General features: G+C 43.6%; 7 protein-coding genes, 1 long non-coding RNA gene and 2 other non-coding genes across 20 annotated transcripts; 5 read left to right on the top strand and 5 right to left on the bottom strand.

Moving 5' to 3' along the window:
* The first annotated feature begins 34988 nt into the window (after window positions 1–34988).
* Window positions 34989–120196, top strand: LIMA1 (LIM domain and actin binding 1). 5 transcript variants are annotated; one of them, XM_042946491.1, is made up of 11 exons: window positions 34989–35099; window positions 61703–61844; window positions 75457–75502; window positions 84565–85029; window positions 97359–97443; window positions 98971–99119; window positions 101893–102000; window positions 107004–107061; window positions 108566–108678; window positions 115670–115803; window positions 117908–120196. In XM_042946491.1, exons 2-11 carry the CDS (start codon window positions 61726–61728, stop codon window positions 118914–118916), a joined length of 2286 nt encoding a protein of 761 aa, XP_042802425.1. In that variant the 5' UTR covers window positions 34989–35099; window positions 61703–61725; the 3' UTR covers window positions 118917–120196. The 5 variants fall into 5 exon arrangements, with proteins under 5 accessions (XP_042802425.1, XP_042802424.1, XP_042802423.1 ...); XM_042946490.1 differs by having other exon boundaries at window positions 97356–97443; XM_042946489.1 differs by having other exon boundaries at window positions 35022–35099; window positions 108569–108678.
* LOC122225700 lies at window positions 56984–57087 on the top strand. The gene has a single exon (XR_006205313.1). It is a non-coding gene; the product is annotated as a U6 spliceosomal RNA (small nuclear RNA).
* Window positions 120197–123838: 3642 nt separating the features above from the next.
* CERS5 (ceramide synthase 5) lies at window positions 123839–156981 on the top strand. Of its 4 annotated transcripts, none has more exons than XM_042946483.1 (11): window positions 123839–124200; window positions 145306–145411; window positions 146245–146375; window positions 147209–147266; window positions 149068–149118; window positions 149812–149904; window positions 151502–151630; window positions 151747–151853; window positions 152623–152779; window positions 153794–153902; window positions 156059–156182. In XM_042946483.1, exons 1-11 carry the CDS (start codon window positions 124004–124006, stop codon window positions 156079–156081), a joined length of 1161 nt encoding a protein of 386 aa, XP_042802417.1. In that variant the 5' UTR covers window positions 123839–124003; the 3' UTR covers window positions 156082–156182. The 4 variants fall into 4 exon arrangements, with proteins under 4 accessions (XP_042802417.1, XP_042802416.1, XP_042802419.1 ...); XM_042946485.1 differs by lacking the exon at window positions 153794–153902 and adding an exon at window positions 143045–143134 and having other exon boundaries at window positions 124173–124200; window positions 156059–156981; XM_042946484.1 differs by lacking the exons at window positions 123839–124200; window positions 153794–153902 and adding exons at window positions 129020–129112; window positions 143045–143134 and having other exon boundaries at window positions 156059–156981.
* On the top strand, window positions 135350–135938 carry LOC122224540 (40S ribosomal protein S29-like). Its single transcript, XM_042946486.1, has one exon. It carries the CDS (start codon window positions 135456–135458, stop codon window positions 135696–135698), a length of 243 nt encoding a protein of 80 aa, XP_042802420.1. The 5' UTR covers window positions 135350–135455; the 3' UTR covers window positions 135699–135938.
* Window positions 156982–172852: 15871 nt separating the features above from the next.
* On the bottom strand, window positions 172853–177357 carry LOC122224537 (cytochrome c oxidase assembly protein COX14). Of its 2 annotated transcripts, none has more exons than XM_042946479.1 (2): window positions 177174–177357; window positions 172853–173253 (listed from the first exon to the last, which is right to left on the bottom strand). In XM_042946479.1, the coding sequence occupies exon 2, from the start codon at window positions 173243–173245 to the stop codon at window positions 173072–173074; it is 174 nt and encodes a 57-aa protein (XP_042802413.1). In that variant the 5' UTR covers window positions 173246–173253; window positions 177174–177357; the 3' UTR covers window positions 172853–173071. The 2 variants fall into 2 exon arrangements, with proteins under 2 accessions (XP_042802413.1, XP_042802414.1); XM_042946480.1 differs by lacking the exon at window positions 177174–177357 and adding an exon at window positions 176987–177060.
* On the bottom strand, window positions 175508–175580 carry TRNAE-CUC. The gene has a single exon. It is a non-coding gene; the product is annotated as a tRNA-Glu (tRNA).
* Window positions 177358–179232: 1875 nt separating the features above from the next.
* Window positions 179233–187288, bottom strand: GPD1 (glycerol-3-phosphate dehydrogenase 1). Its single transcript, XM_042946478.1, has 9 exons — window positions 186995–187288; window positions 184727–184914; window positions 184044–184221; window positions 183090–183230; window positions 182373–182511; window positions 182020–182132; window positions 181130–181363; window positions 180880–180986; window positions 179233–179893 (listed from the first exon to the last, which is right to left on the bottom strand). The coding sequence occupies exons 2-9, from the start codon at window positions 184765–184767 to the stop codon at window positions 179797–179799; spliced, it is 1050 nt and encodes a 349-aa protein (XP_042802412.1). The 5' UTR covers window positions 184768–184914; window positions 186995–187288; the 3' UTR covers window positions 179233–179796.
* LOC122224538 lies at window positions 181320–191501 on the top strand. The gene is made up of 3 exons (XR_006204837.1): window positions 181320–181385; window positions 189631–190642; window positions 191426–191501. It is a non-coding gene; the product is annotated as an uncharacterized LOC122224538 (long non-coding RNA).
* Window positions 187307–200651, bottom strand: SMARCD1 (SWI/SNF related, matrix associated, actin dependent regulator of chromatin, subfamily d, member 1). Of its 3 annotated transcripts, XR_006204836.1 has the most exons (14): window positions 200448–200651; window positions 199539–199726; window positions 199202–199244; window positions 198985–199107; window positions 198394–198516; window positions 197224–197340; window positions 195848–195949; window positions 195392–195553; window positions 195199–195296; window positions 193115–193250; window positions 191435–191557; window positions 189749–189850; window positions 188374–189626; window positions 187307–187392 (listed from the first exon to the last, which is right to left on the bottom strand). XR_006204836.1 is itself a non-coding variant. In XM_042946476.1 (13 exons), the coding sequence occupies exons 1-13, from the start codon at window positions 200622–200624 to the stop codon at window positions 189573–189575; spliced, it is 1548 nt and encodes a 515-aa protein (XP_042802410.1). In that variant the 5' UTR covers window positions 200625–200651; the 3' UTR covers window positions 187911–189572. The 3 variants fall into 3 exon arrangements, 2 of the variants coding, with proteins under 2 accessions (XP_042802410.1, XP_042802411.1); XM_042946476.1 differs by lacking the exon at window positions 187307–187392 and having other exon boundaries at window positions 187911–189626; XM_042946477.1 differs by lacking the exons at window positions 187307–187392; window positions 200448–200651 and adding an exon at window positions 200117–200120 and having other exon boundaries at window positions 187911–189626.
* A 902-nt stretch (window positions 200652–201553) lies between these two features.
* ASIC1 (acid sensing ion channel subunit 1) lies at window positions 201554–225356 on the bottom strand. Its single transcript, XM_042946475.1, has 12 exons — window positions 224995–225356; window positions 224173–224368; window positions 207385–207535; window positions 206642–206769; window positions 206209–206359; window positions 205772–205828; window positions 205148–205301; window positions 204617–204708; window positions 204037–204116; window positions 203844–203948; window positions 203548–203682; window positions 201554–202939 (listed from the first exon to the last, which is right to left on the bottom strand). The coding sequence occupies exons 1-11, from the start codon at window positions 225354–225356 to the stop codon at window positions 203578–203580; spliced, it is 1581 nt and encodes a 526-aa protein (XP_042802409.1). The 3' UTR covers window positions 201554–202939; window positions 203548–203577.
* Between the last annotated feature and the right edge of the window lie 22957 nt (window positions 225357–248313).

Genomic DNA, 248313 nt, shown 5'->3' with positions numbered 1-248313 from the left:
ATTAATACAGGTGCTTATTATGACGTAACTTCAAAATATACAAAATAGTAGCTGACCCCTGCCTCTCCCTGCAGCCCTCTAAAATGATGTCGGTTTTAACTCCCATATCCCCCTCATCAGTTGGCCTGGAAATGAATTGGGGGTCTTACTCCTCAATGCCACTTCTAGATCATTCTTCCCTACTCTCTAATAATACTCAACTTTCAATCTCCTGTTACTGTGCCATATACCCCCCATTGCCTTCTCTGTTGCAGTCCTTTACCTCCTCTTTGTTTACTGTCACTCTGTCCAGTACTTCTGTCATAATCCCTAGCAATTTCAATATTCATTTAACTTTTTATAATACCTGACCTTGCAATGTTTTGATTTTTCTCCTTTGGTGACTTAATCCTCTAGCTATTTAGTCATACCCTTGACCTTGTCATTGCAAAAACAAAACGAAACAAAAATACCCTGCAACCAATCTGTAATTTCAGTTCCAAATAACTCATTCTGCAAACATCACCTCTTTACAGCTCATTCCCGCTAGTTTCCCAACTCCAACAATCCTCTGATCTTCACAGACCTTTTATTTCATCGATTCTACCATCTTCACAGTGTCCCTCATCCTTTCATGTCCTCAATTCCTTTGTAATCTACTTTAAATCATAGATAATTACAATCAGATAGATTACATAACCTATCTGGTGGATAGATAGATAGATAATTATAATCAGTCCTTTGCATATGCTCTCAACTCAAACTCACTTATTCCTCTCTTGCTTCAAAGTACTCCTTGGTTGACCACAGTCCAGCTTAAATCAAATTTGCTCTGCCTGCTCGATACCTGCATCCTGGCAGCTGAATGTAGCTTAAGATAAACATTCAAATTTGCTGACTAGTCTTACATTAAATAATCATTAACCTCAACTGGCCCCATAATACTGCCTGGCAAACATACTATATTTCCTTAATCCCTTTACTCTGACTTTGCTGGACAGGTTTTCTCCTATCTCCTTAAATTCCTGAGACTTTCCCTTTCGTCTTCTTTCTTAGTTTATGACCAAGTTCCTCCTCTCACTGAGAAAATGGAAGCAATCATTATTAAGTCCACATACTTCTACCACATCTCTCTAACTATCTGCATTTGTACCCATATGTCTACTTTCTCTCTTGTTACCTGTGGATAAAGTATCTCACTTCCATCTAATGCCAGCCCCTCACTTGTACACTAGATCTTATCTCCTCTTTTCTATTCAAGGACATTGCTTCAGCAATTCTCCCATCTCTCTCTGTACCATCAATTTTTCCTCTATAACATGATGTTATTTTTCTCAACTTTGAAAGCAAACAACTCTCTCTCTCTTAGATCCACTTCCTTCAACAGTTATTGCTCCATTTCTCCCTTTCTTTTCACGCCAAAATTCCTTTTAAAAATTATGTAAGCTAACTAATTTCTTTCCTCTCCTGAACCTACTCTAATCAGGTTTCTGCTTCTACTCCATCATCGAACTTGCTCCTAGCAAGGTCACCAACAACCTTCATACTGTTAAATCAAATGATCAGTTTTGAGGTCTTACTTGATATATCAGCAACATGTGAAACTATGGATCACTCTGTTTCCTTGAAATAATTTTTTCACATGGGTTCCAGGACATTGTACTCTCCTGGTTTGCCTCTTCTCTGGCCACCTTTATATCTTTTTGCTGGTTCCTTTTTATCTCCCTGCCCTCAAAATGTTGCAGTGGTTCAGAGTTTACTTCTTAGGCCTCTTGTCCTGTCTACACTCCCTTGATGGTCTCAGCCTTATGGCTTTAAATACCAATATATGGTATATACAATGCTGATGATTTCAAATTTATATCTCAGACTTTGCCTCTGAACTTTGCCCCTGAATTCTAGTCCTATATATCCAACTATCCACTTGATATCTCCACTTAGCTGAGCTCCTGATAGCAACAGACCTATTCCTTATGCTTTGTCCCTGATGATACTTTTTGCCTTGAATTTGTAGCTTCAATTCATCTTATATAAAATAGATACTTTGTTTCTGTTTTTCATTTTGTTTTGTTTTTGGTGTTTTCTGTTCGTATTAGTCTGGAATACCTACTTATATTTCTTTCCATTTGTCTGTAGTCTTTCATTTTAAATATGTCTCTTATAGATAATATATTGTTAGACCTTAATTTTTAAATCCAGTCTGAGATCCAACCTGAGATTCTGCCTTCTCATTGAGGGATTTAACTTATCCACATTTATTGTAATTTCAGTTATATTAGGATTTATTTTTGCCATCTTATAAAGATGAGTAAGATGGAAAACTCCCTAATGAGCTGATTAGGAAAAAGAGACTATTCAAGTAATCAAATCACATAATGAAATCAAAAGAACTAGTACAGATACAACAGAGATAGAAAAGAATATGATGGTCAATTATAAGCTGATATACTAAAAGCTAGATGATTTTTGGAAAATTATAAAATCCAAGATTGGCAGAAAACATTAAAAATATGAACAGATTAAATACCTATAAACACATTGAATAGCAATTAAAGACCTTTCCCCCCTGGGGGGCGGGGGGACCTTAGGCTTATATGGTTTTACAATGAATTTTACTAAGCTTTCAAGGGACAGATAATCCCTTTATCAATTAAATGTTCCAGAAAATAGGAAAAGGGAAAAAGCTGCATAATGATTTATTCCAAAATCAGTACAAGAAAAGAGAATCATAACCCATGTTACTGATGAAAATAGATTTTAAAAAATAAATGCAAAGAAATATTATCCAACTCTGGCTTAACATGACAAAGCAATCAATGTTATTGACCATATCTATAGATTAAAGGAGAAAAATCACATAATCTTTCCAAGAATTGTGGTATAATACACTTGATAAGGTTACACATTTGTATTTAAAATGTCTTCAGAAAAACAGAAATATTAATTCTCTATACTAGCAATAATGAACCAAAAATGGCAATACCATTCACAATAGTACCAAAAATTATAACATATTTAACAATTAGTTCACAAATGTGGCACAATATGTTTACCCTGAAAAAAATTTAAACTCTATTCAAGGATATAAAAGAAGATCTAAAAAAAAATAAAATAAAATAGATAAAGTATGTTCTTAGTTAAGACAACTTAGTAAAGATGTCAGTTCCTTGAAAAATAACCTATAAGTTCAAATCTTATTTTAAAGGGTGCCTGCGTGGCTCAGTTGGTTAAGGTTAAGCATCTGACGATTTTGTCTCAGGTCATTATCTCATGGTTTGTGAATTCAAACCCTGTACTGGCAGCTGTGCTGAAAGTGCCAAACATGCTTGGGATTCTCTCTCTCCCTCTCTTTCTCTTGTCCCTCCCCTACTTGCACTCTCTCTCCCTCAAAAATAAATAAATAAACTTAAAAAAATTTTTTTTAATGTTTATTTATTTTTGAGGGAGAGAGAGAGAGACAGAGCATGAGCAGGGGAGGGGCAGAGAGAGAGGGAGACACAGAATCTAAAGCAGGCTCCAGGCTCCAGGCTGTCAGCACAGAGCCTGACTTGGGGCTTGAACTCACAAACTGTGAGATCATGACCTGAGCCGAAGTTGGACACTTAACTGACTGAGGCACCCATGCACCCCAATAAATAAACTTTAAGAAAATCTTATTTTAAAATGTTAGCTGGAACTTTTTTAGAAACTTGACAAACTCATTCTAAACTGTATTGTGAAAACATACAGCACATGAAAAGAGGAATCACTTTTGAAAAAGAAAATGAGAAAGGGGTTAATAATATAGCTATTATGAGCTGGCATATTATAGAAATTATAGAAATTAAAAAAACACATTATAGAAATTAAAAAAACAACAGCAGCAAGATAGAAACACAAGAACAAATAAACCAACAAAGAGCTCAGAAATAGACCCATGACACACAGAACATGACATATGAAAAAGGTGGCACCACAAAGGTGGCAAAGCCACCTTCATGAGGAAGGAACAGATTTCTTAGAAATTATGTTGATAACAATAGCCCAAGTATGGAAAGAGCCCAAATGTCCATCGATGGATGAATGGATAAAGACGTATTACTCAGCAATCAAAAAGAATGAAATCTTGCCATTTGCAACTACGTGGATGGGACTGGAGGGTATTGTGCTAAGTGAAATTAGTCAGAGAAAGACAAAAATCATAGACTTCACTCATATGAGGACTTTAAGAGACAAAACAGATGAACATAAGGGAAGGGAGACACAAATAATATAAAAACAGGGAGGGGGACAAAACAGAAGAGACTCATAAATATGGAGAACAAACTGAGGGTTACAGGAGGGGTGGTGGGAGGGGGGATGGGCTAAATGGGTAAGGGGCACTAAGGAATCTACTCCTGAAATCATTGTTGCACTATATGCTAACTAATTTGGATGTAAACTTTTAAAAATGAAAAATAAAATTAAAAAAAAATTACGTTGATAAAACAGGTTCACAGTATGAAGAAAAATCAAGTTAGATCCCTACCTTACACTGAATAAATACGAAGATAAACTTCAGATGACTTAAAGTTAAAAAATTTTTTTCTTTATGTTTATTCATTTTTTTAATTTTATTTTTTATTTTTTAAAATTTACATCCAAATTAGCATATAGTGCAACAATGATTTCAGGAGTAGATTCCTTAGTGCCCCTTACCCATTTAGCCCATCCCCCCTCCCACCACCCCTCCTGTAACCCTCAGTTTGTTCTCCATATTTATGAGTCTCTTCTGTTTTGTCCCCCTCCCTGTTTTTATATTATTTGTGTCTCCCTTCCCTTATGTTCATCTGTTTTGTCTCTTAAAGTCCTCATATGAGTGAAGTCTATGATTTTTGTCTTTCTCTGACTAATTTCACTTAGCATAATACCCTCCAGTCCCATCCACGTAGTTGCAAATGGCAAGATTTCATTCTTTTTGATTGCTGAGTAATACTCCATTGTATATACATACCACATTTTCTTTATCCATTCATCCATCAGTGGACATTTGGGCTCTTTCCATACTTTGGCTATTGTTGATAGTGCTGCTATAAACATGGGGGTGCATGTGTCCCCTTGAAACAGCACACCTTTATCCCATGGATAAATGACTAGTAGTGCAATTGTTGGGTCGTAAGGTAGTTCTGTTTTTAGTTTTTTGAGGAACCTCCATACTGTTTTCCAGAGTGGCTGTACCAGCTTGCATTCCCATATGTTTATTCATTTTTTGAGAGAGACAGAGTGCAAGCAGGAGAGAGGGAGAAACAAAGAATCTGAAGCAGGCTCCAGGCTCTGAGCTGTCAGCACAGAGCCCAATGCAGGGCTCAAATTCACAAACTGTAAATCACGACCTGAGCCGAAGTCCAATGCTTAACCAACTGAGCCACCCAGGCACCCCATGACTTAAAGGCATTAATAAAAAAAAATAAAACTATCAGGCTAATAGAAGAAAATATAGAAAAATATCTTTGTGATCTAGGGAATGGAAAGGTTTCTTAAACAAGATCCAAAAATACAAAACTTAAATCGCTTTAAATACCTTACAGTTTTATTTTATGTATATTTTAATACTTTATGTACACTTTATACTTTAAATATCTTATACTTTTATTCCTCAATTATACCTCAATAAAGCTGAAAGTAAAATAAAAACAAAACCAAAATGAAACTTAAGGCCCAAACTTCATGGATTATTTGCCAGCATGGCAAAACTTAAGAGTGGTTAGTACCAATCTTGGCAAACAAAATATGTGGGAAGACTGAGCTCTTATGCATAGGATGTGGAAGTGTAAGCTGTCTTAGCTATTCTGGGAAGCAACCTGAAAACACTTTCATGAAGTTAAGTGTGTGTGTGTGTGCCTTGGAATCCCAAATTACCATCTCCTGGGTATATGTCTTAGAAAAAAAGTGTCATGTGTGTTATCACGGGAACGTATACAAATGTTCACTTAGCTTTTGGCAAGATAGCAGGGAGATGAAAGCAGGTGTTTTAACCAAGGGAACACTGACAAAAAATAGGATGGAAGCAGACTGTGGAAGAAACGTAGCAACTAAAAGCAACAAACTGAGTGTACATATAGTCCATAGATTTTAAACACATAATGTTAAGTTTAAAAAGAAAAAAATAGGATATTTGAAGTATAATATTACTTATGCATATTAAAAATAAATACACACCTTTGTATGTATTCTTCCTGTACCTCTTCTTTTTATTTTTAAAAAAATGTTTGTTTATTTATTTTTGAGAGAGAGAATGCATGAATAGCAGATGGACAGAGAGAGAGACAGAGAGGAGACAGGGAATCCCAAGCAGGCCCTGAGCTGCCAGAGCAGATCCCGACACCGGGCTCAAACCCACAAGTTGTGAGATCATGACCTGAGCTGAAACCAAGAGTTGGACACTTAACTGACCGAGCCACCCAGGCACCCCACTTCCTATACCTCTTGTTAAAAACTACACACAGCAAAAAGGAAAGCGAATAAAAATGCCTACAACTGATACTAAAATGCAGGCAAAAAATCCTACAATCTCTAATTTAAATGCAAGTTGAGAGAGATAAAGTACATACCATTCAGAACTCCCACAAATGTGTAGAGGCACAGAATCTGCTTGAAAGTGTGGAGGATTTGCAGAGTCTTAATGTTGGTAGAACCTGGTAATAACAAGCATTTGCTCCCAGAAGGAAATCACCCAGCCATTAGTTGGAACAGCTGAAAGCTAGTCTGAAACCTGGCAGATCAGCACTGGCAACAGGAGTCAAAACATATGGGCTGGGAAAATTCATATGAAGGAAGGTGCTTGGGAAAGTGTCACTTTCAGGAGAAAGAGGCACTTTGGAAAGTAGTCATTGTTCCTCGAAAACAGCAACCAGTGGTAAATGGAAGAAAAGAAGTAACTGGTAATAAGTACCCCACTGAAAAAGTGAATAGGAGAATCAGAAATCTGACCATAAAAAAAGCACCTACTTAAGAAAACTGCTTTTCATTCTAGTAACAGAAGAGGGGGCCCTTGAGCTGAAAAAAAATCAGAGAAGGCCCTTGAAACCTTGTCCATTCTGGCTTGAAAGATCCACCTGCTAAAAACTCAGAAAATCTAACATATTCAAACATGAATAACAATAACAATAACAACAAAACTTCAGTATCCATATAAAGTTACTATAAAAAAACACGCACACACAGAAACAATCACGAGTTTTGACAGATGAAAGCATACCAAAGCAGAAATTGCTAACCCAAAGCAGAAATTAAAACTAAACTACAAGATATATAATTGTAGTGAATCCTGTGGAACCCTCTCCACACACCATCTTCAGGACCGAAGTACTCATATCCCAAGTTGCTACAAGTCACTATGAAGATATTATAGTCATGAATATCTATGCAATAAATAATATAGCAACGACTTTGGTAAAGTAGGAACTACAGAAGATTGGAGAAATGGACAGAAAATGCTAATAATGACTTTAATGCATATCTCTCATTTCAAGACAGTCCAAGAAAGAGTAGCAACAAAAAAAGTAAGAATTTAGGAGAACTAAACAATGTTGATCTATAAGACAGTCTTATAAGACAGATAAAAGGTTTATCAATCTTTTACTACAAAATGTTACATGATGGTATATCAGTTACCTGTTGCTACATAACAAAATTTAGTAGCTTAAAACAACACACATATATTATCTCACAATTTCTGTGGGTCAGGAGTTCAGTACTGGTTTGGCTGGCTGGTTTTGGCTTATGGTCTCTCATGAGATCACAGCCAAAATGTTGGCTTGGGCTTCAATCATCTGAAGGCTTGATTGTGGCTGGAGGTTCTGCTTCCAAATTGGCTCACTCACATAATTGTTGGCTAGAGGCGATATGGATGTCTCCAAAGAGCTTCTTGATATGTGATACTCAAGGGAATATCATAAGTGACCCAAGAGAGACAGAAAAGATGAAGCCATAATGCCTTTGTATGTGCCTACCAAAAGTAAAATTTTTGATTGTTTTTTCTGTTAAAATGAAAAATTGATCTTTGAAAAAAAAAACTGTCAATACTCAGATAACAGAAATTTCTTAAATCAGAAAAATACTCTACTACAAGAGCCTGTTAAGTTTTGAGTTCTGCATTCACAGTAGTCATTCAAGAGGTGTAAGAAAGGAAGAATGGGAAGATAAAAAGCTACAGCAAGAAATACACAGAAACTATGTTTGGTCAGCATGATTCACTAATGGGAATGTTCCAACATTATCTGACTTATTTGCAAGACAAAGACCTTTTAAAAATAGTGCAATTTACTGCTGGGAATTTACCCAAGGGATACAGGCGTACTGATGCATAGGGGCACTTGTACCCCAATGTTTGTAGCAGCACTCTCAACAATAGCCAAATTATGGAAAGAGCCTAAATGTCCATCAACTGATGAATGGATAAAGAAATTGTGGTTTATATAACACAATGGAGTACTATGTGGCAATGAGAAAGAATGAAATATGGTCCTTTGTAGCAACGTGGATGGAACTGGAGAGTGTTATGCTATGTGAAATAAGCCATACAGAGAAAGACAGATACCATATGTTTTCACTGTTATGTGGATCCTGAGAAACTTAATAGGAACCCATCGGGGAGGGGAAGGGAAAAAAAAAAAAAAGAGAGGTTAGAGTGGGAGAGAGCCAAAGCATAAGAGACTCTTAAAAAAATGAGAACAAACTGAGGGCTGATGGGGGTGGGAGGGAGGGGAGGGTAGGTGATGGGTATTGAAGAGGGCATCTTTTGGGATGAGCACTGGATGTTGTATGGAAACCAATTTGACAATAAATTTCATATATTTAAAAAAAAGATAAAGATAAAAAATTTTAAAAATAAAAATAAAAATAGTGCAATTTAAAGATTTGGACCTGGTTCTGCTTGAATTGAAAGGGCTTTGCCTTGATCAAGAGCCTCAAGCAGAGGGCGGAATAAGAGGATAAGTATAAGTATTAAGTCTTTTTTGTATGTATGTGGTGATTATCTCCAACTACGATAAAAGCTACTCATGAAAGACCTTGTCTTTCTTTTCTATCTAGTTTAGCTGTTCAATAAATGAACTACCTAACAGATATCAAGATTTAAAAAATATGGTCAGCCTTCATTTGAGTACAAATTTGTGATTACAGGAGTACTAAACTAAAAAGTCTTGACTTCCAATGCTGCTAGGTATTGGGCACCTGCGTGCTCAATAAGGGGCACCTGCGTGGCTCAATAGGTTAAGTGTCCAATTCTTGATTCCAGCTCTCAGGTCATGATCTTATGGTGAGTTCAAACCCCAAGTCGGGCTCCACACTGACACTGCGGAACCTGCTTGGAATTCTCTGTCTGCCCCTCCCCCTTCTCTCAAAATAAGTAAATGAACTGGGATGCATGGGTGGCTCAGTCAGTTAAGTGTCCAACTCTTGATTTTGGCTCAGGTGATGATCTCACAGTCATGGGATTGAGCCCATGTTGGGCCCTGCACTGAACACGGAGCCTGTTTGTGATTCTCTCTCTCTCCCTCTCTCCCTCTGTTTCTGCCACTCCCTGGTTTGCGTGTGTTCTCTCTCTCAAAATAAATAAATAAACATTAAAATAAATCAATAAACTAAAAAATGACCTAACTGGAGTTCATATTTCTAATTCTATTGACCTTCTATTTAAAAACTCAGGTTTACCATATCCTGGGCATTCTCTAATACTTAAAAAGCAAAATCAATCAAGCAACCCTAAAACACAATCTATACTTCTCTAATAAATCTAATTAAAAGTCTCCCAGAGAGAGGAGATGAGCTGAGTGTTATCTGGGACTTCTTTCAGATTAAAGAATCTGTGGATTACTATTTAGAACCAGAGCACAATTACCAGGAGCTTCTTGTCATATTTAAATGATTTGAATTAACAGTTTGCTTCTGAGATGAGGTCAGTTCCCTTAAGGCTATAGCCTGGATGAGATTACTGACCTTTTCTCACTCTTTGGGAAGGCATTATATGTACTTATTCCAACATACTTTAACACAAGCCAATATTCCACACAATCATCCAATGGACCTAGTTCTGGGGATACTCCTTTTATGTTAGGATCTGGAAAATGTTAACCGTGTTTCTAACAATTACAATAGCTAAAACTTTTAGTTCCTTTTACTCTACTTTTCCCAGTTTATTTACAAAGAAAGAATATTTTAAGACAAATTTAAAACACAAATGATACAAAGAGTAATAAGTCTGAGGTCTACTACACAGAGTGTATGATCTTATGTAAGTCACCTAACGTCTCTTTACTTCAATTTCCAATGTCTAAAATGTCAGTTGTTATATTCAATCTATATCACCAGATTACAATAAGCAGTTAATGACTTAATGTTGGCTGAGCTAATTTCAACAAAATCTACAGAAATCAAATTGCATGTTTTAGTGCAAGAGTTGGCAACCTATAGCCTGTGGGCCAAATCTGGCCCATGGCATATTCTGTATGGTTCACAAGCTAAAATAGTTTTTGCCTTAAAAAAATTATACAGGTAAAAGAAGAAGAGGAAGGAGGAGAAGAAGCAACAGAGACTGTATATAGCCCACAAAGCCTAAAATATTTATTAACTGATCCTTTGCAGAAATAGCATGTTGATACCTATGTTCTAGTGGATTTAGCTTCCCTAATCTGGGGAAGAAAACAGATAGCCAGGTTCCCCCAAGTTCAACCCAAGAAGGTCCATACCAAGACATATAGTAATTTAAAACTTCTTTTTTTAAGTTTATTTATTTTAAGAGAGAGAGAGCATGCACACAGGGGATGGGCAGAGAAAGAGGGAGACAGAGAATCCCAAGCAGGCCCCACACTGTCAGCACAGAGCCTAACATAGGGCCCAAACCCACAAACCATGAGATCATGACCCGAGCTGAGAGCAAGAGTCTGATGCTTAACTGACTGACCCACTCAGGTGCCCCAAAACACAAAGTAATTTAAATGGCAAAAAGTAGTGATAAAGAATTTTATTTTTTTATTTTTTAAATGTTTATTTATTTATTTTTGAGAGAGAGAGAGAGAGAGAGTGAGAGCAAGCACAAGTGGGGGAGGGGCAGAGAGAGAGAGAGGGAGCCACAGAATCTGAAGCATGCTGCAAGTTGTCAGCACAGAGTCTGACACAGGTCTTGAACCCATGAACTGTGACATCATGACCTGAGCTACCCAGATTCTCTCAGCTACCTGAGAGAATCTTAAAAGCGGCAAGAGAGGGGTGCCCGGATGGCTCCGTCTAAGTGTCCAACTCTTGATTTTGGCTCAGGTCATGATTTCATGGTTCATGAGATCGAGCCCTGCTGACAGCATGGAGCCTGCTTGGGATTCTCTCTCTCCCTCTCTCTCTGCCCCTCTACCCCACTCACACACACACACTCTCTCTCTCAAAATAAATAAACATTTTTAAAAAGCAACAAGAGAAAAGAAGACAGTTATGTACAAGGGAAACCCCATAAAGCTATCAGCTGGTTTTTCAGCAGAAACTTTGCAGCCCATAAGGGAGTATCATGATATATTCAAAGTGCTAAAAGGGAAAATCTGTAGCCAAGAATACTCTTTCCAGCAAGAAAGAGTATTCTACTAAGAATAGAAGAAGAAATAAAGAGTTTCGGGGCGCCTGGGTGGCTCGGTCGGTTAAGCGTCCGACTTCGGCTCAGGTCATGATCTCACGGTCCGTGAGTTTGAGCCCCGTGTCGGCTCTGTGCTGACAGCTCAGAGCCTGGAGCCTGTTTCGGATTCTGTGTCTCCCTCTCTCTCTGCCCCTCCCCTGTTCATGCTCTGTCTCTCTCTGTCTCAAAAATAAATAAACGTTAAAAAAAAAAAAAAGAAATAAAGAGTTTCTCAGAACACAAACTAAAAGAGTTCATGACCACTAGACCATCCCTACAAGAAATATTAAAGGGGATTCTTTAAGTGGAAAGGAAAGACCATAAGTGAGGGTATGAAGTTAGAAGAACAAATGCAGTAAAAATAAGTACATCTGTAAATATCAAAGGATTCACAAAATTAAATGATGTAAATTATGACACCATATACTAAAACATGAAGGGAGAGGAATAAATAATGGGTTCAAATGTAATGAATAATCAATTTAACATAGACTGCTATATGCAGAAGATATTATATACATACCTAACAGTAACTACAAATCAAAAACCAGTAATAGATATGCAAAGAATAAAGAGAAAGAAATCCAAGTATATCACTAATAAACCAACAAACCACAAAAAAAGAGCAAGAGAAGAAAGTTTCAGAGAAAAATAATCACAAACCAAGTAACAAAATGGCAATAAATACCTATCTATCAATAATTACTTTGAATGTAAATGGACTAAATGCTCCAATCACAAGATAGGGTGACAGTGGATAAAAAACAAGATCCATTTATGCTACCAACAGGGACTCATTTCATACCTAAAGATACCTATAAATTGAAAGTCAGGGGGATATAATCATCAAGACAGTATGGCATTGGCACAAAAACAGACCAGTGGAATAGAATAGAGAACCCAGAAATGGACCTACAAATATAGGGCCAATTAATCTTTGACAAAGCAGGAAAGAGTATCCAGTGGGAAAAAAGACAGTCTTTTTAGCAAATGGTGTTGGGAAAATTGGACAGCAACATGCAGAAGAATGAAACTGGACCCCTTTCTTATACCATACATAAAAATAAATTCAAAATGGATGAAAGACCTAAATATGAGACAAGAAACCATCAGAGTCCTACAGGAGAAAACAGGCAGCAACCTCTTTGACCTTGGCCACAGCAAATTCTTACTTGACGTGTCTCCAAAGGCAAGGGAAATTAAAGCAAAAATGAACTATTGGGACCTCATCAAGATAAAAATCTTCTGCACAGCAAAGGAAACAATCAACAAAACTAAAAGACAACCAATGGAATGGGATAAGATATTTGCAAATGACATATCTGATAAAGGGGTAGTATCCAAAATCTATAAAGAACTTACCAAATTCAACATCATCCAAAAACCAAATAATACAGTGAAGACATAGGCAGAAGACATGAATAGACACTTTTCCAAAGAAGACACTCCGATGGCAGACACACGAAAAGATGCTCAACATTGTTCATCATCTGGGAGGTACAAATCAAAACCACAATGAGATACCAGCTCACACCAGTCAGAATGGCTAAAATGAACAACTCAGGAAACAACAGATGTTGGCAAGGATGTGGAGAAAGGAGAACTCTTATGCACTGTTGGTGGGAATGCAAACTGGTGCAGCCTCTCTGGAAAACAGTATGGAGGTTCCTCAAAAAGTTAAAAATAGAATTACTCTACAACCCAGCAATTGCATACTAGGAATTTATTCAAAATAAACTGTATGCTTTTATTGGTAAAATGAGCATACAGTAAACTAGTGTTTCCCCCATACAGTTTATCATTGTTCTAATAAACCTATGGCATTGATCAATCTGTTTTATTTGAAAAGAACTATATGTTAATGAAATGTTAGATGATTTTTATAAATACTGTTTTCAAATGGGCAAGCATGAAAAGTGTAATTTATTTATTTTTTAATATTCATTTGTTTTTGAGAGAGAGACAGAGCACGAGCAGGGGAGGGGCAGAGAGAGGGAGACACAGAATCTGAAGCAGGCTACAGACTCTGAGCTGTCAGCACAGAGCCTGACATGGGGCTCGAACTCACAAACTGCGAGATCATGACCTGATTGATCACGGGTGACTGAGCCACCCAGGTGCCCCTTGGGTAGTGCTTTTCTACAAAATTTTGCACTGTTTCCCACATTTTACACATCTCCCTAATCTCATTTGAAGTGAGGGACTCCTCTGCCTTTTTCTCCTCCTGCTCTACAGATGAGGTGCAGACATAGACTTATAAAATCTTGCAATTTCAGCCACTTGCATAACTAGTTCATACTTCTCAATAATTTCCTTCTTTTTAAAAAAAAAAATTAAGTTTATTTATTCACTTCCAGAGAGAGCAAGTGAGCGAGTGAGGGAGGGGCAGAGAGAGAATCCCAGGCAGGCTCCACACTGTCAGCATCCATCCTGATGTGGGGCTCGAACTTATGAAATGCAAGATCATGACCTAAGCTGAAACCAAGAGTTGGATGCTTAACTGGCTGAGTCACCCAGGTGCCCCACAATGATTTCCTTTTTAATTTCCACCATAATCATCTCCTTCTTACCACCTTTCTTTTCAACCTTTTCCTGCATGGGGGCCATTGTATATGCTTGCATGGATGTTGACTACAGTACAGTATTAAGAAATTCTTGTCATATACTGTATTTAATGTAACTGACAATAAGGCAGCAAAGGAAAGGGTCTATATCTGCAAGTAGCCTAACCTAGAATGAAGCAAAACATTCCTAAGTTTACTCTTGTATGGAAAAGCAAAGAATAGTCCATAGGTGCTTTGAAGTGACAAAAAATACTCTAGTGCCAGTTTTAGACACCTTCTAATGTTCTGAAAAATCACTGACTTCTGCCAAACACCACAGCCTGAGACCGAGCATCCACACATGGGGAATGATCACCCAAAATCCTACAGTAAGAGAGAGAAGTTCAGATGTGATCATGTGACATTCAGCATCACATACTACTCATATTGCAAAACATCATTCATTTATCAAGTTAAAATTTATTAGAAATGTTTGCTTGTCTTGTATAACACTTGCAGAACAAGTTACTTGTAATCCAAGGTTTTACTGTATACAGAAATCAGTTGCATTTCTATACACCAATAAAAAATATCAGAAAGAGAAATAAAGAAAACAATCCCATTTACAAATGCATCAAAAAGAACAAAATACCTAGCTACAAATTTAACCAAAGAGGTGAAAGACCTATACTCTGAAAACAATAAGACACTGATGAAAGAAACTAAAGACAACACAAATAAATGGAAATATATACCATGCTCACGAATTGGAAAATGAATATATTTTTAAATTTTTTTAAATTTATTTTGAGAGAGAGGGACGGAGGGACTGAGAGACAAGAAGAGAGAGAATCCCAAGGAGGCTCCACAATGTCAGCGCAGAGCCAGATCCAGGCCTCGATTCCATGAACTATGAGATCATGACCTGAGCTCAAATTAAGAGGAGACAGCTTAACTAACTGAGCCAACCAAGTGCCCTAGAAAAATTAATATTGTTAAAATCGCCATACTACCCAAAGTGATCTACAGATTCAATGCAATCCCTATGAAAATACCAATGGCATTTTTCACAGAACTAGAACAAATAACAGTGAAACTTGCATGAAACTACAGAAGACCCTGAATAACCAAAGCAATCTTGAGAAAGAAAAACAAAGTTGGAGGTAATCACATTCCAACATGTCAAACTATACACTACAAAGCTATAGCAATCAAAACATTATGGCATTGGCACAAAAATAGACACATATATCAATGGAACTGAACAGAGAGGCCAGAAATAAACCCATGCTTATGTAGTCAATTAATTAAATTAATCTATGACAAAGGAGGCAAGAATATACAATGGGGAAAAGACAGTTTCAATAAATGGTGTTTGGAAAACCTAACAGTTACATGCAAAGAATGAAACTTGATCATTTTTCTCACACCATATGCAAAAACAAACTCAAAATAGATTAAACACCTAAATGTAAGGCTCGAAACCTTAAAACTCCTAAAATAAAACATAGGCAATAAATTCATAGACGCTGATTGGTCTTAACAATAATTTTTTGGATCTGCCTCCTCAGACAGGGCAACAAAAGCAAAAACAAACAATTGGGACTACATCAAAATAAAAATCCTTTGCACAGCAAAGGAAACTATCGACTAAATGAAAAAGCAACCTAGTGAATGAGAGAAGATATCTGCAAATGATATTTCTGATAAGGGGTTAATATCCAAAATATATAAAGAACTCATACAATTCGACACCAAGAAAAACCAGACAATCCAATTAAAAAACAGGCAGAGAGCCTGAATAAACACTTTTCCAAAGAAGACATACAGATGGCCAGCAGGTACATGAAAAGATGCTCAACATTATTAGTCATCAGGGAAATGCAAATCAAAACCACAATGAGATATCACCTCATACAAAATACAAAAAATACCAAATACTGGCAAGGATACGGAGAAAAGGGAAACCTTGTACACTGTTGGTGGGAATGTAAGTTGGGAGCAACCATTATGGAAAACAGTGTGAAGTTCCTCAAAAAACTAAAAATAGAGCTACCATATGATTCAGCAATTCCACTTCTGGGTATTCACCTGAACAAAATGAAAACACCAATTCAAAAAGATATATGCACTCCTACGATCACTGCAGCATTATTTACAATAGGCAATCTAAGTGTCCACAGATAGATAAATGGATAAAGAAGATGTGCATACACACACACACACACACACACACAAATATTACTCAACCATAAAAAAAGAATGAAATCTTGCCATTTGTAACAACATGGACAGATCTAGAGGATGTTATGCTAAGTGAAATAAGTCAGACAGAGAAAGACAAACACCATATGATTTCACTTATATGTGGAATCTAAAAAAACAAACCAGGGGCGCCTGGGTGGCTCAGTCAGTTAAGCGGCTGACTTCGGCTCAGGTCATGATCTCACGGTCCGTGTGTTCGAGCCCCGCGTCGGGCTCTGTGCTGACAGCTCAGAGCCTGGAGCCTGTTTCAGATTCTGTGTCTCCCTCTTTCTCTGACCCTCCCCTGTTCGTGCTCTCTCTCTGTCTCAAAAATAAATAAATGTTAAAAAAAAAATTAAAAAAATAAAAACAAACCAAAACAGAAATACTCATATATATACAGAGAACTGGTGGTTGCCAGAGGGGAGGGGCAAGGGGGGAATGGGTGAAACAGGTAAAGGGGATTAAGAGGTACAAACTTGTGGTTATAAAACATATAAGTCACAGAGATGTTAAAGTATAGCATAGGGAATATAGTCAATAATATTGTAGTAACTTTGAATAATGACAAATGGTAACTACACTTATTGTAGTAAGAATTTTGTAATGCATATAATGTTGAATCGCTATGTTTGTATACCTGAAACTAATATAGTACTGTATGTCAACTACACTTCGATTAAAAATAAACTGAAAAAAATTACAAATAAATAAAAAATAAAATAAAATGAATGAATACTGAATTCAAATGCTTGTTCTACCTCTATTGAGATGATCATAGTTTTTTCCCTATTAGTCTGTTACTATGATAATTTACATTGATAGTTTGTTTTGTTTTGTTTTGAATATTAAACTACCCTTGCATTCCTGGAATAAACTCAACTAGATTATGTGTATTACCTATTTAATATATCATTCGATTCAGTTTACTAATAATTTACTTACAATATTTGTGTCTATGATAATTAGATTGGCCTTTAATTTTCTTTGTCTCCCTATCTGGTTTTGGTATCAAGGCTATCATGGTCTTATGGAAAGAGCTAAGGAGCATTGCTACTTTTTCTATGTTCTAGAAAAGTTTATATAAGATTTAAATAAGCTAGTCTTTGAAAATCTGAAAGAACACCTAAATAAAGCTACCTAAGTCAGGTACTTTAATCACAGAAATGTAATCACAAAATTTCTTTAATGGTGCTATCATCAGCAAATACCAGAATATCCATGTAACAATAGCTAAAACAATAAAGATATTTAATTATTTCTTCTAACTAGGACTCTCTCCAGAAAAAAAGTGTTAACAACTGAGGGTTTTTCTTATTCTTGAGGTGTTGCATATAAGTGATACTGTAACAGAATGTGTAAAAAAGTTTGTATATACATCTGAGCAGGTTCAATTTAAACATGAATGAAAGGAGAATAAGGAATAAGCTTTCGGAAATCAATCAATGAAATATTATTTGATAGGTATTATAGTCTAAGTTAAACATACATATATACATGGGAATATATTTTAATTTTTTTTTAACATTTATTTATTATTGAAAGACAGACACAGAATGTGAGCAGAGGATGATAGAGAGAGAGGGAGACACAGAATCTGAAGCAGGCTCCAGGCTCTGAGTGGTCAGCACAGAGCCTGATGTGGGGCTCGAATTCACAAACTGCGAGATCATGACCTGAGCTGAAGTCGGTCGCCTAACCAAATGAGCCACCCAGGTGCCCCGGGAATATATCTTATACAGAGAGTCAGAGAAAGAGTTTTATATATTTTTGTGCCTGAGATAGATCCAGTGCATGATACAATTAAAATTTTGCACATGTGAAAAAAACAGAGATTTTGAGTTCTAATCTTAGCTTGCTCTCCTCATGACTTAAGTATTAAGGTCCAAATCTTATACTTTTGTATTCTCAGGGCCTACTACAGTACATAAACAGTTTAAGGGAAGTCTGTTCTTCATTAGAATGGGGATAGTGATACAAATGTAATAAGTTAGTATGGTCAGTCTGATTGGTTGAGAGTATTTTGTGTTTTGACAGATATCCTCAAAATAAAAATTGGTAATTTTTCTGCAATATCCCAAAAGTACAAATTAGATAGTTGCACACATAACTGAGAATCTGTTGTTTCGCTAATAGTGATGTGCAGATCTTCCCCCAAAATAACTAGGGCATTTTGAAAAGTTTTTTCTGCCTTTAGGAGTACAATTAATTGTGAAAGGGCAGGTGTGTTGGGGAGCAGGGAGGAAGAAGCAGAAGCAACTTGAATTAGACAGTACCTCTATCTTTTTCACAGGATAAAGGTGGGAGGAGGTAAAGAGGGCCAGAATCTGGTAATTTAAGGTGACAGGCACTAATAAAAAGTGTCTTTGAATTTAAAAGCTCCAGCGAGAGAGGACATAATTAAATTACATGAGGACAAAGACGGATAGAGAAAGACTAAAAGGTGTTCTCAGGTCACCCTTCCACTACAGCTGGGTACTGTTCTCACAGAGTTCCCTAGAGAGTCCTCTACCATCAAGTGACATTTGAGGTATTAAACATGTGAGATAGGATTGGACACCTTGAGCATATGATCCTTAAGGGGTTGACAGTGCATACTTCCTGCTGAACTAGTTTCTTATCCTAGAGTCTGATCCCTGAGCTCAGATGTTCTCCTGTTTTCAATACTTTACAAACTTCTAGCATTTTGTTACTAAAAGAATGAGGAAGAACCAACAGATCAGCTTCTGCTGTGAGGTATGCAATTTACCTCCAGAAAACTAAGCCTATATGAGAAAGGGCTGGGTGAAATGGGAAAGGGATCCATTATTTACTCACTATGTGTTATATGCTAAGGAGAGTACTAGGTGTTCATTTAATTTATCCTCATGACAATACTGTCAGCCAAGTATTATTGCCAAGGAAGAAGATGAGATTTAGAGAAACTAAGAAACTTGCCCCTTGACTCATATTAAGAAGTAAAAGAGGTGAAATGCAAATGAATTCTGATTCCAGAGCTTATGCTTATTCCAGCAGAAGGAGGAATCCCTCCTAGCCAAGTGTTAATGCCTGGGTGTTTCCCTCTCACTTGATAACGCATCATCTCCCTCCTGTAACATTTCTACAACACACTATTTACTGAAACAATTTAACATTCTGCAAACTAAGATTCTGACAAAATCCCAGATGTTTATGAAGTTCAGGAATATTAGTATACATGTGTTTAAAATTCCAAAAGATTGAAAGGAAGTATACTAATTCTGCCAACAATAAGTTTTTAAAAAAGGAAAATCACTTCCTCCTTCATTTATTGGAACTGCTTGGAAGCCGAAGCCAGGAAATCCCCTTCCTTGATTTGTGGTATTTATGTGGTTGTTATTCCCAAAGAACAGCATTTATTCTGCTTTATCCTCTGAAATTTTCAATATTTTATCATTCTCCATTAATAAAACATAGTTTTGATTGTTTTAAAGATTTCTGAATGACAAGAGTTTATTTTACTCCCTTTTTTACATTCTGAGAAAATGAAGCTATAATCAAAGAATACCTAATTACATCTTACACATAAAAAATGTATATTCTGGGGGTGCCTGGCTGGGTCAATCAGTAGAGCATGCAACTCGAATTTGGGGTCATGAGTTCAAGCCCCAATGTTGGATGTAGAGTTTACTTTTAAAAAAATGTACATTCCCTACAATGATAGTTTACTATCCTAGGAATTACTTATGGGAAAATACCTTTAATACACACACACATTTCTGGTTTGAGTAACAGATATTTGGGAAGAATGCAAATTGTTCACAGTATAGGATTCAGCCCTTTTTCATAAAATCCAAGAATAACTTCAGAATATTTTTAAGAAAGTAAAATAAATTATTTTCATTACTGAAAGATTATCGTTTGTGGGGAAATAGGTTCTACTTACATAAAGGGGTTAGAAAAAAGCTTAGGGCAGAAAGCTGCCACCATGTGGCAAAAGCGCCTGAAGTTAGCTAGCAAGATATTATAATGAGATCATGAGTAACTTGTTATATCACCTGCAGGAAATTACTTTCTACCTGATGCCAATATACTATTGTACTTTGATCAGAAACTCCACTTGCCCCCAGACCCTTTGCTTCTAATGGTTATTGTCTGATTGTTTTCTCCACATTCACGTGTGTATGACCTTGTTTTCTTCACGTTCACCACGTGGGTAATAACCTGTGAGTTCAATAAATATGGAGACAAACCCCCATTCCGGGCTCTTGTCCTCAGACATTAGCCTCTCTCATATTCAATTCTGCATCTGCTCTCTTGCTGGACAAGTTAGAACTCCAGACTCATAGTCTGTGACAATCGCTGACAAATAGTTTAACAGAATGTTTCAAAATAGACTAACACAGGGATGTCTCACTGGCTCAGTCAGTAGAGCATGGGACTCTTGGTCTCGGGTTCATGAGTTCAAGCCCAATGTTGGGTGTAGAGGTTACTTCAAAAAAATAAATAAAAATAGGTAAGTAAATAAATAAATAAAATAGACCAACACAAATATGTTCATTTAAATACAAATGAATTATAAAAGTAATTGAATGGGGGGAGGGAGGCAGATAGCCTTTTCCATGAATGGTCCTAAAACAACTGGGTATCCATATGGAAAAACCTTGACCCTTACCTCACACCAAATGCTAAAAAATTAACTTGAAATGGATCAGAGACCTACAGGTAAGAGCTAAAACTATAAAACTTCTAAAACTATGAGACATAAGTGAAAATCTTCATGACCTTGGTTTATACAAAGATTTCTTAGAATGAAAAAAGCACAAGCCATAAAAGAAAAAAATTGATAAAGTGTACTGCATCAAAACTTAAAAACTTCTGCTTTTTGAAAAATACTATTAAGAAAAATTAACACACCACAGACTGGAAGAAAATACTTGCAAAGCATGTATCTAATAAAAAACTTCTATCCAGAATATAAATAATTTTTACAACTCAATAATAAGACAAATAATCCAATTAACAAATGGGCAAAAGACCCCACCAATACAGGTGTGTGTGTGTGTGTGTGTGTGTGTGTGTGTATGTATATATAAATACAAGATGTGAACCTTCATTAGTTATTAGGGAAATGCAAATTAACCACAATGAGATATCACAGCACCCACTAGAATGACTAAAATTTAGAAGACCAACAATACTCAGTACCAGTGGAGAATGGGGAACAACTAGAACTCTCATACATTGCTCTCAGGAATGTAAACTAGCACAGTCACTTTGTAAAAGTCTGGCAGTTTTTTAAAAAGTTAAATGCACATTACAATGCAATACACTCCTAAGCATTCACTCAAGAGAAATAAAAACAGATGTCCATATGACGACTGCTATGTAAATATCCATAGCAGTTTTATTCATAATAGCCCCAAACTAGAAACAACCCAAATGTCCATCAACTGGTGAGTCCATAAATTATGATACATCCACATAATGGAATATACTACTTAGCATTAAAAAGGAATGAACTACTGCTACATAAAACAACCTGGATAATCTCAAAAGCATTATGCTAAGTGAAAGAAGCCAGAGCCAGACACAGAAGACTACAAACATTCATATGAAGTTCTAGTAAAGTTAAAATTGTGATGACAAAAAGCAGACCAAGTGGTTTGCCTGGGGAAGGAGTGCAAGATTAGGGGAAGAGATTGATGGCAAAGGGGCAGAACTGAACATTTGGGGGCGACAGAAATACATATCTGACTTGTTATGGTGGTTACACTGCTGTACACATTGAAATGTATACTTAAAAACTGATGAATCATATTGCATGCAAAACATACCTCAATGAAGTTTATTTTTAAAAAATGGTCCTTTTCTTTTGTGAGAATCAGAGATCTAGATTAGACATAAAATGTTTCTAATCATGTGACATTATTAAAGATTCAATAATGTCCTTTCTTTGACAATTTTTTTAAACAGAGAAGTTTTTTTTTAATGTGTATTTTTTAATTTTTTTTTTACTTTTTTTATTTTTTTAAATTTACATTCAAATTAGTTAGTATATAGTGAAGCAATGATTTCAGTAGATTCCCTAATGTAGATTCCTTACCCATTTAGCCCATCCCCATCCCACAACCCCTCCAGTAACCCTCTGTTTGTTCTCCATATTTATGAGTCTCTTTTGTTTTGTCCCCCTCCCTGTTTTTATATTATTTTTGTTTCCCTTCCCTTATGTTCATCTATTTTCTTTCTTAAAGTCCTCATATGAGTGAAGTCATATGATTTTTGTCTTTCTCTGACTAATTTCACTTAGCATAATACCCTCAATACCCTCCAGTTCCATCCACGTAGTTGCAAATGGTAAGATTTCATTCTTTTTGATTACTAATACTCCATCATATATATATATATACCACATTTTCTTTATCCATTCATCCATCAATGGACATTTGGGCTCTTTCCATACTTTGGCTATTGTTGATAGTGCTGTTATAAACATGGGGTGTTTATTTATTTTTGAGAGAGAAAGAGAGAGATAGCAAGTGGGGGAGGGGCAGAGAGAGAGAGAGAGACAGACAGACAGACATAATGCCAGGCAGGCTCCACACTGTTAGCACAGAGCCCCATGTAGGGTCCAAACTCAAGAACAGTGGGATCATGATCTGAGCCAAAACCAAGAGTCAGATGCTTAACCAACTGAGCCACCCAGGAGCCCCTCTTTGACAATTTTTAAGATAAAGAAGAGAAGGCCGTTTTTTGAACTAGATTTTTGAGGCTAAAGTATCTAACATATGTACTATATACATATTATATATATCATGTAATACATAGTTAACATCTAATTCTAAAAGCATTTAGGGGCGCCTGGGTGGCTCAGTCGGTTAAGCGTCTGACTTTGGCTCAGGTCATGATCTCACAGTTCGTGGGTTTGAGCCCCGCATTGGGCTCTGTGCTGACACCTGGAGCCTGCTTCAAATTCTGTGTCTCCCTCTCTTTCTCTGCCCCTCCCCTGCTTGCACTCTGTCTTTCTCTCTCTCAAAAATAAACATTAAAAAAAAAAAAATTACCTAGAAATCTTGTTAAAAATTACCATTCCTAAGGGCGCCTGGGTGGTTCAGTTGGTTTGGTGTCTAACTTCGGGTCAGGTCTAATCTCACTGTTCGTGGTGGGTTCAAGCCCCACATCAGGCTCTGTGCTGACAGCTCAGAGCCTGGAGCCTGCTTCCAATTGTGTCTCCCTCTCTCTCTGACCCTCTCCCACTCACACTCTGTCTCTCTTTCTCTCTCTCTCAAAAAATAAATAAACATTAAAAAAAATTTTTTTTTAATTACCATTCCTATATGCTACCCCAGACTTACTGAATCAGATCACTGGGGTAAAGTCCCCAAATCTGTATCTTTTAACAATACTGCCAAGTAATTTCTTATGCATATTGAAGTTTGTACAGTAAAGTATTTGAGTTTAGGGAATGATATGATCAGATGCATATTCTAGAGAGAGAACTTTGGTTGCAATACGAATAGTTTGGAAGGTGGTAAAACTGGAGGCCAGGAAACTCAATAGGTGGCTATTGGAATAATCTGGGTAAGAGAAGTTGATGGCCTAAACTAGAATAGGATTGGAGTTGGAGAGAAGTAGGTGAACTAGAGAGAGGTGAATGTCAAATTATTTGGAGATGAATTGTCAAGACTTGATGGTTTGTTTGGATATGGAGGTAACTTCTGTAACTGGATAAATGCTGATGCTATTTTCTAACCTGGAGAATATAGGAAAACAAGCAACTTTCTAGAGGTAATGGTGAGAGTAGGAAGGAGAGACACCAAGTTCAACTGTGGGCCTATTAATTGTAAGGGGGACTTAAAAATAGAGATATCCAGTAGGCAGCTAGGGGATAGTTCTAGAGTTGCTAAAAGAAATATCTGGGTTTAAGATACAGCTATAGCAGAGGCAGGTTTGCTGTGAAGCTGATGAAGTTAACCTTTAGGCCTCTCTTGTGAAGGTCCTTTTCAAGGCCTTGAGACAGGCCCTGAAAATTCTATATTTGAAGATCTATATTAATTTTCTCGAGAGGGTCTCCCTAATTGTGTAAACTTCAGGCCTCAGACAACTTTGGCTTTGCCTCTGAGCTATAGGCCAAAATCATCAGCATAAAAATGGTAACAAAGGACCCAGGAAAGGATGAAATTGCCTTAGGAGAATGTATGCAGCAAACAAAACCAAAACCAAAACCAAAAACACCCGAAAACAGGGGTTTTATTAGGTTATACATTATTTTCCAGACATGACTATTATTTTAAGTGTAAAGAAAAATCAAGGGAAAACATCCAAAAAGGAAGGTAAGAAACGGTTTGTGACCACAAAGATACATTATGGTTTAGTTGAACCTTAAATTTTAATTTTGTATTAAACTATTATGTAAATTTGCCTTTTTGGGTAGGCCCATAAGGAATCATTTTTATAACTATATATGAAAAAATTAAACTGTATTTTTTCAAATCTCAAAAGAGGGATGAATATTTAAGCTGAGCACTTTTGTGGTTCTTATCTAAATGCTTTTTTTTTTTTAATTTTTTTTTTTAATGTTTATTTATTTTTGAAACAGAGAGAGACAGAGTGCAAGTTGGGGAGGGGCAGAAGTTGGATGCTTCACTGACTGAGCCACTCAGGGGCCTCATAGGTAATTCTGATGTAGGTAATCCATACTTTAAGGCACAATGTTTAATGGCTCCCCAGTTGTCCTACAATATAGTTCAAACTCCTTAACATGTCTTCCAATGTCTTGTAAAATCTGGCCTCTGCTTCCCTTTCCAGCTTCATCAGTGACTACCACCTCGTGCACCCAAGGCTTAAATTATACTGAATTTTCCCTCATTTTTAAAGTAAGCACAGCTCTACTATGCATTGTTTTCCCCTTATTGATCCTACTCTATCTATCGCTTCCAGTAAACCAGCCACATACATACATCCCTCTGCCTTGCTAATTCCTGTTTACTATTCAGTTTAGACATCAATTCCTCTAGGAAGATTTCTGATTTCCAAGTCTGAAGAAAATCAGAAAGGCTATGTAGCCTCCTGTATTTTCCTCTATCAGAGTACTTATCTAAAGCATCCTACTAACTTAATTATTTGTCCCTCTGAATCACTATCTTGTTCTCCAGTAAATACACAGTTCTTGGCACTGTACCTGGCATATAGTAGGTACCTGACAAATACTAATTGAATAGCAAAATGAATGACTTTTACTTAGAAGTATGAATGAAGTTAAGGGAAAGATGATAATAAAACTGCATTTATGCAACTTAAAATATGTATACCAACGAACAAGTACCAGGAGGGACTATAGAAAAAAACCCACAGCAAATGAACGAGGGGGAAAATGAACAAAGGATTAGAATAAGTTATTCAAACAAAGAAATCCAAATGGCTAATAAACATTAAAAAAAAGATATTCTCATTTTCAATTAAACAAATGCTAATTAAAATAACGATATTATCGGGGCGCCTGGGTGGCGCAGTCGGTTAAGCGTCCGACTTCAGCCAGGTCACGATCTCGCGCTCCGTGAGTTCGAGCCCCGCGTCAGGCTCTGGGCTGATGGCTCGGAGCCTGGAGCCTGTTTCCGATTCTGTGTCTCCCTCTCTCTCTGCCCCTCCCCCGTTCATGCTCTGTCTCTCTCTGTCCCAAAAATAAATAAAAAACGTTGAAAAAAAAAAAAATAACGATATTATCATTCCATACCCATCAACCTTACAAAGATTTAAGTCTGATAATAACCAACTTTTGGTGAGGATGTAGAGAAATGAGATCACACACAGTAGATTAAAGGGTAAACTGGAGATATGTACCTAAAAACTCTAGCATACAAACAGACGGATGTCTTTTCAATATTGTTTATAAGAGTGAAAAATAGAAATAATCTAAATATCTATCAGCAATGGCATATGTGTTAATGAATTACTTCAAAGCATGAACTAGAGTTACACATATGAATATGGATAGTCCCCCACAATAAAGAATAAAGCATTACAAGATCTGTATGAGGAAAACTATAAAACTCTGATAATCAAAATCAAAGAACTAAAACGGAGAAATACTGCATGTTCACAGGTAAGAAGAGTCACTGTTGTCAAGATGTCACTTCTTTGCAAATTGATCTGTACATTCAATGCAATCCCAATAAAAATCCTGGCAAGTTATTTTGTGAATATTGACAAACTGATTCTAAAGTCTATATGGAGAAGCAAAAGACCAAAAATAGCCAATACAGTATTGAAAAAGATGAACAAATTTGGAGAATTGACACTATCTAACTTCAAGACCTGCTATAAAGCTACAGTAATCAAGACAGTGTTGTATTGATGAAAGACAGATAGATCATGCAGCTGAACAGACAGCCCAGAAATAGACCCACATAAATATAGCTAACTGAACTTTGACAAAGAAGAAAAGGCACTACAATGGAGCAAAGATAATTTTTTCAACCAATGATACTGGAACAACTAGACATTCACAATGAAAATAATGAATCTAGACACATACATTATACAGTTCATAAAAATTACCTGAAAATGGGTCATAAATCTAAATGTAAAATGTAAAACTACAAAACTCCAAGAAGATAACATAGGAGAAAACCTTGATGACCTTGGATATGGCAATGTTTTTGACAGAACACCAAAAGCACAATCCATGAAAGAAATATGGATAAGCTAGACTTCAACAAAACTTAAAACTTCTACTATGTGAAAGACAATGTCAAGAAAATAAGGAGACAAACTACAGACTGGGAGAAGTATTTGCAAAAGATACAACCAATAAAGGAGTATTATCTAAAATATAAAAAGAACTCTTGGGGCACCTGGGTAGCTCAGTCCCACTTCAGCTCAGGTCATGTGATCTCACAGTTCATGAATTTGAGCCCCACATTGGGCTCTCTGCTGTCAGCGCAGAGCCTGCTTCCGATCCTCTGTCCCCCTCTCTCTTTCAAAACTAAATAAACATTAAAAGAAAAAAGAACTCTTAAAACTCATCAATAAGAAAACCTAATTACAAAATGGGCCATTTGTGCCCACCCAGGGACACACACACACACACACACACCCCCCAAAGATCTGAACAGGCATCTCACCAAAGATATACAGATGCTAAATAAGCATATGAGAAGATGTTCCACGTCATATGTCAGGAAGAGAAATGCAAATTAAAACAATAAGATACCATTACACCTTTATTAGAATGGCCCAAATCTGGGACAATGACAATACCAAATGCTGATGAGGATATGGAGCAACAGGAACTCTCATTCTTTGCTGGTGGGAATGAAAAATGGTACAGCCATTTTTGAAAATAGTTTGCCAGTTTCTTACAAAACTTAGAACCTATGAAAAGACATGAAGGAAATTTAAATGCATATTACTGAGTACAGAAGCTGATCTGAAAAGGCTACATATTGCATGATCCCAACTATATGATATTCTTAGGAAAGGCAAAACTATGGACATAGCTAAAAAATCAGTGGTTGCCAGGGTTGAAGTGGAAGGAAGGATGTATAGGTGGAGCACAGAGGATTTTCAGGGTAGTGAAAATACCCTGAATGATGCTATAGTGATGGATATATGCCATTGTGTATTCATCTAAACTAAGAATAAACAACACCAAAAGTGAATCCAAATGTAAACTATGGACTTTGGATGATTATGACATGCAGTATAAGTTCATCCTTGGTAACAAATGTACCATCCTATATACCCAAAAGTAATGTAACATTATGTGTCAAGTATACTCAAATTAAAAAAAAATTTTTTTTAATGTACCATTCCAGTGGGGAATGTCAATAAGACAAGCTGTGCTTATATGGGGATAAGGGAGTATATGAGAAATTTTTGTACCATCCGCTAAATTTTGCTGTAAACCTAAAACTGCTCTTAAAAAAAAAAAAAAAAAAAGTCTTACAAGGACTTTGACACAATTGGAGAAGGGAGAGTATTTTAAATCAATAGCTTTCTAAGAATATCCATTCTTGCTACGATTTTTAAGGATGAGAACTTCCTTTCACAGTGCTGTCACACACTGGCCAAAGTAATTTTAGCAAAAATGGTTAAACCTTGCCCTCTGAGATGTGACAGAGGCTCAAGAATGTGAATGCCAGGATGGGCACATTTCTTTCAGGCTAAGTTCTCTCTCAACTGTCCTACTTATTTCTCAAAGACACATGCTAATCAAATGTTACATTTTCAAAATAAAACACCAAAAAAACAGATAAGGAAAAATGACTCAATAGTGCCAATGTTGAGAAATCAGGAGTAAAGAGATATAGGACCCAACACAGGAGAAAAGCAAAGTATAATGGTACAACCACTATTTGATGATATAATCTGCTCTTTTTCCAGTAAGTTTTGTGTAATTAAGTTTTATACATGTTCTACTATTAAACTCCCATTTCTCATCTCATGCAAATGCAATTAAAAGGAGACTTTTTTCAGCTTTAGTACTACTGACTATAATAGTGTGATTTTTTTCCCACTTTTTGTATAGTTGCAGGTATTGTAACATTGTGTGATTCTACATTATTATCTACAAATTCCTGAAAGTCATTAGAATTATTTTAAGTTTTAAAATTTCATTTGAATGATACAACCTCCCCCCACTGCCAAAGTTAAATCTCCATAAATCCAAGGAAATAGTTCTTGTAAATCAAAGTAATTAAGATGCTTTGCTTCTGGGGCACCTGGCTGGCTTAGTCGATAGGCAGAACATGGGACTCTTGATCTCAGAGTGCTGAGCTCCAGCCCCACATTGGGTATGGAGATGACTTAAACAAACAAACAAAAGAAGCTTTGTTTCTAATAAAATACAAATTAATTACTTTTTAGAAATATATTCCTATACAGAGCTTCAAATTTATTAAGTGGAATGTCTTTAAATTCATTTGACTTAAATCTAACGTGAGATTCATATTTCATAATCCAATTAAAAATTTTCCAAATCTTTTATGGTACACTTAATGTTTTTACTTTCTGAATATTAGTTGATCTTGACTGCAGTGCAATTGAAAATAATGAAAATTCTTCAAGAATGTCAATCATTAGGGGCACCTGGGTAGGTCAGTTGGTTAAGCATCTGACTCTTGATTTAAGCTCAGGTCATGATCTCAGGATCATGGGATCAAGCCCTGTGTGGGGCTCCGCACTGGGCGTGGAGCCTGCTTAAGATTCTCTCTCTTCCTCTCCCTTTGTCCCTCCCCCTGCTCATGCTCTCTTTCTCTCTCTCAAAAAAAAATGTCAATCGTTAAAGCAAGGTCTTACAACAAATTAATGTTAGCCAATCTCTTTGCTAAACCAGAATAAAAAGAGTGAGAAAAATGCACATATATTGAAGAATATGCCTGACATACAGCAGTGGCAGTTTGTAAACTACATGCCAACCTCAACACTTAAGCAGTTTTAATAATGTCAAGTTCTTTACAGTTTTTAACTCAATTTTAATTGGATCGTATTGGTGTCAGACTAAATTTTATCCAGAATATTTTAAAATTATTGACTTATTTTATTTCAAATACAGAATTATAATCGACAACTTTGTGCCAAATGATGACTTCAGGAAAATTTTCTAACAAATTTGTAGCTTGACTTCAGACTTCCTTCCCACTATTGTACAAATACCATTAGAACAAAACGCAATTAAGTTCTCTTTCAAACATTATCAAAGTCACAATCATTTCAAGTAGACAATAATGTATCAGAAATACACTCCTTTGTGGCTGACACAAATTCTTTTAAAGCAACAAATATTACCAGTACAAAAACTGACTCAATTGTGTACTGCAGATAATTCACTAGGTGCTTTTCTTCAAAAATGTAGATGCCTAATCAATTACAGCACATACCTGGAATTATTTTCTATAATATTCCTAAATATTTTCATATAATTTTTTGTTCTATCTTCTGTTTTTCTCATTGCACTGTACCAGGTATGTAAACAATTGCCTGTATCTACTCCATTTTTTAAAATACTATTGCCTTCCTATCAGATAAAGGCCTATTATGTTTTATTAAACTGTAAAAACTATTAAGAACTTTTATGATATCAATATTTTTATTATTTAGTTTATACACTAAATTAGAAATTGACCAGTTGATTCTCTTCACAAATCTTGGATCTTATTACAGTCTTTAGAAAAATACTGTTTTCTCTTTCTTCCTTTCTTTCTTCCTTTCTTTCTTTCTTTCTTTTTTTCAGGAAAGTCTAGTTTTATTAGTACCATTTGGGATTACTAAATATGCCCTCCATTCCCTGGACCCATGGACATGCTTTTCTGCTGTCACTCCTAAATGCTAAACTATCAAATCATCCTTACATCCTAATTTGCCTTCTTTTATTTCAAAGCATTTTCAATGAACATGAGGATCTTTCTGAGTTAGTGTTTTTGTCTTCTTTGGGTATAGACACAAAAGTGGAATTACTGGATCATATGTAGTTCTATTTTTAATATTTTGGAGAAACATTCATACTGTTTTCCATAATAGCTACACCAATTTACATTCCCATAGACAGTGCACAATGGTTCCCTTTTCTCCACATCCTTACCAACACTTGTTACTTCTTGTGTTTTTTAAAATGGCCATTCTAAAGGTGTGAAATGACATCTCATTGTGGTTTTGATTTGCATTTCCAATGATTAAAGACATTAAGCATCTTTTCATGTATCTGTTGGCCATCTGTAAGTCTTTTTGGAAAAAAAATTTATTCAGAACTTCTGCCCATTTTTAAGTTGGATTGTTTACTATTTTGTTTTATCAGTTCTTTATATATTTTGGATATTAGCCCTTATCAGATACATGATTTGCAAATATTTTCTCCTATTCAGTAGGATGCATTTTCATTTTGTTGATGGTTTCCTGTGTTTTGCAAAAGCTTTTTAGTATGATGTAGTTCTACTACATGATGTATGATGTAGTTATTTATTTTTGCTATTGTTGCTTTTGCTTTGGGTATCAGAATAAAAAAAATACTGCCAAGATATATGTCAGGGAGCTTACCACCTAAGTTTTCTTCTAGGAGTTTTATGGTTTCAGATCCATTTTGAATTAATTTTTATGTATGGTGTAAAATAGTGGTTGAGTTTCATTCTTCCACATGAGGCTGTCCAGTTTTCCCAGCACCATTTATTGAAGAGACTGTCCTTCACTTATTATGTATTCTTGAGTCTTTTGTTGTACATTTATTAGGTTTATTCTTGGATTCTCTATTCCATTCTATGTGTCTGTTTTTATACCATGCTGTTTTAATTATTGTAGCTTTATAAATATAGTTTAAAATCAGGTTGCATGATACCTGCAGCTTTCTTTTTTCTCAATATTGCTTTGGCTACTCGGAGTTTCTCGTGGTTCCATACAAATTTTAGGATTATGTATTATATTAAGAAATGCCAGGGGCGCCTGGGTGGCTCGGTCGGTTAAGCGTCGGACTTCGGCTCAGGTCACGATCTCACGGTCCATGAGTTCGAGCCCCGCATTAGGCTCTGTGCTGACAGCTCAGAGCCTGGAGCCTGTTTCAGATTCTGTGTCTCCCTCTCTCTCTGTCCCTCCCCTGTTCATGCTCTGTCTCTCTCTGTCTCAAAAATAAATAAATGTTTAAAAAAATTTAAAAAAAAAAGAAATGCCATTGAAATTTTAATAGGGATTGCATTGAAACTATAGATTGCATTGGATAGTATGAACGTTTTAACAATATTGGTTCTTCCAATCCACAAGCAAAGAATATCTTTCCATTTCTGTCTTCTTGAATTTCTTTCATTAATGTCTTATAGTTTTCAATATACAGGTCTTTTGCCTCCTTGGTTAAAATTATTCCTAGGCTTTTTATTCTTTTTGATGAAATTGTACATGGTATTGTTTTATTTCCCTGATAGTGTATTATCAGTGTTGAGAAACAACAGATTTTTGTGTATTGATTTTGTACCAACAACTTTATTGAATTCATTTATTAGTCTCAGTTTTTTTTGATGGAGTCTTTGGCAGGATTTTAAACTAAAATCCTTTGCTTTTAGCAAACTACACTTTGCTTTTTGGCCTATACCTATACTTTGTGTGACTTGCTATTTCTTGAAAATCCATTGGTTTGGTTCACTCTTTTTCCAACAATATTTCACAAAATCAGACTATGAATAAATGCTTAATTACAATTTTATTCAGAAAAAAAAAAAAAGACACATCATTGTCAAAGAAGTGTAGTTCAGGGGCACCTGGGTAGCTCAGTTGGTTGGGCATCATACTCTTGGTCCCAGCTCCGGTCATGGTCTCACGGTTCATGGGTTTGAGCCCCACACCAAGGCTCCTCACTGAGAGTGCGGAGGCTGCTTGGGATTCTCTCTCCTTCTCTCTGCCTCTCCCCCTCCCCGCCCCCCCTTAACATGTGCACCTACTCCCTCTCTCAAAACAAATAAACTTAAAAAAAAGTGAGGTTCAGACATGGATGTTGGTTGATATTTTCATTTAAGTTAACCAGTAAGATAAAAAAAAAAAAGTAAAATAGTGAAGAAGTGTATTGGAATTTCACTCATTTATCAATGACATGAGCAACCTGTTTGCTGAACTGGGTGATAGTTTTTGAATACTGAAAGACTACTTCAATTTTTTGTGCTATTCACAATGTCAAGGCCAGGAATGTGATACATGTAAAGTTTAATTCTGCATTATCAACATTTTCTCTACAAGCCTACTGACTGTTTTTGTAAATGAAGCTTTACTGGAACATAGCCACATCCATTTTTTTGAGAGGGAGAGAGAGCAAGCGTGCACAAGTGGAGGGAGAGGGAGAGAGAGGATCCTAATTAAGCAGGCTCCAAGCCCAGCATGGAGACAGTTGGAGGGCTGGATCTCATCCTGGTGAGATCCGACTGAGCCACCCAGGTGCCCCTGGCCACACCCATTTTTAATGTAAGAGTTGAGTAGTTGTGACAAAAACCATATGTACTAGAAAGCCTAAAACATTTACTTTTTGTTTACAGAAAAAGTTGTAGACACTTGGGCCTAGAAAATCAACAAAACAATAAACTAAACCCTCATTTGTAACTTTTGCCAATTTCGGCAATGCAAATGTTCCTATTGAAGCCAATTTCAAACTACAAATGCGACGTTTCTGAACAGAGCTGGGAAGAGATGCATACATTCCCATCCGTAAGATACAACAGACAAATGCTCTCAGAGGAAGAGTTATTGGTAAAAGTTAAGTTTTAAAAAAGTGACGAGTTTTGAGTATTACCTGATTTTAACGTATTTAATTGTAAATTTACATAATTTGATTTTTAACAGTGGTTGAGCTTAACAACTGGCTCACAAAATCCCCCCAAATTTAGCAATGAGCGTTGCAAACTAGTACAAGTCAACTGTGGCGTACTACTAGCTCTGTTTTCAAAAGGGCATTAAGGGAGGGGTTCAGAGTAATTTGCCTAGTTGTTAAGTGGCTGTGTCGAGATTCAAATGTAGGTCTAAAACTCTGACCCCAGTTAGGCTTCATAGCCTTCTTAGCGGAGAATAAGGGCCTTTATTGGCTTGTTTTTTGTTTTTGTTTTTTTTTTTAAATTGGGTGTGTGTCTGTGACATATATTGAGGGAACTAAACCTGCAAGGGAATGCATCGTCTGGAGTACCACCCTATATTGATATCGCATACTCTTTTACATTCCCATGTCGCCGGCCAATTTTGCTAGTCTTGATGCTTGCTACCCTATTCAGAAATCAGTCTAGCCTGGGTATTTGAAGGAAGAAGGGAACAACGGATTGGTCCAAGTATCATCTGCTGTTGGAAATTTCTCATTAGGTACTTCTCTTAACTGCTTTAGGAAGTGTAAGTATAGGCATTTAGTAACACAAGCCCCTTGTAGCACTTATTAAGCTACGTGAGTTCCAAAAAACTTCAGACAACTTGTGATCTGAAACCTTTGCAGTGCAGGAAAAGGAAGGACTCTATCAGAGGCACTCACGCAGCCTCACGGAACTGGGCCAAGAATCTGGGGTCAGGATGGCGCACTGGTAGGCCTCTTGACGTACTCAATCTTTCACAGAGCTCCAATGCTAAGCGAAGGAATAATAATTGTTCGAGCTGTTCGAAGAACTTGATCCGCCCCATCCAACCCCTTCATATTTACACAGCCTTGGTGAGGTGAAGCGACTTGATGAACGTCAAGCGGTAGAATCTGGATTAATTTATAGCTCTTTCCACTACACCACGCCACCTCCTCTAAATCACTCTCCCTGCACAAAACTTACCCCTGAAAGCACCAGGAAGCTGGCTGGGGACTGGCCTACAGTTGAACCTAGGTCAAACCTCCCAGTCGCTCCGGAGTCAAACTGCGGTAACTCTGGGTCAGCGTTAAGACCAAAGCAGAGAAACGCAAAGCTCAAGGCTACGAAAGGCAGGCGCACCCCTCACAGATAAGCGCGGAGACTTAGACTTTGCCTCTAGAAAAGCAGCCACGCCTCCCAAGACGCCAACGCAGCGCGCAGCGGAGCCACGCGAGCGGCCCAGAAGGCAGGGCACGCAGTCGGCGACGCGCACGCCCGCCCCGAGGCCGCACGGGAGACCGGCGGGCGTGCGCGCCCCCGCGGCAGTGGGCGGGGTGGGGCGGGGCTCGGAGCCGGACCGGGGCGGGGCCGCAGAAGCTGTAGGTGTTGCAGCTGGGTCGCGACAGGTGCGCAAGGCAGAGTGCCTGGGACCCGTAGCCCCGCTGGTAGCAGCACAGAGGAAAGACCGCCTTCAGCCAGGTAAGGGCCTTCTCTGTCCACATCTTGCACGGCCGAAGAGTGCGCGAGACCCCGGCTTCCCTCCACAGTCTCCTTCTCCAGCGACTTCTGGGGCCAGGGGTAGCACCAGGAGCTTGAACCCCTTCCCCCCACCCCCGCCGAGAGAGAGAGAGAGAGAGAGAGAGAGAGAGAGAGAGAGAGAGCGAGCGCGTAGAGGAACCGCTGATCTTCTTGCTCTTTTCCTCATGTCTAGGTACTGCGCTGGTCTTGGGAGTAATTATGTAGGGCCGAATCTTTGCTGCCTGAGGGCCGGAGCTGATAGGACCACCTCTTCCATCGGGAAGACTCCTTTCTAACTATATACAGTTTTGGTGTGGTGGAGGAAGGCGACAGTTCATCAAAATTCCAAATAGTCTCCTAGGGAAATATTCTGATATTCAACTGCTTTTTTCCCTTCTTCATTTAAAGCCATTCCCTCTGTCTTCGATTTTTCCCCATTCCATGCTGCCTACTGAACTCTAAGACACTTACACCCCTTTGAGGCATGTTGAGAATATAGCAGTCCTTGCAGCTGAGTGTGTCATCCCCGAATCGCTGTCGCGTATATATCATTGACACCTGTCACCAATATAGGTAGGTGTTAATATAAGGTAACTGTACACCCCTGGCTACACCTACTAAGCTTGAAGTTGTACGTGCTAGGAGCCAACCATCTGGCGTCCTTCCTTGCCTCCTTACTCGTGCTTAGAACGAGTTTAGCTGATCCTAGTGAGAGATATTTGAACTACTATTGTCTTTCACCTAATTCCGGCTTTCAAAAGTCTGCCTAATCCAGATGGTTCTACTGACTTGGCTCCTCAAGTTAGTGAAAGTACTTAGGGAGTTATCAGCCTTGAGACAATACCCCTTTGGGGGAGAGGTCTTCTTTTGCATTATTCTTTCTTTTGCTGTTGATTTAAGCGGTTAAACACAATACTTTTTATCCCCATAGTTACTAATACTATTCACAAGTGATAAATATTTTAGAAACCATAAAATAACACTTTCTTCTGAGGTCTGATGGAGACACAAAAGAAGATGACCTTCAACAAACATTTTCTAAGTTTCTGTGGAGTAATAACCTGGCTATGGGATGATTGTCTTAGGTAGACCTCCGAAAAGGTATAGAATTGGCAGGAGAGAAGGTTAAAAAAAAAAAAAAAAGTTTGTGTCCACATCTATTTCCTTGTTTTGCATCGACAGAGCGATGCATAACATGCTATTAAATAATTTAGGAATTTATTTATTTCATTTTTTGGACAAAACAGTTATTGAGTGCCTCGTTTTGTCAGTTATAGTATGGATTCAAAGTTCCGAACATCCCCAAACATTAAAAAAAAAAAAGAAAGAAAAGAAAAAACTTTGGGCGCCTGGGTGGCTCAGTCGGTTAAGTGTCCGACTTCGACTCAGGTCATGATCTCACGGTTCGTGAGTTCAAGCCCCACATCAGGCTCCATACTGACAGCTCGGAGCCTGGCGCCTGCTTTGGATTCTGTGTCCCCCTCTCTCTCCGCCCCACCCTGCTTGTGCTCTGTCTTCTGTGCTCTGTCTCTTTCAAAAATGAGCAAACATTAAAAAAAAAAAAAAAAAGTTCCGAACATCCCTACTCTGAAAAAGCTTAGTTAAAATCAAATGAGTTAGGCAGAATCAATAGATAAAACTTACAGTTTTGGTGAAATCAGTGCTATGCTAGAGATGAGGCCAGAGTGCTATGTCCTTCTTCTACTTTTCCTTATAAACAAAATAAACAACACAAAAAAACTTTGAGTATTAGTGAATTATTTTCCTCAGACATTTGTGTTGCGTATATGTCCTACCTGGTGTTCTGCCAACATTATAGCCTTTTGAAGATGGGATTAAGACTTGTCCTTAATTCTATGGTAGTTCATTAATGGTTGGTGGAGCTGTTTTTCACTGTTCTGTATTGGGTCTCGAAGTGTTGTTATCATGTAGTCCCTGAACTGGAGAACTTCTGGGAATAGAATAGTGTATTGGCAACCTTAGCAAAATAGTGCCATTTTGTAAAATTGCTTCATTGTGTAACTTTAACTTGGTACAGTCCAGTTTTGTTCCAGACTCTGGTTAAAAGTGGGCCAAATTTCAACCTTCTAATAATTCTAAGAAGAGAAAGCTTCAAAAGTGAAAATATTTATATTAACAGCGCATCATGATGACAGGATATTTTTTTCTTGCTAAGGTGCCTTCAAAATGTCTCTACTTTTCTTTCTTTCTTTCTTTCTTTCTTTCTTTCTTTCTTTCTTTCTTTCTTTCTTTCTTTCTTTCTGATGGGAGACAGGATGGGTAAATGAGCGAAAGAGGAAAGGGTCAGAAGTGTTTGAAGATTCCTTGCAGAGCTTTATGATCTGAAGTCTATGATGGTCTTAAGCGCTTTCCATGTAACTTCAGGCTTTTATTAATTGCCTGCTGTGTGCAGTGATCTAGTATATAGAGGATGAACATGATACAGTCCCTTCTATATGATTATGTTTTTCATTTTTAAATAGAGATTCTGAGTTAATAAAACAGATGATGGTTGTCTCATTTGGTTATTTGAGCCATGGTACTCGATGAACACATTTCTTTGACAATTACTTACCTCCTTTCTTTCTGTTTACACTCCGGGAAAGCAGTTTCACTGGGAATTTTTGGAAAGCCAGTCAGTATTTGCGTGTATTTTCGGTGTCTGTAACAATTATCTTTTTCCCTTTAAATACTTTCAAGTTCAATTTTAAGTATTGTTCCTCTTGGGGTTTCAAATTCTTCACTTTCCTCTGATATTCTTCAAAAATCAACTGTAACTGACTTAGGGCTTCTGTACCAGGAGGGTTCACCAAAGACATATACACACAGACACAAAAGAATTTTGAGAGCGCAGGAGATCATTAGACATCTTTGCCATAAAAGGCTACCTAACCACAAATTGGGAGAATTTGTCAGTCTATATTGACAGCAGAATGGGTTTTCAGTATTCTTAATTCCATACGCTCAGAAATAGGTGACTTTTATTTAGATTGGAATTGCACTCTTTCTGCAGATAGGAAAATGTGTGACTTGGTTCCTAAGTCAGGAATTTCCATAAGAAAAAGCTTTTTTTTTTTTTTCTTAAGGTTTCTATGGTCTTTCACTATGTTTTGTGATAGGCAGTTAAAGTACTTTATTTTGGATTGTGTACAGTAATCTCCAGGTGATGTTAAATTACTTAACACAGACTCTTAAAGTTCTTTAGTAACAAATGAGTGGTTGTAAATTGAGTAGTTTCCTAATGATTGTGGAACTGAGATTCTGTGGTAAATGGTACTCTTGGTAGAACCATACCGATGTGTTTATTCTGTGGCTGGATGCAAAGTCCTTGAGACCCAGTCAAGTTACTGTTCTAACGGAGACCTCTTTTTATTAAAAGGACATGGTTTGACCCAACAAGCAGTCCATTATTTAGCATGTCAAATGATTTCTTCACCCTTGAAAATGTTTCTAGAGACTTCACATTTGCAATCATGAGAAGTTAACATGATACCATCATATTTTACATTCTTTTTATTTTCTTTTAAAGAATTTCTTCATAATGCTACACTGAAACTAAGAACTTCCGTCTCTAGGGGTGAAAAGATGCAACTTTTTTTCTGATAACAAGTATGGAGCTATTGTTTCTCTTATTTATCCTCTAATGGAGTTTAGAAAGTTTCACAAACCCTCAAACATGTTTTTTCTTGCACTCCGAAGTATTGCCAATTTTTGTTTCATTGCCCATAGATTAGTAATCCTGATATACTTTTACTCGGTTTTAGATTTCCACAATCTTTTTTTTCCCCACATAAACTGAAATTTAAACAAATGGCCTGGGACTTCTTTTCCTCGTAGTCAGTTTCACTGACTAGGTAACATTTGCTCAGATTTGGCTTCCACCTCTAGCACTGGAGGAAACCTGTCTGTCCTTGCAACATACCCAGTGACTTCCCTGGAATGGCCCTGTCACTGTCCTCCTTAGTTACCACTTGGCAACACTTGACCAAGTGGACAACTTTTTTGGTTATTTCTTTTAGTTGGCTTTCTTGACATGACTTTACCTGGTTGTCCATCTTGTAGTCTAACCAGTTCCTCCCATGCCCCTTCACTAACTCAGTCTTTTGCCCCTTAAGTATGGGTTTTTGCCTTGGTTTAGCATCCTGTTCTTATAATGCTCTCTCCCTGTGCAGACTGATTTATTTCTGCGATTTCAACTAACATCTCCATGTGAGTGATTTGCTGATTCGCTTTGAAGCTTTTTTCATATTTCATATAAAATTTCATGTGAAACTTTGTTTCATATTTCATTTCATATTCTTATTTTATTTTCACATAGACAAATATGCATATATAGTTGGAAGATAAGAATTACATATGCTTATTATAGAAAACTTGAGGAAAAATAAAGAAGGCAAAATATTCCATAATCTATTCCAGTGGGAACTATTTGGTATATTTCCTTTCAGTCTTTTTTTCCTTTGATACACACACACACATACACACACACAGACATACACAGGTAATTGGGCTCATCCTATTGCAGTAGATATAGTTTTGTATCTGCTTTTTCACTTTACATTATGTCATAATTTTCAGTGGCATCAAAATTATTTGAAAACAATTATAATGGATGTTCAATGTCCTAATGTGTTGCTGTTGCATAATTTACGTGTGTACTAGGGTATTTCAATTGTTACAATATTATTAACAAGTGAAAAACAATGAGAAAAAATTGATGCATAAATCTTTGTACGGATCACTCACTGTTTCCTTAGGTTAGATTGCCAGAAGTTCAATTACTGGGTCATAGGGCATAAAAATTAAAAAACACTAAACCTGCTGCCAAATTGCTTTTCATAAAGATTAGACTATAATTAATACTCTCACCTGCAGTGATTGTGAGTGCCCGAATGCCTCCTTCATAATATTGGATCTTATTTTTTTATCTTTATTAATTTGATAAGCAAAAGTGATTAATTTGTATTTACTAGTGAGAGCAAACATTTTTCATATATTCACGTCCATTTCAGTTTCTTCTGTGAACTGTCTTTTGGTTAGTCCATTCCCATTTTTATTGGGGTCTTAACATTTTAATTATGTTGTTTTTTGTTTGGGGTTCTTTCATTTATTTGGGGCTATGGGGAGGGAGTACAGATTTTTGTTAGGCCAAATTGAATGAGTGAAGGGATGAAGTGGAAAGTGTGCAGTAGTTGAAATGGTGGTGTTTTAAATGCCCGTTGGTATAAGGAGCCAGAGCTTATGTTTGTTGGAGCAGCACTGCAAAATGGAAAGGGTGCCTCCTTGAAAGTCAGGATTGCCACCTTGGTGTTGGGAACCAACCACTTAGGTCGTCTTGGGAAAGTCATCCATCCTCTCTGAGCCTTATCTGTAAAGTGAACAGGGTTGGGTTATTGATCCCAAAGTCCATACACCATCTGCGCCGAAAGGGTGACTTACAAGCCACTGCTCTCTAGACATTGTGAAATTATTTTTTGTCCCGTCCCTGACCCGTTGCCCATTTTAGATATATAGAGCCCGAGGAAAAAGACTGGATGCAGTAAAGGCAATTTTCATAGTGGGTAGTAAGGCTTAATAGAACCTAAAGGCAGAACAATAGAAGTTGCAAAGATTGGTAATTTTTAGGCACTCCCATGGATTGACACTTGGCAACCTAGTTACGTAAGTCATTGGAGCCCTGCTGATGTATGCCACAAAGCCCCACCATCTCTAATGATACAAAGCAAATCTCATTTTATGACAGCCTGTTTAAGTTGCGAAGCCAAGGTACTCAACAACTTCCAGTATTCCATACAGAAACTATTCAGAGTGGGGGTTCTTCTTTGTTATTTGTACGAGCTCTTCATTTTAAGAATATTAATTATTTGCCCTGTGGTCAAATGTTTAACTAGTTATTTGCCTTTTAGTTATCTATAGATCTTCTCCTTTGGGATTTCTTTTGTTGCTTTTTTTTTTTTTTTTAATTTTTTTTTTCAATGTTTTTTATTTATTTTTGGGACAGAGAGAGACAGAGCATGAACGGGGGAGGGGCAGAGAGAGAGGGAGACACAGAATCGGAAACAGGCTCCAGGCTCCGAGCCATCAGCCCAGAGCCTGACGCGGGGCTCGAACTCACGGAGCGCGAGATCGTGACCTGGCTGAAGTCGGACGCTTAACCGACTGCGCCACCCAGGCGCCCCTTTTGTTGCTTTTATTTTGTGAAGCCTTTTGCCTTCTGGAGATGGATTAAGTATTCAGTTCGATTTCCTTCTAGTTTTTATGGTTTTACTTTTTATGTTTAATTCTTTGTCTTGAATTTATTTAGGAGTACCAAAGCAATGTGTTTAGTGCCTTTGCATATCTCCTGAGCTCCAGATCCCTGTCTCCAACTACCGGAACTATGTGGATAGTCCCTATGTACCTACCAGGCATTATGTCCACCTAGTTTCCCTAAGGAGAAAGCTTGAAGTTGTCTTGAAAGTTTTAGTCTCATTTCCCACGTTTAATCAAAACTCACTACATTTGGTTGATTCTACTCCAACAGTGATAATGGCTCTTTGTCACTGTTCTAATTAATACCCCCCTTTTTTCACTAGTCCTTAGAATTGGCTTCAGTTTTTCCCCTTTAGACCAGAGTTGTCATTAAAAAATAGAACACCGACTCTCAAAGTATGGTTTCCTTGATTACCTGTTTCAGAATCGCCTGGGGTGTTGGTTAAAAAAGGTAGGTTCCCAAGTCCCACCTAGACTTATAAACCGATATATTTGGGGGAATGGGGTCTGGGAATCTGCAGTTTTAACAAGTGCCTCAGGAGATTCATTTACACACTTAAGGGGAAGCAAAGCACAAGTATATTAAATCTAAATTTCTCTGAATGCTATTCAAGACCCCCACTCCCACACCCTGACAGCCTATTTTTCCAGACTTATCTCCCACATCACTACCCACCCACCTGGCATTGTAGCCATACAGTGATTCATGGTTTCCTGGACCCACCCTGTCCTTTCCTGCCTCTGTGCCTTTGCTCATGCAGTTCCCACAGCCTCATGCTCCTCTCCCTCCTCCCACTCCTGCCTAAATCCTTTTCCTTAAGAGCTCAAATAAAATGCTCCTTTTAAAAAATGAAGCCTCTAATTTGTTCTATTTTAATCATTGGCTCCCTCCCCAGTCTTCACTTAGCACTTTATTTTTACTTCTTCTTTTTTTTTTTTTTTACCTTAATGCTGTCACTATGAATTATTGCTTCCTTAAATGATTATAAGTCTTCTAATTGTGAGAACTTTGCCTTTCATTTCCATTTTTCAGTCATTACACATATAATAAGCAATTAAATACCATAAAGTATATGAAATATATCTCATCTTGCAAACAGTATTCCATAGAAATGTTTGGCTTTGCACCACACTTAGAATAAAGTTGAGATCTTTTACCACTGCTTGTAAATCCTTATTTAAGGATGAGTGCTGCCACTCATCTCTGTCATCTTCTCATACTTTTCATTCACTCCCTGGTCATATTTTTCCTGCCTCAGTGCCTTTGCATTTGCTATTTCTTACACGTTGAAAACTCCTACATCTGTTCTCTTTGCCTGGCTGGCTGCGTATCTCCTCCCCATCATTCAGGTCTCAGCTCAAATGTCATTCACTCAAGGAGGCTTTCCCTGACCACTATCTAAGGCATCTGCCCCTTTTCCTACTGCCACTTCAGTTACTCTCCTTGCATTTCCTTCACTGCACTAATCACAGTTTTTAATTGTCCTGCTTCCTCAGTAGAATGGAAGCTTCATGAGAGCAGAGACCTTGTCTCACTTTTAATGTCATGTCTTTAGCAAACAGAGCACTGAGGGCGCCTGGGTGGCTCAGTCGGTTAAGCAAACAGAGCACTGCTTGACATGTGGTAAGTCCTCAGTAAGTATTTGTTGAATGCACACATAAGCCTTGAAGATAGACTTTTCATTTTACCAAGTCCTGTTTTGGTTTGCAACTCAAAGTTTTGTTGTTGTTTTTTAATGGACAACAGCTGATGTAGTTCCACCAGGGTTCAAATCAGGTAGCAGCCTCTGAGGGTTTCTGAAGGTAGCAGGAAAAATGGAGACTGATAGCCAGGATTCACTTCCATCTGAATGCAGGCTTTCCAAGGTGTTCCCAGGATCCAGGCCACTATTTTACTACTGCTGTCAGCATCTACTTCCAGGGTTGTTACTGCTGGCCAATTCTAGTCTTTAAACTCTCATTACATTTTTAAAAGTGAGCAAAATTAGAATCCAACCAGTCCTCAAGCAACCAAAAGTTTTCTTCCGGTTTCCTTCTCTAGAAGAAAAATAAGAAAGCTACCTAGAATCCTCAAGGAAACATGAAATGATGTTCATTATATTTACTACATGCCTATTGATTTGAAAGATTTTTAGCAACAGCCTTAAACAAGGTGTTTCTTGGGAGCTTGGGTGGCTTAGTTGGCTGAGTGTCTGACTCTTGATTTGGCTCAGGTCATGATCTCACAGTCGTGAGATTGAGCCTCCTGTCGGGCTCCACAATGAACTTGCAGCCTGCTTAAGATTCTCTCTCACTCTGCCCCTCCCCTATGTGTGTTTGTGCTCTCTCTCTCTCTCTCTCTCAAAAACAAAACAAAACAAAACAAAAAAATAAACAAGGTGTTTCTTGTTAACATCTCATTGAACCAGTCTAACTCATCAGTTACAATTTCTTCCAATTTCTCTTCATTGGGTAGACTTATTCTTTAATTCCATTTTTTCTTGAAACTGGCTTGAAACTTTATTAGAAATTACAATAGTTTTTATAGCAACTTATAGTTTTCAAAGTACTCTGGGTTTTTTTTTTCCTCATTTAATGCTTACAACCATCCCTTGTGAATACGTTTTTGAGATGTAGAAACTGAGACCCACTGATTCATTTTCCCAGGTCACCCAAAAGCCCACTACTCAATTAAATGCCTCTCAATAACTTTTTAAAACAGCACCATAATTTGATATAATTTTTAAAAGGTAAACATGAAAATGTAGTTGAAACATTAATGTTATATGTTTGTAACCGGTCCCTAAGAAATAAGATGCATAAGTTAGTTGAGATAAATACAAAATTTTGTCACTTCTGTGGCTCTATGGTTTGGTAATTCTTTGTTTGATCAGCCTCAGCTATGCTTGTCCTTGATTAAAGCATTGTTCTGGGTGAGCTGCTCAGATTTTTACAGAAAGAAAAGATTAGAGAACTTGCCTAGAGAAGAGTCACTTTTCAGTAAGCCCGTTTTAATTCTCCTCTTGCTTGAAGGGATTGGTTCAATTGATCTGAACTGGCCTTTCAGATTGAGCAGGTCCTGAAAAAAACACATCATCTAAAATTTCAGATAAGAAGAATGGAAGCCAGGTCCTTCCTGGAAATGGCCAGGAGTGAAACTAAGAAGCCCTGTATTTGGAGAAAACTCAATTAATTATTAAGGACAAAGGACTGGTATAAGGAGGTTATATCCTTAATGGAAGCAGCCTTCTTAAAATAAGTGTACATGATTCCTCTGTTTTGACATTGTAAAGAAGGTTCTTTAATTAGCCACTTTGTCTTAATTAAGCATGTGATTGGCAAGACCTGTGAGCATGTAGTTTATAGACATTCAATTATGTAGGTGGGCCTTTGTTTTGATATGTGGCAACTGAGAACTAGCATAATGCTGTTTTTTATTCATATGACAGATGTTTATTGAGTCCCTACACTGTACCAGGCACTGATATTTGATGCATCTGATGTCAAAGTATGGAATGGTACAAAGGTTAAAGGAGAAACAGGCTATTCAGAGTAAATCTATGCTTTCTATAATGGTCTCTGTTGACTATAAATTTCCACATTATTTTTCCAATTAACTGTGCCTTTTTCTACTTTTCGCTTTAAATTTGAAGTTACTGACATAGTTTTCTGCTTTTCTATGTACTGATAGAGGTTTTCCTTACTATGTGCGAAAAATACTGAAAAAAGACTCAATCCATTGGATTATGTTTGTCCTTACAATGTGTTAATTATCAACGGGGCACAGGGAGGAGGGCGAAGAACCAAGCAGAGAAAAATTACAAATTAGATTTGAGAGAGAAGTCGAATCAAACTTGGAGTAGATTGGGTAATTTTTAATTTAAAGAAGAAAAAAAAAGATTAGAAAGAATCTTGGGTGGTTCTTTGTGACCTAAAAATTTAAGACCAAAGTTCGTTTTTGAAGGCTGTAACTACAGGTTACTCTTTTACTAAAATAAGATATGCGAATGCTACCGCAATTATGTAAAAAGCTAATTTGGGTTTCAAAAGTGCAAGAAGATAAGATATTCAAATTAATGAATAAAGTGATAGAAGCTGTGTAGGATGGTGATAATTATATCATCTTCCAGTTAGACTTTTTACAGAGGTGTTAAGAACACCTAAAATTTGGCCCTTAAACAGTATAATTTGAGAGAGATTTAGACTTTTGGGCGCAGAGAAACAGTGTCAGGGTTTTAAGCAGATCTGATGTTCCTGGTAGTTACTGCCAGCTTCTCAGAGATGACATTCAAGGTGCTCTTTTTTTCTTGCTGATGTAACGAAAGTAAGTTGACCCTAAAATATAGTGTGCACTAGAATGGCAATTGTAGTTTATTCTCTCTGCAAGAGGTCGTTTTATTTTCATCCCAGCCTCCTAAAAAAATGAATAAGTTAACATTTATTTGGCCTTTCTGGGCCTCAGTTTCTTCATCTGTAGAGTGGGACGGCAATATTCTGAGTTTGCTACCGTGAGGATTAGTAAGTTTATATATGCAAAACAAAACAGGATCTGACACGCGGTAAACATTCAATAGACATTAGCTATTTTTATTACCAGCACCACTGTTACTTTATAAGCACTTATTTTAGCACTGAGCTAAAGGAACATTTTAGAGATGATGAGACTGAGGCTTAGAGTAATTTTCCTAGTGTTACCCCATAAGCAAGTAGTAGATTCAAGATGTAGACCTAGGCTGAAAGAAACTGGAGACAGAATCAGCTTAGATATGGAACAGACTGGGGCATTTGGCCCAACCCTTACCCATCCCTTCTAGTTTCAAGACACTTAGGATAAGACTGGCCCAGACCACCCCCCAGAGACCAGGAACTTGTGTTTTGCAGTAAGTAGTTAGAACATGGACATTAGTGTCTGTCAGACTGTCCCAAATCTTGGCTCTGCCACTTACTAGCTCTGTAATCTTTGGCAGGTTATTTAACCTTTCTGAGCCTCAGTTTCTTTCTCTGTAAGATGAGAATAATAGTATTTGTTTCGGGGCACCTGGGTAGCTCAGTTGGTTAAGTGTCCAACTCTTGATTTCAGCTCAGGTCATGATCTCATGGTTGTGAGTTTGAGCCCTGAGTTGGGCTCTGAGGTGGCAGCATCGAGCCTACTTGGGATTCTGCTCCTGCCCTGCTTGCTCTCTCTCTCAAAATAAAATAAATAAACTTAAATAAAAAATTTGTTTCATGATATTATAGGGACTAAGGGAGTAAAACCAAATGGAATGAATCACCCTGCATATGACCAGTACTCAATAACCTGGCCCCAGGCTTATGCTAAGGTGGCCCAGATTTTTCTTTTTTCTGATTCTGACACAGTCCATCTAGATGGTTGGTGATTAGGGCCTGTGTCTGCCTCCCTGCTGAGGCCTAAGAACCCTGGGATCAAACCAAGTCTAAACACCCAAAGCTGTTTTTACATTGGAATCATAGGGGACTCTTAAGAAAAGTTAGAAGTGTTCAGACTTTACATGAGAGATTCAGATTCCAAAGATGATCCTGATATTCAAAGCACCCTCCCCAACCCCTGCCTCACCTCCCCACCCTTGACCCCTGCACAACTAAGAAGTGTTAGGTTGGCTAGTTGAGGGTAGCAGCTGAAGCACAATCCCAAACAGTGATCTTAATGCTTGGATTGTCGGTGTCAGTGGGAATATTAATGAGTAGTCAAGGGGTGGGTGCCCTACAAAAGGGAACTCTACAGAAACGATCTCATCTGTGTAGTCAAACAACGTTTCTGTTTGGAAAGAATATTAATGAGATCTGGATAGGAATCAGACACCGGGAAAGGACAGCTGCTGTGAGAGGCAATTTGAATTGTACAAGGAGTTACACATGATATTACTAAAGTCCTTGTGGCATTTTAAAAAGTAATTAAGTTGTAAAAATAATCAACAATTTATAAACAATGTTTTAAAAACAACTGTAGTTTCAAGAAATAAATGTATTGAGGGCCCAGCACATATTTGAAAATATGTTCAACTTTCCCCATGAGTAAAGGAATGAAAAGTAAAACAATAATATACCATTTTTCATGCATCTAGCAGATTGGAAAATATAAAAAGGATTAGCAATGCTCAATATTCACAAGGATGTGGAGAATAGTCTTTCTCATATAGCTGATGGTTCAAATATAAATGGATGCAAAAATATATACAAATTGATGCAACTTTTTTGAAGAAAAACTTGGGAATGTGTATTAAAATTTTGATGCATAGGACTTTTACTAGAAATGCTGCTTCCAAGAATTTATGCCATGGATGCATACTTCCAAGTAGGCAATGATAGAAACATTTTCATTGCCGTCTTGTTCTTAATAATGAAGAACCTGCAGCAACCTCTATGTTCACTGACAGGGGCCTGGTTAAATAAGTTGTAGACTATTGCAGAGTGAAATAGTATTTGGTACTGAAAGGGTGAAGTAGATCTCTATGTCCTCCTCCATCTATATGTCCTTTCCTATATGTCTTCCTGTCATGTGTGAGAAGATGTCCAAGAGGAAACAAATAGTTGCTGAATAGCATATTAACATAAAGTCATCGTTATTGTTAAAAAAAGAAAGTATATGGGGCGCCTGGGTGGCTCGGTCAGTTAAGCGTCCGACTTCGGCTCAGGTCATGATCTCACCGTACCTGGGTTCCAGCCCCGCGTCGGGCTCTGAGCTGACAGCTCAGAGCCTGGAGCCTGTTTCAGATTCTGTGTCTCCCTCTCTCTGTGACCCTCCCCCATTCATGCTCTGTCTCTCTCTGTCTCAAAAATAAATAAACGTTAAAAAAAAAAAATTTAAAAAAAAAAAAAAAGAAAGTATGTGCGCTGGTGTTAACCTCACTGTGCCTCAGTTTCCTCATTTGTAAAATAGGTATCATTATAATGATGAATATAATGTCTACGTCATGAGTTGTGAGGATAAAATGAGATAATATTTGTGGAATGCTTAGGACAGTGACTGACATATTATGCTGGGTGTTGCTATTATTATCATGCATGGGCAATATCAGAAGGTTTATGCTCCGAAGCGTGACAGAGGTTACCTTTGGCAAGTAGCGTTGTCTTGGGGGAAGGGGTGTGCAAGAGCAGGCAGAGACTTCGATTTCTCATATTGTATGTGTCTACATAATTGTTTATGACAAGCAGGCCCATCGCGTGACCAATCACTATGACAAAGAAGCGAGGCAAAGAAGAAAATGGCGGCTCCAGTTTGGAGTGCTTGTTGAAACCTGTGGAGTGAGAGGTTCCCCGAAGGAAAGGAGGAGGGTGAAAGACGGTGGTGATGTGGGGATACAAAAAGGATGCTCATTGATTCCACCTTGGCTGCTGAAGCTCTTTTTGAAAACCACTAACCTAATTAAAGATCAAAAAATTTTATTTATTTTTTTTTTATTTAAAAAAAAAAAATTTTTTTTTAACATTTTTATTTATTTTTGAGACAGGGAGAGACAGAGCATGAACAGGGGAGGGTCAGAGAGAGGGAGACACAGAATCCGAAACAGGCTCCAGGTTCTGAGCCGTCAGCACAGAGCCCCACGCGGGGCTCGAACTCACAGACCGTGAGATCATGACCTGAGCCGAAGTCGGCAGCTTAACCAACTGAGCCACCCACGCGCCCCAAGATCAAAAAATTTTAAATTGCACAAGAACCTTATGAAGGCCCAACATTTATATCTGGACTTTTCCTTTTTGCAATTTAGTTTTACATTTATACTAAAGAAGTGATTCATGTTTCATTTGACTTTTGGACAAAAGCTACAAAAAAGTAATTGCTCACATGTCCAAAACATTTAGGAAGAGGTAGTTCTTCGAATAATTATAAAATAAAAATTTTGATCTTTTAAAGGCACCACTAATGTCTTTTCAACTAGCATTACTACCTCCATTATGTAATATTATAGAGTAATTTTTGCACTAAAAAAGTCAAACAGCTGAAGAATATGCTACATTTATGAATTATTTTCATCAGAGCCTTATGACATAGGCCTTGTTAAGACAGTATGACATATAAACTAAGCTAAGCCAAAATATGTAATCTGTTAACTGAACCTTTAGAATAATGTTTATTCGATGTGTTAGACACAGAGGCATACGACAGTACTAACAAGATTTGGCTCTGACCTCAAGCAATGTGCCAGGCACTGTTTTTCATTTATTATCTCCTTTTATTTTTAGAACAACCCTGTATCTTAGGGTTATCATCCTCATTTTATACAGAAGGAAAGTGTAGGACGGAGTGGTTGCCATGCATCTGGTTAGCACTGGAATCAGGATTGGAATCAGCTGGTGTTTCCATGGTACCGCTCTGCCCCCAAATAACCAAGACGTGAGGATAGGTGATGTGAGCCCCGTGTTGAGGGCACACTGAGAATTCTCAGGGACCTCAGTGATCAGCTATCATCCAGTCTAGTGACTTAAAACTATAATTTTTTTAAGTTTATTTATTTTGAGAGAGAGATAGAAAGAGCTTGCACAAGCAGGGGAGGGACAGAGAGAGAGAGAGAGAGAGAGAGAGAGAGAGAGAATGAATCACAAGCAGGCTCCACGCTGTCTGCGCGGAGCCTGACGCGGGGCTCGAACTCACAGACTGTGAGATCATGACCTGAGCCAAAATCCAGAGTCAGATGTTTAACTGACTGAGCCACCCAGGGGCCCCCAAACTGTAATTTTTAAAATAGAAGTTTTATTGAAATACTCATATACCATATAATTTACCTGTTTAAAGTGTGCAGTTCAGTGGTTTTTGGTATATTCACAGCCATCACCACAATCAATATTACAACGTTTTTATCACCTCCCAGAAAAAAATCCACACCCTTTAGCAGTCAGTCCAATCCCCTTCAACCCCCCTGCATGTGTGAGGCAACCACTTATCTACTTTGTGTTTCTTTTTTTTTTTAATTTTTTTACATTTATTTATTTTTGAGAGACAGAGACAAAGCACAAGTTGGGGAGGGGCAAAGAGAGAAGAAGACACAGAATCTGAAGCAGGCTTCAGGCTGTGAGCCGTCAGCACAGAGCCTGACGCGGGGCTTGAACCCACAGACTGCAAGATCATGACCTGAGCCAAAGTCAGATGTTCAACCAACTGAGCCACCCAGGCGCCCCTCCACTTTGTGTTTCTATAGGCATGCCCATCCTAGACATGAAATAGAATCATACAATATACGATCTTTGTGACTGGTTTCTTTCACTTGGCATAATTTTTTCAAGGTTCACCCATGTTGTACCATATATCAGTACTTCATTCCTTTTCATGGCCAAATATCATACCTTTATATGGATAGACCACATTTTGTTTATCAGTTATCAGTTGATGAATATTTGGAATGTGTCCACTTTGGGGTTATTGTGAATAATGTTATTATACACAATCATGTACAAGTTTTTGAGTGGACATGCGTTTTGTTTGTTTTTTTTTTTTCATTTCTCTTGGTGGGGGTGTACCTCCCCCAGGAGTGGAATTCCTGGGTCACATGATAATTATGTGTTTAACCCTCTGAGGAGCTGCCAACTATTTTCCAAAGCAACTGCATCATTTTATATTCTCATCAGCAGTGTGTGTGAGGGTTTCAGTTTCTGTATATCCTCTCCAACACTTGTCAGACTATAATTTTTTTAACCACATCCCACAGTAAGAAATATTTTACATTCTTACCCAGTTTATCCACACACAAATAACTGAAACAAAAGCTTTTTGAAAGACTACTTATACTCCGTGTGATGCAGTCTGACATTTTGTATTTCATTCTGTTCTTTTTCTTTAGCACAGACATCTTGGCTCTGACCCGTTAAAACTGATTTCACAACTCACTAGTTGTGACCCGCAGTGAGGAAAATACTAGGCTGTTTTAACCTTTTCATTTCACACAAGAGGAAATTGAGGCCCTGAGACATGACTTTTTCAGCAGATGATACTGCTAATTAGTTGTAGATTAAAGATTAGAACCCATGTCTGTTGGCTTCCTGCTTTAACTTTTGACATCTCGAATTTAGTTGCCCTCATATTCAGTTCTTTCTTTTCTTTTCTTTCTGGAGTGGTAAAGTGTGAATCGCTAAGGGTGAATTCTGTAAGCACCCCATGAAAGTTGTTCTGATTCTTTGGTGAGCAGTTTCCAGAAGTGGAATTGCTTCTCAGAATTACACAACCTCCTTTTCATTATTCTTGCTCTGCATCTTAGTGGTTTTTTTTAAATGTTTGTTTGTTTGTTTGTTTATTTATTGAGTGAGTGAGAGCAAGCAAGGAAGGGGCAGAGAGAGAGAGGGAGAGAGAGAATCCCAAGCAATCTCTGCACTGTCAGCGCAGAGCCCTCCACAGGGCTAGATCTCATGACCATGAATAAGATCATGACAGCCGAAATCAAGGGTTGGATGCTTCGACTGAGCCACCGAGGCACCTCTCTCTCTCTCTTAGTGTTTTTAAATTTTTTTTTTAACGTTTATTTATTTTTGAGACAGAGAGAGACAGAGCATGAACAGGGGAGGGTCAGAGAGAGGGAGACACAGAATCTGAAACAGGCTCCAGGCTCTGAGCTGTCAGCACAGAGCCCGATGCGGGGCTTGAACTCACGGACCGCGAGATCATGACCTGAGCCGAAGTCGGCCGCTTAACCGACTGAGCCACCCAGGCGCCCCACTCTTAGTGTTTTTAGAGATCAAAATATCCTTAAAGAGTGATTTTTTAAAAGAGACAAAATGTTGTTAAGGTGATTCTGTCTTGATACAAACATCTACATCCTTGTTGACCCCTGGGAATTTGATCATTGCTACAAATTTCTTATTGTCTAGGATACATGTTTCTACAGAGACCTGGCTAAAACTATTCCAAGAAGAATAGCAGTGATAATTCTAACAGACTTGTAAAACTTGCCTGTAGACTTGTCTGTCACAGTGTGGCTGAATAATAGAGTAGTGAGCCTTTTAGGTACAGTATTTGAAGTTATTTAATCGTTCTATTTTTTTCATATTCCTTGAGTTTAACTCAAAAGTTTGAATAAACTAAAATTACTAAGTCACAGTTCTGAAAAATGATATGTACTTTCTCAACAACTAGCCTTAAGACTGCATAACAAGCATTCATTTTTTTGTACTGATAGTGTTTTGGATAAAATTTAAACCTGATGTAATTTCACTCAAAACATATGCATAAAGTTCCTTCTATTTAAATTTTTTAATGTTTATTTATTTTTGAGAGAGAGAGAACGGGGGAGGGGCAGAGAGAGAGGGAGACACAGAATCTGAAGCAGGCTCTGAGCTGTTAGCACAGAGCCTGATGCAGGGCTTGAACTCACGATAATGACCTGAGCCAAAGTCAGATGCCTAATTGAGCCACCCAGGTGCCCCAAAGTTCCTTCTATTTAGAAGGCAATGTACTAGATGCCAAGAGGGCAAGAGGCAAAGTAGATCTGTCCCCTGATCCCAAGAATCTTTCTATCAAGTAGAATTTATAAAATTATAATAAGATAAAGGAAGTGACCTATGCTGATTGGGAATAGGGCCAGGGCAGTTCAGGAAAGGGTTCTTTGAGGAGGCGGTCTTTCCTGGAGTCTTGAAAGGTGGATAGTTGAGGAAGGGATAACATTCTAGGTGGAGTGAAAAAATATATGGTGTATCAAGGGAGTAGAAACTGGTAATGACATAATTTTGGAGATTCTCTTTTCATGTCAAAATTCTATGAAGTTAGGCTTCTCCCTATCAGAGAAAGAAGTTAAAATAAATAAAAGGAATGCTAGAATGAATCTTGTGATACTAGATTATTTGATGCTAGATTGTGTGTGTGTGTGTGTGTGTATGTGTGTGTGTGTGTGTGTGTGTGTGTGTAAACAGGTAGATAAAGAAATAAATATATATATTCCTGGTTCTATCCCCCAAGGCAGCCCAGAAACAGTGACATCTCAGTAGCAATGAGAACATGTAGTATCCAGATTTGGTTTCTCCAATAAAAGGAATCATGACTCCTTGTAGTACTTGATTCCAGGCCTGGGGCCAGCAAATACAAGACAAGTTTGGGTCATCTTATAGTGCTATAAAGTAAGAATGTGCTTAAAAAAAAAAAAAAAAAAAAAGTTGGTGGCATATTGAAAGGACACTAGAGCCAAGCTGAAAGAGCTCCAAATGACCAAAGCTGGGAACAATTTGAGCAACAAAACAAAATTACCCAGGGAATAGAATAATACAGGAATTATTATAACTCAGGAAATAAAATAAATATCCATGAGTCTATCCTAATATTAATAATGATTGAATAAATAAGCAAGGGAGAAAGGACAGTTCTTTCTTACAGAAGAATCCCAAGTAATAAATGCAGAAGGAATGAGGGCAAGAGAAAAATCACCATTAGAACAGCACAGTAATAATTGCTGAAGGCAAGATCAGTGCATGAATGCTAAAATTAGTAAAAGTTTAAGGAGGAATAGGATTAAAGGATCTCCCCCAAATATTTACAAATTATAAAGGGAAACATAGTAACTTTACAGTGGTGAAACCCGGCAGGCACTACCCTAACCGAATGATCAAGGTTAACATCACCATTAACAAGACATCAGCATCATGAGCCTTGTGATATGATGCACTGAGGAGGAAGGCACATCAGACTCTGTAGTATTCCTCCCAAAATTCTAGAACTTCACTCTAAATCTGAGAAAGTATCATATTTTAAAAAGTGACCTACCCCTTCCCCCCCCTCCTTTTTTTTTTAAGGATTGTGAGATATTCCAGGCTCATCTGGTATTTCCCTGCCCCAGCTCTGGAATCAACCACTTCTTCAAGGAGCCCTGGTTCTTTTTATTGGAGACACCAAGAAACCCAAATTGAGGGACATTCTATTTAATACCTGACCACTACTCTTCAAAAGTGTCATGGTCACAAAAGACAAAAACAGAGGGACTGTCATAGACATTGGAAGAGACTTAAGAAGCCATGACCATTAGGGGCACCTCGGTGGCTCAGGGGTTAAGTGTCCGACTTCGGCTCAGGTCATGGTCTCACTGCTCATGAGTTCGAGCCCTGCATCAGGCTCTGTACTGACAGCTCAGAGCCTGGAGCCTGCTTCGGATTCTGTCTCTGTCTCTCTGCCCCTCCCTCCCTTGCTTGCTTGCTCTCTCTCACACACTCTCTCTCTCAAATATAAAATAAAACATAAAAAAGAACAAAACAAAATGAAGCCATGACCATTAAATGTAGTGTAGGATTCTGGAACAGAAAAAAGACTCTAGTGGAAAAACTAGTAGAATTTGAATAAAGTCTATAGCTTAATTAATAGTATTGTACCAATGCTGATTTCTTAATTTCGATAATTGTGCTGTGGTAATACAAGATAAAACTAGATGAAAGGTACATGGGAACTTTTGTACTTTATTTGCAACTCTTGTGTAAATCTAAAATTGTTTCAAAATAAGTTTTTAAGGGGCGCCTGGGTGGCTCAGTCGGTTAAGCGTCCGACTTCAGCTCAGGTCACGATCTCGCGGTCCGCGAGTTCGAGCCCCGCGTCGGGCTCTGGGCTGATGGCTCAGAGCCTGGAGCCTGCTTCCGATTCTGTGTCTCCCTCTCTCTCTGCCCCTCCCCCGTTCATGCTGTGTCTCTCTCTGTCTCAAAAATAAATAAACGTTAAAAAAAAAAAAAATTTAAAAAAAAAAAAAAAAATAAGTTTTTAAAAAAAACTTAACTTTCAAAAGCTTTTTTTAAGTATGTGAATTTAGTCACTGTTTTGGTAAAAAAATATGTACACTTAGAAATAAATGTAGTTTATATTCTGAAAAAACATTATATGGGAACATTTTCACATTGCTTTTATTTAAAATTTCCCTTTGCACCTTGAAGTTTTTTTTAGGTTGTTTGTTTTTTTTTTTTCTTTTAATCAGTTGCTCCTATGGTGCCTGGCTGGCTCTTTTGCTAGAACATGCAACTCTTGATCTTGAGGTCATGAGTTTGAATCCTATATTGGGTGTAAAGATTACAAAAAAGTAAACAAACAGGGGGCACCTGGGTGGCTCAGTCAGTTAAGCTCTGATTTCAGTTTAGGTCATGATCTCATAGCTCGTGGGTTTGAGCCCTGCGTCAGGCTCTGTGCTGATAGCTCTGAGCCTGGATCCTGCTTTGTATTCTGTGTCTCCCTCTCTCTCTGCCTCTCCCCTGCTCATGCACTGTCTCTCTCCCTCTCTCTCAAAAAAAATAAAGTAAATCTTTAAAAAAAATTAAAAAGAAATAAAAAACTGCAATGGTTGCTCCCTTTTACCTTTTGACATTAAAATCAGAAAGAGTTGTTGATAAAAAAGAAACAAGAAACAAAGTTTAAAACTTTACAGTCTATTTTTTTTTTAATTTTCTTTTAATGTTTATTTTTGAGAGAGAGAGAGACAGAGTGTGAGTGGGTGAGGGGCAGAGAGAGAAGGAGACATAGAATCCGAAGCAGGCTCCAGGCTCTGAGCTGTCAGCACAGAGCCTGACACGGGGCTCGAACCCACGAACTTTGAGATCATGACCTAAGCCGAAGTCAGACGCTCAACCGACTGAGCCACCCAGGCGCCCCTACAGTCTATTTCTAAAAATAACATTCTTTTTACTTTTTAAAGTTTATTTATTTATTTTGAGAGAGACAGCATGGGGGGGGACAGAGAGAGTGGGAAAGAGAATCCCAGTCAGGCTGTCAGTGCAGAGCCTGACGTGGGGCTTGAACCCACAAACCATGAGATCATGACCTGAGCCAAGATCAGAGTCAGACAGTTAACCAACTGAGCCACCCAGGTGCTCCAACATTTTCTTTTAATGAATGAGTTTGTACTTTGTTCTTTCTAATCTGTGTGTGTGTGTGGGGGGGGGGGGGGGGGTGCTGTGTTCAGGCAACTATGCCTCTTGCACAAGTAACAAAAAGCAAAACAAACAAAGAGTGGGGGGAGAAAGATATGATGAGATTAGGAGATTAGATTTATAAGAACAGGAATAATATTAATGACAGTTGATTTGCTTTTGTCCCATCCTGGATTCTGCAAGACAGTTTGCTTAGTTAGGTTAAGTCTGGAAATGCATTTATTACAGTAGGACTCCTGGAGCAGCCACAGGTCTCACCCTCAGCAATAGCTTGAGGAAGCAGATACCTGGGGCCAAATTTCCCAGTGAGTCATTGCCCAACCCTTAAACTTTAAAGAACCTTTGTTCAAGAGATTTTTATCAACAAGCTATAGCTCCCCATAGGACATTTAGCCCTCTTACCTCAAGCTACCTGGTGTGATAAAAGAACTTTGAGCTGGGAATTAGAACTCTGGCTTTCATACTTAACTAGTTGTGGAGCTGGGGAAAATTATTGGACCTTCATGTGGCTCAATTCCCTTATTGTATAAAGGGGGATTTGGTTACTTGATTTCTAAGCTTCCCTTTTGATGTTAAAATCTTCCCTATGCATCTAAAACTGAAGACTTCTTCCTTCTTAGCAAACAGTTTCCCTTTCTAGGTGTCCCATTATTATTTGTGATACCACCGTCCTTCCAATGTCTGAGGCTAGAAAATCTTAGAGTTATTTCTGTTATATCCATTTCCTTTAACTCTCGAACACAGTTGACAACCAATCCAGCCATTCTTCCCTCACAGTTGAAGTGGTGTCGGTAGCATGTATACTAAGACTGGAACGATCCAGAGAAGATTAGCATGGCCCTTGCTCAAGGGTGACACACAGTTAAAGTGGTAGTAGAATGCATTTGACCTAAGAGGCTGGGTTTTAGAGTCTGAACACGCCTTCTGCTTGGGCCATATATTACCTACATGACCTTTGGCACATTACTCAACCTCAATGAACCAGGTTTTGTTTTCGTTTTTGTTTTTGTTTTTGCTTTTGTTTTTAATGGAAATAACACTAGTCTGTCTCCAGGGTTGTTGTAAGGCTTAAATGAGTTAGTAAGTGTCCAATAAGTGATAGTGCCTTTTATTATTTGCACGTAGCAGTGCAGTGGATTAGATCTTAGAGTCAAATGGGCCTTTGGAAAAAAAAAATAGTCAAAGGTATGGTAGCCAGGGGTGCTTCAGTCAGTTAGGTGTCCAACTCTTGGTTTTGGCTCAGGTCATGATCTCACGGTTTATGAGTTCGAGCCCCACGTCAGGCTCTACACTATCAGAGTAGAGCCTGCTTGGGATTCTGTCTCTCCCTCTCTCTCTGCCTCTCCTTCATGCACATTCTCTCTCTCTCTCTCTCTCTCTCAAAATTAATAAACTTAAAAAAAAGCATTGCAGCCCAAACTGAATACCTCCTTCTAGATGGGTCTTTCCAGGCATTGGTACATGCCCTCTCACTCTTAATAGGATTTCTAGGATTAGGAAGTTGTCCTAAAGTCTGAGAATGGGGTTCCCATCTGAGAGAGAGTTGGTAAGGAGGGAGAGATATCACACCTTTAATTCAAGCCCATGAAAGTCAAGATGTTCACAGTGGAGAGTATTTCAAGAAGGCCCTAGTTAATTCTAAGTTTCACTGAAAGAACAGATGATTTATCTCTGATGCTGGCCATTCTGGGAAGATAATTGCCACTACACTCTTGCTGAAAGATAATTTGTATGGGTTTGCAGCTAAGTGATTCAAAACTTTTGCTACCCAATTTTCTACCATGGCCAAAAGTGATGGTTTTAATCATTATTCATTACTTGTAGTGGAAAGAAAATTGACTTTGGAAATCAGAGAGAATATGGATTTGAATCCCAGCTCTGCTACTTATGACTAAAAGATGATTGTACAGTTATTTAATATCTCTGAATTTCGGTTTTTCAACATAAATATGAGATAGTAAAACCAATCTTGTAGAGCGGTTCTGAGAATTAAGTGAAATATGTACTTCATATAAGTAGATGTTTTAAAATGTTCACTTCTGGGGCACCTGGGTGGTTCACTCGGCTGAGTGTCCAACTCTGGATCTCAGCTCAGGTCATGATCTCATGGTTCATGAGATTGAACCCCTCATTGGGGTTCTTGGGATTCTTGTTCTCCCTCACCCTCTGCCCCTCCCCTGCTCATGCACTTGCTCTCTCTCTCTCAAAAATAAATAAAAATACACATGTGAAAAATAAATAAACAAAACGTTCATTTCTTTCCAGGAGTGTGACTTTTAACCTCAGCCTGGAATTTTTAGCTTCCTAAAATCACTAGGATTTTTCTTGCAGGCATGTATATTTCAACATATGTAAAACAAACTCATAATTCTCCCACTTCTTCCTATGTTTACTGTCTCTCTTAATGGCATCAACAATCTTCTAATCATTCAAGTTTGATGATTCCAATTTTGATTCCTTCTCTAACTCTAAATCCATTTTATTCTAAGAACTGTAAATTCTCTTCCCACCTTTCCATTCCCACCTATGCTAATGTAAACCTTGATTACCTCTCATTTAGACAGTTTTAGTATCTTTTTGACAAGTAAATTAGACTCCAGTCTTTGCCCCCCAATTATCACGTTATACACTGCTGCAGAATCAGCTTTTAAAACATGGTTCCCATTATGTTACTTGCTTTTTCAGAAACTTCCCAGGTTCCACCATAAAGACTGTGGGCAATTCACTATAGAACTCTTATCTTACAGATATAGATGTTGGGCTCAGGGAAATCATTCTTTTGGGAGTGGCACATTAAGACTAGACCTTATCTCTGCTCACTCACAGGCTAGTTCTTTCCAGTATTGGAATATGGCTCAAACTCCTTAACATGGTTTGCAAGGATTTTCCCGTTCTGGGCCCATTCTTTCCCTACCTTATCTTCCACTACTTTTGTACCTACAGTCAAATCTATTAAAGTATTCTATGCTATTTCAGCTCCCTAACAGTATAATGCTGTTCTCCCTACCTGAGATGCACTTTCCTCCTCCTGGCCTCAGTTGATGAAGTTCTGCCCCTCTGTAAGTCCCAAGTCAATCTGATGTCTCTTCCCTTCCCTCCCATCAAGCCAGAAAATCAAATTCCCTACTCCTAGACCACACATTGCCTCTAACCATATTCTGCTTCGTGCTATAATTATTGTATACGTGTCAGCAAGCCCCAGCCAGGGCAGGCCCTCTCCCTATACCTTACAGAAAGTAGCTAGTTACTTGGTAACCTGATACCAACATCTATCAAAAGCGTGTACTCATTCTCGCCTTTATCTGTTTCATAGGGTGCTGCTAATCACATTACTAAGAAATGATAGTATGCTTCTGTAAAGAGAAGCGTGGTGATGGTGTGAGCCACCTCATTCCTTCAGCAAAAAGTGTGCTTATCACAGCCTTATACCAAGATAGATATTCTGAGTTTTCCTGGATTTCTGGCCAATGTTAATCAAAACCATGGAATTAGACTTGGGAATTAAATAACCCCCCCCCTTTTTTTTTAACCATACTCAGTCCCTCAAATAATGAATGATTTTTCCTTTTTACAAAGAAATTTGAGAACATATCTTCTGTATTTTTTTCTTTGATCCAGAATTGATTGCTATAGAAGCACTGACGACTTTTATACCCACACCTACATTGAAAGCATAATTGTACCAAACAGTGTCTTAAAGTGTGATTCAGTATTTCCTAACCTTGACTCAAAGGGTCATTACTGTGATGTTGTGTAACTGAGTTTAGCAGAATTGTTTTGCTTCTGTATCTTTTTCTTATGAGAGTAAGGGCTGACCATGTTCGACGGGTCTGTCAGATTCAGACTGGGAAGCAGATAAACAAGTAAATACATATTATTTGATACACTGACGTTTACTTCAAAGAACATGTGTAGAATTAAGATTATTTTATCCAGGAAGAGAGAGATTCTTGAAAAACCAACATGTATTACTTACTTACTCTGTGTCAGGGTCTTTTCTTTACCTTATTTGTTCCTCATAAGGATATTATGAAGGAAGTACTATTGCTATGGATGAGAAATCTAAGTTTTAGGGATGGGGCCAAAACTCCCACTTAAATGCATCTGTGTCTAATACCAGAGCTCCTTATCAGGAGGGGGTTCTATGTTACCTTTCAACATGGGGATTAAAACAAACAAGTAAAAACCACAAAACTCTCATTGTTTTCACCCAAGACTTTAGTCGGAAGAACGACCGCGTGTGGAAAAGTAGTGTGCTCTTTAAGGTTGCTTATCACTTGTTTTGCATAACAGAACTTTCAGTGTAAAATGGCAGCCCAGGTTGCTTGGTTAAGCCCACTGGGTTCTGTTGTTGTCAAGGTTGCTAGAAACAGTACATGATGAACTCTGCATTCTGTCTGATCAGTTATGCTCTGCAGTTGTCAAGAGACCTGCAAGTAGTACTTTATCTATAGTTTTCACTCTTCAAATAAGGAAACTAGGACTCATTTCTAATCTTACCTTTTCTGGACAAAGGTTGGAACTCCTTTGCTAACTACTAGGGCAAAAACACCTTTGGCAATTTCTGGGGCAAAACCGAAACAATCCAGATTAATGGGCAGGGACTAGGTGATTTCAGGGGCATAGCTTTATGTATTCTTTGACTTGAAGCAATGTTAGAAAAGAATTACAGAATAGAGGTTTTGTCGCCTGAATTTAAAGTTCATTATATTTCTCCATGTTGTCAAGATTGTTAAAATGTAAAAATAATAAGTATATAACAATAGTCAATTCCGATATGTATACTTAAATTGCTCTTAATACATTATAACCTACTTAATATTTTAAATATATCCTCTCCTTAAATCCATATCAAACACCAACAATGGTAAGTATTATTCTCATTTTTCAGCAGAAGAAAGTAAAACTATATATATTAAATTATATAGGTTGTTCAAGGTGACAAAAGTTATGATTTAGCTGAAGATTATCTCAACTTAAAGCCCTCACTCTTTATCTTATACCATGCTGTGTCCCCAGCTCTCTCTCCAAACCAAGTGGCCAGTGATGCACAGTTTGGGGAGAAAGGGCAGCCAAAAGAAACTTGGACGTAGGTAGAACCTAATTTGGACCTGAATCTACACAGATGCCAAGTGTACTTCCCTTGGGATGTAACTCAGAAGAGTGGAACATTTCACTCCAAATGTGACTTTGGAACAGATTTAAGTTCAGAGGGAGGCCAATTGATGTTTGCACAGTGAGGTCAGTCTTAAAATGATGGAACTGGAAGGGACCTTAGAGATCATCTGGTCTAACCTTCTCATTTTACAGGAAACTACAACCCAGATATTGAATCATTTGACCAAGGTTACAGTTTTTGAGAGAGAACTGGTAGAGGCAGTGGTGTGGTCTGCTGGCCTAGGTAGAGCTCTCTGTTCTCTCTTCTGCCACACCACTGCGAGCCCTTGGCTGCTAGAGAATCCTCTTCTGTGTCTAATACTCTGACTTTCTTTATTGCATAGGTATTTCCGTATCTGTAGACAAAATGGAATCAACTCCATTTAATAGACGGCAATGGACTTCAGTATCATTGAGGGTAACGGCCAAAGAACTTTCTCTTGTCAACAAGAACAAGTCATCGGCTATTGTAGAAATATTCTCCAAGTAAGTGCTGATCCTTGTCCAAGAGGACCATCTGTCTTGAGCAAACATTACCACCTGTCAGGGAAATCAGTAAAGGAAGTACATGGTGTAAAATGGCTTTATTGAGGGGCACTTGGGTGGCTCAGTCCATTAAGTGTCCAGCTCTTGGTTTCGGTCAAGTCATGATCTCATGGTTCATGACTTTGAGCCCCATGTCGGGCTCCACTGCTGGCATGGTGCAGCCTGCTTGGGATTCTCTCTCTCTCTCTCTCTCTCTCTCTCTTTCTCTCTCTCTCTTTCTCTCTCTCTCTCTGCCCCTTCTCTGCTCGTTCTCTGTCTCTCTCAGAATAAGTAAACTTTAAAAAAAAAAGTCTAAAAAAAATGGCTTTATTGAACACCTTCTGAATTTTAAGCACCATACAAGACACTATGGAGGAGGATGATAATAATCAGGAAACACATTCTCTATCCTTGAATTTTTGTTTAGGGAGAGAAAAATTTACACACAGAAGATAACTATAAAACACATAATTATTAAGCAAAATGTCAGCAAGTCCAAAATGAATGGAACTAAGGACTAGAAACAATAGGAGAGAAAGAGTGACCATCATGGGCAGAAGCTAATCAGGAAGGCTTTTTGGTTGAGGTGCGTTGTGAGGCAAGCATTGATTTCGTTGAAGGGAGCGTTAGTACACTCTATACCCGCATTGTCCAGTGTAGTAGCCACTACGTATGTGCCTATTTAAATGTAAATTAATTGGGGCGCCTGGGTGGCTCAGTCGGTTAAGCGACCGACTTTGGCTCAGGTCATGATCTTGTGGTCCGTGAGTTCGAGCCCCGTGTCGGGCTCTGTGCTGACAGCTCAGAGCCTGGAGCCTATTTCAGATTCTGTGTCTCCCTCTCTCTGACCCTCCCCTGTTCATGCTCTGTCTCTCCTTGTCTCAAAAATAAATGAAACGTTAAAAAAAAAATTAAAAAAAATAAATGTAAATTAATTAAAATTAAATAATACTTAAAATTCAGTTCATCAGCTGCACTAGCCACATTTCAAGCATCCAAGAGTTACATGTAGCAAGTGGCTACCATTTTGGAAATCACAGAAACATTTCATCAATGCACAAAGTTTTGTTGAACAGTGAAAACTGTGTAGGCAACCTACGGCCCACTAGCTGCCTGTTTTAGTAAATAAAGATTTATGGGAACATGGCCATTTCCATTTGTGCATTGTCTATGGCTGCTTTCGTGCTATAGCTGCAGAGTTGCAGCAGAGACCAGATGGCCTCAAAGTCTAAAATATTTACTACCTGGTCCCTTAAGAAAAAGTTTGCTGACCCCCTACTCTGGACCATGAGTTCTTTGATATGAGGGCCCCTTTCCCACTTATTTTATATGCCTAGTATATAGCATGGTGACTGGAATGTAGTAGGCACTCAACAGATGTTGAAAGAATGGTATATGTAATATACCAGGGATGCACACATTGACTTCACTCAAAGGGAGACGCCATACTGGGGAGGAGCTTAGGACAGCTGGTAGGTTTACCTTACTAGTAGAGTTTGTTAATTAATAGGAAGCTCGATACATTTAAGAGATAAAACATGGTCAAGGTTTGAAGAAAGACATTCTGGGAGCTGTATCTAGGATATAGCTAAATAACAATAAGACATTTTTAAATCTACCGTGCCACCTTTTCTTCAGGAACAAATCCATCAAGCACTTGCTCTGTGGAAAACACTGCCCTTCCAAATTGTTGACTTTGTTTACCGCTCAAGGTGGAATGAAGGTGGGGGGAGACTGCATAGGCCGTTTATCTTCCACATTATGCATTTTGTATTGTTGTAATTTTATGGCAAACATGTATTATTCTTACCAAAAAAAAAAAAAAAAAAAGAAAAAGAAAATCAATAAAGATATTTTAGAAAAAAGGGACAGAGATCCTGAAAGGTAGTAAGACTTATTTTTAATATTTTTTTGAAGCGTCTGGGTGGCTCAGTCAGTTAAGCGTCTGACTTCAGCTCAGGTCATGATCTCACAGTCCATGAGTTCAAGCCCTGCGTTGGGCTCTGTGCTGACAGCTCAGAGCCTGGAGCCTGCTTCAGGTTCTGTGTGTGTGTGTGTCTCTCTCTCTCTCTGCCTCTCTCCTGCTCACACTCTGTCTCTCTAACTCTCAAAAATAAATAAATGTCATTTAAAAAAAATTTTTTAACATTTATTTTTTTGGGGAGTGGGTGAGGAGAGTGCAAGCAGTGGAGGGGCAGAGAGAGGGAGACAGAGGATCCGAAATGGGCTCCATGCTGACAGGCTGACAGCAGCAAGCCTGATGTGGGGCTCAAACCCACGAACCGTGAGATCATGACCTGAGCTGACATCAGATGCTTAACTGACTGAGCCACCCAGGTGCCCCTGGGAAGGTAGTAAGACTTAATCCCTGACCTCAAGGAAACTGATGGTATAAATTAGTATGTTTATATGGTAGCTGAAGTCCCTGAACTTCCTTCATCTTAAGAATCACCTGGGGTACTTATTAATAATATGGTGCTCCGGTTATCTATTGCTCATTAGAAAAAAAAAAAAAAATCTCCAAAATTTAGTGGCTTGAAATACTAACATTTATTTTGCTTGTGAATCTCCAATTTGATGCTTCCATTAGCATCAGCCAAGGTGGCTCAAAGATGGGGTCCATAGTCTTCTAAAGACTCACTCACTCGCAAGTCAGGTCATTGCTGCTGGCAGTCATCTGGGATCTCAGCTGGGGCCCTGGTCAGAATACCTACACATGGCGTTTCCATGTGGCTGCGTGGCTTAGTTGGCTGGGTGCCAAGGGCAAGCATCCAGAGACAGAGGGAGGGAACAAAGGAAGAAGGGAGACAGGATCAGGAGTTGTGTGGCCTTTTATGACCTGGCCTCCGAAGTTACACAGAATCACTTTTGCCGCATTCTCTTCAAGTTGGCCCACGTTCAGAGGGACGAGAACTTGACTCTACTTTTCGATGGGAGGAATGTCAATTTTTGTTTTTAATGTCTATTTTTGAGCGAGAGGAGGGGGAGAGGGGCAGAGAGAGAGGGAGACAGAGGAGCTGAAGCAGGCTCTGTGCTAACAGCAGACAGTCCGATGCAGGGCTTGAACTCATGAACCGTGAAATCATGACCTGAACCAAAGTCAAACGCTTAACCAGCTGGGCCACCAGGCGCCCCAGGAATGTCAAAAATATTTTTGGACATGTTTTAAAACTATCCTATATGGCTTCCCTGGCTCCTCCCCTAAAGAGTCTGATTCGATGTGTCTGGGATGGAGCCCAGGAATTTGTGTTTTCAACAAGTATCCCAGGTGAATTTTACTTTCAGGGAGGTTTAGGGAGCACTGGTAGTGAAAGATATTCTATCAGGCTTATGATAAGTTCAAACAAAGGATTGTGGAAACTAACCATAAATAAAGGGAATGGGAAAGCAAGCAGTCTGGCATGGAGAGATACAAAAGGGAGAAGGGACTAGTACAGTTTAGTTTGAGCCGGATGATAGATGGCCTTGAATGCCATACTGAGTTCAGGATTTAGTTAGATAAACAAGGGAAACAATTGAAGGTTTTTGTGTAGAGAGAATGACATGATCAGACTCGTATTTTAGAAAGATGCTTCTGGCAACAGTGTAAAAAGGTAGACTGGAAAGGTGAGAGATTGATAGCATGGAAACAAGTTGTGAGGCTCTCTTGAGAACCCAGTGAAAGCTATTGAGGGTGAGGGGCAGCAGGAATGGAGAGGAAGGGAAAGAACTGAGACAGTGTTGAGATGTGATTAATGGGAGTTGGAAACTCCCTCTTCTGCAGAGAAACTTCTCCACATTCTTACCCTTTTCACCCTCCCTAGCCCCACCTCTCTTCAGCTGAACTTGGCTTTCCCTCCACTTGCCTTCTGTCTCTGAGCAGTGGCCGCCTGCTGCTTCTGCACATGCTGGGGCTGGGAGTCAGAGTTGCTGCCGTCCTAAATCTCCACCACTGGTTCCCATCGATTGTTTTTCATTCCTTGTTCTGAAGTTCTAAACCTGTGCTTTGAGGCTCACATCTAACTGTACTGTACTCTTTCTCTATTCCCCTTTCTTGCAGTGGTATGCCAGCCACCTGGCCAAGCTCCCCGCCTTTGCTGGGGACAGTAGCTTCCAGCTTCATTCTCTCCTCAGTGTTTCTCAGCAACGGTGCTATGGGCATTTTCGATGAGGCAGACCTTCCTTCTGCAGGATGTTCATCCTTCCTCCAAATGCTAGTAGTACCCCCGCGACATTGTGACATCCAAAAAAGAAAAATGAGGTGGAAGGGAAACCTTAGGAAGATTCCCTCACATGTTTCCAGATGTCCCCCAGGGCCCATAGTGCCCCCCAGTGAAGAATCACTTGTCCACATAAATGACCTGTCTCGTACTCTGAACTCATAATTTCTTGACCTTCCCTACTTCTTCAACCAACACATTGTCTCCCCTGGCCCTGCATCCAATCCCAACCTTATCTCATGCAGAATCCATCTCTGGAATGTGCATTTGGAATACCTCTCTGAGTGGAGCCTCCTGTGCTAATACTCTTCCGCTCTCTTTTTCCCACTGACACTGCTCTCAGGCCAAAGCAGGACGCCCAGGCCGTGGATGTCAGTCTCCTTCTTGGCTTCACTTCCTTCCCTGCCTACCTCAGTTGGTCACTTCAGTGAAACTCTCACCCCTTCTTCAGTTCCTTTCCCAGCCCTTTATTCTGTCATGGCCTCGCCCAGCCGGTTCTCAAGATAGAGGAACTGGGTCTTTTAGAACTGATGAGAGTTAGGAGGTTGGGAAAAGCAGTTCATCTTAGGGGCCTTCTTAATCTTACAGAGAGAAAACAAAAAGTCATCTTAGAGGTTACCTTCTCCTAGCATAGCAGGGTGACTGTCTTTTCTCCATGAAGGTTATAAGGGCAAATGGCAATTATGCAAAACTAAATCCTGAACTCATTAACAGAATCGATGTGCCAAGCTTCATGCTAGATTCTTTTTTTTTTTTTTTTAGTTTATTTATTTATTTTGAGAGAGAGAGAGAGAGCAAAAGCGAGTGTGAGCCAGGGAGGGGGTGGGGTGGAGAGAGAGGATCCCAAAGCAGGCTCAGTGTGGGAGCCCGAAGTGGGGCTTGATCTCACGAACCATGAGATCGTGACTTGATCCAAATTCAAGAGCTGGACACTTCACCGACTGAGCCACCCCGATGCCCATGTGTTAAACTAGTTTTGAAGGATGAATAGATTTTATTTGGTAGGCTGAGAGGATGGTGGTGACATTGCAGAGAGCCACAGGAGGTCTAAGGCACAGTAGTACAGGGTGTGATGTGCACTTGGGACAGATAAACCAGAGAATCAGCCTGAATCTCTTCTCCAGGTTTCGTGCTCAATGGAGACCCTGAATCAATGTTGCTGATCTTGCTCAAGGCTTTTAGGGTTCACTCACTATAGGTTTCCAAAGCAGATTGCAGGACTGTGTTCCACAAAGCATATACTCATCTCTACTTCCAACACCTGGTGACCTGATTTTCTCTTATTTTGAAACACTCCCTATTATGGGGTTTGGAATGAACAAATCCTGTACAAGCCTAGTTAAGAGACTGTAGGAAACCTGAGGAGGTTTCTGATCAGAGATTAATATAAAAGTGGCATTTGGAAGCTTAATCTGGCTCACGTTTGTAGAATTAGCTGGGCTTTACTTTCTAACTGCTAACATGTTTTACATTTATTTGTATATAAGAGTAACTTTTTTGGGGCGCCTGGGTGGCTCAATTGGTTGAGCGTCCGACTTCGGCTCAGGACATGATCTCACGGCTTGTGAGTTCGAGCCCCATGTCAGGCCCTGTACTGACAGCTCAGAGCCTGGAGCCTGCTTTGGATTCTGTGTTCCTCTCTCACTCTGCCCCTTCCTCCCTCCCTCATGCTCTGTCTCTCTCAAGAATAAATTTTTTTTACAGAAAGAAAGAAAACATTAAAAAAATTTAAGAGTGATTTTTCTAGCATAGACCTTAGGTCTCATGAGTACTTTATAGCTCGACTTAATTCTTTTACTGAACCTCTATACTATATACATCATTAAACTTGAGGTAAGGAAGGTCCTATTGATGAGTCGGTTTGAATAGCTAGCTTTGGGGGCGCCTGGGTGGCTCAGTCGGTTGGGTGTCCAACTTCGGCTCAGGTCACGATCTCGCGGTCCATGAGTTTGAGCCCCGTGTCGGGCTCTGTGCTGACAGCTCAGAGCCTGGAGGCTGTTTCAGATTCTGTGTCTCCCTCTCTCTCTGACCTTTCCCCGTTCATGCTCGGTCTCTCTCTGTCTCAAAAATGAATAAACGTTAAAAAAAATTTAAGAAAAAAAATGAATAGCTAGCTTTGGTTTACTCACCACTAACTTCAGTGTAACATATGCTTTGCTTGATTAAAATTTGACTTTTTTGGTGGAATTTGGTTTCTTTCCAGAAGACTCCTGTTTGATTCTTACATTTTTGGAAGTAAAGAGAATCTGGCTCATTGGTTTTCAACCTATCTTAATTGAATTCTTCAGAGGAACCTCAGGGGCCAGGTCTGGGAAGATGGGAAGAACGAGAGGACTGAGTGCGAGACCTTCCACACCAGCCGTACTGCTTTGATTTCTTTTATTTGTTAGGTTCTGAATAAGATATCATTTGAGGGCACCTGGGTGGCTCAGTCAGTTAAGCGTCCAACTTTGGCTCAGGTCATGATCTCACGGTTCGTGGGTTCGAGACCTGCATCAGGCTCTGTGCTGACAGCTCAGAGCCTGGAACCTGCTTCAGATTCTGCGTCTCCCTCTCTCTCTGCCCCCCACCCCCACTCGCACTCTGTCTCTCTCTCAACAAAAGAAAAAAGAAAAAAAAAGAAAGAAACATTAAAAAAAGAGATATCACTTGAAGGTAGGATTCTGCAGTGAAAAGAGTTTTAAAACCACCAATCTGGCTAACCTTTGCCCCATTCCTCTGACAGACCAGGAACTTGATGGCCAGTGATTATGACTGAGGCTCCCACCCCAGGCATTGGCAAAGCCAAAGCCAGCACACAGATCCCTGAACCCCACCCCCACACTCATCCCTCCCCCCTGTAACACCTCCACCTTCTTATGACTTTACCCTCTCCATAGTCTCAAGAAGGAACCTGGTTTATATTTAGTTTTTCCTTCATTAAGAAAAAATTGACCTTCAGATCTCCCTGGCTACCTTCCTCTTTTTTTTTTCTTTTCCTTTTTTGCTCCTCTGTAACATTTTAGTGGTGAAATAGTTCCAGAGGAAAATACATTGCCTGAAACTTGGGAGTTTCCATTTTCTCTTTGTTCTCTTTGAGGGCATGCGAGCAAGAGTCATGGCTCAGGAACTCTGTTCTGGCCTTAGAAAAGTTTGAGGCACTGCTATTACTCCCAAGATAATTCTAGCATCCTCCATCAGCTGCCTGCCCCACCGCTGAGCATTAATGAGCAGTTGCAAGATTAAATTCTGTGTGTGAACAAGAGGATGGTGGACGACAAGACAGTCTGGGAGGGGGAGAGGGATGAGATTTTAATTATAGAAATGTCACTGCAAATATTTTTTCCCCTCCAATTTGAATCTTCAAAATGCCTTCCCCCTCCCCTGCCCCTGCAAAATCAGTGACCTTCACATTTTGTGTCAGAATTACGCAAGTTGCTCTTAAGTGCCTTTGAGGAAAGTCTGAGGCCTGAATCCTGCCCCAACGCTGAATTTAGAAGTGTGGCACCCCAGCATCTCTTAGCATACCGAGAGTGCAAAATGTAAAAAGTACCACGGCCCTGACTTGGAAGAAAGCAGTGGCATGCGACCTTTCTCCCTGCATATCTAATATTTAGCAAGTACTTCATTCTAAATAAAAGACAGGGATATTTGAGTGGAGTTTCAAAACAAAATTCAAGACAGCCAGCGGCAGATATACCTGTGTCTTTCAGATGCCTCTGTGCTAAAAGGAGAGGACTGAAGATGAAAATTATTCTGGTCTTCTTTCTTTAAGTCTATATTTCTGTTAAGACAGAAAAGGGAAGGGAACCTTTGAGCCTATTTACTCAACTAACCACAGTGCAAATACTTTGCCTTGGAGAACAATTGACTAAGAATAAACCTGTCTGCTGATTGGCTCTGGCTCCCATATATTGTGTTATCACTGTAATATACTGTAGATGATTACCCAGGGGGTGTGGAAACAAGGGCCAAGGCCAATTGTAAGTTCCTTTCTATCTATAATCCACTTTTCTCTTGCATTTCCATTTCTAGGGACTCTCAGACAGACGTATTAGTACAAGTAAGGGGGAAAATATACGCACAAGGACATTCACCAAAGTACTATTTGTAATGGCGGAAAGCTGGAAATAATCCAAATGCACATAAAAGGAGTGTGGGTAAATTAATTATATTTATAATGGAAGAGGATTGCCAGGGTTACAGGAGGCTGCTGTGTTGCTAAACCCAGGTGTTGGTAGCCTTGGTATCACATGACCTCTCAGCACTTTGTGCCTCCCACATTTTTCCTTCTCTTGGCTTCTCTGCCAGTTTCCTGGTTGTCTGCTACCTCTCTGTCTATTCCTTGTCATTGTGTCTTATGACCTCTTCATCCCCTTTTGACTGCTAAAATGTTAGTCTCCAGGACCTCTTCTCGCAGTGCACACTCTTGTAGGTGATATGGTGTGTTCTGTGGCTTTAATACCACCTGTGGACAGACAAGTCCTAAATTTATATTGCTAGTTAGTTAACGTGGCTAACGCTGAACTCTTTATCTTCCCCATCACCAGATTTGCTCCTCCTTCAGAATTCCCCATCCTAGTTAACAGTAATTCCATGAACTCAGCTGCCAAAACCCTGGGACTTGTTCTTGACTGCTTCTTCCCCCTTCCCTCACTACCAGTCCTGTTGATTCTACCTCTGAAATACATCTCAAGCCTACTCACTTTTCTTTCACTCCAGTGTCACCACCCTGGGCCAAGCCAGCATCACCTCTCATTAATGCCACCTCCTTTGTCGGCCCCCCTAGTCCATTCTCCACACAGCCTCTAGAGAACCCCTTTATTATTTGTTTTAAGATTATTTAAGGGGCGCCTGAGTGGCTCAGTCGGTTAAGCATCTGACTTCGGCTCAGGTCATGATCTCACAGTTCGTCAGTTTGAGCCCCGTGGCAGGCTCTGTGCTGACAGCTCAGAGCCTGGAGCCTGCTTCGGATTCTGTCTCCCTCTCTCTCTCTGCCCCACCTCTGCTTGCTCTCTGTCTCTCAAAACTGAATAAATATTAAAAATTTTTTAAAAAGTTATTTATTTTCAGAGAGAGAGAGAGAGAGAGAGAGAGAGAGAGAGAGAGAGACAGGGGGAGGGGTAGAGAGAGAGAATCCCGAGCAGGCTCCACTGTCAGGGCACAGCCCATTGCAGGGCTCAAACCCACAAACTGTGAGATCATGACCTGAGCTGAAACCAAGAGTTGGACACTTCACAGACTGAGCCACACAGGTGCCCCTGGAGCACTCTTTTAAAAACATGAATTGGATCAGTGACCATTCCTTGCACCTAGGATTACATTCAAAACGCTCATCATGGCGCACAGAACCTCTGCCTTCCTGATCCGTCTCTTGCTCTCCCTCTCCCGATGTGCCCCAGGAACCCTGGAGCTTTATGTACTTACACACCTGAGGCACCTTGGGGCCTTTGTGTGGGCCATTTTTCTGTGCCTGGAATGCTTTCCTCACCTTGTTTCGCCTGGCCAACTCTTTTGGTCAAACTTCAGATCTCAGTCTAAAGGTCTTGTTCTCAGGAAGGCTTTCCTTCAGACACACAGCATACACATACCTCCACCACTGCCTTCTCAACTTGCTTCCTTTGTTAGGCTATTTCATAATTCTGTGTTCTTTTTCTTTAAAGGATTTATTGCAATATGTGTGTGTGTATTATATATGTGTATGTGTCTAATGTATATATTTTATGTATACATATTATATATATACACACATTGTATATATATATATGCATTATATATATATATTCATGTGCTTATGTGTTTAATGTCTAAACTGTTAAGCTGAGAGCAGGAACTATATCTCTTTTGGTTATTTCCTCTTACTACTTTTCTCTAGTGCTTGAGTAAAAATTCAGCTGTTCTAAGATGGAGAAAGGGAGATGCAGAATAGAATGCACAATATTATCCCATGTTTGTTATCTTTAAAAATTTGTATATTTTGGATGTTAATCCCTTATCTGATATGACTTACAAATACTTTCTTTTATTATTTCTTTATTTCACTCTGTTAATAGTTTCCTTTGATGCACAGATTTTGTTGAAGTTCAGTTTATCTACTTTTTCTTTTGTTGCCTGTGCTTTTATTACAAGAAATCGTTATCAAATTCAACGTCATGAATCTTGGCCCCTCATTTCTTCTAAGAGTTTTATAGTTTTAGCTCCTACCCTTAGGTCTTTAATCCATTTTGACTTAATTTTTATATATGGTATAAGGCAAGGGTCCAACTTCTTTTTTTTTTTTTTTTTTTTTTTTGCATGTGGAGATCCAGTTTCCCAGCATCATTTGTTGAAAAGACTGTCCTTTCCCTAATAGATGGTGTTGGTACCCTTGTTGAAAAGCTCTTGACTTCATATGTGAGGGTTTATTTCTGGGCTATATTCCTTTTCTTCTCCCCCCTACCAAAAATTTTAATGTAGGAAGCAACATGTGAACATTACATTTAGATGGTAAAAGTCACCTTACAATTATATGACATATATGAAGTAATATACTGCTGGCTTAATGGAAAACATAACAGTTGTGACAGTCATGCTTAATACCTTGGTGAAGTAAAGAGAGAAATGGACGGGGTGGCACAGATATATGCAAAGATTTCACAGTTCAAATATATTTAGCCCTTCTGAGAAAATGCAGATGGGAAATCTGTGGCAAATATTTCTGTAATAGGGTGACTTCCATCCATTAGTAATCATTCTGTTCATGCAATTGAAGTAACTGTAATTGTTTTTGACTGGGCTCTATTCCATTCAATTGATCTATATGTCTTTATGCTAGTATCATACTGTTTTGTTGTGTTTGTTGAATTGTGATATGTTATACATAACATATAATTTATCATTTTAACTATTTTTAAGTATACAATTCAGTGGCATTGAGAACATTCACATTATCAGGCAACCATCACCACCATCCCTTTTTATAGCTGCATAGTATTCCATTACAGGAATACATTGTAATTTATTTACCATTCCTCTGCTAATGGAAATTCAGGTTGTTTTCAGTCTTTTGTTATTACAGTTAATGTGCTGACAAATAATCTAATATGAAAGTCATTTTTGCTTGTGTGAGTGTATCTATAGGACAAATTCTGAAACAGAATTGATGGATCACAACATTTGTGCTTTTGTAAAATTGACAAAATGCCACCATAGGGGTTTTATTAATTTACCCCCAGTATATCAGCTTAAAAAAAAAATCTTTCCCTACTTCATAGGTTAAAAATGTTTTAGTGTTGGGGCATCTGCGTGACTCAGTCGGTTAAGTGTCTGGCTCTTGATTTTAGCTTAGGTCACGATCTCCCAGTTCATGGGATTAAACCCCACATCAGGCTCTGTGCTGACAGCCTGGAGCCTGCTTTGGATTCTCTCTGCCTCTCCCCTCCTCACTCTTTCTCTGTCTCAAAATAAATAAATAAACATTAAAAAAAAAAAAGAAACAAAACAGGTGAACATAAGGGAAGGGGGGGAAGAGAAGAACGGGAAGCAAACTATAAGAGACTCTCAATGATAGAGAGCAAACGGGGGGTTGCTGGAGGGATGTGGGTGGGAGTTGGGCTAGATGATGATGGGTATTGAGGGCGATGGGCACCAGGTGTTGTATGTAAGTGCTGAATCACTAAATTATACTCCCTGAAACCAAAAAAAAAAAAAAAGTAAGTTGGTTTTGGTAGAGGGATGGGCCCTTCCCCATTCTGCTTTTTTCTTTTTCTCTTGCCTCCTTTTCCTTCTCCAAGTGACTTGTGAATTCAGAAGTTCTACCTTAAGACAGAGAACAAGTGGCCCTTTTCTAGGGTTGGGTTGGTGCTGAGTTCTAGGCATGTAAGCCCAAGGAGAGGCATGGGGTGGGGATATTCTGGGTGATGGTGCTGCCTTCTGTGCTTGACTCAGAGGCCCTGGGGAAGCCAGGTTAAGGTTGTCCTGGGTGGCCTGGGGATTTGCTGCAGCCTAGACATCCCAGCCCATCTTTGCCTTCAAATGGAGAAAACCTAATCCCCTCTGAGAAGCCCTGGGACTTCTGTCGTTTCTCAGGGATCTTCTGATCCAAGTAAGAAAAAATGATGAAAGGGGCACCTGGGTGGCTCAGTCAGTTAAGCATCTGACTTCAGCTCAGGTCACGATCTCACACTCCGTGAGTTCAAGCCCCGCGTCGGGCTCTGTGCTGATGGCTCAGAGCCTGGAGCCTGCTTCAGATTCTGTGTCTCTCCCTCTCTCTGCCCCTCCCCTGCTCATGCTCTGTCTCTTTCTGTCTCAAAAATAAATAAAAACATTTAAAAATTAAAAAAAAAGAAAAATGATGAAAGTAATCATAAAATTAAAATAATTAAATTATACATGCTTGTTTATCAAATCTAAAATGCCATCCACTGTAGCCTTGCCACTATTTTATGCATCACTCAGAAAAAAACAAAAACACTGCCAATTAAAAGGACCAGTGCTTGCTTAGCACATAAACTTTTCTCCTCACATATCACCCTTATTCATACCTAAAACAGTAAAAACAGTTTTTCTTCAAGTGCCAAATCACATGTAATTCCTTTAAAGACATTTTCAGTGGCATTTAAAATATGTGTAATACCATCAACTACATTGAGCTAAAGTGACAATACCAAGAATTTAGATTACACTCACACATGCACAGGCAGTGTGACTAGCTCTCCATCATTTGGCAAGAACTGTAAGATTTCAGAGGCATTAGTGCCCGGGGGAAATGTGCATCCTTGTTCAATGCCATGTTACATCCTTTGGCTAATTGCAAAGTGTTTTTTATGCACGTGATCTCATTTAACCCTCACAGCAACCTTGACAGGAGATCTATAAAGCCATTTTCTAGATAAGGAAACTGAGGTTTACAGAGGTTATGTGATCACAGTTAATAAGACATCAAAGGGGGATTTAAACCCCAGACTTTCTGCTCTATTTAGTTATTTCCCAGCATTTGACCTCCTCGCCTTGGACCTGTTAGACCAGACCGGATGACTGTAACAGTGCAGGAAGTGAGGGCTGCTCTGATTCTCTGCTTCTTCTGCTGGAGTTGATTAAAGACACTTGCTGGCAGAAATATGTAGGCAGAAGTGGTTTTCTTAAAGGATAAAAAAGTAAAAACAGGGCACCTGGGTGGCACAATCAGTTGCGCCTCCGACTTCGGCTCAGGTCATGATCTCGCGATTCATGAGTTCGAGCCCTACACTGGGCTCGCTGCTGTCAGTGCAGAGCCCGCTTCAGATCCTCTGTCCCCCTCTCTCTCTGCCCCTGCCCTGCTTGTGCTCTCTCAAAAATAAATAAACATTAAAAAAAAAGTAAAAACATAAATTTAATTTGAGAACATTCTCTTTCTCCCCCCCTCCCCTTCTCTGAAGGTACCAGAAAGCCGCTGAAGAAGCAAACATGGAAAAGAGAAGAAGTGTAAGTATTGAGGAGCCCCAGGGCATGTGGAACTTCTTGATAAAGCCTGTGTGGTCCAGCCACCTGCAGCCTCTGTGGGGCTCGGGCTCCATGTCAGCTGAGCCAGGCAATGATGCCAGCTGCTCTGATTTGTGAGCCATTTACTCATGAGGACGTGGTTCAGGTGCAGGGAATCTTATTTTTCCACTGAGGTTCTCCTTTTGAACCCCTTTCTCTTCCCTGAGTTGAGTGAAAGATAGAAGGCCAAGTGCTTTGCCTGAGGTTAGTAAAATGGCTTACTAATTCTGCTCAAATTAGAATACAGGGTTTCCTAGGTTCCATCCCTTGTTCCAAATCAAACAACCAGAATTTCTGTATTTCTGCATTTAAATGGTAGCAGCTGTGCCGCTGTCGTCATCCTGGGGTTCTTTGTTTAAAGCACACGTCTTGACCCAGTCTAGTTAGCAAGTTTCTTAGCTGCAGGATCCATCAAAGGCTAAAACCTTAGAACAAGCTCTTTTGCTCTCGTTCTCTACTCTCCGTGCTGGCTAGCTTCCAGCTGGGCTGGAGAATGTATTTCTTTTGAAATCTTACTTGATTTAATCTTGTGAGGAAAAAAAAATCTCACTTATTTGGGTAAGAATTCTTTAATTTGGCTGGCATTACAGAAACATCCTCCTAGCGGTTTTTAGTACCTAACCTATTTAAGTTAGTGCAGAACGTGCCCCTGTCAATTTGTTCTCTCGAAGGGGGTAATGTTGACCAGGTCTTTGGCGTAATTTTCCTGTAATTAAAAAATGGGTCCCTTGTGGTCCACTGTAAGCAAAAGCTACCATCATTTCACTCAACTGCTGGTTTCTTTCCTCCTCTCTCTCCGGCCTGTTATTTTTCCCCTTCCTCTTTTCTTCCTTCCTTCTTTCAGTCATTCATTTAGCAAGTATTCACGGGTCACCTACTAGGTGCCAAGCACTGTTTTAGGCACTAATACAGACTACGATTCTTCCATCATGGAGTTTACGATAGTGGGAGAGACGGACAATAAAGAAATTGTGTCAGGTGGTGGTTAATGCTAAGAAACAACACAAAGTGGGTAGGAGGGATAGAATGTAGGGTGGTCCAGGAACACCTCTGATGAGGGGACACTGGAGTAGAGATCTGAGGATACGAACCAGGGAGAAGAATGATTAGGGCAGAAGGAAGAGCACATGCAAATGCCCTGAGGCAGGAACTTTGTTGATGTGTTTGAGGAATGGGAAAAGCAAAGTCATAGCCACTATGAGGACCAGGGCTTTAACTCTGATCACATGGGGGCCTTCAGAGGGTTTGCGTGCAAAGGAGTGATGTTATCTGACTTAAATTTTAAAAAATAGGAGGAAGAAATTCTAGGAACAATGGCAGATGCATGGAGACAAATTATAAAACAATTGGCATGATTTAGGGAAGAGATGATAATGGACTGGACTGGAGTGGTTATATAGGTGATGAGAAGTGGTCAGGATTTATACTGAAAGTAGAGAAAGAGAAAAATGGCGAATGGCAAAACTCATTTTGGCTCAAACACCTGGAAAAATAACATTAACTGAGATGAAGAAGTCTGTAGGAAAAGCAGGTTTAGAGAAGGGAAAATGGTAGAAGCTTGGTTTGGGGCATGTTAAATGTGAAATGCTTTAAGACATCCAAGTAGAGATTTTTTTTTTTTAATGTTTATTTATTTATTTTTGAAAGAGAGAGAGAGAGAGCACAAGCAGGGAAGGGGCAGAGAGAACAGGAGAGAGAGAGAGAGAGAGAGAGAGAGAGAGAGAGAGAGAGAGAATCCCAAGCAGGCTCCATGTTCAGCGCAGCGCCCAATGTGGGGCTCGATCCCACAACCCTGGGATCGTGACCTGAGCCGAAATCAAGAGTCGGACCCTTAACTGACTGAGACACCCAGGCACCCCCTATGTAGAGATGTTATATAAGAACTTGAAACTGGAAGAGATGTGAGCTGGAGATAGGATGTGTGTGTATCAAAGTATCCATGGTATTTAAAGACATGAGATGCATGTGATCACTTAGGGAGTGAAAGGAGATAGAGGGGAGGTCTGAGGACTGAGCTCGAGAGCACTTTGATGTTTCAAGTTGGGAGATAAGGAGGAACCAGCAAAGGAGACTGAGTAGGAGCAGCTGGTAAAACGACAGCAGAAACAAGAGTATGGGTGCCAGAAGCCAAGTGAAGAAAGTGCTTCTAAAAGTTTTGTTTTGTTTCTGAGAAAGAGAGCATGGGAGGGGCAGAGAGGGAGAGAGAGAGAATCCCAAGCATGCTCTTCACTCCGCAATCCCAATGTGGGGCTCAAACTCACAACCGCGAGATCATGACCTGAGCCAGAATCAAGAGTCGGATGCTTTACCAACTGAGCCACCCAGGTGCCCCCAAGAAAGTGCTTCTAAAAGGAGAGTTATCATCAGAGTCAAACACCCAGAAAAAGCTGAGAACTGACTATTGGAGCAACATGAAGGTCATTGGTCACCTTGTGCTATTTGGGAGGCCTGACTGAAGTAGGTTGAAGACAGGGGGATGATAAAAGTTGGTACCACGAGTGTAGACAAACACTTGTGGAGCCTCTCTTAGGTGCCAGGTGCTGAAACACAAAGAGGAATAAGATGTGGTCCTTGCCTTCAAGGGACTATTTAGAATGTGGAAAATAGAGTTTATAATCCCAGTGCAGTAAGTACCATGTTAGAGAAATACTCATGGTGCTGGGGGAGAGTTTAGGAGAAACTTTTAACCTGGACTATACCATGTCAAGGAAGGCTTCCCAGAAGTGGTGCCTGACTAAGCCCAAAGGATAAATAGGAATTAGTCAAGCAAAGGGGGCAAGGAAATGGCGGAGCAAGTGACACATGCACCGCATAGACACATGAGAACGGGCACATTTGACATTTGAAAAGATAATTGTCACATCCACCAAGATGGAGAGTTCAAGAAAAGAAACAGATTAAAGGGTGAGAGGTAAAGAGAGGAGAAAGGAGACTTCAGCCTTAGGCAAGGATAAGTGTAAGATGTCTACAGGATTTCCAGGTAGAATTCCAGGTATGGAGAGGGATCTGGCTAGAGTTATAGGGTCTGAGTCATCTATAGGCAACTGGTGGGTAAAACCAGAAGGTAGATGACGTCATCTACAGGGAATATGTAAGTGAACAATGAGGACCTAAGACAGAACCTTGAGGGACCCCAGCATACAAGGTAGGGACAGAGGAAGGAAAACCTATAAAGAAGACTGAGGAGTGGCCAGAGAAATGGGAAGAACCCTAGAAAAAAAGGGGTATCTCACAAAAGCCATTTTTTTAAATGGGGAGGGAATTTTTTAAAAGGGGAGGGGTAGTCAGTAATGTCAAATGCTATAGAGGGATCAAGTAAAATAAAGCAGAAGTGTCCACTGCATTTGCCAGTTGAGGCAAAAGGATGTGAGTAGGTAATTAAAAAAGAAAAAATAGGGGCACCTGGCTGGCTCAGTTGGTAGAGCTACGGGACTCTTGATCTCTAGGTTGTGAGTTCAAGCCCCACACTGGGAGTAGAGTTTACTAAACAAACAAAAAAAATTTTTTTAATAAAAAAAGAAGAAACAATAAACATGAAAAAAATGCTTAGCCTCACTAATAATAATAAAAATGTAAATTAAAATAACCATGAGATAAAAATTATAATCTAAACAGTTGGCAGATTTTTTTTATTGGATAATAATTAGTATGTGAGGAAATATGAACTCTCACATACTGTTAGTATAGTTACCATACTATACTGTTCGACACCTTGCTTTAATCACTTAACATGCTTTTTGATATCTTCACATGTAAATATATATATAGTATCTAAAAAAAATAGAGTATATAAAAATAGGTGAAAAAATTTGAGAGCATATGCACCAAATCATTGGCAGTGGGTATCTTGGGTGGCAGGCATAGGGAAGTCAAATAGGAAAAATAAGAGCATACATTCAAGGCATGTGTACATTCCTATATTGACTGTGACTTTTTTCCCCCAATGAGATTTTTATTACTTTTGTAACTGGGAAAAATTATTAATAATAAGATAATAAAATGAAAATATTAGAGACCTAATCAGTGATCTTGACTGGAGCTACTTCAGAAGTGTTTGGGCAGTAGAGTTAGTGTGAATATAGAGCGTTCAAGTAGAAATAGCAACTACAGACAGTGCTTTCAAGACCCTTAACTATAAAATGCAAGAGATAAAGGAAGACACAAAGTTGAGGGACAGTTACTTTTTTTTTAAACACACTTTTAATTTTTAAATAATTTTGGATTTACACTAGAGTTATTAAGATAGCACAGAGACATTATCAACAATAGCCAAACTATGGAAAGAGTCCAAGTGTCCATGGACTGATGAATGGATAAAGAATATGTGGTGTATACACACACACACGCACACACACACACACACACACACACACACTGGAATATTACTCAGCCATCAAAAAGAATGAGATCTTGCCATTTGCAACGATTTGGATGGAGCTAGAGTGTATTATGCTAAGTGAAATAAGTCAGTTACAGAAAGACAAATACCATCTGATTTCCCTCATATGTGGAACTTAGGAAACAAAACAGATGAACATATGGGAAGGGGGGGAAGAGAGGGATGCAAACCATAAGAGACTCTGAAGGATAGAGAACAAACTGAGGGTTGATGGAGGGAGATTGGTGGGGGATGGGCTACATGGGTGATGGGTATTGAGGATACTTGTTATGATGAGCACTGGGTGTTATATGTAAGTGACAAATCAGTAAATTCTCCCGAAACCAGTCTTACACTATATGTTAACTAACTAGAATTTAAATTAAAATTTGGAAGAAAAAAAAGAATATTACAGAGAATTCTGATATGCCTCTACCTACCTCCCCCTAATGTTAACATCTTGCATAATTCTGAAACATTTATCAAAACTAAAAAATTTGTATTGAGGAGGGCACCTTTTGGGATGAGCACTGGGTGTTGTATGGAAACCAATTTGACAATAAATTTCATATATTAAAAAAAAAACCTAAAAAATTCACTGATACAATGCTATTAACTAAACTATAGAATTTATTCAAATCTCACCAGTTTTTCCCACTAATGACAGAGGGGTTGCTTTTTTTTTTTTTTTTAATGTGTGTTTAGTTTTGAGAGAGAGACAGAGCTCGAGCAGGGGAGGGGCAGAGAAAGAGGGAGAGATGCAGAATCCGAAGCAGGATCCAGGCTTTGAGCCATCAGCACAGAGCCCGATGTGGGGCTTGAACACACAAACCATGAGATCTTGACCTGAGCCTAAGTCGGAGAAATATCCATATAAATTAGTAGAAGTGACTGATCAGATGAAAGAATACTTGTATTCTACCATGGAAAGCAACTTAGAGAAACATTCGGGAGCGAGAGGGTGCATTTATTCCTTTAGCAAATAGTGGGATCAGGTTATATGATAGCCTAGATTCCCAGAAGTTTACTTCTCCTTTTCTCTTCCTCTTCCACATACATCTAGGAAACAGAAATAAAGACCATTAATACTGCCATCAGTTATATTTTCAGGTTCCTTTCAAGCATGCAATATAGCACTTCTTGAAATCTATGATTTGGTCACTCATCTCCATAATGCCTAGCTACCACTTTTCTGAGAGTCTCTCAGCCTAGGAATTTCTTCCCTTCCTTGGAGGCTATACATTCAGGTAGTCCATATTTCCAACTCCACTGTTGTCTCCTACCAAACATCCTCCTGCTTTTAAGATGAAGATACCCCTGCTAAGATTTCAACACTAAAGCTCATTTGACCCAGCCTCTTTATTTTATGGGTGGAATAACTGAGACAGAGAGGAAAGGACTTATCCAAGGCCATACATCTCAGAATGACAGTGCTGGGACACATCCCAAAGTCAAGTGTTCATGCAGAAAAGACATTGTGTTGCATTTCCAGGTTGTGCCTAATCTGGATTCAGGCAGCCAGTTCTGATCCAGAGGCAAATCTGCCAAGATTCTCAGCCTTGCAGGGTAGAGTGAACAGCGTTCTGGATGTCACTTTGAGAGAGGAAGCTACAGTAATGTAGCAACTAACAAGGTCCTTGAAACCTTGCAGTCTCCATGACTTCCCACTGCCTACTCTAGGAAAATACTTGGGACAGAGTTAAACCCTTGATACAAAGGACATCAACTAGAATTTTACCTTATTTTTTGCCCCACACCCCTACTCTGGTATAGTGGAGACTGTGAAGACAAAGAACAAGAAGAGACTGTAACCCAAGTTCAGGATTTGGGAGATGACTGGCTACTTACTGTGCTTGATCATCATGAGGTATGGCTGGAGGAGTAGGGAGGGCCACCCACATAATATTAATTGTCACCACTAGATTGGGTGCCTGTTTATGTCACATACTGCACTACATGCTTTAATGTAGTCACATCTGTTCTCCATACTAGCCCAGGATTGTGGGTTGCAGAAATTAAACTTGCCCAAGGTCACTTGGCTGGGTGGGGCTGGATTATACTAGTAACAGCTGTTGTTGTAGAAAATACAGATAAAGAGAAGAAAATAGAAGTGGCCCTTTATGCCTTATCCAGTGATAGCCCAGGCCATCGTGCTGTCCAAACTGCTTTTAGCAATTGCTCTTGTTCTACACCTTCTTGCTGCCTTACCTTCCCCAGAAAGCCTGTAACCACTGCTGCTTCCCCATTTTTTGCTCTCCTCACATCCTAAAGACCTGGACACCTGGCGTTGCCTGGGTATGTTGCCAAGAGTGATTTAAGGGTATGGGGCCTTTAACGCTGTCCGACCATGCAGCCCTTTTTGTCCCCACTTCAACACTTTTGGAGCTGTTTCCTTTAAGGACTCCTTTTAGGGGCGCTTTGGGTGGCTCAGTCGGTTGAGCATCCAGCTCTTGATACCAGCTCAGGTCATGATCCCAGGGTCGTGGGATCCAGCCCTGTGTTGGGGCTCTGTGCTGAGTGTGGAGCCTGCTTGAGATTATTCTCTCTCTCCCTCTCTCTTTGCCCCCCTTCCCCACTTGAGCTCTCTCTCTCTCTCTCTCACACACACACAAAAACAGAAAACAAAAGAACTCCTTTTAATAAAAGAGCACATTTACTCCTAGCTAGAATGTCCCCTAAGGGATGGGTCCTCCACCCATACCCGTTTGGGGACACTGCCGTTACTCCATCCCACAGATCCCTCCCTCCCTGGTCATCACAAGTAAAGTAGAAATGGTCATTTTCAAGCTGCTTACATTAACATCAAAAAAGTTTTAATATTCTGTAGCAGATTTTTGTGATAGGACGATGATGTATAGTTTTATTTTTTTATTCATTTTTATTAAATAACAAATACACATTTATTGTAAAAAGAAAAAAAAATACAAACGCCCACAATCCACAATCCAAAGGTAACTTATTAACATCCCCCTGTCTTTTCTTCCAGCTACGTTTCTGCTTATATTTATAAATACACATGTGCATTATAAAGTGGGATTATGCTGTCTTATAATTTGCTTTTTTCCGCTCAAAAGCATCTTACGAGCATCTTTCCATGTCAATAAATACACTCTGATCACATGGTTACTGAGAAAAGTAGTGTCCAGTTCCCAAGACAAAATGCCACTTAGATTCTCAGGACTCCTATTTAGTCAGGGCGAGGGCAGGGCAGGTGAAGTTGGAGACCGGGATGACTCATCCATTGTGTGGCAGGAGGTAACATTGAGCAAAGCATGTTGCCAGAGTTAAGGCAGCACCGGTGTCCAGAGCAGTTTTTTAATTCTTTTCCAACAAGAAAATTTTTTTGTGCTTCTTGTATCTCTGATCCGTTCATGCTTCCACCAGTGAATCATCTTGTCAGTAAAGATTTAAACACTAAAATCAGGCAGTTGTTCTTCTGTAAGTTTTTTTGTTTTTTGTTTTTCCCAAATCTTGGTGCTACTTGATGAAGTGAATTCAGAAGAATAATAGGGTGAGAGACTTAATTCCCAATATAGCTGCTAATCCTGTTTAATTCCCCCGAAGTCTTTCAGTCCTAGGTGGTTTGTCCTTTCTTTGTAGAAAGACGGGTGAGTCACAGACCACAGGAACGGAGAGAGCGCGAAGGTATTGGAGTTCGTGGTTTGTTGGGAACTGGGGCTGTTCGCTTTATTTATAGGAAAGCTTTCAGAGTCTGGGACATTGAATTTCACTTCATCAAGCACATTTCCTCGGTTCTTGAAGAACAACAGTGGCAGTTTCCAGGTTGTTTGCAATCTGTCTTATGTATAAATTCGTTCCGTTTCGACCCAGGTGAAAGTGGCACTCCCTGAGATGTGAAAACGTGTGTCCTTCAATCAAGAAAGTGGGTGGTGGTGTTTTCATATGAAGCTTGGATGTTTTTCTACCAAAGGATGTGTGAAGTAGTAAATTTCCTGATAACTGAGAATTTACACATGGACAGACATGTAGAGAAGAGCAGGGGAAAAAAGAGGATTAGGTTCTTATGTAAAAATAGAATTTGATTGTTCATATGCCCGTAGATTATGTCAGATATGATGAAATATAATTTATGCAAATACATGTAAAAGTCTGGTGAGTTCTTTCGGTTTCTTTCAATAGTTTCAATCCTTGATGATTATTGGTATTGGGTGGTTTCAGCTACACTGCCTCTTTGTTTTATTTAAAAGAAGAAAAAAGATTCACCATGTAATTTTGTGGTATGTAATGAGGAACTTGTATTAATGCAGATTTGTGGTATTTAAAGTACCTAGTATTTTGCTTTTTCTTTCTTGTTTTTCTTATTAATCTCTGGATAAAAATCCCTCGTCTCATTAGATCTGGGCTCTCCTTTCTTCTCATTTTGTCCTTATAAGGCTATCCTGTTTTATCACTTCCTGCTTCAGCTCCTGACTTTTTCTCTCTTCCCCTCTCCCTCTCCCGGGGTGGATGCTTTCTCCATGTGGCAGGACTGTAACTGTTCCCAGCTGTCCGAAACGCCAGTGGACCAGGAGCAGCTTAGACTTTTAACTTTCATTTTACAAAGAACAACATGTTTGAATGTTTCAACAGGCAAGTTATAACTGGCACTTACTTCTTGTTCTTCTAGAACACTGAAAATCTCCCCCAGCACGTTAGAAGGGGGATCCTGACTGTGTTAAAGAAGAAGTGGGAGAACCCAGCCCTGGGAACGGAGTCTCACACGGACTCCCTGCAAAACGGCAGCGCTGAGGTCAGACACGGAGGCAACCATCCTCCCGGTGAAGTGGCAAGAAGGTCTGCTTCTGGGGCGGAAGCTGACCAAGAAGAACCCGTCCATCCCAGACCTAGACTAGGATCGCCTTCTGAAGCCCTCAATCGGTATCCGTATCCCCGCACCCAGGGCAGTGAGCATCTTAAAGACCACTCGAAAGAAAGTAAAAAAATGGAAAATTGTCTAGGAGAATCCAGGCATGAAGTAGGAAAACCCGAAATCAGTGAAAACACAGAAGCTGCAAACAAAATAGAGAAATATAATGTTCCGCTGAACAGGCTTAAGATGATGTTTGAGAAAGGTGAACCAACTCAAACCAAGGTAAGGACTGGGCCGGTTTCAAACTTGAGAAAGGCAATTCAAGTAATTAACGCTATTTTTCTGAACTAGACAGTTTGAGTAGTGGCCAGCATGTCTTTCGATTCAATGTTAAATGAATTAATTAAAAGTCTTGAATTATGTACAGAGATGCTAAGATTTGCGGATCTCTGACCCAGTTTCACGTGAAATCAGGCACACACAGGGATTCAGTTTAATATCTAGAAATGAAGAGAGTTTGAGGCTGATTGGATTTTGTTTTTGTACGCTTGCCCTTTTAATTTGTCTTCCTGTGCCTTTTGTCATTTGTAGCTTGGGGGTGGGGGGGTGGGGGGGTGGAATTTCTGCTGAATCTCTCTCCCCTTAGACACAGCTGCAGGCTGAGTGTTAAGGCCAGAGTTTAACATGAAGACTAAGGCTTAGTTGTCTCTTTGCTAGTGGACTCCTTCTCCTCTGAACTTCCTCATCTGTGCCTTCCAACAAATGTTTTCTATCAGCTAAAATCCTCTCCCAGGAAAAATCAATGAGGGTAGCCAGACTAGCTGTAGCCTTCAGGAGTTTTGACTTGCAAATGCACAGGGTTGCATTTTCCTAGGACTGCTAATGAAATTTGATCCTTCGTGTGGATTGCAGACCGGGTACCCAGAGGGAATTACTTAACTAGAAAATGAGTTACATATGCTGGTGACTTATAACACAATCCAGGGGCGGCAGAGCTGGTAAAATTTTCCAGTTTTCTCATACTTTCCTGCATATCTGGCTTTGTACATGGGGATGGTTTGTTACAACAGTCATTATAATGAAATAAACAGATTTGATAGGAAGCAAAGCCATCATTTTCTCTACATTCCATCTAGATGGGAAAGCTGAAATTTTTTAAGCTAAATATTTGGCCCAAATCCCTACATGTGTGAAGTAATGGTATAAGGCCTTCTTTCTGAGACAAAAATTCGAGAACCCGTCCAATAATCTTCAGTTATGTTTGACGTGACTTAGTTTATCTCTTCCCATAACTTGCAGTGCCTGTAGCTTTCCTGACTAGAACAGTTCTTGGATGTTTAAGGGATCATCTATTTAAAGGATGTAGTAAGAATTTTTAAAGGTTTGCAAACCTAGAACCCTTTCCTCTGCATGAGTTTTAGCTCTATTTTAACACTGGAACCAGTTGGCAAGAGATGTAACCACAAAGCAGTTTTATGACTTTTCTTAAACTCTCATCCCTCTGTTTTTAGTCCTCTAGGGCCTGCCAACTCCCTCTTTCTCCTTTATGGTCTTAATAAAAAAAAAAAAATTAAATTTAAATGGGAAGAAGAATTTTAAGTGGAAGGGAAAAAATGTCAGAAATCCTAAACAGAGAGGAAGGGGTTTTGTTGTGACTCAAAGCACCATTGTAAGTCTCCTCCTCAGAGACCCTGTTAGGGGCAGGACGGCTGATGTCATGCTAGCACACACAATGTCGATTCAGTGCAAAAGCCTGGTGCATGTCGAAACTGGCCTAAGGTAGGAAATGACTGGGATTGCAGCAAACAAAAATGCTGATTATGTGGTAGGATCTGGTGAGAGACTTTTTTCTCATACATGTCTGGCGAGAGATGTGTCAGAACAAGCCTATCATTTTGTGGCTGGTCAGAAGTGAAGAAAGACTCCTCATATAAAGAAAGATCCATCTAAATCTCTAATGGCAGTGGACAGCCTGACTGTTAATGGTATAGGAAAAAGGGGGGGGGGCGGTGAGTGTCTAAGTTGACCTGGACTTTTTAGATGGCTTTTAAAACTTCCTGACTAAACAGTCATTTGTCACTTAATGGAGTGCTTAGTCAAACAGACCTGCCCTCGGTTTTATAGCGGTTTCTAAGCATCATTGTGTTTCATTTACTTTGAAAAGTTTTATCTAATATTTCAAAAAAAATGCTAAAGTTTTGTCTACTTTAGCTTGAGGAATAACTAATTAGTTCGAAACTGGATTATGGTTATTGTTAACATGATTTCAGCTTTAACATGGATAAGGCTTTAATCAGGAAGTTACATAATTGGATCTTTGGAAGGAAGCTCTCACAAATATGGTAAGGACACTAGAAATCTTTTTCGGAGCAAGAGCCTGCAAGAAAGAATGTATACTTCAGAGCTAACAAATGAGTACCTCAGTGAGACAAATGAATATAGTAGGGACAAATTGGTTCCATAATTAAATTTTAGAGAACTGGACTGAATCTCAACTAACTAGCTGGTCAGGGGCAGGGAGCACATAGATAATGAAATACATGATCTGTCTAATGTGTTGTCCTAAATCTTTTTATCAGTTATTTACAGGAGACAAAATTAATTGGCTTGACTTCCACTTTTCTTAGTTCCTCTTGTTCCCTTTTGCCCGAGATAGTTTCTGTTCTTGTCCACTTTTCTTCCTGATCTCTCTGACCTCCTGGTTTTTTCTCTCTCCTTGTGAAAAAATCTCCTCTCTTTCCATGACTCTAAGACGTGAACCCCCAAACTAGGTTCTAATCCTCGGTTCTTAACCCAAGTTTCAGCCTCATATTTCTGGTTGCCTGCCAGATCAAACATCTTTCTTTGAATATCCCTTAGGCACTCAAGTTCAAGAAGGCTACAAAAGAATCCATTGTCTTTCTAACTAAAAACCTGCTTTACCCAGGTGTCCCTTAATACATCACCATGTACCAAATCTCTTCGTCTGTGAAAGTTGGGATCAGTTCTTCCTTCTCCGTGTTTCTTCTTCCCAGTCGGTCACTTACTAAGCCGTCTAAATAAGCCTACCCTCTAGGTGCTTCTCAAGTATGTGCCATTCTGTCTGGTCCCATAGCATTGCTACCACCTCCTCTGTCAGCTTCTCTTTTCCTTTCTCCCATCCATCCTGTACACCGTTGCTATTTATCTTTCTAAATAGAGTTGTAAATTAGTGTACCCCCTTCATTTGATATCTCAGGATTAATCTTTATTTAATATTTGGGTCCTCCACAATCTGAGTTCAACCTGCCTTTCAGTCTCTAGCCAATCTTATACTTAAACTCTGTATTAACTCCTCACTCTCTAAATTATTCATGCCTATCCCCTGCATTACTGCCTTCTGAAATCTTACTCCTCAAGGTCTATCAAGACTGTGAGGTCTTACCTCCATATCTGTCAGATAAGTTAAGCAACCCTTCTCATTCTCCTATAGAATTTTCTTTTCACTTCTGTTTGGGCACTTATATCATGCTTCCCCTTAATAGTTGTGTATAAATTTGTATACTCCCAAAGTCTATAATTTCTTCCAAAGTAATGATGTTTTTCTTCCCCAGCGGTTAGCACAGTGACTTAGCTCTTAGTGTTTATTTAGTTAAAGGAAGAAACGAAGCTTAGAATTCAAAGAGCTTATAAGTAATAAGAATTGATTAAAGGCTTTTCTTCACTTACTCTCTACCTTTGGTGAATAGATACATTATCCAGGTCAGATGTTTTAGTTGAACGTGATGGTTCTAATTCCTATGAACAAATGAGCAGTGGATGGATTAATATAACCTACCATCATTACTAGGAAAAAGAAACTCCCCAATGACATATACTGAAGTGGTTTAGCATTTCTATCCTCATGTATATGTTGATCTGGATTTTTGGTAGCTGAGGTAACTATTCTGTACATCTTTTTATGAAAAAGATAGCTGATTAACTAACTAGTCCTAACCAACATTCAGTTGTCATCGGGTTGACATTTGAATCCATAACCTTTAGAAACCAGGATGTGGTTATTCAAAAAATTAAGTGCCCCTTCTTTCATGCCCAGGAATGACCAACCACTGTAATGAGCATGTGACAGGCTCATTAAGTCTCACTTCTTTCTGTTTGGTTCGTAACATATTTGGTTCACACAAATCCTTGGCTAGGAGAGTAAAGACCAAATATTTGGATAATATATTTCTACCTTCACAACCTATTTAAATTATTGTCTTTGGCTTGGGTTGATGGAACCAGTTAGGTGTAATACAAGAAAATAAGACTAGGCTATGGATATTCGTTGATTGTTTTACAAAGATGCAGACTACTGCTTCTTCCATGTAGTGTTTCCATTTTCTAGGAGAGGAGTTAGATAAAGAAAGAAAGGAGAGAATACCTCCTCACCAAACGTCATTGTTTCCTAAAACACATAAACTCACTCATTTGCTCATTCTTTAAGACTAAACAAGGATGGGAAATAGTAATGAGAAAAATGATAAGTTTATCCACAAATGAAAAGAATTAAAACTATTTAGAAATTTTGTTTCTTTCTCCTTTTATCCCTGTTTCTTCATGGTATATTTTTTTATTTAAAAAAATTTTAACGTTTATTTATTATTGAGAGACAGAGAGAGACAGAGCACAAGTGGAAGAGGGGCAGAGAGAGAGGGAGACACAGAATCTGAAGCAGGCTCCAGGATCTGAGCTGTCAGCACAGAGCCTGACGCAGGGCTCGAACTCCCAAACTGGGAGATCAGGACCTGAGCCAAAGTCAAATGCTCAACCAACTAAGCCACCCAGGCGCCCCTATTCATGATACATTTTAATGCTTCCACTTAGTCGTATTTTAATTGTGTTGACTTGTCTTATATGACAAAGGCAAAACAGTACATTCAGCTAAAATAGAAGAATCTAAAATAAAAATGGAAGTTTCCCTTGTCCCAGCCAGCCCCCTTTTCATTGTTCACTACTTCTCTCCCTTTCTACCCCTACGCCCTTAAATTTCCCTTAGAATTTCTGTTCCTCTTTTTACCGGGATGACTGTATGAATGGCTGGCACCAAAACACCAACAAAAGCTGCACTTGTTAACGGGAGAGTAAAACCATCCTTCTTCAAACAGCCTAATATTTTTGTGGTTTTTCTTCTTGTAATTTCCTGGAAGCGACATTGGTATCTTGTTCACCTTTATGTATCTCTGGTACATAACAGTATATATGTGTTGGTGTAGTGTGGAGCAAGCCCTTGAGCAAGTAAGGTCACCAAGCTCAAGTTCATTAGATGTTTTATCCATAGCCAACCAATCTATAATCTACCTCAAAGAAACAATTTATGTTTGCCTTCTTGAAGAATGGGTAGGTGTCCATAGGGAATCTACAGTGTTATAAAATTATCCATGACATTTAATTTTCTCCTTTCTTGGGTAACAACTGCATGTGTTCTTTTATCCACTTAATGTTATCTTAATAACATTTTTCTTCTGCTTTCTTAATGTCTTTTCTTTTTTTAATGTTTACTTATTTTTTTTATTTTATTTTATTTTTTTCAACGTTTTTTATTTATTTTTGGGACAGAGAGAGACAGAGCATGAACGGGGGAGGAGCAGAGAGAGAGGGAGACACAGAATCAGAAACAGGCTCCAGGCTCCGAGCCATCAGCCCAGAGCCTGACATGGGGCTCGAACTCACAGACCGCGAGATCGTGAGCTGGCTGAAGTCGGACGCTTAACCGACTGCGCCACCCAGGCGCCCCAATGTTTACTTATTTTTGAGAGAGAGATCGAGTTGAGTGGGGGAGGGACAGAGAGAGAAGGAGACACAGAATCTGAAGCAGGCTCCAGGCTCTGAGCTGTCAGCACAGAGCCTGATGCGGGGCTCAAACCCATGAACCATGAGATCATGACCTGAGCCGAAGTTGAGCACTTAACTGACTGAGCCACCCAGGTGCCCCTTCTGCTTTCTTAATGTCTTCAGTAAGTCATTTGAAATTATGTTCCAAGAAGAGGAAAAGAGATTTGAATAACTGTCAACACACTGTAGGGTCTAATGTAGTCGTCCAAATGTTGGGGAGTATATCCTTAATTTGCTTATCAGCAAATCATAAATCTTAAATTGACCTGACATTAAACCTCCAATAGATACATTGCTAGAGCTTTCAATATGGATACGGTAACTGGTTTTGTTAAATAAACACAAGAATTATCTTTGGTTTTCTATCAGTGCCATCTTTCTCATATTAAAAGTAATTTTTTGCCCATTTATTGTAGTCACCTATGCTTTATAGCTTCTTTTATAATTTCAAAATGTAAGTACACTGTAAATACAAGTGTTATTTTAACTGACCTCTCTTTATAGTGGATTATTTCTCATAAAGACCTCACACCAATGTAAATTAAGTTTTATTTACCCTTAATTAGTAACTCATTAATTCTTTCATCTTTTGTGGTAAGGTAAATAATGGATCCAGGTGTAAAGACGCCGGTCAAGGAATTCTGATATTTTTCACTATGGCTGTCCTTGATGTACCAACTAGAGACCAGTCATCTCTTTTCTGTTTACTTTCAGGCCAACTAATTACTTACTGGTTTCTAGCTGGTTTCATTATAATAAAACATGTTGAGAAGTTAAAAACATGTTGAAAAGCAATGTCAGAGGAATGGAACATTCTATTTGCAAGGTTGGCTGCATTAGAATTTGAAGTAGCCAGAAAGACTTCATTTACCCCCAAATATGATATCATACCTTTCTGGTATCAGACTCACTCCTGCATTAGACAGTATAGGTGTGTATACCCGGATGAATATATTAGTCATTTCCTCTAGCCTTTTAACTCACTGATGAGTTACAGTGAATGAAGAGTCCCTATCAAAATCTTTGATATAGGGACGCCTGGCTGGTCAGAGGAGTGTGTGACTCTGGATCTCAGGGTTGTGGGTTCAAGCCCCATGGTGGGTGTCAAGATTACTTAAATAAGCAAAACTTAAAAAAAAAAAAATAAAAATTTTTAAGAAATGTTTGACATAAATCCTAGAGCCATAAGGGACTGTAAAGTTATTTAATCCAGCTCACTGCTGTCAGTTAGGATGTTAAAATCCCTAATTTACAGATGGAAACAGCTAAGGTCAGAGAAGTTTACTGATACACCCAATGTCATTTGGCTAATTAATATCGGAGTAAGGACTGAAATTGTTTAGTAACATCTCTACCATGTAACAGTATCTTCATTGATATTGTAGTAACTGTTTATTAGATAAAAACAACTGGCCATGGCCTTACTTATCTGAAATCTAAGGAAGCCAGGGAAAAATTTAAATATATCAACAGTTGTATCCTCAAAGACTTTAGCTATCTTCCCTCTTCCCACGCTTTATAGTCTCATAACTGAATTTAAAATTTTTTAAGTTTATTTATTTATTTTTAGAGAGAGAGCATGAGCAGGGGAGGGGCAGAGAGCGAGGGAGAAAGAGAATCCCAAGCAGGCTCCACACTGTCAGTGTGGATCCCAATGCAGGGCTTGAACTCACGAACCCAAGAGATCATGACCTGAGCCGAAACCAATAGTTAGACACTTAACTGACTCAGCCACTCAGGCACCCCTTGTAACTGAATTAGAAGCCTCAGGGCAATGAAGACAAGAAACATGCTGGAATGCAAGAGATTTCAGGGTGCTTGGGTGGCTCAGTGGTTTGAGCATCAGACTCTTGATTTTGGCTCAGGTCATGATCTCATGGGTTTGTCAGTTCAAGCCCTACATCTGGCTCTGTACTGACAGTGTGGAGCCTTCTTGGGATTCTGTTTCTCTCTGTCTCTCTCTCTCTGCTCTCTGTCTCTCTCTCTCCCTCTCTCTCTCTCTCTTTCTCTATCTCTCTCTCTCTCTCTCTCTCTCACACACACACACACACACACACACACACACACACACACCCCACACAGTAAACAGAAGAAGAAAAAGCCAAGTAAACCAGGAAAAACCAGTAACTTTTATCAGGAAAAAATAATAAAACAACTGTGCACAATGATATGCTATCACTGCATGACTAGTTTTTACATGGTTTTAGTCCGTGTGCTGTTTTGTGTGCTTTATCTTTTGTTTGGTCTTTTTTATATTGACTTTTCTATGTATCTTCCTAGTTCATGTGGTTCTCCGTTTATAGCAATATAGTATTTCATTATGGTTTAATTATGCCCCAGTAATTAGATATTTTTCGAGCCTAATAAAAAACTCTAAGCATCGTGGCAGAAACATTTTGTTTTTAGTTATTTTAGGGGGAGGGCTATATTACCAAAGTGGTATTCTCATGACCAAAAGTATATAATTCATTAAACATTCTTCTTACATATTCTCAGCTGTTCTCAAAGGTTGTACTACTTTATAATACTATTGGCATAGCCTAAGAACATATTTAATTCTCTAGCACCTTGTCAGCATTTGATTTTATCATTTTTATCTATTTATATTAATAAATTACTTCTCCTTCCTTTTCTTTTTCCCCCTAATTGTAAGAATATACACATAGTTGGGGCGCCTGGGTGACTCAGTTGGTTAAGCATCCAACTTGGGCTTAGGTCATGATTTTGTGGTTCATGAGTTCGAACCCCATGTTGGGCTCTGTGCTGACAACTTAGAGCCTGGAACTTGCTTCAGATTCTGGCGCGCTCTCTCTCTCTCTCTCTCGGCCCCTCCCCCGCTCACACTCTGTCTCTCTCAAAAATAAATAAACATTAAAAACATTGTAAAGAATATACACATAGTTTTTGTAGAATGCTTAGAAATACAGAAAATATAGAGAAATCCCACAACCTGGATGCAACTGCTCCTTCTATATATTATTGTTCTACTTAAAAGATCTTTATTTTTTCTGTTTTTTTTCTACCTGAAGAAGGCAATGTTTGTCTCTCAGTACTTTGAGAAATTAAGGCTAGGTTTTGTCTACATGCTATGGATAGTTCAGCAAAGTCCTATTTTCCCTAAAGGCCATCCTTCCTCCACCCTTGACTTTCAGGGATGAGAGTCTAAAGGAAGGTCAGACTTGAAAGGTTGAAGAAAGTGGTTGAGAGAGGTAGAAGGTAAATTATAAAGTGTTGAGAATCAACTTTTAAACAGAATTTTTCCTAAAAATTATGGGGATAGGAAATCCTGCATTTTACTTGATATTTGAGACCTCACTTACTGTATTTCTTTAAGAAAATTTTCCAGAGAAAAGAAATTCTGCAGACCATTAGCTAAAAGCCCTAAGCTCTTGTTCTCCTAAGGGTACGTGTTGATACATTTGGTTTAGGGATTCTCAGTGACTATTTAAAGAGGCGTTCCCACTAATGAGAGTTACTATAGTCAGCTGACAGGAAGGAGGACTTGTGGGTTGGGGGGAGGCCAAGCCTTAGGAAATTCCAGAAAGTCTTAAAGTGTCTTGTCTTTTCTCTCTTCTCTTAAAAGGCTCCCTCAGGCATCTGAGTAAACAGGGCTGAAATGTGATAAAAGTGTGTTACAGAAGAGTATTTCAGTATCAGAATTCCTGGGGTGTGTGTGTGTGTGTGTGTGTGTGTGTGTGTGTGTGTGTGTTTCTACTTCCTTGAGAAATATTAGAGGAAACTCCTCCTTCTTCCTGTACCTCAAATTACCACTTATAAAATGAGGATCATAAAATTCATCGTAAATGCTTCTGAGTTTTTGTTATTCTTTTAAAAAAATTTTTTTTTAACGTTTATTTATTTTTGAGACAGAGAGAGACAGAGCATGAACGGGGGAGGGTCAGAGAGAGGGAGACACAGAATCTGAAACCGGCTCCAGGCTCTGAGCTGTCAGCACAGAGCCCGACGCAGGGCTCGAGCTCACGGACCGCGAAATCATGACCTGAGCCGAAGTCGGCCGCTCAACCGACTGAGCCAGCCAGGCGCCCCGAGTTTTTGTTATTCTTAATATTTGAAGGATTTGGAGGTGAAATGGTATCAAAAGAAATGCTTCGTGCTTTGCCTGGAATCTAAAAGCTTTCCCATCTCAGAGCTGTGGTCCTCCTCAGAACCAGCATCAGTATAACTTTGATTTCCAGAGACATTTCTCTCTCTTTCTTCTTTTTTTAAAAAAAAAATTTTTTTTTAACGTTTATTTATTTTTGGGACAGAGAGAGACAGAGCATGAATGGGGGAGGGGCAGAGAGAGAGGGAGACACAGAATCGGAAGCAGGCTCCAGGCTCTGAGCCATCAGCCCAGAGCCTGACGCGGGGCTCGAACTCACGGACCGCGAGATCGTGACCTGAGCTGAAGTCGGACGCTTAACTGACGGAGCCACCCAGGCGCCCCTCTCTCTTTCTTCTTTAAGACCAAGTGGCTTTGCACAGTCACTTTTTTAGTATTTGGAAGAAAACAATTCCAAGTACTGATACCCTCATGAACCTGAAGGCTTTAAAAAAGAAAAAGGCTCTTGACTTCATTTAACCTGAAGGTTTAAATTAAAAGCGAGCAAAGATGGAAAATATTATGTGCCTAAAACCAAAGTAAGCCTCTGCCCTGGCAAGGCATATGTTCTGGTTCTAAATGAGCTTGCTGCCAGTTATGCCAGTGCAGGGACTCTGCAGGAGGCTGAGAGGGACTTGACCATGAGTACAGACAGAAAACAGCTCTCTGCAGTTGTGGCAGATAACACATACTCTTAGAATTGAACTTTACCTTTGACAGCATGTAAATATTTGAAATATTGCTTCAGTATTAAGGATTCAGAGCCTGTTCCCTTTCGGTTAAAAAAAAAAAAAAGTGTATTTGCAGGCTCTCTCCCTTTTTTGAGCCCGGAAAATTCTTTTATAATACTCATCTTGCAGTGAAGCAGCATTCAGAATAAGTCTTTGGAATTTCCTTTACTTTAATTATCTGCAAATGAACAATGTTTTGAAGATGAAAAAACATGGATGGGGAGGGTGTCCTGCCAAACTTATCTGTTTGTTTGGCTGATGATGTTCATTATCTGTTGCGTCATGAAAGTCACATGGGTGTGGTTGGTGTTGGTGCAGCTTACCTGAGTATGGTGTGGCAAGGTTAGAGTTGCTATCTATTATTTTATTTTTTTATCAATTCATAATGTTAATAGCAAAGCTGACTGAAAATAAATGATATTAAGTGTATATTGAATTTACAAGAAACTATTGTCATTGCTGTGGTACAAACAAACCAGCCTGTGGCTCTGATTTCTGAAGCGGCATGTTTTCTGTCTCAGTGGAGGTGGGGGAGGATTGAAAAAATGATAGTTCACAGTCTCAAACTTTACTGTTGATTTGATTAGCCCATTGAATGTAAAGGTTTAATAGCGATTTACTAATGTTGAATTCAGAAGAGTGCTAAGTGTTTTACTCTTATCTCCTGTCATACCAGATTTCAGATATCTTTCCTACTTCAAGTTATCTGGAAATAAGTTGAGATTTGAATGATAGGATCTGGTTGAAGGCTCTCATTACAAGCTGAATAAACATGACATACCCTCTGTGTACTATGTCTGGGAACATTCTGTGACACTAAATGGCTTTCTCTTGAGTTACTTTTCCAGGCTTAAAAATTATCATTTGTAACTTTAATTAGAGATCTACCCTAGATGTGAGAGATATAAATGTAGTAATTTATAGGAATCACAAAATAACGTATTAAAAAAATCTGTACCACCCACTTTTCCATTTAAAAAACAAAAAACATGGTCTCTGCCAGGGACACACAATAAACGTTGTAATGGAAGTGTGGCCAGGGACCTTAGAAACAGAGGGAGGGCAACTTAGATTTAGGTAGGAGAGATAAGGTGTACTTCACAGAGAGAAGGTTGCTCAGCCTCCTCCGAATCTTGAAGGAACAGACAACCAGAGGGACAAAAGGGTAATGGGAGAAGGGAATTCATGTATAATATGGACCTCACAGCAGTTTGCTTTTCCTGGAGGGTAAAGAGTGAGGAAGGGAATACTCAGAGAAGGTAGGTAGGTAGGGACCAGATGTAGAATGGGTCTTCTGTGACATACTAAGCACTTTAGATTTAATGTAAGGAGTGATTAGGAATTTTTAAAGAATTTTGAACAAGGGAGTGATATAGATTTATATTGGGGGATAATTACTTTCTATGACTTGGGATAATGGCAGCATCATACAGACTTGATTGGAAGGTATAGAAGAACTGATTAGAAATGTAATGCAATTAGAAATGTAATGCATCTTTTCCGTCCAAGGAAAAGATGACGACGGGAACCAAGGCAGCAACAGCAAGGATAAAGTGGGAGGGAGAGGGGAAACAAAGAGCAGGTAACAGCCATCTATCCGGACTTAGCAGTTTGGGAGACATGTCAGTATCATCTGGGGCATGAGGATTCACCTCCATGACTGTTTAAATTACTAAGTTTTCTGGTTAAGCTGATTAGGCAGTGATGATTACCAGAGAGAATTACCTATATACAGTTACTTATTTTTCCCTGGGCACCTGTGAATATGTACTGCTTCATATTTATAATGCTAAAACCACATTCTGTGGAAAGTAAAAACAAATGTAAAATCTAATTCCTTGTGGATTTTGTTAATAAAAGAGATTTGCAGACCTCTTTTCTGAACATTCATCAAGATTTCCCGTCTCCTATGTAAACCTTATTGCTGGGTTTTGTTTTCCAAGCAGATTCTTCGGACCCAAAGCCGTAGTGCAGGTGGAAGGAGGATCTCTGAAAACAGCTATTCTCTGGATGATTTGGAAATAGGCCCAGGTAAGCAGAGTTCCATGTATGTGAAGTTCCCTAGGAAATACTCATAAGTAGCTATACCTTTTGGTCTCATGCTCAAAGCTTTTAGAGAAGAGTGGCACAAATTAAAAGGAAGTCTGTGGGGTGCCTGGGTGGCTCCATTGGTTGAATGTCCAACTTCAGCTCAGGTCATGATCTCTTGGTTAGTGGGTTCAAGCCCCGCTTCAGGCTCTGTGCTGGCAGGTCAGAGCTGGAGCCTGCTTCAGAGTCTGTGTCTCCCTCTCTCTCTGTTCCTCCCTCATTTGCACTCTGTCTCTCTCTGTCTCTCTCAAAATTAAACACATTAAAAAAGTTTTTTTAAAGGAAGTCTATTTGTGAAAGCCAAGGGGTACCCTTGTGGGATTACAAGGCAAATAATGCCAGCAGTTTTGGCTTCATGGGCATCTGGGGCTTGAGGGCTGCCATGGATGGGCAGTTCCCTCTGTCAAGATTGGTTATCCTGGGGCACGTGGGCATCTCAGTCATTTAAGTATCTGACTCTTGATTTCAGCTTCGGTCATGATCCCAGGGGAATCAAGCCCCGTGTCGGGCTCCACGCTGTGTGTGCAGCCTGCTTAAGATTCTATCTCCTCTCTCTTTCTCTCTCTCTCTGCCCCTCTCTCCCACTTGTGCTCTCTCTCTCTAAAATAAAAAAAAATGAAAAAGATTGGTTATCTTATATTACTGGTAGTAACAGAATGCCTTGAGAGCATAATTACTATGTTTTGAAAGGGGCATTTACAAGCACTTCACAAAAGAAAAAATTAACAGGCAAATTATCAGCCTCCTGATAAAAAAATGCAAATTAAAATGGCATTGAGATCTTTTTCCAATGTTAAATAAGTCAAAATGTTTAAATATACAATACTCAGTTATGGTAAGGGTTCTCCTTTTAAATGTTGGGAAAGTGAGTAAATATTACCTGGTAAATGACAGTTTTATTCCTGATTTCCTTTGTACCTTTTTTTTTTTTTTTTTTTTTTTTTTTAAAGTAGGCTCCATGCCCAATTTGGGCCTTGAACTCATGACCCTGAGATCAAGAGCCACATGCTTTACCTATTGAGCCAGCCAGGCGCCTCCCCCCCACCCCCCCACCCCCGCCCGCTTCTTTGTACTTTTCTTTTTTTTTTTTAGAGAGAGAGAGAGAGAGAGAGCACAAGCAGAGGAGAGGAGCAAAGGGAGAGAGGGGAGAGGGAGAGAGGGGCAGAGAGAGAGAGAAAGAGAGAGAGACAGAGAGAGAGAGAGAGAGAGAGAGAGAGAGAGAGAGAATCTTAAGGGGACTCCATGCTCAGCACAGAGCCCACTGTGGGCTTGATCCCACGATCCTGAGATCATGACTTGAGCCAAAACCAAGAGTCATATGCTTCACCAACTGAGCCACCCAGGTACCCATCTTTGTATTTTTAATACAAAGAAAATACAAAGAATTATGGTAGCTCAAAATTTAGAATCTGAAAATCATTCAAATCACGTTTTATCTTCTTGTAAAGCACATTATTTGCATGCTTCCAGGTCAACTGTCATCTTCTGCATTCAACTCAGAGAAAAGTGAGAGCAGGCGAAATCTGGACTTACCACGCCTGTCAGAAACCTCCATAAAGGATCGAATGGCCAAGTACCAGGCAGCTGTCTCCAAACAAAGTAGTTCCACCAACTACACAGTATGTGTTCTGTACCATTCATTCATTCGTTCATTCCCTCATCTGGCAAATGGTCACTGAGCGCAGAAACTAGAAATGTCTCCCAGACCCTACCTTGGAGCCCTGGCTCCGTCCCTCGTCCCCAGCCATTCTCTTTTCTTGTAAATCCTACCCTAGCCTCATTCAAAATCCTTACCGTGTTTTAATACTGACTTTGCTTTCCTAGGCCTTATTCCCACCCCACTCATTTTTGTGTGTGTGATGTTATCATCCAGTAATATTGAGAGTTTTCCTGTCTCTTCTACTTAATCTTGCTGTTGTTGCTAAAAAAGTGTCATCTGTTAGTTTTAACAGAAACACTTACTTTTGTTTTTTTTTTTAATTTTTTTTTTTTACATTTATTTATTTTTGAGAGACAGAGTGAGACAAAGTGAAAGTGGGGGAGAGGCAGAGAGAGAGGGAGACACAGGATCGGAAGCAGGCTCCAGGCTCTGAGCTGTCAGCACAGAGCCCGATGTGGGGCTTGAACTCACAGACCATGAGATCATGACCTGAGCCAAAGTCGGATGCTCAACCGACTGAGCCACCCGGGTGCCCCATTTTTGTTTTTGAGGAAAGAGAGAATACTGGAGAGAAATATAGGATATATTCAACATTAATGTTGTACACTCATCATCACTGTCTAATTCCAGAATATTTCTATCACCCCAAAAAGAAACCCATATCTGTATAGTCACTCCCAATTCCCCCTGCTTTCTGTCTTCAATGGATTTACTATTCTTCACATTTTGTATAAATGAATCATATAATATGTGGTGCACTTAATCTTTACCTCTTATGATGTAATGATTTTCTAAAGAAATAGTATAGTAGATAAGTAAAGGGGAGGGGGAAATAACAAGATGGCTTGCTCAGTAATCACAAAATTTGTTATTCTAAATAGGATTTTCCATTTTAAACTTTCCTAGGCTTAATTGGCAAGCTGACACTACAGAACTGCTTACCAGAAGTTACCTTTCAAATGCCATTTATTCATATATACACACGCCTATAGACACCGTACATATGTATATTTTATGTGTATCTTTCAAACATTTGATCCTTCTAAGATTTAAAAATACAAGCTATGAACCTATTTGTGTCCTTTTTTTTTTTTTAAACAAAGTTCGAAGAAGAGCGTTGAATTTTACTTGTTCCTGGGCAGACCGAAACTAGTATCTATTAGAAATCATCACATGTATTCCAGGAGTGGAGCCTTCTTTTCCTCATATTATTAAGTATGCATTCTCTAGTAGCAGTTACCCGTGGACTCTGTCTCTGGGCAACGAATAATTTCATCGTGATTTTTCACTGTGGTTTTTAGAAGAGAGGATGTGCATAATTTGATAGTAAAGTGGAACACCACAGGCTCATTATTCCCTGAGTGTGAAAATGAGCAAAATTAGACTTAGAAGGCAGGGTAGGAGATAGGGCAAATGGGTGATCTTTGGAGCATAAGTCCTTCCTTTCAAGATTCTGCTGCTTCTCAGTCTTCCTGCTACAAACATTCCAACCAGGTGACTCCCTAGGTGGAAAAACCTGTTCTGTGACTTTTTTTTTTTTTTTAACTCCTAATAGAGTTTATGCATTGCCGTTCTCCTGCTCTGTAAATTTTAAGAGCCTTTAGGAATTCTTGTCAAAAGTACATTTTATCTCATCCCCAAAGAATTTCTCAGGCTCCTTACAGAGGATGGCTGTAACTAGGCGCACACTCTCAGGCCGTGATTCTGGAGGCAGGGCTTTGAGATGGGGTCAGAAATGAGTCCTTGGGCTGGCCTGTTGTGTTCTGCAGCTCTGGCCGCCAGCTCCTCACAGATGTTCCTCCAGAGTCTCGTCCCTTAGTCTGGGAGCCCACACCTCAGCCAGCACACTCACACCCTCTTCACTGGCCCCGAAGCCATAAATTGCTTGTTTTCTCACCCTGCCTAAAGAATCGCAAACAACAGAAAGGTACTAGCCTTTCAGAAAGGTGGCAGACTAAAGATTAGGAAATGTCCGTATTCATCTACCACTATGTTAACTTTGGATCTAGTCGATAAAGTTAATTTTAATATTTTGCCCCAAGTGTTCTTTGCAAGGAAAAACATGTGATTATGCTTACTCCATATGACAGTGCTAATGCCTGCTTGTTATATGTTGAGGCTTTGTTCTGAGAAGTAGAATAAGGTATGTCTTTAGTACAATGTATGACTTTGATGCAAAAAAGAAGCATGTTTTTGAAAGTCTCACAAAAAAGGTTGTTTTATGGTATCATTAAATATAATCTCCGTTTTTATATGTATGCATCATCCCTGTCTCTCTTTCCAGGCCGAGCATTTATATATATGGTCAGTATATTTTCTTAATTATTGGCACTTGGCATTTCCTTTCCCCTGCTCCAGAATGGTCTTTTCTGATAAAACTCACAAGCTTTGCATTCCCACGAGCTCTGCTGCTAGAGGAGTGAATCACAAGAAAACTGTATGCTGGGGGTGGTTTCTGTGTGTGTCTGTGTTGATATGTCTGTATTCTAATGAGCATCCAGTTTTAGACTAGCGTACAAATATTTAACTCCGAGGTATGTGTCCACAAAGCTGCTTTTGTCATTTCACTAGTAAATGGGTTTTGCTTGTGAGAATTAGGGGGTTGATTTGACCCAAGGCCTCTTAAAAGAACTTTTCTTTTACCATTCCAAGTTTATTTAATAGATGTGCTATGAAGAGCGTAGAATCGTGAGATTTTTAATTTTAGCTCACAGATTATTTTTATTTTCTAGAATGACTTGAGAGCCAATGGTGGTGAAATAAAAACTCATAAGTTGGAGCAAAAGGAGAATGTGCCCCCAGATCCTGAGGTCTGCATCTCCCATCAGGTTGGAGAAAAGGTGGGTTGAAGAGTCTGATGTCCAGTTGCCAAGGAAGCATGTGTTCTAAATTAGATGCTTAAAATTAGAAACAACTCTAACTCTAGGCTGCAGAGTGTCTGGGAATTTGGTAACAGCTGCCAGGACAGATTGTCATTTTTGCAGGTCACATAATTTTAGTTGGGGAACTCTGCAACTTATAGCTGACCAAATAATGAACCTTCACTGGAAAATTCTTTTGCTCAGCAAATGCTCAGATGGCGTAGAGCTAAAGTGATTTTAAAAAATCTGTTTTGATTAGCGATCCTATCTTCAAAGTATTTGTGTATTCTTAATTTAACACATTTTATGCAAGACCATTTCATTCTTTCACTCAAACTATTTTGAAAGCTAGGCACCATGCTAAGCACAGGAAATACTAAGCTTAGCAACTCAGTGTGAGCAGACCATTCCATGTGGTCTTTATCTGCAAGGAAGCTAACAGAGTAGAAAGGAGATGAGTAACAGGTTGGCTGTTAAAAAGCAATATGGTAAGTGTTGTGAGAAGGCTCTGTGGGGCCATGGAAGCTCAGACTAAGGACGTTTAACCCAACTTCCTCAAGAAGGTGATGTCTGAGCCAAGTCCTGAAGAATATGTGGAAAGAGACCAAGTGAGTAAGGGAAAGGCTAAGTAAAGAATAAGAAGGGCACTCCAGGCAGACACAAACAGAGGTTTGGAAACCAGAGCTCCAAACCAAGATGGCTTGGCTGGAACACAAGGCACATGCAGGTAAAGGAGAGACAAATGGAGGGAGAGCCAGGGCGGGTCTTAAAAAGCTCTATATGCCACTGAGAACAAACTGAGGGTTGATGGGGGGTGGGAGGGAGGGGAGGGTGGGTGATGGGTATTGAGGAGGGCACCCTTTGGAATGAGCACTGGGTGTTGTATGGAAACCAATTTGACAATAAATTTCATATATTAAATAAATAAATAAAGCTGTTCTAAAGGGAAAAAAAAAAAAAAAAAAAAAAAAGCTCTATATGCCAAGCTTAAGACTTTGGAAAGAGTCCTGCAGAGGTGGAAAACGACGGGAAGATTTTAAGCAAATCATATTTGCATTTTATGCAGCCATCATTAGATGAATGGCTTGGTCGGAGTAAGTCACAACATTATATCAGGTGAATTTATAATTTTCTCTGCCAATCCATTACCCAATTTCTTTTGGCTTTTGGTCAATGTCAAATGTTAAGTTAGATGAGGAGAAAGAGCTTTCAAATATATTACAGTGATTAATTTTAGGAGAAAAATCATTGTTTCTGTTACACATATTGATAACCTTGAGGCCATTCTTCCAAAAGGTGAAGAGATCATTAAAATGGATTAAGAGCAATAGTTCTCAAATTTATTTGACTATAAGAGACTTTAAAAAGTTTGATGTGGGGCACCTGAGTGGCTCAGTCGGTTGGGTGTCCGACTTTGGCTCAGGTCATGATCTCACAGTTCGTGGGTTCGAGCCCCGCGTCCAGCTCTGTGCTGACAGCTCAGAGCCTGGAGCCTGCTTCAGATTCTGTGCCTCCCTCTCTCTCTGCCCCTCCTCTGCTCGCACTCTGTCTGTCTCTCTCTCTCTCAGAAATGAATAAACATTAAAAAAAAAAAGTTTCATGTATTGGGGTGCCTGGGTGGCTCAGTCAGTTAAGTGTCTGACTTTGGCCCAGGTCGTGAGTTGGAGCCCTGCATTGGGCTATGTGCTGACAGCTCAGAGCCTGGAGCCTACTTCAGATTCTGTGTCTCCGTTTCTCTGCACCGCCCCTCCCCCACTTGCGCTCTCTCTCAAAAATGAATAAACATTTTTTTTTAAAAGTGTGATGTATTGGGGCGCCTGGGTGGCTCAGTCGGTTGGGCGTCCGACTTCGGCTCAGGTCACGATCTCGCGGTCCGTGAGTTCGAGCCCCGCGTCGGGCTCTGGGCTGATGGCTCAGAGCCTGGAGCCTGCTTCCGATTCTGTGTCTCCCTCTCTCTCTGCCCCTCCCCCGTTCATGCTCTGTCTCTCTCTGTCTCAAAAATAAATAAAACGTTAAAAAAAAAAAAAAATTAAAAAAAAAAAAAAGTGTGATGTATCGACAGAACACCAACAGAAACTTGTGAAACACACTAAGTAGGTGCACAGGAAAATGGTCTCAGATTAATGGCTACAAAATATGAATCATATGATAAAATGAGAAATAAATTAGAAAAATTAAATCACTTTATTTGACAAAAACATATTGCAAATGTATTTTGAAATAGTAAGACAGAATACTTAGTAGTGTATTTCATAATCATAAAATCCAGTAAATTACACATGTCCTTGCAACAGTGGGCTCATGCATTAGTCCCATGAGTCCCATGCCATGTATCAAATGAGTTCTCTTATTAGACTACCTGGTTTTCCCATTTTTAAGTGGGAGATTATGTTTTAAGAATAACTGAGTTGTGGCATTTGGGTGGCTCAATCGTTTAAGCATCTGACCCTTGATCTCAGGTCTTTTAATTGTTTTTTTTAAGTTTGTTTTGAGAGAGAGAGAGCAAGAGCAAGCATGAACAGAGGAGGGACAGAGAGAGAGGGAGAGAATCCCAAGCAGGCTCCACACTGTCAGTGCAAAGCCCAGTACAGGCTCAAACTCACAAACTACGAGATCATGGCCTAAGCCGAAGTCAGATGCTTAACTGACTGAGCCACCCAGGTGCTCCTTGATCTCAGGTCTTTATCTCAGGGTCGTGAGTTCAAGCCCCACGTTGGGTGTACACATTACTTAAAAGTAAAATCTTTAAAAAAAAAAAAAAAAGAAGATGAACTGAGTTAAAATGTTACATACTGTAAAAAAGAAATTTAAAGGATGCCTGGGTGGCTCAGTGGGTTGAGTGGCATACTCTTGATTTCCGCTCAGGTCATGATCTCACACTCCTGGGATCGACTCCTTAGTTGGGCTCCATGCCCAGCATGGAGCCTGCTTGGGATTCTCTCTCTCTTCTGCTCTCCTACTTGCTCTTTCTCTCTCTTTCTCAAAATAAATAAACTTAAAAAAAAAATTTAAGAGAAAAATATTCCCAGCATTGAAATCCCCCCATCTACCCTAGGAACATATAGTTTGAGAAATGGTCGTCTGGAAAATAATGCTTGGATTGTCCCTAATCTGATTTTGTGTTTCCTTCTTGACGGTCTTCACACTGATTTGAAACTGGAACTCTGAGTCGAACTGGAGGATCAAAACATTTTAATTATAGCCTAAAAGGCATCAGTGCAACTAAACCATGAATTGAGGAGTGGGTGGGAAGGAAAGGACATAAAGACAGTAGTACATAATCTTCACGTACCGCACTGCAGGTTCATAAACCCATAAACCAATGGCAAATTCATAACATTTTTCAGAGCCTTGCTTACCTTTCAGCTGTTCGCCCAGCTTTTGTTAACCAATACCTAAGAACGATTGGAACATCAGCTTGTTAAAAAAGGACACTAGGTGCACTTGTCTGAAATAGAATATTATGTCAAGGTATTGTTCTTCCCTTTGTCCTCTTGTGATCAAATCTGTGCTTCTCTTTAATGAAATGTTTGAGCAGAAATCTCACATGCTCTCTCCTGGCTGTTCCTGTAGTGAAGTCAGCTGGTTGGGCATGTGCAATGATGTCATGATTGGCATTAACTTTACCCTGCACGTTCAAGGTGACCAAAATTAGAGGTGAGAGAAGAGCATCCTGAGATGGATGCACCTACTAATTAACAGGAATTGAAGAGCTTTTAGTTTCTTTCATTATCATTAAATGACATAATGCATGTAAGGTGATTATTCCAATACCTGGCACATACTAAATGCTCAGTAAATGTTAGCTGTTATTACAGCAGTTTGTTCTATCCCATGTCAGAATTTCTGTAATGAAAACAGAGTAATGAGAAAAAACAACCTTGCTATAAATTCAGGTGCAGTCAGCCAATGACTCAATCTGCATTGTAAATTTATTCAATAGAAACACTCAGCATTGCCCATAAAATCCCTGATATCTGAATGAAAGACTGTTACAGGCAGACTCCACATTGGTCACCTATTGGCCCTTCGTGATTTTGGGTGTGAAGGAGGATACCAGAAGGCCTGGGACACCAGAAAGGAGAGGGAGAGCTCACAGAAAGTTTTTATTTAAATTTGATGGCTTCCTGGGAAGAGATCTGTACCTATGCACAAGATCTGCCATTTTGTTAAACACTCTGCTGTTTTGAAACTGGGATTTAGAAGGAAGGGGCACCCAGGTGCCTCAGTCGGTAAAGCGTCCAACTTTGGCTCAGGTCGCGATCTCACAGTTTGTGGGTTCGATCTCTGTGTCGGGCTCTGTGCTGACAGCTCAGAGCCTGGAGCCTGTTTCGGACTCTGTGTCTCCCTCTCTCTCTGCCCTTCCCCCACTCTCACTCCTCACCTGGTCTCTCTCTCTAAAATAAACATGAAAAAACAACAACAACAAAAAGGAAAACTAACCTTGAAGAGAATACCAGAGGTTGGTTTTAGGTAAATTTGTTGTTTAGCTATCAAAATGTCTTCTGTACTGGCAAGCTTGTTTCAGCTGAATGTATCTGGTTGGGAAATTAGCAATTAGGAAGATAAAAGAATAAGAATAGTTCCTAATGTAAAGACTCCATCTTGGCTTGGAGTGAGTTATAGTTATATGGTGAGAAGCTTTATTCTCTCTGATAGAGGGTTTTGTTTTGCCATTTTTTTTTTTTTTTTTTGACAGTAGAAAGATGTGGTTTAGAAGTTCTTTTATAAAGGGAGATGATGCACGCTTGGCAGTTGAGTGCAGTCTGTTTCTCCCGTTACTCTGTAATTGAGAGGCATGTTAATATCCTCATAAAAGACATTTTGCTGCCTCTTGTTTAAATGCTCAGCTGTTCTGAGGCCCGTTATTTCCCCCAGGCAGCCAGTGACTGACTAGAGTCAGCAGGTTTTTATGGCATTAACAGCAGTTTGCTCTTTTATTTTTAATGTGATTCTTAATCCCCCCTCCACCCTTTTTGTAGGTTTCTGCAACTGAGAATAGCCTGGCAATCCGTCCCACCCCTGCTGAAGATGACTCCCGTAAGCATTTGTTCTCAGATCTGGAGGATGAGGTTCTTATTCTGTGTTCTGTATTTGGTCCGGGGATGTCTCCAATGCTGTCAGTGCTGAGAATGTGATATATTAAATCCAGTAATTTAGCTGATCAAATCTTTCATTTGGTTTCAAGGACTGGTGCTTGCCTACCCTTCACACATTCCATGGCTTAGGGAGAAGTTAAATTCGATATGATTAACTTGAGGCAAACTGAATACTTTTGGTGCTTCTCTCATTGAACTTATCCTACCTTTTGCATCAAATCTTTTCAGGGTTAAAGCTGCAAAAACTAATTTTGAAGTTTCATTTTAATAGGAGTTTGGCCAAGAAGGATTTTATTCATTTACAAGGATAAAGAATTGATATTTGAGTAACCTTTTAAACATATCTTCCCCTGCTTATCTAAATGTGTACCATATTCCACCCTCTAGCTAGATTATAGAGATTTTCCTGCTGGTGCTGAATTTTTATCACCTTTTCATCCTATTTTAGAGTCATTTTGAGCCTCACCTCTCCCAAGGACAAAAACATTTCTTTTTTTTTTTCCTTACTCTATCCACATTTGATTCTGATTTTCAGTGTATTTTTAAAAATATTTATGGATTTCTAGCTTCCCCCAGGATAATGACTTTACTAGACATTGAAAACTCAGCGACTAAAGTAGAAATATGAGCTAAACAAATCTCTAGTAAATCCTACCTCAAAAAATTTCAGAGAGAAATTTGCTGCTTGAATCCAGGAACATTCCTTTTGCAGGCATTTTGGTTGGACTAGAAATTTTTCTGAGTTTTGCCTAGGTTTGCAAAACATTTGAAAAATAAGCCTAAGTCTTTTAGTACTTTATTGACTTAACTCTAGATTTTAAGGAATTCTCTTATGGTTCCTTAATAGCATTTTTCTGTGCCTGTTCAGAGTTTTCCGCAGTTAATATATTAGCAGGAAATTAACTTATCCAGGTGACACATCAATGATTATGGAAAAAAAAAAACCTCATAGAGCCTTTTTCCATAATCTTCATCCATGGATGTCTGCTATAGGATTGACTAAAAAGACTGTCAGATTACACACACACGCACACACATACACACACACGTGTGCACATGCACATGATATGAAATTTCTACCCTCACATCCCTTCATTTTCCCAACTCCAGAAGGAGTTATTGGGGGGTGCTGACTACCAGGAAAGCCATCAATGTCTACAAACAGCCTTTAAATATGACATCCCACGGTGGGGGGGTGGGGAGGGGGGCTGGCAGAAAGTTCTTCAGATCTGGTGATTTGGATTTCTGCTGTGTGTGGCTAAGGGTGAGAAAGCCTCCCAGCTCAGAGTCTAAGAGCAAAGCTTTTAGCATTAGAAAAGCCGTGTATCTCCTGGCGTTGAAAGGACCTGTCCTGTAGTGAAGGTGACAAAACTTTGCTTTGGAGAGGAACCATTTCTGAGACTTGCCAAGAGGTGCTATAAAATGTCTTCCTTTTGAAACTCAAGCAGGTAACTTCCTGGTTAAGAGTGAGGTCCAGCAGCCTGTCCAGCCCAAGCCACTAAATCCAGATGCCAGAGCCTCCAGCCTCTCTGAGAGTTCTCCTCCCAAAGCATTGAAGGTATGATGGCAATTTCTCTCTGAGCCTTTAGACATTGGCTTACTGGTAGAGCTCATTGCACTTTATACCATTTATGTTCATTATAACTTATTTTTGCTTTCCTGGGGATAAAAACACCAAATAAGGGCTTACTTATGCCAGTCACTTTCCCTGGAAATCTTGTTTTTTCTGCTCAAATGTTTGAGCCAGGAGGGGAGAGGTTCACTAATAGTTCTCAGTTTGAAATATGGAAAATTCATGAAAGTTTTAAGGAAACCCAAAGTTAAAATTATGTTTTTTGAGGGAAAAAAATGCCCAAAGTTCATAAATCTGTGAAGGGGTAAAAGACCACAAACTGGGAAACTCAAGAAATCTGTTAAACTAAATCAGCTCGTTGGGTGGGAACGTGCATGTCAACTTAAAGTTAGTGGCTCCCTGGTCTGAAGAACTTGACCATAACATGATTAGTGGTTAACTTATTTAAAGAATGTGTTCATCGCAGTGGGGGTTGGCCAGCCCATTTGCTATAAAAATGGGCATTCGAGTAACACTTATACTAGGGTGTATAATATTAGGTGTTAAGGAATGTACAGACTTTTTTATCCTAAGAAAACTTTACTAGACTACTTAAACTGTGGCTGCCTTTTATTCACCAGTTTTTAAAAACAGTCTTCTCCCTTTCTGTGAACAAATATATACTCTCATAAAAATAAAGTTTAAGAAAAAAAAATACCCAACACCTACCTTAGGCTTTATTACCTGACTTGTTTTAATGGAATGCTTTGCTGATGTGGTGCTAATGTAGCCATTTGGATTAATAACCAAACATACCCACACTTCTTTAGTGTCTTTCTCCTCTGGCGCTCTCTTCAGTAGCCTGGTTTTGTTTAGAAAGTTTTAACATTTGAAAGAAACTCAGTAGGTCGAATTAGTGTTAAGATGGTATGTAACTGGCATCAGCCCTGTGGGTATCTCTCAACTGTGGGCATGACTGGTTCCTTGATGAAAGTTCTAGTGCACAAAAAAGGATGAAAAGAGGACATAGGTGAAGGTTTGCAACAAAAAGAAGGAAGCAGAGAATCCGGGATTTAAAGGGTGAGTTGAAAAAGGGAAGGGAGGGGGGTGAAGAATGTAAATGAAAATTTTAGGGGAAGCTGAGATTTATGAGGAGAGTGAAGTTTGTTGAAAAGGAGCAAAAGGTGAAGAAAGTAATAAGAGAACGCAAGTAAAGGGAGGAAAAATGGAGTGACGGTGATAGAGCTGCACATGTATTCAATACGACTCCCTCTTCTGACCTTAAAGACCAGCTCACGCTGTTATCAGTACTTCCTTTGTCCGGTATCTGGAGTCCAACAAAGTAGCAAATGCCATGGGGTTAATTTATTTTCCGACAGCAACCCTGCCCGGATTTGAGTCCTTGGGTTGGGGTTCTGAATCAAGAACAGCCAACAAATCTGACTTAGCAATGGACTTAGGGACTAGGAAAATTCCGTGGCTTATCTAAGAACTAAAATCTGTTCTTGAGTGTATTTGAATTCTCAACCCAGTCTTGTTTCCCTCCCTCAACTGCTAGGTCAGACCTCCTGGTACTGGGTTGGACTTTTGAGGTCCCTTCTTGATGCAGGCTCCAGGATCTGAGCTGCTGAGTGATGAGTGACAGAGTGCACCTCACTTGGGTCCCTCCCAGCATAACCAGGGACAAGAGGAGGTGGAGATGAAGCCCCCTGTGCACCTGCCCCAGACCCATGACTGCTTCCTCTGGTTACTCAGCAGTAGAATGCAGACAGGCATGCTTTCACCAGACATACACCTCAGGTTTTGAGTATTGTGTAAAGACTGGAGTAAATTGACCTGGTTCCCTGTGTTTGCCTGTGGTCCAGAGCTCAAAGGATTATGGTGTGGGATACAGATGGGACTCAATCACATCTCCACTATTATTGAAGGATAGTTTATTTTCTCTTCCTCAGATTTATCCATTACATTCTGAAGGCAAGTACAGACACAGACACACACACACACACACACACACACACACACACACACACACACTTTAGTGTCTATAGGTAAGACCTACTGATGTAATTGGTGTCGTGGTAGTAGACTATGCAACAGAAGTTGTTTCTGCACTTGGGGAAATTACATACAGCTAAGAATAAATTTGCTCACTCAGAATAGATTTTTAGGTCCCACACATCCTGGAAAAACTGTTCCTTAGTGCTTGTCTATTACTGAAAATAGGGTATCTAAGGTAGAGATTCATTTCAAACTTTAGCTTGATAAAGTAAAAAAAAAAGTTGATACTAGTCTTTACAAGTATGAGTTTTATTTGTATATTTTGGACACTGGCCGTATAGCTCAGTCGGTGGGACTTGGTGCCGATGAAATTCAAGTTGCAGGTTCATTCTCGAAAGAGGTGTTCTGGGAGCAGAGCTCAGTGGACCCTGGGGGAAGGATCAGGACTTTTCTACTCAAGAGACCCAGAGGTCTCTTGGGGTTTATGTCCTTCCCCTGAAAGAAGTTGTCCCTTAAATGTTTCCAGAAAGGAGGATAGGAAAAGGCAAGGAGATGTGACCAGCCGTGGGAACACCCCCTTGCCCTCATTAGGACAGACAAGGCTTCCTCGCTGCTGATGGATGTGGAGAGAAAAGATGGCAGACTGCATGAGAGGACACACACTTTGCACCCCCTCTGTGCCCTGTCAGCTGTCCCTTCCTCTCTGGACAGGGTAGGAGGTTTTATGCTATTTTGCAAAGCTATCAGAATTATGCTAGAAGGTCATCTAGAATCTTTTATTTATTTATTTATTTATTTATTTATTTATTTATTTACTTACTTACTTACTTACTTACTATCTATGTTATTACTGCTTTATCAGAACACTAACCTGTCCTCTATATGTAAAGCAATCTAAGATGTGAGTATCTCCAGAATGCTGTCAAAAAGAGTTTCACAGAAAGCCAGGGAAAGGGCCAAGGCTGCACAGAGCTGGCCCAACCATTTACTGTATGCGAAGAATTTCAGTTTAATTACCTAGATGTTTTGCACAGATTGGAAAGGAGGGAATGAAAGGCATTTTGTGGTGTTCTGAGAAATGGCAGCCTGACATCAATACAGACTTTTCTTCTGACTTCACCACGTCCAAAGGTTAGTTAGCTTTACTGCTTGTTGCCAGCTACCCCCTCTCTCTCTATATATTATGTGCATTACATAGATATCATGTCCCAACTAGAGCTTTCATTGGGCTGAAACATAGACGTAAGGCAAGAGGGTGAAAGAATGCAAATGTAGCAATTTATTGGAAAAGTAGCTTTAAGTAGGTGCTGACCAACAGCAGGCCTGTAAGACCTGTCATATGGGAAAGACGTGACAGTGTTTATGAACATCAATTATGTATGTATTCCTCATTCATTCCTGAATATCCCGAAGATGTTATCTACATATTTTAATTCGAAACAAAGGGAGGAAGTAGTTTGAACAAAGTACTTTGTTCCAAATGCTCAAGTGAGATTATTTTCATTTGGGTTAGCATCTGCTCTCATCCCCAAGGAGTTTCCTTTAGTTATGGAAAATTAACATTCCAGGATAATTTAGAAAGTGCTCTCTTGGTTTGAGAGTCGGGAGTTCCAAGTTTTAATTTTAAGTCTGCTACTGACCATGTGAGCCTTGATAAGGCACCTGACGTTCTGGTGCTGCAGTTTCTACATGTGAAAAAGAGTGAGGGAGGAGAGATGAAAAATATCTTACTAACTGAAAAATATATAAAAGATTAAAAACTGTCTAACGTTCTGATGCTGGCAGCATTTTAAAATGTGGCTGCGCCAGGTCCAAGCATGCCATGGAGGCATGGGCAGGATGTATGCCAGGCCTACCATAATGGTGGAGATTTTTGGGCACTGACTGTGCTTCCTGTTGTCTGAATAGACATGGGGGCAATTACAGAAAAGTGGCTGAGAGCCCAGGACAGAGGAAGTAAAGGGAAGGCACAGACACAGCCACTCTGATTTGGCATGTTACCAAGTTGGGATCCTCTTGACTTTATGAAACTCTGAGGCCCTCGGGCAGCTGCCACATAAACATTAAATACTGTTGCAAAGGGTCTGTGTAAAAAGCTGGATGGGAATAATGGGACTCTGATAGGTCTGGCTAGTTAGGAGTTTGTGGTTAGTCAGATGTTTGGGCTAGCAGTCTATTAATTTGATGTTGAGGAGAAGGAGGATGGCCTTTCAGTTGTGTGGGCGAAGGCCCCATTCAGGAGAGAGCCATTGTGGGTCAGGTGTGGGAGGTGGTAAGACACTAAAGAATTGTTAATGAGACACTCCTCGTGTGGGTGAAGGCTCAGAAGAGCTCTTTCTCCTGAGCTGGGACATGTTCCAGCCTCAGGTAGATATGAGTGAGGCTGATTTAGCCACAATTAGTAGAAATACTTGAAAAAGAAAGCAAACATGGTCTTATTCTTGGATCGGAGCCTGCACCTGAGTTTCAGCTCAGCTGCGGTAAAGCGCTCCAGGGCACTCCAAATGCTGTGTATTCATTGAAGGTTCCTGTTTGTCTCTTCCAGCTTCTGCTTCCTGCTCCGGTACCTAATTTCTGCTCCTGCCTTCCACTTTCCTCCTAACGTGAGCTCAGCTTTCAGCTTTCTCTCAGGTTTTCCTTTCTGTTCACTGGGCCGCACCCTCCTACAGTGTGTTCTCTGTATGTTTGTAATGGAGGAGTGCTCTGTAGGTCTTCGTTCCCCATTAGCAGACTAAATAATGCCCGTCTCCCCTTGTACCGTGTGAAATTCCCGTCCTCTGCTCTGTCGTTACTGACCAGTATGAATACTGTTCTAAGTCAAGTGTTAAAAATACAGAAGTCCCCCTGCAGCTGAAAAAGATTTTTAATCTGATAAATAAATACATTGGGCCGATTACTTTTACATTATGTGAACAGTGATCTGTACAGGATCTCTCCAATGCCATCAACTGTACTATGATACCCAAATTTTATTTTGCATTTTAATGTATTTCCTGCTTGCTAGACAAGGACCTAGTTCTTTTCGAAGAAAACCCAATTAAAACTATGCAATGACATCTCCACTTAGTCCTGTCTTGTTAGAAGTGGTCATATAAGAATTCTGAACTCTGGGGCGTGGCTCAGTTGGTTAAGCATCCGACTTTGGCTCAGCTCATGATCTCGCAGGTTCATGAGTTCGAGCCCCGCATCGGGCTCTGTGCTGACAGCTCAGAGCCTGGAGTCTGCTTCAGATTCTGTGCCTCCCTCTCTCTGTGCCCCTCCCCCATGATGCTCTGTCTCCCTGTCTCTCTCTCTAAACATAAATAAACATTAAAAAAAAAAAAAAGAAATTTGAGCTCCAAACAATGCCCTAATTACTTCCAACAGCATTCAATTACAATAACATTTGATCATATTTAAATACCTCCCCTACACTTGGTAAACTAGGTTGAACCTGTCTTTAATTATTACAGTTTTTCTTTTTAGGACTCTAACCTTAGGAATGGAAGAGGGCTGTTGATAAGCCATTTCCACTCAGTTCTCTTCCTTCATTCTTAAATCCCTTGGTGCTGTTTGGGAGTTTACCACTAAACTCTAATAAACTCCCTTTTATAGAGCTTTCCCTTTATGGCCATTTTTTGGTCCATTTTCTACTTTTGTTTCCTATTCAAATCTACTTGGAAAACTATTCCTATTTTTTGCTTTACTTCCTGGTGAATCATATAGCAAGTGAGCCAGCAGTCTGATTTTTTTTTATGGGACTATTTTCGGGTTTTTGTAATGAAAATTCTGTCTTGCCCATGACCTGGTTTATTTTTAGGCTTATCTTAACTATTCAGGTCCTGGACCTCGGGACTAATTTATGTTATTTACCACCACCCGGGTCTTAGCAGCAAAGCCTTCCCCAGGTGTCTACTGAGAGCTTCCTGGCCACCTAAGCTGCTTCTGCATTTGCTGGATAAGGTGTTTCTCTTGGGGTAAGAGTTATTTACATATACCTAGAGACTTCTTACCCCCCACCCCTGGTGGCCATGTTACCATTTCTTGTGTAAAAACTTGCAGTTTGGTAATTCTGGCTTTCATCAATGCTGGAATACCAACTATTTGGTGTTATTTAGGATTGGTAGTACCAGCTAGAACACCTGTGCTCACCTCACTTTTATTCCACACTTTATAGGCAGTTCATGAATTCCTAGTCTATTATGACCTTTCATTCCCCATTACAATAGTTTTATTCTCCACTGAGTTGTTTTGTTTTTGTTTTTAAGTAGGCTCCATGCCCAGCGTGGAGCTCTAACTCATAACCCTGAGATCAAGAGTGGCAAGTTCTCCATACTGAGCCAGCCAGGCGCCCTTCTCCATTGGTTTCTGAGAAGATTCTAGCTTTGTTGGGCTGTGCTGTCTTCTGGGTGTCCTAATAAAATAGTTTGTCTCTTTAAAATTATTACATTTATCTGTCAGCTTTGACTTACTTCAAAATATTATGCCTAGTGGGTAAAATAATATGCCAAATTAAGAGTATAAGCAGAGGGGACTAAAAGATACTTTATAAAATTGTCTTTTCCTCATCCCCAAAGTTAAATGCTCTTCCTCTCCTTTAAATTTATCCCCTTCAGAATCTTACAAAAGTCTGTCCTGCTTTTACCAGGCACTTGAATCAAATAAACTTCTGTGTGTGATGACATTTTCTCCTAGTTTCCTGTCTGTGGAAACATTTTTTATGTGCTTTTGTGTGTATGTGGTGGCTTGTCTAAGCCTCTCTCTGCAGTCCAGCCCTAGCTCCACCTGTCCTTGGTGGCAGCTACACTTGGGGCAGCCAGGCAGTTGGGGAAAGGAATTCAGGAGTGCTTCCTGGCCTTAAAGAGAACTCTTTAAGAGAATCATAACAGGCTTAGTGTTCCTGTGAGAATTGACAGGTAAGGGAGCCTTTAGCTAACAAAGTAAAAGCAGGGTGCCTCTCAGCAGAGCACTAACTCATCTTGGCCGGTGCTTGTTAAAGCTGTCCTTTTCCTTTTCCTAGAAGTTTCAGGCACCTGCAAGAGAGACTTGTGTGGAATGTCAGAAGACAGTCTACCCGATGGAGCGTCTCTTAGCCAACCAGCAGGTGTTTCACATCAGTTGCTTCCGGTGCTCCTATTGCAACAACAAACTTAGGTAAGCCAACCAAACCAGCTATCTCTGTACAGTTGGACCTCCGGAGGGCATGTTTGGCTTTTAGAGCACTGGTGCTAAAAGCTGTTATACCAAGAGCACGCTGTTGAAAGCCCTTGAAAAACATAAAAAGTATCATTTAGTGACAAGTATTTCATATCAAATGATAGTGGTGTTTGGAACATCTTAGTACATTGATATTTTAATTTACATGGAGCTTAAATCTTAATGGGTGGCAGGTAAAACCCCCCTGTGACTTAATTTAGTAGAATATTTTCCTTTGGTCTCACAGAATCTTTTTTTTTTTTTAAGTTGATTTATTTATTTGAGAGAGAGAGAGAGAGAGAGCTTGGGAGGGGCAGAGAGAGGGAGAGAGAATTCCAGGCAGGCTTCACACTGTCAGCACAGAGCCTGATGTGCGGCTTGAACCCACGAACCGTGAGATCATGACTTGAGTCGAAACCAAGAGTCGGATGCTCAACTGACTGAGCCACCCAGGCGCCCCTTTAAAGCTAAGAAATCTTAAGAGTTTAGGGGTGCCTGGGTGGCTCAGTCAGTTGAGCATATAACTCTAGATTTCGGCTCAGGTCTTGATCTACGGTTTCGTGAGTTCGAGTCCTACATCGGGCTCTGCAATGACACCGCAGAGCCTGGTTGAGATTCTCCCTCTGTGCCCCTCTCCCACTTGCACTCTCTCTGCCTCTCTCAAAATAAATAAATTAAAAAAAAAAAAAAAGAGTATAGTTGTTTCAGCCCTTACTTGAAAATGTCCCAAACACTGTATAAATGGTAATAATAGCAATGATAATGGGCACTGAAGAGCACATATTCTGTATATTGCTTCTTTTTATGTGTGACAAAATAATTATGTATCATTTCTTCCAAGTAACTCAAAGTATGGATATAAATGTGGCCATTTGGGGACATATTCCATATTAACTCATTTTAATCATAGAGTTTTAGAGAAGAAAGTAACCAGGATGTCACTTCCTCCAGCTTTCCTTTCAGAGCAAGCATTCCTTCTAAAATACTCTTGAGGGGCACCAGGGTGGCTCAGTCAGCTGGGTGTCCAGCTCTTGATTTTGGCTTGGGTCATGATCTCACAGTTCATGGGTTCCAGCCCTGCATCGGGCTCTGTGCTGACATCACAGAGTCTGCTTGGGATTCTCTCTCTCTCCCTCTCTTTGTGCCCCTCACTCAGTCTCTCAAAAATAAATGAAAATACTCTTGAAAGACGTGCTGGCGTCTGTGTGGCACTTCCACAGGGGTCGATACCCCACTGCCTTGTTCCAGTGTGGGGGTAGCTCCAGCCCAACAACTTTTCCTTCTGTTGAGCCAAAACGTTCCTCTGTAACTTCCGCTCCTTGGTTCTTTTTCTGCCCACGGTATTACTTTTTTTCTCCAAAGCATATTTTTCTAAGCTTCTGAATTTTTGTATCTCTTCTGTGGAAATGCTGTTGTTTTCATACCCCCTTCGAACTGTGTTACCCTGCAAGAGACACCAACTCTCCTAAAGGCCTGTCCAGCACTGACATTAGAGTAGATTTACTTCCCAGCTACTGTGCTCCTATTAACCACATTCATTCACTAGTGTCTTGTGAGTGCAATCCATTTGCAAAGCATTATACCTACTCCTGTAGATATGTGTTTTTAAATTATAACACAAATGGGAAACGAGGAGGAAAATGATTCAGCTTTGTACAAAGGAAAATATCATTATAAGTAGTGAAAGGTTATAAATGCTTAGGAAATATATGAGTGGTCAGAGATAGGTGGGATAGCCTAGGGAAGACTTCTTGGAAGAAATTTTTTTTTTTTTAACAGTTTTGACAGAGGGGAGTGAAATCATTTGAAAATAGGAAGATGTACCACATGAATGTCTTGTGAAGCTTTAGGCCTAGAAGTGAGCATGTTTTTTATAAGGGTAATAAAACAAACGTGCTTGAAAGGGAGGGGGTAAAGAATCCTAGGTGATTGATGTGCTTTTAAAGGTATTTTTCTCACGTAGCAACTTCTGAAAATACTGAAGTTGCCAAATTTCAGCCTGCTAGTATAAGTAAGAGTATATAGATACCTCAACTTTATGCTCTTTTTCTTTTAACAACAGTCTAGGAACATATGCATCTTTACATGGGAGAATCTACTGTAAGCCTCACTTCAATCAACTCTTTAAAGCTAAAGGCAACTATGACGAAGGCTTTGGACACAGACCACACAAGGATCTGTGGGCAAGCAAAAATGAAAATGAAGGGACTTTGGAGAGACCAGCCCAGCTTCCAATTGCAGGGGAGACCCCTCAGAGCCCAGGGGTCGAAGATGCCCCCATTGCTAAGGTGGGTGTGCTTACAGCAAGTATGGAAGCCAAGGCATCCTCTCAGCCAGAGAAAGAAGACAAGCCAGCTGAAACCAAGAAGTTGAAGATAGCCTGGCCACCCCCCACTGAACTTGGTAGTTCAGGAAGTACCTTAGAGGAAGGGATCAAAGTATCCAAGCCCAAATGGCCTCCTGAGGATGAAATCAGCAAGCCTGAAGCTCCCGAGGATGTGGATCTGGATCTGAAGAAGCTAAGACGATCTTCTTCACTGAAGGAAAGAAGCCGTCCATTCACTGTGGCAGCTTCATTTCGAACCACTTCAGTCAAGAGCCCCAAAATCCTATCCCCACCTATAAGGAAAGGCTGGAGCATGTCAGAACAGAGTGAGGAGTTTATAGGAGGAATGGCAGCAGAAAGGAAACAAGTGGAAAATGCCAGTGCCTCCGAAAAGAATGGTAGTGTGGGAAAAACAACCAGGCAAAACAAAGAATCTAAAGGAGGGGAGGCAGGGAGGAGAAGTAAGGAAGATCATGGTTTCGAGATGGGGAGTGAGAATCTTCTAGAAAATGGTGCAAGCTTAGATGAAAATGATAGAAACCTCAAAGAGCAGTCCCCACTAGAACCCAAGTCTACAAATTGGTCCAGCTTTGCAGAAAGCACCTCCCCTAAAGAATTCACTACCCAGCATCAGAAATCCCAGGATGTGGGATTCTGGGAGGGAGAAGTAGTCAAAGAGCTGTCTGTGGAGGAACAGATAAAAAGAAATCGGTACTACGATGAGGATGAGGATGATGAGGAATGACAGACTGCAACGGTGCTGGGCCTTAAATCTGTGTTAGTGTTAGCAAGACACTGCCCTTTATCAAAGTGATGCACCGTAAACAGGTGTCTTAGCATGAACTGTCATTTATGTGGAAGCAGTTCTGGAGGAGTTCTTGCTTCAAAAAAATCCCATACTGCAGCTTAAGTGAACCAATTCTAAACGCTATAGATAATATTACTTCAGTCCTCTATTTTAGCAATGATGATATACATAAGTGCTTTAAGGTCTTATGGGGGCGGGGGGGCGGGTATGCCAACTGATATAGTTCAGACTCCACTGTATTCCCAAAAGGCAGTACAAAAATAGACGATTAGTAGCACATTGTCGCACTTCAACTATGGAATTAGGGAACACACAGAAGGGGTTTAGGGACCTAAACATTATGACTGAACGCACTTTAGTATAAAGGGCACAGTTTGTATATTTTTAAATGAATACCAATTTATTTAGCATTCATCTGTTAAGAAATCAAATATGTAATCTTTAAAACATTTTTAGGTTAATTTTCTCACTCTGATATACATGGGGAATTTCTTGCTTTGCATCCCATTCTCTAAGCCACATCCTGAATTGGATTACTGAGATATAACACAACTGTTCTTTTGGGGCACTTTTTGAGCACATTTGGTGCTTGGAGAGATCCACTCTCTCTCAAATAAGCTCTGGTATTTGCCAATGAGTCTGATTACACCCCAAATGATTGCTTTCTTCTTTGGTGGTATCTATGGGCTCATCATATACTGAAAACTGCAATATTTTTATAAGATCTTTTGTACTGCTGTTTGCCATGTTGCATGTTAAAGCAAAGTGAGGAGTTTAAAGAAGGAATAACAGAAAAAAACTGCCTTAAGCCACTTGAGCTCAGACCCCCAGACCCTATATTCCACTTCTGATATCCCCTTTCTGGGACACTAGTTTTTTAAATACATACCAGCTCTGAAATGTATTGATTTTTATGGCAGACAGTATTCCCAGGGTGCAATTAAACCAATTACAGGCCTTTGTGTGTGTGTGGGGGGGGGGTGGTTTTCTAGTAGTTAAGGCTTTGGAACATAAACTTGAGTACACTTGTTGTACATAATCGATATTCCAAATTGTATGTGGGGAGAGAGATGTTTTAAGCCATAGGCTTTTCTTTGTCCTGCATTTTTAGAGATTTAGCTCTAATATTTTTTAGAGATGTAAAATATTCTGCTTTCTTATAGTCTTGCTTAGTCTGAAACATTTTTATTCAATAAAGCTTTTAATTTACATCTGAACTTTTCAATGTTCCTTTTCCATTATTATTTTACATTATGACAGTGTCTCAAGACCTTTTACTTTAGCAGTCTGGGAAGAAAGGCACATGGGTCTGATGCATTTTAAGTGAAGAGAGGTGTTATGAATATATCTCCCCACTAGGTGGTGGCATTGGGTCGATCTTGGGCTTTGATCTTTCCTAAAAGAGGACAAATTTTTCTGAAAAATTGAGAGCAACTTGGCAAGAAACTTAGTGTGTACATTCCAAATGAGCTGTGTGTTTTAACAATTCAAACTCTGGTGGTGGTTTTTTATTGTTAATTGTACTCAACATTTAATAATTCACCTTGCAATTATGCCTAACATGCTAAAGGGAATTTCCAAATGTCTCTGCTTGAAAATGGATGTTTTCCACCCTGGGCAGAGGCATAGTTGGTTGTTTGATTTCCTTGCCTGTAGAGGCAACTGCCCCAATAGTTAAAACACTTTTTGTTGTTGTTGTTGTTAATGGAAGTGTGGGAGTGTGGATTTCCTTGGAGATAAACACACTTTTTGAGTCATCTGTTACATGTTCCAGGGTCTTGCCTGGTCTTCCAAATGGATGGTAGGGTACTACTTTCTGCTCTTGGCCCCATCACAGGCTGAAGTCCTTTAGAAAGTCCTGTTCACTGAACAGTTAATCCAGAAGCTCCTGATGACATTCATAAACTATCGAATCCTGGCTTGAGTTTAGCTGCCTTTACTGTATGACTCTGCTGCTCCAACCCATCCACATGGTACTCACTGAGCCTACTGATTTTATTTTATTTATTTATTTATTTATTTATTTATTTATTTATTTATTTATTTTAACGTTTATTTATTTTTGAGACAGAGAGAGACAGAGCATGAACGGGGGAGGGTCACAGAGAGAAGGAGACACAGAATCTGAAACAGGCTCCAGGCTCTGAGCTGTCAGCACAGAGCCCGACGCGGGGCTCGAACCCACGGACTGTGAGATCATGACCTGAGCCGAAGTCGGACGCTTAACCGACTGAGCCACCCAGGCGCCCCGAGCCTACTGATTTTATACAAAAAAGTCTGAGTACCTATGGCCAGTATTTATGGATATCAGTTGAGTATGTCACCATATATCAGGTATGCAGGGACTGAGATTAACCTTAGAAGAAATGTTTTCTTTGCCATTCAAAGACTAAGACAGATATAGGGACAGAGAGTAGAAACAAGGACTAGCTCCATATCAATATAATAAAAGGTGGTTCTTATCAAGAGAATGACCAGGTAACACTAAACATTCTTAGAAAACAAAAGAACCTACAGCCAAAGTGTTTCTCTCAGCTTTCTGAATGAAGGCAACTTGTTTGGGCTTGGTAGGTCAGTGGTGGCAACAGGTCCTGTTGGTGAAGCAAGAAAAGGGGCCAGCTTGTAACCTGAGATGGTTAAGGAGACTCTTCATGACTACTACAGGACCAACTTAGTTCTACCAGCTTGCTGGTTGAATCACTCCTGGACAAAGTGAAAGTGGCAGAAAGTTTACATTCATTACACATTTCCTTAAGTATATATTTTCTCACACTCAAGATGTCGAGAAATGGTACAAATGTGTTTTGGGGGGGGGATAGACCTTGAGACCAAGATCACTGTGTGCTTGTGCCCGCATGCCAAATTCTTTGTCCTCTGGGGCTCTGATTTGAATTCCCAGGAATCAGGGAGAGTTCACTTCTTGTTCACCCTTGTGGTGCCTGGGTGGTTCAGTTGGTTAAGCATCAGGTCATGATTTCACGCTTTATGGGTTTGTGCCCCTCATCAGGCTCTCTGCTGTCAGCACAGAGCCTGTTTCAGATCCTCTCTCTCTCTCTCTGCCTCTACCCTGCTTATACTCCCTCCCTCTCTCAAAATTAAGTAAACATTACTACTATACAATACAATACAATACAATACAATACAATACAATACAATACAATACAATACAATAAAATACACCTTGAATATAGGGTGGTCGTTACCACTAAGCTATTGCTGGGTTTGGACAAACATGGCACCATGTAGTGGTTCTCAGACCAGCTGCAGTGGCATTGCCTATGAGTTTGTTAAAAATGAGAAATGCAAACTCATAGGCCCCACTCAGACTCACCTCCTGAATCAGAATCAGAATCTCTTTGCTAAAAGAAACCTTTTAGCAAACTCTCCATGTGGGAGATGGGACAAGCTAATATCTGGGCTGTGGTACCCTAAATTTGAGAACCTTTGAGCTAAAGCAAACCTAGTCTACTTAGGATGGCACACTTTTTTCTCCTGTTTCCTGTCCCCTTGAAACTCTAACTTCTGGTGTAGGCATACCTTACTAGTTATAAAGTTACTTTATCTGTCCTTGAACAAGAGGTAGAGATTAATTTCTTTTAATCTTTTTTCAGATCATTCTAGTTAGCCTGTGGTAATTAACCTTGTAGCCAGGTTTGAACAGACAGCAACCAGAGGTCAGGAATCTCAGGCAGTTGAGGGACATTTTGAATTTAGCTTTCTGAAGGTTTGTCTGTGGCTCCCCTTCTTTTTTGTGTAGATCCACAAAAGAATTAAATGTTTACTGTGCAAACCTAAAATTAAGGAGGTTTATAAGGGCTCAGTGTTTCAGAGTCTAAAGACTTTCTAGCTCAGAAGCCCTGCTCTACCACGATCCTATATAACTTTGGGCAAGCTGTTTGATCTCTATGGACCTCAGTTTACCCATCCATAAAATAGTAAATAAAACAATACCTACTTCATAGAATGATGGGAGTTAAATACCTGGTGTAAAATGTTCAGTGCAGTACCTGGCACTTGGTAAGCCTCATTAAATATTCGCTATCATTTTTCTTTTTCCTTTGTACTTTTCTTTGTATGATATCCTTTGGCTATTTTCCCATTTCCTTTTACCCATGAGAAAAATAAAAGGATTTTGAAAAGTTCATTTTAGGGGATAAAACAGTGAAAGGGAATTGAGATCATGAAAGGACTCGAAGGAAGGAAAAGGTTAGGAACAAAAAACGCTAGAGGTGGAAGGAGGAGCGGTTAGGCGGAACCATCCGAGATGGCGAGGTAGACCCCAATGAAAGCCTGCTCTGCTAGGAGCAGAGACGCAGGTCTGGACTGCCTGGCAGCGGGAACAGCCTTTGAGACTGCTGGGCTGAGAAAGAGGAGTGTCCCCTTAAGGGAGCTAGGCCTGAAATAAGGGGTGTGGCCGTGGCTGGCAGAGAGAGAGAGAGAGAGAGAGAGAGAGGGAGAGAGAGAGGGAGGGAGAGGGAGAGAGAGAGAGAGAGAGAGAGAGAGAGGGAGAGAGAGAGAGAGAGAGAGGGAGAGAGAGAGGGGGAAAGAGAGAGAGGAGAGAGAGGAGAGAGAGAGAGAGAGAGACAGAGAGAGAGACAGAGAGAGAGAGAGAGAGAGAGAGAGAGAGAGAGAGAGAGAGAGAGAGAGAGAGAGAGAGAGAGAGAGAGAGAGAGAGAAAGCGTGGCTGAAACTCACAGAAAAATGGGCGGGGCCAGAATTGAGGGCCTGCGGGGCAGGTGGAGGCGGGGCGGAGATGGGAGGGGCATGGCCCGGCGGGGGGCGGGGTCCCAAGGAGAGGCGGCCCTGGGGTCTGCCGTCCGGGAGGTGGGTGGGCGGGGAGGTGAGATGGGCGTTGAAGAGGCCCGGCCCCACGGAGGAGGCGGGCTGAGACGGGCCGGGGACCCGAAGGGGCCGGAAGGGGTGGCTGCCGGCTCGGCCCCGCCCCGGGTCCGCCTCCCCGCGGGTTCCGTTGGCTGTGGCGGCAGCTGAAGCTGTGGCGGCGGTGGCCGCGGGGCGGGCGTAAGATGGCGACAGCGGCGGCGGGAGCCCTGGGCCTGCTGTGGAGTTGGCTGTGGAGCGAACGCTTCTGGCTGCCCCAGAACGTGAGCTGGGCCGACCTTGAGGGGCCGGGTGACGGCTATGGCTACCCGCGGGCACGACACATCCTCTCGGCATTCCCAGTGGCGGCGGGCATATTCTCCGTGCGGCTGCTCTTCGAGCGGTGAGAGCCCGCGAGCGAGTGGCGCGGAGGGTCGGGGCCGGGGCCGGGGAGCGGACCGGTGGAACCGGCTCGGGGCGGGGAAAGGCCGAGCACCGGAAGCAGAATTGGCGGGGAAGCCCGGAAGCAGGGGGCTGGGGGAGCCCGGGCTGCAGCGCGGGATGTTCGGAGGGTGGCGGAGGTGGTCGCGGAGCCTAGGTAAAGACAGTTTGGGGCGTGGACAGTGGAAGAACGAGAGTCTAGGGGAGGCCGGGCCCTTTCCCTTTTTAGATCCCGGAGGCCCTGGGAGTGGAGGGGGGGGGGGGGGGGGGCTTCTTCTGGGCCTGCTCCCAGCCTCCAGGGATCCTACAGACAGGAAACAGGTTGAGTGTGTGAGCTGCGGCCGAGAACCCGAACACCCGAAGAGCGAAACAGGAAAGGGCCACAGGAACCAGAACTAGTTGGGGCTGTGGAAGCTGAACGGTTAACGTTAAGAGCCAACCTTTCCAAGCGAAAGGAGCGGGTTTTGGGGAATCTGAGATTTGCGAGGACACTTATGAGAGTTGAGGGGAGCAGGGTTAGGCCCCAAGCCTTGCTTTATCAGTTCATGGACATTTTTGTGCATGTGTAAATTTCCAAAAATTGCTACCAGAGCCCGCAAGAGAGTGGAAATCTGGTAGGGATGAGGCGTGGTGGAGCCTGGGGTTCCAAAGTCTAGAAAGGTGTCAGGTTAGTTGCGGAACAGGCCTTAGAGGCCTGAGATGGAAGGAGGAGTGGTCATTTTGAAAGGAAGAGATCTGTAGGGCTTATCAGAGGAAAGCTGTATTGAGCTGGCTTCTAAGTGAGTTTAGCAGAATCACAGTTCTTTTTCTGACCGCGTGTTCTTGATAAAAGTGATTTCACTTTTCCTTAAGTGAGTAGTTGGTACCTACTGTCTAAGATGAAATGTTCACAGAGGACTTGATGTGGCGATTTTATACTGTGGGCTTACAGCTGTGGGTGATTTTGATCAAATCTACTCTGCGGAAAAGGAGACCTATTTCTTCATAGGTCTCAGGTAATGAGGATGCACATTGACATCGTTTGTTCATTTGGCCCTTATCTGGAGCAGAAACGCCCTTTCTAGGACGGGAATATACTGCAAATAAAGAGAATCTATTACTCTCTGAAGAATTAGTTATTATGTGTTTTGGGTTACTTTTCAAAAGTGCCTACTACTTCTGACACAAAAGTCTTTCACAAAATATTTCTTTTCTGTAGCCAGCTTGTCATTCATCCATTTGTTCATAGTGTTTGTGTATTGTTATCAAAGTGCTCTCCGTCAGACGTTCAGGTACAAAAATCAAGATGCTTTTAACTGAAGCAAATGAAACTGAAAGATCTAAATGCCTTTTCTGGGTCCTTGGGACCTTAGTGTTACAGTTTTGTAAGTATAGGCATTGTATTAAGTATTCCTGGGGTGGTGGTACAAACCACTTTTCCCTCTTAGGAATAACTTAGATCTGGGTACTCTCCACCTTGGCAGCTGTATGTGAGGGCTGAAAAAAGAGAAAGACAGTGTAATGACTAAAAAGGAAAATACACCAATTTAAGAAAAAATTTAATTGTCCTAGGAAAATATTCTCTGCTTTTTATATAAATGTATACCAATATGGAAGTTTATTCACGTTACTGATAAGAGGAAATAGCATGTTTCTTATAAATACCCATTTTATATAAACTTGCATAGGGGCACCCCTGGGTGTCTCTCAGTTAAGCGTCTGACTTCGGCTTAGGTAGTGATCTCGTGGTTTGTGAGTTCCAGCCCCACATCATGCTCGCAATGATAGTACAGAGCCTGCTTGGGATTCTCTCCCCCCCCCCCCCGCCCCTCCCCCACTTGCACGTGCATTCTCTCAAAATAATAAATAAATAAACTAAAAAAAAAACTGCATATATCTTCAGATTTCCAAAGAGTTCCCTCAGACGGCTGTAAAGACTTCTATATCCCCTGGCGGAGCCACTGGAAAAGGATCCTTTACCTGTGGGAATTCTATCTGAATGTTTCTATGGTGCTCGGTGTCAGGGGAGCAGGGGAGGATGGGAATACTGAGCTGAAAGCATTCTAGTATGATATTCCTTGGCTAGTAAGGTCAGGCATCCTGTTCATCTCATGTATGATCTTGGGAAAGTTTAACCTTGGAGGCGGTCCTGCTATTTTGTTTCTTTTTATAAAACCTACTACCTTAGTTAGCAGTAGAATTGAGTGCTGGATTAGCAGTTCCTCTCTTGCTACACCGGTCTTGCATAAAGGTAGTAGAAGCCACTCTTAGAGTATAGGAAAAGACGTATTAGAAATATTGGTACAGCTAAGTTGTTTTTCCTCCTTTTCTCATTTCTCAAATCCCATCTAATTTGTTTCTAGAAGTGACTTGGTTTCTAGTAATCATAGACTGTGTGAGCTAGGACTTTCTTTATAGACAGTAAACTAGCCTGGAAACATCCTGCAGCTTTTCAGAGGTTTCATACTCACTGGAGGAGGAACTAGAACCAAGATCCAGATCATTTTCCCAAGCCCCGGGCTCTTTCCACTATATGGTGTAGCCATCTTTAACCTTTCCTTAAACCTCCTTTCAAGGATTAAGGTTTAAGCCACCTCTTCCTAGTATTCTAGGATTTGGAAAACAAATCCATGCTCATCTTATTCTTGGTTATTTAATGTGTTTGATTTGAAGATTGTATTTTTTTTCAGATTTTTGTTTCAAATTGTTCTGCATATTTTAATGAGTCTTATATTATGTCCCTTGATAAATTATCTCTATTTGTGTTGTTTTAAGAATTTCCCAAAAAATAGGGGTGCCTGGCTGGCTCAGTCAGAAGAGCATGTGACTCCTGATCTCGGGGTCCTGAGTTTGAGCCTTAGGTTGGGTGTAGAGATTATAGAGATTACTAAATAAATAAACTTAAAAAAAAAAAAAATCTCCCAAAGAATAGAGTTTACAATTTGGTTTTACCTTCCCATCCTTCTCATCAACCATGCTGAGCATTTGTTTTTTAGTTCCCACATTCCCTGGAGAACCACAGCCTCCTCTGATGGGGATGACTTGAAAAGCTGCGGGGCCATAATAAGTAAAGTGTTTGTACCTAGCTATTTTGCTAAAGAGCTGCGGATAGGAGATTGTTACTTACCAAATAATGGAGGCTGCGCTCTGTGGACCTCTGCTGAGTGGCTGTATTGTGGTGGCCTGTGCCTTGCAAAATGCCTCAGGTGTGGCCTGTGATCGGTAAATATTTATTGAAGGTTTGAGGAGGGCCCATCCTCATCTACATAGATGCCCAGAGGAGTAGTCAGAATCTAGATCTCCAACCTGAAATGGATGTTTGGCTTGACTGAGAGAAATTCCTTTGTTTCTGTTGTTAAATTTCATCATATATTTGCATGTTGTGTACCTTTCTACAGCTTTTTTCTCTCTTTATCCCCTCCCCCCATACACACATTCACACTACCCCGTACCCTAACAAAACAGGGATAAGAAACTCTTCCATGTGTTTTTTTTTTTTTTTAAACTTCTTTTCATGTTATGTTCATGATAAAATTGTTTGAAATTTAATATCTAGTCACTTGAGCACTTGTTTCTTGGGATCAAGTAGAAGCTTGAGACACCATTGACACCATTAGATCTATATAGGCTCATTTATTTTGAATATGCTATTGCAATAGGAGCTCTGTATTGCCAGAAGAAAATTATTTTGTGAATTATTCAGGAGATAGATTAGAGCTCTCTCTGCTGCTCATTCATTATTCCAATCCCCTCTTCTCTCTTGTTACTTCCAAAGCAACCTCACTGGGGTGTGCAAAGAGCCTTCTCAATACCATTCTCTGTCATAGGAGACTGAACAGATTCACTTGCTAGCCTGTCATGTAACTGGTAACAAAAGTAGTGACTCTTGTGTGCACGTTTCTCAGCCACTCATTTCATCTTCCTCTCGTAAGCCTTGCTACCTCTGCTACGTACTGCTTTTTTTTTTTTTTTTTTTTCTTCTTGTTTTCCCCCATTTCCCCTAAGTGGAGGAAGAACTTTTTTCCTCTCTCTGACAGGCCTGCTGCCTTCCTCCCAGATCCATGTCAAGTGACTGCATTGTGACCCAGGATCAGTGGGTCTTCCTGACGGGTTAGAAAGGCTTTGGGAAGAATGGACATAGCTGCTGACTAGGCTGTGAGGGAAACTGCCCATTCCATTGCATCTCTAAAGGTATTCTGTTGGGCGTTATTGAATTGTAAATCACAGAATTAAATCAGGTTTGCAGATCCAGCAGGGCAAGATTGAAAAAGATACTCACATGGCCCTGCCCTTGTCTAAGAATCCACCTCTTCATTAGCTCCAGATGGTCAGAAGCCTTATGTGCCCCTCCTCTTGCTGGGGAAACTTCTTTCCCCAACCCTTTCTGTGCAGTGGGTGTTGATGCTCTGCAGAAAACTGAATACTGTCATGCCTGAGGTCAGGTTCCTGGCTTATCCCTGGAGACAATATATTCAGCACAGCAAAGAAACATGTCAGATATTTTTGCTTTAGCCACTTCCTGATTCAGAAAACTAGGGTCTCCTAGATGGGTAAAGAAGAAATTAAGAGGAGGCAGCAAGTGAAATCTGCACCTTTTTTTTTTAATTAAAAAAAAAATTTTTAATGTTTATTTATTCTTGAGAGAGAGACAGAGTGAGGGCAAGCGGGGGAGGGGCAGAGAGCAAAGGAGACAAAGAATCCAAAGCAGTCTCCAGGCTCTGAGCTGTCATCACAGAGTCCAACATGGGCCTTGGAACTCACGAACTGTGAGATCATGACCTGAGCCGAAGTTGGACGCTTAACTAACGCTTACCCAACTGAGCCACCCAGGCACCCCCGCACCCTTCTTACGGAGCGGCAAGGGAGATAAACCTATTTTGGCTTCCTTTCCAGAGGTATTTTTAGGCAGATAAAAGCTGCCCTTCACTGAGTTTTGGACTCTGCTTGAACCCACTCCTACCTTATCTTTGGGGAAGTTAATTGAAATGTTACTGCAAAAGGAGCTAACCATAATCACTTCTAACTAAAAAAAAAAAAAAATCTGAAACGAGTTTTCGTAGAAACAAAGGCATTTTTCCTAGATATGAAGAATTCTCTAAAACTGCTGTTCTGTGCAGTAGCCACTAGCTAGTATAGTAGCTACTTGCTTTTGGGGATTTCAAATGTCACTAGTCCAAATGTGCTGTGTTAGATACGTTTGAAGTGTAACACACACCAGATTTTAAAGACAGTGCAGGGGGACAAAAAAAGAATGTAATATATCTCATTTTTAACATTGATTACAAGGAAATAACTATTTTTTAATTTATTTTTTAAGTTTATTTACTTATTTTGAGAGAGAGAGCAGGAGAGGGGGAGAGAGAGAATCCCAAGCAGGCTCCCTGCTGTCAGCACAGAGCCCAACGATAGGCTTGATCACACAGACTGTGAAATCATGACCTGCGCTGAGATCAAGAGTCAGACATTTAACTGACTGAGCCATCCACCGTGCCTCAACATTGATTACATATTGATGTGATATTTTGGATATGTCTGTTTAACCAAAGTATATTATCAGAATTAACTTTACCTGTTTCTTTTTTCCTTTTTTGAATGTGGCTATTAGAAATTTTAAAATTAGGGGTGCCTGGGTGGCTCAGTCGGTTAAGCATCTGACTTGGGCTCAGGTCAGGATCTCAACAGTTCCTTCCTGAGTTCCAGCCCCATGTAGGGCTCTGTGCTGACAGCTTGGAGCCTGGAGCCTGCCTCAGATTCTGTTTCCCGTTCTCTCTGCCCCTCCCCTGCTCATGCTCTTTCTCTCTCTCTCTCAAGAAAAGTAAACATTAAAAAATAATAAAAAAAGTAAAGGAAAATTTTAAATTATATATGTGGCCTGCATTATATTTCTGTTGAATAGTGCTGATGGGAGTAATTCAAACAAGTATTTATAACTGAAAATAATTTTATTAAAAAAAATTTTTTAATGTTTATTTTTGAGAGAGAGAGAGAGAGGGAGTATGAGCGTGAGCATGAGCGGGGGAGGGACAGAGAGAGGAGGAAACACAGAATCCGAAGCAGGCTGAGCCGAAGTCGGACGCTTAACCGACTGAGCCACCCAGGCGCCCTGAAAAGAATTTTAATATAAATTCACATTTGATTTATTTTTTTTTTTTAATTTTTTTTTCAACGTTTTTTTTTTTTATTTATTTTTGGGACAGAGAGAGACAGAGCATGAACGGGGGAGGGGCAGAGAGAGAGGGAGACACAGAACCGGAAACAGGCTCCAGGCTCTGAGCCATCAGCCCAGAGCCTGATGTGGGGCTCGTACTCACAGACCGCGAGATCGTGACCTGGCTGAAGTCGGACGCTTAACCGACTGCGCCACCCAGGCGCCCCTGATGTATTTTTTTTTAGGACCTGAAGGGTGATCAGTCCTAAGTATATCAGACCATGCTTTTATTTTTTAATTTTTTTTTCTGACCATGCTTTAAACAAATCTTTCTAAAAGTTGTGGCAAAAATGGGTTTTTTTAAATATAAATCATTTTCCGAATGATTTAAATGACTAGTTATAGTCTATTTTGAGTAATACTAATTGACAGTGCCTTCTAGCCAGGCATTGCTCTGTAATTTTAGTTTTCTGCATATATCTTCTTAGTCGAGTAGTTAATGATCTGTAAACAAACAAGTTTGTCAAGAAGTTAAATGTATGTGGAGTGCTGCACAGCCCTGATAAGACATTGGGAATAATCACAGTATTTTGGGGCGCCTGGGTGGCTCAGTTGGTTAAGCATCTGACTTTTGGTTTTGGCTAAGGTCATGAAGTCACAATTCATGAGTTTGAGCACCACCTCAGGCTCTGCACTGATGGTGTGGAGCCTGCTTGGGATTCTCTGTCTCCCTTTCTGCCTGCTCGCACTCTCTCTCTCTAAGTAAATAATAAATAAACATTAAAAAAAAATCACAGTATTTTATCTCTTCTCAAAATTATGGTGTTTTGTTTGTTTGTTTTTAAAGTTTATTTATTTATTTTGAGAACACACAGGGAAGGGGAGAGAGAGAGGGAAAGAGAGAAAATCCCAAGCAGGTTCCACACCAACATGGACCCTTATGCGGGGCTCAAACTTACAAACCATGAGATCATGATGTGAGCCGAAACCAAGAGTTGGATGCTTAACCAACTAAGCCACCCCGGTGCCCCTGTGGTGTTTCTTAAAAAGGGTATTCCTTACAGTCTTTGGCTTCTGGGTAGCGTCAACATTTGTAAGAAGTCTCAATAACCACGCAGGGTGCGCCTGGGTGACTCAGTTAAGTGTCCATCTCTTGATGTTGGCTCAGGTCATGATCTCACCATTTGTGAGTTTGAGCCCCTGAGCCCCAAGTGGGGCTCTGAGCTGACAGCGCGGGGCCTGCTTGGTATTCTCTCTTTCCCTCTCTCTCTGCCCCTCCCCTGCTTGTGCTCTCTTTCTCTCTCTAAATAAATAAAAAAACTTAAAAAAAAAAAAAAAAAAGATATCTTGTTTAAAAAAATAAGCACAGGAGGTCTCAGTCGGGTTGTGTTTGCTGTGTTTAATTCTGCTTGGGGAAATCCCCTTATACTGAAATTGGTTAACTTGAATTTCTACTGATTCCTCAGAAATCAGGGACCTTCTCCTACATGGAGCTGGTAGGTTATCTGATGACCCAGGAGGACAGGTGGGCACATTTCCTTGAAACACTTCACCTTTTGGTTAAGAATTTAGTTTTTACCTATTTTCTTCTTTCTCCAGCAGTTATTTATTGAGAACTTAGTATCTGCCAGTTGTCAGACTGTGTGCCACGGATAAAAATGTAAGTCATGGTGTTTGCTCGCAGGAAGAAAGCAAGAATATCAGTGGTTTAAAATACAGTGTCATAAATGTATGCAGAAGGCTGTTATGGGAGTTTGGAGGAGGTGGGTTCAGTTCCTTTTAACAGTTGTTAACTAAAATATAGGCTTAATGTCTCACTAGCAAACACTTGTTTCTTGGACCCTGAAGAACGGTGAAAAAACTTCTTAAGGAACAGTTTTTTTGTTAACCTGTTTCTCTGATCCACCTCTTGGCACTTGTACATTTGTGTATTTCTACTTTAAGTTACATTACATTACATTACATTTAAGTTACTATACATTAAGTTGTATCGTCATTTAAGACTGTAAGTGGAAAGATCATCCATTTAAGAAAGATAGATATGTGTAGTGAAAGAAATGTATGCATATAGTCGGAAAGGGAGAAACTCTTCAACAATGAGAGTGTCAGGGACCCCCAGCTATTTTTCAGCCACACTTTGAGAACTGCTGCTCTGTAGCAAGTAAAATATTCGCTAACTACTGTACAATAATACTACAACTTAGTCTTAAATTGTGTCCATCTGAAACATTTCAACATATATACTGTTAGTAATTCTTATTATCTCAAGACTTACATTCCTTACAATGAGGTTAGATGTAAGCAGGATTGCTGATCCTTCTCATCACAGCACCTAGCAGTGTATCAAATTGCATGGGCACTAATTATCTTAATGCTTTAAGGCTCTGTAATAGTCTAAGTGAGGATAACTTTGATACATGTGGGAGGAGTGAAAATAGTCTGGTATAAATCCACAGTGTGTGCCTTGCCATGGTTTAGGATAATATATGCCATAGAGGTCCTTTTCTTTATAGTCTGCTTCTGCTTTAAGAGCAAATTTGTCAATTAAAAAAAAAGTCCTCGCGACACCTGGCTGGCTTAGTCCTAGGAGTGTGAGACTATTGATCTGAGGTGTGCGTCTGAGTCCCACTTGGGGTGTAGAGATTACTTATAAAACTTAAAAAATGAATTAAAAAAAAGAGAGAGAGGTGCCTGAATGACTTAGTCGGTTAAGCGTCAGACTTTAGTTTAGGTCACTATCTCACGGTTTGTGAGTTCAAGCCCTGCATTGCACTCATTGCTGTCAGTGCAGAGCTGGTTTCGGATCCTCTGTCCCCCTACCACTACAGGTCCCCCACTCAGGCTGTCTCTCTCAAAAAAAAAGAGTCCCTGAAGACACTATTCTTTAAAAAAAAAAAGTCCTCAAAAGAAACTGCGTGGGGTGCTTGGGTGGCTCAGTTGGTTAAGCATCCGACTCTTTGATTTCAGCTCAAGTCATGATCTCACAGTTTCCTGGGTTTGAGCCCCACATCAGGCTCTACACTGAGAGTATGGAGCCTGCTTGGGATTCTCTCTCTCCCTCATTCTCTGCCCCTCCCCCACTTGCACTGTCTCTCTCTCTCTCTCTCTCTCTGTCTCTCTCTCTCTCTCTCAAGAAAGAAAGAAAGAAAGAAAGAAAGAAAGTCCAAAGAATACATATACATGTACAACAAATGTTTATAGCACATGAGTTTGTAGATAGCAAATCCTATCCTTTGAACATCTTACTCAGAAGGGTGCCTGGATGGCTCAGTAGAAGGAGTATGCAACTCTTGATCTCTGGGTTGTGAGTTCAAGCCCCACATAGGATGTGGAGATTGCTTAAAAACAAAATCTTAAAAAAAAAAATTAGGGCTGGCTCAGTCGGTTGAGTGACTGACTCTTGATTTCACCTCAGGTCATGATCCCAGAGTCGTGGTATCAAGCCCTATGTCAGGCTCCACGCTGAGCATGGAGTCTACTTAAGATATTCTCTCTCTCTCTCTCTCTCTCTCTCTCTCTCTCTCTCCCCCCCTCTCCCTCCCCTCCCCCTCCCCCTCTCCTCCCCCCCTTCCCCCTTTCTCCCTTTCTTTCTCTCTCTCCCCCTCCCTCCCTCCCTCCTACCCTTCCCTTCTCCCCTACTCACATGTGCTCTCTCTCAATCAAAGAAATGAAATTTTATTTCTTTTTAAGTTTATTTATTTTGAGAGTGTGAGAGAGAGCTCAAGTATGAACAGGAGAGGGGCAGAGAGGGAGAGAATGAGGGGTGACAGAGAATCCCAAGCAGGCTCTGCATGTGGTCAGCATAGAGCCTGACTGGGGCTTGAACTCATGAACCATGAGATCATGACCTGAGCCGAAACCAAGAGTGAGATTTAACCACCTGAGCCACCCAGGCACCCCTCAAATAAATAAAAATTTTAAAAAACATTTTTTTTAAATGTTTATTTCTGAGAGGGAGACAGCATAAGCAGGGGAGGGGCAGAGAGAGAAGACGACACAGAATCCGAAGCAGGTTCCAGGCTCTGAGTTTTCAGCATAGAGCCTGACACAAGGCTGGAATTCACGAACCTTGAGACCGTGATCTGAGCCGAAGTCAGACGTTTAACCGACTGAGCCACCCAGGTGCGCTGCCCCCCCCAAATTTTTTTAATAAAAAAATTTACTCAGAAAAATACACTGACATGGGTGCATATGTATAGGGGATACTCAAAATGTATGCTTGGGAGTCACCAGCACATAAATGAATCGTATTAGTATAATTTAAATGTATTATTTCATTAAAAATAATGATAGTAGCCATGTTACATGAATAGCATTTTTGAAAAGTAATTATTTTCTAAAAAAAAAAAATCCAGAGAACAGCATTGATTTTACATTTTTGGAAATCTCTTTACTGTCTGACTTAATAGAAGATAGTTGGATTCTTCTTGGTGGCGTCTGCATTCAGGCTCTTGTTATATGTAGTTTTAGTTGAAGTATATAAATAAAATCTGGCTTCACACAAATATGTCATTGGAAAGGGGAAGTATTTTTTCTTTGATATAACACCAAGACATAACAAATATTTTCTTTTCTTTTTCTTTTTTTCCTTTCCTTTCCTTTCTTTTAATTTTTTTTTTTTTTTTTTTTTTTTTTTAATTTTTGAGACAGAGAGAGAGCATGAGCAGGGGAGGGGCAGAGAGAGGGGGAGACACAGAATCCGAAGCAGGCTCCAGGCTCTGAGCTGTCAGTACAGAGCCCGACATGGGGCTTGAACTCACAGACCGTGAGATTGTGACCTGAGCCGAAGTCAGACGCTTAACCGACTGAGCCACCCAGGTGCCCCTCCTTTCTTTTAATTTTTGAGAGAGAGAGAGAGAGAGAGAGAGAGTGTGAGCAGGGGAGAAGGGCAGAGAGAATCTTAAGCAGGCTCCATGCTCAATGGAACCCAACGTGGAGCTAGATCCCATAACCCTGGGATCGTGACCTGAGCGGAAATCAAGAGTTGGATGCTTAACTGACTGAGCCACCCAGGCACCCCAACAGGAAGTAGTTTCTTAAAGGTTGGTTGCATTGTGGAATATGAAACCCTGTCATTGAGCTTTTCATTCATGTTAAAATCCATTGGTCTGTCTGGAGATCATGGGTTGGTAACTTTGCCTCACTGCATCCCAGAGAGCAAGATGGGTCACCAGCAGCTCTACTGGAGCCGTCCGAGGAAATCCGGTGAGGGTTCTCATTCTTGCCACATCTACTCAAACTGGCATAGTCTAATCTGGAAATATAGCCTCACTATGTGCCACCATCATTTCCATCAGTATGCAAAGGATAAAGGCTTCATTAAGTTTGATTAAATGAGCTTCCTTGAATGGGTCATCCAGGATACCTACATTAACTGTAGATATCCAAGACACCTACCTTCCTGCTAACTCTTTGTACATAAAATTAAAGTACTTCAATTAAAAAAAAGAAAAATACTGGTTTATTGAGTTATATAGATCTCCCAAATGTCAATACATTTCTTTATACAACATTTAAAAATCCTATTAATCTCATCAGAACTAGTCTTATCATAAAAGCTTGAACGATTGGGAAGTTTTCAAGTTCAAAGGTGGATATAAGTTCTCTAAAATTCTAATTTTCACTTGAAAGCTTGAATTTTATCATTGGCAACAATGTTTGTTTTCTTGAAGTGACAGGCTTATTTCATTCATTTTTAAGAAAATAACCAGGTCCGAATGACCTTAGTTTGTTGGCCATTCTTTGAGGTAAAAATTGTATTCTATGAAAAATGTAATTTTAAAAAATGTTTATTTATTTATTTGGAGAGGGAGGGAGGGGGAGGGAGGGAGGGAGGGAGAGAGAGAGAGAGAGAGAGAGAGAGAGAGAGAGATTGATTGATTGATTCCCTAGCAGGCTCAGTGCTGCAACCACAGAGCCCAATGTGGGCTCAATCCCACGAACCTTGAGATCATGACCCGAGCCGAAATCAGGAGTCAAGACGCTTAACCGACTGAGCCCCTCAAGTGCCCCAAGGAAAAAGTGATTTAAGTTCAGTGCACAACTTAGTCAAACAAGCGTGTTTCCTTGAGACAACCATATACTTTGCTATGTAGCAAAAGTGCTGTGTACTTCCCATTTCATCACATAATACTTCTTAAAAGTATACTCAAAGGCTGAGATTTGTTAAAATCAATCATTTGTATTGCTTCGTCAAGGACATTCTTAAGTGAACTGGCTTAAAAGAAAAAGAAAAAAAAAAAAACTAAGAGGACATAGCAAGGAAGAATACAATAACCATTACTACAGTTGGTGCATTTGTGCTCAGGTACCATAAGTTTTATCCACCATGGCTTTGCCCTGTCGTTGCAAGTGTCAACACAGTAACAAAGGCAAATGATGTCTTGATATTATTATTAAAATAGTTTTTACTTTCTGGGCCTCTAGAGAGTATCTCAGGGGCCTTCTGGGGGTCTGTAGACCATACTTGGAGACCCTCTGCTATAACTGAATGAGATCAACCAGAGTGGGTGTGTAGAGTAAGAAAAGAACCTGCATAGGACTCTGAGGAAACCGCATATTTTAGGAAAAAGCAGAGTGGGGGAAAAAAACCCAAAAGGAGAAAAGAGGTATGACAACCCTATAGTATTTGATAATATCTGTAGTAAGCATTTAATAAGTACTTACTTTGTCCCAGGCACTATTCTTTTTTTTTTTTAAACATTTTATTTATTTTTGAGACAGGGAGAGACAGAGCATGAACAGGGGAGAGTCAGAGAGAGGGAGACACCGAATCTGAAACAGGCTCCAGGCTCTGAGTTGTCAGCACAGAGCCCGACGCGGGGCTCGAACTCACGGACCGTGAGATCATGACCTGAGCCGAAGTCAGCGGCTCAACTGACTGAGCCACCCAGGCGCCCCCCAGGCACTATTCTAAGTGCTAAACATTGAGTCCTCATAGTAACTTTATGAAGTAGGTAGATAATTACAGTTATCCTCATTTTGTAGATGAGAAAACGGGAGCACAGAGAAAATTAAGTAGCATGTCCAAGTGACTCAACTAGCAATGCATACCAAGCAGTCTACTTCTGTTGCCAGAGAGATGGAGGGAGAAAAGTAGGAGGAGTATGGCAAGTAAGGAAGCTAAGAAAAAGTACATTTCAAGAGGGAGGGCATGGTCAGTAATGTGGAATAACGTGGAGTGGTCAGGTAGGATACCGGACTGAAAAGCATCCATTTGATTTCACAATAAGGAGATCATTTTTGGCAAGAGCAGTGTCAATGGAGTGTAGGGACAGAAACGAGATGAGAGAGAGACGAAGACTGAGGAATGAGTGGGAGTTGGAGAAGTGTGATTCTGATGCAGGATGTTGAAGGCATTCCCTTCTCTTCTTAGTCAAGATTCTTAAGAATCTTAGCTATTTCCATTTCTTTCTTCCTCCTCCTTATATCTTTCACTGATGTAACTCACTGCTGTCTCTAGATTTTCTGTTTTACTGGAATTTCTTTGGTGAAGGTTACCACAGATCTCCAAATTGCTAAATCCAGTGGATACTGAAATCCTTGTCTTACTTGATCTCTGCCTCATTTGATACAACTCTACCTCTGGTCCTCCTGCCCTCTAAATTCGCCTTTTATATTAGTATTTCCCAGGATGTTGACCTTGGTTTTCTTTTCAATTTGTGTTCCTTTCTTTCTTTCTTTTTTAAGTAGGCTCCACATCCAGCATGGAGCCCAACACGGGGCTTGAACTCACTATCCTAAGATCAAGACCTGAGCTGAGATTAAGAGTTGGATTAAGCAGGGGCACCTGGGTGGCTCAGTCGGTTAAGCGTCCGACTTCGGCTCAGGTCACGATCTCGCGGTATGTGAGTTCGAGCCCCGCGTCGGGCTCTGTGCTGACTGCTCAGAGCCTGGAGCCTGTTTCAGATTCTGTGTCTCCCTCTCTCTCTGACCCTCCCCCGTTCATGCTCTGTCTCTCTCTGTCTCAAAAATAAATAAACGTTAAAAAAAAAATTAAAAAAAAAAAAAAAAAAAAAAAGAGTTGGATTAAGCAATCAACTAAGCCACCCAGGAGCCTCAGTTTGTGTTCCTTTCTTGTTTCACTCACATCCACCCCCACGATTTTAGCTACCACCTATATTCTCATTCTCTTGTGCTTTTTTTTCTTTCTCAGGGGTGTGTGTGTGTGTGTGTGTGTGTGTGTGTGTGTGTGTGTGTGTGTCTTAAGCCTCTTTATTTGCCTACTAGACAGTTCCATTTCAGTGTCATATGAGCACTTCAAATTCAGCCTAACACAATTCATCTATCATTCCCAAATTTGCTTTATCTTATGCTCTACTTGGTTGAGACACCATAATCGACTTAGTTTCCCAAGTCAGAAATAAGGAAGGCTGGACTCTGCTTTTGCCTCTTACATCTATTCTGTTACCAAGTGCTATTAATTTTACCTCCTCAGCAGCTCTTGAATCCGTCCTTTCGTTTTCATTTCTATAGCCTTAGTTCAGTGCTTTATCACTTAAAGCATGGAGTTTTTACAGTAGCCTTTAACTGGTGATGCTCCTTTATTAATATACAAATCTAGCTCTTCTCCTGGCCTAAAGCCTTCCAGTACCTCTCCATCAACTATAGGATAAAGTTCACTCTTAACATAACATAACATAACATAACATACCTGTGATTTGGCCTCTATCTGTAGAGTTTTTTTCCTCCTGCCACTGTTGCCACCCCTGAATTTGTACGTTGCATAGTTCTGTAAGTAGTTTGTCTCTTCTGTTTGCTTTAGTACATGCTGTTCCCACTGCCTGAATGTCTTTTTGTACTTTCTCCTCTGTCCACCCTACAGAAGCTACTCAAATTTTTAATGTGATTGGTTTATTAAGAATTCAGTTGCAAAGGGAAAGGACTTTTGGAATCTGTTTTGTGTGGAACTCTGCATTTTGCCTCTTGTATACATATGTCTTGGGGGAGGGTTTTCAAATGCTGCTTGTGTACCTAAGGATTAAATTTTTTTTTTTTTTATTTTTTTTTTTAACGTTTATTTATTTTTGAGACAGAGAGAGACAGAGCATGAACGGGGGAGGGGCAGAGAGAGAGGGAGACACAGAATCGGAAGCAGGCTCCAGGCTCTGAGCCACCAGCCCAGAGCCCGATGCGGGGCTCGAACTCACGGACCGCGAGATCGTGACCTGAGCTGAAGTCGGACGCTTAACCAACTGAGCCACCCAGGCGCCCCTCTAAGGATTAAATTTTCTAAACAGGCTTTATCTGGACCTAAGAATCTTTATTTAAATATCTCAGTTCTCATCTCTCCCATTTGTGTGTGTGTGTGTGTGTGTGTGGCAGGGAGCATTCAGGGTCAGATAATTATTACTCAGTACTCTACCTAATGATACACCATCCTCATCAGTCTGTATAAGACCTTTCTCTTTTTTATTGTATTTTTCACTCCATCTCATTCCCTATTTTGATTTCTTTGATGGTTATTTTTCTTTTTTATATATAAATTTTGGCACTTTATATTTTTCCAGAAATCGATCTAAGCCACTGCTTCCCAACCTAATCATGTTGCTGCACACATAGAAAATAATTCATGTATTGCGCAGTAGGGTACATGAGGCCAAAGGCTACAGACTAAGGTTTCCTGGTTACCATAGGCTCCGTGGACCACCCTTGAGAGCTAGGAGCAGTATCTCAGCATCAACGTAGCCCAAATACATTACTTGCCATGATACACTAGTTGAAAAGCTTAATCTATACTGTGAAACATATTTGTGTATAGTTCATATCCATTAATGATGTTGCGGTGAATCGCAAAGATAGAGTTGTTAGTATAGCTCCTATCTTTGGTAAAAAGCAAAGTAGTAAGTAATTTCGTCTTCATTAGCCCAGGCCTTAGTCAGCTGCTGCCATGTATCTGAAGGGCAGAAAAAGGCAGAATGAAATGATGTCTACAAAACATAACAGTTTGGATCACTAGACTCATGTTCCTGGAGTGGCAGGTGGAAAGGAGCAGCTTACCATTCAGTATAGGCCACTAAATGCCTACTTATTTAGACCTGCAGGCTAAGGGAAATCTGGTCTTTCAAATTAGTTTAGGGGTGCTTGGGTGGCTCAATCGGTGAGTGTCTGACTTCTGCTCAGGTCATGATCTCCTGGTTCATGAGTTCGAGCCCCACATCGGGTTTGCTGCTGTCAGCCTCTTAGTGCAGAGCCCACTTCAGATCCTCTGTCTCCCTCTCTGTGCCCATCCTCTGCTTGTGCTTTCCCAAAAATAAATAAATGCTTTAAAAAATTATTTAAAAAAATTTTTTTAATGTTTTTATTTATTTTTGAGACAGAGACAGAGCATGAGCGGGGGAGGGGCAGAGAGAGAGGGAGACAAAGAATCCCAAGCAGGCTTTAGGCTCTGTGCTGACAGCTCAGAGCCTAAAGCCTGCTTCGGATTCTGTCTGTCTCTCCCTCTCTCTGTGCCCCTCCCCCGCTCATGCTCTGTCTCTGTCTCAAAAATAAACATTAAAAAAAAAAAAAACTTAAAAAAAATTATTTTAGGGGCACCTGGGTGGCTTAGTCAGCTAAGCGTCCAGCTCTGGCTCAGGTCATGATCTCACGGTTTGTGAGTTCGAGCCCCGTGTCGGGCTCTGTGCTGTCGGTTCAGAGCCTGGAGCCTGCTTCAGATTCTGTATCCACCTCTTTCTCTGCCCCTCCCCTGCTTATGCTCTCTCTCAAAAATAAACACTAAAAAAATTTTTTTTTAAATTATTTTAAAACTTGGGCAACAAATTGATCCTGTAGAGGACAGAAAATCACAAGATAAATTTGATTTCTCACTGCCATCAACAGCAGTTTCAAACTATGATGTCAGGAATCTTTTACACTCTTAAAAATTTTTACATTCTTGGGGCGCCTGGGTGGCTTGGTTGGTTGAGCGTCCGACTTCGGCTCAGGTCACGATCTCATGGTCCGTGGGTTCGAGCCCCGCGTCGGGCTCTGTGCTGACAGCTCAGAGCCTGGAGCCTGTTTCAGATACTGTGTCTCCCTCTCTCTGTGACCCTCCCCCGTTCATGCTCTGTCTCTCTCTGTCTCAAAAATAAATAAAACGTTAAAAAAAAAAAAAAAAAAATTTAGAAAAAAAAAAAGTTTTTACATTCTTAAAAATTATTAAGGACCCCAAACATAAATTTATGTTTACATGGATAATATCTATCAACATGTACTGTTTTAGAAGTTAAAATGGAATTTTAAAGATATATATTCTATTAATTCATTTACAAATGATAGTAAATTGATTATATTGGTAATACAGCTAATGTTTCATGAAAAATAACTATTTTCCAAAACAAAATAAAATGTGAGAAGAATAGCATTATTTTACATTTTTTTTTTTAACACTCTTTAGTATTTGGCACCTGTATTCTCATGTCAGCTCCTGCATTCAGTCTATTGCAATGTCATGTAACCCATGGAAAATTCCACTGCACACTCATGAGAGAGTGAGAGAGACAAGAATTATTACGAAGTTATAGAATTATTATGAGAGTAGTTTTGACCTTGTAGACCTCCTGAAACGGTCTCTGAGACCCTAGGAATCTGTACAGTTCAGTAAATGCCTATCTAACAAAAAGGATGAATACCTAATTTCACTTTCTTCATTAAGGTGATTTCATTAAGTACATAAATAAATCTATGTATTTAATTTTTTTTATCATGTAAAAAATTATTTTTCAAACTTAGTTATGTTTTGTGCTTATTTATGTTTTATGCTTCATGCTATAGCACAAAATAGGTGCCCCATAAATATTTGCCAAATAGATAAATTTTCTTAGGGTCTGTTTTTTGGGGTTTTTTTTAAAGTTTATTTATTTATTTTGAGAGGAGAGAGAGAGAGAGAGAGTATGAATGGGGAGGGGCAAAGAGAGAGGGAGTGAGAGAATCCCAAGCAGGCTTTGTGCTGTCACTGCAGAGCCCCACATGGGGCTCAGTCTCATGAACCATGAGATCATGACCTGAGCCAAAATCAAGACAACTTAACCAAATGAGCTACCCAGGCGTTCCTCTTAGGGTCTGTATTTGTCTAACTGTAACTGACTGCATGCTAGTAATTTTGTCTTTCATTGCACTCTGTGAACTAATGAGGTCAGGATATGAGCTAATTCCGACTCTAGGATATTAAGTTCACTCCAAGGTCTAGATAATAAAAAAAATTATCTTGCCTTCACCCAGGTAAGCAGGGTACAAACCTATCTCTGTCGTATGAAAGAAGATTTCTTGCACTTCTTGGCTTCTTCCAGAGATACCATCAAGGAGAACCAAGACTGAACTGTTTCTAGTAAAAATAATAATAGCTGCTTTTAATAATAATATTAAGAACAACAACAATAATAGCTGCCTTTTAATGAGTGTTTACTAAATATCAGGTACTGGGTTAGGCATGGATCATGTCATTTCATTTTTAAAATAACCCTGTGAGGTAGATATTATCTCCATTCTATAGATGAGTAACTTTCACAAAATCTCTTAGCTGGCAAAATCTAACTCCAGGGCCTTTGATCACCTGACTGCTTCTGGACTGAAGAGCTCTGGATCAGGGAGTAAGAGTAGGAATTGGAAAAGCTGTTTTTGTTATTGGGTCTACTTCTTCATACAGTTAATGTAGATGAGAGGATACAGAGATAATTCAGTGCTTTTCTCTCTCCTGTAGCACCAACTGAAAAGCAAAGAATGACTGACTTAGTTACTCCTCTGGATGCTGATCAGTCCTGGGTCCAAACTGAGTTCCAATGGAGCAAGGGTAGGATTTGAGAGACCTGTCACTTGTTAATTACTGAGCACAGACACAGAATCTTGGTAAATACAAAAACAGCATTCCCTGTATACTGTGTTCATAAGGAGTTTAAACATGAGTGGGGTGCTAAAATATTTGTACACAGAATAATATACCAGGAAATATAAAGTATCTAATAGTGTTGGCCTTTGGATGAAACTTTTGTACCACCTGTGTCAAAGAGGAGACAATAGGTTACAGATGTGGTTAACTTTGTGCTGTGAATAAATATTTCTCCATGGCTCGGGAACTTTGGTGATAAGGGTAGAAGAAGTTTTCACAGAGGAAGATAATAAAGTTTCTTATTCTCAGTTCCTCCCTTAGAGATAAATTCTGGATTCAAATGCAGACCAAGAAATAGGTCAAGAGCACTCGATCTTACGCCTCCCAGTCACAATTTCATCTTGGGACTCCTTAAGATGCTAAGAGAACTAAAACTGGTTTTGACTTATTCTGAAAATGACTATGTAGAGCTTTTCCTAGAGCTAATGCTCACAGAAATTTATGGATGTGGAAGAGAGAGATCTTTTTTTTTTTTTTTTTTAAAGAATTTTTTTCTTTTAAGTAAACTCTATGCCCAATGTGGGGCTTGAACTCACGACCTTGAGATCAACAGCCGCATGCTAAATGGACTGAGCCAGCCATGTGCCCTAAGAGGGATCTTTCTTTAAAAATTTTTTTTTAATGTTATTTATTTTTGAGACAGAGCATGAGCAGGGGAGGGGCAGAGAGAGAGGGAAACACAGAATCCCAAGCAGGCTCCAGGCTCCGAGCTGTCAGCACAGAGCCCGACGCGGGGCTCAAACTCACGGACTGTGAGATCATGACCTGAGCTGAAGTTGGACGCTTAACCGACTGAGTCGCCCAGGCGCCCCTAGAGGAATTTTTCTTGAAGAACCAAAGAATAGTTCCTTATTTTTCAAAGGTCTACAAGTTAGAAATTAATTACAGTTAATGATAACACCATGGAATACTAGATTTGGGAAAAAATCTTAAGGGTGCCTGGGTGGCTCAGTCGGTTAAGTGTCCAACTCGATTTAGGCTGAGGTCATGATCTCTCTGTTTGTGGGATCCAGCCCAGAGTCACATTCCAATCTAACAGCATGGAGCCTGCATGGGATTCTGTGTCCCTCTCTTTCTCTGCTCCTCTCCCACTCATGCTCACTCACTCTCTCTCTCTCTCTCTCTCAAACTTAAAAAAAGAAAAAAAATCTTAGATATCATGTCATTACTTCTTCTAGATGATGAAACCAAGACCCAGAAGTTAAGTGACTTAAGTTTATATGACTTATTAATGGTAGATTTGGGAATAGAATGGAGTACTAATAGGTAATTTATTTCTCATCCTTCCTAATTTCCTTTCTTCCAGGCTACTAAAGTTCTAAGTATTTCCATAATTTTTTGTTTAGGCAGGAAGGTGACCAAGACCCAGGATATTTGTATTTAGGAAGAGCTCAGTCTCAGTTCTACTTTGCCCTCCAGTTAAGATCTTCTTGATTTTTTGATGTGAGGGAAACTACCGTTTATTAAGCATTTCCTTTGTGCCATGGTCTTCATATATATTATCTCATTGAATAGTTATAGGATTCTTGTAAAGTAGACCAGTGCTTCTCATTTTAATAGGCATAGGAATCACCTGGGGATCTTGTTAATGCAGGTTCTGATTTTGCAGGTTTGGGATGGGGTTTGAGATTCTGCATTTCCAAAAGGTTTCCAGGAAAAACCAATAATGTTTTGGTCTTATTTTGAGTAGCAAGGATGTTGATACTATCTTCATCTTCTAGAGGAAAAAACAGACTTATAGAGATTAAGTGAATTGCTGCAGTTCTTTCCTACAGGCAATAAGTGGAAGACTAGTAGATAAAATGATAGGCCTGACCTAGGTCTTTCTGACTCTACAGCTCAAGATGTGATAAGAGAAGCCAGGAAAAAAAATGGAAAGAGAGCTTATGTTCTAATATTTCTTAAATGGGTCACTTTGCAAGTAAGTCAGTGGCAGAATCTAGGAATAAATTAAAAAGTCCTGGTTCCCAGCCCAGTTTTTTCCCTTTGCCTTCCATCAGCCCCCTAATCAGGATTTTTTCTTTCATGCTTAGCAAACCATATTTAAAATTGGCTTTGGATTTTTATCCTTACAGGTTTATTGCTAAACCCTGTGCACTCCGTGTTGGCATCCAGGACAGTGGTCCTTATCAGGCCCAACCCAATGCCATCCTTGAAAAGGTGTTCGTATCTATTACCAAGGTAAGTCGGCAAAGAAAGAGAGGAAGATTCATGTGAGAGGTACCCCATAGGGCAGGGGGCGGTGGAGAGCAAGTGTCTCCAAGGATAGGGATAGGATGGGATGATCTTTCACATTTCGGTAGTCTATATAACTATAAGGAGAACTTTATCCCCTTTATTCCCTGACCTTTGGGTCAGGATCCCTTAAATAAGTTTACATACATTTGGATTTTAGACCTAGTAGCCACAACCCCACCTTCTCCAGACACACATAGTATTTTGATGTTGTTTTTCCCTGCTCCGGTTTCTGTCATTATCTAGTTGCATAATCCAGATAGGGACGGTACCAATAGCCTTTGTAGTTTTTTTTTTTTTTTTTTTTAAGTTTATTTATTTATCTTGAGAGAGAGCACAAGCAGGGGAGGGGCAGAGAGAGGGAGAGAGAATCCCAAGCAGGCTCTGCACAGTGTGGACCCTGATGTGGGGCTGAACTCACAAACTGTGAGATCATGACTTAAGCTGAAAACCAAGAGTCAGAGACTTAACCGAGTCACCCAGGTGCCCCTGCAGTTTGGGTTTTTAATAGCTTTTTTTATTCAGCTTGGGCTGGAGAGAGAAGACCAAACAAGGATTCTAAAGGAAAGCTAATAAAGCTTTGCTAAAGGCAAAGGTCTTTGATATGTGAAATAGGACTTCTTACTAAAAATGAGTATGGGGGTGAAACCTAGAAGGATAAACATCCCTTAAAGCGCTGTAGTTATATATCCCCCCTTTTTGCCACTCAGCCAATCAGGGGGATTTAATGAGAGGGTTGAAGAGAAAGGGACGTTCTGACTCTGGTCATGCATCCACAGTATCCTGATGAGAAAAGGCTAGAGGGCCTGTCAAAACAACTGGATTGGGATGTCCGAAAAATCCAATGCTGGTTTCGTCATCGGAGGAATCAGGACAAGCCCCCAACGCTCACTAAGTTCTGTGAGAGCATGTAGGTGTGCATATGGAGGTGGGGAGTGAGAAGGGTGGGGTATGACTGGACTGAGGTTTTCTTTTGGTAGGACAAAATAGTCAATGAATGTAGAGGGCTGACTCAATTTATTGTAGGCAGGAAAGAAGAGAACTGGAAGACCGGTCGCCCTTAGTGTCTTGAACATGCTTGCCATTAAGCTACATGTTGTAGTTTGATTTTGTTCTTCCTTCTCAAATAGATTGGGAGTGAATTCCTATAACTGCACTTATATAGGTAGATAGGCACACCCTTGTACACCTTGGTAGAGACAGTACCGGCTTGCGGTAAATTGACATTTTGGTAGGAAGTATCCTTTCCTGGACATACTGTACTTCATTTCACTAGGTTTTTACTAATTATCCCCTGTACACAGAACACAATTGATCATTGTCATGCAAAGAAAATATTAGGCACTATCATTAGGGAGTCTGATATGGAAGAAAAGTTGATTATAACCAGTATACACTGGTGGGAATCTATTTTAAACAAAGCTGGAAGATGTCTATCATTTCGGCTTTTTGGGTAACAATATTTGTCCCCGTGCTGGGAACTTTATCTTTTTTTTTTTTTTGGAAGATGTTATTTATATATATTTTTTTAAGTAAACTCTTTGTTCAACATGGGGCTCAAACTTATGACTCCCATGATCAAGAGTCACATGCTTTACTGGCTGAGCCAGCCAGGTGCCGCTCTGGGATCTTATTTCTTACCCATAATTGTGTTGTCCCCAAATCTGCTATCTTGACCTCCTTAGCCTCAAAAACTTTCTTTTGAGTGAATATTCATCTAACCTCTATTCTTTGCCCACCCAGGTGGAGATTCACTTTTTATTTATGTATATTCTGCTATGGAATTAGATTTCTCTGGTCGGTAAGTCTAAACTCTCTCTGGTCCTCTGTTGGGTTCTAATCATGCCTACATCTCTAGAGATAAGAGTTGTGTGATACCATTAGATCTTTATTTCCTCCCTGCCCTTTTATTTTTTCTGTAATGCCTACAGCCCAGGTTTATATGCCAAATAGATTGTTGTCTGTCTGGCATCTGATTTCATAACTTTACTGTTTCTCCCTTTATTTAGGGGAGATAATTGTAATAGTAATAGCATAGTACACAAATAGTAATAGTATTGATTAAATCAGATGTGATTTAATCTGATGCTGGTTTACAAAGTCTGTGATGGTTTACGAAGCATTTGACAAAGATCTTGTTCTTCCAAGGAGACAGTTGTAGAAATCAGGGTTAGGTTACTGTAGGAATGAGTAAACCTTTAAAGTGGATAAAACAGGTATTATTCCTGCTTTTCAGTTAATTGTCAAAAGAATTTCAGGCTTTTTGATTCCTGAGTCCATGTTGTTTTTTCCACTGTACTGTACTATTTTCCTCTAAATGTTATAATTAAGACTTCAAAATACATTAAGTAAAAAGCAGAACTGAAGGAAGGGAACAGATAAATAGACACCACGGTTGGTGACTTTTTAAAAAAAATCTTATAAAAAATTGTTTGATGTTTATTCATTTTTGAGAGACAGAGACAGAGTGTGAGTGGGGGAGGGGCAGAGAGAGGGAGAGAGGGAGACACAGGATCCAGAGCTGTCAGCACAGAGCCCGATGCAGGGCTCAAACCTACGAACCGTTAGATCATGACCTGAGCTGGTCAGTTGCTTAACTGACTGAGCCACCCAGGGGCCCCTGAAATCTTACAAAATGTGTTCTGTGATCATAATGAAATTAAATTAAAAATCAATAATAATAAGATATCTAGAAAATATTTGGAAGTGAAACTCTTCTAAATGACCCATGGATCAAAGAAGAAATCACAAGGGAAATTAGAAAATACTTAATTGAAATGATGCTGAAAATCCAACATACCAAAACTTAGGAGATGCCCCTAAAGCATGCTTAAAGGGAAATTTATAACTTTATATGTTTATATTAGAAAAGAAGAAAGCTTTAAAGTCAATAATATAAGTTTCTACTTTAAGATCTGGAGAAAGAAGAGCAAAGTAATGTCAAAGTAAGTTAAAGGAAAGAAATAATAATTAAAAACAGTAAAAAAATTAATGACATAGGCAATAGACAAAGCCATGAGTTGGTTCTTTGAAAGGTTTCATTAACATTGGTAAACCCCTAGATAAAAAGAAACAAATCATCAGTGTCAGAAAAGGGCGGGGGGGGCTGTAACTATAGATCCTGTAGACATCGAAAGTATAGTAACACAATATTATGAACAATCAAATAGTAAAAAATTCAACAACTTAGATGAAATGGACAAATTTCCTTAAGGGACATTGAAACTCCATTAGAGATAATTATTTTTGATTTAAATCTTTGGCATGCAGATCTCTCTCTTGGTTGTCGAATGGAATCACGGTCTTCCTGCATCCCTAGTTCCTATATCCTAGGTGTTGAGGTTTTTAAAAACTATCCTAGAGCTCTCCCTGCTCTTATTTATTTCAAAGCATGGTTTTTCTATTTGTAATAACACTTTTCTTGCTCTAGAACAAAAACCTAACCATTTATTGACCTTTTAAGGACCCCCTAAATTCTGTCAAGAGGGGGATTCCTTTTTCTTCCCCATTTCTCTTGTGCTCCTAGCAGAGAGAGAAAGGGATTATTTGGTAAACCAGGGTTGAATCCTAAGGGCTGACTTGGATTATCTCTTTCCTTTTAGTCACCTTGGTTCTGGGACATCCGACAGTGCTGGCATAGCTATCCGTATCAGGTACAGTCTGAGCCCTTTCAAGGCAGGGGCCTCGTGTGTGTATAAGGTAGGGTGGGCAGGACAGTCCCAGGGCAGATGGCATGTTTTCTTGGTTTTCTTGAGGGATTAGGGGCTGAGTCTCTTTGACTCATGTATTTAGGGTATCTATTTCTGGGGCTCCCATAGCTGTGAAATCCAGTGATCTTTTTGTTCCAGATTCCCCGTTATATTCACCCTAATTGGGCCCAAAAGAAAAGCAGCTTCCTGGCACTTGATAAGATGCTTTCTGGCTCAGGTGTCCTTTTTGAATCAAGGGTAACTTGGAGTCTCCTTAAAAGCATCTTGGTTCTAATCTATTCTAGAAAAATGCCGAGGGGCTGTAACAGGGTGGAAGAAAAGACCTGAGTATATTAAATCCCCTGAAAAGCACTAATTGTCCAGAATTCTAGATACACTGATTTGATTGTGCTATAGTATGTGTTAACCTTATCTCTAAAGATGCGAGTAGGAAATGTGTATGCGGAGGGGCAGAGGGAAGAGGTTTAAGTCTCCATACTAATCTCAAATCTGTTAGCTGTTACAGATCTTGCAACACGGTGGGGAGGAAGGGTGTCTAATAATTTTGGGTATTGGTCCTCCAAGACGGAGAAAGTTGCAGAGATGGAATGAATTTTTGACTAGCTGGTATTCTAACTACTTCTTTCTCTCTTTCAGCCTCTCACAAGTGGGCTTTATTACTATTATATCATGGAATTGGCCTTCTATTGGTCTCTCATGTTTTCTCAGTTTATAGACATTAAACGAAAGGTAAGGACATTGTCTCCCTCAACTCTAACATACTGCATCCTCCTTTCTAGCAGCCACCATCACTGCCCTTGTGGATTCTCTACCCTGATTGGGACCACAAAAGAGGGAAAAAGTAGGCTTGATGGGACTATTAGCTTTTTGTAACCTTCTCAGAAATGAGACTTGACTAATGATGAAGTAAGTATATTTGAGGCGTTCAGGGCAGCCCAGGATAAAAAGTTAACCAGCTAAAAAGCATATCCTTTTCCTTATTTTTCTCTAAGGTTCTTACATGTATAGAGCTTTGGAAACTAGTCAGAACTAAGGGATAGCAAGGCCTGATCCAGGAAAAGGCCAGCCTCCAGAATAGCTAGATCTGGCTTTTGCTTTGCTGTAGAGCCCTCGTTCTCTTTCTCTCTCTGTTCTCCCTTCTTGGTGACCCCACTTACTTAAAGAATGTCAACTGGAAAGGGTTTTAGATGATTTCATTTACCATTTTCTTGCTGTTGTTTAGGAAACAAAGATTCGGAGAAGTGAGTTGACTTGCCCATATAGTGACAAAGTTGGGAATGACTTAAGTTTTTTTATAAGTGGACAGAAAGGGGAGAATCTTTACTTTATTGGTATGCACCTGAAGTAATGTGGTTCCAGCAGCTCTGACTTTAATTTGTCACTATCTCATGGCTATCTTTGGTGAGGAAGACCAGAATTAGCATTTATGGGAATGGATTAAAACTAAACTGGGTTATTAGTTGTTGTGTGATCTAGAAGCTTGATACTCAATTCAAATGTCTTGCACTCTCCTATGGTCAGGGGACACAGGTCCCCTTATTAAAATTTTATTTTAAAACATGACACATATAAAAAGATTTGTAATACATATGTGGGTTTTAAAACATACTAGAATGTATACTTATGAACCCGCCCCCAACTCAAGAACTATAACATACCACTATATCTATGTGGAGAGCACAGACTTTTCATCCTTGTTTCTCTCACCCAAATTCACCTGTCTTCTCCCATTCTCTGTCCCTCAGTGGGCTGAGAAGTATTTATTAGACACGTCTGATAACAGGTATTTAGAGATTTCTGAGTCTGACCTTGGCATTTGAACCCAAGAGGAAATTAGAGCTTTAAATCTGAAAGCAGAAAGTGCTTACAGTTAAAATGGATTGTTTAGCATTTCTCTGAAACTTTTTTGAAGAGGTTAGCTTTGCCCTTCCATAAACCTCTCCTTTCTGTTAGGTCTCTTTGGTTGAAATATCTTTCATCAAAACAGTCGTAGAATCTCACAGATTATCTATGGTTTGTAGGTCTGACTACCACCTAGGAAATTATTTCCAAGTGTCAACTCAGTATACATGGTCTACATATTCCACAACTTCCAAAGAAAACTGTTATTTTCTGTGCTTTGAACTATATTAACATAGATTATGGGTCAGTCACTGGTGTGGAGTTTTGGGTCCAACGGTAGGGGTGCTCCATACGGGAGAGTTTAGACAAAATGGAACCTCTAAGCGGTGGGAGAAGATCCTCAGAGAACATGCAGGGCATTGGGTTGGCTGATATCTCTATGGCCTTGCCTTTACCTGTCCCTTCTATTTCCATTCCTTGCTAGGACTTCCTGATCATGTTTATGCATCACTTGGCCACCATTGGGCTCATCACGTTCTCCTATATCAACAACATGGTTCGGGTGGGAACTCTGGTCATGTGTTTACATGATGTCTCAGACTTCTTGCTGGAGGTGAGACCCCCCCCCCCCCCCACTCCTTTTTCCTCATTATTCCTCTCTTTCTCTCCTTTTCTTCCTATTTGAGAACTGGCTTTCTCTCAACTCAATTCTTATCTTCCTTTCTCCAGGCAGCCAAACTGGCCAATTATGCCAAATACCAGCGTCTCTGTGACACCCTTTTTGTGATCTTCAGTGCTGTTTTTGTGGTCACTCGTCTAGGAATCTACCCATTCTGGTGAGTGTTAGGGTCATGGAGCTGTGGTCAATATGTAGCTAATGATACCTTTTGCCAATTTAGGAAATAGGCCACCAAAAACCCTATTGCCCTGCTTTATCCTTGGCTTAACCCGACCCTTTGTGGACTCACAGGACCCTCCCACAGTATTCCTAGGGAGGTGTAATCCAGACTGAGAACATCCAACTCACTTGGCTGTGGCTTTCCTGACTCCTGTCTGAGGGACAGCCCTCACTTTATGCCTAAGTAATTCCTTTGCCTTCTTTTGTGCTGATTATAAAATTCTCAGCCTCTTCTTGTTTTCCTGCTCTTATACCTTCTACCCCACCCTAACCAACACACACACCACTCTCACTTGTACACTCCCTACTTAATGGTACAGAGTCAGTGACTGCAGGTTGGAGATTTTGCTTAGTCTGAGCGAATCAGCCACCACCTGTCCTGTATGTGCCTGAGGATCTGAGTAATGACTAGGATTATGATTAAAACTGCTGCTCCAATTGTGTGAAACTCCGCATATTTGAAACGATTAAATGTGACTTAATCCACCAATTTCTGAGATTCACATATCTTTCCCTGCCCCTAAAGATAGAAAATTTCATAGGCCCCCTTTCTTTATTTTCTCAGTGTTAATGAATATCCCTAGAATTTCAACTGTTAGAATGTATAGGGAGAAAACATACTGGGTTCTGCTTCCCAGGGAACTCCACTTCATTGCTGTCTACTTGGCTTTAACTCTAGAATCTCACCATTGGCCTACCTCTTCTAGGATTCTGAACACGACTTTCTTTGAGAGTTGGGAGATGATCGGGCCTTATCCCTCCTGGTGGCTCTTCAATGGCCTTCTCCTGATCCTACAGGTTCTGCATGTCATCTGGTCCTACCTAATTGTGCGAATTGCTTTCAAAGCTTTGATCCGAGGAAAGGTGAGGAGGAAAGATGGCTTCTTTCTTTGGGGCTGGGTAGGAAGATAGATATTACTCAGTAGACTTCTCTAGCCTAGTGAGCCCCAGCTACTCAAGCAGACCCAGCAAAAAGCTTAGGACTCCAGAGGACTCCTTTTCTGTAAGTGTTTAGCCTTTTAAGATATCACTAAGAGGGGTGCCTGGCTGGCTTAGTCAGTAGAGCATGCAACTCTTGATCTCTGGGTTATGAGTTTGAGCCCCACCTTAGGTACAGAGATTACTGGAGAAAGAAAAAAAAAAGATACAGGAGGGAGGATCTGCCTTCTTTCTGTCCCTTACAATAACTGTGGTTAAATAATGAACAGTGTTATGTTTCTAGATGGCTTTAACCATTTCCTACCCCTTACCTACTTCAGTGGATTTCATATTTTTGCTTTTTAGCACAGAAACCTTTTTTCCAAAGGAAATTGTATGTAGAACTCTACACCATAAACTTATGAAAGCAGAAATGTTTGATTGCCTAGGAATGGCATGGTAGTTCACAAGCCACCCCAAGATGACCACACTGTGATGTTTAAGATATGGGACTAAGTATTGACCTCATCCCACTGTTGTATGAAGAAATGATCCTAAATGAGATCGGTATTTAGGGTTTCAAATACCCGTCTTATGCCAAGAGCCCAAAAACACAAAGAAAGGTGTCATTTAGGGTAAAAATGATGAAACTCATAACTGAATTTTGCAAGTTCTGAAGCAGTCAGGCTGGGATTTGCGCATGGGCTGAGGATTCAGCCTTCAGCAAATGCAGAGCCCAAGCCAGGAGGGGTGGTGGGGGGCGGGGGAGGGGGGCTCTGCTAGAGGAGACACTGACTCTAGGACAAAGGGATGGAATGTAATGTAACCTAGGCATATATGATTTCTTGTGTCTCTGTTCCTTATGGCTGCAACTGGTTTCAGAACTTGCTCAGTGTGCCTATGCATCTTGCTGTAGCTACTGGACATCTCTCTTTTCCCCTGCTTTTCTTTCCTGACCAGGTGACCTATCCAGGAAGGATTAGACCCAGACTCTGTACTCTCCACTCTTTTCTCACCTCCTTCCTTTTTTCTATGCCTGGTGGGAGCTGGACAGTTTCATCTCTTGCATGTAAGTGTATCTGTGCTTCTAGTGTTCAGTAAAGCATGTCTGTCTGAATGTGTTCCTCTTCCTTCCTGCTTCCCTTCCTGTTCCCTGTGTTGTCTCAGAGCATGCCTGTCTCCTGACCTTGTGGGGCCATTGTTGACTGGAGCTCAAGTTGCCAGATAGTTTTTTCTAAATGGTGGCAAGAGTTGAGTCGACTCTTATTTTTTCCCCTTTCTGAGCCTCCCTTTACCTCAAATCTGTCAGTTGCCTGGGCTCAGAGGTCAAAGCTGCAATAAATCACAGAGTCTTAGAGCTAACAAAAGCAAGTGCCCCACTCCTTGGCAACAGCATATATATCTTTGTTCCCTTCTCACCCCCTTCTTTCCTTTACTTTTTTTAAAATTTATTTTTTATGGATTTATTTTTTTAAGCTTATTCATTTTAAAAGAGAGACAGCGTGTGCACTCAAGCAGGGGAAGGGCAGAGAGAGAGAGAGGGAGAGGGAGGGAGGGAGGGAGAGAGAGAGAGAGAGAGAGAGAGAGAGAGAGAGAATCCCAAGCAGGCTCTGCCAGTGCAGAGCCCAACAGCAGAGCTCGATTCCACAAACCGTGAGATCATGACTTGAACCAAAATCAAGAGTTGGACACTCAACAGACTGAGCCACCCAAGGCGCCCCTTACTTTTTTTTTTTTTTTTTTTTTTTTTTTAACAAAACACATTGAGGGGCACCTGGCTAGTTCAGTTGGTAGAACATGAGGCTCTTAATCTCAGGGTCATGAGTTGAAGCCCCACATTAGGCACAGAGCTTACTAAAAAAAAAAAAAACAAACCCACACTGATTATCTGTCAGTTCTGGAAGTCAGAAGTCTGACAGGTCTCACTGGATTTCTCTCCTTTACTTTTTATGGTCCATGGTAAAGAACTAAAAAGACTTTGCTTGATATGCAGGGTAGTTTTGATTAGAAAACGTTTTTCCAGTCCAAACTCTTCATTTGAAAATCTAAAACCGAAAAGCTGTGGTTAAGAGGTAAAAAGATTCAGGCTGCCTGAGTGGCTCAGTCGGTTAAGCATCTGACTCTTGATCTTGGCTTAGGTCATGATCTCATGGTTCTGTCAGTTCAAGCCCCACGTTGGGATCTCTACTGTCAGCACAGAGCCCGCTTCAGATCCTCTCTCCTCCCCTCCTCTGCTTACTCACTCAAAAAGAAACATTAAAAAAAAAAAAAAAAGGTGGGGGGGGGGGTGTCAAAATACAACTAGCAAGGTAGCAGGGAGATTAAATGAAAGAATCATTCAGTAATATTCTTGAAGGCCTACTTTGTGCCAGGCTCTTCCCCGGACCCCAGGGAGACAGTAGAACCACACAGAACCATTCTCTGCACTGACAGCATGGAGCCTGCTTGTGATTCTCTCTCCCCCATTCTCTCTGCCCCTCCCCCACTCACATGCTCACTCACTCTTTCTCTCAAAATAAACATTAAAAAAAAAAAGTAAAGATTCACAGACAGCAACATGATTGGGGCTGGGATTCTTCTCTTGATGACTGCCAATCCACTTTTCTTTTCACCAGATTGGTATCTTGGCAATGCTAAAGTTGCACAGAAGTGGTCTTGCCAGTGGGAAAATGGACAAGATTGGAGAAATAGTGTCATAGGGTATTAAGCCCCAAGACAGTAAAACTACGGAAGAAGGCCTAGTTATGAATCAGCTTTGAGGATAAAGCAACAGTCAGGATAACCAACATGAATAACTGCAGTGGCCACAACCATCACGAGATAGAAGCGATGGTGATGGCCATCTGTATTGTTTGTATTGGCCTTTTCTATTTTTTGAAGTGGGGGAGGAGAAGAGCATCTGGAGTTTCCCTCAGACCTAAACCTGGCCTCAGAGAATGATTTCACCTCCCTCGGCTGGTCCTGAGAGACACACACCCCCCACTGCCAACGCAGCTTCTTATTCCATAGGGAACAGAATCAGAGATGAGGAGAGAGAAACTGAGAAAGAGGCTGAGGATACCTTTTCACGATGGTACCCATGGCGCAGGTAGTGTTTTGAGTCAGGTGCCACCAGAAAGTGGGCCACGGTGGGAGCAGTGCCCAAACATGGGCTGTGTGGTCTGTCTGACAATAGCAGACAAGTTCTGTCCTCACCTTTTGTACTTCTGGCCCCGTCCCACGCAGGTGTCGAAGGACGATCGCAGTGATGTGGAGAGCAGCTCAGAGGAAGAAGAAGCGACCACCAACTCAAAAAGCCCCTGTGGCAGCAGCTCCAGCAATGGCGCCAATCGGGTGAATGGTCACATGGGAAGCAGCTACTGGGCTGAAGAGTAAGGTGGTTGGTGTGGGGACTAGAGCACACATGGACTTGTAGGGCCACTGGCAACCTGCTCCTCTCAGGCCTCCCCACCTACACTCTTGTGACTAGGGGCTCTGCAGGGCACTGAGGAGAATCAAAAGAGCAAATATTTTCACTTAAAAAAAAAAAAAAAACCAACTCTGCCATTTTGTATTTAATAGCCTCCCGGTTCTTTCGATAATGTTATTTGCTTTGTGGGTGTGTGTGTGGGTGTGTGTGTGTTTGTCTGCATGTGTATGTGTGTGTGCATGTGCAGGTGTGCATATGCACGAGTTTCATTCCCTGGGTTGGGGCACAATACTAGACTGGGGCCGGTAGGCCTTGTGCCCCCTTTGAACCCACCTCAATCCCAGATTTGGCTGCATCTTGAGTAATGCTGGCTCTGGACTGTCCCTTCCCTTGTTGTCCATGGCTTTTGAAGCTATGGCCATCTGAATGGAACAGTAGAGTTCAGCTCCAGGTTTCTGCACTGTTACTCCTCGGAGCTCGAAAAGTCACACAAAGTTGTACAGAAACAGATAACCATGGATGGATGATCAGGGTTTTTGTGGCCCCTAGCTAGATTCCCTTCCTACCACCTGGTAGTGACAGGGTCCTGCTGACGCCCTGCACTTCACTCAATGGTACGCAGGGAGCGGGAGTGGGGGTGGGTGAGCTGAGGGCTGGAAGAGGACAATAGCCACTGGGCGAGCCGCTTAAGGTTTATACTGTTGTTTACTCTTGTGTGATTAAAAGTGCTTCAACCCTCCTCTGCTGTCTCAGCCTCTTCAGTGACTCTATCCCCAATTCCCTGAATCCATACGCTAATTCAGAAAATGTTCAGACCTGATTCTAAAGGCTCTTAGACACCACATTTTTTTCCTTTCTGTGCATTGCTGGAAAGAGTGCCTACATTTTATGGCTTTATGTATTAAGAAAAAAATAAACATGCATAGTAGTCACAAAAAATACTGAGCAGATATATGCATGTTACCAAACCAACAAAGGATTTGGTTGAAGACACTTTTAGATACCCTTATTTCCCATACAGAGACTACCTGGGAGTCTCTACCCCTACCGGGGTAGACTACCTACCACCCCGCCTGGGTGGCTCAGTAGGTTGATCGTCTGACTTCAGCTCAGGTCATGATCTCACTCTCTGTGAGTTCAAGCCCCACGTCAGGCTCTGTGCTGACAGCTCAGAGCCTGGATCCTGCTTCAGATTCTGTGTCTCCCTCTCTCTCTGCCCCTCTCCTGTTTGCACTCTCTCTTTCGCTCTCAAAAATAAATAAACATTAAAAAAATATTTTAAAAAAGTTTTTAATAAAAAAACAAACAGACTTACTATGGGGCATGCAAAAATTTCTAAAAAAAATCTTACATAGTTATTTGGTCAGAGCTAAAGTTTTACATTTAGTTCCTCAAGTTGCCTTATTAGTTGAATAGACTAGTAATTGTGAAATATTAAATTTATTTTTGTAAGATTCTGTTTTTTATAGCATTTATTTTTTTTTAGTGTTTACTTATTTTTGAGAGAGTGCATGAACAGAGAAGGGGCAAAGAGACGGAGATAGCATCCAAAGCAAGCTCTGTGGTGACAGCAGAGAGGCCAACGTGGGGCTTGAACCCACGAGCCGTGAGATTATGACCTGAGCTGAAGTCACTTAATCGAATGAGCCACAATCAGTGTGGAGCCTGCTTAAGGTTCTCTTTCTCCCTCTCTGCCCCTCTCCCCTGCTCACACACTCACTCTCTTAAAAACATTAAGAATGTCATCTAGACTGGCACACATCACTTCCACGGTATTCTATTGATCAAAGTAGTCACAGAGACCACCTAGATTCAAGATAGAGACTACAGTACCTCTTGATGGGAGGAGCAAGGTCACTGCAGAAGGACGCGTAGAATGGGAGACACAGCTGCTTTCATCTTTGAAAAATTCAATCTGCTACACTGAGGACATGGTCTCAAATTGCTCAAAAAGACCAGTGGGGCGCCTTGCTGGCTCAGTAGAATATGCTACTCTTGATCTCGGGGTGGTGAGTTCGAGCCCCACATTGGGTCAGGCACAGAGATTACTAAAAAAACAAACCCAGATTGCCCATCATCTATCATGAGCTATCACGTTATCGCAATCCTAAAAGTAATGGTACGAGTTTCGTTCCTAAGTGATTCAGTACGCTGGTTGTAAACCAAGTTCTTCAGACTTTAGATCCAGTATTTCAGGCAGGGAAGTATTTTCAGTTCAATGAAATATTTAAGTGCCTTCTGGGTGGCTCTGTCAGTTAAGCATCCACTTCAGCTCAGGTCATAATCTCATGGTTCATGAGTTTGAGCCCCGTGTTGGGCTCTGTGCTGAAAGCCTGGATCCTGGAGTCTGCTTCAGATTCTGTGTTTCCCTCTCTCTCTGCCCCTCCCCTGCTCGTGTTCTGTTTCTCTCAGAAATTAACATTAAAAAAAAAAATTAAGTGCCTACTTTAGGATTGGCACTGTGGCAGAAGCTGGGGACACAAAGATGAACAAGATCTGGGTTTCTACTCTAAAAGAGCTCAGATACCCCGAGTAAGGGGGAAAAAATAACTACAATGTGATAAGAATTATTATTATTTTTTTTAGTGTTTGTTTATTTTGAGAGAGACACAGCACAAGTGGGGTTGGGGCAGAGAGAGAGGAGAGAGAATCCCAGCCAAGCTCCACACTGTCAGCACAAAGCCCGACGTGGGGCTTTAAACCCACAAAACTGAGATCATGACACAAGCCGAGATCAAGAGTCAGATACTCAACCGATTGAGCCACCCAGGCACCCCAAAACTATTCTTTTTTTTTTCTAATGTTTATTTTTGAGAGAGAGCATATGCACAGTAGGGGAGGGGCAAAGAGAGAAGGGGACAGAGGGTCCAAAGCGGACTGCACTGAGAGCAGAGAGCCCAATGTGGGGCTTGAACTCACAAGCCTGATCACGGCCTGAGCTGAAGTTGGACGCTTAACTGATTCAGCCACCCAGGCACTCCGTGATAAGAACTATCCTAAATTATTCTTGGCAAGATGGGAGAAAACTTGAAAATTGAAGCTAGGCCATTAAAGATGAGTAGAGTTTTGCCAGGAAAACAGAAATGGAAAGGTATTATGTTTAGAAGAGATGTCAAAGTATATGAAAGAGATCAGTTCTGGCTTAATGCAGGCTAAAATAACCTGAGACAAACATCTAGAAATGGTACATAAAGGTCACTTTTTAAAATATATTTTTTTGGGGGTGCCTGGGTGGCTCAGTTGGTTGGGCATCCGGCTTCAGCTCAGGTCATGATCTCACAGTCCGTGAGTTCGAGCCCCGCATTGGCCTCTGTGCTGACAGCTCAGAGCCTGGAGCCTGTTTCAGATTCTGTGTCTCCCTCTCTCTCTGACCCTCCCCCGTTCATGCTCTGTCTCTGTCTCAAAAATAAACGTAAAAAAATTTTTTTTTAATTAAAAATAAAAAAGAAAAGAAAAAAAAATATGTATTTTTAAGTTTATCTATTTGAGAGAGAGGAAGAGAGAGAATCCCAAGCAGCCTCCACAATGTCCGTGCAGAGCCCAACGTGAGGCTCGAACTCCCCAATCATGAGATCATGACCTGAGCTGAAATCAAGAGTCAGACATTTAATGGACTGAGTCACCCAGGTGTTCCCTGGTTTTTTGTTTTTAATGTGTAGCTGAGCTTCCAAGAAAGGGACACAAAAGACACAATGAATTACTAGAGGGATAAGGGGAATATACTTGCTAATGCTGACAAGAGACAAGACCAAGCAGGAAGCTGGAAATGAGACCTCCAGTTAAAGCTGGGACCCTGAGATAGCAACAGTCTTAGTGAAAGAGGGGAAACTGAAAAATGCATCCAGTTGGCAAAAGAAGAAAGCGAGGAAGTTTGCTTGGGCTTGTGGAGTCGGAAGATTCCGGAGTTCCAGGCCCATGAAATGGGCCTACATTTCATGTGAATTTGAGAACTTTTTTTTTTTTTTTAATATGGAATTTGTTGTCAAATTGATTTCCATACAACACCCAGTGCTGATCCCAACAAGTGCCCTCCTCAATACCCATCACCCACCCTCCCCTCCCTCCCACCCCCCATCAACCCTCAGTTTGTTCTCAGTTTTTAAGAGTCTTTTATGCTTTGGCTCTCTCCCACTCTAACCTCTTTTTTTTTTTCCTTCCCCTCCCCCATGAATTTGAGAACTTCAAATAGATACTTCCTATGTGGTCTAGGAACCGTCATGACCCCCACCCCCACCCCCACCCCATCCCCAAGTAAGAACTTGCATGAAAGTGGTCTCAGGTCAGTTATCCATGGCACTGCTCTAGAGAGACATGTGCATGATGATGCAGACCACGTGGGATGCTTACGCCACCACCGCCACCACCTCCCAGATAAAAAAGCTCTAGAAGACCATCTCTGTCAAACCTGCAACACCTTTGATTAACAAAATCTTGTTATCCAGAATACAGATACAAAGAAACAAAGACAACCCAATAGGAAGACAAAGGCAGGGGAAGGAGCAAAGGATATGAATAGGCAGTTTCTAGAGGAAACATATGCTAATGGATAAGAAATCAACAAAAAGGTGCTCTACCTTACCAGGAGTCAGTATGTAAATTAAAACGAACAGAAACCACCTAACACCACTTTGGAAAAACAGCTTAACAAATAACTAGTAAAGCTAAATATTAGTAATAATTATTCTTGGGAGAAAGTAGCATATGGGCCCAAGGAACCTACACTTTTCAAGGAGGGAAAAAGTGGAGATGTCTCTGTGATCTTTCACTAGAGGGATGGAATAAATTGATTTACTCATACAGTTGGAATATTATGTCGCGATTAAAAACTAGGTTTCTTGGGGCGCCTAGGTGGCTTGGTTGAGCAACTCTGTGCTGGGTGTGGAGCCTGCTTGGGATTCTCTCTCTCCTCTGCCCCTCTCCCCGACTTGCATGCACGCTTTACACTGTCTAAAATAAAAAATAAAAAAAAACAAAACCGACTAAGTTTTGTCAATATGGATGTACTAGTCTGAGCCAGTAGGATGGAGATATAGCTATCTAGATATCTAGATATCTAGATAGGTTTCTTAATTTGTTATAAGAAATTGGCTCACATGGTGGAGGCAGAGAAGTCCCAGGATCTGAAGTCAGCAGTTGGAGCACCAGGAGAGCTGATGTATTTCCAATCTGATTCTGAAGGCCTGACAAACCAGAGAGCCCATTGGTATAAGTTCCAGTCCGAGTCCGAAGACAGAGGAAGGCCAGTGTCTCAGTTCAAAGACAGTCAAGAGGACAGAAAGCATTCTCTCTTACTATGCCTTTTTGTTTTAATTCAAGTTGACAGTTGACAATGGACTGACTGAGGCCCAACCACACTGGGAAGGGCAATAGGCTTTACTTCGGTCTATGGATTCAAATGTTAATCTCATCCAGAAAAGCCCTCACAGACGACCAGGAATGTTTAACCAAATATCTGGGCACTCCGTGGCCCAGTCATGTTGCCACATAAAATTAGTCAGCACGATGGATAAATAAACGTCAAAAACAATGTTGAGTGAAAATGGCAAGCTTCAAAAGAATATGTCCCTTTTGATGCCATTATAACATTACTTTTTTTAACCCCAAAATAATAATAAGGGCATTTCTATAGTAAAAGTATGGAAACATATACAGCATGAGAAGGATAGATAGTGTTTCTCTGGGAAGGGAAGATGTGGATAAGATGGGTAAATGGCATATTTTATTTTTAGTGCTTTAAATACATTTGGGATATTTCAAAAAAATTTTAGTGTTTATATATTATTTATTTTGAGAGAGAGTATGCACGCATGCGGGAGGAGTCGAGAGAGAGGGAGACAGAATCCCTAGCAAGCTCTGTGCAATCAGCGGAGAGCACAACGCAGGGCTCAAACTCATGAACCTTGAGATCATGACTTGGGCCGGAATCAAGAGTTAGATGCTTAACCCACTGAGCCACCCGGGTGTTCCTCAAAAGTATAATGCATTGGCAGGGAACTGGAACTTGTTGGGAGTTGGATCAAAGTGGGAGATGAGAATACGAAGATGGCTTGGGGCCATATAGTGAAGGACCTTGACTTTCGTGCTGAAGAGTTAAGTTTTAGATGGTAGGTTATGGGAGCCCTCAAAGGTTTAAAGCAACAAATAAGTCTTTGAAAAGTACTCACGGGGAGGGTATCTTACTAATCGGGACTAGACCTTAGAGGCACAGGAAATGGAAAAGGAGACTATGAATTGACACAGACTGATAGGTAGCAAGGTTACAATCTGTTACCACCCTCACCTCAGCCATCTGCAGTTGTTTTTTCTTGTTCAATAAATAGTCTTTTGAGGAGCAGGCCTCACCAAGAAATTTAGCCACAAACCCTAGGCCTATAGAAAACAAAACAAAACAGATTGGGGATCTTTTTTCACTCCAATGACTGCTCTATGAAAGACATCTAGGAAACAATACTAAACTTATTGGCAGCAACAGGGCTCTACTGACAGTAATTTATTATAAGGAATTGGCTGACGGAGTCACAGAGGCATTCCTTTTTATGGCTCTGCCTGGCTACTTTCCTTCACTGTCCCCTCCCTGCAGTAGGGTTCCCAGGACAAACTATAACCTTGCCAGCAAAGCTGACCTTGACTAACACAGGGTGTGGAGAGCCATGGTGTCCCAGGCCTTGCCCATTACTGGCTCTCTTCTGAGTCTCTGGCCTCTGAATAATAGAAGAAACCAGAGAAAAGCAAACTCAATCAACACACACCACATATTTTACGTATATATAAACACACTGGAAATGGTTAACACTAGTCACTTCTGTGTAGGGAAATGATGAGGAATAGAGGGAGTGACAAGGGGTACTTTTACTTATCTCTATTTTTTAAATATTTTACATTGGAAATATATTCATGTATTCAAAAAAAAAAAGCTTACAGACTAGTAGATATGATACAAACAAACATCTTTTTCCTTGAACAAAAAAAACCAGTAACTATTTTTGAAGCAAGCGTGGCAATAAGTTGATAACAGTTAAAACTGAGGGATGGGTATGAAGGTTTTCCTTCTATTCCCTCAGCTTTTGTATATGTTTGAAACTCAACAGATATTTTTATTATACAAGCTATATATATGTGCTCATCGTCAAAAAAGGAATTAAGAAAGTACATGACCTCTCCATTTGCCCCAATAACTATGAATGCTTGGTATACAGCCTTCCAAAACCACTTATCAGATAACCACATGTATACAAATGTTCCTTTTAAAGCAAAAATGAGATCATACTACACATATTCTGCTAGTTTTGACTGATCAACATTCCACTTTGTGGTATGCCATTATTCTTTAACTTATTTAACACTCTTTGTTATGGGGCACCTGGGTGGCTCAGTCGGTTGAGCATCTTTCTTCCGCTCAGGCCACGATCTCACGGTTCGTGGGTTTGAGCCCCACATTGGGCTCACTGCTGTCAGCATGCAGTCTGCCTTGGATCCTCTGTCCCCTTCTCTCTGCCCCTCCCCTGCTTGTGCTCTCTCAAAAATAAACATTAGAAATTTGTTTAAAAAAAGATTAAAATATTGCAAATAATATCCTTCTACAAATACGCTGTGCGGTTGTATGAATATTTCTAAGGCCTAGAGGCTTAGCCGTGAAATAGGTAGGTAAGAGTATAGACACTTTACATTTTTGATGAAGACCCTACAAACTTGTCATTTCCATTAGCAAGAGAATGCTGTTATTTAAATATTAAAAGTGCTGTGAAAGGGTACATAACTGGTTGCTATGGAGCACAAAAGAGGTCTTAAATATCACAACAGGGATCCAGTAGCCAGTGGTTCTCATCTATAAAGTCCAACACCTACTTTTGTTTCTTGTGAAGGCATTTAAGGGCATACATCTCCTGACACCAGCTTGGGCTATGTTCTGAAGGTCTGCATGAAATACTTTGTTTCATTGCTTTAAATTAAGTTGAAAATTTGTGTTTTTTCTTTAAGGGTTGCCAGGAATATTTCATTTCCGGCAAGTTGAGATTATTTATTTATAATTATATTGGATGTGATAAGAGAATACAGACTTTAAGATTCCTACTTTAAATTTGTTTAAGGATTTGTTTTAAAAAATTGTTTTGGAGGGGTACCTAGCTGGCTCAGTCGGTTAAGTGTCCCACTTCAGCTTCAGGACGTGATCTCAGCTTGTGAGTTTGGGCTCCGCATCGGGCTCTGCGCTGACGGTGACGGGGCAGAGCCTGCTTGGGATTCTCTCTCTCTCTCTGCCCCTCTCCCACTTGCTCACACACTCTCTCAGAATAACAAATAAACTTAAAAATAATAAAATAACACTTGTTTTGGAATAGTGAATACAAATGTTTCTAAGTGTTCTATGGTCATGGAAAACTGTTCCATATTATACACATACATGCACATATACATGTCAGGTTTGTTGTTTGTATTATTTCTTCTCAGTCCTTATTCTAGTGCTGTTCAGTTCCAAAGTATAATAAAGTCCCTCACTATAACCATATTTTTATCCTGTTCTTGCATTCCTAGGAATTTTTGCTTTAGCTTCTTAGTTGCTTTGTTGTTTGTTGCAAACAAATTTATGATCATCCCTTCTTCTCAAGTTATTTTTCTTTACATTAGCAAATGATCACTTTACTGTTTAGTATTTAACTTTTCTTAATATTGTCACTCCTTACATCTGTCTACATTCTTCAGGAATGTCTTAGCCATCTATTTTCAATTTCTCTTTATTAATGTTTATTAGAAACTACCTACAACTTGGATTTGCTTTTTTAACCCAATCTATTAGTCTTTGTCTTTTAATTCAGTCCATTGATATTTAGTGTAATAGCTCATGAACTTGATGGTATTCACCTTGACAGCAAATATGTCTATTCTTCTTAATTAAATACAGTTTATGCTCCATAAAGACTTAACAATTGCTTGACGGTTTTGACAAGCTACATTTAAAATGACAGTGGGTGCTCCAAGTGAAAATGACCGTCAGACAATTAGGAGGTAAAGAAGCACTGGACAGCTACATATTGGCATTATCTGTTCTATTAGAGATTTTTTTTTTTAAGTTTTTATTTAAATTCCAGCTGGTTAGAGGCACCTGGGTGATTCAGTCAGTTAAGTATTTGCCTTTGGCTCAGGTCATGATCTCGCGGTTTGTGAGTTTGAGCCCTGCGTCAGGCTCTTTGCTGATAGCTAGGAGCCTGGAGCCAGTTTCAGATTCTGTGTCTCCCTTTCTCTCTCTGCCCCTCTCCTACTCATGCTCTGTCTCCCTCTCTCTCAAGAATAAACATTAAAAAAAAAATTTTTTTTTTTAATTTCCAGCTAGTTAACATACAGTATGTTAGTTTCAGGTATAGAATGTAGTGATTCAACACTTTCATGTAACACCCGGTGCTCATCACCCCAAGTGCACTCCTTAATCCCCACGTCCTATTTCACCCATCCCCCTACCCACCTACCCTCTGGTAACCATCACTTTGTTCTCTACAGCTAAGAGTCTGTTTCTTGGTTTCTTTTTTTCCCTTTGCTCATTTGTTTCTTAAATTCCACATGAGTGAAATCACAGTCTTTCTCTTATTCTTCTGCTTAGCATAATATTCTCTAGCTCCATCCATGTCTTACAAATGGCAAGATTTCATTCTTTTTTATGGCTGAGTAACATTCCATTTTGTGTGCGTGTGTGTGTGTGCCCTATCTTTATCCGTTCATCACTGATGGACACTTGGGCTGTTTGCGTAATTTTGTAGTTGTAGATAATGCTGCTATAAACATTAGGGTGCATGTATCCCTTTGAATCTGTGCTTTTGTATTCTTTGAGCAAATACCTAGTAGTGCAGGGGCACCTGGGTGGCTGAGTCCGTTAAGTGTCCGACTCTTGATTTCAGCTCAGGTCATGATCTCACAGTTCGTGGGGTCGAGCTCCACATCAGGCACCACGCCGACATCACAGAGCCTGATTGGGAATCTAGCCCTCCCTTTCTCTCTGCCCCTCCCCCACTCATGCTTGTGCACTGTAAATAAACAAACACTAAAAAAAACCCCTAGTAATGCAATTGCTGGATCATAGGGTAGTTCTATTTTTAACTTTTTGAGGAACCTCCATACTGTATTCCAGAGTGGCTACACCAGTTTGCATTCCCACCAACAGTGCAAGAGAATTCCCTTCTCCACATCCTCGCCAACACCTTGTTTCTTGTTGATTTTAGCCATTGTGACAGGTGTAAGGTTTGCTCATTGTAGTTTTGATTTGCATTTCTCTGATAAGTGATGTTGAGCATCTGTTCATGTGTCTGTTGGCCATGTGAATGTCTTCTTTGAAAAAATGTCTATTCATGTCTTTTGCCCATTTTTTAATTGGATTGTTTTGGGGGTGGTGAGTTTTTGTTTTGTTTTTAAGTAATCTCTATACTCAATGTCAATGTCAGGCTTGAACTTACTTACAATCCCAAGATCAAGAGTTGCAAGCTTTGCCAACTGAGACAGCCAGGCACCCAGGGTGTTGAGTTTTGTAAGTTCTTTATGTTTTGGATACTAGCCCTTTATCAGGTATGTCATTTGCTCTATTGGAGTTCTCCAGAGAAACGGAACCAACAGTTTAGAGAAAGAACAAAAGTGAGAGTGAGAGACTTATTTTATGGAATTGGCTCACATATTGTAAGGACTGGCAAGTCTGAAATGTGTAGGGCAGGCTAGCAGGCTGGAAATTCAGGTAAGATGGATGACGTAATCCAAGATCTACAGGCTAGAGCGGTGCCTGGCTGGCTCAATAGGTGGAGCATGTGACAACTGATCTCGGAGTTGTAAGTTCAACCCCACTTTGGATATAGAGATTGCTTTAAAAAAAAATCTACAAGCTGGAAACTCAGGCAAGGTTTCTGGTTTGTTTTTTTTTTAAGTAATCTCTTCACCCAATGTGGGGCTGGAACTTAAACAACCCTGAGATCAAAAGTTGCATGCTCTACAGACTGAGCCAGTCAGATGCCCCCCATGTTAGTCTTATGCAGTATTCCTTCTTTGGGAACTCTCAGTCTTTGCTCTTAAGGCCTTCAACTGATCGATGAGGCCCATCCATATTATGGAGGATAATCTGCATTACTCAAATTACTAAATTACTGATTTAAATGTTGATTACATCTAAAAAATACCTTCACAGCAACATCCAGACTGGTGTTTGACCAAACAACTAAACACCATAGCCTAGCCAAGGTGACGCAAAATTAACCAACACCTCAGCACCACAGCAAAAGATGACCAAATGTGAATGAATTATATCTAAAACACCTACTTTATATAACAAGTATTTTTAACACTCCTGTTACTATCCTTAAATACAGTAATTAACGTACCTACACATAATTTTTTTTTAATCAGCATAATGCCCGAATAGTAATATAAAGCAGTTTTTAAAACAATTTACAATGAAATGATGTCTGCCTACAAATATTTGGACATAGTTATATTAGCATTCAGATGGTTAGCACTTCTGTGCATTCACCATCGATTCAGTGTCTACAAATGCAGATTGTTACGATTAGCATTGTGTCAGAGACTCAAATACCAAGAACAGGCTTAGCCATCAATAGCATGGCTTTGTGAAATGTAGTCTTCCCTCCAAATTACTGTAAAACAAATTACTGTAGTCTTCCCTCCATTTAAATAAAGTTGCATAGCTAGAGAATTCAGAGAACACTAAACCTGTACAAAAAATACTTTTGTGTTTATATGGAAAAGAGATTATAGGCTTGGCTAATTATAAACTGTCTTTTCACTTATTTGAATATCTATGGGGACATTTAATAGTTGCGCAGGACTTGGGACAACATGTTGTGCCAAGATTATCACAGGCATTGCAAGAAATCTAGCATCCTTGGCGTTCACCCACCAAATGCCAGAGATGCTTCCCAATCACAGTGACAAAACACTTTCACCTTGGCTGGGGGGCCGTGGGGGGCAGGGGGTGGATACCACTTCTGAGAACCACTGTAGTAAACAGGAAGCTATCAAAGATACTTCCCCCAAGTTTTTCTTTGAGCAATTGGGAAAAAAAAATGCAGAAAAACATGAAGACTACTTACATACTCCCATTATTTCCAGTACCGAGATTTAACACCTCTAACATTCTGTCTTATCCCCAATCTTATTTGTAAAAGAAGTACAAAATTATAGACCTGTGACATTGTGTAGAAGAAATACAGGGGCGCTTGAATGGCTCAGCTGGTAGAGCACATGACTCTTAATCTCAGGGTCCTGAGTTCAAGCCCCACGTAAAAGGTAGAGCTTATTTAAAAAAACAAAACAAAAAACATACTCATTTGCTCTTCTTCACAGGTTGTCGGCACAGAATTTCTAAGGCCCCTGTAACCTCCAGAGTGAGGACTGTATGCTAATGAGATGAGTTGGTGGGCCCTTAGTTTAAGGATGGGAGCTGACTGCCACAGAACAGGACCAAGCCATGATTAGAGGACTGGAACTTTCAGCCCCACTCTCCCAACCTACAGGTTGGGAAGAAGGGATGGAGATTGAGTTCATCACCAATGGCCAATGATGATTTAATCAATCACGCTTACGTAATAGGACCTCCATAAAAACCCTAAATAATGGGGTTCAAAGAGCTTCTGGGTTGGTGAACATACTATGGTGTTCTTAGGGTGGTATGCCTTTACCCTGCCCTAATTATCTCTTCCATTCGACTGTTTCTGAGTGGCATCCTTTATAATAAACCAGTAACAGTAAATAAGGTGTTTTCCTAGTTTGGCTCTGTGAGCCATTCTAACAAATTATCAAACCTAAGGAGGAGGTCATGGGAACTGAGTTGTAGCCAAGTCACGCAGAAGTGGGGGTAACCCAGGGACCCACTACTTGTGATTGGCATCTGAACTGGGGGACAGTCTCAGGAGACTGAGCCCTTACCTGTAGGGTCTATACTAACTCCAGGTAGCTAGGAGAACTGAATTATGGGATACTTAGCTGCTGTCTGCAGAGCTGGGAGAATTGTTTGGTGTGGGAAAAACACATTTGGTGTCAGAAATCCTGTGAATAGAGGAAACAATTGTCAATTTAAAACGCCTTCAACCTCTGCCCTACTCCACCTCACTTCACCCCCAATACAACTTCTATTGTGAGTTTAGTGTGTCTTTTCAATCTATTTTTACAATTTTATCCACAGCACGGAGTATGGTCTTTCCCATGGGTTTGTGATACTCTATCATACTCAATTTCTCACATATACATATGATCTGTTTCTGAGATTATACTATGCCAATGATCTATTTGTCTACTCCTGCACTATAATGCCACATTTATATTACTCTAAGCTTTCTACTATGTCTTGATATCTGGTAGGATCAACCCATCTTTTTTGTTCCTCTTCAAACCTGTCTTAGCTACTTGTGCTTTTAAAGATTTTTTTTTTTTTTTTTTTTTTTTAACACTTTATTTATTTTTGAGACAGGGAGAGACAGAGCGTGAACAGGGGAGGGTCAGAGAGAGGGAGACACAGAATCTGAAACAGGCTCCAGGCTCTGAGCTGGCAGCACAGAGCCCGACGCGGGGCTCGAACTCACGGACCGTGAGATCATGACCTGAGCCGAAGTCGGCCGCTTAACCGACTGAGCCACCCAGGCGCCCCTTAAAGATTTTTTAAAAGGAAAAATGGTGTTTTCTATAGACATGTGACCCAGCATAGGACAGTGAAGAATCCAAGAAATCTTACTGGAAAAAGAGAAGACAGGGGAGTAGAGAGGATGTTCTATTCAGAAAGAAAGCACAAACAGGCACAGAACAAGAAACAGCATGTGATCATACAGGCAGTTGATATTAAAGAACATAAAGCATGAAGTAGAAACATAAAGTGGGTCAGGTCTCAAGGACCTCATATGTCATGCTAAGGAGTCTGGACTCAACTCTACGGGTGAAAGAGTCTTAACCTATTGTTTATGATAGAGCTTCAGAGAAGATTGAAAGCAAGAGAGTGCCATAATTTAGTTAGTTCCAAATAGAGATCTAGGATAGCAATGTGGCAAATAAATTAGATGAGGTCAAGATTGGAACCAAGACCCCTAAAAGGCTTCTGCAAAATTGTAAGCAAGAAATGGAAAGGACAGAACTGATTTAGTGGATGCTTAAATAGTAAGAATGAATAAGACAATTACTTGGTTGGGAGTAGGATACAGGGAAATCTACTAAAACTCTCATTTCTGACTTGGATGATGACATCATTAACTAAAATAGGGAGAAAAAAATAGGTCCTGGAAACAAGGAATGCGATTAGTTGTGAACATGTCAAGTTAGGGGACTATGAGATATCCAAGTGGATATGTCACACAATTGGATAGAGCTGAAGCTCCAAAGGTCAACCTAGACGATACAGGTTTGGAGGTCAGCAGTAGGGATGAATAGCTGACATTTATTGAACGCTTATCATATGCCAAAGAAATACTTAACATGAATTATCTCATTTAATCTTGAAACTAATCTTTTAAATTAGGAACTATTATTTTTTATTTTTATTTATTTTATTTTTTTAATTTTTTTAAATGTTTATTTATTTTTGAGACAGAGAGAGACAGAGCATGAATGGGGGAGGGGCAGAGAGAGAGGGAGACACAGAATCGGAAGCAGGCTCCAGGCTCTGAGCCATCAGCCCAGAGCCTGACACGGGGCTCGAACTCACGAACCGTGAGATCGTGACCTGAGCCGAAGTCGGACGCTCAACCGACTGAGCCACCCAGGCGCCCCAGGAACTATTATTTTTTAATCCACCTTAAACAGAGGTAAACTGAGGAATTAAGAATAAGCAACTGGACTACTGCAATACGGCTAGAATGGTAGAGCTGGGATACCAACACCGAGTACTTAACTATTCTTGTAATGTTAAAATCATTGAGTGCCTAGAATAATCCAGGAAAAACATACAGAATGAGAGAAATGGTCTAAAAACAAAATTCTGAAGCACATCAGTGTTTAAAGTGGGCAGAAATTCCCAAAGGAAATCAAAAGAAAAAGTCAAAGGCATAGAAGGAAACAAGAGAGTGGTCCCTCCCTAGGGCCAAAGTCCAACTTCAGTGCAGCAGAGAAACAGCCAGGGAAGGACCGAAATCATCAGTGGGTATGGCACAACAGAGGCCACGTTAACCAGGAGTTTCAACACAACTGTGGAGGTGGAACGAATTTTAAGTCTGTGGAAGTGGCATCATGTGGAGTTCTCCTTAAATAATCTTGAGCAAGTTCACATACTGAGAAGGAAGAATGTGAATTAGAGACAACTAATGGAGCAAGGTCTGGGATTGAAAGGGTAATGAGGGAGGCAAAGACTGCAGCAGAGCTGTTTGAAGGATCTGTGATGGGCACAGGCTAGACAGGAAATCAGTTTAGGTCAAGAAAGGGCTGAAAGACTGGAAGAAAACAGAAGGTAGCAAAAGACCTGAAGTCTCCAAGTTCCAGAGAGGGTGGAAATGAGAAGGTAAGAAAGCTTCTCAAAAAGACTGATGTAAGAAAAAAGGGGGGGAGGAAAGGGGTGAAACAGAAGTCGGAGAGAAAAAAAAAAGACTGATGTTCCACTTTTTTTTTTTTAGGGAGTGGGAGGGGCAGAGAGAGAGAGAGAATCTTAAGCAAGCTCCACACCCAGCGCTGAGCCCAACCTTGAAGTCAGGACCTGAGATGAAATCAAGAGTCAGACGCTTAACCTACTGAGCCACCCAGGTGCCTCTATGTTACATGTTTTGAAAGTGCACAGGGGAGCTTGGAGAATGGTAGCGACCCTACCATACAGGCAAGTGAGAAAGCAGAGAAGGCGAAGCAGAGTTCTTGGTTAACACACCGAGAGAGGATGGGAGTAGAAGGGCTGGTGGTCTAGGAAAGCTGAGGTTTTTTTAATCACAGAAGAGGGCCTTTCGGTGACAGGTTTAGGAGTCGGACAAAAGTCAGAACAGTATGCACATGAGAGAGACAAGTGTCCAAGAGGATTGTTATTTTGGGCGATTACCAAGAATGACGTGAACCAGCAAGACTCAAAGCTCAACATGGAATGGTGGCAAGAACAGCTCTTTTCATAGTTGGGTTTTACCTTGAATGCACGGTTTTCTTTCACATCCTCTTCACAACTTTGTAAAAAGACCTGCAGGTAGATTTCCTATGTGAAATCAATCCTATGCTAATACTACACCCCCTGAGTTTAAGGAGCTGGACTGCATTACTATAAGCTGCCCAACAATTCTTCCCTTTGAGAACTAGGCCTCCTTCACTTTGGGCAATTTTGACAGGGCTGTTAAACAAGGGCTTCTGCCTTCCTTAACTGAGGGGTGCACCGCTGGCCGTGAGCTTGCCAGAGTACTTGTCAATTACCTTGACACAGTAATTGGTGCTGGAATGGTCACTGACCAAAGAAGAGCTTTGGTCTCTACGGAGTCTTTTCAGGGGATTTATACAGATGCTGAGACAGTCTTTTCTGACATCATGAGTTGATACTACCACTCCTAAAACTGCACACCCCCATTTCATGGGTGCTAAGAACTCAAAATATAGAAATCCAGTCTGTGACTAGAAAACAGGTAGTCAAGGCCCCACCTCTGTAGCCCATACCCTATTTAAGTACACAAAAATACCAAGACACAGACACGGCAAAATATTTAATGTCTGCCTTATCCTCCCATTCCTGTTGTGATTCAACAGCCTCCCCAAGATGGAGTATCAGAGAAAACATGGGCACTTTTTCTCAGCAGGATTTGGAAACCATTAAGGCCCTAGTTCTCTTGACTTGGAACTGAGTGCAGGTGAGATCGTTCCACAGCATGCCTCAGGCCTCTCTGTTCAAGGAAAATAGCCCCCCGGTTCTACAGGACTCCTGAGGTCTTCTGTTCTTCTGCAGCCTGGCGCCGGGAGCTGCGCCGCTGGAAATAGTGGTAGACTCGGGCACTGCAGAGGTAGCCCCCGTACACAGTGAGGAGCATCATGGAGGTAGAGAAGGTCTTGTAGCCAATGTCAGCTAGTTGCTTGGCAGTTGGCATGTTGTCCCCTACAAAGACAGACTGGATTTAGACCCAAGGATACGGCCTCATCTGCCCAGCCCACTTCTCTGCTTAAGGCCATTCTACAACTTCTGCATCCTGCTTAGTCTGTCTGTACTCTACTCTGGATGGCCACTACACGCACGCAGAGTCTCATACTGGAAGATACTGTTCAAGAACTCTTAAGATTCAAAAAGACAAATATAGTCTGCATATGAGATACAAAAACACAGCTAGAAAGAGGTGCATTTGAATGACATCACAGGTAACACCCGGCCCTCTATGTTTGTGGGGAAAAGTGACTGGTATGAACCACCCAGAAATGTTTGTAACTGGTATATGACTGTAAGCACACATCAATTTTTCTGGCTAGTAGGGAATGAATGGGGGTAGTCAGGGATTAAATGAGAGCAGGAGTTCTCTCCGGGAGATCAAATGGGAAACTTCTACGCTATATCCAATTTGTTTTCCCATAAAACCAATCTTGTTCACAGTGGTTAAGTTCCCAGGTGATCCCTCAAGCATCTGTTTAAAGCCATAATATACCTGAAATAATGCCAACAGTATGTTTATACTATTTCAATTATACTCAACCTACAACTTTAATTCCAAGTTCCAAACATAATTCCAAGAACCTATCCTAAGGGTTAAAAAGAAACTGAGTCCCCAACAAATTGTTAGCTCACATTTGCATGAATAAGTTACTTCTAATTTAACTGTTCCCTAGATACTCTGAACTAGAGAACAAGATAAAGTTTAACATGGGAATCTTTCATCCTGAACAAAATGTTCCTCAATTTGGGACTATGAATGTGTTCTTAGGCTCCTCTCTGTTGAGGGACTTGAAATTAAAAGACTGAAATTAGCGAGAACAGGTTGCTTAAAAGTCAAGAATTTGGAAGAAAAGCTCAGGATTGGCTGGTTTAGGGGTCAAGAGTAGGGTGAGGCAAAGAGCTTCTCACACAAGCTCTACGGGCAAAACACTGCCTTTGAGCCAGTTCCTGAGGGTGGAACCCAAGCTGGGCTGAGGCACAGCTTCCCTGAATTCTAATTCCAAATGACTATGGAAAGTGACATTACATAGAGGAAGAAAACCAAATGGCACAGGTTCAGGCGAGAAAGAGTTGCGTTCTTGGTTATCTGAGGGTTGAAAGGGACCCTGAGCTGTGAGACAGTGAAGAAAACACACATACCTCGAGCTAAGGTGATAGACAAGATCCCAGGAAAGAGACCTGCAACCTTCAACCTCCGTCTCACTTATTCCTTCTCCACCTATCCCCTATTATCCCGGCCAGATGCTAACCAGTTATAGGACCACTTCTTCGAGGGGCTGGAGGGAAGAAGGCTGGAAGCATTCACCAGCTAACAAAAGTAAAAGGATGGTACAGCTTGGCTAGAAGAGCGACAGAAGACCTACTGACAGATGTAATTTTGGTGTCTAGAACCTCACTTTCGTTTCTTGTCTAATCCAACCTGAGATTTCTATGTTCAAGCTGACAAAAACTCTCCACAGACCCTGAGCTAAGGCAGGGCAGTAGAAATGGAGAGGAAAGATGCACAAGTTATTTTGGAAGAATGTGATTTATCAACGGAATGGATTAGGGCAAAGCTGAAAATATCTCCAAGGTAGCAAATTAGGAAACTCTGTGGATGGGATATTAATAGGGATAAGAAATGGAAAGAAAAAGGTGTATCACTGTGCGTATGGGGGCGGTAGTGGCAGTGAGTAGCAGTCAAGTTCATGAGATGGGTTTTGGATATGTTAAAATTCAGATGTTCAACACAACATTCATGTGATAATGCCTACCAGGCAGAAAGACATGCAAATTGGACCAGATCTTGAGAGAGAGACTAGGCTTTAGATACAGAGGTTAACAGTGACACCAAAGCAGAGGATAAGACCAGAGAGAGAAACCAAGGGAACGCTAGTTTGAAGAAGAAAAAGAATTCATGAAAGAAGGCAGGTGGGAAATTCCAGAAACATCTAGGAGGGCTTTTTCATTTAACTACATCTCCCTTCCTGGCTGCAAATCACTGCAATCAAGTCACTGCCACTGACTGAGTTATCCTTCCCACCTGTGAGCCAGAATGAACACTAGGAATTACCACTCCAAGTTAAGTGCCATGAAGACTGGTCAGATGAGATCACCAGATGGGAAAAGATAACTCGATCATGGGTAAACAAACCTAGGGTAGAAGTCAATTTAGTGCACTGATTAAGTGAAAGCACAGATCCTTTTTTTTTTTTTTTAAATAGGCTCAAGCCCAACATGGGGTTTGAACTCATGACCCTGAGATGGAGAGTCCCATGCTCTACCAATTGGGCCAGCCAGGCACCCAGTTAAAGCACAAATTCTCAGCCAGAGTTCCAGTAGAGCCAAGAACACCACCTCCCAAGTTTCATGTGTCTATGTATTTTTCTGGGACAGAGAGAAATAGATTACTAGAAGGGTAACTTTTTACCTCAAAGATAAGAATTCTTGTGATTTTCTGGTTAAGGGAACAGAAGTAAAGGTGCAGCAGCTTGAGGATGTTAACAAGATCAAGGAAATTCTGTTTTGTTTATTGATAAGATACGGATATGTTTTAAAAAGGAAAAGGCTGGTGGCTAACCTGAGAATAAAAAAAGAGGTGGATAGGATGGAACAAGATCCAGGATGGTTCAGGAAAAGGCAAAATTAGAAGCCCAGGTAGAAGGATTTACCTTGGAAATGAAAGAAACTTGTGAGGTTAGCAACACACTCTGAGAGACATCCATTTTCTTAAAAAAAAAAAAAAAAAAAAAAAAGAAGAAGAAGAAGAAGAAAAGAAAGAAAGAAAGAAAAGCAAAAAGCTCAAAGCCGGGTCTGTTATGGGGTGATGGGGTTAGACTGAAGTTTTTAAAAAATAGGGAGGCAAAAAAAAAAAAAAAAAAAAAAAAAAACCAGGGAAAAAAACACAAGAACCAGTATGAAAAATTTCATAGGAGTGCAATCTGCAAAGTTCCGGCTCTTCTCTTTTTCTGCCCCCTAAACATGGGAGTACCTGAAGACTCGAGTTTCTCCTCTGGAAATCATTTCCTCAAATGTGTTCCAGCCACCTCCGCCTAGATTTACTCATTTATCTGTCTACCTTTTACTCGTACTATGAAGGCCACAAAGAAGAACACGGCTTATGTCACAAAACAGCTATGGTCTGATGGGGAAAAGCCATATATCCCAAATCCTGTTACCTAAGGCAGAAGACGGAGCGGATCAGAAGAGAGGCAAAGTGAGAGTTCAGAGAAAAGGTGGGGGCTCAAGAAAAGTTAGCAATAAGCTGGGGAGGGGGTGTGCGGCTCTGTCTCTTAGATGCGCAGGCAGGATTTACACCAGTAGAGAATAAGGAGGGGGGGAGCATTCGAGGAGCCGAAAGCAGCGAGTGGAGCTGTTTAATCTGTAAGCACGAAGGGTGCCCGGCGAAAGCCACATATCAAGGCGCAGCCGACTGTAAGGCACGGAAGGGTCCGAGCTACCGAAGTCAGAGCATGGAGGGCCAAGGCGCGGGGTTGGAGTCAAGGTTTCACGGAAACCTATGGCTGTCGGGGGCCTGTAGGGCTGGAAGCCGGGCAGATGGCGGCTCGCGCGGTTCGCGGCGCAGGAAACGCGGTGATCTCAAGGGCACTGAAGACGGGGGCTTGCCAAGATGGGTTAACAAAGGCCGACCCAAGACCGGGCGCCTCAGCGGACAGGCGGCCCCTGCGGGACCCTCGCAACGGTGTACCTGGATGTTGCAGCTCCCCAGCGTCCAACCTCGGCCTCTGCAGGCAGCGTCAGGCCGCCGCAATCTGCGCAATTTCCTAGCGCAGCCGGACTCAGCAACATTGACCATGTATGCGTTACTGGCATAGACCTGGGGCGCTATTGGCGCGGAAAGCCACCCTTTCCGCCCCCCCACCCGACCCGCTTACCCTCTAGGACTCCGCTCCGGACGCCAGAGAGAGCAGCGCGCGGAACACAACACAAAGCCACCCACCGAGGATGCAGCTCTCGTCTGCCGCAGCTCGGCTGGTTGCCGCCTTTGTGCTTCCGGGCCAGTCACCCTTACTACGCATCCTCAGACGAGTCTTTCTTTCGGAGAGGACCGTTGCGTTCTGGGGGTTGTAGTCATTGTCCATTGAGAGAGGGTCTTTGGCGACCCAGCTCTAGAACCGGAACTTTTAGGGATACACAGTCAAGATAGAAAACATAACCTTTCTCTTCGACTCAGAGAGAGTCAGCCAATCCCCAGCCTAGGCGCGGTGACGCCCCCGGAGCTGGTAGATTCTCTAGGGGTCAGCCCGCTGGAGGTGGGCCGCACTCCCCCTAGAGCCTGGAGCTGCCCTCTTCCGCGTGGCCGGCTTTGGCCGAACTCAGGTAGGAACCGATACGCACCGCGAGGCCTGGACCGCCAAGAATGCTACAGGTTTGGCTAGGGCCACAGAGTGGGTACGAGGGACGAATGTCTGACGTTTCCGGCCAGTGCGTGAGCTCCCCGCTTGCAGGAGGAGTGGTGAAGACCCAAAGACCGCACTGGGAAGGGAGTGTCACTTGGGGGAAAAAGGACCCGCATGGGCACCCCTGCCAGGGGCCCAGAGTGGCTGGGATTATCGAGGGGGGATTTCCGGGATTTTTTCTTCATTTTTTTTTTCCTGTGGCATGAGTGAAAATCTATACATGCAGTGATACACCACAGCATACACACTGCCACGTGCGCTGAAGCGCCCCCCTCCCCCCCAACTCGTTTCTGGAAAAACCACGATTTATTGAGTAGACAAGTAGTAGGCTTGATTGGAAGGCCCGGATTGTTAACTGTGGAGTGAACAAAAGTAGGCAAAGGTGTCGGACTACCTAACAAGGTCGCAGCTGCAGCTGAAGGCAAAGAGCTGTCTTTCTGTCCCCACTTTGACCTCCTGGGGAGGAGCTCTGGTTTCAGTCAGTGTCCGGACCTGGGCCCAGCCAAATCTGGGGTGGCTGTGCCCCTCACTCCTGCAGCCTGATGCAGGCAGCTCTGCCCTTTACTGGTTAAGGCAGTGTGAATCCTCGAGGGCTGGGACTGAGAGGAGCCTGCCTCCCTGGTTTGGCACAGAGTAAGAAAGGGTTAACATAATGCTGGCAGAACCACAGTGTGCCAGGTGCTGCCACATAGGAAGCTGAGATCCTCTGCTGAACATGGCTGGAGGCTGGCAGGCCCATAGCGCCTATTTATAGCCAGGGGTCCAGGCTGCTGACCTGTGACATTCCCTGGCTGCCAATCCTTCCTGAAACAAGGCCAGTTCAAAGCACACTCCCTCCTCCCCTTCCCGTTCTTTCCTCATCACAGGGGGTAGGGTGGTTTTAATTTTTTCCTCCTTGAGTTTCCCAGCTCCAGAGGTGCCCAAAGTGGTCAATACCTCAGGAGAAGGCCTTCAGATGACAAAGGAGAGCTGGCCTTGGAATGTCAGGAGCCATCAACATGGACTTGCTCACCCTTACTTCCCTATCCCAGATTACCCTTTGGGCCACTCTCTGGCCCCCTGACGCAGGTGTTGGTTAGTTGCCCTGGCTGCTCTGGGGGCAGCTGAGAAATAGGTATAGGGTTTGGGAGGAGAAAAGGGGTGGAGCTAAGGATGTCCTTGGGAAGACAGCGGCAGGAGGGACCCAAATGACACCTCCCCCCACTAGAGCTCCAGAGAAGAGAGGCGGAGCAAATTCAAAGGTCATAGGGAGCAGAGTGATCTGAACCAGCTATGAAAAGGTGTAGCTGTCAGCAGATTAGGTTCCTGCTCCCCAAAGAGGGCCCTGGCCGGGAGGGTGAGGGAAGGCTTAGAAAGGTCATGCATGATGGGGAGAAGCTGGCAAGAACTAGGAAGTCCCCGGGGAGAATGACAAGCCCCAGGGCCAGAGATGCCAGCATGGCAGCAAGTCTGGTGCCAGGGCAGCCTGGGGGCGGGGGGGAATAGGAATGACCAGAGGTTTCTGAGGACGCAGATGTTGCTAGGAGAAGCTAGGAGGGGGTTGAGAGCTTTGTATTTTGTTAACAAACACTGAGATCCATTGATGCTGTGTGGGGCTTGGCAGAGGTCAGAGCAAAGGGGTCGCTGGGGCCTGTGTCGGCTCAAAAGCCCAGACCCCTCCTTGGCAGCCCTTACCTCATTCCTCTTGTGGCTGAGGTACTTCTTTAGCCATTTAACTGGGCTTGGGGACAGGACTTCTGGTGTGTGAGAGGCAGCAGTGGGCAGCCCTTGCCTCCCTCTCCCTTCACCCTCCCCTCAACACACACACCCAAAGCAGACAGGACTGGGGTGTGATTCTACCCCTTTCAGAGGACAAGGAGAAAACCCCGCATCTGGAGAGGGACAAGGCAACTCCATTTCTGGCGAGATGCGGTGGCAAGAGGCTATGGGCTGCTTGATGGTTCAGGATCTCCAGGCAGGTAGTTGGACCCCACAGCCTCCTGTCCCCCAGAAGAGGCTGCTCCATGGAGAGTCCCAGAGATCCTGGTGGCCAGGTACCCCAAGCTTCTGACTATCTCCACTGGGGTAAAGAAGCTGCCTGGCCTGGCCCCAGCTCCGCTCACAAATGTTCTGGATGATTCTGCAGGCAACAGATGAATTCACCCACTGGATGGTTCTCATAGCATATCTTGTACACAGCCATGAATAGAGGAAACCTAGAATGGGGAAGGAGAAACCCAGATTAGCCTTCCGGTATACCTCTACTACCTGCCCCCGCCCACTCCCTGTCCACCTCCTAACCCTCCACTCTCCTACTCTCCCACCTTTGAGCTCAGGCCGACTCTGGTTCTCAATTTCCAATTGCTGAGAAGTTGAACTCCTAATCCTGGGTTTAAGGCAGGTTGTTAATTGCTCTGCTCTCTATTGTATTGAACTTGCCTGTATGATTCCCTGGCATGAATTTTTTTTCTAGTTGGGTAAACCACTTAACCTCTCTAAGCATCAGAATCATCAACTATAAAATAGGACCAATATAACAAAGTAATGAAGAAGCCATTATGTATTAATGTGTAGGTGCTCAATAAATGCATTTCCTTCTTCCCATCCTCTTACACAGGCTGCTTCCTTTACCTTGAGGCTTTCCACCGACCAGCCATAAGCTGATCTTCTGAACCTGTTTCATACTCTCTTATTCTAGGATTCTTTCTCAGATCAGTAGAGCTCTGCTCTGATCAGCCCATCACTCCCACTGTCTTTGTGCTCCCTGAAAAGGAGCACTTTGACACAGAGGCTGTCTTCCTCACCCCTCGGCACCCAGGACAAGATTCAGGGGACAGAAAGGTTGGCCTCCAGGGAGCAGCTTAGATGGGATGATGGGACAGTCAGTTGAGTTTACTCCTGCTGCCCCAGAGCTCCAGCCCCCATAGCAAAGGACAGGAGGAAAGGACCGGAAGTGAGGCTATGCAAAGGGGTCCAAGCAATGTGGTGCAAAGAGCAGTAGACTGGAGGGAGTTCAAAGACTATGAAGTAGCAGAGGGACAGCGGGCAGACCAGACTCTCTCCAAGCTGTAGTCTCCTTGTCTGTAAATACAAGGTTCCCTCTCCACCCACTTCACCGATTGAGGAGGGATCAGGAAGATGAGTGTGGAAAGCACTTGTGGCTGTGGTTCCCTCCTCCACTGGGGCTGGGGCAGACACCTACTTGTCCACCATGCCCTTGTGTTGGAGGATGCTGTGTAGCTCCCGGGCTGTCGGGGGCCCCTGCAGCTTCTGCCCATTCAGCATCTCTTTCTCCAGCTGCTCAATGGGCTGTGAAGAAAACGAGACGGGTGGATGGAAATAGCAGAGAAGGGTTGTCAGGGGGAGGTGGAGAGTCTGGGGCTCAGATGGGAGGTGGGATCTTAGGCACCTAAAGGGCCCACCTCCATTCTCCATTCTCCCAGGGTTCCCACCTTTCCTGTGCGGACGAAGGCCTCGGCCACCTTTCGGTTCCTCCCTCCGTAGCAGGTGGTGATGAGGTCACCGATACCACAGCTCTCCAAGAAGGTGGCAGAGGACACAGGGCCACTGCAGAAGAGCTTGGCAAAGGCGACCATCTCCATGAGCCCCAGTCGGATCACCGCTGCCTTGGTGTTGTCACCAAAGCCCAGCCCGTCACAGAAGCCAGCTCCCACGGCCACTATATTCTTTGGGGAGTGGAGGTCACAGGTGAGAAAGGATCCCTTCCTGCAGGCCCTCGGGCACCATCCTCATGCCCCTTCCATCAGCCATGTGAAATATAGTGGGTGGGCTCCTCAACTAGCTCCTCCTCTTGATTTTCCCACTTGCTGTACCCCTGGGCTTGTGCTTCCTGGCTCTGCAACCCTGCCCCCTACTCCATCCTTGAGAACATTTCCTGAAAACCAATCTTCTGTTCAGCTAGCCCTCCCATCCTTGACTATTCTGTTCCATATCCCTGATGTCCTCAACTTGTCCAAGATCCAGAGTTCTGGCCATCAACCTGCCTGGGTGCCCTAGATATCTTATCTCCCATTAGCCTGGGTGCTTTCCCAGGACATCTCTTCCCCCTGGACCACCTACTGGAGGCAGGGACAGGAATGTCCTACAAGGGGGCTATAGGGAGAAAGGGAGGAGGAGGGAGGTTCAATGTTTGATAGTGAGTAATTGTCAGGCCTGAATGACCCTGACCTTGCTGTTGCAATTCTTCCTGCGTGTGTGGGACGTGGTGGGGAAGGCAAGCAATTGCCCAAGAGTGAGGAGTACCAGCCACCTCGTATAGCTAAGCCAGGCCCTCCATCAGGATCTTCTCCCCACCTCATAGATGCCTCTGCACCCCTCTCACCTTTAAGGCCCCACAAATCTCTACTGTATCCACCTCTGGCACCACTGTGATGCGGAAATTGGGTGTCTGCATCAGCTTTTTCAGAAGCTCTCCTTGGGCCTGGTCCTTGCAGCCTAAAGTGGGAAGGGACGTGAAGCTTTGAGAGGGGATTCTCTTCCCACACCAGCCCTAAGCAGGACCTGCCACCCTTTCCCTGGGGGGGAGGGGGGGGTCCCGGTCCTCCCTCACCTCTGATGCTTGGGTCTTCTTTCCTTTGCCTGCCTTATGGGGGAAAAGATGGCTACGTGGGGGAGGGGGGAAACGGAGAGGGGATGTGACAAGCTGCATTTGTCAGTGATGGTTAGGGCTCTCACCAATGGTTGTCTCACAGAACTTCTCATCAGCCACCTCGCTGGCAATGTTGGCCCCCATCAGCACACTCATGGGGATGCCAAGGTGCTCCCCAATCACTTCAGAGATGAGCTTCAGCCCTTTAGGGCCCTCGTCTACCCCCTGGGCACAGGATGGAGCTCAGGCCAGGTGCCCTTTATGCCCAACTGAGGGCTTCCCACCCAGAAGTCCTGCCCCTTCCAAATCTACTGTTCATCAGTGTCCCTCCCCAAAGGCCCTGTCCCATTTGAACTCAGCCAAAGCTTGCCGTGAGGAGGGTAGATGGCACGTGAAAATGAATCCATTTGAAAATTCTTCCATATACCCTCAACCAACCTACTTCTTGACATCCCTCAACAACCCACCCCCAAGGACCTCAAACTAACTTCCATCCCAGTCACTGCTCCAAACCACCTTCCCTTTCACATTCCTCAAACCCAACAGCTCCTCATACCCCCAGGCATCTCTAGTATGCCTCCCAAACTGCAGACATCTGCCTCCAAAGCTACTTCTAACTTCCCCCCAACCACCCTCCCCACCCCAGCGGCCCCCAGCACCTATTTCTCAGCCTCCTCCAAGCAACTCCTCTCTTCTCTCCAAAAAACTCTTGGCCTACTTCTGCCATTTTCTGTTCTCACTTCCCCTACCCTCACCCCACAGCAGTTAGCTGCACCCCATCCACACGAAAGTGTTCCTGGCACCTTAATAAGAGATACACCAATGGCGTTTGCCTTCAGGTGGCCCTTGAGTTGATCACAAATCTTGCCGATGAACTGATGGGGCACCACAAAGATCAGGATGTCAGCACCGGCTGCAGCCTGGACCACATCTGGGACAGCCACCTGTGGGGGGCGACCAGTGCTCATGGGCCTCACGGACTTCTGCTAGCCCATTCTGGAGATCTAGGGGCCAAGATGTGAGGCTGGTGGGGGAGAAGGAAGGGCAGTCAGGGGATCTAATCTGGAAGGCCTGATCTTGGAGGAAATGGAACACTGCATTCCCTCCCCCTCGCTGTCATTCCCTCTCCGGCTCCAGCTGCCCCGGGGCTCTTGAGGACTCCTGGGAGCCTCCTCTCAGTGCTTCTGTAGCCCTTGGCTGTGGGACAGTGAGGGAAGCCACAGAAGGCCTGGGCTTGGCAGGAGGGAGAGGCCAAGTAGGGTTTCATCACCCTGATTCTTAAGGCTCCCAACTGGGAAGGGAGAGCCCTTCCTGCTGTCTTCCCTGCTCCCCCTTTCCAGGTTGGGAACAAGCCACGTGGATTTGACTAGAGACCTTAAGTCCAAGGAGCAGCCTCCACGTCTGCTAATAACCCAGTGAATAAGTAACAGGATTAGAGCCTGAGGCAGGCGCTACCCAGACCCCAAGTCTTTAGTTGTCATGGAAACCAACTTCCTCGTCCTCCCTTTCCTACTTGGGAGCCCATAAGTGTATTGGTGTTGGGGTGGGGGGCCAGTGGAGGTGGAGGTGGAGAGGGTTCAAGTTCTTTTCAGTCCCAGGAAGTCCCAGGAGAGCAGTTTGGGGATTTTATATAGGGGTGCCCTGTGCCTAGAGCAGCCCTCCCAAGATGCTTTCCAAGTCCAAGTAACAGCTGAAATGACCCCTCTCTCAGCAGGAGGCATCCCTCCGCTTCCCTCTCCCAGGGTATTGGGGCTCACCACGTTGGGGGGCAACTTGTGCCCTGGCAGGTATTTGACATTCTCATGCTGTGTGTTGATGATCTCTGTCAGCTTTTTCCCCCCGATGTCTTCCTCAAACACCCACATGGTCACCCGTGGGTCAAAGTGTGACAGCTGGGCCGCATTGCCACCCACAATCTTGGCGATAGCGGAGCCCCTGGTGGGAGGGAGAGCACAGAAAGTGGAGGAGTCAGGGCAAGAGGGAGGAACGGTGGCAGGGGAGGGGGCAACGCTCCACCTCAGGATGGCACCACAGCCTACCAGATTATTTGCTTGCCACCTTCCTTATGACCTGGACCACCACCATGAAAGTGCGTCTTTGGCAGTAGAAAGGAGACTTAGTCTATCTTATACTTTGCAGCTGGAAAAGGGGAACAGCCTTCAACCCCCCAGCCCTAAGCAGCTATTCAGGCAGAGAGGACTCTGGAAGCTCCCTTCCTGTGGTGAACAGGTGCAGCTGCCCAGGCAAGCAAGGGCCAGGAAAAGGTTTGGGCACCATCTGTCCTGTGGGGGTAGGCACAGAAGATACCAGGGGTGGTACGGAAATTGGAGGGCATTTCCTACCCAGTGTCTGCCTCCTGCCCACCAAGCCTCTCTCCCTAACCCCCTGTGTACTTGGGGGAACCTCCCTTTCCCTCCCCATACTTGACAGAGTCACTTACCAGTTGCCGGAGCCTACAATGCAGACTTTCTTGCCAGCCATCGTGCCGCTGCTCTAACCGATCTGGCTCAGTGCTGCACTCCCAGCTTCTCTGCGGGGCTCGGAGCATATAACTCCACCACACGTGGGTGCAGCCAAGTCCCGCCCTCCAGGGGCGGGTGGGGAGGCGGGAGCCCAGGGAGACAGAATCTGGCAAAGCCAGGGAAAGGGGAGAAAAGAGACAGGTGGAGAACAGGAATGAGGCAGAGTCCAGGCCCCGCTTTTCTTTTTAGGTTTGCCAGCTGATGGTGCTAGTGAGCTTCTTCCCTTGGCCCCAGCCCTCCCTCCCTGTAATGGTCTCATTTTGAAATCTGCCAAGAAATAGCCCAGATGAAAAGCAAGTGACTGGTCCCCCCCAATCCCTTCTGTCCCCCAGCACTGGCCTAAGTTGTATTCAGTCCTAGTCGCAAATACAGGAATGCTTTCTTTTCCAAGGTAGGAATCACGCCACATATCCTCCTAGGACCCCAAAGTCTGCTCTAGAGGTTTATCCTCTAGCAGTGACAAAAGACTACATGTCACTGGCCCCACACTAGCTCTGCTGCAGGGCTGCGTGAGTGAGGTTCATGGGTGTAGACTCACTTTTGAGGATAAGACTACGTAAGAGGTAAGGGCCTGCTTTGGGGGCATCCCAGCCCAAGGATTAGGAGAGACCTCAAGAGCCCCAAGAGACAAGGTCATCTTGGTTACCCAGTGTTCATCTGAGGGACTCACCCTTGGGCCTCTCTCCTCACCCCAAAGGATCCTCACCTGAATGTCTTCCAGGAAAAGAAGGTGGGAAAAGCCAAAGTTAAAAGCTCTGATGCCAAGTGGCTTACAATTCTCTTGCAGACTCTGGGTTTAAGGAAGAAGAGGACAGGACAGAAAAGAAGGCAGCTAAAGCATTCACTGTCCTTGAGAGGTTTTGAGCTTCCTTCAAGTCTTTCTTGGGTTTCCAAGCTACCACATCATGGGCTCCCTCAGGTTACTGGCTAGTTTGCAAGAAGCCAGAAAGGGGGAGGCAAGACCTGGGGCAGCTGGAACTTCTGTGGAGCTTTGTGGTCTCAGATCTTGTAATGGAGAAGTGGGGTGTGTGATTTGGGGCACAGGAAGAGACTGGAAAGAATACATTGAGGGGCACCTGGGTGGCTCAGTCATTAAGCATCTGACTTTGGCTCAGGTCATCATTTCACGGTTCGTTAGTTTGAGCCCTGCTTTGGGCTCTCTGCTGTCAGCACAGAGCCCGATTCAGATCAGCTGCCGCCCCCCACCCCCGCCACCACTCCCCCGCTCACACTGTCTCTCTCTCAAAAATAAACATTAAAAAAAAGAAAGAACACATTGAACAGTCCAGGGCCCTACATCACCCACAGCCATTTGAGAAGAGAAGCAGCTCCGGTTTCTAGGCCGAACTGGAATGGGACAAATGGCTCTAACACTCCAGCTGTCCCTGCACCTTGGCCTAAAGGGCAGATGCCACTGTCTGCTCATGTGCTGACCTCCTGGCTTGGCAGATTGCTGAGTGGGTGTTTTCATCCCTCTGGGCCACTGCTGGCCGCCAACAGCAACGAGCACTAGGCCAGAGGGGAGTCTGTGTGCAACCACTGTGTAAGAGTAAATGGGCTCGAGGGCAAGTCTGTGGAGAAAAGGTTTTTCTAAGTTCTAGGGACTGCCTGAGAAGAGCCCACCATATTCCCCTCCCATGGCCAGGGAGTTCCCATAGGGAAATATACACGAAGTTGGTAGTTGGTTTCCCTTAGGAGTAAAGTTGCACCTGCTACAAAGCCAGCCTCCCACAGATCGCTCCATTATTGCACTGGCACAAAGACAAAGGCACCAGTGCCAAGTGCCAGCTGGGAACACTGATTATGGGTGATGGAAGAGAAAGAATGCTTCTGTCCCTGGTGCATATGATGGGAATCCCAGAGAATGGACGCTTATGCATAAAACAACCCCCTTGTTTTTGCCTAAATGCTTCCTTCTCTCATTTTGCCCTTAAAATCATCTTACTAAGTATGGAGACAAAGAAATTGTGCATTTATATACGAATAAAGAGTGTGCAGATTCAGAATTAGCTCATCACAGGAAGTTATCTGTACCAGAGCTCTTTTCCCAAGAGCGAACTGTAGATTATTTGCTTGAAATTAATAATGGTTCATCAGCCATTCATTACACATGTAATTAGCCTGGGTAAAAACAGATGCCATGTCAATGTCCTTGACATCAATTTTTTCCACTCCCAAGTTCTCACCCCACACGTTCTTCTGTTTTTCCTACTCAAGTCTGGTAAACCCCCAAGTTCCAAATTGGGAACAGGCTGCATCCTTGGTGGGTTTGACTGCATGCAGACAATACTTGGGTGTTCCCATCCGTGGAGGTGAAGGAGAATTTTTTTACAACTTTGGACTGCATTGCGCTCATCCTACATTCTAAACCCCTTCATGGGTAGAACCAAGCTAGACAATGCCACCAGGTGGGAAGCTGGCACATTATGATGCGAACTGCAGAATTTCATGCTTCTGCAGACAGATCAATCCTGAGCAGTCTTCTCAACTCTGCAGAGGGGCTGATCATTTGTAGTATGGAGAGGACAACACTTCTCTGCTGGTCTGAAGAACTGAAATCTCACTCAGGACCATGAAGTGGAACCTTAGAGGGACAGCAGGCAGAGGAACACAGTCTTCAGTTGTGCAGGCCCTACCTAGATAGGAGCCCTGAGAAGAGGAACTCCTCTACAGGTGGCTCAGGATCGTCAAGCCTAAGGAATCACAGGCACTCAAGGGCAGTGCTCTTGAGCCAATAGGTGCTGTGGGGAGCTCAGAAGGTTAGGAGGGATGGCAGTGCCGTGGTCTTGTTAATACCGCCCGAACAAGAGCCGGGGGCGGGACTCTTAGATCCAGTGAGGAAGGCCAATAATCCCAACCAGCACCTGGCCTGCTTGGACCACTGGGCTGACAGAGCAAGCTCTAAGGTGAGAACCTGATGTCCACAGGGTAGAAACCTTGTTTTCCACCGTATTCCTAGTGCCTAGCACCACAGCTGGCACACAGCAGGTGCTCAATACATAATTGTCAAATAAAACGAATAAACACCATGAGCATGGCTAATGGTATTCAGAGAATGAGCTCAGGGAATCGCTCTCCCTCAGCAGGTAGGGGGACCCATCCTTCAGAAGATTCTTTTATTAAAACTGGGTGACATCGATAAGGGGACAGTACAAAAAAAATTTTGGTCCATGAAAAAAACATAATAATTCAGTTAATAAAAACAGTTATCTTCAACAGGGACACTATGTAGGAGTGCTGAGCTTCCTTCTCATGGTTCCAGCCCCAAGGACAGAGGTTGTCCAGTGTCTCTGTGGGGAGAACCTTTTAAGGGAGGGGTGGGATAATGGCAGGAAGGGGAAGATGGGGAGAAAATTCTGCTGTCCCCAGTGTGGAACAGGCAGGGATATGGGGCTGGAGGATGTGCTCGCAGGAGCCTGAGGAGGGGGTGGGGAAGCAGGGGCTTTGTCAGTTCTGTGGGGTTAGAGCCCAGGCTGAACGGAATTCCCCCTCTGTGCCCAGCTGTCTCCCACCCTGCTATGTTGAGTCTGCGAGCCTGGGATATGCTAACTCGGGGTGATACAACCTGGAAGAAGAATCTGAGGCTCTCCTGGAAAGATGCAAAACCATCTCAGTTCCAAGGGGCCAAGATCACAAGGTCCTGCTGCTACCTGAGGGGTCTGAAGCTTTGAGGGCAGGGGCTGGGGAGTCACAATCCTGTGAGGCAGGGAGAGGGAAGAGTCACAAACCCAACTCAGAGCTATTCGCTAGCCCTAGGCGCTTTCACTCCTCAGTGCCCTAGAAGTCACCAGTGGGTGTCAACTGGGCAAACAAGGGACAGGAAGACAGGGATGGCCCAGGGCTTTTACCCGTTTGATTTCAGGCCTGTTTCTCCATGAAAGGATGAGGGAGGCAGGGTGAATAAATGAGTCACACCTCCAAGCAACAGCAGGAACAGCCTCTGCTGGCAATGATAGTACCCCAGGTTAGATCCCTGGGGCTCTGACAGGGAAAGGCAAGATCCCCCCACCCAAATGCCCTGAATTAGGACGATGGATAGCAGAGGAATCCTACAAAGAGCAGCTATAGGGAGTGTGCTGGGAGGGAGCAACAGTTAAAAAACAAACTCCAATACTGATGTGGACCCCCTACGAGGGAGTAAGAGAAGCACTGAGACAGCAGGCCAATCCAGAGGGCTGCGGACTGACCTGGGGCTCAGTGGAGCCCAAGAACCAGGGTTCCTTTAGTGCTAGAGGGCAACAAGTGAAGGAGGGATGTGCTCCAAACCTGTGGAGGGAAGGAAGGAAATTGGATTCTGTTATCAGGAGAGCCAAGATCAACTAGCTTATAGAGTGCCCCCAGGCCTGAGTCTCAGAGAAGGGGCTAAAGCTCCCAACTCCTGGGTCTCTGAAGGGCAGGGTCAGTGTAGCCGGTCCCCTTGAAGACCACCTGGCCTTAGGCCCAATCCATTCAATGCACTGATTACCACTACAGGTTCTCTCTAATACTATCTAGAGGTCCTATGTAGACCAGGGGAGGGTAGAGGCACATGGGAACTTTGTGGGGCAAAGGGAAGCTGGGGGACAGGAAGGGATGGGGTGGGAGAAGAGGGTAACAGGTGTCTGATAAGACAGAAATGTAAGACCCTCTTCATTCTGGTGTTGTCCTTGAACCAACAGCATCCCCTGGAAGGCCCCAAGCAAGACCAAGGCAGGTGCTATGAGGCAGGCAGCACAGGGCCCAAATAAGAATCGGTGCAGCCGAATCAGGGCTGTGAGGGAGGCCCTATGTATTTCGAATTCCCAGGGCTTGCTCTAATTCTTGTCGTCTCTGCTGCACCTAGGGAGAAAACAGTGAAGAGAATAGATGACACAGACCAGAAGCTGGTACCTAATATCCTGACCCCCACCAGGGGTTCAGACCCCTTGCTTTTCGTCAGTTTCCTGTGCCCAGGCACCTACCTTGGAGTAGAAGTATCGGCACACAGCCTCCTGGGCCCAAGGCTGGAAGTAAAACTCAGCTCGGCGCTCTTCCTCTGGGTTCCCCACCACATCAGTCATGGTCTGGAGGATACGGGAGGGGAAAAGAGAGAACAGACTTGTGTCCCTCCTTCGCACCTGTCATGGACTGAATTGTAGCCCCCCAAAAGATGTCAAAATCCTAACCCCCTAGTACCTGTGAATGTGACCTTATTTGGAAATAGGGTCTCTGGAGATGATCAAGTTAAGATGAGGTCATTAGAGTGGGCCTAATCCAACAAGACTGGTATCCTTATAAAAAAGGGGAACTTGGACACAGAGACAGACATGCACAAAGGGAAGATGACGTGAAGACACACGGAGAACACCATCTGCAGACCAAGGAATGCCTAAGGGCCATCACAAGCTAGGAGGGTGCCTCGGAACAGGTTCTACCTCACAGCTCTCAGAAGGAACCAGCCCTGCTGGCACCCTGACTTCAGACTTCTAGCCTCTGGATAAACAGTAAATACCTGTTGTCTGAGCCACCCGGCTGGCAGTACTTTACTATGGCAGCCCTAGCAAATTACTGCCACCACAACCAAAGTCACCTCCTGCCATCAACAAGTCATTGCTTTGTCCAGGGATCCTTTCTGGCTCCCCTCTTCCCTTGTTCCTCTGCTCAGCCTCTATAATTCTAGTCACAGTCACCACAGGATAGGAGAAAACTGAGGAGACATTTCAACTCATTCAGTGCTCATTTCCACTTTCTTGCCTGAGCTTATAGTGCTCCCCTCTCGGAGAACGACCTCAAATCCCAACTTCGCCACAGAGAACTCCCCAGCTATCCTAGCCTCATCCATCTCTGTTCTCCTTTGAATCACCTCATCGGTAGTGGTGAGTTCTGATAACGTCTTACGTGGTTTACAACTTTGTAAGAAATACTAGTCTGTTCCCTTCCCCACAAAAGAAAATAACCTGGTCTGAAATAATCCTTTCTTTACTTTTGCTAAGACTTCCTTGCCCCACCCTCCTCCTCCTTATCAAAACCTTCCATTCTCAGGGGTGCCTGGGTGTCTCAGTTGGTTAAACATCCGACTTCAGCTCAGGTCATGATCTTGCGGTTTGTGAGTTCAAGCCCCGCATTGGGCTCTGTGCCGACAGCTGGAGCCTGTTTCAATTTCTGTGTCTTCCTCCTCTCTGCCCCTCCCCTGCTCTCGCTCGCGCTCTCTCTCAAAAATAAACAAACGTTAAAAAAAACTAAAAACAAAACAAAAACCTTCCATTTTGTACAATCCTCAGAATGCCTATTTACTGGAAGGGATGCTGCCTGATTCATAAATCATTGAATAAAACCAATTAGACCCTCAAATTTTAAATCAATCAATCAATCCTATTAGCCTACTTTCTCCAAACAGAATGCAGGCTGCTTGGAAAGGAGAGATCCAATTTTCTGCTCTGCATCTCCTACTATATGGTACACAGTGACACCTCATAGTAAGTAGTAGATAAACACTTGATGGTTCCACCTCCAATTCCCTGCTTGATTGTAAAGTGGACCCTAGAACATGCTAAAGAAACTCTGGTCCTTCACTCCCCTCTCTGGCTCTTCTACCAGATGCTACAGAAATAAAGCAAATGTGTGCCCCACTGACCTAAGTCTCTTTGCACCTTTCCTAGGTTCTTTACCTTGAGGTCCCGGCATTGGGACTGAAGCCAATCATTGATGAAACCCTGAGGGTCTCTGGCAAAGCTCAGCATGAACTCCCGCTGGGTCTTCAGCTGATTGATAGTTTCTATTGTCTCATGGATCTGAAAGAAGAGAAGGAAGCTCATAACATTTTCAAACTAGGAAATGCAAAGTTAAGTGGCAGACACTGTCTGACATCTCCATGTGCCTGCCACTCCCAGCCCAGGTCCAGAGTGCCACCCAGAGCCCTAACTGCTCCAGCACTCGACATTCTTTCAGCAGGTATGTAGTTTTCCTTCTGGTCTCCACAGGGTCCACTATGGGTGAAGCTACATGGTGAATACTTAATCCACAGCACAAATGGGTCCAAAAACACTCTCAGGTAGAAAAGCAGTGGTACACACAGCTGTCTCAAAAGCTATGGTCTAGGGGTTTCTTCCTGCCCTTTTCTCATTCTCTGTACTCTTCCTGGCAACCTCATTCACTTGCATATCTTCCATTACCAATGACAGGTTAGGGAGTCCTCAGTAGGCAGACCAGAGTCCATTTTCTAAACTTCAACCAATCCAACTGCTTGACTTCTCAAGGCTCCTGAAACTCTCCAAAACATAATTCACTACCTTTTCCCCAACACTCACTTCTCCTCCTGTTCTCCAGTTGCCAATCTGAATAAATACTACTATCCACCCAAGCTAAAAACCTGGGAGTCATGCCTCCTTCTCCCTCAAGCCTCACCCCACCATCTCCATCAAAATAGTATCCAAATCTCTTCAGTTCCACTTAGACACCTCTCAGATCTGTCTACTTATTTTCATCCTCACTGTCAGTACCACAAATTTAGGCCCTCAACACACCTCACATGCGTTACTGCACTGGCCTCCTAACTGGGCTTCCTGCCTCCAGATTAGAACTCACTCTCCACCTTCCTGCAGGTGATCATTCTAAATGCAAAGAGCAGGACTTCCTCCTGTCTTCAGGACAAAATACAAACCAGCTCTCCCTATATCAAAGCTTCTTCACGACTAAGATCCTGCTTCCCTACCAGGTTTCCTTTCTCCAAACTTCCTATCCGTAGCTAGCACCCTGAGATACAGCTAGCACACGGAACGGCTTGTACTTCTTAAACGCCAGGCTCACTCTCTCATCTTTCGACCTTTACATACGCTGTTCCCTCTTTCTGGAATATCTTCTGCCTCCCACGCCCCTAAGCACCACTGTCCCTTTTCCCCTTTCCTTAACTCTTGTCCTTCAAGATTTAGTTGGGGCATCAACTCTTCCAGGAAAGCCACCCTGTTCTCCTTTGCGCTCCTCAGAGCATTTCTGGCTTTTCCCGCATGGACTATGTCTAATAAGGATAGTAATAGGAAGAGCAGCAGTTACCGTTTGTTCTTACGTGCCAGATACAGAGTCATCCTTATCTACATGGTCTCATTTAATCCTCATAACAACCCTTACAGAAAAGTTCTTATAATCTCTATTTCGCAGTTCAGAAACTGAGGCTCAAAGCTATTAAAAGTTACAGCCAGAATCAGTGTCTGGCTGCAACTGGCACCAAGCACAGTACCTGGCATATATTAGGTGTTAATATATTTTAAATGAACACCAAGAGTCAAAAGACAGCCTAGAAGCTACGACAGGAGGCTGGTGACACCCAAGCTACCCTGGGCAGGGGCCCCTACCTTGTTGTCTAGAGTAGCAATCTCCTGCTGGCTGGCAGTAGACAGCAGAAAAGAATTCATCTGGGTCTTCAAAGTATCATCCACTTCCACATCAATGTCATAACAGGCGGTCTTTTTCTGATCATTCGGGTCAACACTGGGGAGGAAACCAAAGGAGCCTGGTAAAGGGCTTGTCCCCTAAGACCTATTTACACAGGGTCAAGAAGAAGGCCCAAGAATGAAGGGTTTGACTGCAAAAAGGCACAAGAGAACTTTTGCGTGACAGAAATTTCCTGTACCTTCTTTGCGGTGGCAGCTGCTACGTGGTGTTACATTTGACAAAGTCTCAAACTATATTTCAAGTGTGTGTGACCTACTGTATATAAACCTCAATAAAACTGTACTGTTTTTTAATCAATGGTAAAAATTCAAACGGTACAAAAAATATCCAGGGAAAATTAAGTTTCTCCCTCCCCAAAGGAAACCCATACTGTAGTATCTTATAGGTCTTTCTCCCTGTTAAACCAAAATTGACCTGAAAATAAATTCTAATAAAACACATGCCAGGGCGCCTGGATGGCTCAGGTGGTTAAGAGTCTGACTCTTGATCTCAGCTCAGGTCTTGATCTCAGGGTCATGAGTGCAAGCCCCGTGTTGGGCTCCCTGTGTTGGTGGGCATAGAGCCTACTTAAAACACACACATGTACACACACCGTACAAAATAAAAAGTGGCTTAACCTTACACACAGGAACCCAGGACAGATCAGCTTCTAATGATCCAACACATAAGTTGGAGGAGTTACCATTGGCTGAGTGATGGTTCATATAAAGAAAGGAAGACCTTTATTGGAATTAATATGGAGTAAGGGAAAGAAAGCAGAGAGTCTACAGCCAGCCACCTTCTGCCGTGAGGAGGAGGAAGGGCATTCCTTCACTCCTTATACACGGAGACACTTTTGCCCATCCATCTTCCGAACAAAAAAGTGGAAGGAGATAACGGAATTGGGAGTCTCAGATTAAATGTTTTACCATCCACAGAAGAGACGGCAGCCCATCAGCGACGAGCCAGTACATGTCTAACAAATGATTCTCCAAAAGAGGAGGAAAAGAAAAAGCTAATTTGTAGCATCTGCTGATTTCTGTGGTTTAAATATTCCCAACGTGGCTGACTTCAAGCTGTCAACGTTAGGTCACTGATCAAGGAGCTGGGAAGACATGTGCAGTTAAGACATCATGACACAGGTATCCCCTGGTTTTGGATTCACGTTACACCACGTTGCTTTTCTGAAAGGCCTACATTAGTCTTTCTGAAGAGAATTTTCACACTTACGAAAACAGGCAAAAAGCAAAAACAGCGTTCGGCATTTATTTTGCAGCAGCATTATAGAGGCAGCACACACCCTGAGCAGCAAACGACACCACCAATCTCCTCCTCCGGGAAATACCCTTGGCATCTCAGCATCAAGCCGCTACAGCTTTGAGTTGTATCTGTGAGCATGTGTGCTTTATTTCATCATATTTTATGCAAAAGAGGTTATTTGGGGGGTCTGGGATGCTCAAAATTTTTTCCATAAAAATTAACAGAAATCACTTTTTTGCTTTGTGCCATTTCGGCTTAGGAAAGTTTTCATAGAATGCTCATACTTTGGGATATAGGGGAAACTGCCTAGTACTTCCGCTATACATACTCAACTAATAAAATGTAATAAAGTGAGAAATGATGAATTTTTGAGTATGTGTTACCTTCCTTTTTCCTGTAACATATTTTTTAATGTTTATGTATTTTGAGAGAGAGCACATGCATACAAGTGGGGAAGGCGCAGAGAGGGAGAGAGAGAATCCCAAGCAGAATCCACACTCAGTGTGGAGCCAATGCAGGGCTTAATCCCAGGACCGTGAGATCGTGACCTGAGCCAAATCAAGAGTCGGACACTTAACTAAGCCACCCAGGCGCCCCACTCTAATGTATTAAGTTGTAAGTTTATATGTAACTTCAGTAACTGCTATTTGACCACCTGCTTCCTGAAAATTTAACAACTGCCTTATGCAAGTTGGTACCAGCCCACCCCAGCACAGTGCTGCCTCTCATACATACACATGCTTACCTGATGACATGATTAATGATGATGGGCTCTGGTGGCATAAGCAAGGCATGGAGCCGTTGAGGGATCTCTGAAAACTTCATACGTTGAGATTCAAAGATCTATGTGAAAGAAGAAAAGCAGCTAAGAAGTTGGCATTTTGAGCACAAAACTAATACTCTACTGGTCTTTGGCAAAGAATGGGTCCTTTTCTTACCTGCTGGAGGTACTTGTCACAGATGACAAACTCCCGCTCATGAGGGTCCTGGAGCTTGTGTGTCTTAATATATTGCCACAGTGCTTGGATGATCACTGGACGGGTCTGGGTGTGGATGCCCAGGAGCCGAGCCAGGCGAGGGTCTAATTTAAACTGGGGAGGCTGCAGAGAACCAAAGAGTACAGGGATGAATCTAGTGAGCTGGGTCCACATGCATTTTGGGGTGCTTTAGCAGGGCCATACATTCAAGCCATTTGACAAGCACTAATGTACTGTTTTCTCTGGGACCAAAAAACACTAGGAGGAGCTCAGAGATGACTAAGACCCTATCCCTGTATCTCAGGAGCTTAGAGTCTGGTGACAAAGTACCCACAACTAGATTTAAACCTTTAAATATCGGGCCGCCGATGGGATGTGGCTGTGAAAGCTGGATCCCCTGACTTCACCACAGAATACCTGGTAGTCCAGCATCAGTAGGACAGTACACCGTACATTCACATCTCCTGGCCGCTTCACCTGGAAGCCATCCGTCTCCTGGGTAGTGGCGGTCCTGTGCCACTACAGAGAGGAAGATGTCAGGGGGAGCTCTCCCACAGGAAGAGCTGGGGTGGGAGGGAAGAGCTTCTGTAATGACTGAATATTCAACTTTGATTACTGAGGCTATTGGAAAAGAGCAATAGCATAAGACATTTTTAAATACTGCATAAAGCTCTGGGATTACTGTCTGTATATAAGCAGATTAACCTTTTGATTCTGTACAGGGTCACATTTAAATTAGCCAAAATTTTCAGTGGTAATTTTATCCACAAAATGGTTAATACACATGTACATAGTAAAATAACATAGCTATCATTTCTTGAATATTTACGATGGACAAGAGTCTTCTAAGACATTTCCCTGGGATCATCTCATTTAATTCCCACAACATCCACATAAGATAGGCACAACTAAACCTATTTTACAGGTGAGCAAACTAATGCTTAGAAGAGTGAAGTAACTTGCCCAAGATCAAACAACCACTAAGTGGTAGCCCTGTGATTTGAGCTCTGGCATGTCTGATTCTAAAGCCCACGTTCTTAGCCACTATACTCTACTGCTATAAAGTCCAGTTAAGTATATTTACAAATTTCTATTGGTTCTATGACTTACTTCCCTTATTAGATGGTAAAGACCTTCCCATGTCTCTTAGTGGTTGAGGTTAAGGGGCTGCAGCTACACTGGCAAAGAAAGGAGCAGGTTAAGTTCATTTAGAGAGCTGGACTGTCTCATTCTGTTTTGACTGTACCCCAAAGAATACTGTCGTTAACACAGTCTTCAGAACATTGTATAACCAGGCATTACAACAAAGGGTTTTTGCTGATGTGGAAAGTGAATCTGAACAGGGACCAAAAGAAAGTCCCAGATCTATCGATGGAGGTAACCCTGCAGGGACTCGAACTCTATTAGTTAACCCCCTTAATGACAGTACCTGCTATCAGGAAAAAGTATGAGTAGGGTGTGGATAACTACATCTCACCATTATTAATAAGCAAGATGCACAGATGGCCTGGGATGTGTAAGAGGCCTCCATTAGAATTTCCCTTGAGGCAGCAACCAGGATAAGATTAAAAACGTGGGACAAGTCAGACTGTTAGAGCTCTTGGGTCCAAACAGTACCAGAACTAAACAGCTAGTGCCACCTGGAGGTCAGTGTACACACTGCAACGGTAGTACTGCGTGCTAGGGGTTACCCTTTCTTTAAACCTCCCCCTCACCCTAAACATTAAAGTTTGGCTCCCACGTTCATCATCCTCCAGTTACGGAGTCAAAGTCTACAGGACAGAACTACTCACTTCTACCAGATGGTTGTCTGGCCCATAAAGGTCTTTGTCCAGTTCGATCACCAAGGACTTAAAAAAAGAAGAGAATTTCCTCTTTTGTTTGGTGGCATCATATTTGGACAAGGCTGACTAGAGGAGAGAGAGAAGAGGTCATGTTAGAAAAGACCAGAGAAATTTCTCAAGACAAAGTCCCATAAAAAAAAGGAACCCACACAACAGTTGGGGGGGAAAAACTCAAACATGTCTTCTGAATCTCCCTCAGGAGATGACAAAACAGGTGTCTGTAGGTATTAAGCCGGTCAGGGTAGCCACAGAACCCTGAAGAAGCAGCCTATAACATGTACAGGGTCACTGACTTACCCACCTCATTTCCCTAAAGGAAATAAGGCAAGTTAAGCCAAACTGTTGCCCATAACAAAGTGAGTCTGAACAGAGAAAAGTCTGACTCTAGAGGGGAAATGAATCACAGGCAATAATCAGCCAGAACAAAAACAGCTTTATTTGGATGGAATGATACCACCAGCAGATGGACTGGACCTATATAGAGGAGGAAGCTCTGACACAGAGCCCCGGTTCTCCTTCAAAAATGCATTCTAATTAGCTTGCTTATGAATAGCTAAAAACAGACCATCAGGGAGTGTAAGGGAATAAAAGGTGAGCTTCCCCAAGGAGCTTCTGGGATGGGAAGTAGAGGGCTAACACCCGTCAGCTGATATTCCCCATGATGCAAAGAAAACTATCCCACTTAAACTATGAAAGGCTGGAGAATGAAAATTGGGAAGGTGGAGATACCACAGTGGGAATCAAGGACCTCTTGGACAGAGAGGAAAGCATGTCTTCAAATGCTAAGTGCAAAGTCACTTGACTTTAGAGAAACAAAAAACACAAACTGAATAATCTGCAAAGGCTAGGTCCAACGGCCAGCACCATCAGGAGGAAGGTAAACAACAAATCAGATCCCAGAACAATAAGGTTCTCGATATGATACCACAGCAAGGGCCAAGCTGTGGGAGCCAGACACAAAGCACCATTGTCTTTTAGTGCAGGGAACACAGTGACTCTCTCCCTGCTGTTCGCAATAGGAGCTGTGAGCACCAGTCAGGATTCTTGCCAACCAGACAACACTGCTTGCTCCCAGAAGCTTCCACCCTAGATGTCAACCACAGCGGACTTTGAACTCACATCCTCCAGGAGCCGTCCTTCTACCCGAAGCTCCCAGGAAGCCACCGTCCCTTCCCCATCCTCGGCATCTGACTTAGCCGGATTGAAAGTGTTAGAAATGAAAATTCGCAGCTTCCGTTTTTGCTGAAGAAAGCAGAAACACGATTGATGGTGGGGCTTCAGTGGTTTGATATTTAAAGAATCTCCGCAACCCCCCAAATTACTCCTAACAGACTGGCTTACTATCTACCCAGTCCCTTGGCTGGGTAGATTGAGATTCCATCTAGAAGAATACAGTCCACTGGCCTGAGTGCAACTGCACAAGCTAGGATTGCAAATAGACAAAGTCATGCCAAGGTGCCAGGTTCCCAAGGTGGCAGAGGAGTTACAGCAAAAACAGGGACAGGGTATATTTCTGGTGCAGGAGATATCAAAAGCCCCTCCCCCTTTGCTGTTCAGTTCTAATGTAATTCTCAGTTCGTAGGCGGATGGGAGAGATATAATTTAAATGCCAAGGAGAGCCGTGCTGCGCCTTTGATTTCTCATCCTAAGCCTATGGAAGGTTCCCGAGTCCTCTCCTTTGGCGCTCTGCCTAGCACTCTCCTGCATTACCTTGATGGGACGTTTCAAGGCCTCCTGGATATCTAGCCGTTTCCTCATGATAGTCTGGTCCAGCTTCCTTTCAAAAGCCAAGAGATCCATATAGGCCTGGGATTCTGGTACCAGTTCACGAATCTTAGGAACAAAAAGGCATCATTGAGATCTAGAGCTGACCGTCTCTATTTTCAAACTCAGCACATCCTCAAGAAGATCAACATCCTGGACTCACCCTTTGAGGTAGAATTTTGTCAGCCATCTTCTTTTTCTTTGCACTGTTTGGAATAAATACTGTGATCAGGTTGGGATGGAACTAGCCAGAACATGAAGACAGACTGGTCAGCACCTCCATTTATAGGAAAATGAAGGAACTGCAAAGCGTCTCTCAAATCAAAGACACTCCGCCTACCCCAACCCCCACCCATGTGAGGCATTCTGAAGAATGAGCACCCATCTGACACAGCACCACCACTTCTGGATTCAGGTTCTCCCACTACCTGTGTCCTCACGGGCTCCCTCCCTCTTTCCCTCCCTCCTTCCCTCCCTCCCCTACCCCAGGGTCATCTTACTTGTGGTTTCGATTTTGGACCGCCTGCTGCTGGACCTGCTGTATCTGCTGAGGCGCAGGTCTCTTGCGGGACTGGTCCATCCCTGACTGGGCCAGGCCAGGTCGGACTGAAGGATTCCCCCCATAGCCAGGGGGTCCCATGGAAGGTCCCTGAGGTGTCATTCGGCTGCCTGGAAGCATACCTGGTCTCTATAGAGAGGAAAGGACCCAGAGATGTCATGACTTCCCTACTAGCCCCACCAAGTAAGAGAAAGTGAAAGACGCCTGAGTTCTTTAAATGAAACAAGGTTGGCGGGGGGGGGGGGGGGGGGGGGGGGGGGGGGGGGGGGGGGGGGGGGGGTGGTGATGGAATACAACGGGAAGAGCCCTCTGTTTCTGAAATCCAAATAACTAGAGGTTCCTGTACTCCAGTTGCAGTTCCATAGGAATACAGCCCCAAACCTAAAACATAGCTAGATCATACTCAAATTCTCTCCAGTCTATTTCATATCTGACATACTGGGCATCTTCTCTAAGTCCCACATAAGTCCCACATTTACTCAAATGGTACTGGGAACTATCGTCTCCTTAGAAGCTGACCTCGATTGGCTAGCTACACCTTCTGTGTTCCTCTGGGCACTGGGGCTGCGCTGATCCTTTTGCACTCCAGTTCCCACATGCCCACCTTTGGCCCCACTTCATCCACACTGTTTCCGTACCCTGACTCCCCAACGCAAACAATGCTCCCAGGAGAAGGTGGGGATGCTAACCGCCTCCCTTCCCTTCCTCCGCACTTGCCTCCCCTCACCCCCGCTCAGGGCCCAAATCCCTCCCAGGAGAGTCCCTCCTACTTCTCCCCCACCCCTGTCACTCCCAGGCCCCCGCTCGGCCCCGCCCCCAGCCCGCGCGCCCCTCCTCCTGCCCCACTCACCGGATAGGCCGCTCCGGGCATCGGGGAGCGGTACAGCCCTTGACCCGGCGCCGGGCCCATTCGCACGGGAGGCCCCGGAGTCCCGCCCGGGCCCAGGGCAGCCGCCGCGCCCGCCCCCCCTGAGGCTCCAGCGCCGCCGCTCGGAGCCACAGACTGGAAACCCGCCCGGGCCGCCATCTTCCCCGGAGCCGCTGCTGCAGCTGCACAAAGAACCGGAACCGGAACTCCCCCCGCCCCCCGCGCGCCCCCCGCGCGCCCGCCTGTCCACCCCGCCGGCCGGCCGGCACGGGAGGCTCAGGGCAGCGAGACTGTGGGCTAGAGGGGGGCGACAAGCGGAAAAGGCCTACTGACCACTCCCTCCCGTCTACACGGTCCGGGAGGGAAGACCATAGAGATCTCTGGGATAGAGAGGCCCTGTGAGCGGGCGCCCCCAGGCTGACGGGAGGAAGACGAGGCCCTGGAAAGAGGGACCACACCTCAACCTCAACGCTCTGATGACGGGGGTGATGGAGAAACTGCTTCATCTAGGCGCAGTAGATTTAACTTTCCAAAGCGCTTTTTTTGTCTTCTTCTCTTATTGCTTCAAGCCTGGGGGGCACTGAAGAAGCGAATGCACCGTTTATTCCATTTTACAAACTGGAGAGCTGATCTTAGTGAATGGGCAAAGATCAACCAAGTTAGCAATAAAGCCAAAGCCCAGAATCCAGATCTTCTGGCTAATAGCCCAGAGGTCATTCCACAAATTCAGTGCAATAACTACCTCACGCCAGAACTTGGACCCAACTTTGTCCCTGACCTTTAAAACCTAAGCTGCTTCCAGATTTTATTTTGGATTTTGACCCTGCCCGCTCTCCAAAGAATCCTTTGTGCTAGGACTTCTCTTTGGGACCTTTGACCTCTCCCTCTTTCCCTGCCCAGTGGTTCAAACCATACCTGGTGTGATGGTCAGTCTGTCCCATCCCAGGAGAACCAGAGTCTCCTTGCTCAAGCCTCCTTACTTCTCCCCAGTTGTTTGGCCCTAAGCTAAGCTCAGTTTTAGGCACTTCGTGGAAAGGCCCAAATACTCTTCAAATAAGAGAAAAACGACAACTGAAGAGATGGTTGAAACCCAGTTTATTAGACCAGAGGCATGCGTCACCTGTAGCCCTGCCTGCTGTTCTCCATCCGGTGCACACCCCTTGGCCTTGTTCCTGCTTCCCTCTGGAGAGGTCTGATCTCCAAGGAACTTCTAAGAACCAAGAGCTCCCCCAACATCCCATAGCCTCACTCTCTAGCTCCAGGCAGTGCACAGGTGACCTGCCACAGGTCCTGTTCTGGGGTTGGAGACCAAGAGACAGTTGGGCGGAGAAGGCCTGGGAAGGGGTAGGGCTCTGGCCTAGGGGGAGTGCCTGGGGGAGGGGGCATGGCAGGCCCTCTACTTCACTCATTTCTCATTAAGATAGGAAGGGAGAGACAGAAGAGCAGAGCTTTCAACTTCCCCTCTAAACCTGTATTTTTCCCCACCATTACCAAACCATACCTCACCAGAAAATAAAAGTGGTGGGCTTAGGTATCAGGTGAGGAAAGGAGGCTGGGCACCCAGAAGGAAGGAAAGGTCACTGACTAAGGACCTGAACTTCTGTCTCTCCAGCTACAAGACCGTAGCTCCCCTTCTCTCTGACACCCTTGGCTTGGTGTGCAGAGCAGATCTCCACTCCCTGGGCAGGGTCTCTTTCCGCAGCTATCCCTTCCCTGGGGAGGCCACAGTCAGCCAGGCAAAGGGCTTTGTGATTGTGAAACAGGGGAGGGAATGTTAAGGCTACGGGAAGGGCATAGGGTGCCCGGGTTGGGGGCAGAGGGTGAGGCCAGAAAGAGGCAGAGCTTGTGATTCACAGCTTCCTTTATGTCGCCACCGAGACAGTGCGAAGGTTACAATGCGCGTGTCGTCTCCTTGTGCTTCTCAGAGGGATGTGTGTACACAGTACAGACACCAGGGGAGAGAGTCCAACTCTTTATACAGGCGAAGGCATTCAGAGACCAGGGAGGGAGTAGAAACACAGAAAGGGGGACTTGGAGCGGGAGGATGGTTCTTAGAGACAAGAGGGGATGGGGTAGAGACAGACAGAGTTAGGGGAAAGTATATACAGAGATATAGCAATATAGAGTCTGTATCATATAGAAATAGAAAATGCAGATGAGGTTGTTGAGAGAAGCAAATGAAGTTGGGGGAGAGGACTTGGGAGAGTTCCATAAGAAAATTTATGGATGTGGCCCTCCGCAGGGGCCCCTGGGAGAGGGACCAGTGAGGTTAGGCACCAGTGTCCCTCTCCCTGAGCTGGAAGCCAACCAGCTGGATCTTTCATGGGACAGTAGAGGAGTGCTACCTCTTGGGATTTCTCTCCAGCAGTTCTGGGGTGGGGGTGAACTTGTAGGTATCAGGATGTGGCCTACAGCACCAGGGCCACATCTTCTCCCCGTCATCCACTTCTTCGGGGTATTCCCATCCCAACTCCCTAGACAGAGACTTCACATGTAAGGGGGTGGGAATGGGGACTAGGGTCTTAGTTCTTGCCTGGAAATTTGCGGTTGGGGGGACACTGGGCTGAGAGGGTCTCTTAAGGCTGGGGAAGCCTCCCCCCCCCACCCCCCGCAAATAGCCCTCCCCTTCAAGGTACATTCTCTGATTCGGGGCCAAATTCCAGACCCCAAGGATCCCCTCCACCCCCCACTGGGAGGGGCTTTGGTGACTGGTGGCAGCAGAATGTAGGTGGACAGTCAGATGACAGACAGCCAGACAGACATAATTCAGGCTGGGAGCTGGGGGAGGCAGCATGGAGCAGAAAGGGGCAGCCTGAGGTCACCTGCCCCATTCTCTCTTTTTAGTTTTTAGTTTCTTAGTTTTTTTAAAGTTTTTTTTTTTTTTAGATTAGTTTCAGTAAAAATAAAAAGAACGGGATAGAGGCAGGGAGAGGGCTCTATGGTCAAGACTCCTTCCTCACCACAGACAAGAGGAAAGGACTGCCCAGGAGTGGGGGACTACCTTGGGAGGGGGGAGTGAGTCCCCAGGGCAGATGCGGAGGGGCGCAACTGAGGGCCCCCTTATTCTCCTAGCCCTCCCCACCTAGGCCTTTGGTACGGTGGCCTGCGGGGCTCAGCAGGTAAAGTCCTCAAAAGTGCCTCGGGCCGGATGGTGAGGTAGGATGTTGGCAGCATACGTCATCCCAGCAGGATGGCCCCGGAGGCTCTCACACGGGTTCTAGGGGAACGGCACAGGACAGGGACTGGTTATCAAAAGGGCGACAGGTGGCGCTGGGGCTCGGGGGAGGCAAAGGAGAAGAGGTGGCGAGGGGGGTGGTCCTGGGGCTGGGGGGGAGGGAAGGGGCAGGGCCGGAGGGCACCCCTCTCTTGCTCCCTCACATGTCTTTTGACGTCATCCAGGCTAAGGGCCACACCCTTGTCCGCGCTGCTCCTTTTGGCCTCCTTCTGGCACTTTCCTCTTCTGCACAGCTTGTGCTTAATGACCTGAGACAGAGGTGGGGTGGTGAGTGGTTTGGCAGGCCGGAACCCTGCAGCGCCTGTGGCCCCACCCCGACGGCCCACCCACAATTACCTCATAGGCGTAGTCAAAGAGCTCCAGTACTGTGAGGATGCTGGCCCCAATGAACAGGCCCATCTGGCCTCCAATGTCACCTGCAGGGGAGGGGGCACAGGGAGGTTAGTGGCGTCAGGACACCTTGGAAGCAGCAGAGCTTACTGGGACAGGGACAGTTAAGTCGTATTTGCAAAAAGATCCACAGCCTTTGCACAGAAGGAGCACAAAGCGATTCTGGTGGGGTTTATTTTCTTCTCCGTGCTTTTCTGCATTTTTTTTTTAAACTTTTCTAAAGTGAACAGGTGTCATTCAGAAAATATAAAATACCCCAACATTCATTTTCCGGGTAAATTTTCAAAGGCTTATGAAAGAGTCCCCCCTTCATGCCCACAGGCCTGTCTCTACCACTTTGCCCTAACAGAAGGTTCAGCCCCCTCCTCCCACTATATACCGAGACAACAGAGTTTGGGGAAAGGACCCGGGGGGATGGCAGGCGAGGAAGGAACTTGCGGGACAGAGGTAGGCAGCCTGCTTTGGGTAGTAGGGTGTCACGCCATGCCCATGGCATGGGAAGGGGACAGTGCCATGAGCAGCTCACCCAGGAGCCCTGCAATTTCATAGGCCTTCTTCTGCTCAATAGTCTCATAGTTGAGGACTTCAAAGAAAATGTCCAGCACCAGGATGTTCTCCCTGCAAAGGGGTTGGGGGAGGAGACCTAGGTTCAAGTCACATCTCTGTCCCTTACTAGCTAGGTGACCTTAGCAAGTTATCCTCTTTGAATCTGTCTCCATGTCCATAAAATGAGATGTCGATGGGGGTACCTGCCTTTTAGGATTGTTGTAAGGATTAAGTGTGATGGCACCTATGAAAAGACACTCCGCACACTGGCAAGTGTGGAGTGACCCCAGTTGTAGCAGTGCGGATGAAGATAGAGAATGAAGCAAGGAGGAAAGAGAGGTGCTTTCTTTGCTTGCTCCAGCTAGATCTGCCCTCCATGCCCACCCCAGACTCCTTGGTTGCCTTCTCCTTGTTATCTCAACCTCCTCCTGTCTGCTGGCCCCTCAAAGCCCCGTTATACCCTTTACAGTCCCAGCCCAAGGGCCCTGCCCTGCACAGTTAGAGCCCTTACCCTATGTACTGCTCAGACTTGTTGAACTTCTTGGCCAGGTACTTGGCTGACGCTTTGCTGGGGATCTTGACCATGGACAGCTCCTTGCCGTAGCGGGTTAGGTTGCAGGGCATTTCACACACACAGTATTCCTGGTCCTTCTCCACCAGGAAGTCTGTGCCCGACCAGGTGAGAGGCACCAGTTGAGTGGGGCTCTTCGGCCAGCACCTTCCCAACATGAACATCCTGGCCCTGTCCAAAGGAAGCCTGGATCCCCTTCTCTTTACCTGACCTGTCCTTTGCCTCAGCCCTGTGCCTGCCCTGTGCCCACCCTGTGCTGATCCTCACCCAGCCTCCCCATGGATATTTCATAATCCTGTATCTCATTGCTTCAGGGCCCTTGGGGGTCAACCAGCTGAGGTGTTGATGAGAGAGGGTGAGGGCCCCTCCCGGGTGAGCCCGGTTCATTTTTCACAGGGGCCTCTAGAGATGCCATTCCCAGCCTTGCTGAGGTCAGACACAGGAGAGAGAGTTCAAGTGAAGCCTGATCCAGGAGTTATCTGAAGCTTCTGGGAACTTGGTCTGCAACCCCCATGCACGTGGCTCCTTCCTTCCCCCAGACTACCCCAGGACAGGGGTGCTCACCCAGAGCAGGATCCGCACACTCCTTGTACTGTTCTGGAGTGCAGTATGGGGCATCCCCTAACAGAGGAGAAAAGACAGTGGTGCAGGATGGAGATTAAAGGGGTCTTCTGATGATGGTGGTATTAAGGGCCTAGAAACTGGAAACTAGGAGAGGGTGGGAGGGCAGGACTAGCCAGCCCCCAGTCTGTCCTGAAGGTGACCCACCCCACAGTCCACACCCCTCTTGGATGCTTTCCACACTTTCTGACAGGTACAGTCAGGAATTGAGGTCAGAAGGACAAGAGCCATAGGCATATGGACGGGGCTAGAACTGTGGTGGGGAGAAGCCAGTTAATCTTGCTTCCGTGTTGGCAGGTGGTTGATATGCATGGGGAGCTGGTGAGAGGCAATGCAGGCTGAGGGGCCCCAAGACTGTGTCTGGAGCTTTGGGGCCTGACCTGGCATGTGCACCATGCGACAGTTACAGTTCTCCACCAGGTAGCGTGTCTCACAGTCGATGCGGCAGGCAGTTATGCTGTAGGAGTCGAAGAAATCCGAGTCCATGGTAACAGCTTTGCAGGTGCCCCAGGGCGGGGGCAGGTAGATGAGCTGCTGGGAGAGCCGGGGAGCTGGGGGGTGTGGGGACTTCTCCCCGAGTCACCTTGATGGACTTGTCTGACAAGATGCAGAACTCAGGAGTCCTGCCCCCTCTCCCTCTGCAGACTCTGAGGGTCTCAGAGTTTACAGAGCATTCCTGTTCATTCATGCTTCTCACTAGTCAGACTGAAACCCAGACACTAGCTCACCCGTCCCTCCTGTATTGATTGCCCACCACTCCATCTCGACCCCTCAACACCCCACCCTGGGACCAGCCTCCCGTGGTCCTCTCACCCGCTGCTCCTGGCAGGACACAAAGGTCTGGAACCCTGGGGCCACACCAAAGCCCAGCTGGTCGATGAAGGGAGGTTCATCCTGACTGTGGATCTGCACTTTGATGCCCGCTTCGAAGGACGTCTCATCTATGGGAATGAGGGGGGTGTGTATCGGGAAGGCTTCTGACTCCCTAACCTCCTTCAGAGCTGGGGTCATGCCACCTCTCCTAGGAATAAGCACAGTGCACACTGGGACGGGGAGAGGGGTTAGTCTATGGGGCCCATCCCCAGGATCCTTTTGGGTTTGCTAACTGCATGCTGCCCTGATGAACCCTGCAACCTACATACTTTTCTTATCTGACTTCAGCTATGCATCTCGGCGTTTCATATTCTTTCCCAGACACTATCTATTTCTCCCTCTCCTTTTCTCTCTTCTCCTCATGTCTCTCAGCCCCAAGGCCCCCTGGGACCAGACTAACGGCAGACGGCCCAAGAAGAGAGGGAGTTATTTATAGAGCGAGTGGCGGCCACTGATGGAAAGGGATGGCTGGTTACCTTGGAGAGTAACTGAGCCAGGAAGGGGGAGCCAGAGAACTGTGAGGGTGGCAATCAGGTAGAGTCGGAGATGGAGATGGCAAGATGCTAGGAAGAAGGGAGGAGAGCCCAAGTCCTGCCTCGGGTCCCACAGTGGAGCTCAGGAGTCCCCTGGTGGAGGCTGATGACTAGGGCCATGGGAAGGGGTCTCAGAGAGAAGTGACATACCAGTCTCTCCCCATACGGGCAGGTACTCGTCTTGCTGGATGTCCAGCATGATCTCCAGCCCATTGCCAGTCCCACCCTTCATGGTCTTCAGCCGTGGACGCCCATCTCGGCCCGAGTTGAATGTGTAGCACTTTCCATACCGTGTGAAGACCTGGTGAAGGCAGAGTGAAGAACCTGAGAGTCCTGGCAGCGCCTCCTACCTACCAAGGGCTGTCCCCAGACCCCTCGGCTGCTCAGGAATGATTCCTTCTATGTAGCCCATTCTCCATTTGTCCTCCTCCTCACTCATTCGCTGCCCTTCTTTGCCCTGCTCTGTGCCCCGGAAAGCTGATCCTGATGGAGTGTGCTGTCCGTGCCCCTTTGTCACTTGGACAGGCTCTGGGTTCGGGATGGCCACTGGGAGCTATCACTAAGGGATCAGAGGGCAGAAGGAGACAGAGATCCGGGTGTTCATCCTTCCCCACCCTTCTCCCCTCTGAAAATGTTCTGGCAGTGGTTTAGACCCTGAACTACAGACCCTGCCAGAAGGGCTCCCCGCATAGCACTGCTGCCTCCCTGTACCCCTTTAGCTTGTATGTGACAACTTCCCACTATCACTAGGTGCCTCAGGCCCCTTCAGGCAGAGTTTCCTTAATTCTGCCCACAGCTCTGTAAATAGACCCTTTGTTCAAGTCTTTTCAATTAGACTATCCGAGTGGCAGTCTTTTTCCTGCTGGGACCCTGACATATATACACCTCCATCACCAGGATCCCGTCACTGCCATACTCCTGGTCCCTCCTTGAGACCCCCTCCTCAGGCCCAAGATCCTGGGGCCTTCTGAGATATGATTTCTCTTCTCCCGGATTTTGCCCCAGGCATCTGAAATCTTGCTCTCCCCGAGATCCTTCCCCCAAACCAAGCGAAGCTTTTTAGTTTTCTCTAGCAAGTAGCCCCTTATGTCCATCGTTGTCCCATCATCACCAGAACCTGAAAGCGGACCTAGTTGCCATCCCAAGGACCATGCTCACCCAAGCACCAGCATCTCCTCTCCCAGGATTTGGTACTGAGCATTCAGGGCATGGTATGCTTGGCAATGTTTGTGCAGAACTATGAGGGCCTCAGAGGAGATCTGAGCCCTGGGGGCAGTCTCTCCAGCCCATCCCTCAGAGCAGCCCTTGTCACAGTTCTGACCACACAGCCACGGAGAGAAGAGTGAACCAATTCCTTATGGCCCTCTCCCTACTGCTTGCTTGAATGTTTCCAGGTTCCCACAAATGGGGTGAGTATGCTTTGACTACTGTTTGATGGTGACAGAGTCCACAAAGCAAGTCAGAAGGTCAGTACAGACACAGCCCAGGGAAAGAGAAAGACAGTGTTAGGCCAGACCAGAGCAGTGGGGGTATGTGGAGGTTCTTAAGAAATAGAATCCCTGTCCCCTTCCCCCTTCCTGGAACAGCCTCCTCCCCTATTCAGAAAAGAAAACACGTGCTCTCCTCTATTCTGTGGGTAAGGCCCAGAGATGAAGTAGAGACAGAACTCCAACAACTCCCAATCCCCCAGCCCCACAAGGAAGTTTTGTGGCACTCAGTCACAGGTTCCAGACGCACACCCACGCCTACCCTCCATCTGGAAGGTGAGGGACCCCAGGTGGCCCAGAGCACCAGCCCTGCCTGGGCTGAGGGCTGTGAGGTTGACCAGTGGGCTGCTGCTGCCACCTGGTGGTTCTATGTGAGAAGTGTTCTACCCTCAGGTCCAGAGGCGGCTAAGTTGACCCCTTTGTTATCATCCCACGTTCCTGTATTTCCCGGCCCGCCTGAGATCCAGTGGCCAAAACCTCGAGGTCCCTGTCTGCGGTTGGTCCACAACACACTGATGACAGCCACCTGCTCCTGCGCTATGGATGAGGTGGGGGACGAAGGGACAGATGTGGGGGAAGGGAAGGCCAGGCATCTGGCACCTGGAGGGGGCAGGAGAGGAGTCAGGCCAGACAGAACTGGAAGCTGAACTGGGGAGGGGTGGGGGTGCCACTTGGTGCCTCAGCAAGGACCCTAAACTCCAGAGTGGGAGGGCAAGCAGGAGGCTGACTCCCACTGAAGGCTTCCCTGGGCAAGAGGATCCCTAGGCACTCAGAGCTGGAGGGGAAGGAGAGGATTTAGAGGAGGTCTGTTGTTCTCCCTCAGATACACAGATAGACACACACACACACACACACACACACACACACACACATACACACACACTGTAGGAGGAACACTGAAAGACCACATGAGGATGCACTGACATCCCTGCTGTGGTCATTACTGAGAAGGGGTGTGGTGGGGTGGAGTTGGGGGCTGTCCCCACCCCTCCACCTCCCTTCCACGCTCTTCTTCTGTGCCTCCAGAGACCAGGTTATACCTGCCCCAGCTCCAGTCCAGGGGTGACAGTCAAAATTGTTAAGGCCAGGAATAGGTACCCACCATCAGACCAGAGGTTGACCCCAAAGACAGACTAAGGTCCTAGGCCCTGCTCGATCACAGGGAGGTCTGGGAAAGGGCTGGAGATGCTGGAGAATATTCAGGGAGACACCAGGGGCCTCAGGGCAGCAGCTAATTACCAACTAGCACAGATGAATTTCAAGATTCTAACAGGAAGAGCAGGACGGCACAGACCCGAAAATAGCAGCCTGGTTCCAGACCCTGGGGCTCCCGGGGCAAGCTCTGGCCAGGTCTCTCTGAGACAGGTCCTAAAGTGTGGGTGGCCCAGGTGAGGCAGGGGAGGTGGTCACCAGCCCCAGCCCCAGGAGGCGACAGTCAGGGTGTGCCATGTCAGACACGCTTAGGGTGCTACACCCGGCCCGGGCCCCCACTCACCACCGAGAAGTTGTGGGGGCCACAGGGCCCCCCGCAGTAGGAACAATAGAGCAGCATGTCCTCCAGCCGGTGGCAAGAGCGATTGTAGAAGCGGTGCAGGTTAAAGGGCTCCCCAGAGAAGGCCTCAGGCCCCGGTGGGGCCAGAGGCACCCCAGGGTCGTCACTTTCATCCAGCCCCAGCATGGGGGCCAGGTAGAGCAAGTCGGGGTAGCTGAGCTGGGACAGCCGCACAGCATTAGTGTTGCAGAGGGTGACCGCCGGGAAGGCCAGCTCTGTGGTGGCCACCTCGTCTAGCAGAGTCACGTGCGGGTAGCTGAGGTAATAGGCAACGCGGTCCCCTACCTGGCACAAGAAGGCACCCAGTGCCAGAACAAAGGCCACTGCCCACAAGGCCTGCCTCGGCCCTGGACCCCCCTCCACGAAGATGTGGCTGGTGCCATGCAGGGTGCAGCTGTTGGCAAAGGCCACCAAATCCATGGGCGAATCCCCCTCTCTAGCCTTCTTCCTCACTGCCTCCTTTTCCTTCTCTTCCTCCTCTTCTGATTCTGACTTGTCCCGCTGCCGCAGCTGGTGCGGACCCCAAACATCTCCCAAGGGCCCTGGGGCTTCCTCTCCAGAGGAAAATGACACAGAGCAGAAGATCTGGATGGGCATCTTCTCCAGGGGCTTCCTGGCACTGGGGATTGGCAGGTGAAGGGAGAGACAGATGTGATCTCAGGCAGGGTCCGGCAGAGCCAGCCTCCCAGACCTTCTGCCAGGTCTCCTCCGCCCCGCCAGCCAGCTGTCCTTCTCTGCCAGGGCCTTCGTGGCAGTGTGGCTGAGATGGGGCTGAGACTGGGCGGGGCGTGGGGAGGAGGACCTGCCTGCTCTGCCACAGGGCGGGCCTCTGGGCTGATGAATAATGGATGGCGGTGGGAAAGGGAGGCTGATGGAGGGGAGGGAGCCCCTTTCCTGTCACCAGCTCCAGCAGGACAGAGGGGGTGGAAGACAGTGGAAACCCTAGACAAGCCTAGGGGCTCCAGGTGAGATGGGACCTAGCAGATTCCTTTGCTTCCACAGCCCAGAGCCACAGTCCCTGCCCCTCCCCCATGACATTCAAGCTCCCTATCACCATCCCATCGGTTCCTCAGCATCTCCCTTGGTCTTCCTGTCCCAATTCTGGGTCCTCGCCCCCATTCTCACCTGGTGCAGCCATTTCCCTGAGATATCAGAGCCTCTGCACTCTCGGCTCTCTCAGACCTCTAATTCCTCCATGACTCCCCCTGATCCATAATCCCCCCAATTATTTCACTGACCATATACCCCCATCATCTCCCAATACACACATATGACCCCAGTTCCCTTTCAGTCACTGCCCTGACCCCAATTTACCCTGTTACTTCCTGAACCCTTAATTCCCCTGTAATCATTGCCTTGACCTCCAATTTCCCTCCCGCCAGTCCCTGACCCCATTTATCCTTCCCTGCCTCCCCTGATTCTGGCTCAGCTTCAAGTCCTCACCCTCCCCTGTGCTGAGCAACACTTAGGTCACTTTCCCCTCCTCCACCTTTCCCTTCTGTGGCTTGGGGGGCAGCCCAGGTTCCATTAGCAGAGGTCTCTCACTGACCACAGACTCATTTATGGCCAGTTCCCGGCACCAGTGGGGGGGAGGACCCTGTCTCTTGCAGCTGAAAAGCTTCCTGGCAGACCACCACTCCCCCTCCCAGCTTGCCCACCCCTCAACGTCCAGGAGAGGAGTTCGAGGAATTCTGTCTGGTAGGTGGAAGAAATTGAGATCAGAGAATACTGCTAGGTCAGGTGGAGAGTGTCAGGAACCAACTCGGGGTGTTCCCCAAACCCTCAGCCTCATACATACACCTGGCTGCTCAGTCTCTGAGACTTGCCCCCAGTTTACCATTCTCTGCCCCCAGGCCCCTGGCCCCTCTGTGCGCTCTGATTACTCAGGGCCAATGATTGAGGAACTTGAGCCACAAGCCAAGTCTCTAGGGCCTAGAAGGTGACCTGAGGGGAGGAGTGGAAGGGAGGGAGAGAGGGGAAGCCTGTTAACCCTTCCTTTGCAAGACCAGAGGTAAGCAGTGGAGGTCAGATGAGTCTACTGGGCCTTGCCCTTCCTTAACCATCACACAGCCTCAGACCTCCTTCCCCCTCCTTTTCTCCCCTCCCTCCCTGCTCCCACACCTCTTCCCTTCTCTGTTTCCAGGCAGAGACCCTGGAGTGTGTTGGGGATTGGAGGCAGGGTGCCAGATGCCAGCAGAACTGACTAATATAGGACCTTTGGCCTCAGCTTTGCTGCCAGGGACACAGAGGCCCCAGAAGAAGAGCGGTGTTTGAGCTCTGGCCCATCTCCATCTTTCACCATTGCCCTCAGACTGGCCTCCACCTCTTTTGCCTAAACAATGGCTTTCCAACTGCTCTCCCCAATCCCCTGCCTCCCAGTAGTTTCTCCCCACCTTATATAATTCTGACCATTCTCCTGCATAGAGACCTTCACGCCCCAGTGCCTCTTGGTGAAATCACCTCCATCGCAAGAGGAGCTATGAGGCCTTTGCAATTTACCTTCCAGCCTCCCTTCCCCAACCTTCCACAGCAGTCTAGTGCCTAGCCACCATGCCCTTCTCCCGTTCTGCATACACATAAGGCTCATCCACAGCTCCATGCCTTCCCTGGACTCCATCTGGAGAATTTCTACTCATTTATCAAGACCTTACTCACATGTTACTTCCTCCGAGAAGCCTTCCCTGATTGCACAGGACAAAGTTAGTACCCATTCAGGACACAGAATGAGGGGTCCAAATCTGCTCAAGCCCCTTCAGGCATGAGCAGTGACCAACAGGTTCTTGAAGACAGAGACCGTGAAAATGAAAGAGCAAGACCCAGGGACCATGTTAAGAAACTAGAACCAAGAAGACCAGGAACACCCAGGGCAACCAGAGAGGTCACTCAAGAGATGAGAAGAAAGATTACCGCCCCCCAACCCCCTTCGGCTGTGGTCCTCAGGCTTCTTCTGTGTGAATTCATGGGTTCCTTTTCTGTTTCTGGTCCCGTGTGCCTTTTCTCCACCTGGGCACCCCCCTCCCAGACCTCAGCTTCTAGAAGTCTTTGCATGTCCTCAGGATGTGTGTTTCACAGGTAAGTTCTAGGCCTGGGGTGAGGGTGGGGAAGCCACAGCTGCCCGTGCGTTCCACACCCACTAGAGGGCATTGTTCCCCTCCTTCAGACTTCTGGCCGGAGAGGTAGGTTAGACTTCCAGAGGGAAGACACCAAGACAGGGGACAGACACTTCCACCACGAGGCTTCACTAGAGAGAAGGGCACGCGCACACACAGCAGCTTCAGAGGACGGCAAATCCAGCATGGCAGGACACTTCTTCCCCCACACCAACACAAAGACCCACACTGCACACCTACACATCACTACACACAGCTGCCTTGTGGGGCAACAAAGACACACACACACACACACACACACACCAACCACATTTCTTCCCTCCTCCATCCTCTAACATTCTCTGCTACCACATCTTGTTCCAGTAGACAAATCCAAAATTTTCACAGTAATAGGAGGTAAGGAAAGTATCAAGCAGCACACACAGACCGCCCCCCCCCCCCACCAAGCACACACAGAGGCCCCAGGAGAAGTGGCCAAGCAGAACGCAGGTAGGACAGCACTCGATTCTGAACCCTCTGTCCAAGGATGCAACCCTTCCCTGTGTCATTCCCTACCCAGCACCGCTCTTAAGCTGTGTGTGGCGACTCAGTGGTTTCTGACTTTCTCCACATGTCTTTCTAAACTCCCTCGCCCTCAACATCTGTACAATGTTTCATGCTCTTCAATTAATATCTCATGGGATCCTTATACAACCTAGTGAATTAAGCAGGTTTGAGTAACTTCACCCCCCCCCACAAATGAGGAAACTGAGGCACAATGATCTGTTCAAGTTTCATGGAGAGCAAGTAATGGGCATGAGACTAGGATTAGATCATCCCCCTCCAAATCCCTTCCTCCTTCTTCATTCTTTCATTTATTCATCAAATATTTACTGAGTATCTGCATACTGAGGACACGTGAAGAATACATAGGGGCACCTGGGTGGCTCAGTCGGTTAAGCATCTGAGTCTTGGTTTCAGTTCAGGTCATGAGCTCACAGTTCGTGAGATTGAGCCCCACATCAGGCTCCATGCTGACAGGGCAGAGCCTCCTTGGAATTCTCTCTCTCCCTCTCTCTCTGCCCCTCCCCCATTCCCTCTCTTTCTCTCAAAATAAATAAACTTAAAAAAAAAAAAAAGAATATATAAAGGACCAGGATCTTGCCCTTGTGGAACTTACTGTCTGATGGGGGAGACAGACACCATTTTCTAAAAATTGCAAAACTAAATGTTTAATTGCAAACTACGATAAGTGCTATGAAAAAAATAATATGCTCTATGGGAGTGAATGACAGGGAGATCTGACCCAGCCTTGGGAATCAAAGCAGGTTTCTCTGAGGAAGCGATGGTTTAATTGCAATCTAAAGAATAAGGAGGCATAATTAGGTAAAGGTCTGCATGGGGGTAGGGGGGGAGGCAGGGGGAAAGAGTATTCTAGAGAGCAGAGTCATGCAAAGGCCCTGAAGACCACGGAAGGAGAGAGCTGAGCAGAGGAGGAGGTAGTTGGAGAGCCAGGGCAGGGTAAGAACAGGCTGGAGGAACATGCAGGACCCAGACCTCTCAGGGCCTTGAAGGCCACAGCAAAGATTCTGGTCCAAGGACAATGGGAGGCACACCGTGGGAGAATTTCAAGTGATCAGAACAGTGTTTTGAAGAAAGGACTCTGGAGTGGCCAGAGGGGTTGCTGGAAGACCTGTTAGGAAATGATTGCAGGGTCTAGGTGAGACGGTGAGTAGTGGGCTGACGGTGAGTAGAGGATAGGGATATTTGGGAGGCAACAATGGCAGGTCCGGTTAAGGGCGGTGAGGGAGATGGGAGTGTCAGGGATGATTTCTAGTCTGCATAAGTGGCTGTATGGTGGGGTGGCTCGCTAGGCCAGAACACAAGGCAAGGACTAGTTTGGGAGATAAGATGATGAATTTGGCTTTGCACATGCTGGGTTTTTGGAGCCTTGGGGACATCCAAGTAGAGATGTGAAGTGGGAGATTGGTCACTGGTGCTGAGGCTGAGAGGAGAGAGCTAGACTGAGGCATACATCTGGCACTCGCTGGTATATAGATGCTGACTGAAGTCATGCGTGAAGATGAGATGGCCCAAGAATAGAATAGAAAGTGAAAGAAAGAAAGAAAGAAAGAGCAAACAAGCCTGATTTGTCAATATCCACTGAAGCTAAACAGAATCCCAACCTGTGACTTAACCACAGCTCCTAGTTATATACCCAAGAAATGAGTATCTATGACAAGCAGAAAACATAAACAAGAATGTTCATGGTAGCTTTATTTATAATAGCCAAAAAACTAATAACAACCCAAATGTCTAGCAAGAGTAGAATGGATAAACACATCTTGGTATATTTATATAATGAGATACAACACAGCATTGACAAAGAGCTAACTACCACCACACCAAACAAGATAATGTCACAGACAAAATCGAAAGCAAAAGAAGACAAGCACAAAAGTGTGTATGGAGGATACATATACTCTAGGAACTTCAAGAACAGGTGGAACTTACCTGTCCCGACAGAAGTCAGAATAATGGTTACCTCTTATGGGACAGTACTGACTAGGAAAGGGCCTAAAGGAACTTTCTAAGGTGCTAGAAATGTTTTACACTTTTATGCCGATATAAGTACATACTGATGTAATACGTAAAATATAACATTGTGAGATACACCAATGCAGGGGCACCTGGCTAGCGTGGGTAGGGCATGTGACTCTTGATCTCAAGGTCATGGGTTTGGGCCCCACATTGGGTGTAGAGATTACTTAAAGATAAAATCTTATATGTAAAAAAAAGATACACAATGTAAAAATGTACTAATGAAAAATTCATCAAGTTGCACCATTAAATTGTGCCCTCATGATTTATAAAAAGAGAAAAGCTTGGGATTGAGACTTGAGTAGTGCTGACATTGAACAGCCAAGTTAAAGAGAATGAACTGGCAATGAGACAGAGAAGGAGGAACTAGACAAAGGAGGAAAATCAAGAGTGTGTGGGTGTCAGGACAGAACGGTTTTAAGAAGAGGAGGTGGTCAACCATTTTTTAATGTTTTTGAGAGAGTAAGGATAAAGAATGTTTGCAGGATCTGGCCACATGGAGGTCCCTGGTGGCCGCAGCTAGAACCATTTTGGTGGAGTGCTGGGGGCAGGCAGATGGCAGCCTGAAGCAGATTGAAGAGGGAGTTTGAGATGAGGAAATGGAGACAGTGGAATATATACATCACTTTTCAGAATTTTTTCTGTGAAAGGAAGCAGAGAGATAGTGTGCGAGCTGGAGCTGGAGGGAGCTGTGGAGTCGAGAGACCTTTGGTTTTGGTTTTTATCTTAACCTCAACCCTGATACATAGCAAGTGCTCAATAAATGATAGCTGTCGTTTTAGCTATGTATTTCTAGATGGGAGAATCATAAGCATGTTTCAGTGTCAGTAGGTAGGTTCCACTGGAGAGGCAGAGACTGAGTGTAGAAGGAGAGGCAAAATCTTTAGGGTAAAATTCCTATATAGGTAGGAGATCAGATGGAAAGAATAGGTTGAGATTTTCAGCCTAGATAAGAGGAATGCTCCCCTCTGGGGATCGCTGCCCAAAGGAAGGGCGAGTTCTTGGCTGAGGCTTCTATCTTCTGAGGCTTGTATCTTCTCTGTGGAGCAGGAGGCAAGGTCATCTGCTGAGGGTGAGTGGGGGGGCTAGGAAGGGCGGCTGTTTGAGATGAGTGGAGAAGTCTACAGTAATCATTGGGAAGAGCGAGGTGACCAGGAAAATACAATGGGGTTGCCAGGTGGCACAACAGGCCCATTTCAGGATATTGATCATGGGCACAAGGTGATTTCAAGCTGGCCTATTGTGTGACGTCCTCCGGTAAAGCTTGGTTGCCCTAGAGCCACCCTGAGGAAAGCCAGTGGTGGGTCTATCTACTAAGGTCAGGATTTGGCCAGGTGGTGCAATGAAAAGGCAGAGGAATCAAGAGACTTGGTGTGGCCAACCTGAGGCTGGGGTTCCTTCTCCTTTGTACCCTTTTCCTTCCTGCCTCCTGCTTCTTTAGAGAACACGGCAAGCTGGGAAGCCAGACACACTCCTCCCCCCACCACCCTGCTCCACACATCTGCTCCTACAGTCACACACAAAGAACCTGGATCTAGAAGATCTGAAGTCAAGGTCCCACTCTGGCATTCACTGGCTATGTGACCTCAGACAAGTCACCTAACATCCCTGAGCCTCAGTTTCCTCATCTTTCAAGTGAAGATATTAATATCTTCCTGCCTCCCAGAATTGAGGACCATGAGCTAAAGCAAAGGGAGTTTGTATATTGCAAAGCTCGACTGGAAGAGATGATTAATTTTGCTGCTATGTGCTCTGCATGCAACCAGAGGTTTGCCTGCACACAAGCTCCCTCCCACAACCACACTGAGCGGCGTGTGCCCCCATGAGCATCCACACACGTCCACCTCACCTAATCTACATCCCCATTCTCTCATCCTCAGACCCCACCATGGAGGTGCACATGTGTGCTTGCCCACTTGGGGCCCACATGCAGCGAATGTGTCATAAGGAAGGCTGAGTTGACTGCTATTCACGGTCAAGGCCACTGCAGCCGTCTCACCCCTAGGAATGTCCCCAGCCTGGCCTGATGATGTGACATACTGATTAGAGACACACAGCACTAAGCTACACAGCCCCACTTCCCAGGGCCCCCGGGACTGCAGCCACATCAAGGAGGTGCAGATGAGAAGGGTGAGAAAGGGTTTTCTTTCCAAGAACTCATAGTAGCTCAGAAAAATCACAATTTGTCCTCCCTTTCCCTGGGGGGTGGCCTTAGAAAACCTGGGATGCCAGAGTCTCTCTCCTTAGAGTTTCTTAAGGGAACTTCCCCTCAAGGTGAATACACAGCCTTTTTGTGCTCATTTTAACATTTTCCACAAGGAAGGGGCACCTGGGTGGCTCAGGTGGTTGAGCATCTGACTTCAGCTCAGGTCATAATCTCACGGTTTGTGAGTCTGAGCCCCACATCAGGCTCATTGCTGTCAGCACAGAGCCTGCTTTGGATCCTCTGTCTCCCCCTCTCCCTGCCCCTCCCCTGCTCACACACACACTCTCTCTCAAAAATAAATAAAAACATATATATAATTTTTTTTTTCCACAAGATGTCTGATCCATGTGTCCAGAAAAGTCAGTACCATACATCCATTCCACACATGGGCCAGCATGGGCTTAGCTAGAGAGTCCCAGAGGCTGAGGGAGGGGCTGCCCCCAGGCAAAGAAGAATTTAGCAAACTCCTTAGAGCCCCCTTTCCTCACAGGAAATTGGGCCTAGAAGCTAAGAAGTGAAGCCAGATGAAACTATGCCTAAAATAGAACCCAGGGGTCCCCATGCCCAGCCTCGCCCTCTGCCAGAACTAGGCATCACTTCTCATTCTTGCTGTCTGCTTCCCAGTTTGGCCTCCCAGAATCCTCACACAAGAGTCCTGACTGGGAGGTTCTCAGCCGGAGGGTAGAAGTTCCTGGAGCAGCCACCTCAGACCTACGTGAGGGCAGGCTGGTGCCTCGGGTGCCTGGCTGGAGGCAGACAATGACCCCTGCTGGAGAGCAGTGAGCTGTGCATCTGCTGGGGGAGGATGGCAGCGGGTGGGGGGTGGGGGTGGAGAGTCACCACACATTCTATGAAAGTGGAGTTTCTCGGGTGCCTGAGTGGCTCAATCAGTTAAGCATCTGACTTCAGCTCAGGTCATGATCTCACAGTTCGTGGGTTGGAGCCCCGCGTGAGGCTCTGTGCTGACAGACCAGATGGAGCCTGCTTGGGATTCTCTCCCTCTCTCTGTCTCTGCCCCTCCCCTGCTCTCTCTCTCTGCCCCTCCCCTGCTCTCTCTCTCTCTCTCTCTCAAGAATAAATAAATAAACATTAAAAAAAAAAACAAAAAAAAAAAAACCTCTAGAGTTTCTGAATAGCTGAGCTGGCCTGGGGAGATTGGAAGGACTCCACCCAGATGTCGAGGGTCCTCTGGTACCAGTCACATTACTCCCTGTTCCCTGAGGCTTCCTTTGTTACTGCCGCCACTCTCTAGGCTCTGAGCCTCTCTGGGTACCACACTTAACTCCAAGCTCCCTGAGGGCAGGGACTGGGTCTCTGGGACCCAGCATGGGGCCTGGCCCTTAGAAGGGGCTCTGTCACAGTAATGAACCAAAGTTGAAGCATGCTCAGAAGCAACCTCCACCCGCAGCAGAAACAGGACCTCCCTGCAGGCCTCCCTCTGCTTCCCAGATGGATGCATACCAGGTGCAGCAGTGACCATACCTTTGAGTTTTCCGCAGGCTGGGGCAGGAGAAAGGCCCGCGGCTTGGAGGTGCTCCCTCCACCCCTGCACTTCCGACTCTGCCCCCAGAGGCACTTAGTTACTTACATCAATTCCCTATTACTTTAGCCAGCAGCCGAGAGATCAATTAACTTAGAGTAGCCTCTTAGCTGGGAGAGGGGTGGAGTCAAGAATGGCAGGGGAGGAAGAAAGGACCGGGAGAGGCAGTGAGAGAGGAAACTACGTTATCCAAAGGATGTTTGTGAAAGAGAGACAGAAAGAGAGGGAGAAACCCTAACCACGGTCCCCGGGATTCTTGCATCCGGCTCTAACTCCCGTCTCCTCCCTCCAACCTCAGGCACTTCTGAGGGAGGGAGGGAGGGAGAGAAGGATAAGGCTGGAAGGAACGCCCTCCTCCAAAGTTAACTTCCCCGCTCCAGCCTCTCCGGTCCCTCTGCAATCTGTGCATGCTCCCCGTTAACCGCCCCCCCCCAACAAAGACCACTGGGCCTTTGCCCCCGGGCAGGGTTGCTCAGGACCCTGCTCTCTATGTAGCAGTCTGGGCAGCTTTTCCCCTCAGCAGCCTCCATTCCCTGCTAGCTGGAGGGAACAGACTCAGTGAGGTCTGAGCTGGTCTGAGCTGCTATGCGGTGGGAGGGGGATGAGGCAAGCCAGGGCGTGTGGGTGTGAGGGGTGTCAGTGAAGGGGCAGAGCCAAGTCGGGGATAAGGATGCTCCCATGCTAGCCCTGGCTCTCTCTGGGACCTGCACCCCGGCTCAGCTTGCTATAAGATGGCTGCTCCCTCCCCTCTCCAGGTCCCAGGATCACCCACCTACACCCACTTCTTATATCTGCTTCTTACCCCTCTAGGTGATCCAGAAGAGTCCTGTCCCCTTCCAGAATCTTAGGGGGATTTCTGTGCCTCTGGGTCCTGGCGGGGGGGGGGGGACTCCTGTAGGCACCTCAATCCCTTATCCCCCAATTCCACCCCCACCTGAGAGAGAATACTATCTCCACTGCATACCCACCCCAAGGATTTCCATTTTCTGCCCTCCCCTTCCTTCTCTTCCAGGGTCCAGAAATGAATTCCCCACTCTCTCTCCCCCAGGCAAAGGCTCTGGGTCTCAGCTGGAGGAGGGGGGTGGCATAGGGCTGACTGGGCAGCCATCTGCCAGCCCCCTCCCCTGGTGCTGTTCAGCATTCCAGCCACACAGGCGCTCCCACTGCCAGGGACAGATAAGGTGCAGCTGGAGGCTGGCACCAGCTGCGACTGTGCTCACTCCCTCCGGCCCCCACCCAGACACTGGCAGACAGCTGCGCCCCTGGTCCCCCTCCACAGAACCCCTGCCCTGCCGTGGCCTGGCTGGCCTCTGCTGGCCTCGAGCTGGGGTGGGAGAGAGCGGAGCCTCAGACCCTGTTGCCCTGGCAACGAAGCACCCCGCCTCAAAGGAAAAGAAGTGGACAGGGAAGACAGGGTCCTTGAGAGTGGGTCTCTGGTTGCTCTTATGGTAGCTCAGGAGAGAGCCGCTAATGTCTACCCTCTGCCCTCTGCCTCTTCAGTCCCAAAGAGTTTCCAAATCAGTTTCTCCCAGATTTAGCCCAGGTTCCCCAAATGTATTCCTACTCTCCAAAGCCGACTCAGCTACGGCTGGGGGATGGACCCAGTCAAACACTCTGTGACCACCAGTCCATCCCCAACGGTTGAGCTGGATTCAGAAGCACGTCTGGGGGAAACACTTGTCACTGCAGACCCCTGCTAGAGAAGCTGGGGTCTTTGAGGGACCAGAATATGCCCTTCCTATGCCCCCTGAACTGTCCCCCACGAGCAAGGTTCTCACTGTTGGATCAGCTTTGCCCTTGGAAACCAGGAGAGGAATTCACATGTACCTCTGCACGCTATATTTTGCAAAAACTGCGAGCCAGGGCTTGGATTCCTAGTTAGAACCTCTGTTTCAAGGCAGCAGAAGATGCCAGGACAGTCTCTCCGGAGCTCCGACCCAATAGGCAAATGCTTTCTGTCAGTGCCCTGTCTGTCCAGGGGCTAAGTACATACCTCTTGGCCTAGCAGAGAATGGCAAGGATGGAGAGGCAGATGTTAACTATTAGACCAAAGAAGAAGAGAGAGAAGGTGGAGCATCAGGCAAGGAGTGTCTGTGCCCCTTAGTACCAGGGAGCTGGAGGAGAGGGCCTGAGCCCTTCCTTTCCACTGGGGAGATGTCGGACATGGATTCACAACCAAACTCCCATGTGTGTAGTAACATCCCTATCGGCGGAAGTGGTATAGTTCCTGACATGGAAAGAGGCGGGCAGGGAGATCTATGAGAGAGGGTCGAAGGAGGGGGTGAGAGGTTTGGGTGCGGCCAGATTCAGGGTCAGGTCTTTGACATGAGCTCAGAAACATCCAAAACCTAGTCTTCCCTGGCGACCCAGAACCAAGAGGTGCCAGTGCTGGGTCTGCAGGTTACTAGTTCTTGTGTCTCCCCTTACGCCAACCCCAAGCAAGAGGAAGAACTCAGATTGTTCCAGAGCTTTGTGAACCAGTCATATGTCCATCTGTCTACTTAGAATTGTTCCCTCAGATAACATGGACCGATCACATTTCAGTATCTCCAATTTCACGAACCGAACGTGTCTCGGCATCACCACTTGGAATCTTTCTGGGCATGAGGGACAAATGGAGCCTCAACTGAACCCTTTCTATGGACTAATTAAACCCCCGCTTTACACCTTCTCCGGTTGAGCCAAGTAGTCTGCCCACCGTCCAGAATTACAAGCCATTCAAGCTAATGGGTTTTCTCTTTCTTGCTGGTCCCTTCTGCCTGTACACTGGGTATGTTACAGAGGAGGAAGGCTCTGTCTTACTTCTACCTTTGCCCACTTCTACCACTCATGGGTATACAGTTGGTGAGCCCGGGAACCCTTTGGTCTCAGGCTCTGGAGAATCCAGGACTTTCCTGTTTCGAGGAAGGAAAGAGGGAAGTGGTTAATGCGCCATTCTAGGCCCCCCATCAGCTTGGCTCGGCAAGGAGTGTAGTCTTGAAACCTTTGTCCGGCAGGATTGACAAAGGCACATGAAGCTGGTCGGCAGAGCAGGGCGTAAGGAAATTGGGAATCCTTGTGTAACCTCAGCAGGAGAAAACAAGCATGGCCACAGCTCCAACATTTCTACACAAGCAAATGCAGTTCATGCTCCCATAATGCTGGGAGGAAGCAGGCAAGGAGGGGAGGAAACGGGCAGGGAGAAAAGGGAATATCTGAGAGCGGAGAATTGGGGGCAGGCATGGATAGCAAGGGGGTCCTAGGGGAGGCTGGGTTTTCAAAGAGCAATGATCAGGATTGGAAACGGATACAATGACTCCAGGGCCAACAATATTAACAAACAGCACACTTCACTGGAACTTAATGAGACATGAGTTCTAATCCTGAATCTGTCACTAACCAACTACGCGAACTCAGGCAACTCATTCCACCTCTCTGTGCCTCAGTTTGTGCATTTGTAAAATAGAGATAATGTGGCTGTTTATCCAGGGGATTGAAGGACAGCCTACAAAGCATTCTGAAGGGTTATAAGCATTGTTCTCTCATCTGATGTTATTTTTCACACATGGCTCCAGGTCCTCTGGGCCCTTTCCAGCCTGTCTGGTTGTAACTGCTCAGGAATCTATAGGACTTGCCCAGGATCACCTGGCACATGAGATGCAAGTCAGTTCCCCTAACCCTCCTTGGGATGCTGGCTTTGAGGCAGCCCCATCTGTGGGGAGTGGTGTGTGTGTGTCTGCGGGGGCATCTCCATTTTAAGGAGCAAAGGGATGAAAAAAAAAGCAAAGGGAACTTCCAGTTCAGCCATGACTGTGTACCCCAAATAATCTCTCCTTCCTCAGACCCTGGCTCTGTGGGTCTTGCTGGCAAAGGGGGAACCCAATCGGACAGTATGTGCATGTGTGTGTGTGTGTGTGTGTGGACAGGGGTGGCACAGAGAGAATTACCTGTCTGGCTGTTTAAGAGAAAGCTTCCCTTACTTCCCAGTTTTCTCAGTGCTTCCCAAACTTAAGTCCAAATCACCTGCTAAAATGCAAATTCTGATTCAGTTGGTCAGGGGAAGTGGAGTAGCTAAGTCCTGCAGTTCTTTCAAGCTCCCAGGTGATAGTCCTCAGACTTCATTTCAAATAATAAGGCTTACCCACCACCATGTCCAGCTCTGACACCTGCAGCCCACACAGTAAGCTGTGAGGTCAAAGCCATGCCAGGTCGTGTGTGTGTGTATGAGTGCATGTGTCAGCCTGATGTGTGTTATGCACTGTGGGCCCTCTTTCCTGCCATCGTGGACACAAGGTGATGCTCAGGCCCTCACACAGAGCACACGTGCCCCTGTGCTGAACTAAGTCCCGTTCGGACAGAAGCAAACCCCAGGGACCCACAGCTTCCTCTCCCAGAGTAGCAAGCTTGAAGAGAGGTCCTCGGCTCCTAACCTCCTCCTCTGGGGGCAGGGCTGACTCATGCCCCACACCAGGGGACTCACTCACCACCTTGAAGTCTTCAGCGCTGCAGACCTCCCCCCGGAAGTGGCAGGAGAGCAGCATGTCTCGAATGTCGTGCCCTGCACGGTCATAGAATTCCCGCATGTTGAAGGGCTTGGGCTTGAAGCTGCGGAAGTTGGCCTTGTCCTGCAGTATCTCCAGCTGCTTTTCATCTGCCATCTGTGTGTCCGGTATCTCATACCTGGAGCCCAGGGGTGAGCAGCGCATGGATCAGCATGACCTTCCATTCATCCCTCCACTGGGCCTCCAGTGTCCCATACCCAACCTCGGTGGGGGGGGGGGGGGCGGGGAGGGAGGAGGGTAGCAATCAGCCCTGGGAAGCAGGCCTGGGCATAGGCACAAGGAGAGCTGGGTGTGTCCAGAGGACCTGAACCCCGGGGTCTGAGAAGACAGTAGGATCTGCCGTGGCCGCATGGGTAAGGGAGAGGTGGGCAGAGACATCAAGGCAGGAACTATCTTTATACTACAGTCCCTACCCTTTAAAGATAGAGGAGAAGATCAAGACGCAGCGGCAGGAGGGTGGCAGAGGTCATTCCAGAGAAGGTGCTAATGTCTCATAGCTCAGGCTGCGTAGGGGCAGAGCTGTTTGGGACTATGCTGGGATCAGAGGTTGGGCTCCCTCAACTGCGTGCTCAGCAGCACCCCAATTCCTTTGCTGTGAGTGGCAGGCTTGGGGGGCCTAGAGGACAGGGTTGTCCGGGCTTTACAGCAGGTTTGGAGAGGCGAGCCCCCTGATAGGGGTATCCGGGAGCTGGGATGCATGCAACTCCAAGGAGCCCGGCTAGCGGATGGGTGGGAGCCGCCCACCTGTTGTTGAGCAGGGCCAGCAGCTCCCCAGCGTGGTACAGGTCATTCTTGGAGACTTGGCTGAAGCGGAACTCGTTGAGATTGCACAGCGTGACGGCGGGGAAGGTGAGCTGGGAGGCAGCCACCTCATCGAGCTTGGTGACGTGGTGGTAGTGGAAGTAGTACTGCACTCGCTCGGTGCACACACACAGCAGCACAGCCAGCGAGCCCAGGAAGCACAGGGCCCACAGCGCCCGCTTCAGAGACAGCCGTTCGTAGGAGAAGATGTGGGCCAGGCCGTGCAGCGTGGAGCTGCTGGCGAAGGCCTGGATGCTCACCGGCTGGACGCCACCCACCTCTTCCTCCTCGGCCTTCAGTTCCATCCTGGCCGAGGGGGCCCTGGGGAAGGGGGGTGGGGAGACTGTTATTGTCCTGAGATGAGAGTACACCTGGGGGGCCCTGCACGTGTGCCCATTCGGAATCCCCGTCACCAGAGGTCACTGCCCCTGGGGCAGGAGACTTCCCTCTGTGTGTGAGCCCAGAGGTGGCCGGCCAAGGGACACACTCGTAGAAGAGGGTTCCTCCAAATGTGGGGGCACAGGGGTCAGCTCAGGCCAAGAGAATGCCCTCCCAGGAAAGCTTCCCAGGCCAGGGGAGACCCCAGATATAGTCATTGGAGGGCGAGAGGGAAGTCCCAATATTTCCACAGGCAGGCACAGGAGTTCCCTCCAGATGTGGGGTCACTCTGGGACAGGAATGTCCACCCCATCCTAGAGACGAAAACTCCCCCAGATGGACAGAACCCAGGGTCAGGAGCTCCTGGCCAAGGGTGTCCCCAGGACTGAGCTTTCTTCTGGCTGAGCTAAACCTGGGCTAACCACCCCCCGCCCCGCGAGGTGGGGAGGGGCCCAGCCCGAGTCCTCACCTGCGGGCGTCTCCAGTTCTCCTAACCGCGCAGGCTATGTGTGTGTCTATTTGGGGTGGGGGGTGGAGGGCAGCCGGAGGTGGATGCATGGGGGGGGGGGCACGGTTCCCTATGACAGCTAGCTGTCCCCGCCCCGGACGCAACCCCCCCACCAGTCCAGCTTCTCGACGCAGCCAGATCCCCTGCTCGGCCCCCGCCCCCCTCCCCAGCCACCGAGCCGCCCCAGCAGCTGGGGAAAAGCGAGAGGGGAGGAAAGTCTCGGCTTCGGGGCGCTGGGGAGTCCCGCAGCCAAAGGCGGGGGTATCGGAAACCCACCTGAGGGGGCTTCGGGAACCCGGCAAGCGGCGGCGGGTCCTGGGGCGCGGGGCCGGACTCGGGCTCAGCGCCGAGCCGCGGAGGGGCTCATGGCCCGGAGCCGGAGCCCGCGGCTGCCGCGGCACGCCGCGCAGAGCCCTGCAGGGAGCGGCCCGCCCGGCCCGGCTCCGCTCGGCTCTGTCCGCCCGCCCGCGCGCGCTCGCTCGCTCGCCTCGGCTCGGTCCGCCCGGGCTCGGCGCGGTGCGCGGTGCTCTCAGCCCCGGGATCTGCAGGGATCCATCGTCCGGCCGGGAGGCGGCGGGAGGGAAGGCGGAGGGGGAGGGGAGAGGGTGCGCGTGCGCGCCTACGGGTGTCTGCGAGGGTGTCTCTGGGCCGGTGTGAGCGCGGGGCCCCCGGACGCAGGAGCGGGACCGAGGGCTCCCCCCGCTGCCTCGCCCCCTCCTCCCGGCCGCTCTCGGCGGCTCTGCCTCCCTCCGGTCCCGGAGCCGTCTCTCTGCCTGTGAGGCCCTATGGCTTGTGTGTGACTATGTGTGAGAGGTGTGTGTGCGCGCGCGCGCGCGCGCGCGGGAGGGTGTCTGCCCCCAGCGTCCCCCTCCCCGCGCTGTCTCCTTCGGATCGATGCTCCTGCCTCTTGCTGCTGCTTCCTCTGGTGGCACACGCGCGCGCGCGCGGGCGCGCGCGCGCACACACACACACACACACACACACACACACACACACACACACGCAAGCTCCAGAGTCACACTTGACTGATTCAAGCACTTGCTTGTGTGGAGACACAGACACACATAAGACCAGAGTCACACCACGCCACTCACAGCCACACACACCCCCACAGACACCCACGCATCCCAGAGGCCTGGCCTACAGGGCAAGCACCCAGGAGCTGACACTTATTCACCTGTTCTTATCCCTGCTCCCACCTACATATGACATGGGCACACATGTACATATATAAACAAACATACAGCCTTGGCCACCCAAATTCCATCCTTGGAGCCTTGGGCTTGCCTTTGGAGGGTGGCATATTGGCAGCCCCTCACTGCTAAATCTCTGAAGGAGCAGAGAGAAAGAAGAAATAGCCAGAGGTCAAGGTTTTGGACAGAAGTCAAGAAAGGGAAAGGGAAGGGGGTGGGGTGGAAAGGTGGAGGGTTAGGAGGGTGGGGGCGGACAGGATGAGGAAGAGATGGAAGGAGGAGCTGTACTCAGGAAAGGAGCAGAATTCTGGGGCACTAAGCTCAAGCCTGGGGGCTGCTCCTGTAGCTCTCACTTCTCTCCTTCTCTCCCTCCCTCCTCCTCCTCTCTGAGAGGCCTTGGGGGGCCCTCCCTATCCAATTAACAGAGAAGGAGCAATCAAAGGGAAGTTGTTAATTTGCTGATGCTCATTAGGGGCTCTTAGCACAGAGACTGTTGAGGTCTGATGGTGTCAGATGATGAGGAGGGGCGTGTGGGGGACCAGAATTCTATCTCTAGCAACTCCTTCACTCCACTTGCAGGCTGGCGCAGCTCTGGAGAAGGAAGGTGAGAGGTGTGTTCCCAGGGCTTTAAGTGAGAAGAAAGAACCTGTAATAAGAAGAACTGGCACAATGGAAAGAAGTTGCATGAGAAGTTGTGAAGTATTGGGGGGCAGGGGGTACAAGAAAAACCAGAGAAGGGAGTTGGAGATCCCTAGAGGCAGTGTGGGCTTAGGACCCCAGGAGGGAGAGTGGGATCCATTTACTAGGGGCCTGGGCATGGTGCTGCCAAAGGAAAGGGAGGATCCTGGGTTCCGGTCTTGAGTTGGGGAGCTGTCCAGCAGCACCAGACACTGCTGGAGGGCTGCCATATCCCTGGGCAGCCACTGGGTGGCAGCACTATTCCGGATACTTAGAATCAACCCAAGGGGGGCATTTGGGAGTGGAGTTTGGCTTCGAACAGGGACCGGAGGAAGCATGGGGCAGGATTCTTGAATTCCAAGTGTCTTCAGGGGAGGGGAGGACCATCTTGGAGCATCTGTAATTCCCCTAACTCCCCACCCTCGCAGGCTGAGTGACATATGGAGCTTCCTCAAATGGGTGCAAATTGCTTCAGTCACCTGGGATGTTATTGAGGGAGCAGCGGGGGTGGAAGGAAGGTGATGAGGTGAGGTGGAGGCTGGCAAGGACTAATCGAGGCCAACGAACAGCCTCAGGAGTCTGAGGGAAGATAAAAGTTGTGAATCAGGCAATCTCAGCTTTCAGAACTGGCCCTGCCATTCATTAGAATGGGCTGGTATCTTGACCTCTCTGAGCTCAGTTTCCACATCTGTAAAATGGGGTAATATTTAGTTCACAGGAGTTTCTGAGGATTACATAAGCTAATGCACGGAAAGTGCTTAGCACATTAGCTTGTACCTACTAAATCCTCAATAAGTAATTATTATTATTAGCATTAGGGTTTGGATCCTGCCGTAAAAGCACCAGTGCAGCCAAATCAGGGCAGAATCTGAGAGTGGTTCTCAACCCTGGCTGCACATTTGAATCACGTGGGGAGCTTTTTAAAGTGATGCTGTGGCCCCACCTTAGTCCAATTAAATCAGAATCTCTGAGGGTGGGGTCCAGATTTCTCAACTTTTCAGCACCTCTAATATATAGCAGCCAGTCTTGAGAAACCTTGATCTGGAGAATCCACAAGTCTGAATCAAAGCTTCAGTATGGTTCCTCCTTCAGTATGCCCAGACTTAGAAGTTCTTTCTTATACGCAGCCTAAGTACCCTGTTATTGTTTTGTCTTCATTTGAGGTGAGATAGATCCTCATACAGATCCCCACCCCCACCCCCCATCCTTACCCTATACATGTCAGCAACCCTACACTGTGTCAAATCCCAGGATTGGACACGGTGAGGACTGGCATAGTCACTGCCTTCAAAATCTCCCAGTGTCAAAGGAGAGATGAATGTGTTGACAAGTGACTCTAGTGCAAAGGCCAAGAGTGAAATTGAGGGATGGCCCAGGGCTGCCAGCTTAGAGTGGCAGAGGGGCAAGTCCTGCTGACAGGGGTTTGTGTTGCAGGGATGAGGAAAAGGCGAAGTTGGCTTTGGCAAGATGACACTTGAGGGATCCAAGGACTGTGATTAGTGTCCCACTGCTCCTTTCTGCTTCTCTGGACCCACCTACTTCTTATGCAGGATGTGACAGATCCTAGCTCCTTCAGCCTCCTCCCTGACACTTGTTCACACTTCCCTCCTCTCTGGCCCTGTAGTCCCAAGACCTCAGTGCCTTTTCTCCCCTGGGGCTGAGAGAGAAATAGGCCTGGAAATATTCTTCCTCCACTGGCATGAAACATCTGGCCAGGACCCACACAGAGCTTTGGCATTGTGCTGACCAGGATTGAAATTCCACCTCTGTCACACCAGTGCTGTGTGATTATGGACTAGTTACTTAACCTGTCTGAGCCTCACTGTTTCCACAAGCCATAAAATCTGGCTAATGCCCACAGTGATGAAACAATGTGTGCCTAGTAAACAGTAGGTGTTCCACCAATAGTAGCAAGTATTATTTTCATCCCCGAGAGGCTGATGGGGGCATATTCCCCACGGACACTTCCTTTGCAGATGGCCCCATCTGCTCTAGGTACAGAAGCACCCTCCAGCCTCTCAGAGACAGGGGTGTGAGGGGGGAGGGCAAAAGGGGGGCAAGGCCCCCTGGGACTCCCAGGCAGCTCTTCTCTGCTCCCCCATGCGTGAAATCACACAAGCCCCAATCTGTCTGCATCCACTTCATCTGCCAGCTCAGCAAATGCAGAGACAATTAAGGAGTTAATTAGCAGGCGGGTGGGAAGGGGCTGTGGACCTGAGGCTGATGGGACCCATCAACACACCCCCCCCCTACACCAGGCTCCACATTGCCCCTGAGACCCTCAACTTGCCCCCACTTGCTTTCTCTTTTCTGAGCCGAATGCTCCTCTTAACCCCTCGCTCATTTCTCTGCTACCCTCACCCTTTCCCCTCAACCCTGTGCTGTCCTCTCTTCTTCTCTGGTCTGTCTCTGATCTCTCTCCTCCCCCATTTAGCTTGTCCTCCCTTCCCCACCCAAGTCACTGCCTCCTCCATCCTTCGGGGCTCACCCTTCTCATGTTTTCCTCTCCTTCCAGCCCCTCTTCACCTTCCATCCCTTCTCCTTCTCCAACTTGAAGAGAATGTGCCTTATTCACTCATTCGAGCGTGGGGCTCCAGGAGTCAGTGGGTTGAAGGCCGGGCTGTAATTTGAAGGGGTCTCCTCTGGTCCTCACTTCCCCAGAACCTCTAACCCCTGGCTCTCAGGGTATCTCAGTCTCTTTCCTGTGCCAGTGTTTCTCTTGAGGCTCTCTCCCCAAACTGCTACTGCTCCTGCGTTCTCAGGGTCTTGGCAGTTTATCTGCATATCCAGGACCATGCTGAGCCCTTCTTTTTTCCTCCTTTCCTCCCCCAGGGAAGGGGGCCAGAAGATGGCCACCTTTCTTCCATCATATGCCCCAATTTCTGTGTCATCCTGTCATTCGGGGAGTCATGGCTTCAGAAGAAAGGAATGATTAAGGAGAAAGCAGAGATTGAGAGACAGAGAAAGGCATGGTGCCACAGAAAGGGGAGAAATTGGGGCCAAGGCAGAGATTAAAAGGGCAGATGTGGAGGAGGGAGGGGGAGGTGGGAGGAGAGATTGAGACAGAGAAAGGGTGAGGAGAATGCAGTAATAGAGACAGCAAGATAGGGAAGAGACTACTACTAAGGTCCCTTCCTGCTTTAAAATTCTGGGTCTTTGAAGAGTGAACAAAGGAGAAACAAAAGACCCACAGAGTGCCTGGGTCTTTTCCTCTTTCAGGAAACGTGCCTGGTTAATCCCTTACCCTAGCTATGATTCCCTGCCGCACCAGCTGCCTTGGTCTCTGTTTTGTGAACTCTGGTGGCCCTAAAAGCAGGTCTGTCCTCCGGTCCTCCTCAAGGTGAAGTGCTTCAGCAGAGTGGGTAGCAGCTGTCTAGAGCTCCACAGGAGGGAAGGGGGGAAGCGTTGTAGACAAGGCAGATGAGGGGGGAACAACTGTGTTCCATCCATACTCAGTAGGTGTGTTGGATCCTGGGCACCTTGAGGGCAGGGACTGCATCTCCAGCTCTAGGATGCCAGACTTGGACCTGGCCTGGCACTTACAGCTGCTCAATTGTGTTTAGTGTATTGCATAAATGAAGAGCATCCCTGGGGGCCATAGCTGGGTCTGAGGGTTCCTTGGGCTTGGGGACATCTTCCACCCTCTGCATCAGCCGGCCCTGCAGGGCACTTGTGTCTCTGAGCTGTCTCCCACCTAAGCACAGTCCTCCCCTCTCCCTGCCCACCGCCCCCCCCCCCCCCCCGCCCCCAGGAGGACCCTTCTACAGCCCTTGCCTTCTCCATGGACCCTCCTCCCACATTACCCAGGCCTTTCTGGAAGGTGCAATCTCAGCGCCCAGGGCAGCCTTTGAGCCGGAGGAGGCAGTGCCGGTGAATAATTCATGGGGCTGGGAGGCCCTTATCTCCCAGGCCGGCCCCACCCGGGGCCCCTGCGCTGGGCCGCTGTCCCGCGGCTCCCCGCTTTATCTCGACGCCCAGCTTGTAATGCAGCCCGCCATATCACAGGCAGAAGGGGAGATTAATTTTCTGGTTTTGCATGGGCGGGGAGGGGGAGGGGGCGTGGGGAGGTGCTGGGGAGCAGAAGCTGGGATCTTTCCGATTTCAGACTCCAGTGGCTTAATCCTCTCCCAGGCCTGTAGGAAGGGGAGGAAGAGGGTGTTGCAAGCCAAATTTCATCATCAGCGGCAGCCCCAACAGAGGGAGGAGGAGGCGAGGGGCAAACAGAAGGGAGAAGCAGGGCGCTGGCCCAGAAAAGGGAGTTGTTTGGAAACAGGGTAAAAGGCAGCCCTCTCAGCCTGGGCTTACAGACTGCTCGGCTTGTCAGGAGAAGAGACTTGGGCATGCGGGGCGCACATGTGGGCACATATATGTGTACACACAGGAGTTCTGGGCACATGGGCACAACCTCTTTTAGGGAAGTGGCACCAGCATCTGCCGTGCCTCACACAGGGCCTAGCACAGAAGAGTCCAAAAAAAATCTCGACTGAGGGGTTGAATTTCTGGGAGAGTGATGATAAGCTGAGCACATGCTCCTGGAATCTGGCCATGCCATTTTTCCATCTGCCCTGTGGGCCCTGGTACATACAGACCGTTGGCTCCTTCGGATTCCTGTGCTCTACGGTCTGTGTAGGCCAGCGAGGGTGGGGACCCTGGCCTGGGGAGTCTGGAGGTCCCTGCGGCCTCTGCTTAGATGACACAACTACCCGGAGCTAGAAGAATCTAACATCTGTTAACTGAGCACCTACTACACACCAGGACCTGGGCAAGGCTGCCATGTGTTCCCCACGATCAATTAGAAGTGAGTCTTATCTTCAAGGAACGTATGGCCTAACTGGGGTGACCAGACACATAAGTAATTGATTGTGATGCATGACAGAATGTGATGCTTGCCAGGAAAGAACTAATATAGTGCCCCAAGGAGGGGGAGAGTTGAAGATGGCCAGGAAAGTGTCCTGGAGGATGTAGCATTTGAGATGGGTTTTGAAGGGTGGGTAGGAGTTTGAATAGCCATCATGGCACAGGAAGGAGGCAAGACATTTTAGGAGGAGGAAGAAATGGAAGAAATGATGATGAGGACGAGAGCAAAGCAAAGAGGTGGTAACTTTGTCTGGTGGCTAAGGGGGAGTAGTGAGGGCCAAGGCTGGGAAGCAGGCAGAGGTGAGGACAGGAAGGTTCTTGACGTGTGGAGGAGCTTCCATTTGTTTGGGGTCACTGGGGAACAATCGAAGGGTTTTGAGAAGGAGGTGGCATGATCAAAGTGGTATTGGGGAAGGGTAAATATAGGCAACATTATTGAGTCGTTGTGTGGTGTGTATTGTTCTAAGTGTTCTGGAAGGAATTCTCTCAATCCCCACAGCTACCCTCTGAGTAGGTAATATTATCCCATTTCATAGATGAGAAAATGGGGACACGGAAGTCTTGGCAGGAGAATGGGAATTAATTGAAGACCGTAGAAATCACAGATGGGAAGTTTAGGATGATAAATTCTTTAATGTCTCAGGCACTTTGGGGCATAGAGGGGAATACTCCGTATTTTTTCTACTTTGATGTCCAGTTTATTAGTCTTTATCCAATTATTAACACTCCCCTAAATATTCTTTTTATTTATTTTTATTTTTTTTAACGTTTTATTTATTTTTGAGACAGAGAGAGACAGAGCATGAACGGGGGAGGGGCAGAGACAGAGGGAGACACAGAATCGGAAGCAGGCTCCAGGCTCCGAGCCATCAGCCCAGAGCCCGACGCGGGGCTAGAACTCACGGACCGCGAGATCGTGACCTGAGCTGAAGTCGGACGCTTAACCGACTGAGCCACCCAGGCGCCCCCTAAATATCCTTTTTAAAAAATGTTTACTTTTGAGATGGGGGGAGGGGCAGCGAGAGAGGGGGGACAGAGGATCTGAAGCGGGCTCTGTGCTGCCAGCAGAGAGACTAATGCAGGGCTTGAATTCATGAACTGAACCGTGAGATCATGACCTGAGCTGGAATAGGACACTTAACTGACTGAGCCACCCAGGTACCCCTCCCCTAAATATTTTCATACTACTTATACAACCAATAATTCAAAAACTTATGAATTTGGCAAATCGTATGTCCCCATATATTTAAACCTTGACTGCGAATGAAGTCAATTAGACTCTTCATAAAGCAGGTTTTCTTAAAAACTTTCAACATCTCTAAAAGCAGACAAAACAAACAATATTACAATGATTGCCCCCCCCCCAAAAGCCCACTATGAAACCAATATCATGAATTTAAATTTCTTTGTTCAGTATTTCTAATATTATTTTCTTTATTCTTATTCTTTTTTCTTCCTGCGGTAGGATTTTCCTGACTTAAACTAAAGAGTCAAGGTTTACCCGCTCCAGCAGGCCGAGGGTGCCAATTGGGTTGCCTGGAGTTGATCTGGGACCAGTCACAAAGGTCCTGGCACGGTGGGGTTTCCAGAGAGATTCTCCGGGACTTCATTATGCAGCTTTTCACCTATTTCATCAGGAACTGTCCTCTTTATGCTCAGACCAATCACAGATTTCTGAATTTTTGCTTGTGACCCTAATCTTTTCCCCCGAATGATTCTACTTCTGAGTGCCTTATCTTTATAGTACAGCCCCCTGTGTTCTGAGTGGGGCCTGGTCTGGTTCAGCTAAGTCTAAAGCCCTTGGTCAATTGGTTAACTGGAACTACATCCTTCCCTTCTCATCGGCCGCTAAGACCTACACTATTGTCAGCTGGGGCGCTGAAGCAAGGGTCTAAGGCAAGGCATTAAAGGCTTGATTTAAAGCAGTGGCAGTGGAAATCAAAAGGAAAGGACAGTTTTCAGAGACTCCATGAAGGCAAAATTGACTTCCATTAAGTGGGAGAGAATAGTTTACCTCGTGGAATCAAATAAAAATACATGTGGAGGCCCTTTGTGGCATGTAAGAACCATTAAATCCTAGTTGTTTTTGCTTTTGTTATCATGTTACCATTATGAGATGGCCAAGGACAAAGCCTTAGGGAGTTCACCTAAATTTAAGGGGTGAACAGCAGGATGGGAGGACAGGAGGACGGGAGGAAAGGAGGCTGAAAGAGAAAGAGAACCAAGAAAGATTGGTCAAAGAGAAGAACCAGGAGAGAGAGGTGTCATGCAGACCAAGGAGGTGGGAGGCATGAGGACAGTCAGGTGTGTTTTTTCCAGAGGTCCAGGAGAGAAGGGGCAAAGGCTGAATTAGGGTGGGGACAGTATGGGTGTGTAGCGGGGGGTCGGGGGAGGAGAAAGGAAACAAAAGAAGTGAGTGATATCTTAGACATGGAAGTGGCAGATGGGGACTGTCTGGACATGCTGATGAAGGGCCAGAGAGGGAAGCTGGCAATTCTAAGGTCATGCATCTGGGGGTGGAGGGTGGGGGGTGGGGAGCCTGGGAAGATACAGGAAAGGAAGGTTGGGGTGGACTTGGGCCCTACAGTGCACGGAGTGAAGACCCCCTACTATGACCAGGTTTCACTGTCCTTTGCAAGCAGACACTATTCTGTCAGCCACGTAGTCCTTGGCCTTCTAGCCTGGCTATCATCCTCCACTCAACTTCCACCCTTCTCATGGGAATTAGCATCCGAGAACTTCAGAACTGGCAGGGTCTTTAGAGGCCATCTGATCCACCCTCCACCTCCAACTACCACCATTAAACAGATGAGAACGTTGAATAGAACTGGCATGATTCGTGAGTGACAAATCTGGGATTAGAATCCTGGTCTCCTCACTCCCAGTCTATTTTACCCCTGTCACTCAACCTGATGATTCTACTGCAAGAGGACTTGGCTCCACGGCACCCAGTATCACCTGGCTGCTTAAAGAGACGTTTCCGGATAATAGGCTTTATTTTGGCTTACCAGACCTAAATGCCTTGGCATTGGGATAGGATGAGGGGGCTTAGTGATGGCCATGGAAGGTATGAGACATCAGAAAAGATGAGCCCCTTCTGTGCTTATCAAAGGACAGGGGAAATATTGGGGGGATTTTAAGAAAAGGCAGGTAGTCAGAAGTAGGAAGAGATTAGAGGAAGGAGGCAGAGGCAGGGGGACTGGAGAGGATGGGCTGCTCTGGGCTTTGCGAAGCTCTAGCCTAAAGCCTTTGTGAAGAATCGAGAGAGGAAAGATAAAGGGATGGCGGTGGTGGGCTCCGTCCTATGGGAATGTGGAGCTGGAGACCAAGGACATGAAGACTCAGTATAGGATCCGGAGGATGGCTTTACCCACCTCGCAAGAACCACAGCCCAGCCCCCAAACGGGCAGCACCTCTTTGTCTCCCTTGGGCCTCTGACCACTCTCTTCCTCTTTCCTTTGATTGCTGGTGGTAATTGCTCTCCATTTGGCCATTAGTTAGCTCATTAATTGCCTAAAGGAGAACATCAGCCTAGGGTGGGGATGATTGGCAAAGAAAGCAATGGGGAGGGAGTACTCTAGGGGAATGGATATGGGCCTGGACCTGGGATGAGGCTGGAGTGTGGTGGAGGAGAGTGGGTGTTGTATATCCAGCTCCAGTCAGCTGTACCCCTCTGCCCAGATCTAGTTTGGGGGAACCATTTTCCAACTCTATTACGGACACCAATACTTCCACTCTCTGATACCCTACCATCCCTGATACAATTGTACTTCTCCATCTTTCCTCCTCTACCACCTCATCACCGCCATAGCCATTGTAGTAGGCAGCCTCTAAGGTGACTCCCAGTGGCCACTGCCTCCCAGCATTCATGCCCTTGTATCATCCTATCCTGTCAAGTATGGGCTGTATTTGTGTTGGTGAGGATGTGGGGGGAAAGGAACCCTCGTGCACTGTTGGCGGGAATGCAAGACGGTGCAGCCACTGTGGAAAAGAATATGGAGGTTCCTCCAAAAGTTAAAAATAGAACTGCCTCATGATCCGGTGATCACACTATGGGTTATTTACCCAAAGAAAACAAAAGCACTCATTTGAAAAGGTATATTCACCCCATGTTTGCTGCATCATCATTTATAATAGCCAACATATGGAAGCAGCAACCTAAGTGGCCATCAAAAGACAAATGGATAAAGAAGAAGTGAGATATGCATTTATATATATATATGTGTGTGTGTGTGTGTGTGTGTGTGTATGTGTATATATATATGTGTGTGTGTATATGTGTGTATATATATGTGTGTGTATATGTGTGTGTGTGTATATATGTGTGTATATATATGTGTATATATAATGAATATTATGCAGCCTTAAAAAAGGATGCGATATGCCATTTGCAACAACGTGGATGACATAGAGAGTATTATGCTATGTGAAATAAATCAGACTCAGAAAGACAAATACCATATGATTGCACTCATATATGGAATCTAAAACAGCAAATGCATAAACAAAACAAATGCAGAATCAGACCTATAAATACAGAGAACAAACTGATGGTTGCCAGAAAGGAGGGGGGAGGGGGATGGACAAAACAGGTGAAGGGGACTGGGAGATACATGCTCCCAGTTATGGGAAGACTAAATCATGGAAATAAAAGGCACAGCATAGGGAATATAGTTAATGATATTGTATTAGCAGTGCATGGTGACAGATGGCAGCTACACTTGTGGTGAGCACAGCATGACACAGAGAAGTTGAATCACTGTTGTATACCTGAAACTAATGTAACACTGTGTATCAACTATACTCAAATAAAAACATTTTATTTTATTTTTTAATTTTTTTTAACGTTTATTTTTATTTTTGAGACAGAGGGAGACAGAGCATGAACGGGGGAGGGGCAGAGAGAGAGGGAGACCCAGAATCGGAAGCAGGCTCCAGGCTCTGAGCCATCAGGCCAGAGCCCGACACGGGGCTCGAACTCATGGACCGCGAGATCGTGACCTGAGCTGAAGTCGGACGCTCAACCGACTGAGCCACCCAGGCGCCCCCAAATAAAAACATTTTACATTATGGGCTGTATTTAATGCCTCGCTTCTAGTGAAGAGAATTTAGTAGAGGTGATGGGATGTTACTTCTAGATTAGGCGACAAAGAGACTGTAGCTTCTGTCCTGGGTATTCTCTCACTTGCATCAGGGAAAGCAAGCTGCCATGTTGCCAGCTACTCTACGGAGAGGCCCATGTGACAAAGGACCGAGGGAGTCCTCAGGCCAACACCCAGCAAGGTCCAAGAGCCCAAGAGGAACTGAATCCTGTCAACAATCACATGTGTGAGTTCGGAGGCAAATCTGCCTCCAGTAGGCGAGACTGTAGCCCCTGCCAACACCCTGGTTGCTGTCTTATGAGAAAACAAGCCAGAGGCACCCGGTTAAACCACGCCCAGATTCCTGACCTGCGGAAACTTTGAGAGAATAAATGTGTCTTGTTTTGAAGCGTTACGTGTTGGGAGTAATCTGTCGTGCAGCCACACGTAATTTACACGGCCACTATCACCACCACCTCTTATCACCACCATCACCATCATTATCCCCATCGCTACCGCCATCTTCAAACTCACATCATCAACATCGCCACCGTCGCTGCCAACACCAGCATGCTCTCAAACTCACCGCCATACCTACCACTACAGCTACCAGAGCTATTGCCACCATCCCCCCCCTACCCCAAATGTGGATTCTATCATGAGCGCCACCATCACAATCATCACCTCCCGCTATAAATGCTTTCCTGACACCCAGTATGTACCAGACTCTATGCAAGCCCCAAGGTTACAAAGAGATAGGAGACACAGTCTAAGGCCCTCAGAGCATCATTTAGGGACTCTCTTGTGGGACCAGGACACATTCATAAAAGGTGAATAGTAAGTCAAGAAAGTCTGTCCTTATTGCCACTTTGCATGGTAGCAAGACTTCATGGAAGCCTCAAAGGATGGGTGAGATCTGGATAGGCAGAGGGGGGAGGGGAGGATATGAATGAGCCTGGTGTATCAGATGGAAAATAAAGTGAGATCTGGCCAGAGGGGAGGACCAGGCAGGGGGCCGGGGTAGTGGCAAATGAAGTGGGAACCAGAAAAGAAGCACGTGAAAGTATAATGCATTTGTGCTGGGCTCTACACTCTCCAAAGCACTCTCTGTGCTCCTCGGTTGAGTAGTATAATCCACTTAAAGAATCACCCAGGTTCCCATCTCAGCCAAGGGACCCAGGCCTGGGATGGAAGCCTCGAACCTTCTGCTCCAACAGGAGGCAGCACCGAGTGCTGTGGTCCAACGTGAGTCATAGTTCCTTGCAGCATACGACAAGGGCAAGTTATCCAACCTCGTGTTGGTTATACCTCCTTCTTGGGCTGTTGTAGAGACCAGAAAGCATATGAAAAACACTGCAGGTGTTTCCAGGCAGCCTGGAAGTGGATGTGAATTCCATCCTGTAGGCTCTCTGCACCCTCTGCTGCCTAGGGTCAAGGGTCAGTCAAGGGAACACCTTCACTATTCACCTAGGGTCTGGACAGAAGTTGCCTCATTTGCATCCATTGTACAACTCCAGGGGGCAGCACTCCCTGTACACATGAGGGTAGGAGGTTGGAAAGAGACACTATTGACCAGTTGCTTCTAAAACACCTGTCTCTTCAGAATGTCTTTCAGAATTGGTCCAGGAGAGTTGACTCCTCAGTTCAGGTCTGTTTGACAAAACAAAAACAAAAACAAAAACAAAAACAAAAACAAAAAACCCTCATCTGCCTTTTTCAGAGAAACTACTCCCTCTACTCACTGGGGGGAGTGGGACTCAGAGCCGAGATCCTAGGCTGGAAAGAACCCTCTGGAGCTTCTGGATGAAGGTTGGGTCCATCCTTCAGCCAGGGAACCTATGGCAAATCCCCATGAAACAAGACAATGCTATGTCAAACTTGTTTACAGCTTTCTTATCCGAGGCTTTGTTGACACCAGCCACAACCCTAGGACATAGATAGGCCTTATTATTTGCTTCATCCCCGCTTTATGGATGGGGATGGGAGCTCAGAGAGGTGAAGCGATGATACCCAAGGCCACTGAAGTGGTGAGTGGCCGAGCTGACCTCAGGATGCCAAATGGCACGTTGTCCCCCAACCCACACCGCCCCAGGCTCAGAGACGCTCAGTGACTTGCATGAAGTCCCTGGCTTAGATGCAGCAGGGGGGTTAAAACCCAGGCCTCCTCTCCAGCCCCTAGAGCAGTGTTCTTTCTGCTCCATCACCCTGTGCTGGGTAGAAAAACTGCTGTGGGGAAACACAAGTTTGGCAGTGGGAAGGGAGAAATGATGGGAGGGTTGGGGGTGGAGCTGTAACCCTGCGGGTGACTGCGGAGGATGGGGTCGATAAGGAGATGGGAGGGCTGGGACTCTAGGGTCCCTAGTTGGCTGGGGCTGGGACCAGCCCTCCCCACTCCATCAGGCCTGAGGCTGCATTCTGCCAGTGTTCCTCCGCCAAGACCCCTGGAGAGCCCGAAATCAAATATTCCTCTTCCCCTGTTCAGGCAGCCTTATTGCCATTGACAGCAAATGTATTGCTCTAATCTTTTCTCATTTTGCCAAGATGGGCTCCGTTCTGACCTCCCTCCCGGCCTCAAAGGCTTCACAGAGGTGGGAGGGATGCACTGAGGTGGGAGGGAGGTACAGGGGCTGGGCTGTAAATGGGGCAACTGCAATGATCCTAGATTTGGTATGGCCTTGTCTCTAGAAGGCTGTAAGACTTGAAAATTGGGAGATCTCTGGGTCAAACCCATGACTGAAGGTTCCCCTGTGAAAGCAGATGGGAAAGGCTTGGTGGGCAATGAGGAAACAGGCCCTAGGGGCCCCAGGGAAGCATATTTCTGCAGAGCAGATAGGCCTGGTGTGTATATATGTGTGTGTGTGTGTGTGTGTGTGTGTGTGTGTGTGTGTGTGTGTGTGTGTGTTGCAGCCAAAATTCTAAGCTTGGGAGGTGGTCCTGTTGAGATGGGGGAAGGCAGGGTGTGCCCACCCTCTCCAGAATTGGCTTGCCCCGCCTGTCCTTCTGTCCACTCTGCTGCCCAGAGAAGACTTGCCAACATGAATGCCCTTTCCAGTTGCCTCTCCTTCTGGTCTTCTCTGCTTAGAAGAACACTCAGGCTTGGCAAATCTCAGAAAGGCACCGTTGAAGGCCCAGGGGTGTGGGAGGGCAGAAGGAACAGGATCGGGAGACACTCAGCCTGGGGGTCAGGGCTGGTACCCCGAGCCCAGGCAAATAGGGAGAGAGGCCGTGTAGAGCACAGTGGTTGTGGGAAGGAATTTGATGCTTAGAGCCAGCAGGGGTACATAAGAGAGGAACAGCAGATGAGTGGAGCTTGGCCAAGGAGGAGAAAGGGGTGGCCCATCTAGAGCAAGAATGAGGCATTAAGGGGTGAGGGTCCAGTGTTCTGGACTAAGGGGGCTGGAGGCTCTGGGTCCTTCTTCATTTGTTCTTCTTATTTTTTTTTTAAGTTTATTTATTTAGAGAGAGACAGAGAATGCAAGTGGGGGAGGGGCAGAGAGGGAGGGAGAGACAGAGAATCCCAAGCAGGCTCTGTGCTGACAGTGGAGTCCAATACAGGGCTTGAACTCACGAATCGTGAGATCATGACCTGAGCCAAAATCAAGAGACGGACACTTAACTGACTGAGCCACCCAGGCACTCCGTCTTCCATTTGTTCTGCTAAGATCAAGCCTGAGAGAGAGAGAGAGAGAGCTCGTCCTAGGGTGGTGCAGAGTCTCTGTGTCCCATCATTGTGAGCACCTGTCTGTGTGTACCTTCAGGTTGGGTTGGAAAGTCTTCTGGATCCTGACAGTTTGAGTATGAGTTTCAGCCTCTGGGGGTTGTGTGTGGGAGCTCAATTCCCTCTTTAAGTTTCTCTGGCCCTTGCCAGGAAGAAATTCCTGACTGGAGAGGCTGAGCTGGGTCAGAACCCTGCCCAGGGTTCAGCAGGGTTGGAGTGGGGTGGGATGGGGGAGTTGGTGAGAGAGTGGAGGGAGAATGCTGGCCTCTCCTGTCCTCCCCTCTGGCCTTGAGTTGCTGCCTCCTATTGTCAAGCAATGATTATTCCCTTTTGATACAGAACTCCCTGCCTGAACTGACCTGCCTGCTCTTCTCTGATTGCCCCCAACTCTACCTTCAGAAAGGCTTCCCTACCTCCCCAGGTCTTCATCAGTTCCCTGCATTCCTGAGGTGTGGCCATCCGGGCCTTGTTCTGTACCTTTTCTTCCCTCAGTCCCTTCCCCTTGCCCGAGGATAGCTGAGGTGGAATGTGAGGCCCATCCTATGTGGGAGGCTAGGAGCTGCAGCTCAAGGTCCAACCAGACGGGTAATTACCTCTCACTACCACAGGTGTCTGCACAGTGCTGAGTGGCCTGGGACACAGGATACTGTCCTCTCTGGGTCCCTTACCTCCCCTGCCTGTGGAGATACATCTCTCTTACAGAACCTTATGTGTAACAGGTCTCAGTGTGGTCTACAGACCCAGGACTGGAACCTTGGTCCCACCCTGTCCTAGTTTGGAACTGTCCTCTGGCCCACGGACCTCAGTTTCCACATCGTATGGGGCTGCAGCGCCCCCTGGTGGTCTAAAGCCCAATTTCCAGCGCAGCTGCGTAGGATGGTAGTTCAAGGACCTTCAGAGGATATTTAGACCGGAGGTTTCCAAACTTTTCATTCCAAAAAAATTTCTCCACGATCCTGACATGCTGACGGTTGTACTTTTTTAAAGTAAACTCTATGCCTCATGTGGAGCTCAAACTCACAACTCCGAGATCAAGAACTGCATGCTCTACAGACTGAGCCAGCCAGGCACCCACAATTACAGTTATCCTTCCCCCAGCAATTACACAGTTCCACACAGACAGGGTCCTCAGAGTCTTCCTGGAGCCAGAGGCTGAATCTCCTGTGATCTCTCTACAGTTTGGGGACCACAGATTGAAACCACTCCTTATGTCCTAGATGACGAGACAAGCTAAAAGGAAGAGATCTGTTTAAATCCACGTTTAAACCCCTAGTGAGGGGTTGCTCTGGAATTCGAATTTAGGGTAGAGATTTGCCACACAGAGTGCCAGTATCAGTTCTACAGGGGCCTGCGTAGGGAGGAAGTTGCAGGCAGAGGGTTAGGGGGAAGCGAGAGAACAGGACCGTCTCCAAGAGGTGCAGAGAGCTCCTGCCCTGTCTTCTTACCATTCAGATTCAGGTAACACACACCTAGAGGAGCTGCAAGAGGGACCCAAGGGAAGGAGGTGGCACAAGAACAAACAAAGGGCAAAGTAGGGAGGAGCAGCCTGGTCTGCTTTGAGCCCTTTCCTCTATTTACCCAAGCTGCACAGACTCTAGACGAGTCATTTAACTTCTCTACGACTCAGCTTTCTCATCTGTGAAATGGGAGGGAACTAGTAGTTGAGCATCCCCCTCCCTGTGGGGATAATGCCTCTCTTACCCCCTCCCCCCAGGATTGTTGGGAGGATCTAATGAAACGTGTGCGGAAGTTCTGGGTAAATAACGAAGTGATCGGGGAAGGGAACTTTGCATCTATAATTTCCTTTTTTTAAAAAAGTGTATTTATTTTGAGAGAGAGAGAGAGAGAGAGAGAGAGAGAGAGAATGAGCAGGGGAGGGGCAGAGAGAGAAAGGGAATCCCAAGCAGGCTCTGCACTGTCAGTGTGTAGCCGAATGCAGGGCTCAAACTCATGAACCATGAGATGACTGACCTGAGCTGAAATCAAGAGTCGGATGCTTAACTGAGTCACCCAGGCACCCCTGTAATTTCCTTTTTAATCATCAGATCAACCCTGTGAAGTAGGTTCCATTATTCTCATTTAACATTGGAGATAACAGAAATCGAAGAGAGAGGGAGAGGGCCCAGATTTGACTCGCAGTCTGACTACTGAGAACTAGTTCTTGGCCTGACTTTTAGGGTTAACCGTTAGTAGAATTGGTATTGCTATGATTTACATAAATTTCTGGTCTTTTTAAAGAACCAGGTACTTCCCTCTCCTATTCAATTGCTATTCTAGAGCAGTGGTTCCCAAAGTGTGGTCCCCAAACCAGTAGCACTGTGTTTTAACAAGAACTTTGGAAGGGATTCTAATGCATATTAACATTTGAGAACCCCTGGTATAGAGCAGGGACCTACTGAAGGTCAGGCATGTTGTCAGAGATGGGACAAAGTGGGATTGAATGAGCCCTGGTCTCTGGTTTTAAAGAGACTGGAATCTGGTGGAGTCGAGTTCAGTACAATAACTACATCCCGCCCCTAAGCAAGGTTCCTGGATGCTTAGAAGAGGCAGCGGTGTGTTTCCAAAGGGGCCTTGCTTCTATTATAGTCTGATTTAGTTCAACACTTGATTCATTGTGAAAGGGTGATTCCTGGGCATGAAGCGGGGAAACCATGGACTTGGGAAGATTTTTGTTTTGTTTTGATGAGTTGTTCAGAGAGGAAGACAAGGAGACACAAAAAAATAATAACTGATACTTATGGAGCACTAAGTATGCGCCAGGCAACGTGCTGAGAGTGCAAACACTGTTTCATTGAATCCTTTCAACAGCGCTTTATACTATCATTCTCATCCCAGTTTAACTGATAGGGAAATAGAGGCACAGAGAAGTCCAGTTGCCCATCACATAAATTGTAAGTGATGGAAGTAGACTTTGAACCAGGGCCAGTATAACCCCAGAGCTCACCCATTTAACCGCTATACTTCGCTGCTTCTTTTAGAGAAACAGGAAGTAAGGCCTGTCATTTGCTCAGAAACCTTCAATGGCTCACTAGTGCCTGGAGAATCAAATTGAACTTAATTTGGCATGGTTTCCAAGGTGCCTTACACTGTGATGTCAAAGTTCTTTTCAGTTTCACCCCTCCTCACCAATCAAGATCCTTGCTTTTCAGCCACACTGGATCAACTTCTCCATTTTCTCTGAACACTTCCTGACCACGTCACTTCCTACTCCCTTCCCCGTTGGGATCCTATGCATCCTTCAAAGCTCAACTCAAATGCCTCTTCTTCCAGGCAGACTTTCCTGATCCTCAGCCAGAAGTGGGTCTGGCTCTCCCTGAACCCCAGAACACAATCCCAACCTCTGGACTCCGCCCTCTTTATACCCCACTGGACCCCACCTCCGTGCTTAGAAACACTGCCTGGAACGCGAAAGTGCTCACATCACGGTTTAATTGACAGACAAGAATTCTCGAATGGAGGTAGGGAGTGGGACCTCTAGAGATGGAGATCAAAGGACAAGGAACCGAGAGGCAGAAACCGGGACGAAGCGAAAGGATGAAGACGAACACCGGAGTGTGATTAGACGGACCGCAGCCAGGGGCCGGCTCTCCGCACCCCCCCCTCCCCGCCCCGCCGCGCCAGGCTTCTCCGGCCGCCCGGTGACCCACGGTGACAGTAGCTCTGTTGCGACTTCTGGGCCGGCGGCCCGGCCCTGCGGAGGTGGGGAGCGGGGGCGGCGGGGCGCGGGCGCGCTCCGGCGGTCACCCGAGTCCTCGCCATTAGCATAAATCCCATTAGCGGCTCCCGGCGCGAGGCGGCGGCGCGGCCGGCGGGGGTGGCGGGGGAGCAGGCTCAGGTGACCGCCCTCCCCCTCGGAGGGGGCAGTCCCGGTGCTCACGCGTCCTCCGACGGCGCGTTAGGAGGCAGAGGACCTTTTACAGCCATTACCTCGCTGGCACCGCGGAACCACCCGGCGAGTGAGACTCCGGAAGCAGGAGATTCAATAACCAAGCCCAGATCTCGCCTCTAATAAGTGGCAGGGCCGGGAATCAAACCCATGCTTTCTGGCACCAGCTTTCACGCTTTTCCTGTAACAGGTGCAGCGCCTCCCTAACCAGAGAGCTATAGTTTGGGAAGAAAGGGGGTTAAGAACCACTCTCCCTCCCGGCCCTCCTCCCCGCCCCCCCCCCCCCCCACTCTCTCTGACCTTTTCTGTGCCTTCTTCTCACCCGGTTGGTGCAGCAGGAAAAGGGGCTTAAGTGGAACGGGGGTGGCGGGGGTGGGGGGTATGGTGGTGGTGCCTTGGGTGGAGGGAGGTGTAGGCGGGCAGTGTCTCCAACCCTAATGGCTACCACCATCCCACTGAACTCACTTCTGCTCACTCAGATGCCCGTTAGAGCTGCAAAATCAAGAATATAGCAGTAAATTAGAGGAGTACCATCTCTTGTTCTCTGGGAGTTTATAGTCTAGTAGGGAAGATAGGGAATATTTCCTGAGCACCTGCTGTGTGCCAGGGACTATGCTAGGTGCTTTACATGATACCTCATTTATTCCTCTAAACAACTCTGCATAGGTACTATTATGATTTCCATTTATAGATGAGTGAGCAAAGGCACAGATGACCTGTGAAAGGCCATATAACTGGTAACTAGAAGAATCAGGAAGATGTACACATGAGGTGACATGTAGGAAAGGGGGGTGGAACAGGGTGCTAGGGGAACTTCTAGCAAATGCATGGCTCCAGGCCTCAGAGACCTTCCCGAAACAGGCAAATCTCTCTCTCTCTCTCTCTCTCTCTCCCTTTTTAAGTTTATTTATTTATTTTTGAGAGAGAGAGAAAGAGAGAGAGAGAGAGAAAGGGGAAGCGTGAGCTGGGGAGAGGCAGACAGAGAAAGAGAGGGAGACATAGAATCCGATGCAGTCTCCAGGCTCTGAGCTGTCAGCACAGAGCCGGATGCCATGAACCGTGAGATCATGACCTGAGCCGAAGTCAGAGGCTCAACCGACTGAGCCACCTGGGTGCCCCTGAAACAGGCAAAACTCTTAAGCTGCCCTTGAAGGGTGAGTAGAACTTAGCCAGGTGAAAAGGCAGTGGGGATGTGGAGGAAGAAGTGCAAATAAGTTCTAGAAGTGTCCAGAAGTGCAGCTCCAGGGGCCAGCCGGGCCAGGTTAGGGCCAGGTTAGGGGAGCCTTGGTAGGGATTTTGGTCTTTACTGAGGAGGAAGTTGAAGTCATTAATGATTTTAAACGAGACAGAGACATGATGACAGTTGCGTTTTTAAAAAAATGTTTATTTATTTTGAGAAAGAGCGCGAGTGGTGGAGGGCCAGAGAGAGGAAGAGAGAGAATCCCAAGCAGGCTCTGCGCTGTCAGCACAGAGCCCGACTCAGGGCTCGACCCCCTGAACCGTGAGATCATGACCTGAGTGGAAACCAAGAGTCAAATGCTTAACTGACTGAGCCACCCACGTGCCCCTAGAGTTGCATTTTTAAAAGATCACTCAGGGTGTAAAGAATGTAAGTGAAGGGTAAACAATTTCATTGGTGGCTAGGACTACTGAATTAGACTCGGGCGGTGACGGTAGGAAGGAGAAAAGTGTGCGCACACAAGAGATACTTAAGAGTTGCGCTCAGTAATTGGATAAGGGATGAAAGGGAGAGGGAGAAGCTGAATCATTTTACGCCCCCCTTCTCTTTTTCCAATCATTAGGTCCAATCATTTAATAAATGCACTTCATTTCATGAATATCTTTCCCATCTGTCCCTCCTTTCCATCCCTACTGCCACTGGCCTAATTCAGCTCATGTCTTCTCTCCCTAATGATACAGGAGGAGTCTTTGTACCTTCAGATTTTTCCCTCTCCAGACAATCCTCCAAGCCAGCTGAGCATATGACCCATGTAAAATGCAAACCTAGTCAAAGTCAGTCTGAGCCCCACTGTCTTGTCATTGTGTCTATTTCAGGACAAAGTCCAATCCCTTCTTAGTCTGGTCGCTACATATTTTGCTAGCTGCTTCATCCCCTCCTCAGGCTAAAGCTGCCTAAGAAGGCATCACGCCCACTGAACCCCCATCACCTGTGTGTTGAGGGAAATGTTCCTTCACAGCCCTAAACCTCCATAAATCGTTTGCTTGTGTATTTATTAAATATACACATGACTCATTCCTGAGAGGTCACAGGATCCTCCCATTGCTAGGAATGTGCCACCCCCTTCTATCTGGTAAATTCCTTTTCACGTTTCAAGTACCAGCTCAGATATTAAGTCTCTGTAGGCTTTCCTAACACTCCCACTCCCCAGGTAGGATTAACTGCTTCCTTTTCTGTACTTCTAAACCACTTCACACATATTGTGCCCTCATACTTATCGTATGATAGATATCTAAGGTGGCACAGACTAATGCAATCATTGAGTGCTCCTGACTTTAAAGGGTTGTGAGGAGGATTAAGTGGGAAAATACATGTACAGCCAATATTTCCTTTCTTCATACCTTCCTTAATAATATTCATAACAGGGGCACCTGGGTAGCTCCGTCAGTTGAGGGTCCGACTTTGACTCAGGTCATGATCTCACAGTTTGTGAGTTCAAGCCCCACGTCGGGCTCTGTGCTGACAGCTCAGAGCCTGAAGCCTGCTTTGGATTTTGTGTCCCCCTCTCTCTCTGCCCCTCCTCTGCTCATGCTTTGTTACTCTGTCTCTCAACAATAAATAAACATTAAAAAAATAAAAACAAAATAACATTCATAACAATCTAGTATTACAGCTTACAAAGTTTAAACTTTGATAGTGTTTCACACACTCTCATTTGATCTGGGAATAAACATGTGAGATAGGGATAGTACTATTATTTCCTTATATATTGTTTTAAAGTTTA

This window comes from Panthera leo, chromosome B4 (genome assembly GCF_018350215.1).
Source record: "Panthera leo isolate Ple1 chromosome B4, P.leo_Ple1_pat1.1, whole genome shotgun sequence".
Taxonomy (NCBI): Eukaryota; Metazoa; Chordata; class Mammalia; order Carnivora; family Felidae; genus Panthera; species Panthera leo.
The sequence above is the reverse complement of the archived record's forward strand: the minus strand, read 5'-3'. Positions and strand labels throughout refer to the sequence as shown.

Coding starts and splice junctions, on each gene's coding strand:
- LIMA1 (XM_042946490.1), top strand. CDS start 61,726: ATGGAATCAACTCCATTTAATAGACGGCAATGGACTTCAGTATCATTG. Junction 97,444..98,970: donor TGATTTGGAAATAGGCCCAG/GTAAGCAGAGTT, acceptor GCATGCTTCCAG/GTCAACTGTCATCTTCTGCA. Junction 115,804..117,907: donor TATTGCAACAACAAACTTAG/GTAAGCCAACCA, acceptor TTTTAACAACAG/TCTAGGAACATATGCATCTT.
- CERS5 (XM_042946482.1), top strand. CDS start 124,004: ATGGCGACAGCGGCGGCGGGAGCCCTGGGCCTGCTGTGGAGTTGGCTG. Junction 145,412..146,244: donor TGTTCGTATCTATTACCAAG/GTAAGTCGGCAA, acceptor ATGCATCCACAG/TATCCTGATGAGAAAAGGCT. Junction 151,854..152,622: donor CTAGGAATCTACCCATTCTG/GTGAGTGTTAGG, acceptor TACCTCTTCTAG/GATTCTGAACACGACTTTCT.
- LOC122224540 (XM_042946486.1), top strand. CDS start 135,456: ATGTTAAAATCCATTGGTCTGTCTGGAGATCATGGGTTGGTAACTTTG.
- LOC122224537 (XM_042946479.1), bottom strand. CDS start 173,245: ATGCCAACTGCCAAGCAACTAGCTGACATTGGCTACAAGACCTTCTCT.
- GPD1 (XM_042946478.1), bottom strand. CDS start 184,767: ATGGCTGGCAAGAAAGTCTGCATTGTAGGCTCCGGCAACTG. Junction 183,231..184,043: donor ACAAGTTGCCCCCCAACGTG/GTGAGCCCCAAT, acceptor CGCCCCCCACAG/GTGGCTGTCCCAGATGTGGT. Junction 179,894..180,879: donor CACAAGGGCATGGTGGACAA/GTAGGTGTCTGC, acceptor TCCCCATTCTAG/GTTTCCTCTATTCATGGCTG.
- SMARCD1 (XM_042946476.1), bottom strand. CDS start 200,624: ATGGCGGCCCGGGCGGGTTTCCAGTCTGTGGCTCCGAGCGGCGGCGCT. Junction 199,108..199,201: donor ACAAAATTCTACCTCAAAGG/GTGAGTCCAGGA, acceptor TTTGTTCCTAAG/ATTCGTGAACTGGTACCAGA. Junction 189,851..191,434: donor CCCAATGCCGGGACCTCAAG/GTAAAGAACCTA, acceptor CGTATCCTCCAG/ACCATGACTGATGTGGTGGG.
- ASIC1 (XM_042946475.1), bottom strand. CDS start 225,356: ATGGAACTGAAGGCCGAGGAGGAAGAGGTGGGTGGCGTCCAGCCGGTG. Junction 206,770..207,384: donor GCCCGTATGGGGAGAGACTG/GTATGTCACTTC, acceptor TCATTCCCATAG/ATGAGACGTCCTTCGAAGCG. Junction 205,829..206,208: donor TCGCATGGTGCACATGCCAG/GTCAGGCCCCAA, acceptor CTCCTCTGTTAG/GGGATGCCCCATACTGCACT.